Source organism: Equus caballus, chromosome 4, assembly GCF_041296265.1.
Source record: "Equus caballus isolate H_3958 breed thoroughbred chromosome 4, TB-T2T, whole genome shotgun sequence".
NCBI lineage: Eukaryota > Metazoa > Chordata > Mammalia > Perissodactyla > Equidae > Equus > Equus caballus.
In genome coordinates, this window is record NC_091687.1 from 38,326,021 (window position 1) to 38,572,129 (window position 246,109).

The window sequence follows — 246,109 nt, forward strand, 5'->3', positions numbered from 1 at the left end:
ACCCAACACAGGAGCACCAAAGTTCATAAAGCAACTATTAACAAACCTAAAAGAAGATATCAAAAATAACACAATAATAGTAGGGGACCTCAACATCCCACTCATATCATTGGACAGATCATCCAGACAGGAAATCAACAAGGAAACAGTGGAATTAAAAGAAAAGCTAAAACAGGTGGACTTAATAGACATATACAGAACACTCCATCCAAAAACAGTAGAATACACATTCCTCTCAAGTGCACATGGAACATTCTCAAGAATAGACCATAGGTCGGGAAACAAGGCAAGCCTCTATAAATTTTAAAAAATTGAAATAATAACAAGCATCTTCTCTGATCATAGTGCTATAAAGCTAGAAATTACAAGAAAAAAGCTGAGAAAGGGACAAAGATGTGGAGACTAAGCAATATGCTATTGAACAAGCAATGAATCATTGAAGAAATTAAAGAAGTAATCAAAAAATACCTGGAGACAAATGAAAAGGGTAACATGCCATACCAACACATATGGGATAAAGCAAAAGCTGTATTAAGAGGGAAATTCATCGAAATACAGGCATACCTTAACAAACAAGAAAAATCCCAGATAAGCAATCTCAAATTACATCTAACTGAATTAGAAAAAGAAGAACAAACAAAGCCCAAAGTCAACATAAGGAGAGAAATAATAAAAATCAGAGCAGAAATAAATGTTACTACAACAAAAAAGGCAGTAGAAAGGATCAATGAAACAAAGAGCTGGTTCTTTGAGAAGATAAATAAAATTGACAAAGCCCTAGCCAGACTTACAAAGAAAAAAAGAGAGAAAGTTCAAATAAACAAAATCAGAAAGGAAAGAGGAAAAATAACAAGAGACTCCATAGAAATACAACCGATTATAAGAGAATACTACTAAAAACTATATGCCAACAAAATGGATAACCTAGAGGAATGGATAAATTTTTAGACTCTTACAACTTCCCAAAGCTAAGTCAAGAAGAAACAGACAATCTGAACAGACCAATCAGAAGGCAAGAGATTGAAACAGCAATCAAAACCATCCCAAAGAATAAAACCCCAGGACCAGATGGCTTTCCTGGGGAATTCTATCAAACATTCAAAGAGGATTTAGTACCTATACTTTTCAAGCTATTCCAAAAGATTAGGGAGGATGGAACACTTCCTAACACATTCTACAAGGCCAACATCACTCTGATACCAAAGCCTGACAAGGACAGCATGAAAAAGGAGAACTACAGGCCAATATTGCTGACGAACATAGATGCAAAAATCCTCAACAAATTTTAGCAACTCAAATTCATCAATACATCAGAAGGATCATACATCATGATCAAGTGGGATTCGTACCAGGGACACAGGGATAGTTCAACAACCACAAATCAATCAACTTGATACACCACATCAACAAATTGAAAAATAAAAAACACATGATCATTTCAATAGATGCAGATAAAGCATTTGACAAGATCCAGCAGCCATTTATGATAAAAATTCTTAACAAAGTGGGGATAGAAGGAAATTACCTCAACATAATAAAGGCCATATATGGCAAACCCACAGCTAACATAATACTCAATGGGCAAAAACTGAGCACCATCCTCCTGAGAACAGGAACAAGACAAGGATGCCCTCTATCACTGCTCTTTTTTTTTTTTTTTTGAGGAAGATCAGCGCTGAGCTAACATCTGCCAATCCTCCTCTTTTTCCTGAGGAAGACTGGCCCTGAACTAACATCTGTGCCCATCCTCCTCCACTTTAAATGTGGGTCGCCTACCACAGCATGGCTTGCCAAGTGGTGCCATGTCTGCACCCGGGATCTGAACCAGCCACTGAAGTGTAATGCACACACTTAACCACTGCATCACTGGGCTGGCCCCTACCACCACTCTTATTCAACAGAGTACTGGAGGTTTTGGCCAGAGCAATTAGGCAAGAGAAAGGAATAAAAGGAATCCAAATAGGGAGCGAAGAAGTGAAACTCTTGCTATTTGCAGATGACATGATCTTATATATAGAAAACCCCAAAGAATCCATTGGAAAACTATTATAAATAATCAACAACTACAGCAAAGTTTCAGGGTATAAAATCAACTTACATAAATCAGTAGCATTTCTATACTCTAGTAACAAACTAACAGAAAAAGAACTCAAGAACACAATACCAATCCTTCACAAATCGCAACAAAAAGAATAAAATACCTTGGGGCGAATTTAACTAAGGAAGTGAAAGACCCATACAACAAAAACTACGAGATTTTGCTGAAAGAAATTGATGATGACATAAAAAGATGGAAAGAGATTCCATGCACGTGGATTGGAAGAATAAACATAGTTAACATGTTCATACTACCTAAAGCAATCTACAGATTCAATGCAATCCCAATCAGAATCCCAATGATATTCTTTACAGAAATAGAACAAAGAATCCTAAAATTCATATGGGGCAACAAAACACCCCGAATTGCTAAAGCAATCCTGAGAAAAAAGTACAAAGCGGGAGGCATCACAATCCCTGACTTCAAAACATACTACAAAGCTACAGTAATCAAAACAGCATGGTACTGGTACAAAAACAGGTGCACAGATCAATGGAACAGAATTGAAAAGCCAGAAATAAAACCACACATCTACGGACAGCTAAACTTCAAAAAGGAGCTGAAGGCATACAATGGAGAAAAGAAATTCTCTTCAACAAATGGTGCTGGGAAAACGGGAAAGCCACATGCAAAAGAATGAAAATTGACCATTCTTTTTCACCATTCACTAAAATAAACTCAAAATAGATCAAAGACCTAAAGGTAAGACCTGAAACCATAAGACTTCTAGGAGAAAATATAGGCAGTACCCTCTTTGACATAACATTAAAAGGATCTTTTTGGACACCATGTCTTCTTAGACAAGGGAAACAATAGAAAGAATAAACAAATGGGACTTCATCAGACTAAAGAACTTCTTCAAGGCAAGGGAAAACAGGATTGAAACAGAAAAACAACCCACTAATTGGGAAAAAATATTTACAAGTCATATATCTGACAAACGGTTAATCTCCATAACATATAAAGAACTCAACAACAAAAAATCAAACAACCCAATCAAAAAATGGGCAGGGGACATGAACAGACATTTCTCCAAAGAAGATATACAGATGGCCAGTAGGCACATGAAAAGATGTTCATCATCACTGGTCATCAGGGAAATGCAAATCAAAACTACACTAAGATATCACCCTATACGTGTTAGAATGGCAAAAATAACCAAAACAAAAAGTAACAAATGTTGGAGAGGTTGTGAAGAAAAAGGTGCCCTCATACACTGCTGGAGGGAATGCAAACTGGTGCAGCCACTATGGAAAACAGTATGGAGATTTCTCAAAAAATTAAAAATAGAAATACCATATGAGCCAGCCATCCCACTACTGGGTATCTACCCAAAGAACTTGAAATCAGCAATTTCAAAAGTCCCGTGCACCCCTATGTTCATTGCAGCATTATTTACAATAGCCAAGACATGGAAGCAACCTAAGTGCCCAGCAACTGATGATTGAATAAAATAGATATGGAAAACTACTCAGCCATAAAAAAGGATAAAATTGTCGCATTCACAGCAACATGGATGGGTGTTGAGGGTATTATGAAGTGAAATAAGCCAGACAGAGAAAGACAATCTCTGTACGACTCCACTCATATATGGAAGTTAAACATGTAGACAAAGAGAACAGATTAGTGGCTACTGGGGATGGGGGTGGAGGTGGTCACAAAGGGCGATGTGGTGCACCCACAACACAACTGACAAACAATAATGTACAGTTGAAATTTCACAACATTGTAAACTATCATAATCTCAATAAAAAGTTTAAAAAAAAAAAGAACTTGGTTTGGAAAAGTCTTAATATAACTCTCAAGAAGGAAGGGATAATGGAAGCTACATATACTCCCAAAGAAGGCATACCCATCAAAGTCTATGTCTGATGTAAGCATAAATAAAGAACCTCCCAGAAGGAAAGCAAGGGGCCATGAGAAACAATGATCGAGGAAGTTCCTCTCCAAGAGCAGAATCAGGTCCAGGCAAGGAATTTCTTCCACTCCCAGGTTAGGAAACCTCCATAATGCTTGCTTAACAGAATTTCAGACTCTATGGATCAGAAATTGCTGTACATCTCCCATCCTTTTCTAAGTAGGAGTTTTCTTCATGTTTATTCTGTCCCTACTCTACTACCACTAAGGAGGTAGGGAAGCAGATAGCTTTTCTTCCTTGTTCATATGTTAATGTTTCACAAGTAGTCACATCCAGCTCTTATAGTAGGACTGTGTATCCCCCAGAAATCTCAAACTTGGAACTGGGTACAGTGACCAGATGGGTTGTTGGCTTTGGGGAGTAATGGGGGTGGGGGTGGAAGGTGGTGGAGGGGATATGTTCTATACATAGAAGGAATATGAGACAGATTCTAAGTGGCCAGCAGGGCAGCCAGTCACAGAAGTCTCTTTATTTTCACAAAAGCCTCTTTTATTCCTCCTGGGAACATGCTAGACTACATTTTCCAAGCTTGCCTGACATTTAGGTGTGACTGTGTATAGCTGAGTTTGGCCAAAAGAATATGAATGTAATGATGTATATCAGTTTTAGCCCTGGCCCATAAAAACCTCCCAAGGTGATTCTCCCTCTATTTTCTTATCTGCTGGCCAGATTCAGAGATCCAGAGGAGGACTCCAAGACCCTCGGAGACAGCAGAGCCACAAGATAAGACAAACAAACCAACAAAAAAAGCCTGAATTCCTGTAAGACCATGAAAGGAGAAGAAGAATAACAGTGAAGATGATGACAAAATTTTCCCGAATGAAAGGATATAAATTCTATCAAAGCAAAAAATGTACTGGATAAAGTTAAACAGGCAAAAAAGGCATTATTCAAGGCTATCAGAATAAGGAACGGAGGCCAGAAATAAGTCTAGCTCGACTCCACTGAAACAGTGGATAGGAGAATGATAGGAATCTCAAGTTCATGTGCCCAGTGTGCAGTAAAGCCAGTCACTGAGACACCAGTGCTTAGAAATGGAGAAAGGTTTATTTGAATTGGCCAAAATGAGAAAGCTGGAGGATAGGTTCTCTCAAATCCTCCTTAATAAGAGAAGAAAGCAGGGGAGTTTTATAGATCCAAGGGGCTTGGGAGGAGGAGTTTAAGATAAACAAAGGAGAAATCTCTGTTCCTTTCACTCCAGATATGCCCTTGGGCAATCTAACTTCTAGGCAGCAACAGCTGGGGGCTGGTCATCTGGTGATCATAACTTCCTTGAAGGCATCCTTTTTCATCTGCAAAACAAGCTCATAAATCCAAGGTGACCCTTGAGTCATCCTTCAGGTTAAACAAGGGAACAACAAATTAACAAGATTAACTTCTTTTCATCTGTGTCTGTGTTGGGAACAAGGTTAAAGGGTAATCATGCTCTTATTGAATATTTACAGTAACCCTCTGGTAACCAGCTTCAAGAGGTTTTAAGGGTTGAGGTAGGGAGATCATAGGTCACTGTGTTTGCTAATTGACCTCACCCAAAGGAAAAGTGTATTTTCTTGTATCTTTATGACAGGAGGTAGTTTTATAACTTAGAGCAAGCTGCTTATCAAAGTTAGGCTCCTATCCTCCCACAGAGAATGGGATAAGATCTTCCTTGGAGATTACATTTCATAGGGATAGTTCCCAAATCCTCAAGAAAGATAATCCTGGGGTATAAAACTGACAAGAGGCTTTTAAAAAGATTTACATCTCAAAGGAGTGTCAAAATAATTTACAATTGCAAATTTTCTAAAGTATGTGTTCTAAGAAAAGGGAGATCAGAGGCTTGGAGTCAGAAAGAAGCCTAACTAAAGTTTGGTCAACCTGAGGGTGACTATAAGCCCTTATTGGTCAGCTCCTATATTGCAAACATCCAACAACTTCTTAAGACACTGGATGAAAATAGACCCACAAGAAGGCACATAGTGGGAGTAATCAAAGATCAAGAAGTGTCTACAGAGAAAAAGCAGGTCACATACAAAACATAAGTAATTTGGATGACTTTGGACTTCTCAAAGCAATACTGAAAGCTAAATGCAGTAGAGCAATGCCTTCAAAATTCTGAAGGAAAATAAAATCCAACCTAAAATTCTATACACAAACTATCAATCAAGCAGGAATGTAAAATTAAGATTTTCATACAAAGTGTCGATCTGTTTCTCATACCCTCTTCCTCAGGAATCTATTGAAGGGTACGTTTGACCTCAACAAAGTAGTTCACCAAGAAAGAAGAAACTTTAGGATGCAGGAAAGAGGAGATTAAATACAGGAGAGAGAAAGAAAACAAGAATCTGCAGGTGATGTTGAAGGAAGATCTCAGGACAACACTATGCATCAAGCATAGGGAAACCAGTCAGACTGCAGCAATCAGAAAACACTTAGCTTCCTCCAAGGTTCCTCCAACAGAACACCTGATGCATCAGAACATCTCGGGAGGAGATTTAGACAGTTGGTGCCAAATTTGGAAGTGAATTAATAGTAAGTATATTAAAAACTGAGCTAGCAACAAAAATCAGATCATTATTAATCCCTGGTAAAATTAAAAGTTGTATAAGAAAGTAAAATTAATGATAGTATGTTGAATACCTCAACTGTGGCTACAACTATAGAGTTCTAATAATATGATTAGTGAATATTTATCTAACCAGACTGCAGTGTACATCTACACTGAGGAGATGAGGGATGAGTAGAGCCCATGTGTGGTGGGGATAGGGAACAAAAGAGAGCTAAATGCTCATCTACCATAACGGGCTATCAATGTAAAATCCAATGTAAAACAGGAATCTTTAAGTTATTTAATTATTGCCTCTGAAAGGAGGCAGAGGAGCCAACAAGGACAGCTGGTTTTTGAAGAGGGAAAGAAAGCCTTATAAAACTATTTTACCTTTAAACTGTGTGTATGTGTAGTTTGGTAAAACCAAAATGAAAATAAATAAATAAAATAGAATAAAAGGAGAGAGAGAGGATTTTCCTTACCAGATATGAAAGCATGCGATTAAGCCATTGTACTCAAATTAATTTGTCATTGGCATGGTAAAAGACAAAGTTAGTGAAACACAAAAGAGCTAAACCAAATAGATCTCACTGTATATGGGGATTTAATTATGAAAAAGGTAATATTTAACTTCTATAGGGAAAGAATAAGTTGGCACAAATGATCAATCATCTAAAAGAAAATAAAACTATACCCCTGTCTCCCACAACAAATGAAAATAAATTCAAGATGTATTAAAGACTTAAATATACAATTATTTTTTTAAAATGTAGGAAAAATCTAAAAGACTGTATAACTAAGCTTTTTTTTAAAAGTATATTTATGTACTTTATGAAAACAAATTGTTACATGGCAAAAGATACCCTAACAAAATCAGTAAAAAATAACAAGTAATCTATGAAGATATGCTCAAACTTTCAAGTAGTTAGAGAAAAAAATTAAAGTAGCCATATTATCAGTTTATATATATAAATATCAGATTACATATAATGTATTATATATATATGTATATATATATATCAGATTAGCAATTTTCTTATTTAGTAAAGCCTACTATTGGTGGGGCCACCAGAAGTGTTTGCTAACAGAAATATGAGTTATTGAGTGTTTTTAAAAAGCAAACTACCGTTATCAATTAAACTTAAAATTCATACAGCCTCAGACCCAGAAATCTCATGCTTGGAAAACTGTCACATGAAAATAAAAGTGCTAGTGAGTAAGAAAATCAGTAGAAGGATGTTTATTATAGCATTATTTGAAGAGGCAAAAACTGGCAACCTAGAGGGTTTTCTAAGGGCACCAATGATAAAAACAGCTATTTCAAAAGGTTAAACCACAAAAATTGAATCAACGCACTCAATAACATTTAAACACCATCCTTGACTTATGAAGAAAGCCGGTATTTTCCTTCCTTTTCCTTTTTTACACCCTGTCTCTTATTTTCACCCAACCAAACACTTTCAAATCTCTGAGCCCCATGTAAGCAAAATCCCTGCAACCCACAGAGACAGTCACATAGCCAAAGCTTTTCATCAGAAAGAAATTACTCTATTTCTGTTTTCTATAATCACCTCTGTTTCCCATTAGACCATACCTCTTTTTAATAAGATATTGCTCTGAAATCCTAGGAAATTGAGGAGTGATTATATGGCTAAAAACAAGCAATATCTAAGGTAATCCTACTCACAAGTAACAATATCTCTTTTTCTGGAAAGGCATGCAGCAAATTCTCCACAGGTTAACTCCATTTGGTTGATGCAATTACCATTTGTTCTTATTTTCTCTTTCTGTTATACAATTTCCACAATTCATTCAATAAACATGTACTTGTGTCATTGAAAGACACAATAAATATAATGTTTTAAAGTGCCATTATCACGTCTTCACACATATTGATGTGTGTATATGAGAGTGGAAAGGAAGGAATAATCTTTTTTAAAAGATACTTATTTGAATAGTGAAGTAAACAATCTCATCAGCAACATATACAAATGAACCAATAAAATGGTAAAGCTACTCTACGCCTGGGACTATGAATGAAATTTTTCAATGTATTTTAAAGGAAATGATCCTTCCATTTTGGTAGCCTCTAAAACTTGAGAAACCATGCAATGGACTACTCTTCACTTCCTTTTGTCCAGTAGCCGTATATATAAAAGACAGATGCTAATATAGCCACATAAGTAAGATTTTTCTCTAAATAAGGGTTAGAAAGTATAACTCTATTGAAAATATATTAGCCCATAAAATCAAAGTACTGCTATTCATATTTGGGAGCTTACTGAGAAATAAGTCTCTACAAGGTCATATCATAAGTAAAGATAATAGAAAGCATCTTGAAGAGGTCACACACGAAAGAAGCCATAGTTCTCTCATAATGTGGAAAAATCACATTACATGTAGCCTTTCTAGGAAGAGATGTACTGACTGCACCACAAACTCGAGGATACTATGCCAAGGAGAACTAAGTCTCCAGGTAAGTTGTCCTTTTGATTTAAAGTTCTAATATCTTGCACTCCCTCAATTCCATATGGCATTATATTTCAGTAACTCAAGGCTCTAAAGTGAGTTGCTCATTTAATACAGACAAGAACTAGCTCAGTCTCAGGCTTGCAAATATCCTGATTAACACAAAGCAATGTGAATAGAGGTAAAACACCACCAGAACCAGTCAGGGGTCCTGGATTCTAGGCCTGAAGCTGCCACTAGCTGACCTTGAGTAAGTCCCACAGCTCATCTTTCTTTCCTGTAACATGGTTAAATGAGATGATCCCTAAGTCTGGTGCCAGAAATTATATGACTGTGTCGCTGGTTATAATCAGCACTGAGGAGCTAACAACTTTTCAGCTGCTGGACATGACTAAGGGCCTCCTCTCCTCTGCCCCTCAGTCCCTCAGTCAATCTGGTCTTCCCTCCTTTTGGCTGCCCTTTCCTTCTTCCATCTGCCAATTGCCTGCCTTCATTCAACATTACCATCCATTATTCTACAGTAATAATAGTAACATTCTTTGGATGCTTCTACATGCCGTACACTTTACATTCATTATCTCATTTAATCCTGACAACTACCTTATGAAATAGGTTAAATTATTTTCTCATTTTATAGATCACGAGCCTGAGACTTAGAAAGACAGGTTCTCCTTCACTCCACCTATGACTGCTATATTCCAGTACACACAATCGAATCATCTTTAAACACCTTGTATGAAATCCTTGGCCGTGGTGACAAGAATAAAAGGATCATATAAGTGATCTTCTCACAATGTCTCAACTCACTGCTGCTGTTCATGATTTTTAAGGAAATCCCTTAAGTAATGCCTGACGTTTAAGTGGAGCTGTTAAAGCATTCGGAGAAGGGAGTAATTTCTCCAGTTGCCTTCTGACGGTAACCCACACAGGTCCCAGTGGTGCTTCAGCAAGAGTGAGAGTTTGAGTGTGATGTGTCCATCTTGATCAAGGACAAGATTCTCACACTCATGAAAATTAATCTTCAACAGATCAGGAACCAGAGACAAACATCTTGGTCATAGACACTTTTCTTCCCTTCTAATTGGTCGACTATAAACTTCTCTTATTTCTCTGTCCATATATTTTAAACTCACAAAGATGTTCGGAAAGTTAGAGGAACTATGAGAAGCATTATATTGCAGTTGTAAAGAGTAAAAGGGCTTTACATCCTTGAGCAGGTTATTGATCTTCTCTAAGCCTCAATTTCCTAATTTGAGGAATGAGGAAGAGATAGATAAAAGTATCTCTCAGTAGATAAAAGTATCTATTTTCAAGAGTTTTGATAAGGATTAAATAAGATAATTTATATCACTCGTACCTGTTAGAATGGCTTTCATTCTAAAAAAAGACAAGAAATAACATCTGTTGTCAAAGATGTGGAGAAAAGGGAACACTTGTGTATTGCTGGTAGGAATGTAAATTGCTACAATCACTATGGAAAACAGTATGGAGATTCCTCAAAAGATTAAACATAGAACTACCATGTGATCCAGCAATTCTACTTCTGGGTATTTATCTGAAAAAAAAGAAAACACTAATTTGAAAAGATACATGAACCCCCATGTTCATTACAGCAGTATTTACAATAGCCAAGACATGGAAACAATCTAAGTGTCCATTGACAGATGAATGAATAAAGAAAATGTGGAATATATATACAATAGAATACTATGCAGTTATAAAAAAAAAAAAAGGAATGAAATCTTTCCATTTGTGATAATGTGGATGGACTGTGAGGGCTGTGGGGGCCTGGAATTGGCTACCCCAAGATATATCTCTTTGGCATGAGGATTATTTGGGGCTGGTTACTTTTAATAAACTGCAGACAGGAAAGCAACTGAAAAGTAGAATTTACTTACCCTTTGTTAAGAGACACTTACATTTGTAAGGGAAATCTCCATCTGTAAAGATGTCTCCCTCTCTGTACCAGGAAGAAGGGGGATGACCTTATCTCTAGAAACTCTTATCAATGCAGAAGGCAAGGACTTAAATCTGCATAATAATCTTATTCCTGTTTACTGTATTTGTCTGGTAATCTCCTGTAACTGACTCCCCACACCCCCAACATCCTCCTTTGTCTTTAGCTGTGGAGGATATTTAAGGTGGGGGCTTCAGCCATTTTGGCGAGTTGCTCAGCTTGCCTGAGCCTCTCCCATGTATACATGTTATAAAGCTTTGTTTAATTTTCTCCTGTTATTCTGTCTCATGTGAATTTAATTTGTTCTTGGCCAGAAGAACTCACAGTGAGTAGAGGAAATGTCTTCCTCCCCTACAGGGCATTATGCTAAGTGAATAGTCAGAGAAAGACAAACACCAAATGATCTCATTTATATGTGGAATCTAAAAAAAAAAAAAAAAGCTCAAAGATACAGAGAACAGATTGATGGTTGTCAGAGGTGGGGAGTGGGGAGTGGGCAAGATGGGTGAAAGGGGTCAAAAGGTACAAACTTCCAGTTATAAAATAAAAAAGCCAGGGGGATATAATGTACAGCTTGATGACTATAGTTAACAATACTGTACTGTGTATTTAAAAATTGCTGAGAGTAGATCTTAAAAGTTCTCATCACAAGAAAAAAGATTTTGTAACTATATATGGTGATAGATGTTAACTAGACTTATTGTGATGACCATTTTGCAATATATACAAATATCAAATCATTATGTTGTACACCTGAAACTAATATAATGCTGTATGTCAATTATACCTCAATAAAAAAGCAAGATAATTTATGTGAAGTGTTTGAAATGGTAAGCCCTCCATAAATATTAGACATAGATGTAGATATAGATAATAAATGATACTATATAAAGATACATACACATATATACACATTAGCAAATACAGAGATGCTAGATAGACAGGCAACCACACACAGAGTAGTGAGTCTGAATGTGCAGAATCTTTCTCTCTTTCCACAGAGCTTAAGAAAGTCAAATAAAACAATATAAGCAGAAAGCATCAATGCCAGAGGCTCTTGAGATGTTCATTTTTACTGCATGGGACTCTGGAGCCACCTTGTGTCCACATAGCATAGCAGCCAACCACTGATTAGCGTTCCACGGAAGCTGTCAAGTCTGAGCTTTCCAAAGGCCCCCTTCAATACAGAGAAGATGAATAGTTTCCTTGATTGAAAGAAGAACCTTACCCCTTCTCAGATGGAAACAGGGCCTAAAGCTCACTCTATTGTTCACAAACCTATCTTTGTGTTTTTTATTGAATTATCCCAATTTTTTTTTAATTTTTATCTTTTTCGGATGTACCTCATATTTCAAATTCTGGATACATTACATCATATTGACCACCCGAACGCTAATTATAGTGCATCCCCTCACATGTGACCCTAATCACCCCTTTTGCCCTCCCCCTCCGCCCTTCCCCAATGGTAACCACCAGTCCAATCTCCAATGCTATGTGTGTTTTTTTTGTTTTTTTGGTTTTTTGTCATTTTTATCTTCTACTTATGAGTGAGATCATATGGTATTTGACTCTCTCCCTCTGACTTATTTCATTCAGCATAATACCCTCAAGGTCCATCCATGTCGTCACAAATGGCCGGATTTCGTCATTTCTTATGGCTGAGTAGTAGTCCATCGTGTATAAATACCATATCTTCTTTACCCATTCGTCCCTTGATGGGCACCTAGTTTGCTTCCAAGTCTTGGCTATTGTGTATAATGCCGCAATGAACATAGGGGTGCAAGTATCTTTATGCCTTTGTGTTTTCAAGTTCTTTGGATAAATACCCAGAAGTGGAATAGCTGGATCATATGGTAGATCTATCCTTAATTTTCTGAGCATACCCCAAACTGCTTTCCATAGTGGCTTCACCAGTTTGCACTGCCACCAGCAGTGAACAAGGGTTCCCTTCTCTCCACACCCTCTCCAACATTTGTTGTTTCCTGTCTTGTTAATTACAGCCATTCTGACTGGAGTGAGGTGATACCTCATTGTAGTTTTGATTTGCATTTCCCTGATAGCTAATGATGTTGAGCATCTTTTCATATGCCTGTTGGCCATCTGTATATCTTCTTTGGAGAAATTTCTGTTCAGATCTTTTGCCCATTTTCTAATTGGATTGTTGGTTTTTTTGTTGTTGAGCTGTATGAGTTCTTTGTATATTTTGGATATTAACCCCTTATCTGATATGTGGTTTGCAAATATCTTCTCTCAATTGGTAGGTTGTCTTTTCGTTTCGTTGATGGTTTCCTTTGCTGTGCAGAAGCTTTTTAGTTTTATGTAGTCCCATTTGTTCATTTTTTCTTTTGTTTCCCTTGCCCGGTCAGACATGGGACTTGAAAATATGCTGCTCAGACCAATGTCATAGAGCGTACTGCTTATGTTTTCTTCTAGAAGTCTCATGGTTTCGGGTCTTACATTCAAGTCTTTAATCCATTTTGAGTTGATTTTTGTGCATGGTGTAAGGGAATGGTCTACTTTCATTCTTTTGCATGTGGCTGTCCAGTTTTCCCAACTCCATTTATTAAAGAGACTTTCCTTTCTCCATCATATGCTCTTGGCTCCCTTGTCTAATATTAGCTTTCCATAGACATGTGGGTTTACTTCTGGGCTCTCAATTTTGTTCCATTGATCTGTGTGTCTGTTTTTGTGCCAGTACCATGCTGTTTTGGTTACTAAGCCTTTGTAGTATAATTTGAAATCAGGGAGTGTGATACCTCCAGTTTTGTTCTTTTTTCTCAGGAATCCTTTGGCTATTCGGGGTCTTTTGTTGTTCCATATAAATTTTAGGATTCTTTGTTCTATTTCTGTTAAAAACGTTGTTGGAACTTTGATAGGGATTGCGTTGAATCTATAGATTGCTTTAGGAAGTATGGACATTTTAATGATGTTAATTCTTCCAATCCAAGAGCATGGAATATCTTTCCATTTCTTTGTGTCTTCTTCGATTTCTTTCAACAATGTTTTATAGTTTTCGGTGTACAGATCTTTCACCTCTTTCGTTAAGTTTATTCCTAGGTATTTTATTCTTTTTGTTGCAGTTGTAAATGGGATTGTATTCTTAATTTCTCTTTCTGCTACTTCATTGTTAGTGTATAGAAATGCAACCGATTTTTGTACATTGATTTTGTATCCCGCAACTTGACTGTATTCCTTTACTATTTCTAAAAGTTTTTTAGTGGACTCTTTAGGGTTTTCTAGATATAAAATCATGTCATCTGCAAAGAGTGACAGTTTCACTTCTTCTTTTCCAATGTGGATCCCTTTTATTTCTTTTTCTTGCCTGATTGCTCTGGCTAGGACTTCCAATACTATGTTAAATAAGAGTGGGGACAGTGGGCATCCTTGTCTGGTTCCTGTTCTTAGAGGGATAGCTTTCAGTTTTTCTCCATTGAGAATGATATTTGCTGTGGGTTTGTCATATATGGCCTTTATTATGTTGAGGTATTTTCCTTCTATACCCAATTTATTTAGTTTTTATCATAAATGGATGCTGTATCTTGTCAAATGCTTTCTCTGCATCTATTGAGATGATCATGTGATTTTTATTCTTCATTTTGTTAACGTGGTGTATCACGTTGATTGATTTGTGGATGTTGAACCATCCCTCTATCCCTGGAATAAAACCCACTTGATCATGATGTATGATCTTTTTAATGTATTGTTGTATTCGATTTGCTAGTATTTTGTTGAGTATTTTTGCATCGATGTTCATCAGTGATATGGGCCTGTAATTTTCTCTTTTTGTGTTGTCCTTGTCTGGTTTTGGTATCAGGATAATGTTTGCTTCATAGAAGGAGTTAGGACGCCTGCCCTCCTCTTCAATTTTTTGGAAGAGTTTGAGAAGGATAGGTATTAAGTCTTCTTTGAATGTTTCATAGAATTCATGAGGGAAGCCATCTGGTCCTGGACTTTTATTTTTTGGGAGGTTTTTAATTGCTGTTTCGATCTCCTTACTGGTGATCAGTCTATTCAAATTTTCTACATCTTCTTGGTCCAGTTTTGGAAGATTGTATGTTTCTAAGAATTTATCCATTTCTTCTAGATTATCCAATTTGTTGGTGTATAGCTTTTCATAGTATTCTTTTATTATCTTTTGTATTTCTGAGGTGTCCGTTGTAATCTCTCCTCTTTCGTTTCTGATTTTATTTATTTGAGCCTTCTCTCTTTTTCTTGGTGAGTCTAGCTAAGGGTTTGTCAATTTTGTTTATCTTTTCAAAGAACCAGCTCTTGGTTTCATTCATTTTTTCTATTGTCTTTTTAGTCTCTATTTCATTTATTTCTGCTCTGATTTTTACTATTTCCTTCCTTCTGCTGATTTTGGGCTTTGTTTGGTGTTCTTTTTCTAGTACCTTTAGGTGCACTTTTAGATTGTCTATTTGGGATTTGTCTTCTTTGTTTACGTAGGCCTGAATTGCTATAAACTTCCCTCCTAGAACCGCTTTTGCTGTATCCCACAGATTTTGGCATGTCGTGTTTTCATTTTCATTTGTCTCCAGGAATTTTTTCATTTCTTCTTTGATTTCTTCATTGACTCAATCATTGTTCAGTAGCATTTTGTTCAATCTCCACATTTTTGGGCTTTTCTGGTTTTCTTTCTGTGGTTGATTTCCAGTTTCATACCTTTGTGGTCAGAAAAGATGCATGGTATTATTTTGATCTTCTTAAATTTATTGAGACTTGTTTTCTGGCCTAATATGTGATGAATCCTGGAGAATGTTCCATGGGCATTTGAAAAGAATGTGTTTTCTGTGGTTTTTGGATGGAATGCTCTGTATATATCTACTAAGTCCATCTAGTCTAATGTGTCCTTTAAGGCAAGTATTTCCTTATTGATCTTCTGTTTGGATGATCTATCCATTGGTGTAAGTGGAGTGTTAAAGTCCCCTACTATTATTGTGTTACTGTCTATTTCTCCTCTTATGTCTGTTAATAATTGCTTTATATATTTAGGTGCTCCTATGTTGGCTGCATAGATATTTACAAGTGTTATATTTTCTTGTTGGATTGTTCCCTTTATCATTATGTAGTGCCCATCTTTGTCTATTATTACAGTTTTTGATTTAAAGTCTATTTTGTCTGATATAAGAATTGCCACCCCTGCTTTCTTTTCTTTGCCATTTGCGTGGAATATCTTTTTCCATCCTTTCACTTTCAGTTTGTGAGTGTCTGTAGATCTGAAGTGTGTCTCTTGTATGCAGCATATACATGGATCTTGTATTTTTATCCAGTTGGCCACCGTATGGCATTTGATTGGAGCATTTAATCCATTGACATTTAAAGTAGCTATTGATAAATATGTATTTATTGCCATTTTGTCACTTTTTCTTTTTTGGAGGGTGTTTTAGTAGTTCTTCTCAGTTCCTTTCTTTTTCTCTTGCTCTCTTCCCTTGTGGTTTGATGGCTATCTTTAGTAATATGTTTGATTTCTTTTGTCTTACTTATTTTCCTGCTTGTTATAGGTTTCTGGTTTGTGGTTACCATGAGGATCCTATTTAATATACTATGCATATAACAGTCTATATTGAGTAGATAGACTCTTCAGCTTGACCTTTCTAAAAGCACTACTTTTTCACTCCCTTCCTCCCACATTATAGGTTTTTCACATCATATATAGTCTTTTGTTTAGTGTGTGTATATCCATTACCCTCTTATCATTGAAATAGGTAATTTTAGTACATTTGTCTTTTAACCTTCATATTACCTGCACAGGTAGTTGATCTGCTGCCTTTACTATACTTTTACCTTACAAGTGATTTTATTACCTATTTTTTCTTGTTGCTGTTTTGGGGTTTTTTGATAATTTTTTTCTTTTATCTCTATTTGTGGTCATTACTTTCCCACTTAAATAAGTCCCTTCAGCATTTCTTGTAGAACTGGTTTCTTAGTGATAAACTCCTGTAATTTTTGCTTGTCTGGGAAGCTCTATATCTCTCCTTCCATTCTGAATGACAGCCTTGATGGATAGAGTATTCTTGATTGTAGGTTTTTTCCTTTTAGCACTTCAAATATGTTGTGCCATTCTCTTTTCGCCTATAGGGTCTCAGCTGAGAAGTCTGCTGACAGCCTGATGGGCTTCCCTTTATATGTCACCTGTGGCCTTTCTCTTGCTGCTTTTAGCATTCTCTCTTTGTCTTTAATTTTAGACATTTTGATTATAATATGTCTTGGTGTGGGCCTCTTTGGGCTTCTCTTGTTTGGAGCTCTCTGTGCTTCCTGAACTTGGATGTCTGTTTCCTTCCTCAAGTGAGGAAAATTTTCCTCTATTATTTCGACAAATAAATTTTCTGCCCCTTTGTCTCTCTCTTCTCCTTCTGGGACCCCTATAATCCGAATGTTAGCACGCTTGATATTGTCCCAGAGTTCCCTAACACTGTTCTCATTCTGTCTAATTCTTTTTTCTCTTTTCTGTTCTGCTTGGGTGATTTCCTCTAATCTTTCGTCTAGCTCGCTGATCCCTTCTTCTGCTTCCTCTACTCTGCTATTGAGTCCCTCTAGTGAATTTCTCATTTCAAGTATTGTATTCTTCATTTCTGATTGGTTCTTTTTTATATCTTCCAATTCTTTGCTGATGTGCTCACTGTGTTCATCCATTCTTCTCTGCATATGTGTGAGCATCCTCTTTATATTTTGTTTGAATTCCTTGTCAAGGAGGTCATTAGTTTCTGTTTCACTTAGTTCTTTTTCTGTTTTTTTGTAGTGTTCCCTTGCTTGGAAACTATTCCTTTGCCTCCTCATTATGACTCTTTCTCTGTGCTATTTTCTTCGTACTAGGTGAGTCGGCTATGTCTCCTGATCTTGGAGAAGTGGCCTTATGTATGAGATGACTTATGAGGCCCAACAGTGTGCTTCCCTCTCGTCACCAGACCATAAGAACCAGGAGTGACCCCTTTGTGGGCTACTTGTGTTCTTCTGCTGTGGCACGGTTGCTCCCACTGCACGTACCCAGGGAGTCTGATCTTTCCTTCCCTGGCCAGCTGTTTGTAATCTGGCCCGGGGGTACCTCAGCAATGTTGGCTACAAAGTCTATCAGCACACTCTTATTGCAATTGTCCTCTTAATTGGGTTGGTACCCAGTGTAGCTGGTTGCTAGGCTCAGGGGCGTACAGTTGTGATAGGCCTGAGGCCAACAAGGCTGATGTCAGTTCTCTTTGGAGTGCAGCTGAGTGGGGCTAGGCCTTGGCATGGAGGCACTCAGTTGTTTCAGGCTTTGGAAGGTGGGGCTGATCCTTTTTATGGCTATTTGTGAAGACAAGTCTTCTGCCGCTGTTATGTCTCACCCCTCTCTGGACCACATACACTGTCAACACAGTCCTGGTCCGTGCACACTTCTCAACCCCCTGGAGCGTACCCCACCGCCACACTGCAGATGCCCCCACCTCTGCCCCAATGCCCCCCACAGTTCACCTAGTCTTCACACAACCCCTGCCCCACAGAGGCAGACACTCTTGCCTGCCTGTAGAGGATCAAGGCATTCAGTCAATGCAGGCTGAAAAGTAGCCTGAGGGCTTGCTGTTAGGTGGGGCCAGTCCCTAGGGTGAGTTGCCTGCCCTGGCTGAACTGGATTAAATCTGTGCTCTAGTGGGTGTGGCAGACCCCTGGGCTAACAGCCCAAGGGAAGCACCTCAATGGCCCCCACGGGTGTCCGTATCAGCCCGCCTGGACCAGCTCAGAACAACGGCCCCCACCAATGTCTCAGTCTCAGGAGAGGATCCTCCTCTCACCAAGATGCCCCCAGAGCCCACCAGGTGAGTCTTGTTTCATCAAAGGACAGTCAGCCTTCTCTCTGGTGATTTTAGGTTGCTGCAATGAGTGAGTTTGTAAGTGGGCCCTTTAAGATCCGGATCTTTTCAGCTTTCGGCCAATAGCTTTTCTGGGGTGTCCTCGCTGCAGTTAATAGCCAGCAAAGCCAGACAGTAAGACCCCCCATCTCAGTTGGGCTGAGTCCGAAGATGGTTATAGCAGTATTGCCCCTGCTCCAGACCTCACTCCTCCAGGGAGAGCTGTGTACCTTAGGTTGCCTCCCTCCTGGCCAGCTGAGAAGCTACGCCGCTCCCAAAGGTGGCTTTTTTCCTCTCCGGCCGGAGTTACTGCCTCTTCTGCTTTCGTCAGCACTGTCCCTTGTCGTGGGGGTTCTTTTTATCCAGTTTTCAGTTTTCAATCCAGGGTGATTCTTCCCAAAATTGTTGTAACCTGGTTGTGTTCGTGGGAGGAGGCGAGTTCAACGTCTGCTCACAGCGCCATCTTGACAAGAACTCTGAATTATCCCTATTAACCACTCTCCCTGTGAAGCTTATGGTGGGTCCTTTAGGATTCTGCAGCTGCCAATCAATAGGAAAGAATAGGCATGTCACACAAGTGACCAGAACATGATCAGAAATAGCTATAATGGAGGTGTGTACAAATGAAGTGCACAGAAATGAGGGCTTTGGGAGAAGCTAACCGGAATACAAAAGCAGAACTAAGGACAGGCCCATAGAAAGGGCTGAGTGGGAGAACTCAGTTCACTTAATTTTTATGAGCCCCAGTACTTACTATGAGTAATCTCTCTGCTAAGACCTAGAGATATGAAGAAGGCTAGCACCTTAAGAAGCTCACCTAGGAGGAATCTTCAGGAAATACTAAGGAATCATACCCCCTACACTGTGTTAGAAATTGTCTAGTTAGCCCACATAATCAGTAGGTCAGTTTGAGTTTATAAAGATAATTCTTGGACACAAACATGTTGCCAGATCAAAGGAAAATTTAAATCCATATATACCACTTCTGGTTTGTCAGAGAAAACAAAACTTTTCCCTTTCTTTCCCCAGTGAAAAATCTTTCATTCTTCTGAGGCCAAGTTCTAAACATCCACTCCTTCATTCTATCTTCCCTAACCAACTAAATTCCAAATCTCTACTCCATCACTTCTATGAATTTTAGGCACCTCAGTCCTTATTCTATTACCCAGTACTTGATTCTAAGTGACTTTGCAACTTTTTTCCCAAGTGAACTCAATTATTCACATATCTTGTCTCCCCATTTCACCTAAATAAATATTATACGCTTTGAAGGCAGGGAACACGTCCTCAATTGATGTGCATCAAGGCTACCCCAGGGAGAGAAACCCAAGGTGTTCTGGCCTACATGCCCATTTATACCACCCTCCAGGAAGTACAGGACATCATGACCTGATTCATATCTAAAGTTATACAACCACACGATAACCAGACTCCACCTGCGCTGATACCATTTTAATGACTTTTTTACATGATCTTTCCTTTGTCTAGTAAAAAATAACTCAGGTACCCATGCCTTATAAATTTAGCCCTACCCTAAACACATTGCACCTCTCCACTGCCCATGAGTCCTGTTCCCATGCTTGCAGCTCTTCATTGTCCAGGGGTCCTGTCCCCAGGCTATTCTCTGAATAGAAGAGCACTACTACTAGACCTTGAGGGCCCAGAAATCTTTCTTCTGACCCCTTGGCTCGCCAATCCTGCATCATCAATTTTTGCAGTTTCAAAGTCCCTACTCTCCATCCCCTTCAACTGGTCTTGACTCCCATCAAGCATGAGCTCATTCATGGTCCTTCACCCCTTCCCACAAGGTTGTATACACCTAAACTCACATCTCTCTTCTTTTTTCTAATCCCTAAGAAGGAGGTGCCCTGCTTCTGCTCAAAGATAATCTTCCCATCATGTTCTGGTTTTCATCTCCGTTCACTTTTCTCCAGCACCTAACTCCATCAATTAGTCTCTCTTTTTCATATATCTTCAATTTCTCTCTTTACACAGTTCTCTTCTTCTCAGCCTGTAAGAAGTATCTAATCTCTCTCACCCTTAAAAGAATGTTCTCCACTTGCTGCCCCAACTTTCTCCTTCCTTTCTTATCCAACCTTATTGGAAGTCTGTAGTCATTGCCTTCACTCTCTCCTTCCCCAATTCTTCCTTGATGCACTCAGTCTGGCTTCCACCCTCAATAATTGTTCTCATATGGTTAGCAAAGTCCTCTCAAATGTTGAATACAACACTCTTTTTCATTTCCTACCTTGTTTGACCTTTTTATAGCACTTTACACTGTTGGCCACTTGCTCTTTCTTAAATTCTCCCCAAGGTACTCTCCATTCAATAAATATTAATCAGCCCCTCACTATATACTACGCCTCTTACGAAGACTGAGGAGTCAAATGAAAAGAAATGGTCCCTGCAGCAGAACAGCTTACCGTCTATCAGAGAAAACTGAGTACAAGGTGAGGGAAGAGCCGAGGAAGAAATACCTGAGTCTCCCAGTTCTCCTTCTGAACCTCTCCATGTTCCTTTTTCCCTACAACAAATGTCTACAATTTTTTATCACACACCCTATTCGTGTATACATTCCAATATACTTATAAATATATGCATTATTGGCTAATAGCTCAAGATAATAAAATGAGATTTGTCATTAGCTATGCTGGATATAAAGCCACATTTCAAATAGTCTTCTAGATGGCTTTCAAAAAATTACTTCATAATGAAACTGATCAAGAGATTAAACTTGGAGTAAAAGATAATGCCAGGTAGCGAGGATGTGAAAAAGAGGGAACATTTAAACACTGTTGGTGGGAATGTAAATCGGTGCAGCCATTTTGGAAAAAAGTATGGAGATTTCTCAAAAAATTAAATATAGAACTATCACATGATCCAGCAATGCCACTTCTAGGTATTTATCCAAAGGAAATGAAATCGCTATCTCAAAGAGACATCCGTACTCCCATGTTCATTGGAGAATTATTCACAATAGCCAAGATATGGAAATGACCTAAGTGTCCACTGATGGATGAATGGATAAAGAAAATATGTGCTTATAAATACATACACACGATAGAATATTATTCAGCCATAAAAATGAAGGAAATCTTGCCATTTGTGACAACATAAGTGAAACTTGAGAGCAATACGCTAAATGAAATAAATCAGACCGAGAAAGACAAATACTTTATGATCTCACTTATATGTGGAATCAAAAAAAACTGAACTCATAGAAACAGAGAACGGAACGGTGGTTGCCAAGAGCCAGGGCAAGTTGGGGGTTTGTGTGAAATAGGTGAAGGTGGTCAAAGGGTACAAATTTCCAGTTAAAGGATGAGTAAGTCCTGGGGATATAATGTACAGCATGGTGATTATAGTTAACTATGCTATATTGTATATTTAAAAATTGTTAAGAGAGTAAATCTTAAAAGTTCTCACCACAAAAAAAAAAATTGTTAATGATGAGAGGTGACAGATTTGTTCACTAGCCTTATTGTGGTAATCATTTTGCAATATATACATGTACCAAATCATTACGTTGTACGCCTTAAACTTACATGATGTTATATGTCAATTATATCTCGATAAGGCTGGAAAAATAAAAATAAAACAAAAGTGTCAGCTCTTTCAACTTCTTTTTGTTTGCTTCAGCTTTCATTATGGATATTTATCTTCATCCTGCAATTTCTTTGCAAGAATCTTTTCACTGACGTTTAAGTTGAACTTATCTTACAGGAGTCAGCACAATGCTATATATACATATGTGTGTATATATATATATATATACACACACAAACATACACATATATACATATATTTATATACACAGTGCACTTAATGAGTATTTATTAATAGATTGAACTAATATACATTAGGGTTTAGGTATTTTCTGTGCTCAGAAAAGATGAAACATGTTTCAAATCCTTAGGAAGACTTTAGAAATCCAAGGCGTTATGAGAAGCTGGAAAAGCTGATAAATGCTTGTGGCTCACTGTGCACAAATGCTCCACTCTCGGGAATATAAATAACCCTGGACAGCAGATGGACAGTTGCCACCTAAAGTAGAAGGAATCTTGAAAGAAGGGGATTATTATGAGTAATTGGTCAAAAATAAGAGAAAACAAATATTGATTTGCTTTCTTAATGTCCCTAGTATTGGTTTTTCAGTAACAGCACTTGGCTATTTCTTTGTAATTAAAAAGAAGAGTTGATTCTATGGTAGCAAGGAATCTCACAGTGGAACCAAGTGGTGTTCTGAATGAGTATTCCTCATGGCCAGGTATACCTAGAGGGCCAGCAGGAAGACCATGCGAGAGAACCTCTACACAAGGATGCTCATGGTCAGGATGCATAAGAGATTGCTTTGGTACTAACAGTCAGCCTCTAGTATAAGACTGAGCTGAGAGTAACACATTTACCGTGAACCTTCAGACAGGCTTCTGAATGAAGAAAGCATTCAGCCCAATGAAGGAAGAAATTGAAGTTTCCAAGCTTGGTGTGAACATAAAGATCAGAATTGGAGGTGAGAATGTAGTGGAGACTTTTAATTGTTCACCAAAAGTGCTATCCCCTCTTCCATAATAATAGACCTTAAAAACTGGCCACTCCACTAGAGACTACATTTCCTTACCTCCCCTGCTAGATGAGTAAATTACCATCAATAGAAGATTAGAGGAAGTGATTGGGCAACTTCTGCTTCAATTCTTATAAGAAAATAAATTGCTTTGGACTTGTACTCTTTCCATTTCCTGCAAGCTAGATCATGGATGTGCCCATGCCATGCTGTAATCATGATGCCAAGGACAGTGCCCCAAGAGACAGTAGAGCAAAAAGATGAAAAGAGCTGGGGTCTCTGAATGACTTCATGGAGCAGAATGACCCCACCAACTTGGAATACTCACTGTAGGACTATTACATGAGAGTGAAACTATCCTCTTGAAAAAACCCTATTTTGGTTCTCTTTGTTATAGTAGCTTAGCCGATACTCTAACTGATACTGAGGGAAAACTGAATGGATTACAGGATGGTTTCTGTTAACTGTTACTCTCTTGAATTCCCCCAATTTGATGTAGCCTGAGGAAATGTTGGCTCATTATATGTGGTCATAGAAACAGTGTAGCACAGTGGAAAAAGAACTAACATCAAATAGACTGGTTGAAGCCCTAGTTTGACTTCTAAAAGCTATACAAATTTAATCTAGTTACTGAAATTTTCTAAGCTTCAGTTCACCTGTAAATGGAAGTAATAACAATATAGCGGGGATATGGAGGGAATTAAACGCAGTCCTGGGAAAGAGTAGACACTTCCAAAAAGATAGTATCCTTCCTGTCATCCTTTCTTCTGGAAGCTCAAAGCTGGGAATTGGTAGGCATGGTTCTTTATGCCAAGGACTTTACGAGGTAGAGTTCATTACTAAAAATTTCAGCTCCAACTCTACCAATCAGCCTTCTTGGACTATCTATCAAATCAGCTCCCCTATTCAACACTCTCCAGCTCCAATACAAGCAGACTCTGAAAAGTGCTGTAATATAATAAGAAACAAGGTAGCGTATGGGTTAAGCAACTATAACAAAGAAAATCAAGATAGAGTGGTTTAAAAAGACAGTTTATTTCACTATCATGTATTGTTTGATGTGGAGATGTGAAGAAAGGAGGAATTGCCTGGTTTAACTAATATTATGAAGGTGGTAAAATCTGTCGTCCTTTTTTTCCTAAGGTATAACCCCTTCACAACCTCCCAGTATAAATCTTCAAAATCCTTATATTTCACTCTCTATGCCAGAACATACTTTCAAAAACATACCACACTATTCATCCATAGTAAGATGTAAATAACTGGTAAGGCTTAATGTGGTATTATTTTAAACCACAACAGATTTAACGACAATAGAATATATTTTGTCAAGAAATGTTGAGCATCATTAAGCAGTATTTGGGCAGAGATAGATCTGTGAGCCTCGAAATAAACCACCTATTCTTAAAACCCACCTAGGACAGATATTGACTGTTAACCGTGTTGGGGAATGAGCAACGCAGGGCTTGGGTTGGGGGAAAACATATGGACGAATTTTTAAAACCTTCATTCCCAAGGCAGACTTTCTCTCTATCCCCAACCACCTTCATACACAGACACTGGGGACAAACTGACCACATACTTTGAGCATTCTCTGCCAGAAGATCGTGAACTAGTGAAGAGAATTTATCCTATGAGCCTAGTAGAATCAGAAAATTAGGCCAGGAGAGCTTTGCCAGGTCTATGCGAAAACAATCATTTTGACAAAATATTTCTCCATGAACTTTAGGTAATTTTTGTCTTAAAATAAGTCTGACCATTCTTACACCGTAAGAGGTAGTCTTGGAAATAGTGTTGATCATTATTTGAATGACTGTGCCCTTAGGAGTTAGTTTGATTTCCAAAGGAGAAAAACTGAATACGATTCCTGTCATCCACTTACAACACACTGCTTATTGCTCGATGTGGTTATCTTTAATAGTATGATCATTTTTATTTTATCTTTCACACCATTGTACTCCATTTATGTCTTAAATGGCAGTCGCATTAAGTTCTAAGATTATGCTGCTTAATGGTCAGCTAAAAGTACCCATGGATTCTAAATTATCATATTTTTTCCATGACATGTTAATGTGAAATCACTAGTTTAGTATCTGACTCCAAATGACATTGAACTGTTTTGTTAATGTGCTCCCTTCCTATAGTTTAAGTTTATTACAAAATACTCCGAATGATCCAAATTTGATGGTAACTCACAGTTGAATTCCTGTTTTAAGATCCTCTAGTTCTTATGAGTCATAGAAAAACTAGCAATATGCTTTTCAACATTTGTAATTATAACACTGTTTTCCACAAATCATACTGGTTTTGAAAACTATGTGCTATAGAGGCTGACTCAGAACATTTTCAGATGATGTGGCTTTGTATTTCTCAAAAAAAAATCTTTTTCTTTATCTCATACCCAAATCACAGGTCATTTGTATGCAAAAATTTCATCTGTAACATTAACTCCTGACAACTCAATAAAAGTTCTTTAATACTACATTTTTTAATCTAATATTGTGTTGCTTTTATAACATCTGCAAACTAGTAAACAACCTCACATTTTCATCATTTTACTTTGAAACATACTACATTCGTTAGTCACACTAAAATATTGAAAAAAAATCTTTCAGGAGAAGTGCAGAAATGAAATTGTTAGTCTAAATATAAAATTTTAAAAAACGGTGTTTGATTTTAAATGTTTTAATTAGAAGAGGAAAAGCAGTTTTAAGTGGCACTTGCTATTATAATTAGTCAATTTATATTAGTATAATAATACTAATACCTCTTCATATGGAAAATAAATTATGAAAAAAAGAACGACCTTTCTTCATCCTCATCTTAAAGAAGGAAAGCATATTGCTTTGACCATTTAAGACCCATGATCATTTTAAAAATTCGACAATGCTTAGACACATTTAACAATTGGTCTTAGCGTTTGCAGTCTGTACTACAAACACATACACCCAGGTTTTTTTCTAAAACTTTTTTAAACGATTATTTTCTAGTTTCAACAGAAATAAAACGTGTAAGAGTCTATTTCTACCACAAGGTGTCAGTCCATGGTAATTTAATCTTCAAAGGGCTTTAAGATTACCCTGTGGAAAGTCACTGACCACAAAAAGAAAATACATATTAGAGCATAAACAGTCCTAAATTCCCTAGCTATGAGTAAACGACAATCACACATGGAAATGTGGTTCAGCCTTCATTTTCCTTTGCCTTCTAATCAGGCTAGTCCTGAGGATGCTGTACACCCAATTCCCGGATGCTGCAGTTCAAGTCCGGCACTCTACCCAGAAGCTGGTTCAAACTCAGAGGAGTAAATCTCTCGCTCATATTCTCACTTTCTCCATATTTTAAACACAACCTAAAAGTTTAAATATCCACAATAACTTTGCTTTAGGTTTGGAGTCGATTGGGCTAAGTTATGGGAAGTTGCCTTTAAAACATGCAACGAGAAAGACAAGGAGTAAACGTGAAGTTTAAGGGCTTATTCAGTTGGTGGACATGGTTTGTGCGGTTTAGGATACAAGATTTGGGACAATTTAAAGGGCAAGTCACTCTCAGAGATTCAGATTCTTTAACCGTAAATAGCAGCCACTTCACAGAGTTGCTGTGAAGTTTTAAACAAGCTGGTGAAGCTTTAAAGCAGTCCGTCTCAAAGTGTGATCTGAGAGTGCTTCAGCATCACCTGGCAAAATTGCACATACGTTCCTTACTCGGGAGATTAAAGAAAGGAGAGGGGCGGGAGGACGTGGCGCAGACCTCAGGCAAAGGACAGGGCTATTTGAAAGGAAACTGGGAGGTTGCAACGTGGGGAAATCCTTGCTTCGGCCGCTGGGACCTCCGAGGGCTGTCCGTCCAAGCCAGAAGCCGTGCGGACGCCAGGCACCGGCAGGCGGCGCTGGACCGGCAATTGACAAGAAGGCGGGGTCTGCAGCCCGAGAGCCTTCTCAGCGCTCCGGAGCCTCGGGCACTGCGTGGGACTGGCACCTCTGGGCAGCGGCTGCCACCGCAACTAACTGCCAGATCACACCGGGGACCAGGTGAGTTCCTTGAATCGTTCCGGCTCGCCGCTTGCTCCCTGCCTCCGCTTGTCCCTGCGAGGCCAGGCGCCGGCTCCCAGCCTCCAGGGGGGAAGGGGAGGCAAGTCATAGCGGCCGGCTCCTGGGGCGGCGGCGCTCCGCCGCGAGCGCAGCTCCATTCACCTCTTCTGCCCGGCTCCAGGGCTCGCTGCCTTCCAGCCGAGCTCTCCGCAGAGCACACCACTCCGTTGTGGCCTGGCCAGGGGCTGGGAGCCAGGGACTCACAACGAAGCCTTTTCGCTGGGGGCTCAGGGGATATAATGGGTTATTAAGTTTGTCCTTAAGTTGGGTTCTGACGGCAAGTTTTCCAACTTGGCAAAGACGCCGCGAGTTTGCATCGCATTGATGAATGATTGGTACATAGTACTTAAGATGGTACAACTGGTCTTCGGGATTCCTAGTAACAGGAAGTTTTCCTTTTAAGTCCTTGGAACATTAGCCCTACTCTGTCAGGATCTGGGTTGGGGTTCAAGTTCCCTCCAGTCAATCAAAGCTTTATATATGTCATGGGTAAAATCTACTAGAAGGGGTTCGTAGACATAAAATTTATGTAGACTTAAAAATTCCTTACTCTGTTATTTTTGTAAAAAAAAACAAAAATCCCTCAACGTCCTGGCGTTTAATAAAAGGGTATTCATTTAGCACAGAATGTTAAACACAGGGAGAAAGCAATGCTCAAAATAAACAGCCCAGCGAAGAAAAATATCTCCCCTTCACATAGTTAAAAATGGTAAAGCAAGTGTGAACTTGAGAGTATAGAAGGTTTGGAAATGCAGTGCAACCCACAGTGTTTCCTGGTCATTGAGCCTCTTCTAAACTCTTCGACATAAACATGAGCTGGTTAGGTTGTGTCAATATTTAGCAGGAACGTCAGGTCAGCCATCCCGGTACAGCAAAACAGCACAGTCACAACAGAAATATGCTTTGCTTTTTAATGAGGATGAAAGAAAACTTTGGTTCAAATTCTGGAGTTTCTAACATCTGAACACTGTGCTCTTTTCTTTTTTTTCATGAAAAGATTTTATTGTAGAACTTAAATTATATATTTGGTTAATGTCTGGTGGAAACCAACATATTTTGTTTGACTCATATTTTATTTTCTTGGCTTCTGGGCACAAAGTTGACTGTGGGCCTCGCAGTGCACAAGCTCCCTCAGAGCCCTGGGCTTTTCCTTGCCTTTGCCCTTCAGCATGGTCTCCCTACCATGCAGACGGACGGCTGGATACCTCTCCAGAGCCACTCTGGCTTTTCACTCAGATTTTGTGCAAAACAGCCCTCATTCGGCAAACACTGCCAACTTGCTAGATGCCCCAGGACCAGGTATAGAAGTGGTCTTCCCATGCCACCATCTGTCTATGAAACTTTGTCTTCTTTAGGATTCATTGCACTACCATGCAGTTAATTGTTGAAATGTCTACCTTCTTTCTTCGACTTTCAGGGTTTTGGGAGTGGAGGCTCCATCTCATTTAGCTTTGTGTTCCCACTGCCAGACATTGTTGTTCACAACACAGTTAATGAGTTAATGTTGACTAAGGGCAGATTTACATGTTAACGTTTTTGCCATCCTGCAACTCACAGAGGTAAAACAGTTTAGCAGCTAAACATAGTGAATTATTTCTTCTGTTTGATTACAGTAGATGAAATTTCTATTCCTAGACACACACATGCAGCCCAAATTACTCTATTTATGTGTGGTTGAATCACTAAATGACTTGCAATGAAGCTTCTTAAGGAAATAGACTGGAAGCCCCTCCAGAGCAGGCACAAACCTCGTTTCTCGTTTTCCTCCTCAGTGTCCATCATAGAACTGAGTTCATAAACACTTGATGATTGGCATATGCTTTACTCAGAATTCTTTTAAATGCCAGTGATGAACACAGACTCAAACTAATGTAAGCAAATAAGGAATATATTGGCTTGTGTAACTGAGAAATTCAGGATCTGGTCTCAGAGATTCTAAATACTTAAAATATACCACCAGGACTCTTCTGAGTCTTTCTGCATTTCTTGGTTGTGTTTCTGTGTGTTGGCTTTCTTCTGTTCTGTTGAAGACGTCTTCCTCTTTACAGCATGTAGAAAAATGAATGGTGGGCTTTTATCATTCCAATTTAAAATGTTAAAGACATCTCCTCACTGTCTTCCACTTCTATATATAAATATCAGAGAAGGATTCTAATTGCTTCAGCTAAGGTTGTGTGCCATCCCTAAACCAATATAATCAAGGGAGTAGAGAACTATGGGTAGCCAAGACCGAGTCATATGCCCACTTCCCTGGCCAAAGGAGGAACATTTCTCCAAATGAAGGAAATGTTTTAGATCATAAAAAAAAAAAAAAAAAAAAAAAAACAAGAAAAGAATGTGGGCAGACCAAAACAGCAAATATCCTCAGCATGAATATTTTGAAATTTCGAAATAGATAGTATCTGGAAAATGTCTTCAGAGTACTTCAACAGAGGCAAATGTTGGCCATTATATGAAGATGGCTCCTCTTTATTCTTTGAAGATCAAACTTTTAAAAGTTGGAGAATGTTTTAAATATTTTAAACTACTTCTGGAAACAACTTTCCACTTAAGAAAATAGTACAGGTGGTCTAAAATTCAGAAACACTTGGAACGTTTTTTGTCAATCAAATTGTTGTATATCTAATCTGTTTTTCTCACTGCAATTCAGAAAGTACAAATTGGTGGTGTATTCCTCTGGAAATAAATTTAGAACTAATAAAAACAATTGAATAGTATTGTCACACCATATGTTTCCCTTCCCTAAAAAAATGTTACACCAGCCTGAATAAAGATCTGTGAAGGGTGTTATGGAAAAAATTCCTTTATTGCGTAGGAAGCTTGACAAAATTAATTTCCACAGGGTTGACTAGGAAAGTGGGCATACCCATGATTGAGCACAACTCAACAACCCCACTGGAGATATACTAGCAATTTATGTCTTACCAACAAAGACCAGTCCATTAGTCCGATAGGAAAATGGCATTCTGAAAAATATGACCTTTTGGTCCTTTATGCCACTATCTGGGTTCACCTTACCAATAGTGCTTATTCTGTTCCTTGTCTGAAACTCAGACTACATTTGTCCATAAAGTCGTTTAATTATTATTTCAGATTCCAGTGTAAACCCCAAAAGTCTATTAAACACAGCTTCTTGGGGGCTGGCCAGGTGGTTAAGTTCATGTACTCCACTTTGGCAGCTGAGGTTCATTGCTTCAGATCCCAGACACAGACCTATGCACCACTCATCAAGCCATGCTGTGGCGGCATCCCACATAGAAGAACTAGAATGACCTACAACTAGGATATACAACTATGTACTGGGGCTTAGGGGAGGAAAAAAAAAAGAGTAAGATTGGCAACAGATGCTAGGTCGGGGCCAATCTTCCTCGCCCAAAGGAAAAAAAAAAAGCATACCTTTTAAAAAAAAAAAAACTTCCTGAAGAATAATCTTATAGCTGACTATAACCTCCATTGACAACATTGTTACTCTAAAAAACATGCATTCCTAATTCTATTTACCTTTGGGGGAGTTTGCTTTCTTCTAAATGAGCACCTTGAGTTAAATTCTCCTAAAAGGCATCATCCAACCTTTGAATTCCACAGACACCTAGGTCATTCATTGTACCCATAGTTGGACAAAGAAGAGCATTTACATTGACATGGGGGCACTGGTTTGAGATTCTTACAAATTGTAATGTGAAGTTAAATGTGTGGGTCAGTCACAATCCACATTTTCATTGTACTTTATCTGCCACTCTAATCCTTGTGTGAATAAATTTTTCATATTGTCCCATCAAACATTAATATCATAAATAGCATAGACTTGAAGCACATAATTATTTTTATTTTTCATAGGTGGCTGAAACCATACTATTTTATAGAATTAATGGAGAGCAGACAAGACATCACAAACGAAGAAGAACTTTGGAAAATGAAGCCCATGAAGAATCTAGAAGAAGATGATTATTTGGTAAAATAATAATAATAAATTAACATAATTCAGATGCTGTTCTATATTTCCTAGTGTTGTAAAAGTGATTTGCAGCCTGGTCTGCTGCTATCTTCCCTGATTCCTGTCACTGATATTGTGATGAGTGAAGGGCAGTATGGTACATGACAGAAATAGTAGCTTGACTGCCTATCCTGTACCTTAGCTGAACAACCTTGAATAAGTCACTGAAAATCCTGGGTCTTGGTTTATCCACAAAGTGAGACAGTTGGACCAGCTAGTCTCCAAGGCCTTTCCAATTTTTCTAACATTCTGTGGGTCTAAGTTTTTAAGAGTCATCAGTGCCCATATAACAGGAGTTTGGGAAACATGGTTTTTTGGGGGAAAGTAAGGTTTTTTTATAGGCAACATGGCAGCTTACCAAGATATCATCAAGTAAATTGATGATTCTCTGTTTAACCAAATAAATTCAATTTTGGAATAAGAATCACTTGTCCCACTTCACCCCACCTCAGGATTAAATGTTTCTTTCTACATTATTTAACTGAAAAAGCAGTAGAAAAGTTTGATTCCAAACTCTTTTTACCTTTCTAAATGATCTCAACTGCAGTTTTAACAGAAATTATTTATCTTAGTTATTTACTAGGAAAAATAAGATATTATAAGCACGTACTCTGTAAAATAACAGTATGCATAAAATAGAGTCATTTTCATTTTCAAGTTAACTGTGTTGCTTCTTTACCCTTAACCAGAAAGTTGATCTCAGTTGATTGTTTTAACGTGCAGAGATGACAGAAGCTGTATCATGCCCATTGAGTCCCTTCTAAAGGGAGTAATTGGAAAAAGCATCATTGTAACAGTGATTTATTACTGAAAGTAAAAGTCAAATGATGAGAGGTTTTTTTAAACACTAAAAATTGTAGAGAACTATGTGAATTAAAGTTACCCTGCATAAAACGAGTAAATGAACAAGATAATATCAACATGATTTCAAGCATTAAAATGTGGTTCTACAGATAGAGCTATACAAAATGAGGAATAACATTGGGCGAGAAAGTAAATTTGCTTATAAAGTAACACAATGTGAAACCCTCCGATATAAGTTCTTATTTTGAGGTTTTTTTTTAATTTGCTGGTATATCAGGCCCTTGGGGAAACGACAAAATATTCAATGCAAACTTCTTTTGAATTGTTGACTACTTAGAAATGCAACTGCACAAAGAAGTATACCTTTCTCAGGAAATTGTTCATCCCTATGGGATGGAACTACTTATATAGCCTTTGTTCCTTCTAATAGACTGTTTGTCTATCAGTACTTACACAAATGAGATATTTTAGAAACATAAGACTACATGATAGAAATTATATATTTTTGCCTAATAAAGTTTTTCAATTTTAGTTTCCCAGTTGCATTATTCCATCCTTTCATGCATTCAAGATAGAAATTGAATGGCCTAAGCTTTAGTTGAGATAGCTGAAGCATACATTTCTTTCGTCTTAAAGAAAATGAATAGCAGAAATTAATGGAGAACCCAAACAGAGCTAAGTGCACCTTTGATCAGTGCTACATAGAGAGAGCCATCTTCAGCTAAGCAGTATCCAAAAGCAAGGTTCTAAATGTTCTTTTTTACTGATAAGCACAATAAACAATAAATAATTAGTTTAAGAGACATCTCATGGTTTTGTTCAATTTTAAGATGTTTATTTTCTTTCCTTTGTAGAATAAGGACTCGGGAGAGAACAGTGTACTGAAAAGATCTGTGCTTTTGCACTTGAACCAAACAACCCGTTTTGATGAATTTGATTGCCCCCTGGAGCTTCAGCACAAGCAGGAACTTTTTCCAGAGTGGCGCTTGCCAATGAAAATTGCTGCTATCCTATCGTCTCTGACTTTTCTTTACACTCTTCTGAGGGAAATAATTCACCCTTTTGTAACTTCCCATCAACAGTATTTTTATAAAATTCCAATCCTTGTCATCAACAAAGTCTTACCGATGGTTTCCATCACCCTCTTAACACTGGTTTATTTGCCAGGTGTGATAGCGGCAGTGGTACAGCTTCATAATGGAACCAAGTATAAGAAATTTCCACATTGGTTGGATAGGTGGATGTTAACAAGAAAGCAACTTGGGCTTCTCAGTTTCTTTTTTGCTGTACTGCATGCAATTTACAGTTTATCCTATCCAATGAGGCGATCTTATAGATACAAGTTGCTAAACTGGGCATATCAACAGGTAGGATGATGATATTGACATTTTCACTAAGCTAAAAAGTCTGAGTTCACCTAACAAATTAACTCTTTCTTACTTTAATATCAATACCCCAAACCTCTATTAATACCCTGTGCTGAGAAAGTAACCTACATTTTTAATTTTTTATTATAATTCTTCCTTGGGGCTTGGTTGTATGGTTTTACATTAAGGAATTTTTTATTATTATTATTGCAGTAACATTGGATTATAACCTTATATAGCTTTCAGATGTACATCGTAATATATTTCGAATTCTGTGTAGATTACATCATGTTCACCACCCAAAAACTAATTAGAGTCCATCCCCTCACATGTGAGCCTAACCCCCCTTTTGCCCTCCCCCCTCCCTGCTTCCCCTATGGTAACCACCAATCCAATCTGTTGCTATGTGTTTGTTTGTCGTTTTTATCTAGGATTTTTTTTTAAGCTGAAGATAGTAAACTACAACTTTAACAGTTTTTCGTTTATGGACAGGGCCACATTTCAATCTTCTAACACCCTCACAAGATTACTTCTTAATGTCGCTTTTTCTTATTTTCTGCTTATTTACCACACTTGCATGCACACTGCAGTTCTAACCATCAAATAACTGTTATATAAATTAATAAAACATTCTATAAATGTTGCATTCAAGGAAAGAGATTGATAGCTCCTATGGCATTTTTCTTAGAGGAATGCAAAATAAAGTCATAAATTTGTGGAGGCCCCTAGTTATCAGGCCCTCCCCAGTAGGCAGAGGGAGTTGTAGAATGAGGTTCATATGCCAGAAACAAGTGTTGTTTGCATTCTTTCTTTCCTCTTTTCACCCTCTGTAGGTCCAACAAAATAAAGAAGATGCCTGGATTGAGCATGATGTTTGGAGAATGGAAATTTATGTGTCTCTGGGGATTGTGGCACTTGCAATACTGGCTCTTTTGGCTGTGACATCTCTTCCATCTGTGAGCAACTCGTTGACATGGAGAGAATTTCACTATATTCAGGTAAATTATATATAAAATAACTGGTCCCTCAGAGAGGTAAATCTTTTTGTGCTTATAATATCATCAAATATATTGACTGTATCCTGTTAAAAATAACAAATGGTTTTCCAGTAGCAAAGATCACACACTTGTTCCAATTAATAGTGTGCTCTCCTGTCATTTTTCTCTGTTGCTGCTAAATAAAAGTGTTTTCTAGACATAAGTAAAAAGCATCACTCAAGAAAATAGTATTTCTAACTTTTGAAACTTGTTAGACAATTTGCTGTCCATCTGATAAACTATATATGTGATATTTTAGGAATTCAATATCCATGATTTGTTAGTTTCCCCAAAATAAAAATATTCTTTTACCTATCCCCTGATTTTATTCATGCCTTTTAAGTTACACAGCTTTGTACTATCCATAAAAAAAGCATCTCTCCTTGAAATGTGGAGTTTTAGCTGCCAAAGATATTCTAATATCCAATTTTAAAGGCTTCTTTTTCCGGGGCTGGCCCCGTTGCCGAGTGGTTAAGTTCACGCACTCCGCTGCAGGCGGCCCAGTGTTTCGTTGGTTCGAATCCTGGGCGCGGACATGGCGCTGCTCATCAAACCACGCTGAGGCAGCGTCCCACATGCCACAACTAGAAGGACCCACAACGAAGAATATACAACTATGTACTGAGGGGCTTTGGGGAGAAAAAGGAAAAAATAAAATCTTTAAAGGCTTCTTTTTCCAAGTTACATTTTATGTAGCTTATTCATTTGAAGTTTCTCAATATTCTTGGAATTCAAAACTATCTCACATTTACTGAGATTAATCACCTAGCGGTAGATTACACCCTAAAATGAGCAATGTGCCAGAATTCACAAGGGGATCCATGTCTGACAAGATTCAAAGGACTAAATTTAATTCCATCATAAGCACTGCCAAGATTTTCCTAATTATATAGCTTTAGCTGTTACAGAACATCTTTAGAAATTCCTACAAAGTCAGACATCCCCAGTATCCTTTCTACATGTGCATACATATACTCCAACAGACACATTATCCGGGCATCTGATTAGGCTGGAAAAGATGTCTCCATCTGAAGTATTACAATGCAGCTTAGAGATGGTGCCCTATTTTTTAAGCACAGTATTTGCTGATTTTGTAGTTTCACCCTGAGAGCCATTGGAGTTCTCTGCTCTTCATTAGATAACTTTTTTTTAATTGAAGTCACTTTGGTTTATAAAATTATATAAATTTCAGGTGTACATCATTATATTTTGACTTCTGTATAGACTGCATCTTGTTCACCACCAAAAGTCTAGTTGCCATCTGTCACCATACACATGCGCCGCTTTATCCCTAAATAACTTTCTTCTTAGATTGCTATGCCTGTCACCCTTATGCTGAGCACCACTTTTCAGATTTAATTAGGAATTCAAGCACTGCATTTTGACAGCTGAGCCCATTCCACTATGTGCACAACACCTAGTCCATAATAAGTATACAATACAGATTGGTGAAATTCATCTTCAACCCATCACAAGTATTTTTCAATTAATAACTTAGAAACTTTTCATTTATAATCCAAGAACTGGTTACTCTACGATTTATCTTGGAGATTTATGTCTGAAAATATAAACTTAGCTATTTAATTGTATTCATTGGGATTTAAGAGTACTTACTGCTGAATAATTGTGAGTTGGATTCATTCTGGCAGGCTAATGACCATTTCCAGTAAAGTAAATACAAGTCAAAAGTTATCTAGAAAGCTATTGAAAGAATGCCATGAAATTACATTTGTGAACAACTATTTTTGAGCAACGTTATCTGGATGTTACCAAGTATCCCAGTGTAAGCTGAAATTTTTCTTAACATTTCCATATCTCTGTCTTTTGTTCCAACGTTGAAATAAGTGTTGGTATTTTTACACTTTATCAGAATGTTTGATTATTTTTAACGTAGGCCAAGCTCATTCACTCTGGTACCCGTGTGCCAAAATCAGAGTCAGTCACTTTGTTGCCTTCACAACTAATAAAGATCACTCAAGTCAAATTGATTTTTGCACTAATCTTCAGTTAATTCAGCAATGTATATTGAGCACCTAAAATATGTAAAACATTGTGTTGATTCTGCAGGTATCCTGTGATGAGTCAGACAGAGTCCCTGATTTAAGGTGTCTCTTGATAGGCAGAATTAAGGCAAATGCACAAGAGACAAAGCACCATAAAATAAATGTAAGAAAGATGAACAAAGTGTGGAGAAAGGGAAGACAGTGTTATTGATTAGCTGAGCCTGAAAGGAGAATGATTGTGAATTGTCTCAACTTAGATAGCTGAGAGAGAGAGACATTATGTAAGGGGGTGAGGTGGGGACATGTAAAAAGAATGGAAAGATGTGAGTGGACATTGTTGAGAAACATAATAGGAAAACAATCACAGATGAAGAAAATAATTTCCAAGCAACAGAACAGATCCAGATGAGGTAGGATGGACTAAACTCTTATTGAACCAATCTTCACCAAAATAATTTTTTTTCTTTTGCAGAGCAAGCTAGGAATTGTTTCCCTTCTACTGGCCACAATACATGCGTTGATTTTTGCCTGGAATAAATGGGTAGATATAAAGCAATTCGTATGGTATACACCTCCTACTTTTATGATAGCTGTTTTCCTTCCACTTGTTGTGCTGATGTGCAAAGCCATACTGTTCCTGCCATGCTTGAGGAAGAAGATACTGAAGATCAGACATGGTTGGGAAGATGTTACCAAAATTAATAAAACTGAAATATCTTCCCAGTTGTAGAATTGCTCTTTCCACACATTTTTGTTCAATATTGATATATTTTATCAGAAACATTTCAAATTTGTATTTGTTTAATAAAATGACTGTTTGAGGATCTTAATGAATCTCTTTTTTTGTGGGTGATGAGTTTGAAATATGTGTATTTCTTTGCAGATTTGATTCAGAACAAGAAATAAAATAATCTTTAGCCCATTCTCTATGTTCAGTAAAGCTAAACATAACAAAACAATCATATCTGATTTGTCAGAATAAATGGCATTAGAAATAATAAAAGGCCTTGAAGTACCAGTCCTTGCTACTCGTTAAAAGATTTCAGGAACCGTGAAAAAATATATTCTCTGAATCTACCACATAAGTATATCCAGTGTTTATGATTGTCGTTAAAGCACTTTCATTTTAGTTGGGTGCTATTCATGCAATACTTGTCTCAAAACCACACAGATTGTGTCTACATAAGAAGAGCAACAGACTAATAACAGATCAACATCCAGGCAAAGTAAAACACAGGCTATCTAGGAGAAAAAGTAAATTCAAGTTTCTCTATCTGAATTACATATGACTCAGTTGAACTTACCTCAATACACTGGTGAAAGCATACCATGAGCCAGTTCCCCGAAGAGCAAACTAGACATCTGCTATCAGGACTTCAGAAGTCTTTCATAATTAGCAAAACTAACTACAAACCTTATCATTTATGCAGGTAAACCATTTGTTATGAATAAAGACAATAGAGCTAATGCTAATGGTACAAATTAGGAAAAACAATTAGTACATTGAGTGGAGTTCAGTTTTTTTCTTTTTTGTTCTATTACAAAGGATGATTATTCATTATTACATGGGAGCTAAAGAGCCTTCTGGAGTATAAATTTGAATTCTATGCACTACTGGGTTCAGACATATAGATACATGTCTGCAGATAGTGAAGAAATCAGTTGAGAGTAGCACAAATGGAAACAGAGCAACAACAATAGTTCCCTTGAGAAATAATTCACCATAAGAGAAAAAGAAATCTAGGGCTCTAAGAATTGCAAATCAGATTCAGCGAGGTGACATAACTATGGGAGCATTTAACTAAGTGTGCCACATCATACCGTATTCAACCAGCTCTGAGAAGCAGCTGCTGAGAACCTGCACTCTCAACTCCATTGCAGGAAGGTAAAGTGTTACGTCTCCAGTACTGAGAGGGAGAAACCAAGCTTCAACTTTCCTGGTACCAAGACGACATAGAGGCCGCAGCTTGGGAACAGGGTTCCAACCTGCAGTGGCTCTGTCAGGGACAATAGCTTAGTTCTAGCTTGGTTATTGGATTCCTGTCTTGGTTAGCTATGGTAATAAGCAAAAACAGGCTTATTCTGAAACACAGAGTATATCCTTTGGAGAATTTCCAGTGATAGGAAAAAAGGAATTTACGAGGGCCTTAGAAGTAAAGCACAAAAACATCTAGATTTGATTTGTATTCATAGGCTATTGAAAACTAGATGATTCACTCTTTGTATCTTTTCTAAATTTTTTACAGTCGTTGGGTAGTATTGTTATAAGCAGGAGAAAACAGAAGTTGTCTTAAAAAGGACAAATATTATATTCTGATATAAGCTTGAATTTTCTTTTATTCACTCAGCAAACATCTGAAGAACACCTCCCATATACCAGGTCCAGTGCTAGACAGAGGACATATCGAGATAGAAATGACTAGACCCTACTCAGAGTCTCATAAGGAAGATAGATTTTAGTACAGCAATGAATTCTAGGTTAACTGGTATCACCAAGGAGGAAATGACCAATTCTATTTAGAAGGGCAAAGTCAGGACAATGTGAAGTTGATCCAGAAAAGAGGAACAATTTGAACTGGGTATTAAAGTATAAGTAGGAGTCCTCCAGATAGAATGGGAAGATAGGTAGCATAGTGAGCAGCACGGAGGTGTAAAAAAATAGGATGAGAGGTGCTGGAAGGGCTGAGGTCCTGGAATAGAGTATGTGAAGGAAATACCAGATTGGGTAGGAACACAGGACAGATAGATCAACAATGTCATTGTACGATATGAAACTAAGTTTGGACTTTGTCCTTCAATGAGTAGGGAAACCACTGAAAAAACTTTGAACAGGAGCTTAACGTAATCAGATTTGCATTTTAGAAAGATCTATCTGTAGACTATCCAGGAGATGGATTTGACAGTGGGGGCCAAAGGGTGAAAGCAAGTTAGAAGGCTACAAGAATACCTCAGGAGACAACTGCAATATGCCAGGACAGAGACAATACGTTCTTAAAGGAAGTTGTTACAGAGTGTGTGGATAAAAGAGGAGAGTTAATGACATGTGGTAGGAAGACAGAATTTCCAGGAATTCATGACCAGAAGAATATGAGTGAGGAAGAGGAAGGCATTTAGGATGGAGTTTCTGGGATTCTGTTAGCTTGGCGGACTTAAAGAATGATGCCATTAAACAGGGTGGGGAATTCTACAGGAGAAGCAGATTTTCTAGCCAAAACAAAAATAGAGTGTGTGTTCTGTACATTGTACGCTGTTCACAATAATCTCAGTTGCTAAGGGCTGCAGTGTAGTTTTTTAGTTTGGGCAGACACAAATTTAGCTATGAAAGGCATACAGTTTGGAGCAGTATGAAGAAAAGGGAAAGCACTTCCCCGCTCCTTTGATAAGGTGATTTTTTTAATGAAACTTCTGATACAACTAACACACTCATGGAGAACAGTCACACATGGTCTCCAGGAGCACAAAGAACAGGACCTAGAAAATCTGCTGGCCAGGAGCCCAGTGCCTTCCTTCTCCAAACAGAGCTTCCTTTCCTACTCAAAATGAAATCGGCCTGGGGTTTATTTTCTTCAAGCATTTGCCCTGTAGGGATCTTATAATCTTTGGTTTAAAAAAACAAAAACGGTTAAGACGATGTCTTTTTACTATTTTAATAATGAGCTACATTTAATCTTGTTTAAAGACAATAAAGAAAGAAATTTATGATTCTGATCTGATTTTCAAACCATAGACCAAATGTCTCAGAAAGCTTGTAAGAAATTATGGCCTATTAAGCATGGGATCTATGAAATTAAACATACAACTTAGTAACAAAAATACGTTATTTTCACTGGTAATGTTAACTCTAGAATTTTCTTCCAAGAAAATGAACCGGATGTAGTAGCTCCTTTTTCTAAAACTGGTCTTCACAGTAAAAGTGCTAGTTAGAAATTTTCCAGTTTGGATTTAATGCTAAGTTTTATCCAGTCAATTAGAAGTCCTCTTTCTTCATGCCAATTTTTCCAGGTATTTTCAAGAGGCACCTTGAAGTGATAATAGATTATTTGGTCTTTTATTTGTTGAAAATTATCCTATTCTTGAATAAATTAATAAATCACTGAATTGTGACCACGACACATGACCTGAGGCTAACAACCAGTACCTTCTTCTTGGCTGATTCTACTTCAGCTGGTCACAGGTCCGTACATTAATTGCTAATGAGTATGTGATATTCCCGGAATTGTTAATGGATGCCCATCTGAACTGTGCCAAGAACAAGCTGCCAGTTCATGCGGCTGTAAAATTATTGAACTAGAAGAGGGTCATGAGATCACCTGAGTTCACTAATCCCTTGCCGGGAGGCAGGACCCCACTGAAATGAGGCTCGTTCAGCAAAACATTCGTATTTCTGAACAACACTGAAGAGAGAGAGGGGAAAGGAATATAGGTGCCAAAATTGTCATGGTGAGGAAGCTATTGATCTTGTTAGAACCAATACCCTCTCCTGCACCTCAGCTGGACTGGGGAGTGACTGATTGGACAAGATCTTCTGGGAGCGTCGGAGAACCAGGAAGCCAAACTCAGGAGTTATGACCACGCAATAACGATTGGCACGTACTTTGGCACATGACCGGGGAAATGACTTCAGACCCACTCTCGTCTTGTAACTTGAAGTTGTGCTATCACAAGAGATAAAAATTAGTGGATTTACACAGTGGAATTATACAGTGTAAGAGCTGGAAAAGTAGGTTTTCTTTTCTTTGTTTGTTTTTTTTTTTTTGAGGAAGAGTGTTCCTGATCTAACATCTGTTGCCAATCTTCCTCTTTTTTATTTTTTCTCCTCAAAGCCCCAGTACATAGCTGTACATCCTAGTTGTAGGTCCTTCTACTTCTTCTATGTGGGATGGCGCCATAGCACGGCTTGATGAGCAGTGTGTAGGTCTGTACCAGGGATTCCAACCGGTGAACCTGGGGCCCCCAAAGTCGAGCGCACAAACTTAACAACTATACCACTGGGCTGGCCTCTTATTCTCATTTTTTTAATAGAACTTTTTCGAGCAAAATCCCTGACAAAAGCCCAGTATGTAATAGGGGTCAGAGTTGAAGTGGGCTAGCAGGACCTGGAGACATGCCTTTTTGTTACTTCTTCCATCCTGCTCACAAGTCGCTGTGACAACTTGGGATCCATGGTGCACAGTTTGAAATTACCTCCTCATTTATACACAGGAGGAAACTGATCTTTTTGTCAGGGATTGTTCATTTGCAAGGTACAGAAACCTACTCAAAGCCCCTCAAGTAAAGGGGGAGATATTGACCACATAAAGGGGGATGCTGATGTAACCCACGGGTAAAGTAGATGACCTATCCTCCCCGTCCCCAGAGCTGGGATCCCAAAGACGGAATCTAAGTGCATCTACTTGTCTCATTCTGAAGACAGATGTAGCAATGCTATAAAGTTCAAAGTGGGGTCTTTCCTATTTTCTCAAATTTGACAACCAGGCCCACAGCTGAGAAGGAGAAGTGCTAAACAGTCCTCATTCTAATTTCAGAGAACAACCAGCTGTAGGGGCAGACAGGGTTTGCTGAGAGGTGCTGTTCAGCAGAACCAGCGCTAAAGCCACTCACCACCTCACTAGGAATGCGTGTAAAAGAGGACAGAGGGAGGAGTGAAGGCCTCCTTTGGTCTGGGGAGTGTAGCATTTATAAAGAGAAACCATGCCCACATCTTGCTTCACTTCACCTGAGCACAGATTAAACCCTTCACCTACTCTACATCCTCACTGAAGAACATGGACTTGGCTGGAAAAAAGCAGGCGACTGCTGCACTGACGAGCCTCACTTGAAATTTATGATTCAAATAAGTGAACTCTCAACAATGCCTCAACTTGGTACATTTCCATAATAAATTTTTTTTCCTCCTGTTAAAACTGCCACATCACACCTTCCCTCCGCTCAAACCAATAATAGCTTCTCCTCCTACACTTAACTGACACGTGTTCCTTAGGAAATGGATGTAATCAGAAAAAACATGTCTCATCTTCTCACCACCAAATCTATCTACCACTGTACATCTGGTACCCTTACCTTCTACTTATTAGAACAAAAAATGTGTTCCTGTCCCTAAGGCCAGCTCTTCTGTTTCAGCACTGAATCCCACTCCCTCTTCTACTCAATGAGCTTTGATCTTAAATTGTACGCACCATTCCTGCGTCATCAATTTACCCCTCTCTGCTGTATTATTCCCATTAGTACACAAGTATTAAATAAATAAATAAAATAGTTTGAACCACTGTCTCCCTCTACTTTTTAACCCATTTTTCTGCAAACCTGTAAAACAAAATTCCTCAAAAATTTGCCTACTTTGATATTAATTTATCTATTCAGCTTTCTTTTGGCTAGTATTTGCATGGAATATATTTTCCCATCCTATTACTTTCAACTTTTCTGTTTTCCTATATTTTTAGATGTGTCTTTTGAAAGCAACACGTAAAGTTGTTTTTAATTCAGTTTGGCAATCTTTGCTATTAATGACAGCACTTAGGCTATACATATTAAACATAATTGTTGATATATTTGGACTTTATTCTACTATCTTACTGTTTGTTTCCTATTTGCTCATAGTTCTGTGTTTTCTATTTCCTTACTATATTGTCTCTTTGAAATTGATTGAGATTATTTATTATTCCAGTTTTTCCCCTCTATAACAGTTACACATTTTTTTTTACTATTTTTAGAAGTTATTCTAGAGATTACATCATCGACTTAGCAGAGTCTAGCATTAATTGGCACTTGTACCTCTCCCTGTACAATGTAAGAAACTTAAACCCTTTTAACTTCTTTTAACCCCTCTTGACATTTTTGTTATGTATTTTAATACTATATATATTTAGATTCAACAGAAATTATAGCTACTGTTTTATACATTCACTTATATTTCTACACATTCACCCTTTCGGTTGCTCTTTTCTCTTTCTTGTATCTTCCAGCTTCCTCTGGTTTCATTTTTCCTCTACACGAAAAAAAAAATCTTTAATGTTCCTTTCAGTGAATAATGCATGCCTGCAAGAAAAAAACCTTTTCCTCAAAAGTTTTTGGTCTGAAAATATCTTTATTTCATCTTCATTATTGAAGAATACATTTTTAGATGTTTAGAAATCTAAGTTGGCAGTTATTTTCTTTTAGAACTTTGTAGAAAGTCCTTTGTTTCTGACGAAAGAAGAGACATCTCATTCTAACTGTTGCTCCATGAGGTTTCTATGGCTACTTTATGATTTTTTCTTTTTGTCTCAGTTTTCAGTGCTTTTGCTACAAATAGGCTGTGTAGTTTTCCTTTTTGTTATCTTAGTTGGGGTTTGTAGTGCTTCTTGAATCTGTGGTTTAATATTCATCAACAGATTTAGAAAATCCTCAGCCATTATCTTTTCAAATATTGCTTATGTCCCATTTTCTCTCTCCTCTGCTTCTTCCAGGTCTCCAATTACTCATACTAGATGTTATCACTATATCTTTTATTTTGTAATCCTCTCTTTGTATTCTCCATTCCTTTTTTTCTCTATACTCCCTTCTGGTAATCACTTTTACCTGTCTCCTAGTTCACTAATTCTCTCTTCAACTGTGTCTAATCAGTTATTAAATCCATTCACTTAGTTTTCAATTTCAGTTACTGGGTAAATTCAATTTTAGAATTTTAATTTTGTTTGTTTACATAGCTTCCAATTTTCTGTCAAGTTTCCTAATCTGTCCTTAATCTCCTTAAGCAGAGTAAGAATCTTAAAGACGAATCTATTACCTGATAATCTTGTAAGTTTATTCCTATTGTTAGAGGGTTTTTTTCCCCTTGGTTTTCACTCATGTCATTTTATCTCCTAGTAGGACTAGTTATTTTATTGAGTGCTGGACATTGTATATTAAGATATTGTAGAAATAATTTGAGGCCTTAAATAATGTTATTTTACTCCAGAAAGAATTTGTGTTTTCTTCTGGCAGATAGTTAGGGGCAGTAGCAATGTGAGATCTTGATTTAATTTTATGGATTGAGTTTATTTAAAGCTAGGCTTTAGTCTCTGCCAGACTTGAACTACTTCTGGTTCACATTTCTTCCTAAGAGTTAGTTTTTTGGGACTCCAAATCAAAGCCTGGTGGAGGATGAATACCTGGCTATTCCCTTTGGACTACTCTGGATTACACACAGGCATACCTCATTTTATTTCACTTAACTTTATTGCACTTTGCATATATTATGTATTTTACAAATTGAAGGTTTGTGGCAACCCTGTGTCAAGAAAGTCTATCAGAGCCATTTTTCTGATAGCATTTGCTCACTTTGTGTCTCTGTGTTACATTTTGGTACTTCTCACAATATTTCACCTTTTTTACTCTTATTATATTTGCTGTGGTGATCTGTGATCAGTGATCTCTGATGTTGCTATTATTGTTCTGTGGTGTCACAAACCATGCCCATATAAGATGGTAAACTTAATTGATAAATGCTGTGTGTGTTCTGACTGCTCCACAGACTGTCTATTCCCCATCTCTCTCCCTCTCCTTGGGCCTCTCTGTTCCCTGAGACACAACAATATTGAAATTAGGCCAATTAATAACCCTACAATGGCCTCTAAGTGTTCAAGTAAAAGGAAGAGTTGCACATCTGTCACTTTAACTCAAAAGCTAGAAATAATTAAGCTTAATGAGGAAGGGATGTTGAAAGCCAAGATATGCCAAAAGTAGGCCTCTTGCATAAAACAGTTAGCCGAGTTGTGAATGCAAAGGAAAAGTTCTTGAAGGAAATTAAAAGTGCTATTCCAGTGAACACATGAATGACAAGAAAGCAAAACAGCCTCATTGCTGATATGGAGAAAGTTTTTGTGGTCTGCATAGAAGATCTAACCAATTACAATATTCTATTAAGCCAAAGCCTAATTCAGAGCAAGGTCCTAACTCTCTTCAATTCCATGAAGGCTGAGAGAGGTGAGGAAGCTGCAGAAGAAAAGTTTGAAGCTATTGGAGGTTGGTTCATGAGGTTTAAGGAAAGAAGCCATCCCCATAACATAAAAGTGCAAGGTGAAGCAGCAAGTGCTAATGTAGAAGCTGCAGCAAGTTCACCAGAAGATCTAGTTAAGATAATTAATGAAGGTAGATAGCTACACTAAGCAACAGATTTTCAATGTAGATGAAACAGGCTTCTATTGGAAGAGGATGCTGTCTAGGACTTTCATAGCTAGAGAGAAGTCAATGCCTGGCTTCAAAGCTTGAAAGGACAGGCTGACTCTCTTATTAGTGGCTAATGCAGCTGAGGACTTTAAGTTAAAGCCAATCTTATTTGCCATTTTGGAAATCCTAAGGCACTTAAGATTTATGCTAAATCTCTCTGCTTATACTTTATAAATGGAACAACAAAGCCTGGATGATAGCATATCTGTTTACAACATGATTTAACGAATATTTTAAGCCAACTGTTGAGACCTACTGCTCAGAAAAAAAGATTCCTTTCAAAATATTACTGCTTATCAACCTAGTCAATGCACTTGGTCACACAAAAGCTCTGATGGAGATGTACAAGGAGATTAATGTTGTTTTCATGCCTGCGAAAACAGCATCCATTTTGTAGCCCATGGATCAAGTAGTAATTTTAACTTTTGGGTCTTATTACTTAATAAATACATTTTGTAAGCCTACAGCTGCCATAGATTATGATTCCTCTGATGGATCTGTGCAAAGCTAATTGAAAACTTTCTGGAAAGGATTCAATATTCTAGATACCATTAATGACATTAGTGATTCATGGGAAGAGGTCAAAATACCAACATTAACAGGAGTTTGGAAGAAGTTGATTCCCACCCTCGTGGATGACTTTGAGGTGTTCAAGATTTCAGTGAAGGAAGTATCTGCAGATGTGGTGGAAGTAGCAAGAGAAGTAGAACTAGAAGTGGAGCATGAAAACAGGACTGAATCACTGCAATCTTAAATAGATGAGGAGTTGCTTCTTATGGATGAGCAAAGAAAGTGATTTTCTGAGAAGGAAACTACTCCTGGTGAAGATGTTGTGAATATTGTTGAAATGACAACAAAGGATATAGGATAGTACATGAACTTACTTGATAAAGCAGCAGCAGGGTTTGAGAGGATTGCCTCCATTTTTTTTTTTTTTTTTTTGAGGAAGATTAACCCTGAGCTAAGATCTGCCACCAATCCTCCTCTTTTTTGGTGAGGAAGACTGACCCTGAGCTAACATCTATGCCCATCTTCCTCTACTTTATATGTGGGATGCCTGCCACAGCATGGCTTGACGAGAGGTGCATAGGTCCACAACTGGGATCCAAACCGGTGAACCCCAGGCCTCCAAAGTGGAGCGTGCGAACTTAGCCACTGTGGCACTGGACCGGCCCTGGATTGCCTGCAATTTTGCAAGAAGTTCTACTGTGGGTAGAATCCTATCAAACAGCATCACACACTACAGAGAAATCATTTTTGAAAGGAGTCAAGCAATGCAGCAGACTTCATCGTTGTCTTATTTTAAGAAATTGCCTCAGTCAGCAGCCATCAACGTTGGGGCAAGACCTCCACCAGCAAAAAGATTAGGATTCACTGAAGGCTCAGCTGATGGTTAGCAATTTTTAGCAATAAGGTATATTTAATTAAGGTATGCACATTGTTATTTTAAACATAATGTTTTTGCACACCTAATAGACTACAGTATAGTATAAACATAACTTTTATATGCACTGGGAAACCAAAAAAGCTGTGTGATTGGCTTTATTGTGATATTTGCTTTATTGCAATGGTCTGGAACCAAATCCCCAATTTCTCCAAAGTATGCCTGTATTTTGTCCTATTAGTCTCTTGAGGTTGTTAAAAGTTCTGTTCAGTTTCTCAGCCTCTCAGCTACCTTTTTCTAACGGAAAAGTAAATCTCAGTGCTGGGTTTACCTCTCTGGGTTTCTTTCTCCTTCCAAAACTTATTATTATTCACAATTTTGTTAGCTACCCAATACCTTCAGGCAGAGAGTTTTATAATTAGTCTTACTTTTCTAATTGTTCTCAGAATTAGTACATACAACTTACCTAAGCATTACCAGAAGCAGAAATCCCTAGAGAAAGTTGACTATGTCCATTGTCTCTTGGCTTCTTCCATTTTATCTTTTCTGTTCTGAACAGCTTTATCACTCACTGTTCCACTGCACCATCTCTTGTCAAGATCACCAAGTGATCAAGTCTCAGTCCTCATCTTTCTTGGTAACCCAGTAACATTTGACAAGGTCGATAACACTTTCTTTCTTAAAACATTTTATTTACTTGGCTTCTGGGAAACCATACTCTCCAACATGCATTCTCTGTTTCCTTTGCTGGCTCCTCTTCCTTTTCTCATCATCTCAATGTTAGCAAGTTTAACTCCTTGGCCCCCTTCTCTCTTCTATCTACACCCACAAGGTAGGTGACCTCCTTCAGTCTTAGGGCCTTAAATATAAAACATCAAAAGTATGTTGATGAGTCCCAAATTTACATTTTATCCCTAGCCTTGACCTTTCACCTCATCTCTAGCCTATTACATCTAACTGCCTTCTTGACAACTTCATTTGAATGTCTAAAAAGCATCTCAAACATAGAATTCTAAACGTAAAATCTTAATTTCCTTCCCATCTCCACCCAGTTGCTCAAGACAGTCACTCAGGAATTATCTTTGATGCTGCTATTTACCTCATACTCCACATCCAATTTATCAGGAATTTCTACTGGTTCAATCATCAGAATGTATTCTGCATCCAACTGTGTCCCAACACTAAAATCATCTTGGTCCAAGCCACTATAATCTTTCTCCTAGAAGTCCTGAAACCCCTCAGCTGGTCTTTCTGCTCCCACTTTCATCCTCATCCCCTGCCACCATCACTCTCACAGAGTATTTTTTCCCATCCAGCAACCAATGTGATGCTTCAAAAATGTAAATGCTACCATATCACTCCTCCTCACAAACACCTCCAACGTCTTCCTGTAAAACTTAAAATAAAATGCAAACTCTTTAAGGTGGGCTACAAAGCCCTAAAACATCTTCACCCTGCCCACTTTTCTGAACTCAACTCCTGCCAATCTTCACCTCACTCCAACCACTCTCATTACACTGATCTCCTTGCTTTTCCTCAAACACAATCTCATTCCTAACTTAAGGCCTTCCTACTGTCTATTTCATCTGCCTGGAATGCTTGACTTTTCCCATGAGTAGCTTTTTGACATCATTCCATCTATGTTGAGATGTCTTCTATTCAGGGTGACATTCCCTGACTATCCCGTCTCAAATAGTTCTCTTCCTGTACCATTCTCTCCTTTTCCTTGGCTCTGTTTATGTAGTTCTTATTACCATCCAATAGTATATCTTTTATAGGTATACTTGTGTTTGTCTGGTTGTTTGGTTCCCCCATTCATGAGAACAGAAACTTTATTCTTGTAACTTAGAACAGAGCCTGGCACATAGTAGAAGCTCAGTAAACAGTTGTTAAAGGACTGAACGAATGAACAAATGAATAAGGAACACAGCTGTATTATCAACAAATGGTTGAGACAGTGGTGTTTAGGAAATAAAAATTATTTAGATGACTGGTTCTCAAAGTATAGTTCACAGACCAATAGTATCAGCATCACCTGGGAGCTTATTAAAAATACAAATTCTGGGACGTGCACCCCAGACCTATTGAGGCAGAAACTGGAGGTAAGGAGGCAATCTGAGCTTTAGCAAACCTTCCAGAGATTCTGATGCATGGTAAATTTGAGAGCCACCAGTTTCAGGAATAGGCCAAAACTGGCCCACTGCCTGCTTTTCTACGTAAAGTTTTATTGAAATACAGCCCCTTCTGTTTATTTACATGTTGTCTAGGCTTCTCTTGAACTAAAATGGCAGCTGAATAGTTGCAACAGAGATCTTATAGCTCACAAAGCCTGCAATATTTTCTATCTGGCCCCTGGCAGAAAAAATTTGATGACCCCCAGTTTAAATCAACATCCAGCACTGTGTAATTATGGCAGAGTAAACACATACATCTCTCTCCTCCCCACCCAAACGCCACTGAAATTTTTTAAAAACTTAAAGTAGGATCCATAACAGACTAAAAAACAGGAAAGGGTGGCATCCGTGGACCGGAAAATTTGAGGCATTTCCAGCACACAAAGAACATTTTGAGGGAGGAAAAAGTAGATGAGATCAGATTAACAGGGAAACAACTGGGAGGACCTGAAATACTAGATCCAAACAGAAGCTATTGCAAAAGGAAGCAAAAGTTCCTAAGAAAATCCTGGATGAGTTTCATGCTCCAAGCTAATCAAACTGAATTAGTCCTGGAGAAATCATTGAACAAGTCATTAAAGGATCAGTCAACATATCTGCCAGTGATCCTTTCACCCAAAGATCTAAACAGCTGGCGGCAGACTTCATTTATAAACAAAGCTAAAAGGCTTTAAGAAAGGCTCCTTGCTTCAGGGCTGGGGTCTGAGAAGCAGAGTCCACCAAGACTTCCACAGTGACAGCAGAGGACAGAGAGGAAAGGGCATCTTGACTTGAGCATTTGCCACCAAGATAAACTGTCATGTCCAGATCTCTAAAATGGGAGTTCTGGAATCAGACTCCCAGAGTAGCTTCTGGGACTGGAGAGGCAGGACAATGTACAAGGTAAGGATGGGAAGCCCATCTTTACCCAGTGGACAAGCTACTTACCCACTGTTATAGTTAAACTGATATGTCAAAGTCCTAATCCCTAGTACCTCAGAAAGTGACCTTATTTGGAAGTAGGTCATTGCAGATATAATTAGTTAAGATGAGGTTCTAATGGAGTACGGTAGGCCCTTAATTCAATGTGACTGATGTCCTTATAAGAAGAGGAGAGAGACATGTGAAGAAGACACAGAGACACACAGACACAGAGAGAAGACAACCACGTGAAGCCAGAACAGAGGTTGGAGATAAGCTGCCACAAGCCAAACAATGTCTGGGTCTACCAGAACCTGGAAGAATCAAAGAAGATTCCTCCTCTAGGGGCTTCAGAGATTGTGTGGCCTTGCCAATACTTTGATTATGGACTTTTAGCCTCCAGAACTGTGAGAGAATAAATTTCCATTGTTTAAAGCCACTCAGTTTGGGATACTTTGTTAGGACAGCCCTAGGAAACTAATACACAGCCCTCAGGGCCACACATTCCACTGCGCTCCTCCTGTATCATCAAAAGCGGAGCATGCAATTCCAGATGAGTAAACAGGGTTGCTCACTTAGCCAAACAAACAGACCTCACCAACTATAAGAACAGACAATCATCACTAAATATTTGGGGAAAATTAACACCATTAGACAGGATCATCTGATTCAAATAACAGAATAACTAAAACCTATAGAAAATTAACGGAAGCAACAGAATAAGACCTTAAAATAAGTATAACTAATATGTTTGGAGAGATTTGAGAAGATACATTCATTAGCAGAAATATGACAGCTATAAAAACGAAATAATTAAGAGTTTTGGGGAATTAAAACTATTATTACCAAAATTTTAAAAAACTATGCTAGCACAATACTGTATATTTATTAGGTTAGGAAGAAAGCACACACAGAAGACAACAAAATATCTTTGGCATGCAGGAATACATTCATATTTAAGAACATACATCCAACACCTAAAGTAGAAACAGTGGTGGGTAGAATGGGAATGCAAATCGGGGATAATGTTAGAAAACTGAGTGACACAAGACCCTTTAATGGACAAATGACAACATTGTGCTATCAACTAAGGTGTTATAATTGTCAACTCTTTACACTCAGGATTCAAAGAGGAAAAAAAATAAATATTAATGGATGAAGTTAATTCCAGAATATAGATAGCTGAAGATTAACTTACAGAACTGAAAGAACAAACTGAGGAATTCTCACAGAATGCAGTCCAAAAGAAAAATTCATAAAATGGAAAATGTTAAAGAAAAGTTAAAGGACATGGAAAAGAGATCCAGATGGTTTCAAATACCTCTCATATAAGTTTCAGAAGGATGGAATGGAAGCAATAAAATGAGAAAATAAATAATAAAATAAAACTTCCTGGAGCTAGAGAAAAACACTAGACTTCAGATCAAAGAGATCTCTAAGCTGAATTAGGGCATGGGGGAATGCAGGGATCCACACCTATACAATCTTGGTGAAATTTCAGACCACCAAGGATAAGGAGGAAAATCCCAAAAACTTTCATAGAGAAAAAATAGACTATTTGCTTTATGGAAAAAAGTATCTAGATTCCAAGAAATTGGGAAAGAGGGTGGTGGTTATGCACATTCCTGAAATTTGGCTCTAGAAAAAAGCTAGGCAGTAGTTGGTATTGCTAGAAGAGATGTCATTAATAAAATCATCACTTTCCTCATAAAGCCTCATGTTCTGACAGGAATGAGGCAATTATAATCCTGGTCCCTGCTATAAACAAACTGGTGCCGAATAAACTTTTCACCCAACTTTCATGTAAAATCATTCTAACATTCATTTCTCATAAGAAGCAGAGTCTATAAGATCACATTCTAGTGTCTACATAATTCAAAATAATTTCTGTAAATCTAATTATATGTCATAACTTCATATCTTAAATCCCCCATGAAGTCTCATTTTCTAGATAACACTGAGGCCAGAGAGAGGAGACTGCTCCAGAGTTATGTTCTGTAGGTGACAGGACAAGGTCTGAGAAGCAAGCCTCGTGAGTTTGTAGGCACTGTGACATGCTGAGAGCTTTACCACTGATCCTTCTGCACTTGTGTTTGGTCTCCTTTGTGATGAAGGATGTGCATTTGTGCCATTGGAAGGGTTGGTAAAAAGTCCAGAGACTCAAAAGAGAGCAAATCTCCCTGCCCTTTGCAGAAATCCTCAGTCCTGGCTTAATAAACTCTCCAATCAGAGGCAGTAAATCTGAGGTTGCTTCAGGTTACCAGAGAGCAAGGTGAATAATAGTGCTGGGAAAACAACCACTTGAAAACCCATGTCCAGGCATTGTTCAATGACTACTAATAAATACTTTGCAGCAAAATTCTTCCATCTATTGGGGCAGAAGGCCATGAACAGTGTGACCAATCCCATTAGTCACTATTATGACTTCCTGATTCATCTCAGTTGTCAGATCCCCAGACTTTGTGGATAAAATTTAAGCAATAACTCTAGTAATAGTTCCCCTTGAAAAGCAGCCCCAGAATAATCATGAAAATCCCATGGACTAGTCAAGATGGTGAGATAAGCCTTTAAAAAATTGTTTTTTAATCTACCAAAAAGTAAATATAATGTGAAAGTTATTGAATATTGTTTTAAAAACTTGAAATTCAAATACAAAATAGCCTATTAATGCCTAAGCTTTCAATACCTGTTAGAGTTTCCTAAATCTATATTATACAGGCTGTAGAACAAAATATTGTCTGTATCTATACAAGGCATGCCTAATCTCTCTGAATTTTCTGTAAGGCCAATTGTGTTAGTAGAGACCAGTAATTTACCCTCTTTTTATATCTCTATTAGTCAATCCCAAACTATATTTCCCTCTTCATAATAGTCCTTCGACAAAATTTATCTTTTTGTTCTTTTCAGAGAATAAGACAGAAACTGTAATTAAGTCATTAAGAGATCAGTGAAAATCAAAATTATTTTAGGTTTTTATTACAACTGTGCAATATCACTACTAGAAGAGGAATGGCTCTCCAGACAACTTTCTGGAAGGAAAATATGAGTGGGAAATACACCAAGCCTATATAGTTAAACAGTTCCAAAATAGAATTCTCTTTTCTCCTTGGCAACTAAGTGCTTGATTTTCATAATTCAACATATAATTTTAAACTAGGGCAACCAGATTTGCAACATGAAAACTGGAATTTTATTATTAAATTACACTAGTAGACTGCCCCAAGTCATATCAAAAGAAAGAGCAAAGTATTCTTAAAACAATTTTGTATGCGATGGATGGCAATTAGACTTTGGGTGGTGAACACAAAGCAGTCTTCACAGAAATCGAAATATAATGATGTTCACCTGAAATTTATATAATGTTATAAATCAGTGTTACCTCAATTAAAAAAAATTTCACAAAGAATGCTCAGGAATCTTCTCCCTGAAGTAACTATAGGAACTATGGAACTAAATTTGTTCCACAAAAGCTGGTGAGATTTATTTCTCACTTCTAAGCAGATAATGAAAGAAGAATGCACATTGTCTTTAAGAAAATCCAGAATACTGCCAAAATTCTGCCTCCTGCTTTGGCATTCTGTCTTTATCCTGAAAGATAATATCTTCTATATTATAATAGTTTCTAAGATGAACTATCAACAAGAAGAGAGAGGCTGGAGTGAGGACAGAGGAAAAGAACAGCACCATGAAAGGAAAATTATGAAGCCAGTTGACCCAGGACATTCGTTGGTTTGTGTTGATTTATGCAAATAGAATTAAAACGTCAAATAGCCCCTTTAGCTAGGTGCAATGTAGTTAGAAGTGGCTGACTGGGTATTCCCCTACTTTCATCAAACAATTGATGAGTGAATATTGCATCAGCTTGGTCTTTCTGACATTCCCAGATGGCATAAGAAGACCTTCATATGGTAAGTGTGTTCCCAGTGATAAAAAACGCTGTTGTGTGGTTTTAGAAAATCACTAAAATTATCAAAGTTTTTGCTAATCCTTTCACACTTGCCAAAAAAAAAGTATTTTCAAAGAAAGGCTCTATTTTTTCATTAAAATATTCAACTGGATGTAGGGAACGTAAGTAGTAAATCTCCAGGGCAGGCATCCACCAAATCATGGAAGCAGAAGAGATTTTTCTAGATTTGAAAGAAAAAAAGTACTCAGCAAACCCAAGGTGTGGGCAAAGGGAGGCAGGAGAATGAGGCAAGAATCCAGTGGACCTGTTTTCTTTGGGTTGTCCCACTTCCTTGTTTGCAGTGTTACACAAACCCTATCGAATATCGAGATTTGGCTTTTGATGAATAAGATACTTAATAGAGAAGCATGTTAGCTTTTTCAAGTCCATAAATGTCTTTTAAATGTTCACAGAATTTTACAACAATTTGATGAAAAAGCATTAAAAACATAGCTTGTATAATTATATGATTAAAAATATTCTTAACTATCACTAAAGGAGTTCAATGATGCTGAATACGAAATACCTAGGATTTGCTATTTAAGTTTATGAGCTAAAAGGAATCTTAGCAATTGTCTAGTCTAACTTCCTCTTCCTACATTTCTGTTTTATTTTCTTCAAGCAATGTATTTTGTTTGCTTTAGGATTGTGTTAAAGAAAAGGAGAAATTTTTTTGAAAACAAGGAATAGATGATAACATTTGTAAAAAAGAAAAGAAAATTAAGGAAAAAGGGAATTTAAGTGTGTGGGGCAATATAGGAAAGAAATTTACAGGGCATAAAATCATTTCTAATAGAAAGAAGACATATGGGTTTGTCAATTTGTTAGGTACCTTTTGGTTTTCTCTGTTTTTCTGAGTATTTTGTGAGATGGCCAGTTTTATACAGCATGTAATCAAATAAGAGTGGAGCCGAAGTAATTCGCAAAATTGAGAAACGAGTGTTACAAGTCCTCTGATCCTGGTTCCAGCCTGTCTACTAAACTGCGTGTGCTCCAACAGAGATCATAATTCACCTGAGGCAACATGTGAGAAACGAGGAGAAAACTGTTAAGAGTTCTACAGTAGGAGAGATTATGGCTATTGCCTCCATTTACTTTTAGTTTCCCCTCTGTTAAGTGTGTGTGTGTGTGTGTGTGTGTGTGTGTGTGTGTATAACAACTAGTAGAAATCAAATCACTCCTTGGAAGTGATTTTAGATGCTTTATTATTAAAAGTCCAGTCTCCAATATCCTCAATAAGGAGTCATACAGTGACAGAGAACTCACTATTTTGTGACAGTCTACTTCATTTTTGTAAATACCAGCCAGTTTCTAATATTGTTATCCAGACTCTCAAACTGAAAATAAATTCCTTATCTCTTCCTTTGATCTCCCTCAACAGCAACAAATCCCACTTCCAGATACTGTTACATCTGATAATGATATAACCATTTTGTCAAACTCAAAAGCTTTGTATTCCTTTACATCTAAAAATCCAACCAATTAAAAAGTCTTGTCGATTCCATTTTGGAATCTGTAGCTTCTCTCCCTACACAGTTTCACTTACACCATCACTTCTGCTGTATACTAGTTCATTATATAGACCAACCCTAATACAATATGGAAGGAGATTATACAAGGTCATGAATATCAGAAGGGAACATTGAGAACAATCTTGGAGACTGGCTACCACACAGTGTAACAGGAAAGACAACGACTAACAACGTTAGGATCCCTGAAGAAGCAGGTATCCTTGTTGATAGGTCTAGCAGGATAAGTTCTAGAGATAGCACTAAGCTGCTCAGTTTAGATCATGTGCCCATTCATGAACCAATAATTTAGACTGGAGGAATGGACTCCCCTAGTTGAGCAAATCAAGGTCGTGTGCCTACCTGTGGTTCTTGAGGGGGAATGGTGTCATCTCACCTGAACCACTGAATCAGAAAGGAAGAAATGCTGAACAGACGAATTACATATGTCTTCTGTTCTACACTGCACTTCAACTGCTTTATTAGTCTTCTAAACATCCTTATGTTTCCCTGTTTCTTTGCTTTCCTTTTCAAATGGCACATGGCTGACAAATTAATCTTCCAAAAACTCAACCTGGATCAAGCTTTTTCTTTTATCAAAATCTTCCCCAAATAGCTCCTCACTGTTTACAAGATAACTCCTTAGTCCTTAACCTGGCATTCATACTCTTCCATAATCTGACCCCAAACTCCTGTTCTAGCCTATCTACAAATTTTCACCTCTCTGAAAAACTCATTTACTCCCTCTCTTACCAAAATAGCTTTGGCTCCATGGCCTTGCTCATATTGCTCACATTCTTTATTCTCCAAGGGTACCCTTTTCTCTCTTGTTCCCTTGTTCAAAGTCCACCCACTCTTCAATTATAACTCAGAGTTTACTTTCACACAGCATTCTACAGTCAACCTAGTCCAGAGGAACTCCTCTCTCCTCTCTCATCATAATATTTTTATTGTATCATTCTTTGACAAATATGATGTACTGCTTTATTCTATCATGAATTCATATTTCAATAGATAACACATTTTATCTGCCAACACCTATCTATCCAGATTGCAAATTCCTTAAAGGTGAGGATTATGGCTTATTTTTTTTCATCCCATGTAAGGCTTAGCTTGCAATTAATAAACATTTGTTTATTTGATTTAATTGTACACCTCTGGATATTTATAGAAATGAGTATTTTTAACTCAGTTTAGGAATTCTACTTTCTGATTAATGTACACATTAAGGAAAAATGTCAAGTTTCCACTGACTCTTTAGTCATTGTACAATGACATTCGTATATATTTTTTAATCCCTTCAACACACTAACCAAAATCCACACCAGAGGAAGGGCTGTTCCATAATGAGAAAGGTACTCTAGTTCTAAAAAGATGTGTACTTTCTACTACATATGTGCAGAAAATGAATTGTGACTTTCCAAAATGAATTGAATTGCTGAAGCAATAATCTAGATGATTTAGGCCAACAGTTAAATGCTACTACTCCAAGCTAGCTGGCTATAATGACTAGATTTACCACATACTGCTATATCACTTTTAAAGGAGCCTGTTTGGACTGAAGCAGCACAGTCAATGCAAATTCCTTCTAGGAAACCATTTCTGAAAGAATCTGGCAGTTTCTTTCTCTGGCCAGAATTACTTTAGTTTTGGCTTGCAGTCTCTATTTTGTTTCCCTGGTAGAAACGTGTACTCATAGTATCCTGCCTGCAAAGATGCCTCGCCAAAGGGAAACCCAACCCACTTCATCATGAAAGGACAGGAACTCTCCCAGGTAGACTGTGTACTCTAAATGAAATGAACCCACCTATCAGTACATCCTTACTAAATATCTTCTAAGACACTGTTCTAGGCGTTGTGGATAAACATTGTGCTAAGTGTTGCAGATATACAAAATCATCCAAAGGTTACCCTAGAAAAGGTGGCAATACAAAATAGTATGCATGCTCTACGTAATAAGGATAATAAATGCCATATGTAATTAGAGAAGAGACAGTTTTACGTGGGCTGGGAGAATTCAAGAAAGGTTTCACAAACGGAAGGGATCTAACCAGTGGATCACTTAGTCAGACCAGTCAGTCATTTATTAGAGCCCCACCAGAAGATAGGACTGAAAATGACATATTCTAGGCCAAGAGAATGTCAAAAGAGAGCTTCCACAGGGACACGGTAAGTAAAAGAAGGTAGGTAATTTGGAAATACGCTAAAGAAGTTTATGTTTTATCCTATTGATAATAGAGATTTTTGAAAGTTTTAGAGCACCTGAAAAATAGTGTTTTAATATCAAAATGAGAAATATGTAAATCACTAAAATAATTTTTGAATAAAAAGAAATAGACAATTAAATACAGACTCTTTTCTAGCAGAAATCACAGATAGCTTAAAAAGGACTTAATAAAGCTCAAAGTCAACATTATGAGTAGGAAGCACAGAATTCAAACACAGTAGTTGAACCACAAAAAGTAATAATATGACATAACTGAAATAATTCAGCACTTTCATTCACATTTAGTACGTTTTTCTGATTATAAAGCAATCCATATACATTGTTTAGAAGAATTTCTTAGAGATTTTAACTTTGTAAAATATAACTGAAAACTCTGTAAGAAGGAAAATTATAAGTAAAAATTTTAAAGCTGTTGTGATATAAAAGAAATATCAAAAAATCTCTGCTCTAAAATTCGGATAATTTTTTTTAGGGAGAACTTCACTCAAAACCTGTTTGGAGATACTTTTGATACGGTTATATCAAATTTTTAGTATTTTATCAGTTTACAGCACTTTAGATGCAACAACTTAGAAGAGTTTTGCTGTCAGGTGCTGGCATGTTAATAGCACCAGAAAATTAAAGCTCTTGTTGAGAGTAGAGCCCAAAAAACATGAAAAATTTACACTCACCAGTTAGTGTAGTTCCCTTAAGCATAGAAGCAAATAGCTACTTGCATCTAAAATTATCGTAATTATAACAAAGCAATTTACATTCCTAATGACCCTGTGTCATAAAGGAAACATAAAATTACATAGCGTTTAATCTGTTTAAGAAGTCCTTGAGAGATTACTATCAAGAAAAATTTTTTAAAAACCTTTTGGACTTAAAAGGGAAATTTTTATTTATTTAAATAATTATATAACTATTTGAAAGAAAGGACAAACTGTGATAATAATTAGCTTGGGAAAGTTGTCTATCTTAATGACATTTTAAAAATTGGAAAAATATGAATAATTAAATAGTAAGACAACGTAAAATAAATGAAAGTTGCAACTATATTAAAAGTCAATATGATCCTAATTATGACCTGTAGAAACATCTGAAATATAAGGATGCAGGCACAGAAGTCACTATTTTAACAAGTTTTTAACACTATTTCTCAGTCAGAATGCCACCACACTTAAAACGAGTGCTTATTATTGAATCAAAATATCTTTCTAGCAAAAAGTTAAGCCATAAGTTGAACATTATGGGTACAAAATAATTGAGGGATGTAAGAAAATTATTATGCCTCTTATTAAGTTTCACTACAGCTAGACATCCAGGTTAGCGAAAATCAAAGACGAAAAACAAGAATTTTAAAAATTGGGTATAAGATAAGAAATGCTAATTGAAATATTTACGGCAACTGTTGTATGTTTTGTGGCTCTGGACATTTATTAATTTTTCCTGTCTAGACTCTTCCTCTTTCGGTGATTCTTGATTCTAGTATTCAACCTCTTCCAGTGTAGTCCATGTGCTCTGAAGGAAGATGACCTCTTCTCCAGCTATAGGGGTGGCCTCTGGACCAAACCATACCTAAAGCTCTCCATACTGCTGGATCTTTCAGTTATGAAAGCCGATAGATTTCTTTTATTGTTTAATTCATTTTGAGTTGATTTTTATTACATTATAAAATACATTTTAAATTATATCATATTTATATATAATGTGTATATGTCTGCACAGCTAAAATAATAATAAAAAAATAAACACATGTAGCAGACATCCAGCTTAAGAAACAAGATTTTAGTATTTCAGAGGTCCCCTAAGAGCCCTTCCTCCTTAGAGCTGGCTCCCCATCCCCAGCCTCAGAGGTAGACCCCATTCTGAATTTTTAGTTCATAATTCTCTTGCTTTCCTTTATCATTTTAAGTCCTATGTATGTATCCCTATACAAAACTATTTTCAAAATAATAATATGTTATTTGCCTTTTTCACTTTCATTCTCTCACAAGTCAACAGTGGAGTTTTTCAGAGTCTACATGATCTGTGATATTGCAACAGATTGAATACGGAAATAGATAAGAGAATCTAGCTATCTATTAAGCAAAGCATTAAAGAAATTAGCAAAAAACATAAAACAATGCCACTATTTTTGCTTTTTGTCTTGGAAAATTTCATTATTTTTCATAAAAATGTTATTTATGTTAACATGTAATTGATCTATTACTGTTATTTTGAAATGAAACAATAAATTTTTTTTAAATTTCTGCTTTAATTTCTAAGATGGTAAATATTGATAGATATAAGCCACAGAAACAAAAATGCTTTGAGGTTCTTCAATAATTTTTGAGTGTAAACAGGTTCGGAGGCAAAAGTATTTCAGGCAAACAAGAGGACTGGTATTGCTAGGCTGAATACCACGCACATGTTTTTGAACGTTTTCCTTTTGGATTGCTGTTGCTCTTATAAATTTGTACGATTTTTATTTTTGGACACTAATCATTTGCCCACACTTATAGCAAAAATCTTTTACAATGTGATTAGTATTTTTCAGTCCCTCTATGGTTTCTTTTGATTATGAAGAGTTTTAATTTTAGCATCAAATGCATAAATCTTTCCCTTTTTTGGTTCCCATTCTTGTACGTGTTTCCTATTTAATAGATGTATCTTTACTCAAAAGTCACAAAGATATTTTCCTATGTTTTCTTCTTTAATGATATTTTCCTACGTTTTCAAGTTTTCTTTTCGTAGTAAGTCTTTCTCTTCCCTAGAATTGACTTTTGTAGGGTAAAGTACAATTTTATATTTTTCATAAAATGATTTTTCATAAATTAACATAAGAAATAGCCCTTCCTTCCCACTCATATACAAGGCCTGCTCTATCATAAATCAAACCTTTCGTCTATGTCTGAGTCAGTTTTGATTTTCTCTATGCTATTCTCTTGGTCTGTTTGTCTAACTCTGTGTTGCACAATTTTCACAGCTTTATATTAGCCTTGATATCTGGAAGGACAAACCATCTTATCTTCTTCTTCTCTGGGAATTTCGTGACTATTCTAGACCTCTTGCTCTTCCATGTCAGTTTTAGAATTAATGTATCCAGGTCCATGAAAAATCCTGATGGGGAGCCCATTGGAATTCCACTAAACTTATAGAAGTATTTGGGGAGAATTGCATTTTCACAATACTGAGTCTTTCTACCCAAGATTATGGAACATCTTTATGTTCATTTGGATATTCTTTAACACTTTTTTTTCAATATGGTTAATACTTTTCTCCATAAAGAGCTTGCATATCTTTTGTTAGATCTATTAGTAGGTACTTGGTGCTTTGGGTTGCTACAATAAGTGCTATCTTTCCTAATTGCATTATTTAGCTGCTCATTGATGCTGTATGTCGATGTTTTTTTCTAGCAATCTTGCTAAACTCTCTTATTAAATCTCATACTTTGTGGACTCGGGTTTTCTATATAAAATCATTTCATCTGTGAATAATGACAACTTTGTTTCCTCCTTTTTGATCACTATACCTTTCATTTCTTCTTTCCCTACTACATAAGCTAGGACTACAAGTACAATGTTGAACAGTGATGGTGATAGAGGACATATTTGTCCTTTTCCTTATTTAAGGACATGCTTTCACATTACATTGGGAAGAGCTGTAGGGGTTTTCTGCAGGCCCCATAGTAGGTTAAGAAAATTCCCTCTTATTCTTAGTTTACTAAGAGTTTCTTTCATGAATAGAAATATGCAAAGTCCATTTTCTGCATCTATTGAGATCGTATGATTTTCTCTTTTGAACTGTTGCTATGGTAAATTACATTAATGTATTTTTTAGCATTAAATTTTCTAATATTCTTGTAATAAATTTAACCATAATGTATTACCTTTTTTCTTTTTTCTTTTTTTCTTTGGTGAGGAAGATTGGCCCTGAGCTAACATCTGTTGCCAATCTTCCTCTTTTCACTTCAAGAAGATTGTTGCTAAGATAACATCTGTGCCAGTCTTCCTCTATTTTGTATGTGGGACACCACCACAATGTGGCTTGATAAGTGGCATGTAGGTCCTCACTCGGGATCCAAACCCTCGAACTCTGGGCCACCAAAGTGGAGTGCACAAATTTAACCACTACACCACCAGGCCAGCCCCCTACTACCTTTTTTAAATTTGCTTGATTCAGTTTATTCATTTTTCCAATTTTTCATTGATATTCAAAAACAAAATCATACTATTTTTGTTTAATTTTGGTTTCAATGTTATGCTAATCTCATAAATGAACTGGGGAACATTCTTTCTCATTCTGTTTTCTGGAAGAGTTTGTGTTATATTGATTGTTCTGTTCTTTGAATGTTTGGTTAACTGACCAGTAAAGTCTCCTGGGCCTGATCCCATTTGTTTGTTGTTTGTTTTTACTTTATGGAAAGATTTTAATTAAAGACTCAATTTCTCAAACAATGTGTTAAAATCTATTGTGGTGGTAGATTTTTAAAAAATCTACTTGTAGTTCTGTCATATTCTGTTTCAAGGCTATGTCATTAGAGGCATACAGATTTAGAATTATTTTATCTTCTTGCTGGACTGAATATTTTATCATTGTGTAATGACCCTCTTCAAAGTCATTTTGTCTGGTAGTAATATAATTAGATCATGTTTCTTTTACTTGATATTTGCCTGGTACCCCTCTTGAATCTTGATTTTTAGTTTTTCTGTGTCCTTGTGTTTTACATCTGACTCTTGTAAATAGTATAAATGTTTGTTTTGATCCAATTTGAAAATTTTGCCTTTTGACTGGAAAGTTTATTTCATCCATAGTTGTGGCAATTACTGATATATTTAGATTTATTTTCACTTCCTTCTTCTGTGCTTTCTATTTATCACATTTTTCATGCCTTTTCCTGTTTTCCCGAATTTCCCTTCCCTCTCACTCTCATTCTCAGCGGGCAATCTTGCTTCCTCTTCCACTGAGTAAAAGCAGTCAGGGGAGAACTTCCATAAGCTCACCCACAATATCTACCCACTTCACTGCGTATGGGTCCAACCATAGTACCGTTTTTAAATTGAGGATAAACTGTTCATTCTCCTAGTGAAGACCAACTCTACCATTTATGCCCTAAATCTCAGCCCTTCTTGCCTTCTCAACGACCTTGCCCCAGCAATTCTCCACTCTCTGTTCTGTATCATCAGTCTTTTGCTCTTAATAGAATCCTTCCCATAAGTATATGTATATATATTTTTTTCCATCTTAAAATATTCCTGTCTCTGGACTCCACTTCTTCCTCCAGCTACTGCGCCATTTCTCTTCTTCATTTTGCAGCCAAACTCTTAAGAAAGGTTGTCTCTACTTTTCGTTTCTAGTATCTGTTTTCCCCTTCTCTGAAGCAACTCCCAGGAGGTAAGCTACTAATGACTTTCCCATTTTAAATCTTGTTCTCATTTCCCATCCTACTTGATCACTCAAAAGCATTTGATACAGCTGATTACTCCCCTTTCCTTGGCTTCCAGAACACTCAACTGTCTCACTTTTTCTCTTACCTTATTAGTGGCTTCTTAATTTCCTTTGTCCTATACTCTTTATCTCTCCCATCATCAAACATTGGAATGTTCCAAACCTCGGTCCTGGTCCTTGGAATTCTTCTCTTTTCTAACTACTCTTACTCAACTGTTGACTTCATACTTTAAATACTCTATATGCCAATAACCACCAAATTAATATCTCTAGGCCACTTGAATTCCAGACTCATATATCCAACTCCCCACTCGTCGTCTCTAACATAACATTCCCCAAAATGAACTCCTGATCTTCCCCCTTCCTAATCTGATCTACACACAATCTCCCCTTCTCACTGAATGGTAAATCCATTGCTCCAGTTGGTCAGGCTTAAAACCTTGGCATTATCCTCGACTCCTTTGTTATTTCAGACCCCACATCCAATCTGCCATTGACTTCTGTTAGCTTTACCTTTAGAATATATCAAGAATCCTACATTTCTTCCAACTAAACCCCTACCACCCTTGTCTATACCACCATCATCCCTCACCTGGATTATTACAATAGCCCCCAACTGGTTTTCCTGAAACAGTCGTTGTCTCCCTTCAGTCTATTTTCAACACTATAGCTGCAGTTAGTCTGTTAAAATGTAAATCTGATTCAGTCACTCTTATTTAAAATCTTCCAAGTCTTCTCACCTCGGTTCTTCAAAAACACTAAATTTCTTGCATTAGCCTATAAAGACCTAAACAATCCAGGCCCACTCAAATGCTCACATCCTACCCTCTATTTGAGATCTCTGACCTTACCTCCCACTACTGGTCTCATTCAATCTGCTCCAGCCAAGCCAGCCTGCTCTCTGGACACAGCTCCTGTCTGGCCTCAGGGCCTTTCCACTTGATTTCCCCCCTACTGGGACACTTTTCCCTGGCTGTCTGCAAGGCTCATTTACTGAGCTCTTTCACTTCTCAAATGTCACCTTGGATGCCTATCACATTCCTTATTTCTCTTTCTTACTTTACTTTTCCTATAGCACTTATTTTCCTATAATACTCATTATCATCAGATGTACTTTTTTGAAATAAAAAACTGTATTTTCATTTATGTAGTTTACTTATTGTCTGTCTTCTCTCAGTAGAATTAGGATCTCATCTTTGACACTTTGGTGCAAATTAGAAAAAGATTCAGACACGGGTGTATTTGTGTCCCGCCCCCCCCCCCCCCAACACCCATCCTATCCCATTCACAGGGCTTGATTAGCAACCACTTTTGTGCAAAGAAAAAGGCATGGGTGGGAGCAGAGTGTAGGATGAATTTTACACACACTTCCCTCGGGGGTCCTCCCCCATTCAACTCCTCAGCCAGGTGTCTGGCCATCCATTATCACAGCCCCAAATAGAGTGCATCCTTCGTGAAGGCGGGGATCTGTTTTGCTCGGTGTTGTGTCTCCAGCCCCTTACAGAGTGGCACAGAAAGAATACTCAATAAATATTTGTAGAATAAATAATTTGAAGAAACGCAAAAATAAAAGTTATTCATTATTTTTTTAAATAAAACATGGACCCTCAACTAAATGACATAATCTTAGAAAATATGGCCACAAAACATTAATGATGTTCATAAAATAGGTAAATTTACTGCTGTAAAATAATCTAGGAATTAAGATAATAAGGCCCAGCATATACACTGAATATCAGAAAGTCTTGGAATTAGTTTATTATGTAATTGCATAATAAAAATAAGAACAAAAGAAATGTCCTTGGCATTTTAAGTCAACAGCCTGCCTCTTACTTTTTGCCTTGACAAAGATGCACTGTGAATTTTAAAGATGCACTGCACTTTAAAATTTTGATGACTTGCTTAAAGAGGCAAATACCCAATTGTTCAAAATTAATGAACAGGAAAATAATAAAAAGATTATAGAAAACCTGCAGAGTATCTTTCCAAGAGTATCTGTTTATTAAACAGTTATATTTTCTCTTTATTAAAATATTCGTTCAATTCCTTTGCCCATTTATTGGAGCCTAAACTTTTCCTTCTCATCTGAATTTGTGTGACTTACTTTGAATATTTAAGACATTAACCGTTTGTTAAATTTACAGCAAAAATTTTCCTTTAGTTTATTTTTTTACAAACACATACAGAACTTTAACCGTTATCTAGTCAAAATTATAAATCTTTATCTTTGGAATTGCTTCCAACTATTCAAACTTAAAAAGTCCTTTCCCCACTAGAAATATGAGAAATACTCATTTCTGTTTTTTCGAATTTTATTTATCATGTGACTTTTAAATTTTAACACTTGACCTAAATCGAATTTATTTTGGCATATTGTAAATTAAGTATTATAAAGCACTTTATTATTTATAGACACTGTGAGCAATTCTTATAACTTTGCATAAAAATAAATGGCAATCTCTTTTCAGACAGTTGGATTTAGAGTCATAAAATTCCAACATTTTGGGTGCCGGCCCCGTGGCCGAGTGGTTAAGTTCAAATGCTCCACTTCGGCAGCCTAGGGTTTCACTGGTTCCGATGCTGGGCGTGGACATGGCACCGCTCATCAGGCCATGTTGACGTGGTGTCCCACATAGTACAACCAGAGGCACTCGCAACTAGAATCTACAACTATATACCAGGGGGCTTTGGGGAGAAGAAGAAAAAAAGAAGATTGGCACCCGATGTTAGCATCGGGTGCCAATCTTTAAACTAAAAAAAAATTCCAACATTTTAAAGGACTTTTCAGTTTTACTTAAATGTATTTTAAAATAAATGAACTAAGTTAAATATAATTTTAAAAATAATAAAACAGATTAAAATTGACTCATTTAATCTCTCTTCCATTCCTAATCATCTCTTATCCTTTTACAGACATGAGGGTTAAACATTTATGTTTATAGAAACAGCAGTTGGGTTTTGTTTCATAAAGCTGGTTTCTTTTATCGGGTGTTAACAATAGGATTTGTAATGTTAGAGATGACTCAATTATTCCCAGAATCCACATCTTACACCAGGCATCCAAAAGATGATGAAATGGTATGAAACCATAACATAATGTCTTTGTGATTTTTTAAAAATAATGAAGCAAAGACAGAAATAATCTACTGGAAAAAATGTTTATGGCTGTACTTTTTTTTTCAAGCAGTTCATATAAGAGAGATATGGAATAGATATTGATCAAAAGAGAAAATGAATATCTTTAAGTCCTTTAATGTTGGAGATGACCTAATTATTCCTGGAACCTACATCTTAAATTAGGCATCAAAAAGATGATGAAACGGTATGAAACTATGAAATAACATCTTTGTGATCTTTGTAAATTAACGAAACAAAAAAGGAAATAATCTACTGGAAAAAAATGTTTATGGCTATACTTTTTTTTAAGCAGTTCATATGAGAGAGATATGGAATAGATATTGATCAAAACAGAAAATGAATGTTTTTCAGTCCTGTTTATTGATCATTGCATAACAAACTGCCCCAGTATTGACAGCTTAAAACAACAATTTAGGGGCCAGCCTAGTGGTGTAGTTAAGTTTGCACACTCCACTCCAGCAGCCCAGGGTTTGCAGGTTCAGATCCTGGACACAGACCTACACACTGCTCATCAGGCGGTGCTGTGGTGCCATCCCAAGTACAAAAAATAAGGAGGATTGGCACAGATGTCAGCTCAGCAACAATCTTCCTCAAGCAAAAAGAGGAAGACTGGCAACAGATGTTAACTCAGGGCCAATCTTCCTCACCAAAAAAATAAATAAATAAGTAATTCTTATCTTTCATAGTTCTATGAGTTGACTGACCTCAGCTTGGTGATTCTCACTTGGAGTCTCTCATGCTTTTGCCATCAGATGGTAGCTGGGGCTGAAGTCATATGAAGGTTTGTGTTGGACATCCAAGATGGCTTTTTCACTCACATGACTTACACTTCAACTGGGCAGGCTAGTCAGGCATCTGCCTCTTCAGCCTCTCTATGCTAGGTTGGGCTTCCTCATAACATGGTGGTCTCAAGGCAAATTTCAAATGGCCATTTGCTTCCTTCAAAATAAGAGTTCCAAGAGACCAAGGATCTTGTGCTTTGTAGGCTTTTTGTGATCTATCCTTATAACTCAGAAAATGTCATCACTACTCCACTCTATTTGTCATATGGGGCCAGCCCAGATTCAACATGGGGAAACACTACACAAGGGCATGAATACTGGAAGGTGTAATTCATTGGTAGAACATCTTTGGAGACCAACTACAAGTGCTTTCTACAACATTTTATGTAGAGGCTGGTAAAGATGGTGCCCAAAAGGACATCAAAAGAAAATGATGGGTTAAAAAAGGTGGAAAAAGTCAGGAATGTTTCTTTAAAACTATGCAGCCAAGTGTGAATTTTCCACTCTTTAGATAATTCCTATATCTCCTACTTCTGACCATATTCCATTCTGCTACTTTGGGAAATTTAACTGTATATTCAAACTGATACCAGAGAATGAGAAAAGGGCAGAACACCCAGCAATTCCCAGGTGGATGATACCACATGAAAGCTTAGCCTTGAAAGGCACACTTCTCTATTAAGTACTAGGAATGCATGACAACTTACCATAGTATTATAGAGGGTATACTAAAAATGTCACAGAATTTTAGACCATGAAGGGACTTGAAGATCAACCTTCATTTTAGCACACTATAACTAAGGCCCAGTGGTTAGGTAACTTGCTAAAGTTTCACAAAAGTCATTAAGACATTCTAACTCCTGGTCCACAAATTTGCACTGCAATAAGCTGCCTTGTTCATTTACTCAGTAGTATTTCAACTAAAACTCTAAATTACTAATAAGGCAATCGGAATTGAGTATGGTTGATCCTTATTAATTTTTAAGACTGAAAAGTGACAGCTCTGAGGTAGTAGAGAGTATAGAATAGAGAATGGAGAGAAAAAAAGCCCAAGTTTGTTCTAGAGCAGTGTCCCCACATTTGAGTAAAGTATGAACTCCTTTTAAAGAAAAAAGAAGAGAAAAAAACCCTCAATGACTACACTGTGGCCTTAAGTTCTTTTAATTAAAAAATACATGTTCAAATATAAAACTTCATACAAATTTCTTATGATTGGAGCATGTACACAATTATAAAACCAAAACAAATTTGCAGTTTGTTAAATAACATCTAATATACAAAACTACTTAATTAGTCCTAGGTACTTTACATATATCACCTCATTTAATATTCACAACAACCCTATTATGTGCACACTATTATTATACCCATTGACTAGATGAGGAAATCAAGACTGAGAGAAGCTAAGCAACTTGTCCAACATCACATAGCTGATAAGTGGGAGATTTGGGTTTCACAAAAATGTTCAAAGACAATTAAGTGAATGTAAAGAATGATATCGTTTGACAGAAATTAAGTTGCTACTCGTAATATAAGTATGGTAGTGACTGCAACTGTATAGATCTCTGGGTTTAACATACCTTAATGAAAATGAGCTGGACAGTGACTAATTTCCCCCATTGCTTTTTTCTCTTCTGTCAACTGCTAAACATATATTGCTAGAGCAGAAATTAATATTATTTGGTCTTCACTTGAAGGGAATGCCTTGTTATAAATTAAATCTACGTCTCTTTACTCATTGTTGGGTTTTTTAAGACAATTTCTGACTGCTATTTTTCTTTATTATTGAGATATAATTCACCTATTATAGAGTTCACTCTTTTAAAGTGTACAGTTCAGTGGGTTTTAGTATATTTACAAAGTTGCGCAACAATCACCACTACCTAATTACAGAATATTTTCATCACACCAAAAAGAAACCCCTTACCTACTAAGCAGTCATTCCCTATTCCCTTCCCCACCAGCCAGTAGATCAGCAACTACTAATTTATTTTCTGTCTGTATGGATTTGCCTAGTCTGGACATATTACATAATGGAATTATAACCTTTATGGGCTTTTGTGTCTGGTACCTTCCACTTAGCCTAATTTTTCAAGATTCATACTTGAATGTTGTAGTCTGTATCAGTACTTCATTCCTTTTTATAATAATATCTGAATAATATCCCATTGTATGGCTATACTACATTTCATTTATACATTCATCAGTTGATAGACATTCGGGTTGTTTCCACTTTTCAGCTATCATATATAATACTTCAATGAACATATGAGTGCAAAATTTTCTGCCAACGTATGTTTTCAATTCTCTTGGGTATATACCTAGGCGTGCAATTGTCAAACTGTTTTCCAAAGTAGCTGCACCATTTTACATTACACCAGCAATGTATGAGCGTCCTAATTTCTCCTCTTCCTCACCAACACTTGATATTGTGAAACTGACTTTTTGATTATAGCCATTCTACCAGGTGTGAAGCGATATCTCATGTGGTTTCGATTTGCATTTCTCTAAGCCCTATAGTGTTGAGCATCTTTCCATGTGCTTATTGGCCATTTGCATATCTCCTTTGGAGAAATGTGTATTTAAATCCTTTGACCATTTTATAATTGAGTTGTCTTTTCATTATTCGGCTGTATGAGTTCTCATTAAGGTTTAACAGGGTGACACTGCCAGGCAACAATGCCATGATAACCGCAAAAAACATGGGCTCAGAGATTGCACAGTTGTACTCAGTCAGACGGCAGTCACCTATGAGACCCAGAATCTAATCTGCTTATCCTGAAATTTTTAAGATAATCATCTTTTTAAAATACACACTTTAAACATTTGATAGAGAACTAATGTCAGACATAATCTCTCCACTTATTACCCCAAAGAGGTTAAGCAGTGTTAGTTATAATAGTAAAAGAGTCAGAAAACATATTTTCCTAAAGCTTATGGTTAAGAAAATTATTCTATACCAATATTATGGACTACATAGCAATTAAGAATTATAAGCATTTTGAACAGGTTGATATATGGAAATGTTCATAAAACAATATAACAAAATATGTTTTGTACAGATGTACATTCATATATTTTAATAGATTTATAAATGTTTCTATGTCATTTTGTCTTCACACAAAATCTATAAAAATATATTTATTCTTATAAATCTATTAAAATATATGAATATTTACAAATATTTATCATTTTGTCTTCAAAATCTACTTCAAACAGATTACATGTATATTTATAAATCTATTAAAATATATGAATGTACATTGACAAATAAATGGCAGGTAATATTAATAGAACTTTGTTTATTGGATTCTTTGGCTTCAAAAAAGCAGTGTTCCACAAAAAAATGGTTCTATTTTATTAATAAATATTGCTCACAAAGTTTGAGGGCTCAAATCAAATTTGGGAGTTTACTGGGAATACCTAAGTAAATGTCTTTACTGCAGATATTTTCAAAGCCTTTAATCCATTAATATGCACTGTGAATCTCTAAAATGAAGAGGTTCTTATTATTTATCTCAGTCTATTTTCATCATGATTTACACTTATTTTACTTATATACACAAATTTGTATAATCTTATTTGCATTTGTTTGCTAATTTATCTTCCCAACCAAACTATACATTCTATCAGGACAGGTAAGTATATCTGTGTTCCTCATTATCGTTCCTAGTGCCCCAGCCAGGGTACAGAGCAGAAGCTCAATAAATATTTTTGTAGTGAATGAGTTACTGGAGGAGCATCTGGAGGGACTAGTGCTCGAAGCTACACACTTGGGGAACTACCACTCTATAATTATTCGATTGTATAATAACTTCAAAGAAAAAATTGTGTTAACACTGCTAGGCCACGAGAGATGCATTAAATAAATTATTGCTGTGCTTCAGCGGATTCAATTACTACTTCAGGGAACTGAAGAGATTGCTCAGAGAGCACGTCGTCATGACCTGGAAAAATCTTGTAAAATCATTTTTATACTCAGACACTCCAACTGAAAAACAGTAGTAAATATTGCAGTTACCATGGGATAATCTGAAAGGAATCCTACTTTGCATCAACATCAACAATCTTTTGTAACACATTTGGCAGCATGAGATTTTCCATCAAGGAGATTTGCTTATTTTAATAGTTCAGGTATTAAAAGCAGATATTCCTTCCAGAAAGTGCAAATTATTGACTCATTGAATCTCTTTTAGGATAAGTGATTTTACCTATTGTTTGCTGAGTTTCTTTTGGATTGTTAGAGCCTATGTTAAGACAACATTTAAAAATACTTAAAGTAGATAATTTACCTGCATGTCTTATACAATAATTCGTGGTGTTAAAATAGTTAGAAAACGCTATATCTTTTAATAGCCCTTTGCAAAAGTTATATAATGCTTTTGTTTTTTAAAGCTATATGCTTTTCATTAACTGCAATGATTCATGAATTTCCTCCACTTGTCCTCCAGAGGAAGTACTAGGAAAAATCTTAATTTCATTAGTTGAAAGTAGTGTTGAGGTGAAATAATAAAAATTGATAGAAAGCAATTTTTTCCAGCTACCAAAATAGAAAGAATTTTACCAGCTTCCAATGTGCCTCCCCCCCCCACCCCCCCGCGCCAATACATCACTGAAAGCTTAGCTTATTCCTCAACTTTAAACCCTAATAATATTAGCGGTGGGGCAGGGGCACACGTCTAGTCAAAGAAAGAATGTATTTCCAAAGCAGCCTTTGCAAAGGTTAATCTCCGTATGGGCTACAGAAGGGAAAGGGCAGTCAGTGTCCAATGATCCAGCCAAGACCCCCTTCTCGGTTTTTCTCCTGGTTAATAAGCCACCGGGAGAGAGAATTTTTAAACTTAATTTGCTGAAATAGGAATTTACTAACGTATTTAAAAAATTTCCCCAAATTTGAGAATTTTCGGCAAATTAGGTTTATGTCTGAGAACAAAGATCTCTTGCTGCTTCTACTGACACCTTCTACACAAAAGATAAAGGATACCTGAGTATTTGGTAATCTGCAGGGAGAAAATTACAGAATCCCGGAACCAAAGGTGCCCTTAGAGCTCAGAGATCCCCTGAACGCTCAGGGCCACTGCGGCCCCGGAGTTCAATGGCTTTCCCGGGAACACAGGTCTGCCTGACTCTCCGCCCAACCCTCTTTCCCCCAACACCAAAGCTGACGCTGCACCAGGGAAGCAGCGAAGGTCAAAGTCAACACACTGATCTACAGTCCGCCGGCTGTGAGGGTCCTCCTATCCCAGGGAGCTTGAAAATGTGGTTCACGAAATGGGCATTTCTGAACAATTTATTCCAAGGACACAATCCAGCCAAGAGCTGGTTTTGGGGAGGAGTAGTGAGAGACAGAACACGTACAGGAGAAAAAGAGCAGCGGTCAGGAGAGAAGGGAAGAGGGAATGGGGCGGGGGGTGAGGGGGCGTAATAAAAAACAAAGTCTAGAGTGGAAAGACGAGACAGCACAAAGGCAGTGGAGTAGAAAAGTAGGCTTGATTTTTCTAGAACTGCTTCAAAAGGAATCCTGGGGGAGCCCTGCAGGTGGGCGCAGGCGAGGAGACGATACTCAGCTGCTCCCAGCAGGGCGGGGGGTGCTCGAAACTGGAGCCGCGCAGTCGGGGCTCCCCGCCGCACTACTCGCCCCCCTCGGCACTCCTCGTCGTCCCCAGCTCTCCCCACGCGCTCCTCTGACCCCTCCGATCTCCCCGACGCCACCCCGCGCTCCAGGGATCTCCCTGCTCGCCCGCCAGGCCAACCAGCCGGCGAGCCCGGGCGGCCCGGCGCCCTCCCTGCGCGCAGCCCCCAGCGGCGCGTCACTGCGCGGCCGCCACGGCGCGCCGCTCGCCCTCCTCCTCCTCCTCCTCCTCCTCCTCCTCCTCCTCCTCCTCGCCGGCTCTACGCGATCCCGCTCGGGGAGGCGGGGAGGCGGGGAAGCAGCCGGAGCGCGACCGCTGCGGCGGCCACCGTGCAGCCGCGGGTCGGAGGCGCAGTCCCTAGGCCCTGGAGCCCGGCCCGGCCCCTGGGGAGTCGGCGCCGTGCCCCTAGAGCTGCCACGCCGGCCCCTGCCCTGCGCGAAGGGCGCGGAGGTGAGCGGGTCGGGGAAGGGCGCGAGGTGAGGCGGCGGCGGCGGAGCTGAGGGTCGAGATGTAGGCGCCTCATCCGTCCTCTCCGGCGTCCCCATGACCTGGCGGGGTTCCTGATCTCCTGGCACCTCGAGGTGGGACGTGGGAAAGGTGGGGAAAAAAGGTGTCTCTTCCACCGATTCCGCCCCCTACTCCTCTTGGTTTTCCTTGAGCTCCCAGAAAGTCCTGAGATTGGGCCCAGTAGAAAGGAGGCCAGGAGAGACCTCGTCCCAGGTAGAATGTACCCTAAAGGGAAAGGACAGGCGAGTTACCCTAGTCTGCCTGATAGTCTGCCTACCAGTTTGGGTTCCTGCAGCGCATTTCATTGAAGATCTTCTTGCGCTGCTTTGCGAACAGGAAAGTCTTTCCAGTAGTCGTTTTGTTTATTCCCCACTTATGTGACCGTGGTGTGTTTAGGCCATTATGTGTTAGGAAGTAATTGGCCTCTTCTTTCAGTGTCCTAAATTATCTTTGAGCCTGTGTTCAGCTTCAGCCAAAACTTGTTGAAAATTATGCCCTAAAAATCTTGCTCTTAAAATAGAGCAGAGAGATAAAGAGAATTTTTGTCGAGAGACTTCCATTTATTAGCTGCCCTACCACTTGGAGAAGGATTGATGTCAGTTTTTACTCCTCAGGCAGTTCATTTTTGGATGGAAAAACTTGTTCCAGGCCGTGTTAATTATCACTCATCGCTGTGGGTGAAATTGAGAGAAACAATTCGAACTCCAGCTCCTACCCCCACCCTATGAGTGATTAGATTCTAGTCCTGTTAACAGCCCCACTTCTGGGAACCTTTTTAGTTCTCTCCAAACCATCTCCCCTATACACCCCCCCCCCCCCCCCCGCCTCCACCTTTTATTATTTCTTCTCTGGGTAGATCTCCTCCGTTTATTTTTTTTCCCTTATCTAAGGCTATATTTTTTTATTCTACATCTCTCCCTCTGTTGTTTCAAAGCTTAAAAGATATTTACAGAAGAAAAATACCCATCCTACATATTTTGGCAGACATAATTGATATTTAGAGATATTTAGAGACATAATTGGAATGGCTGCAGTTTCTTTATCTTACCTAGTCAGTCTTTTGAGGGGTAGGGAAATGAGACTATCAATAATGATAAATTGAGCTAATTGTGTAGAAAGGAAATGAAAAGCTTTATCCAAGTCACTTTTTACTGTACTGGTGACATGGAAAATGTACTTGTATTGAATGAGCTTAATTATATTTTAATACTGAAGAAGTAGCACAGATGAAGGCAAACAGATTTTTTTCTTCCCCTCGGCTTCAAGCTTTTTTTTTTTTCTTAATTTTTATTGAGTTAATGATAACTTACAATCTTGTGAAATTTCAGTTGTACATTATTGTCTGTCAGTCGTGTTGTAGGTGCACCCCTTCACCCTTTGTGCCCACCCCCCACCCCACCTTTCCCCTGCTTGCCACTAATCTGCTCTCTTTGTCTACATGTTTAAATTCCTCATATGAATAGAGTCATACAGAGATTGTCCTTCTCTATCTGGCTTATTTCACTTAACATAGTTCCCTCAAGGTCCATCCATGTTGTTGCAAATGCGACGATTTTGTTCTTTTTTATGGCCGAGTAGTATTCCATTGTATATATATACCACATCTTCTTTATCCAGTCATCTGTTGACGGGCACTTAGGTTGCTTCCACGTCTTGGCTATTGTAAATAAAGCTGCAATGAACATTGGGGTGCATGGGACTTTTGGAATTGCTGACTTCAAGCTCTTTGGATAGATACCCAGTAGTGGGATAGCTGGGTCATATGGTAGTTCTATTTTTAATTTTTTGAGGAATCTCCATACTGTTTTCCATAGTGGCTGCACCAGTTTGCATTCCCACCAGCAGTGTGTGAGGGTTCCTTTTTCTCCACAACTTCTCCAACATTTGTTACTATTAGTTTTAGATATTTTTGTCATTCTAATTGGTGTAAGGTGATATCTTAGTGTAGTTTTGATTTGCATTTCCCTGATGATCAGTGATGATGAACATCTTTTCATGTGACTATTGGCCATCTGTATATCTTCTTTGGAGAAATGTCTGTTCATGTCTCCTGCCCATTTTTTGATCGGGTTGTTTGATTTTTTTGTTATTGAGTTGTGTGAGTTCTTTATATATTATGGATATTAAGCCTTTGTTGGATGTATGACTTGCAAATATTTTTTCCCAGTTAGTGGTTTGTTTTTTTGTTTCAATCCTGTTTTCAGAAGGCAAACTGATTTTTAAAGAAAGGATCATAAATGAGTTAGAAATGTTAGAAAAGGGGTACACAAAAAACTTGGAAAAGACTAGGCCTGCAGTTTCAATAAAGGACACAATCAATACATCAGGAGATGCATTTATTCTTTCCTTAGCCAGTAACGATGACATTGACATAACTAGGACATTGACAAATCACTCACCGCCTTTGGGCCACATGTCTTGATCAGCAAGAAAAGGGGTCTTACCTAGAGACTTGTTACGTTTCTTTTGGTTCTGACAGTTTGTGATGTCTTCAGTAACAAAGCATATTTATTGCATTCTTATTTACTATGCGCCAGGCATTGTGGAGGTAGTGTTGGACAAGACAGTCATGGTTCTATCCTCAAGGAGCTTATTGTCTGGTAGGGGAAATAGAAACAATTACATAAAATGATTACAGAGGAAACTTAACAAGAGCTCAAAACAAAACAAAACTGGAGTGAGTCATTCTATTGAAGGGACATAACAGCGTGAGCAAAGTTCCAAGATGGGAAAATGATTGGCCTTTTCTACTTCTAGAAAAGCATGCTCTGGCTGGACCTGAAAGGATACTGTGGCTGGACCACAGGGAATAACAGTCAAATGGGATGAGGTTGGAGAGGTGAGCAGGGGCCAGCTCATCCAGTGCCTTTAGGTCATGGTCAGGAAGGTGGCTGTAGTTTTAAGTGCAACAAGAAGCCATTGATTTTAAGGAGGGGAGAGACATCATCTGACTTACATTTTAAGATGATCTTACATACTACGTAGAAAATGACTTGCAAAGGGCAAAGGAGAAAGACCCGTTAGAAGTTTGCAGAATTCACGTGAGAGGTGATAGAGATCTGGATTAAGCTGGTGTCAGTGGAGAGGAATTTAAGAAATATTTCGGAGAACAGACTTGGTCTGTTATGTCAAAAGTGAGGGAAAGCAAGTACTCAAGAATGACTGCTAGCTTTCTGACTTGAGCAATAGGTGGGTAATGGTACCCACCTGAGATGAGGAAATTTGGGTGAATGGGACAGCTCTGGGTGGAAAAAGAATTCTGTTTTGCATTCTGTTAAGTTTGAGATGTCATCGAGGAAGCCATAACCATATACCCTTGGGAGGAGAAAAGGGATGGTCTCCAGGACAGAAGCGGACAGACTGGCCTTTGAGAGGTGAATTTAAAGTGAAACTAATGAGCTCAGTCGTCTGATTTTTCTTCAGCAACCTTCAACTTGATATAGATACAGTGAAAATGGATAGCAGGGTTCTTCCAGGACTGGAGTTTTGCCAAGTAAATGTGTTGGAGAGTAAGAGGGTTGTCCTAGTCCGTTCAAGATGCTATAAGAGAATACCATAGACTGGGTGACTTAAACAGCAGATATTTATTTCTCTGAAGCCTGGGGAGTCCAAGATCAAGGCCCTGGAAGATTCGGTGTCTGGTGGGGCCCCACTTCTTGGTTCCTAGAAGGCTGTCTTCTCGCTGTGCCCTCATGTGGTAGAAGGGGAGAGAGAGCTCTCTGGTGTCTGTTTTATACCGGCATTAATCCCATTCATGAAGGTTCTACCCTCATGACCTAATCACCTTCCACAGGCAGAACCTCCTAATACCTTCACTTTGGGGGGTTAGGATTTCAACATATGAATTTTGAGGGGACACACACATTGAGTTCACAACAAGAGATGAGGATCTTTTTAAGTGAGTGATGATAAATTTACACTGTGGCGTCTAGGATGGGTAAAGCGAAACCAGGAGGAGGTCGATGGAGAGTGAGAAAGTCGTGGGGTCAGTGGATCAAATTTATTCTGCTTTCTAGAATTATCAGTGTGAATCTTTGACTATTGGAACGTTGGAAGATTATTAGAATGCTAGGAGGTAATGCTTGGAGATATCAGGAAGTGAGTCACTGAGGTGGGGTGGAGGCAAAGATTCATTGCCTTTGATGAAAATAAGCGAAGGAAACAAGAGACCATGAGGTTCATCCCCATGAATGATGAGGTACCAGAGGAGGATGACAGCTGGTGGGGCAGAGAAGAAGACTGTGTACATACCGGGGGCCAAAGTCTCCAGTGACCAAGAATAAGCTAGAAATTAGTAGTGACAGCCGTGAGTATGGAGAGAGGGTATTATGAGGCCATGAGCCTCAAAGGAGCTGACTGTTAGCAAGAGAAAGAAGAAGGGCTCAGACTGGCCTTGCAAAGTCAAAGATACACCTACCCCACCTCATGGCCCTGGAAGATTACATTTTATTAATAACCTATCCAACTCAGCAGGTTGTGAATGTCATCAAAATCCCTGAGGACAGCTCTGTCAGAGTTACTATCATCCAGTAATTAATGCCCTAGATGTTTATATGCAAAACAAATTAGGTTCTATTTTTCAAAATTAATATAGCACAACAGCTGCCGTTCAGCCAGAGGAATGTCAAGGAAATCCTTCTAAACTGAAAATATTAGGAGGCCTGTAGCTGACTGCAATCGAATTCTCTTACTTTGAATACATCAAATATTAAATGCATACATCAAGCCAAATGTCCACTCAAGAAAACTGTGACCTTGAAACTTCAAGGAGCCCATGTACTACTTAAGTCACACTTTTAGGCAGAGCTCATAAAGTTGAAATATTAGTGTTAAATATAAGTCACCAATATTACCATTATTATATAGCTTTAAGGCTTGGAAACATAAGAATTTTAGTGTCAGAGAGGACTGCAGGAGTCAAGTACAACCTCTTTGTTTTCCATTATAACAAAGGAAACAGACTCAAAACATGGTGATTTCCAAAGCCTAGTCCTGTCCTTTCTCCTCGATACTACATAAACAAAACTTTCTATAAGTGTCATAGTCTTCTCAATTATTTAGCCTGTATTACGTGTGAATAATAGCAAATGAAAAGATAGAAAGACTTTAGGACCTTGCTAGTCAGAGTGTGGCTCGTGAACCAGGACCATGGGCATCACCTGGAAACTTGGGAGAGATGCAGACTCTTGAGAGCCTCGCTCCAGACATAGAGAATCAGAATGTGCTTTTTAACGGGATCCCAGCTGATCACATTTGCGTTAAAGTTTGGTAGGTGCTATTCTAGAGCGGGTCAGTCCGCCTGGAAACTCATCTGCTCAGGTCAGCAGAACCTATGATGCCTGGAGAACTGAGGATACCATCACTGGAACATTCTGAATTTTGAATATTATCAAAGAACAGGAACAAAATGTGCTGTGTGGTGGGATGACACATTTTAAGGAATGACACTGCCCTTTCCAGAGAATGAAGAGAGGAAATTGCAAAATAGTGAGTGGACCTTCTGATACTGCTCCTGCCTGAGTGGGAGAGGGGAAAGGATTGCACACATATCCTTCGCTGCCTGCGTTCAAGGGCAACTGTTATTCTCTCACTAGCATTATTTTTGATTATTACAAACAACAGTGTAAAAATGAGCATAATCAAGGATCAGAAAGCCACATTGGTTATCTCCACATACCCAAATAAAGTATTGGGTTGAATCCTGTATCTTTTAGAGCTGTTTTCTATCTTGGCTGCATATTAAAACACCTGATGATCCCTAAAAAAATCCTGAAGCCCAGGCTGAACCCCAGACCAATTAAATAAAAATCTGAGTGGAGGGATGGTGCTGACGAGGTATCACTATGTTTTAAAGCTCCGCAGGTCATTCATTCCATGTGCCGGTGGAGCTGAGGACCTCTACTTTAGTTGGTCATTCCCCCTTGTGGGAAGAGGCAGCTTAGGGATTGCAATTCTGCCTCTCTACCTACCCGGGTGGTGGGACCCTCGATTACTCCCATGGCACCAAACAGCAAAACTCGGGTCACACTCTCCTGTGTGTATGAAAGCTGGTGGGGCTTTCAGAACATTGAGGGAGGTAGGATTTTTTTTTAGAGGCGTTACTCTTGGCAGTTTTGTTAAAATTTGAATAATCACAGTTACTGCTGATGGAAATGTTCTAAAATTGGATTGTGGTGATGATTGCATAACTGTAAATTTACTGAAAATCATTACTTTTTTTATTCACTTAAAATGGGTAAATTTTGTATGTAAATTATACCTCAATAAAGTTTTAATTTTTTTAGTTGCTCTGTATGCTTCAACATTCAGGATTTCATCATATTGGTTAGATAGGCTGGAAGCCAGTGCCTGTTTTGTGTCATTGGAGTGTCAGCACCTAGCTTCATGCCTGGTGGCTGGGGCTCAATAAGATATCGGATGGGGATAGATGGGTGGATGGATGGATGAGTATCGTTATGATCTTGGGTTGTGGGCTGATTTCTAAGTTGACCTCAGCCACCAGAGATCCCTAAAGTTCATAGCACCCAGAAGGCATCGGTGCCATTTGTAACCAGTTATATGGTATGGCACTGAAATTAGGGAAATGGGTTTGTGTAGAGGCTAGAATGCCAGGCCTTCATAGAAGATTATTTGCAAGTGAGTTACTACAACACAGAAAAACTTGTATTTGCTAGCCAGTAAACATAGGTATCCTTATCTCAAGGTCTCATCTGCAACGAGGTCATCAAATGGGGAAATTATTTCAGCCATGCTCTGACCTGCTACTGCCAGCTTCATTTTAGACATACTCCAGGTCATGTTAACCTATGAAAGTGATGAAAACCCAAGTATGCACAGGGCACATTGCTCTGCTTGACAAAGCAGGCTACACTTGTGAGGTGGATGGAGGGATGTGTGTACCATTCTTTGTCCTATACATGGAAGAAAAATGGGTGGGGAGGTATTGGAGTGTTGCTGCTTTAATTTGTTGAAGAATACCCTAAATTTTATTAACTGAAGTCTTTGGGAAATAAATTTTTTAATAGAATTTCTAAACCTAAATTTCACCAGACAGCTTTTTTGTTGAAAATCTTTCCAACATGAATTAGACTGCTTTCCTGTCCTAGTAACTGCAACATAATAAACATATGAAGTTTTATTTTGATGATTTAGGACCCAGAGACGTCCTAAAATCATGCCCATATAAAGGTATATATTGAATACATACCAAGCCTAGGAAATAGCTTGGAAATTCCTTGTTATTTTGAATTAGTTTCATTGAAATTTTGGTTATTTGAAGAGTCTGGTAGTCTTGGAGTTAAGCTTTAACTATAATGCTATTATATTTCTTTTCTGAAAATTCTTTGGTTGGTTCTATAAAACATGAACCAAAAAGACCCTCAGACCCAAGTATGAAATATTAATAAATCATTTGCACTTGCAATAGTTTATAGACAGAATTTCAAAGAATAAATCTATATAGTTTTAGTAAAATTGCTATTTTATACTTTTCTGGAAAATGATTTTCAAATCAAGGTGCATACCAATTACCCAAGAATTTCAACTGAGGGAAAGAATTTAATAATCTGAGTTAAGTGGATTTTAATATTCAGATAGTAGTTGGACTGCATTATATTAGGGCAGTTATTCTCAAACTTTATAGAATCAGAATCTAATTCTGAGTATCAGAATCCCCTGAGGGCTTATTAAAACACAGCTTGCTGGGCTCCACCCCAGCAGTTCTGATTTAGGAGATCTGGGCTAAGGCTGAGAATTTACCTTTCTAACAAGTTCCCAGGTAACGCTGATGCTGCTGGTGCAAGGACCACGCTTGGACGACTGGTGCATTAGAAAATCACGTTCTTACTTTTCAAGCAGAATTGCAGCTTTGCTTCTGGCATTTTCTAAAAGGCTTAAGAATGTCTTCTGAAAAATAAAAACCTAAGAAGAGCCACATCTTCCCTCAGAGAAGGTCCTTATCATCATAGATATAAATACACAGTTGGGTTTTATTTATTTGTTTAAATACTGAGAGAATTTAGGGATTATCTTTGTGCAACCCAAAGGTCATGAAAGTGAAAATCACCATTTAGTTACAGAAAACTAGACTGGGATATTTGATAGTTCATCTCCGAATGTCTTCTCCTGAGGATTAAGCAGCCATCTCCAGCTGCAGGGAGCTTGCTCAGGGTACCCTTCTCCCCTCTCCAGAGAGGGTTTCTCTCCAACAGGCTTAAGGAGCACTTTCATGTGGAGAGCTTCCTAATGTCTGCGAACTCAGTGGGCCCCAGACTCACAGATTTTACAGACCAGTAAAATAAAAAGGAAGGAGGGGATCTATATAGGACACCCAACTCAAACAACTGTTATCACTATCCTTCTATGAAAAAATGACATTTTGACCCCAAAAAGTAGGAAAGACATACTCTCAGAGTATAGGACAATTTGTTAAGTTGAATAATTTTATGGCAAACTCCCTACTGTCCCCATATACTTTTCAATTGATGTAGGCCAGTGATAACGTCCTATCTGGAAACTAGTGCTCTAGCACTCTTAAGGTAAGGTCACAGAAAGCCGAATTTAAATTTGGGTCCTTGTGGTTTTTCAGATAGAATGAACCAGTAGTGCACTGTGAACCTGGCTTGAAGAAGTTCTGTGTAATTTAGAGATTATTTTGTAAGTACAATATTATTTATTTGTTTAACATATATATGAAAGAATGACTTGAGATAAGAGAAAACCATGTGATACTTCCTCTCCCTGATTTTCTAGAGGAACTACGCTCTGATCATACAATCTCATTCCATTTTTTTTTTTTAAGATTGGCAACTGAGCTAACAACTGTTGCCAATCTTCTTCTTTTTTTTTCCTTTCTGCATCTTCTCCCCAAATCCCCTCAGTATGTAGTTGTATATTTTAGTTGTGGGTCTTTTTAGTTGTGGCACATGGGACACCTCCACAGCCTGGCTTGACGAGTGGTGCCATGTCCACGCTCAGGATCCGAACCCGCGAAACCCTGGGTCGCCACAGCAGAGTGCAAGAACTTAACCACTCGGCCACAGGGCTGGCCGCTCTCATTCTTAATTGTATGCTGATGTGCAGTTTTTTCTGCTTTTTATTCCAAGTACCTCCTGTCTGTTCCTAGCTAGATGTAGATTCCTTGAGTGTGGGCATCATGCTTCTCTTGTCCTTTATCTCCTATGTGCAAAGCATGTAATGGCCTAGATAAATTCATGCTGGGTCACAGCAGGGTAGATCTGCCTTTAGATTATAGTTGCATCATTCCTTGATTAATTGATTAATGAGATTTTGCTCCAGTGTCTCAGCACCAGATAGTAGTTACCTATAGCTTGTGGAGATGAGTTGCTCTTAGGTCTCTGTATGGATGAGTTCCACAGGATACGGACACACTTCTTGGGTTTTCTTCTCCCCTCCCCTCTAAAAGCAGTACACACCTTCATGGTGTCTACAGCATCCCAAAAAGACAAACGGGTTGCTTTCTAAGGTTCTTCAAGAGTTACACACAACCGATCATTTTTTGGTTTGCAGTATTAATAAATTTAGGTCTTTGGTTGGTTTTAATCCAAAACTTGGAATTATTTCAATATTTTATCTGTTTTCTGTCTAGAATTCCTAAATTTATAGTTTTGGATTTACTTAAAACTGTTCTAAGCTGAGATTCATATTTTAACCATTTAAAGTTAGTACTGCTTTTAGAGAATACAGTTATGGATGACCTTTGGAGATCTAAACAGTTTTAAGATCCCCCTATAATGTTAACACTGCAGTTTTAGAACGAGCAGAGGTTGTGTCACTACAGACTACACTCTCTGAGGCAAATAGGTAAAGTTCTCTGAGCCAGTGTTTCCTCCTCTTAAGATGGGCATGATGTGTACTCCACAGCCATTTGACAAATAATATACATGAAAACATTGTGAACTATGAAATAGCACACAAGCATGTGGTATTATTATATGCTTTAAGCAATACACAAATATTCCATCTCTCAGATCCATTAAAGAGGTTTTTTTCTGTCTCTCATGAATGCTTTTACGTTCTTAAAACTATAAAGTGAAAAGAGTCTCATTTGCTAGGCCAGCTTCTATTTGTAGCCACAGTCATACTATTAAAGGATTCACTTGGAACGTGCCGTTAGAAATACAGTGTGGATTAAGGCCCAAACATGTTAGAGCAGAGTCACCTATTAATATGTATAAATTACATGGTATAATGAGGGGCCCATAGGTGACATTATGTCCTAATGTATTTTTACCTCTTCACATTCTGATTTACAAAAGAGATTTGAACTTGCTCTGTAAAATACAGATAACTGATAAAGTTTTGCTTTTGTTTCATTTTTAGTTTGAAAGGGCCTTGATCATCATGACTGTTAGATTTAAAGATTCTGCACTTCTGTATTTTGGGGGATACTATAATCTCTACTCAGAAGAACTGGGGGGACTGGCATGTAGGAACCTTGGGATCCTGTGTGTGAGTCTAGTAATCCTTGTCACCCTTAGATAACATACATGATTGGGGTAGGTTGGTCATTCGGCTTTGAATTGTTGATTGAAATGAACACTGATTTAATTGCTTCAGTTTCCTGTAATTGCTCCTGATTCCCAAGACACTGGTGGTTTTGTGCTACGCTGGTGCCTCTGACCCTCGCCTGGCCTTCTGGGTGCATGGGATCACTCCAAGAGAAAGCAGATGTTACCACCCCTTCTATCTTGCAAAGTGTGAAATGAAACATGTGTAATACATTAAAAAATAGTGAGTTTTCTCCTTTCCCAGGATCTGGGTTGGACATTAAGATCACTAGGTAATGCTGAGGAGCAATGACACGTGCAAAGAAGAAGGAAGAATAAACTAATATGAGCACAACCATAACTCTTCCAACTTGCCTTCATACCCAAAGAAAAATCTCTTTCTTAAATTGCTTACATGCACCCAAATGACACATGCCTTAGCTAGACTGCCTGGGTTCTAATCTTGGCTCCCCTACTTTCTCTCATATGACCTTGGACAAATTAATTATCTTCTCTATGTGTCAGTTTCCTCATCTGTAAAATGGGCATGACAGTATTAGCACCTATCTCATTGGGTGGTTGTGGGGATTCAATCAGTTAATATGTAAAGCACAACAGAGTTGGCACATAGTATGTGCTATATGAATATTAAGTAATATTATTATTGTCTTTCTAAAGGTTAATTTATTGATGTATTTGTAGTCATTGAATGTGCTCCATTTCTAGGGTAAAAAGTTGAATTTTCCTGGCTCCAGTAATTTCAAATTTCCTTTCGTAAAAACCCAAAAAACATGTTTTTTGAAAGATTCCACTTGTTCCTGTAAAATCTGTTAAATCCTCTGAAGTGATCCACATCTGCTGTTAGCGTGAAAGAAATTGTGCAATGGAGATGGAATGGAAGAGTATTTTTCATTCCGATCCAACAGCAATACTGATTCATGGCAATCTGATTGGTGTTCTTGAGCAAGTTGTTACAAATATGAATATTTCCGATGTTAATCACTTAAAAAATAATTTGACAGATTTTTCCAGGGAGAATAACTGTGTTATATTCTATACAGCCAAGAAATAAAAGGGGAAGCAAAATATTTCCTAAGAATTGTATAATTTAAGGCCATAAACACTTTACTATCCCCTTTTCATAGGGAAGCTGTCTTTCTCAATGATAGGGTACCATATATAGGGTGAATGATACAAATTAATAGTATTTAATTCATCTTTTGCTATATTTTGATACCTATTTTTCTTAAAATATTAAGTGCCAGGGTTCATTTTTTATTAGCTGATTTATCTTACTTGTGTTTAATAATAAAGTCCCTCACTAGCTAATGGGGTGTATAGGATAGTTTATAGGCTCCACCTCAAATGATTCTAGACAGTTTCGGTTTAAATAGTTCTTGTTTTCTATGGTTTTTCTGTCTTCTGTCCTGTGTGCTGTCACGTCTTATTACAGTCCTACCTCCAGTGGCACTTCTGACTTGCTGCCTCTGATCTGCTGAAAAACTGAGTAGTCAGACTTGTTAGAACTGTATTTTTAAAAAAGTGTTAAGTGAAAATGTTGCTCTCTTTCCTTTTGTGCTGTAGTGCCTTGCTGCTCAAAGAGGGGTCTGCAGACCAGCAGCATCGGCATCACCTTATTGGAAATGCAGAATCTTGGGCCTCACTCCATACCTACTGAATCAGAATCTGCGTTTTAACAAGATTCTCAGGTGATTCGTGTGCATATTAAAATTTGAGAAGCCCCACTTTAGCACATCAACTTTGTGACAGTTTGTTTTTCTATTTGGGAATCTTTTTATAGCTTACAAATCGTGTCTTGCTGTTCTAGGTTATAAAGCTTGCCAAAACGTTTTACCTGTAGAAATGAGGGACATTATTATAAATGTCTAGAAATGTATTAATGTTTGGTAATAGGTCATTGATGAACATTTTATTTTCTGTCTCTTAGGATATCCCTGGTGATCTTGGAAGAGTCCATATCATGGAATCGATCTCTATGATGGGAAGCCCTAAGAGCCTTAGCGAAACTTTTTTGCCTAACGGCATAAATGGCATCAAAGATGCAAGGAAGGTCACCGTCGGTGTAATTGGAAGTGGGGATTTTGCTAAATCTCTGACCATTCGACTTATTAGATGTGGCTATCATGTGGTCATAGGAAGCAGAAATCCTAAGTTTGCTTCTGAATTTTTTCCTCATGTAGTAGATGTCACTCATCATGAAGATGCTCTAACAAAAACAAATATAATATTTGTTGCTATACATAGAGAACATTACACCTCCCTGTGGGACCTAAGACATCTACTTGTGGGTAAAATCCTAATTGATGTGAGTAATAACATGAGGATAAACCAATACCCAGAATCCAATGCTGAATATTTGGCTTCATTATTCCCGGATTCCTTGATTGTCAAAGGATTTAATGTTGTCTCAGCTTGGGCACTTCAGTTAGGACCTAAGGATGCCAGCCGGCAGGTATGTATTTTTAAATTTTTTTCTTAGTTATCTGGTGTTTTGTACTTAAATAGTTAAACAAATGTCATATATTTAAAAACCAAATTCTGACACTCTCCAATGATTATAATTTTGAAAACTGTGTCTGAGTACCTGAAAATTCATGTCCTGACCTTATAAGGGCACATTTCTATTCCCAAAATAATGTGGAAAGCTGAGAAAATAACTTGGACTGTCCTGTCATAACCAGCTAATTCAAGAAGAACCACGGTTGGCTGGTGAAGACTGGGACACGTTGCTTGAGTTTCTCCTTGCTTCCTCAAAAACAGAAGACGTCTTTTTTCTTTCCCTCTTTCCCTCCCAACCTTCTTTCCTTTCTTCCTCCTCTTCTTCCTCCCTCGTAACTACTTAGTAACACAGTGTTCCATCTCCGTATGAAATACTGTTTAGTCTGATCCTCAAGAAGAATGCTTTAGAAGTACCTTTTTGCTTTACATAGATTATTCATAGAATTTTAAATAGTACAGTTTGTTTTATTTTAAGTGTAGATTTTAATCTGTGTGAGGAAGGTAGGAGCAGATTGGATTTCTTAGGGTCTTTTTTAGTATGCAAGACTATAGGTTCTATCCGCTTTAAAGCAGTTGGGAAGCTCCATCAATGCCTTTGTGGAATGAGAGTTTTATAAGTAAAGATGGAAAATAGTGCACCTTAAAATCTTTTAAAGGTGTGGTTGTGCATTATAATGAAGCATGATAATAAAATACTTTTATTATTTTTGTCCATAGAGACAGTTGATTAGATGCCTTAGAGAATACATTTCAGTATTGTGTCACTGTATGCTGCATATCAGAGTCATGATAACTATTCACTTTCAAGTGTGTAATTTGGGAGACTAGTAAAAGAATATATACTCTCCAACTTTCCTGGAGGCTATTTCTGAATCCTTTTGTTCTTCTTTCACATATCCACCAAAGTTTAGCAGTGATACAGAACAAACAAATTAGCATAAACCTGAAATTAATCCTTTGCCCATATTTATGATAATTTTAATTCTTTAACAAGAAAAAATATGGAACAGTGATTAAATCCAGTGAGCTACAAAAATAATTTCATTTGTATTTCATAGTCCTCATGCCCTTATTCTGAATGTTTGATTTATACTTGTAGTTTTATTATAAAATTTTGTAATTTATAGGGGTGTTTTCCTAGTGAATTAAAAATAGTTTACTTCACCATTGTCACAACTGTAATAAATTAATTTAGAATGCTTTTCCTTATTTCTTTGACATGTAGGAGTTCTTCCCCACTCCATTTTAGAAGTTCATGAACATTTGTATCATAGCATAGACTTTGTCATTTATCTGGCTAATGTTAGGTAAAGTTAATAATCCAAAGAGCTCTACATTGTCAGCATAATTTAAATAGGTTTAGTATGCAAATATTTCAGCGTGGTCTGTTCCAGAGTCCTTATATAAACATCTTCAGGATATATTTGGAAATTTGTTTTCCCCAAACATGACTCAGAGACTTTATAGCAATATTTTTCTAGCCCTAAGTGAGATGACCACCCATAAATAACAGTGGCTCGCTCCAGCAGTGAATTTGGTGCTCAACAAATATTTGTTGAATTCTCATCTATGTTACTTTATCTAAGATGTTTTGGCAGTTTGAAAGCCCACCCTCACCCCCACCTGTCATGTCGTTAGAGTTCCTGCAGAAGTAATACCTTAGTCTTAGAAAATGGCAGTTGCTTTACTATTTAAATTAACTAAGCCTTATAATACCATTTTTTCCTGCACCAGGTATATTATCACCACATAAAGATGAAAGAATTTTATTGTGACCAATGAAATAATATACCTGAGATTATCCATGGTTTTTCAGAGATACTTGGTGAATTGGTTTCTAAGGCAAAAGATAAATTTTATAAATAGTACAGCATCATGACATAATATAAAGGTTTTAATTGCAAATTCAACTATCCGGAGTTCATGCCCTTCTTCTCTCTTGCTGAATATCTATGAAGGCCAGTGCTTGCAATCACTCTACTGGGCAGAATCACTACAGTCCTGGAACTAAATGTTGTCCACAAAGCCTGAAGCGCCAGCCCCTCCCCACCCCCACCCCTCTAAACCACTTCCCCCCGCCCCCCTCCCCGGAGGGAGTGAGAGAAGAGGACGGGGGAGGGGCATGGCCAGCAGCTCAAGCTCCGCCCAGACCTCTGGAGGGGAGACCCTACCTTGCCGCTGCTGCTGAACCACGTGGTCGAGAAACCTTTCTTTCCTCTTGCCTTCCTTCCCCCAGGACTTCCCAATTCCAGATCCTAGCTAGATTTTTCTGCATTGTATTTTTATGTCATCACAGGTAGCAAAGACTTCTGTTTCTATGACACTGTTTTAACCAATTAATAAATAGATTAATAAATGCTTTATCTCCTTAACTTTTTGCATCACTCAAGGTTATTATAAGTACCTTGAGTGATGCAAATCCATAGAATCCATAGAATGAAATAATGCAAATCCATCATAATCCATAGATTATGTGGAGCATGCAATCCTTACCATTTTTATTAAAAACAATAGTAATGATGAGTCTTTTGTTTTTGCCACAGGTTTATATATGCAGCAACAACATTCAAGCTCGACAACAGGTTATTGAACTTGCTCGTCAGTTGAATTTCATTCCTGTTGACTTGGGATTATTATCGTCAGCTAGGGAGATTGAAAATTTACCCCTGCGACTGTTTACTCTCTGGAGAGGGCCGGTCGTGGTTGCCATAAGCCTGGCCACATTTTTCTTTCTTTATTCCTTTGTCAGAGATGTGATCCATCCATATGCTAGAAACCAGCAGAGTGACTTTTATAAGATTCCTATTGAGATTGTGAATAAAACCTTGCCCATCGTTGCCATTACTCTGCTGTCCCTAGTATACCTAGCAGGTCTCCTGGCAGCTGCTTATCAGCTTTATTATGGCACCAAGTATAGGAGATTTCCACCTTGGCTGGAGACCTGGTTACAGTGTAGAAAACAGCTTGGATTACTCAGTTTTTTCTTCGCTTCCGTCCATGTTGCCTATAGCCTCTGCTTACCAATGAGAAGGTCAGAGAGATACTTGTTTCTCAACATGGCTTATCAGCAGGTATGGAGCATGCTTGTTTATATTATAGTAAAATACTTTATTAGTATAATTTGTAAAATGTAAGATTTAAAATAGTGTAAAATTTTACATACCTTGTAATAGAAATTTTGGTATATTTAGGTAGGGAAAAGAATTGTTCTTTAAACAATGTCTCTGCATAAGAATTATGTGGGTAATTCAAAATCATTTATGGTAAAAGCTGCTACCTTCCCTTTCTTTGCAAAAATAAAAGCAGAGAAATAAAGGGTTGAGTTTCTTTTTTTTTTCCTTTTCCTGTTATGATTGTAATGATTGCTTTCAGCATTGAACAGTTAATTCTTTTAATGTTTTACGATTGGCCATGTTCCACAAAATGATGAGGCAACTCTCAGTAAACATATACAATAATATTAGAACCAGTGAAAATATAAAACACAATGGGAAGTCAAGATCAGGAGACATACACTTACGAGGTTTTTGTTTTCAGAAAGCAGGAAAGATACTAGTTCCTCAGGTGAAGCTTTTCTAGCACAGAGCTCCTGAAGAAAATCTCAGGGAGAGCTTCGTGGAAGGAGCTTGATGATGGAGTAGACTGATTTTCTTCAGTGATTCCCATTCAGCAAATGTAATAGAAAGGGTTTCATTGAAGCTATTTGATGTAGCATTTCTCAGTGAAAGCCAAAGACACTGCACCAAAACAAATGTGTAAAAGCTTTTGCATTTTATAAGGAACTGAGGCATCATGATCCAGTATGTGGCATCTAGTACTTATGCCTGTTTCAACAATTTCAACCTAAAATAATCTGAAAAAAAATTAATACATTCATGTTCTTTAAGCCATTCTCTCTAAAAATCCACTGCTCTTAACTGACTCCTGAGGCCTTGATATCTGCTCAGTGCCATCGCTGGTTCAAGCCGATTGTTCCGATCTCACCTCTTCAGTGAGGCCTACGTTGGATACCATTTTAAGTTCTGCCACCTGCTTCTGACTCGGCCTCAGTACTCCCAGTGCCTCTCACTCTGCTCTACTGCTTTCTCTTTTTTCAGTAGCATTTACCACCTTCCAACACACTTTGTTTTCCTCGTTTATTATATTTACTGTTGTCTGCCTTCTCTCATCAGAATGTAGGTTCATGAAAGGAGGGATCTCTGTCTGTTTCGTTCACTGATATATGCCTAATGCCTAGAACTGTGCCTGGCACATAGTAGACACTCACAAAGCATATTTGTGGGATGAATGAATGAACTGGGAGGGCAGGTAGATCCAGTTTGTAATCTCTGGGTAGACTGAAGTATGTTGTTATTCTGTATTGTTGCATGGGCATCAAATGAGATACTAAGAGCCTTTTTCCAGAGGAGCTTTGTGGCTTTTGACAGGATGTTGGTATTGCTCCAGAGACCTAATGGCTAAGAACTAGCTTTCCCTTTTTTTAATTTCAAGTATGTTTGGTAAACTGAAACTGGACAGAGTTAAGCTGGTATTAAGTTAGAATCTGTTTTACATGAATAGATACTTACTTAAACGTTTAGCCCAAGGAGTCCAACCCTTGATTTATACTCTAATTATATTGTTTTTGTGTAAATAGATAATTCTAAAAGTAGTCCCTACACAGAATACCACACATTCAGAGTTAATCAAGTCTGCCTTGATTCTATACACATTTTCAACATAAGGGAAAGACATTTGGAAAGGAACTTTATAGGGATGAGGCACTTGGACAGTTGGAAAAGTATATTAATGAAGCAATTCAAGTGGGTAAATATCTGCATTTGGTAGGGCTTTATCCTCAGGGAAATCTCAGTGTTCCGGGGAAAAGAAGATAAGAAGAAAGAGATAAATCCAACATATAAATATTCTTCATGTGAGAGGAAGATACCGATGTAGACTAGAAATTCCCTTCCTGGATTCTAAGTTGAACTAAGGTCAGAATGTACATTCAACCAAGTGTCAACAAAAAATATCTAGAATACAAGAATTTAGTTAGGAAAGCTTTATTGCTCATACAGTTGCAAACCAGGGAGACATGACCTTCAGCAAACCAAAAGTATGTTGTGGGAGAACAAAAAAAGGGGACTGCCTTTATCCAAAAAGTTCCCACCCAGGTTCCCACTCAGGTCCACTTATGCAAATGAAGGATGCAAGCCAGCTTTGTCCTGATTGGTTGGGGCAGGTCCCAGTTTTATTGGTTAGCTCCAGGTGGCTGTTAGGGGCTTTTGCATAATCAGGAACTTCGGCAGAATCAAAGCTTAAAAGTGCTTGGGTTTTTTTGGGGGGGAACAGAGTATGTGACTGCCTCCTGGTCCTGTCATGGCCACTTGACTCCATTTTGGTTTTAGGTCTTGGTTAGCCACACAGAGTCCATATGGTTCTCAGGGGTCTTTTTGATTTTATTTTATTCCACACAAGTTTAAACCAACTTGTAAAAGTACCTCAAAACTAAGTCTAACTGCCAACACTTCTTTGGTGTTATCCTGGAACCAACTGCTGGGCATTTCATGGCGTCGGGACTCCAGAGTCCCTGTAACCAGGATGTATTATAAATGGAATGACACGTTTACCCAGTCTTCTCACATGTATGCAAGAAAGGAGAAAAAAATGTTCGTCCTCTTTTTGATTAACTCTCCCTTCTCTTTCCCCCACACCTAAAATAATACCATCCAATAATAGGTTCTCCATAACAGTTTGTTAAATTGAACTAATACAACTTAAATATGCCCATTTAAGACATATTCTTAGTCCAGGACTGAACTCTGTGCTGAATCAGTTAATGTTCTACCAAATAAAGGAAATTCATGTTTGCTTTCTTGTTAGGTTCATGCAAATATTGAAAACTCTTGGAATGAAGAAGAAGTTTGGAGAATTGAAATGTATATCTCCTTTGGCATAATGAGTCTTGGCTTACTCTCCCTCCTGGCAGTCACCTCCATCCCTTCAGTGAGCAATGCTTTAAACTGGAGAGAATTCAGTTTTATTCAAGTATGTGGGGTTTTGTTTGGTGAGAGATTGTGTGGCACAGAATTTAAGTGTTAGGTACAGTTTAGTTTCAGTATGCTTCTTATAAGGGCGCCTTTGGGGCTATGTTTAGGCATCTAGCTCAGTGAACACACATTGCTGGAGGCCACGTTGGACTGACCATTCTGGTTTAGTACGTGAAAGACCAGCAGAGGATCCTACTGGAAGGCATTGATAGCTCTGCCTACTACGTTATGGATAAAAGTTATTTTAAAAAGAAAAAGAATGAAAGCAGGGGATGGGTGAATTTAGATCAAGTTTAATGCCAAAAGTCAATTTATAAGTAGCCAGATGAATGAAGATTTTATATTTTGAGTCATTTTGATCTCTCCAGAAAAATCTCATTAAATTTAAGTGGCGAGAAGGTCAGTCTGAATATTTTAAAAGAAATGTGTGTGTGTACAAACACAAGCACAAGCAGTGGCAAACTAGGTACTAGCTTAATGGATTATGACAAGCAACTAGCCTTACGAGTCTTGTTAGTATATGTATTTTGTATATCAGTTGTATACATATGCTTATGAGTGTCTATAAAGGGGTTTCAAAACAGCATTGTGTACTTGAATAAGTTAAACATTCACCTTCTCCAGTAGTAGCTGTATATTATATATATATATAAAATAAATTTGCAAACTTTAAAAATATATAACTCAAACTTAGACCCTACCTATATTATCACAAAATCAGTATTAGTTATATCCAAATGTTTTATAACCGAGTAGGTGGATGAGTGTTGGTTGGTACACTAAATTTGGGGTTGGTTTGTTTTTTGCCTATTTGCTTGACCCTTTTTTTAAGTCATCTAAAAGTCTCATTCAAATTAAGGGCATATCCCTTGTCTAAATTCACTTTTCTCTTTTGAAGGAAAGAAATGTGAAAACTTCCCCAACAGCTGTTTAATCACACCTGAAAAGAAATAAAAAACCCTCTGATAAAAGATGCTAGACAGGTGAAAATTATCATTATAAATTTAGATGAGTAATTGCAAACAAAACAATTTTCTGCTAGAGAGTTGATCCTTTCCCAGTGAAGTTAGACATTACACCATCACACTGATGTACGAATACATTTTATGTAACATAGACCATTTCTCAAAGTAAGCAACGGAACATAATAATTTAGTGAACTTGGAATGCTGACCTTTTAGATTTTAACCTATAAACTACTTAACTGAAGTACTCTTGATAATTTCATTTAATATGGTCAATAAAGTTACATGTTTGAAATGCTATTTATATTACATATTAATACTATAAGATTTTTCATATTTACTGTCAATTAGTATATGTGTGTGTGCGTACCCATGAGAATGCTCTTCAGCATTTAATTTTATTATATATGTATGTGTGTACATGCATATACTTTTTTTTGCGGGGGTGAGGAAGATTGGTTCTGAGCTAACATCTGTTGCCAATCTTCCTCTTTTTGCTTGAGGAAGATTGTTGTTGAGCTAACATCTCTGCCAGTCTTCCTCCATTTTGTATGTGGGATGCTGCCACAACGTGGCTCTGTGCCCAGGATCCGAACCCACGAACCCTGGGCCACTGAAGCAGAGCATGCAAACTTAACTGCTACGCCATTGGGCTGGCCTTGGCATATTTTTTTACTATACACAACTGATGGGAATGTGGATAAGCTTTATAAAGAAGTTTTGCAGTTTTAACAAACCCTTAAGGAAAAGCCAGGTGTTTTGAACAATAATACCACTATTAGAAATCAGTTCTAAGGAAATAATTCAAAGTATAGGAAAGGGCTTAAAGTGACGTTAGTTATAGTTGGGGAAAGTTGGAAACAGAGTAAATGATTTTAAAAAAAGGAGTGGTTAAGTAAATTAGAGCACATACATTTAACAGAATATTATACAGCATTTAAGTCATGTTTTCATATTTAATGACATGAGGAAAAGTTTCTTGATATAATAAAATAATCAGAATATTAGACTATATGTAATTTTGCCTTATTTGTGTCAAGTACAGTGTGCATATAAATATATAAATAAATATATATGAAAATATTAAAATTGTTTAGTTCAGTAGAGAACAAAGAGTAGCTCAATAATTTAAGACAAAATAGTTTTATCAAAATACAAACAAAATATGGTATAGCTGGATGAGTTAATTTATGAGTTTGAATAATTTGTTTCTTACTCTTTGTTCCTTTTTCTTCCACCCCTACCCCAAGTCTACGCTTGGATATGTTGCTCTACTCATAAGTACTTTCCATGTTTTAATTTATGGATGGAAACGAGCTTTTGAAGAAGAGTACTACAGGTTTTATACACCACCAAACTTTGTTCTTGCTCTTGTTTTGCCCTCAATTGTAATTCTGGGTAAGATCATTTTACTCCTTCCATGTATAAGCCGAAAGCTAAAGAGAATTAAAAAAGGCTGGGAAAAGAGCCAATTTCTGGAAGAAAGTATTGGAGGAGCAGTTCCTCATCTCTCACCAGAGCGGGTTACAGTGATGTGATGATAAATGGTGCTCGCTGATGCCACATAAAGTTCTGCTCATGCCGTTATTTTTATGACTTCCTTTACGTTCAGTTGCAAGTGCACTGTCAAGTTGCTGTGGGCTGAAACCTGTTCGATGAGATCTCAACCAAATTAGTGGTAGAATTTTCTTCATACTAGTTTTCACAAATGTCATATTTTGCCAATATGAATTTTTATAGTCAATTTATTGTTGAAATTAGGTATGTTTTGTTTTGTACAAGTGTAACACTATTGTTATTTTAACAAACTATATTCCATAATCAGGCAAAATTATTTAGTTAATAATATAGATAAAATATAATGTTAAAAATACTTTGCAAACCAGCAGAGGTTTTAATATAATTCAATGAATATATGTTTTGTTCTGTAGCTTAAATAAGGTTTTAATTATTATCTAGCTTAAATAAAAATGCATAATCATACATTATTTTTAAGAAAGGACACATTACATTGACATCTATGTACGGGTCATGGTAACATTCCTATATTTCTCTCCTGAGATAGAGTTTGAAGAATGTAATTAATTGTATGAACCAATGTGATTTGTGAACAATCACAAATTAAAAAGACAAATTGAACCTGAAATTATACTTAAAATGCATTGGAGACAATACAAACTGAAAATGTGTACCTCATGAAAGATTTTGTTCTTTATCTTGTTAACAGAGCAGTTTCATTTGCATATGAATATGTCAATCAGGGAGAAGACAGTAATATTTGGCCTCCAAGACTGATTTTTCTAATATAGTACCAATCCTGGGAATCTTATAATTGTTTCTAGTTAGAGGGAAAGTGTTAAGTTTACACACAAGTACTTGTTTGTCAACTGCTCTGTGATGTTGCCCCTTCGCCCGTTACCGCTCTGTATGGTATAGGATTTTACTGCTGCTCATCGAGGGATTATAACATGCCAGGCACTGTTCTAAGCACTTTACTTGTATTGTCCCATTTAATATGTACTGACAGCAGCCCCATGCCAGGGGTGGTTATTATCCTCATTTTACATATGAGCAAATAGAAGGATAAAAAAGTTAAGTAATTTCTCCAAGGTCACACAGTTAGTAAGTTCCAAGCCAGCATTCTAGGCAGTCATATTTCAGAGGCTGTGGTTTTAAGCACTAGCCTATATGGCACCTGCTCCATCCCCATGCATCACATTCATGATGCCAGTCTAGATGCTTCCTCTTTTGTGTAAAGGCTTTGACATTCTTTAGAGTGGGTTGTGGGTATCCAAAGATATAGGGAAATATTACAATCATAAATTTATTATTGCTTGTGAGATAATCCACAGTTTGTTACCCTGGGGGAGGCTCTTGCCTGGAGACCCATGGCGGTCCATAAGCCTCTCTTTGCAGTGAGGGACTCCATCAGAGATAGGACCATAGCAGTTTTAATGAATGGCTGAGGTCCTCCAGAATCTTAAAAAGTCTCTGTAGAGTTGATCATCACTTTTTCTCTTCCTGAGAAGTCCTCTCGCCTGCTCAGTCATCCATTAGAGAGCAGTTTGCAGTCATAAACAATTGTAGGATAAGTGGTTAGTTATAAATCAGTTCTAGAGACGTATAATTATACAACTTATTCATAAAATTTTTCAGTGCTGACATTCCACATTAAAATTTCATTTCATTCATTTCTAACTTTGGTTAGAATGCCCTACATTTTTTTCCATTTGCTCTTTCCTTATTAAAATAGGAAGTTGCAGACAAGATACAATTATATGCATTCCTCTTCCAAAAATTTTAACATGTCTAAACTTACCCACTGAAGTACTACTGAATCCAGCTGCCACCAATAAAAGGACGTTTACTAAGTGGAGGCTCGATTTCCCACCAATGGCCCTTTCCCTGCCGCATCCTGTCAGTTTGGTAAATCACCCATGATTCTCTGATGTTCTCTTCTTGGTGAATTTTAATATCTTGAACTTTTAAAATTGAGCTCTCCATTTTCTTTGTTTTAATTATATTCTTCCCCTCTTGATAATTACTTGTCAGATCTTATAAGAATTCAGTTGAGTGATAATTTTGAAGGGTAAACACCTATAAACCATTGTAGTGGATTAGTGAAATTAACAGCATATTTTCAATGTTTTCTTGTTCCTTCTCTCTTAAGACCATGCTTTGTCCATTTAATGTGAAAATACAATGAAATATTTTTAAAACTTAAATGACTATTGAAGTATATTGTTCCATGTATATATTAAGTAGCCAATAATATAAATAAAATTATCACTACAGATAAATGGGGCCTTTGAAAATATAAAAAACAAAATTTATGAAAATGGATGTAAGATGTAAGTGCTGTTTCAAATGGTAATATCTCCTTTTCAGTACTACAAAGATGAAATAATTTTGAAGTTCTAGAATAAAAGCGTAATATATTCATTATAATTCTAAATGTTTAAAAACCTTTCAAAAATGCAAAAATATTAGTTGACTTTTAATTGCTTTATTTTACTATTTCCTACTTGATTATTTTTCTTAATCATTATTTCTCATAATTTCTTTTTTTAAATCATTACTCTGGCCTCAGAAATAGGACTGAGTTCTGCTCTTGGTAGATGTAAGAAAGTGGTGGGAACTTTAAAGTAGCGAAGGTTTGTTTCTTAATCTGTATTTTGAGAAGTGCCCCTGAGAAAATTATAAGAATGTAGAAAATATACCCAGTCTTAATCCTATGCAAAAAAATCAAGTAATTTTCTCCTAAGAGAAAAATAATCATGGAGTGAATCATGCTATTTAGCTTTTGCATGCAGACTTCATGTCTCCTCTATTAAGAATGTTTAAAATCATGTCTAAATAAGAATATATTCATGCTAACGTATATTTTTCAAAGCATATATGGAAATTTAGCCTAGATTGTCTCCATGTAGAGATTTTTATTTAAATTTAAAGTATGAATAAATTATATTTATAGGCATTTATCAGAGATAATTATTTTGTGTGCTATACTGGGGATTGGCTAATGAGCTCCAGTATTAAACTATCTGATTAATTTCTTAAAAATTAGCCTAATCTTGACTTGATTAAGGAATTTTACTTTCAAAATTAATTTGATAATAGTAATTAAGCATAGTAATTTATGAATATACTTACAGTCCAGTTATCAAAATTGTATAAAAGGGCTTCAAGAATCTATCATATCCAATTTTTGTATCATTTCTTGTGTAATATAATAAAACTTTAATTCTTTTCAGTTGCCTTTTGCCATTAAACTATTTCATAATAAATTCTATACAGTTTTCCTCCAAAAAAGAGGTTTATTTGTGAAATTTAAGGTTTCTCATGTGATATTTTAAATGTAGAACCATAAACATAATTCATAAGTATTTCTTTCAGAATACTATGAATGTTCATAGTATTCTGAACCTGTGTCAGTATATAAAATCTGTTTTGAAATAAGTATTTAAACAGTCTAAAATGTCATGTTGAAATTGTTTTGTAAATTCAACATTTAAAGCAATGCTATAAATAGTATAACACACCTCAGTCCAGTGTTAAGATTTATATTTATGATGTGTCATCATGAAAATGAGATGCTCCACCCCCAATTGTTCATAAGTCAATAAAACAACTTCTGGTATATATTCAGAATATGTAATTGCTCTAAATGAAACTGTAATCTAATAGAAATACAATCTGTTCATACCTTTGAAGAGTGAATTTTACAGGAATGAATAATTTTTTTAATCTAAGAAAATTAAAAACTAAGTTCTAATATTCAGAGATTCTGTCCATATGATAGCAAAAAATGTTTAGTTCTGCCTAACACATGCACATAGTGAGTTTTTTTAACTTTCCAAATGATTGGATTTCCATTGTGCAGTCATCCATAATTAGGGCAGACTATATGGATTCTCCCAGTGGCTAGATGGGCTAAATTAAATCATCACAGCAGGTGCTTTTGTATGATTTCCAAATTGTCAACTTCAAGGAAATGTTCTCTTAAGATTTTCTTTAAAGGTCTTTCATAGCTTTGCAGATATCCAGCCTGAACTGGTACTAGAAGTTGTCTCCCAATGTCTAGTTACCCTTCTTGTTTAAAAGCTGCTGCCCATCACATTACTCAACTGCCCTTCCAGCTGGGTGTTCCCATGTGCCTGAGTGTTGGCCAGTGAGATATAGGAAGATGTATGAGTGACTTCTTGGAAGTCTCTTCAAAGAAAAGTGGCATGTGTTCTTTATCTTATTTCTCCATCTTGCTGCTGGAATTGTAGCTCCAACAGGAACCCTGGCAAATATCCAGGAGGACCAAGGCTACATGATAAGGAAGGCATGTTGGAGACTAAAAAGATCTTGATTACTTCATTACTTTGACTGCCTTTTCCTTTATTTAAGCCATTGTAAATTTGGGTTTCTTTATAGGAAGTCAAAACTAATCCATTCTGGCCTTCAATTCTTTGTCATGATATTAACACTGTTTGAATAAACTAGATTGCAATAATTCTTACCTTTAAAAGTTTTTAAAGGATAATGTACAATTCACATTAGAATTGATTTTCCATTGTTAATTATACTCATTTTCTTGCCTCGGTCTTTCATTAGATATTTTGTATCTGCTTGGAAAATATTGTCTTCTTTGTAACCCTGTAATAGATATTTGCTAAAACTCTGTAATCTCCTAAATATCACTGTCAAATTACATGCTGTTTTTATATCATTCTCATAGATCTGCCTTATAAACATCTAAATAAAAAAGTACTGTTTAATGTTTGTTAACTTCTTTTTTAAAACGTCATACACAAACGGATTTTCCTATTGAATAATAATTCCAGTATTTGATGAAGACCATCCAGTATTTTTCTGACTATTTCCTTTAGAAACATTGAGAAAGCAATACATGTAATAGTTTTGGAGTTTTGTTTGTTTGTTTTTGCCAAACTACTCATTTAGAAAAACATTCATGAGATGTGGTATTCTTAAAATTATTCCATTTCACTAGCATTCATTAAGTATCTTTAAACCAGGACTCAACACAATATTCAAGCTATGTTCTGTAAGCCTCCTGATGGCAGGAACACTGTCTGTCTTGTTCACTACTATATTCCAGTGTCAAGTGCAGTATGGTCCTACAGATCATAAGGAGATATCATGAATGTTGACTCATTTTTACAGAAAATTATGTTACTGATCATTCCCCAGCCATGCAGCCATGCCTGCATCCTCTTGTCCACACTCCTCCCCAGCATTGCCTCCACCTCTCGCCTTGCCTCTTGGCCCTTGGCCTGGAACTGCCCTGTGGTCCCAGAGTGGAGTTGCTGCTACTGCTGTCACTGCCACCTTCACCACCACCACACTGCTGTGTTGAGGGGGAGAAACCGAACTTGGTGCCTATGCACAGGACCTGTGGAGGCTCTGGCTTCCCCGGAAGCTGCCTGGAAATGCATGGGTGTTAACGTCATGAGAGTATGGTTGCCAGGTAAAATACAAGACACTCAGTGAAATTTGCATTGCAGACAAACTAACTTTTTAGTGTAATTCTGTTACTAATGTTGCATGGGACTTTTTTTTCTTTTTGCTAAATCTGGCAACCCTACTTGAGCGATGAACTTTGACAAAGAGATGCAGCACAAGAGGGAGCTGGTGAATAAATTCTTCTCCTTTCCTTTCCCCTAGATGGGCTGTCCCGAAATGCAATAATTCATAAGGACTTCATGAAAATATCCTAAAAGACCAAGCAATTAAACTGTACTTGTTCCAAAGCTATGGCCAGCTCGGTAACACCTATATTTGTGCTCCCTCCTCCACTTGGTGCCTCACTGCCATCTTTTCCTCACTTCTGCTTCCCAGAGATAGTGCCCCCCAGGAAAGCAGCAGCAAGTGAGTGTTTGTTTGTTTAGGGCAGGCTCTATAGGGCTAGCTAGCACAGTAATTTTGGTAGTGGATTCTTCAAATGGAAAATGAAACATGAAATAAATGATGATTTTGACAAAGTCAAGCACAGGGCCCTGCAGGCTCAAAATCCAGATTGGTTGAGAGCCCTGAGTATGAATACATCTCCCAAGGACAGATTAACATGGATCAAATATAGTGATAGATTGTTAAATCAGAATAGTAATTTCTATCAATGTCCTATGGGCAAGAATACCAGTATTGTCTTAACTAAGCATATTCTATTCTTGAATCTGTTCTTTATAAGAATTCAAATTATAACCCAAAGGATGTTGGGATCTGTTATGGCTAAACTGTATCCTCCTAAAATTCATATGTTGAAGTCCTAACCCTCAGCAATTCAGAATGACTGTATTTGCAAATAGGGCCTTTAAAGAGGTAATGAAGGTAAAATGAGGTCATATGGGTGGGCCCTAACCCAATATGACTAGGTGTCCTAATACAAAGAGGAGATTAAGACACAGAGGGAAGACGATGTGATGACCAAGGGAGAAGATGGCCATCTACAAGCCAAGGGGAGAGGTCCCAGAATGAACCCAATCTTGGACACCTTGATCTTGGACTTCTAGCCTCCAGCCTATGAGGAAATAAAATTTCTGTTGCATAAGCTACGCAATCGATGGTATTCTGGTAGTCCTGGCAAACTAATACATGGGTCATGGAATCGGAATAAGTCTAGTTACAGAACTTGAATAACTAATGTCATTAGAATAAACTTGTCTGATTAGTCCTCCACGATAAAGATCTTGGGGGTACTTCACTTTAACCTCCCACCACATGTAAACACAATAGTTTTTCATTCTAAAGGCTTGAGAACATTTTCATTTCACGGAAATATTCCTATGTCATGGAACTGAAGCTTCGATCAGGTAAAAGTCGCCCTTTATAAATTCATTTCTTACCATTTAGTTTCTCCACTAAATATGAATAGCTCCTCCAGCTTCCTATTTAAAAATCACTTGCAATTTGGATTATTGCTTTTTATTAGAATAGCTGACTTCAGGGGTGGCTGTTTTTTACTTTTGTTATCTGTCCCATGTACTTATTACTCCCTAATTTGCATTAATGGTTCTGTAGGAAAGAGGTAATTACTTTTGTTTCTTTTTTAGGCTTTGTTTCTGTAACAATCAACCTGAATTTTTAAAACACTAAAGTAGCTTAAATTTCAGCTTTATGTCTATTTCTTCTGTTACATAATTTCCCTACTAAAGCTAACCTACTAAAACAATACTCTAATTATGTTTCATATGTGCTATAAAAATTCTGTTTAAAATAAATTACTCTGACTCAGAAAGGAATAACATTTGCTTGAACATTTAGAACATCTGGCATTAGTTTAGAGACTACCAAATTCGTATATAATCTAAAATACTTATTAGAAACGTTCCTAATTTATGCTAATGAATAATTATAATTTTACTAAACACTGTTAATAAGGCAGTGTGCAAACAATCAGGAAAAAATCAGAAGAGTATTATTTTTTAATATTACATTTATTTATGTTAAAAATATATTTCGCTTTCTTTGTTACTTTTAAAAGTAAAAATTGTGCATAGGTCAACATGTTAGTTGTTAACAAAACTCTGGTTAATCTTTAGGGCTACTTTTAAGAAATTGCAATTTGTAACTTAGAGATGTTAAATTCTGCAGAACTGTTACCAGATTGAAGCATGTCTATTCTCTATGTATAATTCATTTCTCTTGTTTCTCTATTAATTGATCTTTTTGCTGAAATAATTTACAATTTCACTAGTTGGTCATTTCACTTTACATCCTTCTGTGTTCTTGGTGTCATAAAAATACCTCCTGTGCTCCTAACTTACAGTCTTCAAAACTCTGTACTAAGGAAGGACGAATGAATAACGATTAAACATAAATCCACTACCTAATTTAAACAGTTAACGCTTTTAAAAAGCTTAAGCTTGTTGCACCTAACAAGAAGAAAAACAAATACACCCAATATTATCATCAGTAAGAAAACAAAGGACATGAAAAATTCACAAATGGAATACTTAGTGAAAGCCAGTTTTATGGAGATTGTTAAAACTACTCCAAAACAATACTAATTAAACCACACACACTAGAGCAGTGCTTTTCAAATTTTAATGCATACTAGTCACCCAGGAATCTTAAAATGGAGATACTGAGGTCCCAAGGTATGGTCACCAGACCAGAAGAATCATCACCGGAGAATTTGTTGTACATGCAAACTCTTGGACCCCACTCAGATTTACTGAATCCAACTCTGGAGATGGGGCTCAGGCGTCTGCTTTAATTAGCCGTCCAGACGATTCTGATGCTCGCTAAGTTCTGAGAAACACTGCTCTAGATACTGTGCCAAGAGCTTGGAGTGCAAACCTGGGGAAGTGACTCTCCTTGCTTTCAAAAATCTCAGTCTAGTAGGAAGAGGTTGGGCTTCTGAGCCAGTAGATACCATTAAGTATGTGATGAGTACAAAAACAGAATGACAAAGTGGCAGCTAACACAGCAAAGGATATAAAAAAGCTTTCCTAGAAAAGGTCATATGAGCTGAGTTTCATAGGGAGTTAGACATCTGACAGCAGTTGTATGTACAACATATGCAAAGGTAACACAGGAGGAAGCTTGGCACCTTTGTAAAACTACAAGTAATTCACTCAAGATGACTTGAGTATGGGATACTGGAGGACTTCCATTCTGGCTTTTGCTCACCTGTCAAAGAATAAAACAAATACCATTGGAGATGATAAAATAATTTACAAATTTGGATCTATTAACTTCCCAGGTAAGGGAACCCACTCCATGAAGAATTTCACTGAGGATGGAAAGTAAAGGGTTTTTAAGTACTAGAAAAGGGGAGTTCATGGGAGTTACTCTAATTAAGCACTGGAAACTGGTACTCTGGATGTAGGACAGAATTAAGTCTGTACACAATTGGTTAAAATAAAATAAAAATCCCGTTGTTCATTCGTCAGGAAAATGTTTTCTATTAAGTCCAGTGAGGAGAGTCTGACTTTCCAGGGTCACTGAGGTTTATGGACCCTTATCAGCTTCCGCCTGCTGTGCTGAAACACAATACTGTAGTCAGTCGATATCTCCTAGGCAAGCTCTTAAGTGGAAAATTTTCCTTTGCCATTCCTCGCTGTAGTTTTTCCTCATCCTGACATGCCAGGATGAGCCACAAAGGATAAGCAAATCATCCCAGTGTCAGTTCTCCATCACCATCTTGGTTTCGGGTTCCATTCTCACAGGATTCCATTGTGTTTATCCCAGTGGTTGCCATCCCTTTTTGATGTGTTATACTTGGAATGTGCAACAACAATTAAGGTCATGTTAATAACATACTTGACATACCCTTTGCGCTCTCCTGGGGTGATAGCAACCTTAGAGGTACTGAATCTACTTCTAGGTGAAAAGCCTGAGAGTTGCTCTAAAAATACAAATGAGTGGCTGTCAGGATAAAAGAAAAACAAAATGAATGCTAAAGTGCAGGCAAGGGAGTTTCAAGAAGGGGAGAGTGGTCAACAGTGTAAAATATCATAGACGAGTACAGCAAGATGAGGACAGGAAAGTGTCTATGGACTTTGACTACAAGTGTAGGTGGCCTCAGTCAGAGCAGTTTCAGAGGATGGGCGATGAAGAAAATGGATGAATGAGTAGAAAAGAGGAAACGGGGCCTGGAAGTGCTCAGCACTCTTTCAGAGAAGCTTGGTTTCTTTGGCTACAATTTACATCAAGTGCTGCCAGGACCAATCTAGTTTTTCCATTTCTTTTAATTTGTAGGGCCAGAAATGTCACACAGTGCTTGAACTAAGGTTAAGAAACCTTAGAAATCACTGATCAACCTACTTATTCTACAAAAGAGAAGAGAAACCTTGAAAAGTGAATTGTCATTATTTTCATGGAGTTTGTTATGTGCAATTTTTAAGTCCCTAAATTTTATAGAAGATATAAAAACACATTAAATCTTGAAGAATTTCTGGAGGTTAAAAAAAAGATTAAAATGTTCAAAGGATTTTTAATAAGTTTTCACAGCCTTGGTGTTTGTAATGATTGTCCTACTAATGATTTTCATGAGAAGCTTCCCATTAAAATCTTGACCTCAGGATACAATGGTTAGATAACACAGTAATAATAAAGATGAAGATATTCTTGACCATTTACTGGGTGCTTATTATGTGCCAAGCACCACTTTACAAAATTATCATCTTATTCAATCCTTTTACAGCAATTCTATTTTACAGATGAGAAAAGTGGGGCTTCCAGGGGTTAACCTGCTTTAGATTCAATGATTTGACTCAAAAACTTTCTAACATTGTGTACAATGACTTGTTTGTTTATTTAACTGTCTGGTAGGACCACTAGAGAAGAGGTAAAAGGCTGTATCCATCCATCGTCCACCACTCATGCATCCCGCAGCCACCCCCTCATCCCTCCACTCACTCATGCCTGTTTCAAGAAGGCCCAGCGCAAGCTACCAAGCCTGAAACACACATTCCGCCAAGGTAGCACTCCACTGCTACGTACCGAGGTCGTCTTCTCCAGCTTTCCTCTGGCGAGCAAGCAAACCCACCCACTTTGAGCGTAGTGGAGCAAATGAGGTTTTCGGGTAGTTTGGATTCCCGGCTTTCCGTAGGAGCCCGCGCTTCTGCAGCCTCTGGCCCCGCCCCTAGCAACGCACTGGCTGCGTTAACAACTGGCCCGCGGGCAGACGCCGAGGTCCGCGGGTGGGCTGTGGCTGCACGGTGCGGGTAGCGTCGTGGTGGCCGAGGCCACGGCCGGATCTTTGGCGACTCTAGCGGCTCTCAGGCGGCCTTCTCTTCTTGTTGGCGGGGCCCCTTTGGTCCCTCGGCTGCGGGCACAGTGTAGGACAGGAGGGCCTCCCACCCCTCACTCCACGCCGCAGCCATGTCAACAAGAGAGGCCGCCGCCACGACTGAGGCCCAGGAACCGGGCAGCAGGATCAAATCCAGCAGCCCTCGCCAAATCCCGGTGGTCGGAGTGGTGACCGAGGACGAGGAGGCGCAAGTACGGGCTGCCGCCGGTGCTTTGGGGAGGGAGGAGGAGGGAGGGAGGAGCGTGAGATGTGGGCGGGGATGGGGCCTGGGGGCAGCGAGGACGGAAATGGGGGCCAGAGTAGAAACGAGGGGAGCCCGCGGGACAGCCGTTCCAAGCGCAGAGCTGATCCCCCGAGAACTGCGCCGCCTGTGATGAGGGTTGGCTGTCGTCATCCAGGCAGTCTGGGGAGTCATGCCTCGTGGTCCTCCCGGACCGTCCCACTAAACTGCGTAGACGACGCTTTGCGGCTCCTCTGCGAAAAGTCTGACCACGACCGGCCCGGGGAGGGCGGGGGGGTCAGGGGCAGGAATGATTCTTAGCGAAAACCTGTATTTGATGAGTACTTTGTTTGCATTGGGCTTTTATATGTAGATCCCTGTTATCAAGTGATGTTTTTGATATAGGCGCAACTTCTCCCGTGTTTAAATTTGCTGCTACTAAAATCTGCACCCAGAGGGGACAAAAACTTTGTTAGAATTAGAAACTAAGCATCGTTTTTATATGAAATTGGAAGCTAGTTTATGTGGTGGTTGGGCAAGAATTGGGAGAGAATAAAATTGATTTGTTTTATTCTTGTCTTTGTTTTTGAGTTTACTTCTGTTATGAGTAGAAAATTAATTCTTTCAAGTTGATCTGTTGAGAAGTTTCACTTGGGAACCCTCACTTGGATCTCCCTTCGTGGCGGGGGTGTTTAGAAAATTCAAGTTGGTTGTTTCATACTAGGGTTCCATTGCCCCTACCCAAGGAGCCAGGATCGTGCCCTAAAACGTGAATTCTGTGCTCGGCCTCCTCACTCTAATGGTGTGCGGCCAGTGGGAATTCCTGTTGAGGCTTCGCAAGTCTCTGGCTGCGTCAGGAACCCTGTCGCCTGCGTCCTCATCCCGGAGCCTTGGAGAGTTCCTTGGGAGGGGCCAGTTGACTGGGGACCTCTTCTACTGTGGGAATAGGGTTGAGCTCTCTGAGGACGGTCAGACATTTACACGGTAACCAGCAGAGCAACAGCACTTTTGCATGAGGAGGAGCAGGTATTAGGGTAATTTACCTAATCGGTTTTGTGGAAGTGTTCCAACCCAGGCGGGAAGAACTCTGAGGAACAGCAGCCCCGCGCTCCCAGGGCTGCAAGGGGGCTCAACGCTACCGCTGTTCTCCCAGGCACGGGGCAAAACTGAGAAGTAGGTGGATTTGGTATCTGATGGCTCTCATTCTTCCTTTACTTGGTGTAAAAAAAAAAGTGGGGAGAGGAGACACGGTTAAATACGAGTCAGGCAAGCATGGGTTAAAAAGAAAAAAGGGAAAATACTTTTAACAGGTTATTACCAAAATAGGCCACAACATACCAAGTAAAGCAAGACACGAATTCCAGTGTATGTATGCATGTATTTTCTCTCTTCCCTTTTCCCTTTCTTTCTTTTTTTCTTTCATTATTACCTCTCTTTCCAGGGCCAGGAATTCTCTTCCAGTTTGTATTAATTAAAGTTCCTATCTTGTTAATAACTACTTAAGGAGTATTCACATTTTTTAAAGTACTGAAGAAAAGGGCAGTTTCTACCAAAAGAAATGAAATAGAATGGAAACTTTTTAGAGCTGAGAGAAATCTTAGTGATCAATGAGCCTTCTTGTTTTTTGTTTGGAGTTACTTTTACCAGTGAGGACCCTAGCGCCATAAAAAGTTGACTTACAGTTACTCAGTTTCTTTACTCGTAAAGTGGGGTTTAGTGCTCTTTGCTATAATTAAAATGATAACCTTTTAGACCTCTACCTTAGGCCAGTAGAGGAAAGACCTTTGGAACTCTAAATGTTTCCAGTCCTTTCAAACCTTTCCACATTGCAACCTCCTCCTTTGCCTACACTTGACAGACAGTATATCCTAGCGGCTAACAGAGTGTGAAGTCTATCTCAATTCATTAAGGCAGCTCCATCATACGCTTGAAATTACAAAGTACATTGTTTGTCTTTATCTATTTCCTATTTATTTTAATGTTGTTCCCCTCATTCTAGAGAATGCCCAAGCCCTTTAGAGCAGTGCTTCTCAACTTTAATGTGCTTTTAGAGTACCTGGGGATCGTATTCAAATACAGAATCTGATTCTCTCGGTCTGGGGTAGAGCCCGGGATTCTGCTTTTCTAACAGGTTTCCAGGTGATGCTATTGCTACCGCTTGGAGGACCCCATTTCCCCCTCTCAGTAGCAATGCTTAGTGTATTACAGCTGCAGTATGGTATGACAGTGCTGCAGTTTCACAACAACTAGCTCCTGGAAAGCTGGAGGAGATAGTTTCATGTGGATTCAGATCATAAAACAAAATAAACAAGAACAACAATAAAATTCCCACCTTCCGTCCCCCAAGCCAGATGATGTGGTAAAAAAACAAGGAGCACCAAATGGGGCTTTAAAGGAACTATTTGCTTTCCTTTCCTGTCACCACAATGCCTCAGTTAGTCCTGGATTACTGTCACACCCATCTAATCAGCCCCTTGGTTCACACTTCTCTTCCGAATCTATTTTCCTTAGACATCACTTTATCATCGTCCTTCCTCCCCCTGAGACTCACCCCTCTTTCCCTGTAGTTTCTTATTGCTTACCTCACCTAACATAATTACATTGGCCAAATAACTGAACATGTCTAGGCCTGTTCCTTTTCTATAAAACTAGCGTGTAACAGATGAATGTTCCCCAAACCTAGGTGACTATCACAGTCGTCTGAAGAGCTTTTTAAAAACTGTACATAATTGGGCCCTATCCCTACGATTGAGATCTACTCAATTGCAACCCCTAGTGTGGATCCTAGGACTCTTAAAAAGCTCCCTCAAGTGATTTTTTTACCCTCAAAACCATTGAACTAGATGATGTCCAAGGTCTCTGTCATCCCTAAAGTGTCTCAGCTCCACTTCTTGTCCTGTTTTCAAGGTTTTCTAATGCACAATCCGTACTTTATGTGTATCGTACACTCTGCTTAGTGTCGCCTCCATGAAGGCAGAAACCTTACCTGTTGTTTTTTCTGTAGTGTCCCCCAGTATTCCCCAGTAGCACCCAGCACAATACCTGGTACACAGGAGGTAACGTTATAAATTTATTGAATGAATGCCTTCCCCTGTTTTCTGAATTTAAATCTTACCCTACCTTCAGATCCTACCTCTCCAACATAAGTACTCCTCTAGTAGGAAGCACTTCCCCTTTATTTTCACTCTCACAGATCTTTTTCTCATAAATGGGTATAGTCCTAGGCTGAGTCACACAATTTCTCACCTAATTATCACTCATGTTGGTCACTGTTAGATTTGTCTAACTCTTATCTCTCCCACTAGAATATGGATTCCTTAAGTGTAGGAAATATATGCCTTTCTCCTCCTCTACTCTGAGCTCAGAGTGTTACTGAACCTCAGGTGGGTTTGCTCACCCATCAAGCAGCAAGCCAATCTCTGATGCTGGGTAGAGTGGGAGAAAGTAGGAATTTTATTGCAAAGCACTGAGCAAGGAGAACGGGCAGCTAAGGAGTAATCCTGAACTCCCTGAAAAGCTACAAGCAAGAGTTTTTGTTTGGAGCTTTAGGGGAGCGGAGAGCATGTGGCCTTGGAGGCTGAAGTTTTAAGACTCCTCTCTGCAGATGCGACTGGCTTTCATGTTTCTTCATGGGTTGCATGTACAAATTCAGGAGGGTTCTATGTGTTGCACGTGGTGGGTTGTTAGTCTGTGATGTCTAAAGTTTACAATCCGTCATTTTAGCTTGTCAATACTCTTGCAGCGATGCTCAGTCAGGCAGGGGGCTGTCAGCAAGCTGCTCTCTCTTATCAGAGGTCCTCCTGCTGTTCTGCAAAACAAGCTCAGAAACTTTGATCATTTTGTTTCCCACGTTAATCTTGTGGGTACAAGGCACAGTTCACCCTAATTCAGGAAAATTTTATCTCCTTTGTCTTCAGTTTCAAGAGTAGAAATTTAAGTCCTTATATGTAGCTTACAAAAGCCTTCTGTGTTTTAGCCACACTGGAGATTTTGTGTATTTTATTCAATACCATGTCTTCAGCTCCTAGAACAATGCCTGAAACACTGTAGGGACCCAGTAAATATTTGTAGCAAAATATGTAATTGTGATTAGTTGACTTGCATAGGTATCATGGCCGAGCTTCCTTGCCCAAATTTGCTCTCCCTCTGAGAGCCTATGAGAACCTCCACAATCTTCTAGTTGATATCACATCCAGCCATTGTCTGTAATACTGCCGTGGACTGTGTCCTTAAAATTGCCTACCTCAGTTTTGGAGTAATTACTAGAAATAACCTCTGTGGTCAATTGAGGAGTCAGGCAGGGAACTAAGATGCAAAGAACCAGTGTTCCTGCATCAGACAGACCAGCTAGCCAATTTACTAGCTATGTGACCTTAATAAATTAGGTCTCAGGGCCTCAGTGTCATCAACAGGGGTAATAATAATACCTTTATATGGAAGATTTGAGGATTAATTGAGATATAAAGTGCCAGACACATAAAAAGACCACAATAAACGTGAGTTCCTTTCCATATAACTAAGTATCAAATAAGCAGGATTTCCCTCTTTGAAATGTCCCTTGGTGAGGTGGGAAAATAAGTTCATCCTATAACTTGAAGTAAGTGGAGGTCTAATTTTCTTCAAAGCAGTTTGTTAAACTTTTGGTCCTAAAAGATTTTGTTAAATGTTTTTACAATTTCTCCATAAACATCCTATGATGATAATAACAGCACTTATTTTGATACTTACATGTGTATGTTCTCTTTTCTTCTGTACTCTGCTTTGTGATCTCATTTACCCAAACTCTTCTAATTTTTACTTTAAGCCTATGATTTAGAAATCTCTGCCCCAAATTTAACTGGTCTCCAGCCTCAACACGAGCCTCCTCCTCCAGCATTCTCTGTCTCAGCAAATGGTGCCACAACTTAGATAATTCCTCAGGCTGAGGAATCATCCTCACCTTGTTCTTCTCTTTCCCAGCAAATCAATTCACTCATTAGTTCCTGCTGGTTCTACCTCCTTGATGTTTTCCGTTCCATTCACTGTTGTCTATCCCAGTTGCTGCTACTTTGGTCAAAGTCTGAAGTTACTGTTGTTGTTGTTTTTTTACTCCAAAATTTATTTACTCCTATAAATTCTCATCTGCTTTTCATTCTCCCTTCATTATCTTTTTGTCATAAGATATTTTTAAGTTGTCAAGAGACAATATCATATAAAAATAGTGTATTTGGTGGGATTCCTTGGTTCTCATGATATAGAATGCTAAGAGTTGTCTGTTTTGTAGCATACTTTCAAGCCTATGGACCTAAATCGTGTCATCAAACTCCTTGAGGAAACTGATAAAGTGAGTAAGCTTTGAGAGAAAATTTCTCTGCTATATCACTTATAAATTGTTATTTCCTTGAAAGATAACACATATTACCCTAAATTAAGTCTCATTTCTCTCCTTTCATTGAAACTGTTTCAAATAATATACGTCTTACATCTAACGACTGTTTAAATTTAGTATGAATATATTTAACTCATAGGGAAGTTTGAGGAGAATAGATTTGGTTTTGTGGCATGGACAAATCCATGGTGGATATAAACAGAAGGAATCATAATAGAGGAAAAAGAGTCATCTAGTCTCAGTTAATTGCCTGTTACCAAGTAGGATATGGGGAGTGAGGGTAGAAAAAGTGCATCATGATGTACTACTTAAGATTTTCTGGGCCAGCCCCAGTGGCCCAGTGGTTAAATTCAGTGTGGTCAAATTCAGCAGCCTGGGTTTGGTTCCCGGGTGCAGACCTACACCACTTGTCAGTGGCCGGGCTCTGGTGGCAGCCCACATACAAAATAGAGGAAGACTGGCAACAGATGTTAGCTCAGGGTGAATCTTTCTCAGCAAAAAAAAAAATTTCCGATATGAAATCAAGATATATACATATACACACACTCATACATACTCATAGGTAATTTATTTTGAGAGAAATCTTATATAGAAAGTAATGGAAATAAAATTATTTCAGACACAAAACTCAAAATTGAGAGTTTAGGCATTGGGAGAAAGGATAATAAATGCATATATACACATGCTCATACACCACACTCTCCTGATGTTATCTAAGAATTGCCTGAATGCCTAAAAGCCAACACACACTATAGAAGTACACAAAATGAAGGAGAGTGCTTATTTTTAATATCTAGAAAATGAGTTGACCAGGTAAAGCCAATCAAAACAAAATAATGTCCTGTGATTAGTACGCACAAAAATTTAGTCATTGTTTTAAGATTTTTTTAGTCTCTAAATTTTTACATAGAGAAAGAAGAAAAAACAATAAGAATAATGTCTCTATAAGAATATTTTATCTTTTGCTGCCTGTGTTTGTTGTGAAAGTTATTTCTTAATTGTGACTGTATCTGCATTTTTTTGAAAAAGAGAATCCAACCGCATAGAGCTCCTACTAGCTGGTGAGTAAGGGTAGCCCCAAAAAAGAAGTATAGAAAATGCCACAGCTTGTCATGAACAATTTAAGAAGATTAAAAGACGGAAGTGATTTGGTCGTGAAAACACATCACTGTATAGAGTTTTGTTTTAATTGGCTGAAGATATTTGGTTTGCACCAAAATACTGTGCATATTTTAGAGGTTAAAAATACAATTTCTGGAGTCAGATTGCCAAATTTGATTCTTAATACTGCCGCTTATTACCTGTTTGATTTTGGACAAATTATGTAGTGTTGCAGCTTGAGTTTCCTTTTCTGGAAAAGAGGGATAATAACAGTACCTTCCTAACAGAGTTGTTTTGGAGATTAATGAAATGATATGTCTATATAGTGCCTACATGGTACACGGCATAGAAAAATCCTCAACATATTTCAAGTGCTGTTAATATTATTTCTGGAAACAGTTACTGCTTTTATATTAACCTGGTCTTTATTCTCAATTTCCTAATCACATTTATTTATTTATTTATTTATTTTTGGTGAGGAAGATTGGCCCTGAGCTAACATCTATTGCCAATCTGCCTCTTTTTTTTTTCTCCCCGCAGTCCCAGTACATAGTTGCATATCCTAGTTGTAGGTCATTTTAGTTCTTCTGTGTGGGATGCCACCACAGCATGGCCTGATGAGTGGTGTATAGGTCCGTGCCCAGGATCTGAACTGGCAAACCCCTGGCTGCCAAAGCAGAGCATGCAAACTTAACCACTCAGACACAGGGCCAGCCCCTCTAATCAAATTTAAGTGGTAGTTTATTTTTATCATCTTTGTTTCAGGAAACATTTATAATGCTTACATTATAATATGATAATTGAAGAATTACTTGATAATCTTAATGTGTCTGCTTTCTTTTTATATCAAAGAAAATTGTTAAAATCTCAACATTTAATAGCACAAAAGAACTAAAATAAATAATTTGTTTTAGGATGATTTAGAAGAAAAGCAAATTAAATCTGTCAAGAAACTCATGGAGTGTTATCAGAATGGATTTGTATCCTTTACATATATGTGTATCTTTGTTTCATTTACACTAAAATGGGAGAATTTCTATTAGAAAATATATTAGTTTCCTACTTCATCTGTAACAAATTACCACAAACTTAGTGCCTTAAAACAACATAGATTTTTTGTCTTATAATCCTGGAGGTCAGGAGTCTAAAATCAGCCTCACTGGGCTAAAGTCAAGATGTTAGCAGGGGTGGTTTCTTCTGAAGGCTCTAGGGGAGAATGCGTTGCCTTGCGTTTCTCAGCTTCTAGAGGCAGCCTGCATTCCTTGGCTCATGGCCACTTCCTTGAAGTAGCATCATTCTCTCCTCTGCTTCTGTCGGCACATGTCCTTCTCTGATCCTCTCCTTCCTCTCTCTTTCCCTTATAAAGACCTGTGATTACATTGGGTCTGTCTGGATAATCTAGGATAACTGTCTGATCTCAAGATTTTTAACTTAATCACATCTGAAAAGCCCCTTTGCTATATAAGGTAAAATATTCACAAGTTCTAGGGATTAACATGTGGACATCTTTGGGCAGGCCATCCTTCTGTCTACCATGGAAAATAGCTAACATTTTGTGTTTTTTATAAAATTATATTTTTTGTTCACCAGAGAATATAAAATTGAAGAAATAGTATAGTGCAGTTAGCTCTGTGCAGGTAATGTCAGTTTCTATAGACTCAGAGAGACAGTGGGGCAATAATTAGGAGGGCCAAGTCAGTCTTGTTTCTACCAATTTACTTGAGCATTTGCACTGTTGATAAGCTTTTTAACTTCTCCACCCTTATAAAATAGGAATAACCACACCTCATGAGGTTGTTAGGAAGACTAGATAAGATAATGTACATGCACGTGCATTATAATCTGCAAAACGTTGTATAAATATAAGATATTATCCCCACTGAATATACCACCCTGATCAGAATATATGGAAACCAGTGTGTCTCAAAACTGTCTACACGTTAAGAACCACTTTGCTGTTAGGTCGTTGTTATTGTTTTTTTAACCTTTGCATATATATGCTGTTGTGAAATGAAATAAAACTGTCATAGGAAACTCACTTTCTGTTGGTCATCTTGCCACACACAGACTAGTAACATACAATTCCAGAACTGGCAATTGTCCATAGACCACACTTTCGGTAGTGTTGATCTAAACAATTTCCAACAGTTGTCCGGCGTGGTCTGAAGATGATATCAGTCTCTAATATTAGCTTGTTCCAGTGTTTAAAAACATCTTAGGCCTCCCATTCAGGGAAATGTGTCTTATAACTCTAACTCTTTTCTTACCTTATTTTAGCCTTGTTTGACATGGATTTGTTGGGTCAGTCAGTTACCTGAGGGCTTGTGGATATCAAGCACTATTTACTGGTAGCCAAGAAAATATAGTAGCAAGTGATTCTTTTCCTCTCTTAACCTGATACATCAACACCTCCATTATTTTTTCTTCTTTAGGTTAGAAAGTTGGTGGCAAATGGCTCTATCTCTGAATGCCTTTAGTAGGCTGTATAGAGGTTGTAAAACGTAAAGCAAAGATAAATTAAAGAAGTATCTTGGTCACTTCTCTAGGAAGTTAACAGAGGTTTGTACTTATAATATTCCTAGCTTGCCCATCTTTTCCTAAGAAGCGCCTAGAAAGAGACTAGAAGTGATCAGATTCAACCAAGAAGTGTGAGTCACAACTACCGTGTTCCCTTAGCTGTAAAACAAAATCTATGAAACTTGTTTAGGTACCAGTTGGGTTTTTAAAATGGGTAAAATAAAAGGTACTTTTACCTAAAGATCTAGAGAGGGCACATTTTGCTTTCATACTAGTTTTAAATAAAAATCTCAACCAATTTAAATCTTAAAAACAAGAAAATGCATCTGACTAATGTTAGTAAAGTAATTCAGAAAAGTAAGGTAGGTTTGGGTTGGCTACTACGGAGCAATGTACGTTTTGTATGTGGGTGGGTGGGGAAGAAGGATATAATTGAGCCATTAAGTTAATTTTTTTCAATGTGTTATTACTCATTGCCAGTAGTAAGTTATTGATCAATTGAATCTGTGGTGTAGTAGTTGGTAATCAAATTCTAAAGGTGTGGGGAGAGGAGAAAAAAATATTTTGAGTAAGAGATTACTGAGACAAAAATTAAATAATATTCCCCCCCAAAATATGGTTCTGTTTTCTTCTTTGGACTTCAAAATTAGTATAGTTAAAACAGTGTCAACCACATTTACAAAATAGAATGCTATAGACTTTCTTGACAGAAGTGCTATAAAGAATATGTTAATAAAAATATGAATCTTAGTTTTATTTCTTAACTAAAAATATTACAGCCCCTAAGGGATTTAGCACAGATATTTAAAATTCTGAATCTGTGTGCAGGAAAAATTGAAAACCAACCTCGTTTTATAGAATCTGCATATAATATCTTAAAATTATGTGGGTAAGTTGTTTTTTTAACTTTATTTTACATTAGGACGCAGTATTTTGTTATGTTTTATTTTGCGTTACAAAGATACCATGAAGTATGGTGTAGCAAAGTGATACAGAACTCAGAAAACTTTACTTGCTCACTTGATTCCAGCAGTTGGTGTTTCAAAGGTAGTCAATTTTATTGTAGTCTGAGATTGCTAGCCACAAGAGATTAAACTGTAAATATATTAAAATGTCTTCTCATGATAAGTTGCTCTCAAGTGAATAAGTGTGAGAAGAAACCAAGACATCATAATATTTTTAGAGAATCCTTGAGAAAACTTGTGGACAATACTTAATAGTTTCAGTCTAATTTTTTTTTCTCTCTCTTTAGAAAATTTCTCTCAAAGATATATTGGGTTCTATGTCATATTTTATTTGATTTTCCAAATTTGAATGAAGACTAAATGTCACCAGTTATTTTTGGTATATATTTTTAAAAATGTAAATTAGAGGTCAGAATTATAAAATTAGTATGTGCCATCCTCTGTCCTATTTTTTCCTCCTATATTTTGGGGGAACTAGGAATCTCTTCTGCTTCCTTGCTGCCACATAGTGACTAACCAAGATATATATTAAAATATCTCTTTAGTTTTCAATATAATATAGTTAATTTCTAAAAGTAGAAATAAACATTTCTGACAATTTAACCTTCTAAACCTTTCTACCAATTAAACTTTTAAATAGTGTGTTTCTTTTAATATACAAATAATAATATTAATAAGACTATGTATACATAGTAGGTTTTAACTCTCCACTTTTAGATTTAGCAGCAATAATATTTAATATTTTATAATACTAACATTTAATTTTTTGACTGAAAAAATAGTCAAAAGTAATTTATTGAATACCTTTACCATGCTTTACTTTTTAATAGAGACCATGAAAAATGAAATAAATTATTGCTCTCATGCCTTCAAGGAATGTTACTGTGCTAATTGGAAATTCCTATTATATTGACATGAGATTATGTTACATAAAACACTTTCAGATTTTGAGTCTGTGCAAGTCCTAGAACACCAGATTCATAAGCATTACTTTCAACATCAGCGCTCCTGCAGAGCTCCAGCAAGAGCTGGTTCTCTCTGAAGGCTGTGACTGAAGCTTTCATCGTATAATAGGACAACTCTCTTGAATTAGACTCTTCACTTTCCCTCATATTTCATAATTATTCACATTATTTACATTTTTTCTACTTTCCTAATTTCTGCTTTCATCCTGCATTTCTCCATACCTCACCCTCACTTGATTCTCTTTTCAAGACATTCTTGGGAGATAAAAACATTGAAAATAAAATAAAACCTTTCTGTTTGGGCCTTTAAGTAGTACGTTTTTCTCATTGCATGAGAAGTATAATACTTATTTTTTTCATAACCTTTTTGGAGGAAAACTTTTCTGATGATTTATCTTTAGGTTGTTTCCTTTGGTAGAAAAGGAAAAAGTTGAGGACAAGAAGAACTAGTTTTAGAGTTTTTCACTTTAGAGATCCAATAATGAGCTGGATAACAAGTAATAAGTTATTTGTTTCAAATGAAAAATTCTATTTGTTCATTCAGAAATGAACCTTTTCATAGCCTGCCTTTGAAATATCTCTCAATTCCAATTGACCTATATATATATATATATATACTACATGCACATTATAGTTCTAAATGCCATTTTTCAACCACTTGGTTTTTTCTTGAAAAAAATGAATTAAAAGTCCTATATATAGGATATATTATACTTTAAATAGCACAGGAAGTTCAAATTTTGAACTTATGAAATGCCAAAATAGTTTATATTTTGTATTTAAGAAATTACTTTCTCTCTCCTTTGACATTTAGAACTAATGACCCTGATTCAAGTGCTCCATCTTTTATGATTTGTAAATAAATTATTTTCAAATCACTTTGCTTATAGTAGTTGTGAAATATGATTCCAATATAATTAATATTTGTTAACTTGAATTCCTTAGTGTCTCAAAAAGTATATCTGTTATTTTGTGGATGATAACTGATCCAGTTAATAAGGAAAAGGTCTCTGACCTTTAAGAACAAAATAGGCCATTGATCTATTAATTGGAATTTCAAAAACTTTAGAAAAAGCCCTTGAACAGCTTTTAAATTACAGATAAGCCTAGATCTGTGATTTTTGTCAGATTATCCCGTATCTTCCTAATTTTAATAGAAGTACAGCTCTAATCCATTATTATTTTACCCTCAGAGAAAAAGAGCTTCTTATGGGTTTTTTTTTATTCAGTGTTACAAGATGGCTTTCTTAACTCTTGCCTTTTATGTCCATCTGTCTTCATTTTTACAAATCTATTTTATTTTCTTTTTGGTTAGTTAGTTAGAAACAAATTTGTTTTGAAAGTTGTCATTTGCCAGGGCCAAAGAATAGGATATTATCCTCATTTTATTCTTTAGAAAGGAAATTTTCCCCTACTTTGCAAATGATGCTTCAATTAAGGACTTCATTAAGTATAATTCGTACATTCTTCATTCTTATTGAAGCTTGCCATTTTTGAAAAAGAAAGCATCAGATGAAATAACCTATGCTGAAGATACTGCTAATTCAATTGCACTACTGGGTAAGTTAAGATTTCCTTAAGATAGAGGGGTGTAACATACAACAGGCCCTACTGATAAGAAAGAAATGTCTCCTTCACTAAGTTTCACTAAGAGTACTTCTCCAAATCTAGGCTCTTTACTTGTTTTCTGGTTGGAAATTAATCATAGTATGCTTGGTGGTAATTTTTGTATTGTTTTCCACTCAGGTGTTTCGTGATACCAACAAGATTCTGTGTTCCTTAAGGTATAAGGACTGGCAGATACTTCTTTCCACTTATTTATCTTGATATTAGTCAGTTCGATGAAATGTTTGTTAACGTTTTTTGTAAATGAGAAGTACATGTCCCTTTCTTTCAGTAATTAGAAAAATGCCTCCAACTTTGAACTCTAATAATTGCTAGAATCTAATTAATTGCTGTAATCATTGAGAGCCAAATTGTTGATTAAATAAAATAAAAAAATCCAAAATTTTAAGTAAAATCATAAAATGGTAGAACATTAAGAACTTTAGCATAACATGCATAAGGATGCAGGTGCCTATGTTTTATGTACAAAAATATCAAGAAATATCATAAACGAGCAAGCATTTGTATTTGGGTTATTGCTCAATTTTCTAGAGAAAGAAAATAATAATTTCCTAGGAAATGAGATCAAACACTAGCTTCTTTAATCAGCCCTTGAGACATGACAGCATGTTCCCAAAAGAAATCCTACATTAAACTTATTAATTTAGGTCTTTGTACAGGGGAAATAAAAGATACACAGTTGGCCCAACAAATAAAAATAAATAATTACTGAATAGTTATGTTCCGAGAATTATACTTCATATTGAAAGATGTTAGAGACTCAACTGGAATAAGTAAAAAGCATTTTTTAATTTTTAACATAGACACCAACCCTTTTATATCTAAATAATTTTCATAGTCTTCAATTGTAGATACTTTGGGAGAAATTATTATGGCCTAGAGTGAGTGAAGGTATCAAGGAAATTAGAATAAACATGACGAGTTAGATAAGATGACTTTAAGGAGCAGGCAGGCTGGAAACTAATGGGAAACTTTAATTCTGTGCATCTCTATCATCAGTGGAAATTTACAATTGGAAGCCAACCCAAAAGAGGACATGATAGTATTAACAGATAAAAAGTGTATGTTTGGTTGATAACATTAAAAAATGCCTCTGTTGCCCTTATTATTTTTAAATGTTGCCTCCAAAAGTGTGGGCAGACATTTTTATGATAAATACATGTCCTGTTGCTTACTGTATTAGTCTGCTCTTTGCTGAATGACTGCCGGCCTACGGAACACATTGCTGTCGCACTTGATGGCGATATGAACTCTTAGCTTAAATGAGCTCCTTTGACTGATTATTGACCGCAAGTACTGCTGTGCTGTCCCTTAGTTTTTTGATTGCAGGAAACTTGAGTTTAAATTAAAATAATTGTATATAGTCAAAAGTGTTGAACAAAGGCGATTCATTATTATGAATAACTTCCAGTTTCTACTATGTACTGGTAAATTATATTACTTTTTATTCTACATGATAGATATTTCTGACTTAAGAGCAGGATTCTGGGAACACACAAAAGAAAAATTTGGTACTCAGCCTTGAGATTATAAATCGGGAAACAGTGAAAAATGATCCAAATTTACAAGAACTAAGGGTGGAAAAGCAGATGAGAAGCCTTAGAATGTCCCATAAACTTGAATGTTTGGTCAGTTTTATTGGAAAAGTTGTTCATATTGCCTAAATTTTTTCAAAACAGTGATCTTTCAACTTTAAAGGAGGGGTCCAAAAAATTAAATTAAGAGAATAATCTTGAAACTGTCTTTTTTTTTTTTTAAGTGCTGTCTTTTGCAGATTCTCCCAAAGCAAGGATGAGGCTTTCCTTTGTGCTCCCTCCTTCATCCACTTGTGTCCCTACTCACTGACCACCCCTAGAGATGAACATTATACAAGACCTAATGCAAAATACTAGTCTTCAAGGAACACCTAATTATCTCTTTCCCTCAGAGAATCCAACCAGACCTGGTTCAGCCCTGAAGCTGATACTCCTGACTTCAGTTGTCCTCAGGCACCCAAAGGGCATGGACCATTTCCAGAATCCCACAGATCATTTTGAGATTCTCTTGGGGACCGTACTTGTAGGACTTCACCAGAGCAAAAGCAATCCAGTTTGAAGTATAGGCTGAAGCCAATTCAGAAGTAGCTTAGATATGGCTGAAAAGGAACTCTCCCTATCCTCCATCCCCACCAAGATTACTTGAACATAAAACTATTAGCTGTAGGGCAAAGACTGCCTAGAAACTCACTGCCTTCCAGTCTGTCAGCAAATCGAAGAGCAGAGCTCGCTTGGAACTTCTCTAAGCAAAGGATGCATTATTAGAAGCAACAATTACTAGCTCTCTGTTTAGGGAGGAAAATGCTAACCCATATCTTGCCAAAATAATAACAGTAACTACTATATGCCAGACACTGTTCTCAGCCCTTTTCTCATATTAACTCATTTAATCTTCACAGCAATCTTTAATGTAGTAACTATTGTTTTACCCATTTTATAGATGAGAAAACTAAGACACAAGTTCACACAGGTGGTAAGTGGCAGAGCCAGGATTTAAACTTAGACAGTCTAGTTCCAGCATTTGTGCTATTAATCACCATTCGTTTCTTCCTGGAAAGGAGGGGCTGAGCTGATTGAGGGGCCAAACATTATAAGGATAGATCCAAGGTGTTTCATGCGTGTGTGTGTGTGTGTGTGTGTGTGTGTGTGTGTGTATAAAATTACATGATCCAATTTGAATCTCTGATGAGGATATTTTTAATAATCGTATTACTAACACTTTATGCTTAAATTTTCAAATAAACTTATGACAATGTTATTAAATAACATTCATTTATTTTTCTGGCAGGTGACTTAATGAAAATACCAAGTTCTGAATTGAGGATACAAATCTGTAAGTGTATTGTGGACTTTTATCATGCAGAACCACCAAAGAAGCATATTACAGGTGAAGGTTGCAATGGTCTTTCAGAAATAACTTATGTCTTTATAAAATAGACTATTCTGTCTTATTTCTCTTTGAACTTAGAAAGACACGATGGGATCATAAATGCGACACATCAAAAACAAAGCTTTTTTTTGTAGCCAGAGCTCTTCAGTCTTTTTAAACAAAAAATTTTATATGTATTTTTTCAACTTTATATTTACATATTTTTATTCTGATGCTAAATATTTATGACACAAATTTTAGTCGTACCCAAGTTAATTATAATTATTACTATTAGCTAATGTTATCTAATATTGTTGATAATATTATTTATTATTTTTCTAACATTTTATAATTATTCATATCTGTCCCACCCAATTAGATGTTAAATTCCTAATGCTAATAACATTTTCCATCATGTTTGGGAGAAAAGTTCTGCATGTCACAGCTAAGGGGTCTTAATATGTAATGGTGAATCATGCTGAAATGGGTGCTATCAACACAGAGCACTGGCACTATGGAGGATATAATGTTATTTAGGACGTACTTTCTACCTTCATACTTTCTGTAAGTTATAATCAATCTAAGAAAAGAGAGAAGATATAAATAATACTTTTCAAAGTTGTATTTTCCTTAAGATAGGTGGAAATAAGACTGTAGTAGAAAAGAAAGATTACTTATGACTAGGGAAAAATAGGAAGATATCTAAAGTAAAGTAAAGAAATGAGTAAAGAGATTACTGAATGTCAAATTTGAGCTATTGAGGAGATAGACAGGTGGAATAGTATTGTATACTAAAAGCAGAGACCAGGTTTGGAATTCATCCAAATAGAGATGAAAAGTGAAGCCATCAGAATGGTCCAGTTTGCTGGGAGATCAAGCATATAAACAGCAAGACACCAAGAATGGCAACATGAAGAGTGGCCATATTGAGATCTTGAAAAAAATGATCCAAAGAAATTGGCAGTGAACAGAGGCTCAAAGAGGAGGAAGAAAACCTAAAGACTGCCATGTCAGTGTGCCAGTGAACGAAATGTTTGATGAGGGAAGAAGTGCTCTCAGTGTCAAATACTGTAGAGGATTCTATAATTGAGAAATGAAAAGGCTAAGTTAATGTGGTATCTAAAAAATATAATTAATGTTTGGCAAATCTGTTGCCTGAAAGTGGTCAGGGCAGATAGAGAACTAAAGAATGAGAGGATTGTGAGAGGAGAGGCTGTGGGAGTGAGGGAGTAAAGGCAGTGAATGCAGACATGTTTTAAGATCAGATGGTGAAGAAAAAGAAGGAAAATCTAGCACAGCTCAACTGGTAGCAAAAATCAAAGAAAGATATTTAGATTTTGTTGTTGTTTATTTGTTTTCAGGGTAGGGGAACATGAAGTTTGTAGGCAGAGGAAGAAGAAGCTACTAGGTGAAAAATGGGAGGGTGAAATTCCCAAAGAAAACATGAGAGGATGGAATTAAGAGCACAAGCTTAGGGTTAAGCTTGGAAAGATACAGGCACCCTTCTTTAAGATAGACAGGGAGACAGTGGTGTAGAGATAGAGAAGTTAAGGTGCAGAGAAGTGAGGTTGACCTTAATTTAATCAGGCTCTGAAAATTAAGAACCTTAGGCAATGCTCTCACTAACTGTCACAGTTGCTTTCAAATGATGGGCATGGCTGGGCATGTGGGACCATAGCTGAAAAGTCTTCAGTAGAGCAATTGTAAGAGACATAGCCCTAAAGACAGGAATCAACACAATTTTGTCACTGTGCGAACATCATTGAGTGCTCTTACACAAACCTAGATGGTATAGCCTACTACACCCTAGGCTTTATGGTACTAATCTTATGGGACCACTGTTATATATACAGTCTTTCATTGCTCAAAACGTTATGCCACACATGACTGTATTTGAGGCAGAAACCTTATAACCTGCAAAGTCTAAAATGCTTACTACCTGGCCCTATGTACAAAAAGTTTGCCTATCCCTGTACTATACCATTTTAAAATGCCATACACTTTTTTAAAGTTTTTGTTGTTGCTGATGCTTAATGATAAATTACTCATTCCTTTGTCTTAACATAGACAGTACACATGATTACTATGTGAAATAGCTGTACATATTTGTTAAATGATTGTTGTTAGGTTACCAGCAAGCTAGTTCATCATATAAGATTCAAATGGCTGAAGTCGGAGGATTGGCAAAAACAATGGTCCTGTCATTGGCCTTGCTGGAAAATCAACTTGTTGAGAAACTTTGGGTGCTTAAAGTTCTGCAACATCTCTCAACTTCTGGTTTGTATAGTATTAAATTTGAACTTGTCAGTTTCAGTTATTTTTGTTTCTATCTAGCAATGTCAAGACTGTACAACATAATTTAAAATTTTTTTTCAGAAGTTAATTGTACTTTAATGATGGAAGCACAAGCAGCCAGTGGAATCTGTGTTCACCTCAATGACCCAGATCCCTCTGGACAGCTTCTATTTCGTTCATCAGAAATACTTTGGAACTTATTGGAAAAAACTTCAAAAGAAGAAATCATACAGCAGCTTAGTAATTTGGAATGTTTGCTGTAAGTACATGTGGTTATATAGGAATATTTTTTAACCTTAAAATGATAGGCAGTGGCATAACTAACATCTTTGTTTGAATTTGTGTTCCTTTAGGCTTTTGGTGATGTAATGCCTATGTTTCAGGATATCTTTTTTGTGCCATGGTATAAAGGCATCTGCACAATTACAAGCCATTTTTTTCTTTCTTTTTTTTTTTTGAGGAAGATTAGCCCTGAGCTAACTGCTGCCAGTCCTCCTCTTTTTTGCTGAGGGAGACTGGCCCTGGCCTAACCTCCATGGCCGTCTTCCTCTACTTTATATATGGGATGCCTACCACAGCATGGCGTGCCAAGTGGTGCCGTGTCCGGACCCGGGATCCGAACCGGCGAACCCCAGGCCGCTAAGAAGCAGAACATGCACACTTAACTGCTGCGCCACTGGGCTGGCCCCCAAGCCATTTTTTTCTATGTGGAAGGTTTTTTAAAGTAGCTGGTTAACAAAACTAAATTATGTCTTTGAATATATATAAAGTTCGACATTTAAAAGAACTATTTCATTTGTTCATTCAGTTCATTCTCAAAAAATCCATTTTTGGGAATTTACTGTCTTCCAGATACCACAGTAAGCATCAGCAATAAAATATGAGTGAGCCTTTAAGTTACTTATTCATTTATTCATCAAATAATTATTGTCTTCTCTGTGCCAAGTTCAGTACTAGGCCATAGAATACAAGTGAAAACAATGGAGACATGATCTCTGCTTTCGTGGAATTTGCGTTGTTAGGAGAGATGGACAAGTAAATAGGCAACTAAAAGAGAGCATATTAAATGTTATGAAAGAGATTATCACAAGGTGCATTGTGTTCTCCAGAAGAAGGCAATCAGAACATTTCCGTTTGCACGTGACTGAACATCCAACCCAACTGATTTAAACCATCGAGGAAATTCATGGGCTCGTGTAACCAGAATGTACGGCTGTTTTCAAGGCTCAGTAACTATCAGGACTTGGGCTCTCTTCATCTCTCTGCACTGTCTTCCACTGTGTTGTCTTTATTCACAAGCTCTACATAGTGAGACCTAAGAAGTCTAGGTTCACATCATCACAACCCCAAATCAAGCAGAAAAGACTTGCTATTCTGAAAGCTCAAAGAAAATTCTTCGAATTGAGTTTCTGATGGCCCTAAGTGGTCTGGTGTTTGCTATATGCCTATTCCAGAGTGAAATACTAACGGTAGAGAAAAGGGATACTCTGACTGGCTAAAAGGAAGTTGAAGGTAGCTTCACAAGACCAAAAGTGGGGAAAGAGTGAATGCCTAAATAAAAATAAGGGTACTGTTCTTCTTTTTTTTTTGAGGAAGATCTGCCCTGAGCTAACATCTGCTGCCAATCCTCCTCTTTTTGCTGAGGAACACTGTCCCTGAGCTAACATCCGTGCCCATCTTCCTCTACTTTAGATGTGGGACGCCTGCCACTGCATGGCTTGCCAAGCGGTGCCATGTCTGCACCCGGGATCCAAACCGGCGAACCTGGGGCTGCCAAACTGGAACATGCACACTTAACCGCTGTGCCACTGGGCTGGCCCCCGGTACTGTTATTCTAAGAAGGGCAAGTTGGTCCTAGGAGGCAAAGCAACAAATGCCCGTTGTCCAGAGAACCTGACCCAGACTTGGAGAGTTAAAATGCTTCCTAAGGAACCCTGTCTGGTGTCTGAATGATAAATCCAAATTGGCAACACAGAAGAGTTTTACATGCAGAGAGATCCTAGACAGAGGAACAGAAGTGAACATAGAATTGAGCAAAATCAAAAAACTGAAAGAAATTCAATATGGTAAGAGCAGGAAGTACAGGGTAGAGTAGTGAGAGATGAAGCTAACCATGTTTGCAGGGACCATAACATGAAAGGCCTGTTAAGCCTTTCTAAGGAGATATATTCTTATCTGGTACACAGTGAATTAGGGCACATTTGGAAATGTAGAAAAGATTAGAAATACTTTGAAATGAATAGTATAATATAAAAAGGGAGATTTTGTTGATAGGCAAAAGTAGTATTTCCATAGAAATGTAGTTTTAAAGATATGATTTTACTTTCTAGGACTTTGAAGGAAGTATTTAAAAATCTGTTTATGAGAAGTTTTAGTCATTATGATCGTCAGCTTAGAAACGACATATTAGTGATCACTACAATTATAGCTCAAAATCCTGGAGCACCAATGATTGTAAGTATGAATCAAATTGTATTCTTTTTAATTGTGGAAGTGTTGCGTTTTGGGGAAGGGAGTCTTACACTATCTTATAATATTTATGTACTTGTAATGTCGTGATTGTCACCAGTATACTTACACTCTGCCAAGTCTTCTTTGCATCCTTTTGTAAACTTGAGATCCTCTTTATTTTTTAATCTACTTATATATTTACCATTTATGATGTGTTTCTTTCCTTCCTGGTGATATGAGTCCAACTAAGATATCCCTGTCAGGAATGCATTCCCTCATGCCGAAATGTTTGCAATTCTGGTCATTCTTCGGGGCTTTTCACATTAAGTAGGAATGATTTTGTTATCTCTTGGCCAAACCTTTGACATAATGAGAGTGGTTGGGATCAGAGTGCAGAGCAGGGGTGTTTAAGAAGAAAAGCTGTTGAAAATATTTGTATTTTCCTCCCTTATTTTGTCACTTGAAAGTATAGATAATGAATTACGTAAGTAACTTGTGGTCTTGATACATTTTGGGTTCTTACCAAATTTTAAACAGCATCCTGTAAAATATTTATAGAATAATGTAAAATATTTCTTAGAACCTACAGAAGTAAGTTTAGTATTAAATAAATTACAAGTTAATCTGGCTGTATGCTTTTATTTCTTGCTTTCATCCCTTCCTATTGTTATTATTCAATGACAAGGGGAATCTGATAAGATACTTAAATATTAGGTAAATATGGGCATCTGTAACTTAATTTCCATCTACTTAATTCATCCTTTTGTTTTGTGTATCTATATTAGGAATCTGGCTTTACCAGGGATTTGATACTATTTGCAACCTTTAATGAAGGTAAAAACCATGAAACTTTCAACCTATGGTTATCTCGATGAGGCTTATACATCATTTTAGCTTTTATTTTATGCTTTCTTTTATTTCCCTTCACAGTTAAAAGTCAAAATCCTTTGATCAAAGGTCTTAAACTTTCTAATTGCTATGAAGATTTTGAGTTGAAGAAATTGCTATTCAATATAATCGTGATCTTAAGTAAAGATTTACCTACTGTACAGGTAAAGAGTAATCAAAACAAAAATTAAAATTGTCTTACTTTGTAGAATAACTTTTTTTAAGACATGACTGCAAATCTTTCGTCGACCCATATGTCTACCATAGAAAGTAGCAAGCTCTTATTGGCCAGAATTTCACCTTTTCAAAATATTCTTTGCTTATCTGTTAATAAACAGTGAACTTACCTAAATTTAAACCACATAAACCAAAGAAAAGCAGGAGAACCTTAGGGATGTATTTATGTATTTAGATCTCCTAAATAATAGAACGTAAAATGCAGGAAGATCCAGATAGGCTCATCCAGCCCGCTAGTCTGTCTCTGGCCACACTCACAAGGGATGAGTTAATGCTGGAGAAAGCTGCTCACCTCTGTGCTGCCAGTTTCAAGCCCTTAGGAACCTACTTTTTTTCCACACAAACCTATTTACATTTTTTTGTTATTATCCATGAATTGTTATTAATACTTTATATCCTGCATAACAACATGATGTAATTTGAAGAAGAGTGGAAGTGAATTTCATTTCTGTCTTATCACCTACTAGCTATGTGGCCTTGGCAAAATCACCTAAGCTTTCTGAGGCTCAGTTCCTCCTCTGTAAGAGGAAAGTTATAATACTTCTGCCCTGCTCCCAGGGCTATTGTGAGATTGAGAGGAAGGCTTTATAAACTATAAAGCAATAGAAAACAATCTATGAACAATTCCATTAGTTTAGTTATTTGCTGCATTAAGGGAAATTTCATTTTAGTCCTAAAACTCTTTCAAGCTCCAAGGGGTTTCCTTGGAACAGAAGTGGGAAGTCATTCTATCCACGTCGTTAATGATAACATAAGGGTGGTATAGTATAGTGATTAAGGCTTTGGTCAGGTGGAATCCAGTGCTGTCACCTTCTAGCTATGTGATCTTGAATAGACTGTTTAGTTTCTCTAAATCTCAGGTATCTCAGCTTCAAAATGGCGATAACATCTACCTCGTGGAATTGTTATGAGGCTTAAAAGAGCTCGGAATTTTCTTGGTACTGCTACTTTGAGGAATATATATACGAAAAATGCTCAGAAAAAGAAAAATTGTCTTTACAGTTATAACCTTTTTATATCAAAAATACATATTCTATAGAACCTACATGTATTCTCTGAAATACCAAATAGAAACTCCTTCAGTAAAATATAGTTTATTACTACAGTGGAGTATTATATAACTATTAAAATTATTGCTATAAAGACAAATAAAATTTACACTATAGTTTATAAACCAACTTTAGTTTGACAACAGAGTCAAATGGCACAAAGACTATGGTGAGCTTTTTAAAGCACTGTGTGAGCAGTGGAGTCAACTAATTTTTTTTACGTTATATTTTTGTGGGCCAGTAATAGTAGTAGTAGTGAATATGTGTACTCTTATTTGCAGTTCACAGAGTATTTCAAAAACCTTGTCCACTTAATCCTTATAGTAATGCTAGAACTAGTTGTTATTCTTATTCCTGTTTTCTCACTTCTAAATCTTGTGTTCTTTCCATAGGGACTAGTACAAAATTTAGAAAAATTCATAGATGTTATTGTGAAAAAGTCTTTATAGAAGAATGCCAAATGTAGAGAAAATTGAGTAGACTATAGCGTATGATTTGTTACTATCTTCTGAACCATAAATACCTGTACATATCAATCAGAATCAGCTATAATATTAATTGTCAAATTATAATAGCTATGCATTTTTGTTTTATTTTTCCTCAAATCATTGATTCAATAAAATTTTAAAATTCTAGGCGTGTAATTAAATATGGCTTGTGACCTGACTGACATTCATTGGATAGAATATTTGTATAAGTTCTGTTGTGCATCCTTAAAACTTAGCCATAGTCATTGCTTCACACAAAATTGATTTTTTATAGTATACAATTGAGTCTGTGAAATGTTTCCTTTAAAAAAAAGAGGGAAGAGAGATATGCCAGCAGTTTATTTGCCCCAAATGTTCTACTCTTGTCGTTTTTTTCCTAGGCAAGAACTAAAACAGCATAACAAAAAATAATAATACTTATTTTATATTATTGTCCGCTAGAGAGTACATATCCTAGAAAAGGGGATCATAGCTAACTGTTGTTATTGAGTTTGGTTTTTCTGTTTTATTTTGGGGTTGTTTTTTGGTGGGGGGGGGTATTTAACATAGGTTGGGATCTTTAGGAAGGAAATATTTTGACAGGATCAATAAAACATCAAATTGGAAATCTTAATAATTTTCTTAGATTAAATAAAATTATTTTAATTATGTTTCTAACAATGTACTTTTTTCCCTTTCCCATAGCTATTAATTGATGGCAAAGTTCTTTTGGCTTTGTTTACTTATGTTAAAAAGCCTGAGAAACACAAAATAATTGAATGGTCTGCAGCACAGTATGAAGAATTGCAATTGCATGCAATTGCCACTTTGTCATCACTGGCTCCTTTATTAATAGAAGAGTATATGCTATACCAGGGAAATGCCCGAGTCCTTGCATTTCTAGAATGGTGTGAGAGCGAAGGTGAGTGGTCCTTCAAGATTCCTGTCAAAACTCTAGCCTACATATTTCAACTGAACTCTCAATATATGTATAGAAAAAGAAATTAATTAAGCAAAGAGAAATAAAAATATAGATCTGGCTTCCTGTGATTTTAATGTATTTATATGTTTTTTAAAAAACCTTGAGATTTCATTTAAAGTCAGACATTAGTAAATGTCATAACTATAGTTGATGCAAACCACTCAGTAAAAGAAATCATTCATGGAGTCTGATTTAAATTTTTGTATTATTAGACGTATCCAACAATTATACTAAGTCCTAGCAATATTTTAATTAATCATTTAACAAATATTTATTGAATGCCAACCAGGAACTGGATATTGTTTTAGTTGCTAAAGATATATTTATGTTCAAAATTAAATAAAATTTCTACCTTCATGGAGCTTAAAATCTAGATCTCTAGCCAGAAGTAATGACTCCACATGTAGTCTACCAAATTAGCTGAGCCTCACTTTGCACAAAGATTTTATTTCAATTCTCATAATTCTTAGAAAGCAAATGAGAAGTACTGCATTCTTTTCTAGCAGTAATCTTACTCTTGAAACAGTTTTGCATAGCGTATTTTCATTAGATCGAGAATATCATTCATTTATCCACGAGGGAGGAAAAAATTGTAAGCTTTTTTTTTATTCTCTAGTTTCTAATATGCTGAGTTACTAAATTTAGTCTTGTTAAATTACTGTGCATTAAATAAAATAATTCTTCTGTGTCCTTTATATTATTTATGTTTACAGAAGACTATAAGGCAAAACAGGAAATGCTGCCTAACGAGAGGAAGACTGATAGCTAACAGTTATTGAGTACCTACTATGTGGTAGGCCTAAACACCTTACAAGTATTAACTCGTTTAGTGCTCATAACAAATCTAGGAGATATAGGTACTATCATTATCTCTGTTGGTCAGATAGGTAGAACTCAGTCAGAGAAGTTAAATAACTTATTCCTGGCCATACAGTTAAGTGGCAGAGCCAGGATTTAATGCAAGCAGTGTAGCTCCAGAACCCACCTTTGTAACCTACACATAATAGAACAGTATTTTGAACTTTTTTTTCTTAAGCTTTAAACATAAAGCTACTTCTAAAAGAACCTTTTAAAGAATGCATATCGTAAAGAACAAAGGAGGACTTGCCTTGCTGTTTATCAAGACCTATCATAAAGCAATGGTAATCAAAATTGTATGGTACTAAACCAGGAATAGACGAATGGAATGGAATATGTGGGAAGTTGGCATTATCAGAGATGATACTGCCAATCAATGAGAGAAAGATGGTGCTGGGGCAGTTGGACTTTCATGTGAGAAAATAAAAATTAGATTCTTTCACCTTGTTAAAAATAACTGCAAAATGAATTAAAGCCCTAAATATGAAAAGTTAAACTGTAAAAATCTTAGAAGAAAACATGGGAAAATATGGTTATGATAACAGAGTAGGAAAAGATTTTTAAAGACCAGAAGAGCTTAAACCATACAGGAGAAAATTAATGCATTTAAGTAGTGTAAAACTTAGAAATGTCTGTAAAACAAAATCTGAATAAAATAATCTACAGACTGAGAGGAGACATTTACTATCCCTATAACTGAGAAAGGATTAGAATTCAGGTTCATAAAGAATTCCTACATATCAAAAAAGAAATAACTCAGTAAAGAAATAGACAAAGAATAAGGACTGCCAAGTCACAAAATTTGAGAGACAGTCTTTTAATGCACATTAAGATAACAATGAACTACCACTTCGCATTTAACAGATTGGGAAAATTTATTCGTCTTATACATTGTAGCCATATAACCACTTTGGGAAACAATTTGGCAACTTTAGTAAAATTCAATGTGAGTATCCCCCATATGATTCTGTGTCACATAACAAAACTCTTCTCTGTGGGAATAAGAGGACTGGAGTCAGAATGTTTATTGTAGCAATTTGTACTAGTGAATGGACAAGCTGTGACTTATTTATAAAATGAATACTGAAAGCAATTAAAATGAATGATCTAGATCTACTTGTGACAATGAATAATTTTTAAACCATAATGTTGAGTAACAGAAGCAAGTTACAAAAGATACATATATATTTGAGTAAAATTTTAAAGAACACATTTTTATTCTGGGAATAGAAGGAGGAGGGGGAAGGGATAATATTTATTTTTAAAAAAACTAAAGCAAGCATGACAAAATTTTAATATCTCTTTAAACTCATATATATATATATGATGTCTGATATATTTTGTTTTGTTTATTTGAAATGTTTTATGTTTTAAATTTCTTGATGTAAATTAAATTATTAATATTTCCCTGCAGAGGCCTTCTTTAGTCATGGGAACAGTTTTCACGGTACAGGTGGCCGTGGCAACAAGTTTGCCCAGATGCGTTACAGCTTGAGACTCTTGAGAGCCATGGTCTACCTTGAAGATGAGACTATAAACGAGGATCTGTGTGAAAAGGGGACGATCCAGCAACTGACGGGTAAGACACAACATGTTTGTATGCTGATGAAAGTAGAATATTTATAAATTACAGATTTTGTTTGAAATGTTTTTTTACTAATTTATTTTGTCTTTATAGCTGAGAAACTCCTAACATTTCCTTGATTTTTGTTTCATATTGTTGCTATAAATCAGTTTGTCTTTACTGAAACATTGTGATAACTTATCCTTTAACTATTTGTTTACTCAATTCAGATACCATTTCATTTAGGATTATCTTTCCCTTTTTTTTAATGGGCTATTGTCATGTTTCATTCTTCTAGTAATATGTTATCACTTTTTGGCCAGACCTTTTGGAGTCATTTTAAAAGAGTGAATCTGACAGAGCAGAACACTGGTATGCTGGTATATACAGAAATGCACACAGGAGATTCTTTTCTGATATGAAATATCAGGATATCCTTGATTTTCAACTTAGAATTGACTATGCTAAATCACCTTATCCCCCAAAACACATGCATGTGAGTTCAGTGTAAAATTCAGAATCCTTAAACAAAAGCCTTTTACCTTTTGTTAATTAAAAAATAAATAGTCCTCTGGTCCTAACCTTTCCTGACTTTGAAAAGTAAGAGCTATTTTAGTTATAGTCATATTCAGTGATTGCCTCATGAGTAAGTGATATAATTTGCTGTGTGTCAATTAATTACAAATGCCTACTCAAAAACTCTTTTATCTGTTAAGTTAAGGTGCCTCCTGCTCCATCTTTAGTGGAGTGGAATGGTGCCTTCTAATAATAATACTAGTAAGAAAATAAGGATATTGAAAACGGGCTAGACAAAAACATTCACTTTCTTGATGAGTCTACTTAGGATGACCATACCTGAAAGTAGATTTTTTCATTTCCATGCACATTTCATTGTACAGAATTCAGTCTTAAGGCCCTAGCCTAACCGAATGGAGTCTAGGAAACACAATTCTCCATATGTCCAGGAAGAAGTCTTAGTCTAACCTTGGAGGGTAAGTGGGGTAGGGAAAAGGGAAAACAAATAGCAAGGGTTCTTTTCTTCTTAAGATCTTTCCCTTTAATTTGAAAAGCACTGATTTTTATCATGTGAGTTCTTGGAGGCAGGGAGCTTCTCTTACTGAATCTAATGGAGGGTTCTGTAATAGTAATGTGCTCAACAAATAGTAATTGCATTGTAAATGTAAATGTTTATACACCTTTTCCATAGGCACTGGGATCACAAACATGTACAGAGCAGAGAACAAAAGAAAAGATGAATATCATAGAAAGATAACATGTGTTACCCTGCACCATCAGTAAGGCACCTAATGAGTAATACAGAGAGTAAATACCACAGAAACTAAGAGGTTTGGGTAGTTTTCAAGGCTGGGAATCTTAACAGGAACTTTTATTGAGTTGGGGTGTGAGGTAAGGTTAGTTTCAAGAGGAAAAAAAAGAGATGGTCTTTCAAGCAAGGGGACGTCATGAGCAGAGACATGGTGCTAAAATATGCGTGATGATGTGTTCAGAGTTAGCTTAAGTACACTTAGAGTTTTATGAAGACAAGTAATATAAGATAAGGTTAATTGTCTAGTCAGGGGCCAAGCTAGAAAGAGTTCTGAAAGGTAGATAATAGAGTTTGAACTTTATCCTCTTTAGGCATGAGGAGCCATTGGTGGTTTTGATCAGGAAAATTATATGTATAATACTGTTTTAGGAAGAGGAATCTGGAAGAAATATATCAGATGATTTAGAACGGAACAAGGAAAAGGTAAAAGCAGATAGTTGAAGGACACTGAAATATGAAGAAAATAATTCAGTATTAACATAGCGTGTTACAGAGAACAGACAAGGTAACATTCCTGCACCCAGGTGGGAAGAAGAATGAGATAATCTAGAAAGGAGAAGCAGACCTGTGGACTGGATTCCTGGAAGATGCTCCTGATAAAGGAGTATAGGCCCCTCTTCCCTGGCCTGTCTGTGCACTAGGCCTCTAGCATGCTCAACTAGCCCCCTAGGGTCTGATCCCCCACCTGTAATTCATCCCAGCAGGACCAAGAAACGTCCCCTCAGGGCCAGCAATGGAGATGGGCTGTGATTCCCATGGCCCTCTTACTTTGAAACATGGCTCCACACCTTTCTGCTAATGCCAGTGACCCCTTTAACAGAGAAAAAATGACTTTTGTTCCTCATTTAAAGCTTAAAGGAAAATTCCTCTCTGAGGTAAAATTTCATTATGAATGTCATTCCTTCAGTGTAAGTGGCTGTTTTAAAGTCTTTTCTAATTTTGATTTGAAGCAAGGGAGAGATTTTAAAGAACTTGGGAATACTGCTACCAAAAGTTGTTGAAGATGCCTTCATGGAGACCTTAGGAGAGGATGCAGAAAGAAGTGACAGGAATAGAACACATACAGAGATCTTCTACCTTTGCTTGAAATTGATGCTGTTAACCATGAGGAGAAGAGATGAGGCAAGCTATGATCAGGGATTTTGGTCATATGTTTGCAAAGGCACTCATCTCTGCCTTATGTAACTCTGTTTATTTTTAGACAGTTTTGTTTTCTGGGCAAATTATCAGGTTCTTAGGGCATCTTTTAATGACACTCCATTAATTCTGTACTAGAAATTCTGTATAGATGGGGCTCCTGATTGTATTGAGAGCCCAAAGAATACATTTATCATCTTCTGTCTACAGCTTCGAAGTAACTATGCAATGAAAATAGCCCTTTTTAAAATTGTTTCTCTAGCTGAAATTTTATAGGAAGGAATTTCAAAAGAGTAGTTTATCAAAATAAAAATACAGTGTCCAATAACTTTATATTCTTTAAATTTTTTCATACAAGGAATCTTTAAAAATATAATCAAGTCTAATGACAAGGAAGAGGCCATTGTTTTGGAAATTCAATCTGATATATTACTTATATTATCTGGTCTTTGTGAAGATCATGTTCCCAGGAAGGTATGTATGCCTGTGAATCAAACTTTTGCTCAAATGTCCCAATCACCTAACACTATGAACTTTTTCTTAGTAAGTATCCATAAATGTCAGTGTTTTTTAATCTTGTGAAGATTTAATTTAATATTCTTTTTTTATAATTAGAGTATAATTATATACAGTAAAGTGTATACATCTTAAGTATGTAGTTCAGTAGGTTTTGATGAACATATATACCCATTTAACCAATACCTCAATTAAAATATAGAATATTGTTATCTCTCTATAAAATTCTCCCATGCCCTTTAGCAGCCATGCCCCCACTTGCCTCTAGGCAACCACTGCCTGATTTATATCCCCATAAGTTAGTTTGCCAATTCTTTAACTTTATATGAATGGAGTCACATAGTATTTACTCTCTCATATCTGGTTTCTGTCATACAGAATTATATTTCTGAAATATATGCATATTGTTACATGTATCAGTAGTTCATTCCTTTTTATTGCTGAATAGTATTTCATTGTATGAATATCCCAGAATTTGTTTCTCCATTCCCCTATGATAAACACTTAAGTTGTTTACATTTGGGACTATTATGTATAAAGCTTCAATGAACATTCTTGTAATAGTCTTTTTGTGGACATAGTGCTTTTGTTTCTCTTGAATAAATACCTAGGAGTGCAAGTGATGGGTCATAAAGTAGGTGTACACTTTGAAGAAACTGGCAAACAATTTTCCAAAGTGGGCTGTACCATTATAAATGCTGTTTGGGGTTTGAATTAGGTTCATATCTAAAACTAAACGTTAGAAGAGGAGCTTAATTCCCTTTGATCTTTTTAAATTCTATAGCAAACTCTGACTCTCAGAAAATGATAACTTAAATAGCAAGAGACAAAATTAGAAAGAAAAAAACAAAAAATTATGAACGTTTCAACAGAGGGATTTTAGGGAGAGGCAACAAGAACAGTAAATGCATACTTAGCTCCAAGCTTTGATGCAGCTTCTCCTTATATTCTGCCAACCTATGCCTGTGCTCTTCTGGAAAAATACTCATAGCCTTGCTTACTGGGAACCAGAACTGAACAACAAGGCAATGAGAAAGGTAATTGGTAAGGGACAAACATTAACTGGTAATAACGTCATATAAATGATTAAAGGTTTCATCTACATTTATATATTTATTTCTCCTTGGGAGCATTAGAAAATCTTCCATGGTAGAATTTTAGCCGCTTAAATTAGTTGTTGCTAGCTGGTATTCATCTGACGTGATGTTAGACTATACTCATTATAACAGGGAAGAAAATCATGGGACAAGTCTTATGGTTTATTTTTTTTAAAGATAAATAAAGGGAAAATATATATAAAAGGACATGAAGCTGGCATATTGATTGATGACCTCTCTTAAAATGATTAGCTTTACAATAATTTGTCTTAAATTCCTAAGAACAAGTGACTACAAATTTGAAAAAAAATTGTATTAAAAGTACTATTTTCCTAACAATGTTGTTGTATTTTTCTGGTAGAAAAAGTTTAGGGAACAGGATGAAATGAAAAAGGAAGTGATTATTTATTTCAATAAATAATTTTAAATAAATCTTTTAGGAAATTTTTGGAACTGAAGGAGTGGATATAATTCTTCATGTAATGAAAACAGACCCCAAGAAGTTACAGAGTGGATTAGGCTATAATGTACTTCTTTTTAGTACATTGGACAGCATTTGGTGAGTGTTACTCTACCCAAGTTAGATAGAATCACACTACAAGAAAATTACCTCTCTGTCAATTTTCTTCCCTCAAAACCGCACCAGAAAGATAACTGTCTCAATGCCTTTTTCTTTTCAGTAGTCCAGAAATGACATTTACCAGTCTCCTTTGGAAAGTAGTCTTGTCCATCACTCAAATATACAACCATTCTTGTATCTAAACTTAAGTCCTTGTTTTTTCGACTTGAACCCATTCCATTTTGGCCTGGTCTGGGAAAACACAAGCATCTACCATTACTCATACAGTATTCTTCATATAATTGAAGACTGTTGAATTCCTCATTCGTCTTCTCTTCAAGGAGTTGAAGACCAGTTGATTACGTGTTTCCTAATCAATATTGTTTCCCAAACTTTTTAGCCTTTCTAAGGGTAAAAAACATGCCTTTCTGAACATTAATTTATGAAATTTTGTCTTGGAGAAAATTATTTGAGTTTAATATATCATTAACCCTTGACACATTTCTTTTGTTCTATTTGGGTAGAATTCATGAGAGCCATACTGGAACACATTTATAAGAAAACTCTGATGATTATAGACCAAATGGACCTAACAGACATATAAGAACATTCCAACCAATAGCAGAAGGATACATGTTGTGTTCAAGTGCTGTGATAATGTGGTTTATAATAAGAAATGTATATTTAGTCCATTCCTATTACAGAGCTCCTAAAATTCTTGTAATTTCCTAATAAGTAAGAGCAATGGGAATAGCTATAATATTTTATCTTTTATTCTCACTTCCTATAATAGCTCCAGAACAATAAAGATGAAAGTAGTGTCTTTGTTATCCATAAGAAGCCTCTTTCAACCACATTTGAGTTTATGTTAATGAGGTGATTTTTGGAAAGTCCCTAGATAACCACAGGATGGGGGGCAGGTTGCCAGGGGAACCAACCATATGATGGATTAGAGAGTTGGAAATTTCACCCCCACCCTCAACCTCTGGGGTGAGGGGAAGAGAGGCTGGAGATGGAGTTTAATCACCAATGGCCAATGATTTAATCAGTCATCCTTACATAATGAAGCCTCTTTAAAAATTCTAAACTAGGAGATCAAGAGAGCTTCCAGTTTGGAGAATACATGGAGGTGCTGAGAGAGGGCATGGTTTTATGCCCCTTCCCTGTCTTGTGCATCTCCTCCATGTGGCTGTTCTGAAGCTGTATGCTTTTTACAATAAACCAGTAATCTAGTAAATAAACTGGTTTCCTGAGTTCTGTGAGCCACACTAACAAATTTTCCATCCTGAGGAGGGGTGGAATCTCTGATTTATAGCTATTTGATCAGAAGCACAGGTGACAACCTGGACTGGAGTCTAAGGTAGGAGGAGGGAAGCAGTGCATTCTTATGAGACTGAGCCCTTAACCTGTGAGATCCAATGCTAACTCCAGGTAGATAGTGTGAGAATTGAATTGAATTGAATTGAATTGTAGGACACCCATTTGGTGTCCACAGAGAACTGGAGAATTGGTTGGTGTGGGGAATACCAGACATTTGGTGGTACAAGTGAAGTGTTGAGAGTAGAGTGTTGAGAGGAAATACAGAGTTTTTTTACAAGCACTCATGGAACATTTTCTAGGATAGATCACATTCAGTGTCGCACCTTTAACAAATTTAAGAAGATGGAAATCATTCCAGAAATCTTTTCTGACCACAATGGAATAAAACTAGAAATCAATAACAAAAGAAAATCAGGAAAACTCACAAATCCATGGAAATTAAACAATACACTCTTGAACAACCAATGGGTCAAAGACAAAAACAAAAGGGAAATTAGAAAATTTCTCAAGACAAACGAAAATGAAAACACAACAATCCGAAACTTATGTGATATACCAAAAATACCGAGAGGGAAGTTTATAGTGATAAATGCCTACATTAAAAAAGAAGAAAGACAACCTAACTTTACACCCACAAGGAACTAGAAAACGAAGAACAAACTAAGCCCAAAGTAGCAGAAGAAAAGTAATAATAAAGAAAGATTAGAGCAGCTGAATAAAATAGAGAATAGAAAAACATCAACAGAACTAAGAGTTGGTTTTTTGAAAAGATAACAAAATCAACAATCTTTAGCTAGACTAAGAAAAAAGGGAGAATAATCGAATAAAATCATAAACAGAAGACATCATAACAGATACAACAAAAATTTTTTTAAAAGATCATAAGGGACTTATGAACAACTATATGCCAACACACTGGACAACATAGAAGAAAGGGATAAATTCCTAGAAACATACAACCTACCAAGACTGAATCAAGAAGAAATAGAAAGCCCAAACAGACCAATAACAATAAAGAGATTGAATCCATAATCAAAAACCTTCCAACAAAAAAAGCCCAGGACCTGATGGCTTCACAGGTGAATTTTACCAAACACTTAGAATTAATAGGAATCCTTCTTAAACTCTTCCAAAAAATAGAAGAGGGAACACTTCCAAATTCATTTTATTACAACAGAATCACCATGATACTGAAGCCAGACAAAAAACACCGTAAGAAAGAAAATTACAGACTAATATCCCTGATGAACATGGATGCAAAAATCCTCTAGAAAATATTAGCAAGCCAAATTCAACAGCACCTTAAAAGGTTCATGCACCATAACCAAGTGGGATTTATCCCTGGGGATGCAAGAATGTTTCAATATTTACAAATCAATCAGTGTGATACACCACTTAATGGAATGAGGGACAAAAATTACATAAACATCTTAATATGAGCATTTGAAAAAATTCAACATCCTTTCATGATAAAAACTCAACAAATTAGGTAGAGAAGGAACTTACTTCAAGACAATAAAGGCCATATATGAAAAGCCCACAGCTAACATCACACTCAATGGTGAAAAGCTGAAAGCTTTTCCTCTAAGACCTGTAGTAAGGCAAAGATGCCCACTCTCACCACTTCTATTCAACATAATACTCTAAGTCCTGGCATAAAAGGCGTCCCAGTCAGAAGGGAAGAAGTAAAATTATGTTTGCAGATGACATGATCTTACATGTAGAAAACCCTAAAGACTCCACCAAAAAAACTGTTAGAACCAATAAATGAATTCAGTAAAGTTGTGGGATACAGTCAACATACAAAAATCAGTTGCATTTCTGTACACCAATAATAAACTATCCAAAAAGGAAATCAAGAAACAATCACATTTGCAATAGTACCAAAAAGAATAGAATACTAAGAAATGAACATAACCAAGGAGGTAAAAGACTTGTATACTGGAAACTATAAAACACTCATGAAAGAAATTAAAGCAGAAACAAATAAATGGAAAGACTTCTCATGTTCACGTATTGGAAGAATTAATATTGTTTAAATGTTAATACTACCCAACGTGACCTACAGATTCACAGTAATCCCTATAAAAATCCTGAAGATATTTTTTACAGAAATAGAAAACACAATCCTGAAACTTATATGGAACCACTAATCATCAGGGAAATGCAAATCAAAACTACAATGAGATATCACCTCATACCTGTCAGGATGGTTACTATCAAAAAAACAAGAGGTTACAAGTGTTGGTGAGGATGTGGAGAAAACGGAACGCTTTTACATTGCTAGTGGGAATGTAAAATGGTGCAGCCACTATGGAAAATAGTGTGGAGGTTCCTCAAAAACTTAAAAATAAAGCTACCATATGATCCAGCAATTCCACTTCTGGGCTTATATCCCAAAGAATTGAAATCAGGATCTTGAAGAGATAGATGCACTCCGATATTCACTGCAGCATTATTCACAATAGCCAAGATATGGAAACAACCCAAATGTCCATCAACAGATGAATGGATAAAGAAAATGTGGTGTATACATACAATGGAATATCATCCAGCCTTTAAAAAGAAGGAAATCCTACCATTTGCAACAACATGGATGGACCTGGAAGACATTATGCTAAGTGAAATAAGTAATTGACAGAAGAATATCTCATACATGATTTCTCTAAAATAGTCAAAACTATAGAAGCAGACAATGGTATGTAGACATTAGAACGATGGGGAAGGGAGGATACGAAGAGTTGTTGTTCAATGGGTATAATGTTACAGTTATACAAGATTAGTTAATTCCAGAGATCTATGCAATATAGTGCTTGTAGTTAACAATAAGGTATTGAGTACTTAAAAATTTGTTAAGTGGGTGGATCTCATCTTAAGTGTGCTTAGTACAAAAACAAATTAAAAAACACAAAGGGGCGCAGGAAACTTTTAGAGGTGATGGACATTTTTATTACCTGGATTGTGGTAATACTAACACAAGTTATACATATGTCCAAATTCCCCAAATTGTACATTAATTATATGCTGATTTTTTTATTCTAATTATACCTCAATAAAGTTGGGGGGGAAACTGTTGAATGTTACTTTGCATAAGATCAAGTAACTAGTTTTACAACTAGTTGTAAAATTCTAGAAGCAAATTCACTGTTTTTATGGAGAGCCAGACTATTCAGCTCTCCTCCAGATGCACATACGCAGCAGGGCTAATCAGCTACCTAGTTTGTTTGTTACTGTAGAGAAGAGAGGGATTTAGTGATAATATGATAACCTATCATAAGTTTCAACAGCAAATTGTTATTGACTAGAACACTGCATTAAGCACAGTAAAAAACTCAGAGATGAGTATTGATGAATACCACCCTTACTATCTACCAGTATATTGGGAGTCAGAGGTCACTGCAGAAAATGTCTTGATGTTTTATCCCTTCTTTATTTAATATTCCACAGTTATACTAAGATAAAAATTAATAAATAAATGGTTTTATTTATCTGTGTCTTTTACTATAACGAAACTTGAAATCCCTTTGGATATGAAATAAGGTAGAAATAACAAATAATGAATAAATGCAGTGTTTAATTGGTGATGCCAGGCATCCATTCTTTTTTTTATATATTATTGAGTTAATGATAGGTTACAATCTTGTGAAATTTCAGTTGTACACTATTGTCTGTCAGTCGTGTTGTAGGTGCACCACTTCACCCTTTGTTCCCACCCCCCACCCCCCCTTTCCCCTGGTAGCCACTAATCTCTTCTCTTTGTCCACATGTTTAACTTCCTCATATGAGTGGAGTCATACAGAGATTGTCCTTCTCTATCTGGCTTATTTCACTTAACATAATTCCCTCAAGGTCCATCCATGTTGTTGCAAATGGGACGATTTTGTTCTTTTGTATGGCTGAGTAGTAGTCCATTGTATATATATATACCACATCTTCTTTATCCAATCATCTGTTGATGGGCACTTAGGTTGCTTCCATGTCTTGGCTATTGTAAGTAATGCTGCAATGAACATAGAGGTGCATGGGACTTTTGGAATTGCTGATTTCAGGTTCTTTGGATAGATACCCAGTAGTGGGATAGCTGGATCGTATGGTAGTTCTATTTTTAATTTTTTGAGGAATCTCTATACTGTTTTCCATAGTGGCTGCACGAGTTTGCATTCCCACCAGCGCTGTATGAGGGTTCCTTTTTCTCCACAACCTCTCCAACATTTGTTACTATTAGATTTAGATATTTTTGTCATTCTAATTGGTGTAAGGTGATATCTTAGTGTAGTTTTGATTTGCATTTCCCTGATGCACAGCGATGATGAACATCTTTTCATGTGCCTATTGGCCATCTGTATATCTTCTTTGGAGAAATGTCTGTTCGTGTCTCCTGCCCATTTTTTGATCAGGTTGTTTGATTTTTTGTTGTTGAGTTGTGTGAGTTCTTTATATATTATGGATATTAAGCCTTTGTCAGATGTATTACTTGCAAATATTTTTTCCCAGTTAGTGGGTTGTTTTTTTGTTTCAATCCTGTCTTCCTTTGCCTTGAAGAAGCTCTTTAGTCTGATGAAGTCCCATTTGTTTATTCTTTCTATTGTTTCCCTTCTCTGAGAAGACATGGTGTCCGAAAAGATCCCTTTAATACTGATGTCAAAGAGTGTACTGCCTACATTTTCTTCTAGAAGACTTATGGTTTTAGGTCTCAGCTTTAGGTCTTTGATCCATTTTGAGTTTATTTTGGTGAATGGTGAAAAAGAATGGTCAATTTTCATTCTTTTACATGTGGCTTTCCAGTTTTCTCAGCACCATTTGTAGAAAAGACTTTCTTTTTTCCATTGTATGCCCTCAGGTCCTTTGTCAAAGATAAGCTGTCCATAGATGTGTTGTTTTATTTCTGGGCTTTCAATTCTGTTCCATTGATCTGTGCACCTGTTTTTGTACCAGTACCATGCTCTTTTGATTACTGTAGGTTTGTAGTATGTTTTCAAGTCAGGGATTGTGATGCCAGGCATCTATTCTTTTTCCTTTTTTAGGAACTTAAACTGAAGGAAGTTCTAGTATCTAGTTTATGTTGACCTCGTAAAACAAGTTAGGAAGTATTCCTTCTTTCTATGTTCTCTAGAAAGAATTTGTATAAGATTTTTTATATCTTTCTTACATAATTAGTGGAATTCACCAATTAAGTCATCTGTGCCTGGAGTTTACTTTGTAGAAAGGTTCTGAAATATAGATTTCATTTCTTTAGTATATATACATGTCTATTAAGATTTTCTACTTCTTGTGTAGGTTCTGATAAGATGTATTTTTCTAGGAACTCATTTGTTTTGTCTAAATTTTCAAACTTACTGTTATACAGTTGTTTGTATCTTTAATATCTGTAGGATATAAAGTGAGGCTTTCTTTTTCTTTCCTGGTCTTAGTCATTTCTGCCTTCTCTCTCTCTCTCTCTTTTTCCCTTAATGGCTTTCACAAGGAATTAATCAATATTATTAGTCTTTTCAAAGAATCCATTTGTGTGCTTTATTGATTCTATTTTATTTTATATTTCATTAATTTGGTTTTTTTTCTTTTGCTTAATTTTACCTTTTCTATTTCTTGAGATGGATGCCAGGATCAAAGATTTTCAACCTTTCTTTTCCTCTAATATAGTTATCTAAGGCTATAAATTCTCCTCTAATCACAGGTTTAGCTACAGCTCATAAGTTTCAATATGTTCTATTAATATTAGTTAATATTATCATTAAATTCAAATTATTTTCTAGTGTTCATTGTGATTTTCTTTTTGACCTTTGGGAGATTTAGAAATATCTTGTCTAATTTCTGAACAAGTTAGGATTTCTATTTTTTGTTACTGAAATTGCTATGGATTAAAGAGGTAAAAGGCAGCTCATGGTAGGCATCAGAGTACTACCTCAAAAGTGGGAATAGAATAAACCTGATTCATACCCAGAGGTGGTAAAACTGGAACCAGCTGAGTGGAAGGGGCCAAGCTGATGGCCTTTATGCACCAACCACCACCACCCCCACTACACACAACCATCATCACAAAACAGGCAGCAGAAACAAGAGAAAGCCAGGTTAAATAATTACCATATTATTACTGAACCATAAATAATTAAGTAATAGCCATGCTAAATAGGAAAGGGACATAGGAAGTTGACCCCAGCAGGCTTGCAGTGCCTGAAAGAAATAGAGGAGATTAGCCTCTGTTAGTATTTAGCACCAGCAGCAGCAGCAGCAGCAGCAATGTATTCAGCCCATATCCATCCCTTACCCAGGAAAACAGTGAAAGTAGCCCTGGTAGCAACTTCAATCGCTCACTCCATGTGGGCTGCGCAGTCCTAAGCAGCAGGCACGTTAGCAAATAACTCAACTGCAAAGATAGCATGTAATTAAAAATCATCAAATGTTTGAGGCACGCCAACACTGAAAGAGAGACAATAAATGGATAAAGCTTGAAGAAACAGTTACTAGAGCAACGAGAGGAAAGATCTCCTCTACAAATAATGTCATGAAAGCCAAGGAGAATATTGCATCTATGGAAAAGAAATAGGCAGTTATGAAAACGAATTAATTGATATTATCAGGTTTAAAAATAGTTGAAATAAAACGCCACTGGCAAAGTCTCTTCAAAGTTCAATTTTTTAAGTAAAAAAATTAACTACTTGATTTAAGGGAATGAAGGAAAACATATTCTTTGAAAATTTTTTTGATAGAAATAAACTCACGAGTTTAACAATAAACCCTTATTAAATGACTGACTAACTTTTTATTTAAAGGTGCTGCATTTTGGGATGCTATCCTTTAGAGGATTACTTTCTTGAAAAGGAAGGCATTTTTCTCCTTTTGGATTTATTGGCAGTAAGTATCATCATAACAACTGTAAAACAAAAAATAAATATGTCTTTATTAACCCTTTCCAAACTCAGTACCACAGAAGACTATTCTGTGATTAAATGTGCCCCCCAAATCGTGTTCAAATATTTATTTTACAAAAATCCCTCCTGGAGATTCATAATATGCATTGGCATATTAAAGACGCTGAAAATTCCTCCAGTGAAGAAATTCATTTACTGAGGTCAGTGCTCCCAAACACATGACAACAGAGAATTGGTTTTACAGGGGTTTTTTTTCCCACCAACTTTTCAATAAACAGCTTGCAAAGTGCTAGACTATATCACTTACTAATAACTTCTAGCTTCCTCTCTTAGTATTAAAAGATAAGGGCCACATCAGACAAAGGAGTAAAGATGAGCACTTTTTAAGAACTGCGTATAGTTTAAGGTAAAGTGAAGAATCTAGTGTGTCATGGACAGTTTTACAGAACAAGCAGGAGTGAGCACACTAAGCCTTCCAGGAAAGACAGTTGCCATCTAGCAACTGTGAAGAATGGCAAAGACCCTCACTTATCCCCAAAGTAACCCCCTAGTAGCCTCAATTCTAAGTGGGTCCATAGTCAAGATGATATGGGAGGAAAAGTATAATTTTGTTTCAGTAAAACTTTGGGAGAGGGGGCCGGCCCAGTGGCATAGTGGTTAAGTTCGCACGCTCCACTGCTGCAGCCTGGAGTTCGCCAGTTCAGATCCTGGGTGCGGACCTACACACCACTCATCAGGCAATGCTGTGGCAGCATCCCACATAGAAGAACCAGAATGACGTAGAACTAGGGGAGGGAAACAAAAAAGAGGAAGATTGGCAACAGATGTTAGCTCAGGGCCAATCTTCCTCACACACACACAAAAAAAATTGTAAACTTATAAAAAAGAAAAACTTTGGGAGATATTCTCACACAAAGTTCTAGATATATCACTTCCTGTGATTGCCCCATTGTTGATTTTATTAACAGAATAATAAACCTACCTTTATGCAGCAAGGGTACTAAAGTTGTGTGTATCTTTTCATCTCTCTGAAAGAAAAGTAGTTGAAACTAGAGATCACAGAGCAAAATCATTGGATATAAAACACTATCAACGAAAAATAAGTAAATAATAATAGTAAAAATAACCCATCTTGAGGGGCCAGTCTGGTGGCATAGTGGTTAAGCTTGCATTGTCCACTTCAGCACTCCAGGGTTGACAGGTTGGAATCCTGGGCATGGACCTAGCACCACTCATCAAGCCACGCTGTGGCAGTATCCCACATACAAAATAGAGGAAGATTGACACAGATGTTAACTCAGCAACAATCTTCCTCAAGCAAAAAGAGGAAGATTGGCAACAGATGTTAGCTCAGGGCCAACCTTCCTCACCAAATAAGTAAATAAATAAAATAACCCTCATTGATAAATAGGAATGAGTCATAACCAGAAACCCTTGGAAAGTTCAGAAAATTGAACATAATACAGAAGGATGTAAGTGTAGCTCTATTAACGTAGTCCTAAGTTATGTATAGCTCACCGTGTTTCTCTGAGTAGAGTACAAGCATGCCCAGAGGCATGATGTGTCAGAGGTTCTCAAAGTCACAAAATCAATTTGGCACATCTTCCTGGAATCTAGCTTTTACTAGAGATTTGGAAGTAAGGAGTTATATAAAACATACTGTACATACTTAATAATTAAATTTTATATTAATATTTAAGATTATATAGAAGACTTTAAAGACATTTCTCACGTGTGTTCACTCTCCTCCATTAGGGTTTCTTTGATGGAAAGGCATGAAGACTGGTAGGAGCAGCTGATAGCACGGTGGTTGTGAGCATAGGCTGGAATCAGTCTGACTGAGGCCTCCAATACTTGTTAGCTGTGTAACTTGGACAAGTTATTTAACATCTCTGTTATCAATTTCTCCATCTGTAAAAAAGAGATAACAATAGTATCTAGTTTATGCACTGTTGGGAGGCTTATATAAGTGATTGTGTGTGTGCATGCACACGTGCACATGCAGATATATACACACATACACTTACAGGCATTAGTTAGAATAGTTCCTGACAAATATTTTTGCTATGTGTTTTATATTATTATGAATATAATTATTAGGTTGTGCTTAATGTGGATTGAACCAATCAAGTTAATTACAAATTCCAAATATTCTTTAATGAAGTTTTTGTATCAACTTCAACCCTTGACATTTGCCTCTTTCTCTTGAAAGTGAAGTATAGGAATAAAAAGCAGTTGATTGAGGGTTCTGCTTAATACAATCTGCTAAAATATTTATTCAGTGCACAATGATAACAATTGCTAATAATAGTTCAATGTTATTGAGAACGTACCATCTGACAGGCAGCCTTATGTAACTCACTGTGCCTCTGTAAAGCAGGAAATATTATCCTTCATTTAACAAAGAGGAAACTGATAATGTCTGCAATTCAAACCTCAGGTTACATGTTTCCTTTGCTATATTCTATTAGCAGCATACTCTAACTGTTAATCAACAAAAAATATTTCACACAGAAACCATTACTGTCTGGAGGCCATTGCTCTGGATGGGCTTTTACATCCCTAAATTTTAGTTTGCTGAAAACTAGTTGGGCAAAACAAAGGAAATATGCTTGATAAGATGCCGATTATCAAAATACAAAATTACACCATTTTGATTTATTTTCATACATGACTGCCACTGGCAGTTACCATCAGTTGTTTTCTTACTAGCAATGAGGTTATAGCTGGTATAAGTCTTTACAAACCTTAATAAAACATGTAAATTGGAAAGATCCTATAACTACAGTGACCTATGTATAGCACTGTTGACCTTGCTCCACTTAAAATGAGCATCACTTATTTTTACAATCTCCCTTTTTCCTACTCAACCAAATCAACTACAGTTTTGGTCATGACATATGTTTATGACTACATCAGAATTTTATTGAATATTTTTATTTTTATCCTTTTTCATTCCTGATGTTTGAAAATGTACTCATTACAATGGGTATCTTTTAACAGGAGATTGTCACAAATCATACTTAGAGTCTGAGTTTTATAAGACTATCATTTAGAAGAAACCTACTGATTAATACAAATGTTTCTCCTTTTTTTTTAAGGCAGTAATTCTTAATATTTCTTGCAACTTTTTTCTTTATTGTTTCCTTGCATAAGTTGAACCAAAAAAAATTCTGTAATCTAATACTGGGAATAATGGTTGAATTTTGTGATAATCCCAAAACTACGGCTCATGTTAATGCTTGGCGAGGGAAGAAAGGCCAGACAGCTGCTAGTCTTTTAATTAAATTGTGGAGAAAGGAAGAAGAAGAACTAGGAGTGAAACGTGATAAACATGGGAAGATCATTGGTAAGTGTGTTTATAATTGTTAATAGAAGCAATTAGATGCATATTTTTTAAAAGAAATCTGTAATAGATATTAGGAAAGTATGAGGATTTTCACCCCTTTGTTTAAAGTTCTTTTCACAGAGTTTTCAGAACTTGCTATCATAAATTCTGAGTGATTGGAAGAAAACTAAGTAAATTAGTAGCAGGTTTATATTTTTATAGGCTACTTTAAGGAAATGGTATTTGATTATGTTATTTTATTTATTTATTTTTTTTTTGAGGAAGATTAGCCCTGAGCTAACTACTGCCAATCCTCCTCTTTTTGCTGAGGGAGACTGGCTCCGAGGTAACGTCCGTGCCCATCTTCCTCTACTTTATACGTGGGACGCCTACCACAGCATGGCTTGCCAAGCAGTGCCATGTCCGCACCCGGGATCCAAACCAGTGAACCCTGGGCCGCCAAAGCAGAACGTGCGAACTTGACCGCTGTGCCACTGGGCCGGCCCCTGGTTAGAGTCTTTAACTCGAAAAAAACTAACAGTACTTCCTAAAGAAATTTCTTTGGGTTATCTGCTTTTACAAATAGATTCAGTAGTATTTCTTATCCAATAAAATTTGAGATTTAAACAGAATGCTTGAAAACAATTTTAATAGTATGTTGTATATTTCTATTGATTCATATGTATACAATTTACTTTTTATATGAAATAAGAAACTCTTCTAAATAAAATAAATCAAATGTTCATAAATTTTAATTACTATATTCTAAATTAATGAAGTTTACAGTATCAGAATTTATAGTTCATTTATCTATTCTACAATGCTACATTACGTTTTCTAAACCTCTTAAGATTCTTATTATGGCTTCATCTAAACTGTTAGTATTGTTTATTTTTAAATGAAAATATTTCTTCTTTAACTTCTGACAGTGTCTATCTTCAGTCTGTCTTTATGTCTGAGTTTTGATCTATAATATCATAAAATAGTTTTTATATTTATAGCATAATATATAGAAACCCAAAGCAAAGATTATATCATTGTTAAACTGACATTGTTCAATTTCTGGATCTCAAAATTAGAAAAGTTATTTATATAAAAGTTTCACTTTTAGAAAAGTAATTTTGTGAAATTTTCATATTTTACATAAGTAATAAAAATGAAAGCTTTAAGTTTTGCCACAGAATGGGGAAGAAATTACTGGTTACATTTGCTTTCAAAAGACTGACCATGTACAAGGCACTATTTTACTCTATTATAATATTTTTATATATTTTATGATGTCTAGACTAAAAATCTCAAAATTAAATTATTAATTTACTATGGTTGTTATCTGTCCCTTCCATGTATTTTCATGATATCCAATGATTAGATACAAAGAAACCTCTATTTACTAGTTTTCAAGAAGAGCAGAAAATTATACCACTGCCTGCTAACTGCCCGACTATTGCAGTTATGGATGTTGCGGAGAATATCAGAGCAAAAATTTATGCTGTGTTGGGCAAACTAGGTAAGAAGCTACTCATCAAATTCCCTGAGCCTCTCTATTTTGTTGAATGTGTGAGTTGATTTTGCTCTGGAGTCCATTTTTCAAACATGATGAACAGAAGTCCCTTTATACAGATAAAGGCATGTTCCATTATTATCCCAAATGCCCAGGCTATACCCTTGATCAGTTAAATTGGAATCTCCAGGTGTGGGGTTCAGCCATCAGTATTTTTTAAAGCTCCACAGGCAATTCCAGTGTGCAGCCAGGATTCAAAGCAGTTAGTTTAGATGAGTAGGCTTAAACACTACAATTCTGAATCACCAGAGTGTTTTAAAATACTTGCTTCTTAATAAGGAAAAAGTCCTCACTCTTCAGATTCTGAAAGTACAATATCATAGTCTGACAATACCATGAAAGTGCTCCTCTTCTGATGACTAGATAAGGATGACCTGGCAGAGGTTTGTTATAGGAGGAAGCCAAAAGCTCACAGAAGTAACTTTTTATAAATCATGATGAAATCAAAAGTAACTTTTTGCATTTGTTTTTATGATAGATGTATGCCTTTTGGAATCGGTTCCTCTGTTAAAGTAATTCTCTCTCTATAAACTTTGTTTAGATTTTGAAAATTTACCTGGCCTATCAGCTGAAGATTTTGTGACCCTCTGTATCATACATAGATATCTTGATTTTAAAGTGAGTACCTTCTTAACCTTGATATAAAATCTAGTATGGCAAAAAATCAACTGCAAAATAAAAGATCTATTTGTAATTGTGAACTGTCATAGACATACTGTGTAATTTTTATCTTACATTTTGCATCTGATACTGTTCCAGAAACATACAATTAATTGACTGGGTATTTTCCATGGGATAAGATTTCATCCAACTATTAGTTTGTAAAAGAAAATGGATGTTACTGTCATAGAACTGTTCAGAAGCCTAACAGAACTTTTCAAATATTATCTCTTCTACTAATATTAGTACTATGTATTTGAATGTTATAAATGAGTAAACATCTATTTTCAAATGAAAACAAGGCTGAATTTTATCCCTATCCTGGATATATAAACTTTTCTCTAAATTTAAACATACTCTAGCATGTTAATTTCCAGACAACCCAGAACGTGAGGTGGAGCTATCAGCATGATGAAACTGTGGAGTTAAGACCTTGAGCTTCAATCATTGCCTTAGCTAGAAGGTGAGGGGCAGGGCCCTACTTCTCAGGGTGACTAGGTTCTAGGGTCCCTGGAATCCCTGTGTTTATCGTCCTCCAAATTCAGCTTGATCTAGCCTTCAGTACAGGGCTTTAGGAGGATGAGACTAAAGCAGCAGTTTCTGCAGCTCTGAAAACAGAGTGACTTAAAGCAGAGGGCAGTGATGATGGCAATGAATTAGACTTAGGTAGTGGAGGCACATCCATGAATACCTTATCATTGAAAACATTTGATAAATTACTTCTGAATACTCATTTGTAAATGGTGCCCCAAATCATTCCCAATGCATTTAACTTATTCCCAAAGAGTAAGTTAGGAGAAGCTGGTTCAGTAAGTGTTAACTTTGGAATGGCCACCAAGAATTACTTAAAATTATGTCATTTATTTTTGGTTCATTTAACTTTTTTAAACTTAAACTTTGTTATAACAGATTGGAGAAATATGGAATGAAATATATGAAGAAATAAAATTAGAAAAGTTAAGACCAGTCACTACAGATAAAAAAATTTTGGAAACTATTACAACAGCATCAGAAAATATTGGAAAGATGGTTGCTTCTCTGCAAAGTGAGATGATTGAAAGCCAGGCGCGCCAAGATGTGCAAAATGAACAAAAAGTCTATGCAAAAGTAAGCCACAGATACCATTGAGGCACAAGATAATAATTTCAATGTATAAACTAGTTGAAGTTATCAATAGGATATATTTGCCTTACTTGTGAATGTTTCAGCACTTAGAGTTATTTTTTAGTTTAGTTTTTTTCTTGAAGACTGACGCCTGAGCTAACATCTGTTGCCAATCTTCTTTTTTTTCCTTCTTCATCTCCCCAGAGCCCCCAAGTACATAGTTGTATATTCTAGTTGTAGGTCCTTCTGGTTGTGTGTAGTTTTCTCTATAGTTACCTTCAGTGTCTTTGTACAAGTTTTTAAAGAAACCATGGAGTTAAGAGCTTGAGATTCAATTACTATAGTCAGTAGTCAGTGCTGTTTTAGGGCATTATAATTTGATTTCTACAGGCTTAGAGTTTAAAAAGTAGACACCTGAGACACTTCCATTTTGAAATGTCAGAGTTCCAAAAACTGTGGTCTATTTAAATGTATACATTTAGCAAATTCTGACAAACAGTGTATCTCTGTGACTATATGTATGACCTCATTGAGGAAGTTGGCCCTCATCCCTCACTCTGTGACAGGCCCTTATTGATATGCCAACTTTAGGCACAGTGATAAGCTTTATCCCCACCTCAGTGCCAAAACACTTAGCATGAGCATTCCATAAATCCAGAGATAAACTGGTTTCTAACTGGAAGTAATCAGAAAAAGCCCATCAGGAAAATATAAGCCATTTTCCTAAAACTTTACATAGGTGGGAAACTGAACACATCAGAAGTTTTTGAGCAAATAGATTAATATTTAAATTAACTTGTCCACAGTTACAAAGATGATGTAGATTTCCCACTTCTGCTTGGTGATCCTTTATGACTACAATTAAATATTCAAAACTCTTTAAAGTAATTTCCAAAGTTTTCTATTGCCTGTTCTTTTCACATGGACTATTAAATATTTATAGCTTCAGCTTAGTGGGACTCTGTGTCCACCTGTGAATTCTGCTCCATCTTAGACACCTCCTTGCTTGAAAGTTTTGTTTGTTAAGAGTTTTTGTTGCATGGATGCTGCCATTTAATCCACTTAGTTGCTCTTAAGTGGGGTAGCCCTATTGGAAGTTCTGCTGCCTCATGAGTTCTGTTGAACGGGGGAATGTCTGCTGGGTGGACAAGCTGTTGTTGATTTGTTGGTTATTGTTGATTTGTTATCATGGCGCTGACCCGACTTACTTTTTAGCAGTGTAATTAAATACTCTTAGGTTCATAATTTAAACTTAATGGTATATTATACATCAACCAAGGGCATGTGTTCTTTGATGATATAATTAGTGGATAGCCTGATGGAAACTGTAGTCCCTGCAGTTTGTTAGTAGTTACCTCCTTAGACTGTATCACCACCGCAAACTCAGCACTCTCACAAAATGGCCTGTCTTGCTGCAGCCATAAATTAGAAGTAGTTTTACCAATATAATCTTGCCTAAACTATTATCAGTGGCAGCAGGAATCTCTTTCTTTTCTCCTGTGAATTTGCTGTTGGGTGATTTATATAGCTTGTTCTGGACTATAATCTGTCTTCACAAGTATTAAGCATGTAAAACAATCAGTCTTGCTGACAATGATTATTGTTATCTTTATATTTTATATTTTTATAACAACAGCTTTGCATTACATTTCATGGAAAGCAGTTCAAACCTTAGCCACATAGTGAGGGAAGGATTTATTTTTTTCATTTTAAGATTTTTGGTTTTTAAATTGTTGAACTCTACAAATACTCGGGGGAAGGATTTATTTTTTTCATTTTAAGATTTTTGGTTTTTAAATTGTTGAACTCTACAAATACTCTAATCCTTTTGCTAGTTGACTTTAAAACTTACCTTTGCAAAACCAGGTCTTCCTTCAAAATGAGGGCTTTCAAGACCTTTGGTATCCTTTCAGAGAAACTGGAACTTTTAATTATTTTTCTCATTTCAGATACAAGCCACCCACAAGCAAAGAGAACTGGCTAATAAATCATGGCAAAATTTCTTAGCTAGAACATCAAATGCTAAAACTTTAAAGGTAGGACTTTTTTTTTTTGGTATATTACTTTATTAATGTTTTAAAGTTGTGGTAAAATATATGTAACATAATATTTGCCATTTTGATCATTTTTAAGTAAACAATCCAGTGGCATTAAGTACATTCACAATGTGGTACAAACATCACCGATACCTATTTCTGGAGCATCTTCATCATTCTAAACAGAAATTCTATAACCAGTATGCAATAACTTCCCATTCTCCCTCCTCCTTGCCTCTGGTAATCTCTAATCCACTTTCTCTCTCTCTGAATTTGTTTATTCTAGATATTTCATGTAAGTGTAATCATACAGTATTTGTCCTTTTCTATCTGGCTTATTTCATTGAGTACAGTGTTTTCAAGATTCATTCATGTTATAGCATTCCTTTTTTTATGGCTGAGTAACCCATGGTTTGTATGACCACATTTTATTCATCGATTCATCTGTTGATAGACACTTGGGTTATTTGCACCTTTGGCTATTGTGAATAACGCTGCAATGAATATTGGCATACAAGTGTCTGTTTAAATTCCCTGCCTTCAATTCTAAAGATAGGACTTTTAAAATATTGTGATATCCACAACAAATAGCCAGCTCTAACAGGCAGACTTTCAGGAATAAATTTTCATTCGCCCTTTTCTGTTGATCTTTCTATAGAATGCCAACACTCTTAGATCCTCATATGCAATTTAGGATGATAACTGAAACTATGCATTTTCATAGTTACAGAAGATGCCGCTCTTGAGTTTCATTTAGTTTAGCAGTGAGAAGCAAGCGTGGTGTTCCTGGCTTGCATAAAGAAGATTATGGGTAGCCAGGAAGGAGCAGAAGAAATGTGCTCCTACTTTCCATTCTGAGCCTTTTTATTCATTGATCTTTTCTGTAATAAGTAGAGTGAGGGACAGAAAAAACAACTATCCATATTACCCTTTCCCCCAAGGTTGTTTCCCCTCCATGACCACGAAAAGAAACATTATATTAAAGCGTAAATGGGAATTTGGGACAAACACCCCCTTGGAAAAATGTGATAAGCTGCTGCAGCTGTAAGCTAGAAAGTACTCTAAAAAGTTTATAATGCTAATTGTTCACTTGAAATATATGAGAAGCACCATGGATTTCCAAAATCTCATTACTTTTTTCCAACTTTTCTGTTAATACTTTAGATACACTTTTACATAATGTTACAGTTCTTCCTCTAGATATGAAATTGTTAAATTTTATGTTAGCCCATGAAAATAGTGGAACTATATTAATATAGCAAAAGCAAAGCAAAACCAAGCTTATTCAAGGTACTGTGTCTCCCCCTTCTCACTAAAAGTTCTTCCCAACTTTATCTACAACATATGCTCATATGCTCATATCTGTACTTCTAAGGAATAGTTAATGAAAATCAGCCTCTTCTGTGCAGATCATTTGTTACCTCAAATTTTACCTGTTCTAGTGTCTCAACTATTGAGCTTGAATATAACTGCAGCAAATTATACAATTTATATTATTCTGAATGTTTGAAACATTTAAGTGTACTGAATTAGTATTTAATTTATGCAATGTATTTTGAAAATGTGCATCACCTGATGTAAATTTAGTAGTTTATTAAATTATGTGCTAAAAATTGAACCTGATCTCCTTAGGATCTGCTTTATTCCTTAGTCATATATGAACCATACCTCTGGAAATCTCAGTAATGTTGTCAGATGCCTGGTGGCTTCTGCAATGTATAAAAGATATAACTTGCTAATAACTATCTTCTTAGCCTAAATGAGTATGTAAATGCAGGTTCCGCGCTACCTAATAAACAAAGTATAAGCCAGATACAATTAAATGTACTTTGTATATTTCACTTTAAGTACCATAGATAATGCTTTAATAGCAATTAATATTATTTTCTTTCTAATTGATAAATCCTCAGAAAGCAAAAAGACTTCAGGAAAAAGCTATAGAATCCTCTAGATACAATGAGCAACCACCAAATACAATATTTCACCAGACAGATATTAAAGGCCTTAACACAACGGTAAGATTTTTTTGTTCATAACTTTTCTTAGTAGATATTGAATTTAGGCCCCAAAGAATGTTATTTCCATGGGGTTTTGTCTCATGTTTTTTCTTTTCACTATTGAAATTTCACATAGTTAAAGCATATTTGTTGCCAAGGTACCTTCACCCTTGCCCAGTGCTTATTTGGACTGGACCCAGCCCTTCAGGATTCCCAAGAAACTGCTACAAACACTAGTCAGAATATATCTCCACATCTCTTTGACAGAAAATGCGCAGTGCCTCCTTTGCTTGGCAAACAGATCCATGCCATATTCCAGGCTTCCTGGTGTCCTCTTCTGGACATAATTTGCCCCTAGTTGCAAAGCTGATAAGCAGTAGAAGCAGAACTCAAACCCACTTTCCTTGACTCCAAAGCTCTTATCTTTCCATTATGCCATGCTGCCTCCTAATTACTTATATGTACATGTTGTGTCTTTTCCAAAGTAAGCTGAAGGATGAATGGCTTTTTCTCTTACTGAAAAATTTTGTAAGTAGACTCTTGGATGTTTACCTTTTCCTTTTTCAGGTTCTCTCTGGCCGGGTAGTAACAGTGGAAAGCACTCCTGCCCGATTAATGGGAGGACCTCTGGCTGATACAGATATTGCTCTTAAAAAATTGCCTATTCGAGGAGGAGCCTTACAGAGGGTGAAAGCAGTAAAAACTGTGGATGAGCCAAAGAAGAGCATTCCTACGTAAAATACTGGAGATTTCTGAAGTAAATTCTGCTTATAACTTTTTAGTTAAATATATCAATATACAAATGTAAAGCAAATATTTTAGTAAAATACTATAAAAAATAAAAGTAAGTACATAGAATTTATTTTTATTAAAAATATCAACATATAGCATCAGAAGACTTGTCACCAGTTACTTTGGAAAGATTACTAATTCTCTTAACTGAAATTGTAAAACATACTGTATCAGTTAAGACTCTTGCAGTTGCATGTGAACTACTCCAACTGGTTTAAGCCCAGAAAAACACTTTTACAGGTTCAGTAGCCATCAAATCGAGGAATAATTAAGACTACAGGCATTGTTGGACCTAGGGACTAAAACTCTGAGTAGGACCTTCTCTTTCCCTAGCAGTTCCTGGATTATATTCTCCCCAGGTGGATATCCAGTAGAGAAGAGTGCATACCTCTCTCTCAACAGTCTCCACAACTGCCTCTGCATCCTGGGACCCTGGAGTGGCCACATGCCACTCCTGAGCCATTCACCACGACTTTGGCCAGATCTGAGTACTGCCTACTCCTGGAGTCAGAAGCAGGCCAACCCCATCCAAAGCATATGAATGGAGTGGGGAGTCAGGATATTGTTATCATAAGTTTATATCAATACTGGGCGGCAAAAACATTTGCAAGAAATATGTTGGTCAAAGTAAAGTAAGTTATCTCTGTTATGAAAAGCAAATGTTAGTCATGAGCTCAATAATAAAAAATAAAAATACAGATGGTTTTAATCTTAATATTATAAACATGCAAAGCAAACTCTAATGCTACATCTCTTCTTTAATGAGAAAGGGAAAGGGAGAGTGGGGGAAGTATTTTCCCTCCTTTGGTGGTGGAGGTATCTTGCCAAAGAATAGGAGGTAGAAGCCTTAATACTGGATGCAGAGCAAAGTGTCTATGTCCCTCTGTGCCAGTATGAGGTTTCCATAGCCTGTCTCCAGCCCCATCAACCCCCTCCAACACCCAGGAAGCCACAAAGTTGAGTTCATCTCCAGGGCTGGCAGAGACAAGAACCTGTTTTCTTAAACAGGAAAATATACTGGAATTTGAGTCTAGATGCTGGGCCCATAGGATCCATTCAGCAGTGTACTGGTAAATGTACAAGTGGCTCTTCAAGGGGAAAAAGCCCTCATCTGTAGTGTTTGCTGATTTGCATGGTGTAAATATTCCCACCAGGACCAGTTTCAAGCTACCAACATGACACTGCTGAATGCAGAGTTAGGAAGAGATGCATAGAATCCAACTTCATTATCAGATAAGAGAAGGTTCTATCACTCCACTGGGCCCACCTTCTTCTACTTCCTCTTCCTCTTTCCTCCTCCTCTTCCTCCTCCTCCTCCAACTCACATTCCCCCAGGAATTTTCCATTATCCCGTTTGTGAAGATGGTAGCATCTGCAATGAGGGAAGTAATTGCACTGTTGTTATTGTTCTAATTGGAATGAGTTGCCATTACACTTTTGGCCAGTGGCCTCTCACCCTGGCCAAGTTGCCCATTCTCCTTGTGGCCCACAGTAGATAATACACATCAGCTTATCAGTGAGCTTTGTTCTCTCCTGATTCCTCTCTATTACTCTCTATTACTTCTCTATTACTACCACCCCCAACAAGATATTAGAAGACATAATTTGTTCCTCTTCTTCACAGCCCTAAGCACAAATATTCTATGTAAAGGGGAGTTACTGAGACACAAGAGTGGATGTGGGCAGAAACATGCAATGATGAGATACCCATACAATACACTTTCTGCCAACACAGCCTAAGCTTATGTTAGTTTCATTAGCAACCATGTTTCATAATTGCTTGTATTTAGTTTACAGTTAAGGAAATCGTCAAGGATGCCTTCTGAGAAAGAGAAACCAGCCTGATACTATGAGGTCAAAATTCTGTAGATACACCCAGTGCCCAGATCAGTGCCTAATAACATTCTCCAATGAAAGAAACCAGGGCTCCTTGGAGACATGGCTGGTTCTGGGGATAGGGCAGAAATATACAAGATGAGTCTGGAGCATCCTATAGAGTTCCCAATGGCCAATGCTGGAACAATTTGAGCAACAAAATAAATAATGTAGTATTGGATTATAACCCAAAGTATAAATAAATGTACATAAGTCCATATTGATATAAATAAATGATGAAAGAAAAGGAAGGGAGGGAGGGAGCAAAGAGCTGGATGCCACATGCTTTGTGGCCTGTCTCCCCTTGAGGAAAAAGGCAGGACTTTGTGCCTTACAGCTCTAGCTCAATGTAGGACACATCAGAGCTGAAGTTCTAATTCAGCGATATCAGGGCTGGGAAGAAACTGCGTTTCACAGGCCTTTGTAAGAGATGTGTCCCGCGTGCGCTACGCTCTTCATCCCCCCACTACCCGCCAGGATCTGAATTTCCATCTGTTTTTATTTCTCTTTAGCCTGAAGAACTTAGTATTTCTTGTAGCGCAAGCCCAGAGTCAACACATTTGTTTAGTTTTCTTTATCTGAAAATGTATTTTATTTCACCTTTATTCTTGGAAGCTCATTTTCACTGGATGTGTGAACACATCTGAGATGATGTGGTTTTGATCCCCCACCCCCAGCACTTTAAGGATGTTCCACCATCTTCTGGTCTCCATTATTTTTCTGATGAGGAGCTGTCCATCACTCAAATCATAATTCGCTTGTACACAACATGTCATTGTTCTCTGACAGCTTTCAAAATATCTTTAGCTTTCTGACATTTGATGATACTATGCCTAGATGTACGCAATGCAATTCTGATGCTAACTACCCAGTATTAGGTCAAATTTCACAAGTTAAGAGCACATTCCTCCCCTCACTTCAGAAACCAGCTGCAAGCTCCAGGGTTCCCAGGCCACCCATGCTTCTGATCAACTGGCAACAAATTCAGAGGTTCCCACCACCAACTAAGGTTCTGTAATAAGCTAGAATGACTCACAGAACTCAGGAAAGCACTATATGTGTAATTATAGTTTTATTATAAAGGCTATAAATCAGGACTAGCCAAGTGAAGAGACCCACAGAGTGAGGTCTGGGAGGGTCCCAAACATAAAGCTTTTGTGTCCTCAGAACATGTCACCTGCCAGGCACACCGAGGTATAGTTACCAATCAGGGAAGCTCACCTCAGTGCCCAGACTTTTTACTGGAGTTTCATTACATAGGCATGATTGATTGAATCATTGGCAACATACTTCAACTCAATCTCCAGCCCACCCTGCCCTCTTCAGAGGTTGGGCTCTTATCACCTAACTCAAAGCCCCAACCCTGTAATTACGGGGTAGTCATTCTGGTGTGGCCAGCCCCCATCCTGAGTCATCTCATTAGCATAAACTCAGGTATGGTCCCAGGGGCCTACCATAAATAACAGAGACATTCCTATTACTCCAAGAAATTCCAAAAATTTAGAGGTTATCTCCTAGAAACTAGTGACAAAGGTCAGCCAAATTCTTTATTATAAAATAGTGTAGTTTTTTTGTATTTATCTCATTTTGGATTTGTTGAGCTTCTTTTTTTTTTTTTTTTTTGAGGAAGGTTAGCCCTGAGCTAACTGCTGCCAATCCTCCTCGTTTTGCTGAGGAAGACTGGCCCTGAGCTAACATCCATGGCCATCTTCCTCTGCTTTATACATGGGACGCCTACCACAGCATGGCTTTTGCCAAGCGGTGCCATGTCCGCACCCGGGATCCAAACCAGCGAACCCCGGGCCGCCAAGAAGCAGAACGTGAAAACTTAACCACTGCGCCACCGGGCCAGCCCCCTATTGAGCTTCTTGAATGTGTAAATGTATATCTTTCACCAAATTTGGAAAATATTCATCCATGTTTTCCTTAGATATTGTTTCTGCCCATTCTTCCTGTCTCTCATCTCCTTCTGGGACTCTAATTATACATATCTTAGACCTTTCGACATGCTCCTTGAGACTTTGTTCATTTTTCATTTCAATATTCTTTCTCTGTTTTCCTCAGGTTAGATCATTTCTGATGCGGGGTCAGCAAGCCAAAGAGTCGAAAGAAAGATTTCTTGGACTCTCAAGGTCTGGCAGTAGTGCTCTTTTATTTAGAGAATAGTGTGGAATAGCATGGGGACAGGACCCATGGGCAGTCAGAGTTGCTGCTGCTGCATGGGGACAGGACCCACAGGCAGGAGGAGCTGCTGCATGGGGACAGGACCCACAGGCAGGAGGAGCTGTTGATGCAAACACGGGTGGAGGGTAAGGCTAAATTTAAGGCATAGGTATGTGAGTTATCTCTTTACAAGACAAAGGAAAAAATATGTAAAAAAAGTTCTTAAAATGATATTGGGGCAGGTGGGGTCTGGTTAATGGGTGGTCCTATAACTTTTAGATAAGAATCAAACTGGATTAAGTAAATGGCAGAAGCCACCACCTTAAATATTATCTTCAGCTAAAGACAAAGGAGGATGTTGGTGGTGGGGGGAGTCAGCTACGTGAGGTTACCAGACAAGCACAATAAACAAGACTTAAGTCCTTGCCATCCCCATTAAGAGTTTCCAGAGATAAGGTCATCCCCCCTTCCGCCTGGTGCAGAGAGAGAGACACCCCCCACAGATGGAGACTTCCTTCACAAACGCAAATGTCTCTCATCAAAGGGCAAGCAAATTCCACTCCTCAGAGCCTCCTTCTCATCTGCAGTTTTTAAAAGTAACCAGCCTAAAATAATCCTCATCAATTTCTATTGACTTATCCTCAAATTTGCTGACACTTTTTTTTTGTCATCCTCATTCTGCTGTTAAGTCCATCTGGTGAATTTTTATTTCAGGTATTACATTTTTAGTTCTGGAATTCCCATTTCTTTCTTTTTTATAGTTTCTATTTCTCTGCTAGATTTCCAGTATTTTGTTCATGATGCACATATTTTCTTTTATGTCCTTGAATATGTTTATGGTAACTGCTTTAAATCTGTGCTAATTCCAATATCTGGGACATCTCTAGGTTGATCTCTGTTGATTGTCCTTTCTCTCAAAAAATGAGTCACATTTTCATGTTTCTTGGTTTATTAAGTAATTTTAGATTGTATCCTTGATATTGTAAATGTTATTTTCCAACGACCCTGGTTCTATAATACTCTCCCAAAGAATGTTAGGTTTTTTGTTTGTTGGTTTGGTTTGGTTTAGCATGCAACTGGCTTGATTGGGCTATGTCTTTTGGGCAACAGCTCAAATATCAGGTCAGTTCTTTTAGCCTGGGCTTGGCTGCTTGAAGTTTGTTCTCTTCAGGCATGGTTCGCAGGTCAGCAAGAGATTTATAGAAATTTGAGGATTCCTTTCTCTGGGTCCCTCCTTTCCTGGATTTCCCCCTTACTTTCCAGCAACTGTACTTATCCCAAACTCTGTCCTCTCACTTTTCAAGCCAGAAAACCTTGTGTTTTGTATTAGAATTTTAGCCAACGCGTAGGAAGCAGACTGAGGCCTGCCCTTAGACTAGAAACTGTAAAAATAGGAGTTTGAGTGCCTTCCTTCTTACAAATGTAAACTGCCCTCCAGAATCTGCTTACTTTTGGTCATTCTCCAAAGACTTCAGGTATTTGTTCTTTATTTTTCACTTAGTTTATCCTTGTTACATGAATCCTTGTTATATGTAGGAGGCAAGAGCAATCCAGCCAAACTTCCTCTACGGCCCTCATTTTGTAGGTTAAGAAAACAGGCTTAAGGGGGTGTTTCCTTGTTCGTGAGGAATTTATTGGAATTGGGATTTGCCATCATCAGATTGAGTTGTGGTAGTAAGATAGAGGTTCTTGGGCAATTTCCTTAAATGTAATATACATCACTAGTTTGAATTTATTGGAGTGACACTCAATGAGTGTTAGTCAAATTCTATATTATAAATATTATAAAAGAAGTGTTATAACTGTAAGTAAGCAAAAGTGAGGCCATCTTATTATGCTAAACAGCCCTAGCCCCTCCTCTGTGTGACTACTCACTGCTCTGAATGTACTCTAAAAATTCACAAGCTCTCCTAATTTATGGCCTCTGCTTACGTATGTACTCCCCGATAGCTTGATAAATTAAAACTTTGTTCTACGAGTTTCTCTCCAGGAACAGGCTGACCACAGGCAGGAAACACATCTACAAGATATGTATCACAGCTGACAGAAGAACAGAACAGTGTGATGCCTGGAGCCGGTCAGGCCTGGAAACCAACATCCCTGGACCCCCCCCCTCCCCCCCGCCCTTACTGCCCATTTTCCCTATATAACTGCGTCAAGATTCTGTAATTTTGGAAGGTGGTTTTTGAGATTTGATTAAAACTTCCTTTCTCGATCCCTAACTCGTTGTGATTGATTGGCTCAGACTGCAGTGAGCAGAGTGAGCCCATTGCTCCGTATCACAACTTTTCATTCCTTCTCAAGACTTTGTTAGCAAACTGCTGAAAATAGGAGGTCCTAGAAGATATGTTTTATTGAGTACTAAAAACTGTTTGAAATTAGCATACACACATATGTAAACAGAAAATCTAACATGAATGCTTATTTCAAATGTTAAAATAATATACCAAAAAAAAACAATAACTACTTCTCTGGATGATAGAATTTAGGGTTTTTTTTTCCTTTTGTTTGTAATATTTTGAGCCTGTGTTGCTCTACAATAAGAAAAAGAGTGATTTAAAAATAAAATAAATTCTCAAAACATTTCCTTTCATTTAAAAATTTTATCCGTGCTTTTTTCATATCTTGTGGATTTAATGCTCCATCCAAATCCACTAGAAATTCTAAATTATTATGAGTGCCATTGAAAATATTATTAAAATAAAAGCGAACATCTCAACTATTTACAATTAATTTTATTTTAAGTTATGTCCTTATACTGTGAAATCTTTAAACGGTGAAAGGAATAAAATGCTTAATTTATAAAGGAAAAATGTTATATATAAAAAAATTTTCAGAATAATGTAAAAGTAAATAAACAGATATTTTGAAAGCAAGGATCTGCATTAGCAACCTTTTAAACTTCTACTTGTACTCATAAATTAGCAATAATTTCTAGATTTTGAAGAATAATTTAGGCTCTCCATTCCTTTGCAACTAGTAGAACATTTTAGGAGCTTTAAGGATCATTGTCACAGGTTGGTTTCTCCAGGAAGTATGTTCTAGGATAGATTTTGGGGGCAGGATGTTTAGTAGGGAGCCCTCTTGGGATCCTTACATGCAAAATGGAGAGAAAGGAAGCAGAATTGTGCAGAGGGAAAAGTTGAACTGTGATGCATTCCTAACGAAGTCCTCAGTGAGCCCCATGGGGAGGGCTGAAGCTGAAATGGTCATCAGAGTTGCCCACATTGGGTCAAATTAGTCAGCCCTTATACCCTCTCCTCTATTAGTCATTGGAAGACCACCCTCACATGGGTGCGACCTTGGGCACAATGGCTCTTACAACTGAGACAATCCTTGTAGGGGCCTATAGCTAAAGTCTGTTAACATCACTCTCAGCAGGTGAGCCACCAAGTCCTTCTAGAAGGGGAGTCTTGGTGCTACATCTCCACATTTACCACAATCAGGAAATTTCCTTCCTACTGGAAAATTCAACTCAATGCAAAGTTCAGTAGAAAAAAGTAAGTCTTTAAGCCCATACTTAAGGAAGATTGGAAATCTGTATTATCTACCAGCATGAACGGTATAGAATTCAGGGTAGTAAAGGGCCCATTTATGAAATGTAGTTGAAGCATAATTATTTTAATTAAAAAGGAGACAGCTAATGAGAAGTAGATGGGATCATTTGGGAAAATGTCTAAGAAAGTACAAATATTGTATAAGAATAAAATAATCTTCAAGAGCCACGCTTTTGCTGCTAATTCTCTTTAGAACTGTAAGGGTTGAAAATAGAATGCACCAACCAGTACTCCAGGAAGTGAAGTCTCTGTACTCTAAGAGATGCAGTTCCCTTTGCGCACCCTCTGTGTAGGTCCGTGGTGCAGGAGCAAGAGAAAGTTGTACACCAGGATCCACACTGAGACGGAAGAAGAATGCAAAATACGAAAGAACAAGGTCCAGCAACAGAAAAATATGCCAGTCATAAAGAAGAACTGCTTTGCAAAGTCAAAAAGAAGACTAATATAACATGAATACAACCTTTGTTCTGGCTGGATTAGGTCATCTGGTACTCCACATGACCCAGACTAGATACACATTCAGTGACGAAAAAATAATGAGAAGTATGATAGATCTTGTCTCTGACAGGAAACACCAAAGGGAGAGGGAAGAGTGCTTTCTTAATAAACAGCACATCTTTAAAATGTTCTCAGCCCATCATCATTTCTCTTCATTTTCTCCAACACTATGGCTATTTCCAGAAACTCTTCTCCACTTTGAGCTCCCTGTCCCCCAAAACTTCTCTGACAGCTTCCCCATAGGCCTTTTCTCTCTACCTTCTCTCTTTCTTCTGTAGCTTTTTATTATGTAGCTCCACACCGCCTTCCTGGTTTCATTTTTTTTTTTTTATTTGTTTAAACCTATACTTGAATTTTGGAGACCAAATGATAGCCCCAAGGGGCCCAAAAGAAATTCTTTCTCCTAAGTTTAGATGGATGTTTAAGGAGAAGAGAGCGGCTATGAATGTTCATAAATTAGTCATTGAGTTCCTTACACAGTTAATTAATAATTTTATCTCTGTGAAACTAATAAGAATAGTGTGCTTTATCTTGGAGTTTCCCTGTTAGATGTGGAGGATTTGTTAGGGGGAGTTGGATTCTAGATCCACCTGTGAATTCTGAAATGATAGATATAGAGATGCTTTCCAGAACTGTCTTGTAGACTCCAATTATTGGGTTCCTCTAAACTCTGCTGGGTACAGAGACAGAGGAAAAGTTGATGCTTAGTCCTTTTGAGATTAGAGGGAATATGCTTTTAAACCCATATCTTATTGTTAATTTTTAGCTAGAATCAGAGAGTAACATAGCACATTCGGCCACCTACACTTAGCTTTTTTGAGGGGAGGGGAGAGTTAACTATACCATTTAGGAGACCCAACGTGGACTGGGCATCATTAAAAACTCTCCAGTAAAAATAAAGTATGATTAATTGGGGATTACTGTGGGCCAAGCAACACCATGGTGAATTTAAGGATAGAGAAGCCAAAGGAAAGTTTTAGGTTTCAGTGATTTAGATGTTCACCATAAGGATGGACCAGCTTCCTGAAGGGGACAGTTACAGAAAGAATGGTATGCTGATTTAGCAGGCATTTAGAGAGCAGCTGGAAAAGGGAATTATGGATTATTGTTATTTCTAAACACTGCGATCCTAAGCAATCCAGATTCACATTAAAATCCAGGCAGGCGATATAAGTCTTCACAGGAAATGTTTCTATAGGCATATAATATGTTATAAAAACTAAGAATATAATTGAGACATCAACTAATTTTATGATTTTTTATAAAGGAAAATCATCACACACGTCAGTCAACAAGTATTTGAAGAGCACTTACTTCTTGTCAGGGGCTGAGCTGGGTTTTGGAGTTACAGTGGTAAACAAGGCCCTGGAGGAGAGAGACAGACAATAAACAAGTAAACAAATATATAAATAAAAGGAATTGTTGCAGATAGTGGCAAGTGTTATGAAGATAATAAAATAGAAGGTGACTGGGAGGTGGGTGCTATTTTAGATGTAGTAGTTCCAGAAGATATCTCTGAAGAGAGAACATTTCAGCTGGGACTAAAATGATAAGAAAGAACTGGCCAAGAAGATAAGAAAAGCTGCATGTGTTAGAACATGCCAACTAGAGGTACTAGCTAGCAAAATGGCCTTAATTTGGGTACATGTTTAGTGTGTTCAAGAAAGCATCATAAACAAACTGTCAGGGGCCACGTCATACGAGACCTTAAAACTTTGGGTTTTATTCTAATTGCAATGGGAAGATATTGGAGAATTTTAAGCTAGAAAAGAAAATGATGTGATTTATATTTTCAAAGGATCCCATAGGCTACTCTGTGGAGAATGGACCAAAAGGGTCAGGAGTGGAAGCAGGGATATCAATTAGGAGACTTTTACTACAGTCCAAGTGGAAGATAAATCAGGGTATGAGTGAAGATAGTGAGAGGGTATTGGAATCAGAAAATATTTAGGAGGTCTAGTCAACTGGATTCTCTGAAGGATTGGATGTGAGAAGCATGGAAGAATGGAATCAAGGTTGACTCTGAGGTTTTCAGCTTTATCAGTTAGTTACATGAATGATCATGCTAAGAACTAAGATGCGGATGACTGGGGAAAGATGATGTTATGGAAGTGGTGGGAAGGGAGTCCATAAACTCCCTATGCTTTTATAATGGGCTTTGCTGGATCCCTGAATGCCCTTAAATGGAATGAAAATTTTGTGTATATATTCACAGGACTTTAGGTGGGGAGTATGCAAAGTTTAATCAAATTCTTAAGAGATTTTGAAAAGCTAATTCTGGAAAGTCAACTTGGCACTTCCTAACATCTTGCTTTCTGGATTTTTTTCCTTTTCTTTTGTGTTTATGATTATGTAAAAGCAGAGAGGAGAGGAGAGATTGAATTGTTATTAAAGAATTTAAAATATATGTTTAAAAAAGGACATATTTTGAGAGTTAGCTCTCTTTTTTATTTTATTTCATTGGGAATATAAATATATACAGAGTAGACTTGAAAAGACTTCTGGATTCCTTTTTAATTTCCTTGCTATACTCAAGATCCTTTGGCATTCCTTGGTACAGACTATCCTGTAGTCTTCCTGGCCTCTCCTGCCAGGCTTAACACACATCTCCTTCTTTGCCATGTCCAACGGACATTTTTTACCTTATTTTTTTTTTGAGCTCTCCCACTGAGATAACTAAGGGTAACTCTTGTAATCCTTTCTATTAATAGGCATTATATCAGATAGGGTTCAATCAGGGAAACAGAATACTATGAATTGTTTGGAATAGGAATTTATTATAGGTATTAGAACTTACACAATTGTGAGAGAAGCTGAGGAAATAAATGTCTGAATGTTAACAGTTGGAAGATTAGAGAAAAGTCACCAACAAGGGATCACAAAGTGAGCTGTGAAGAAGTTTGTAGGTGGCTGTTGCCTTTGCATCTGGGGGTGGGCCTCAAGTCATCGTAAGTTAGCAGATCAGAGAGTCAGGAAGAAAAGCTGGACAGATAGTAGGGTAAAGCAAGGACACATTTTTCTTCCACAAGGACAAACTGGAGCCTATGTTGGTCACTCATTAGGTCAGACTCCAAGGATGCAGGCCACCTGCTGAAAAAGTTGGTGCCTTTGACCATCTTGCTACACATGCTACTGGCCCAGGAACTGGAAAAGTTGAAGGAGGAGATCTCACAGAAGATAGAGAAGCAGTGGGCCTGGGTGCTGTTCCCCGTGAACAAGGTGAGCCAAAATGTCAGAAACCACACACACACACACACACACACACACACACACACACACACACGTGCACTCGTGCATATGCATGATACAAGCAAGTTTTGAGCAATGCCTGGGGCCCTGCATTAACCTTCTGAGCATAATGGGGGCTGCTTCTCCCTTCCAAATCTCATGCAAATTTCTCTAATGGCCAACTCTAAATTGAAACTGCTAAAGGGAAGGAAATTCTGGGAACCACAGTTACAGCTGAATTAACACAGTATGAAATTACCATAGTCATGCTTTTCACCAAACATACCACGAGAAAGAAGACAATGAATCACCTCGACTCCAATCGTGGCCCTATTTAAAAATACATGAAGTGAGAGGTTGGATATATTTAAGACCAACAGAATGTGATGGGACAAAATAACTCAATGAACTCAACTTTCGGGTTCCAACCACTCAACAATCCCATCTGAAATTCTCAGACATTATGACTAGCACTACCACAGCAGTTTTATAAACTTGGGCTACTGTTGTTAGTAAAATGTGGGGCTGGATAGATCATAGCTTTGACTCAGTGGTAATTCCTATGTGCCTATATAAATAAAACGGGTCAAGATTACTCAATCTTATATCCTATCTAATTCTGCTACAGCCCTTTACATCTAGCCTCACAGTAATATTTTTTAAGTAATCTTTGTTTGCTTTCCTGTTGCGACACTTCAATAGCTTAGAAGAAAGTAATATGAAATTGATGTAGTTATTGGTTTTTCTCTTCTGTGAACTGTAAGAAATTTCTGTACATCAGAGATCTCATCTTCTTTTAACAAAAAAAGTGTTCACCAGCCAATAGGACACCATTTTTCTTCAATAAGAATAAACTACCTTTCATTTATGAGAGAATTTTCTATCAGAAGCCTTGTATGGCAAGATTGACAATAATAACATTTTTTTCTAAGATAAAATTTCATGTGAGAGATGATTTCCTTAATGAAAAGATACAATAATTCCTACCTGTTGGTGAGACGATTTACACAGTAGGTAAAGAGAAGTCCAAATTTGGAATTAATGGCACACAGAGAGCAGGTCTCACAATCCAAGATCTAAACAGAGGTTAGATTATTACTTCACTTACATTTCAGAAGGGGGAAAAGAGGTAAAAGAGGTGGGAAATATCATCCCCCAAATAAATATCAGTTATTATAATAGAAAAGTTATAAAAGAGAAAAATTATATTAATACCTTCTCCAGCTCCCCACAACTAATTAATTAACTAAGAAGAGAAATGATAAGAGTTTTGCATCATGCAGAAAAGCAAGAAAGAACAGAAAATAAAGTGTTCATGTTTGAGTCAAATTCAATTCCAGCCCCAAATTTCATATTTCCCAAAAAGGAAATATCTCAGGACATTGAATGCCAAGTTATAGCTGACACATCAAGATGAAGTAGATGCTTCATATCAAAAGTAAGTTGCCAGACCCAAATTCAGATTTTTAAAGGAAATGATCACAAAATTCTGAGACCTCACAGATCCTCCATCCCCAGTGGGCAGGGAGTAGGGGATGCCTGACCCCTCTCCTCATGTTCCTGTAAATGTGCAGGAGCCTCCAAGAAGTCCACTGAGAGAGCCTACTGTCTTACTTCTGCAGTGGTGAGGCATAATGACTGTAGTCTGACTCCTGTCCAGAGAAATTAAGAAGTCAAGAGACTGGTCCACCAATTGCTTTGGTGGTGAGGGAGGAGAGTTTCTACATTTGGGGATAGGCCTGTACCTTCAAATTTGCCCAGGTAAAGCCTCCATGAAGGTTTCCCATGGCTTGGAGGTGGGTCATGAATGAAGAGCTCATCTTGGATTCAGTCCAATAAGGATCCCAAAAGGGATCAAGAGGCCCCATCCACAAAGATAGGATCTAGGTGGACTGCAGATTTCTAGAGGTAGCAAGGGTGGAAAGAGTCTAAAGTCGGCATTCAGAGATTTATCTACTAGGGAATCAGAAGTGAGAGGTCCCAGTGATGGCACTCTTCCAAGTACCCACAAAAACACTCACGAGAGAGTCAGCCCTAAATATCTGCCAACTAGATCTAAGAACTCAGATCTAGCCTACCAAAGACAAGTTCAAGTAAGAATATTCTTACTGGGGCCGGCCCCATGGCCAAGTGGTTAAGTTCATGCACTCCACTTCAGTGGCCCAGGGTTTCACTAGTTGGGATCCTGGGTGCAGAAATAGCACTGCTTGTCAGGCCGTGCTGAGGCGGCATGCCACATAGCATAACTAGAATACACAACTATGTACTGGGGGGCTTTAGGGAGAAGAAGAAGAAGGAAGAAAAATAAAAGATTGGCAACAGATGTTAGCTCAGATGCCAGTCTTTAAAAAAAAAAGAATATTATTATCTTTTTCTTCCTCCCTCCCATGCTCTAAATCTAGAATGGTCTGAAGCCAAGGTTAGCAACATGGCACCTAAAATCAGCACTAGCTGAGAGAGGGAAAAAGATGTAACTTTAAGTTAAATGAAGAGTTTCCATTATTATACAGGAACCAACACTCTAATTTGTGAATCCAGACAGTGTTTTGGGCCTTAAAATGTCTTTAAGGAATGGTTCATCTAAGAGTGAGGAGAAAATCTTGGAACTCTAATTCAATAGTAGGGGAAATCTTCTACCATTGGAAAGATTTAAAGAGAAAATGGGAAGTAAAAAATGTTTTATTAGGTCTTATGCTCAAGGCTTGTTCAATGTAAAAGTAATAAAAAAAAATCACTCACACATAAATCTTATACCAACTCCACTCCATTAGACTCCCTAGAATAAACAACTTATTCTTTACTTTTTCTAGATATAGACTCGTCCTCTCCTTTGTTCAGTTATTGCCACCTCCTTTTGACGCATCAGAAACTTTCTTAGAATTCTGTTCAGTCAAAGGGGTGTTATGCTTAGGTATAATTGCAAAACTTTGCAGGTGTTTTCCCTCTCAGTTTTGTTACATACTAGAGTTTGAGCCTGATTTTTCTTACTAAGGATTACATAAAATAATTATAGAAAATCGAAAGTTCTCTGGATTATATTACCTTTCTATATCTTCATTTTTTTCTCTTCTGTCTGTTAGCATTCAGTTTGGTCAACAAAAGTGGGGGCATACCACATAACTCTAATTGCCTCACTAATAGACATTTCCAGGTCAAATAAAATATGAATTGAGAAAAGGACTTAGTGAGTGCAATTTTAGTGTAATAGTAAGAACAGAAATAAAGCTCTAATAGGCTGAAGAGTGAATGGGAGATGAGGAAATAGATACAAGAAATGAATACCTAAATTTCTGGGAGCTCTGCAGTAACCAAATGAGAAATTTAGTGACATTGCAAGGGTTAGACTGAATGAATAAATGAATTTAAAGGCCAAATAGAGTTATTACAGATCTAATTTTTTTAAATAATATCTTTTAAGTGCCTATGACCCTTAAGAAAGATTTTTAAAACTATATATTTTTTTATGTTCTATATAACTCTTGAACAAAATAAGTTCTCAGTAAAGTTCCTTTCTGCTCACAAAACCATGTCCTCTAATAAGTTATTATTATACCTTCTCAGAGTATACTCTCTGCCATGTCCCCTATCTAGGCTATGTAATGGGTGCGATGTGCATAAATGCTATTCTATTCCAAAGCCGGAGTTTACCATGTATGGAGTGATAGTCTAACACACATGCATAGGACAATGACTTATCTATTTTTACAATGCCTCCTTCTAGAGGAGAATATTCTAGCTGACTAATTTATGACATGGTAGTAACAGGGACTTAAAATAATACACGAATATGTTAATGTAAACATTAATTTCCTTATTTTGAATCACTATTCAAATTACCTAAGAATTCCATTTTACTGTAAGTGATTATTGCTTTATGAAGTATCAGTAGCAAGCAACAAATCAAAATGGTTTAGGTAAATGAGAATCCGGAATACATTACCGACTTTCCTCCTGTATGAGCACTCTTCCTTTGGACAAGCAGGAAGCGTCACTATCAAAGGCCCTGCTGACAATTCCACTGCCATTCTTATACCTGTAGATGATCAAAAGAAAGTATAAAAAAGAAAGCAATCAATGACTCATAGTATAAGAGAAGCCCCTTAAAATATATTTATTCCTCTAGTACAAGTGGTTGACAATGGGGGACTTAACAACATGATTCAACTAATTCTTAGGATTTGTATAAATATTTCTAATAAAAAAACTTTTCAATGATACCCTTCAAATTAAAAACAGGGTGCACTAAGAGCAAAGCAAAATCATGTTCAATAAGAGTAAGTTTTCTCAGCTCACTATGAATTCAGGTATCAGAAATATTAAAATTTGCTTCTTTCTTTCATTAACACAACTACTCTGCTTAATTATTCTTGCTTAGTTATTCCAGTAACCATGGCAGAGTCCCAGCACAGGTGAGTGTGTGCGACAAATTAGGAACACAGTAACTGTTATGTGAATGAAGGATCAAATAACCCGTAAATCCTTAGAAAGAAAGGCAACAAGATAAATCTACCTTTTTTTTTGTTCACATAGGTTTTGTTTCAGGACAAAAACTACATGGTCTGAGGACCTCACTTTGACATGCTACATTTTAATTTAGAGAGATGAAGAGTTTAGCCAGTATATGGTTCTCATTTGTTCGATCCATTTACCTTTATTATCTAGGAGAACTCGATTTAATCGTAGAGTGTTAAGACCCTAACTTACAATGGTTCTCAGAATTACAATATTTTGAATGGCATGAAACTAAAAGAACATCTGATATTTCTTTAGGGGATTATAACACTAATAAATAAGAAGAACTCTATGCCCCATTTTAGGCGATTCATATATTATACGAGTTAGCAATCTAGCTACTGTCTTTTTTAAGAGTGAATTAATTAGCTAACAAATATTCAGAGAGTACATACAGAGTCCAAGGCCTGAGCCAGATGACCCCTGTCAGGAAACATGAAAAAGTATAAGATGTAGACATCTAAATAATTGGAGATGGCAATGTATCCAGCGTTAGAAAAGAAAAAACGATCTTTTCAAGATCAAGGTGGCATGGCACTTCCAAGAAAGCAGCTTTACGAATGTTCCCACTTGGAACATGGATATGATGGCTGAAACTACAGCTATCATGCTGAAATCATAGGGGATCTGGAACACAGTGATATGATCAGATGTGTATGCTTAAGAAGGAAAAAAATCTCTGGAAGTCATATGGATAAAGGATTACAGTGAACAAGAACCTGTGAGTTATATTATTTTCTTTGTATACGAAAACTGGTGAAGGCTGATAACAATAGGGTTATAGAATCAATAAAATAATTAAGGTTAGGATGAATCTTATAGAAGCAATGTTAGCTGCCACCTTCTGTTATACTAAGGACACCAAGAAGCCTCTTCTGCTTCTAGATATTCCCCCCACTGGAGGCTTTCCCACATGAAAACTTGAAATTCTTTTTAGGAGAAGCTAGGGCCTTTTATTTATTCCACAATTAGAGATAAAGACTAAAAGTAAATGCTCTGAGAGAATTAACACCCTGACGTAAAATCCTGTCAGGTTGTAAAATGCAGGTATCATAACCATGCCTGAGATCCAGTTTTGATGGGCACTGTAAGAGGAAGGCAGAAGGGTACATAGTACCTGTAGCAAGAAGAAGTAATTATCAGGGAGGAGGTTTGGGGGAAGGCACAAAAAGGAGGTTAAGAACACCAAAAACAAACAATTATTTCAAGGTTTTATCTTTGGGGTGGCTCAGTAAGAGGAAATGCAGAGAGGAAGAATTTCGTTAATAAGTTCTAGTAAATCCAATTTAATGATTACTTCTTGCTAACCTATGATATTCATAACAAAAATTGTAGATGCTGAAGAGTACCAGAAAGTTAATCTCATTGCAAATACTGAGATAAACTATTTACTTCTTGAGTAACTATGTTAATAGAAGTGGCATCAATAACATAAAACAATAAGAATATGTTTATGGTTCTAAATGTAGTGCTGTACTTGCACTTATATGTTGTATATGAAACTTCCTGGGAATTAAAGCACAGTTAATATCTCATAAAAAGAAATGAACACTCGCGTATACAAGTTTATTTATTTATACACTTAACCTCCTTCTTTCCCACCTGGTTCCAACTCCATCCTGGTTTAGGCCTATGGTTGATATCACAGGAAACATCTGCCCTAAGCAGATCTGAAAGGGCAGATTTTGCCTGTTCACCAAAATCTTGTCCCCTGACTTGCCATGGTACTGGAAAAGTCCAGCAATAGAGTTATTTCTCTGCAACGAAGCAACCAGAAGCCATTTAGTAGGCAGTTATTTTTACTAGGAGTAGCTTTATGCCAATTCCATCTAGAAACATCTTGACACAACTAATTTGTCACAATGGCTGGCCCATCCTTGGAAATGTCCTCAGGAAATAAGGTATGGGCTGGGTAAGTTTTGATGTGAGAGAAAAGAAAAAGGGAACTAAAGATCCTGCTGAGGGAGAAAAGGTCACATTAGGAGTTCCCTTATTGGCCCTGGGAAATTAGTTTTTGATGTGAAGGAGAAGAGGCTGGCACCTCCAGGAAGTTAGTGAACACCACAGAGAGTGGTGTGAAACTGATGACAGACTCTAGCTTTGCAGTTTCACATAGGAACCCTCTAACCTGGTTATGTTGACTCCTCCTGGACAGCAGAACCAAAAGCATGATAGGCAAAAGGTAGGAATCTAATTAAGAGAAGATGAGAAGACAAAAGATCAATTTAGATAATCTACAGAGAATCAAATTAGACAATTTTCACTTTTGTCTGCTGACAAAATTAAGCAGTACATCATAAAATGTTAGATTTGTTAATTATATATTTGTTCATTTTATGCTTAAAATAATAGCTACACTAAAATTTTTATTAGATTAAATGTAATGTGGTGTCCAAGATTGGATCCTGGAACAGAAAACGGCTGTAGTTGAAAAACTAGTGAGATCAAATAAAATCTATAGTGCAGTTAATTGTGTGTGCCAACATTAATTCCCTAGTTTGACAAATGGTTACATAAAATGTTAACATTAGGGCAAGCTGAGTAAAGGGCATATGGGAACTCTTTGGGCTATCTTTGTAACTTTTTTGTAAATTTAAATTTATTCCAAAATAAAATGCTTATTAATAATTTTTTGATTAGAATAACTAGTTTATATCAAAATATTTTTGAAATCAAATTGTGAGTTATGCCAATGGCTCATTTGGGACTGTTGTGCCCATTATGCAAAATTCTCTGGTGCCACTGAGTTTAATGCATTGTCTATACTTTAATCTTCTGAGCAACCATTGGTAAGACATTTGTCCTCTCAATGGCAGAAGTAGAGATATTTTCTTCCAATAATGACTTCTACCCCAGGTCTGGATAATACCCTGGGTCATTTCACCTCATGTTCATTTTAGCTGTGTTACCAATTTCACCTCATTCTGGTGGGACTCTGACCCACACTTGGAGGAGTTCCGAGGAGGGGGCGCACGGGTGGGCCTCATAGCCACGATCCGTTCCTTCCTTGGATGGTTCTTTCCTGTTTCGTGTTGTGGATTTGAAACGAAACTGAAGCTGAGTGTTCAACAGCACAAGCTTTATTCAATGGCCCAAAGAATGGAGAAGCGAGAACCAAGTTCACAAATCAACTTCTCAGCTCATGAGGTGGTCAAGCAGCTGTTATAAGGGGTCTAGGTAATGAAGAGGAAGAATATTCAGGGAAATGGGCAGGCTTTTCTGGGAAGCAAGGGTGCCACCTCTTCTCTTTTCTTATTTGGTTATATCCTGCCATTGCCGTGGCACTTGTAAACTGTCACCGCATTGGTGGGTGTGTTCTATAATATGGTAAGATATTGCAGTAAGTGTATAATAAGCTGCAGGGTCTATGTCAGGTCAAATTGGATCGCCACGTTGCCTTCAACGGATTTAGGCTGGTTTCCACCACATGTCTCAGCCATCTGTTCCTTCCTCTTACTATGGTTTCTGGTGAACTGAAGATAACATATTAGGCTTGTTCTGAGCAGGGTTGTGCTTAATGTCATATGGGGTCAGTGCAGTGGGTAACAAATCCTCCCTTTCCTACGTACTGTTCCTCATTCTTGAGGGGCACAGAGGGACCAATGTCAGACTTCTGTAACTGCTTCCTGCTGAAAGAGGGTATCCAACTGGGGACCCAATAGAAGAGCAGCATCTATAGGTTCCCAGAAACTTACCCTAGCTAACCATAAGCATGTCTAGTTATCACCCGGCTTTATCCCCAGCTGTTCATACCCCTGTGATATGACTTTTTGTGGTTTAATAGCCTCCGGCTGTTTGCCGATGAAAGACGTTATTAGATCGAGATGCAGAGACCCAAGAGCAGCAGAGGGAAAAGAGCTACAAGTAGGCCAAGGAGCAGAAGAAACCAAGTCATCCTAGGGAGGACCTTCTGAACTCCTTCCCAGATCTGTTCTGCCCATTTGTGTTCAGTTAGGTCCTCCTAATCATTAGTTGCCAACCTCACCCTTTCTAAGTTCAGATCAAGACATCTAGAATTGTTAATGTAGAAACAGCAGGAGATATTTGGTAGGGCACAAATTCCCCCTTGTTTAGCTAGGAGATAGTCAAGAGCTATGTGATGTTCTAAAACCATTTTAGCCAAGGAGTATTAAGCAGTTGTAATTACACAGGCTAGGACGAGGCGATTCTTAACCCTGGAATAGGCTTGGGAGACAGGGACGTTAGGGTTACAGAGTATATAATGAGCTGCCGGGTCTATGTCAGGTCACATTGGATTGCCATGTGCCTTCAACCAGTTTAGGCTGGTCTCCACCATATGTCTCGCTAATCTGCTTCTTCCTCTCACTGTGTTTTCTGGTAAACTGAAGATGAAATGTTAGGGTTGCTCTGAGCACGGCTGTGGTTAATGTCTTATGGGGTCGGGGAGCTGGGTATCAGCTGCACATTTTAAAGGGGCCAATTTCCAGTTTCACGTTTCTTGTTTTTTTTTAAAGATTGGCACCTGAGCTAACAACTGTTGCCAATCTTTTTTCTTTCTTTCTGCTTTTTCTCCCCAAATCCCCCCAGTATATATAGTTGTATATTTTAGTTGTGGGTCCCTCTAGTTGTGGCACATGGGACACCGCTTCAGCGTGGCCTAATGAGTGGTGCCAAGTCAGCGCCCAGGATCCGAACCAGTGAAACCCTCAGCTGCTGCAGCGGAGTGTGCGAACTTAACCACTTGGCCACCGGGCTGGCCCCTCATGTTTCTTTTACTATCTGGTAACTAGAGCTGTAATAAATACCTCAGTCTCTGACCATATTTTGTTCCAGGAAAAATATGCTTTCTCCTTTATTTATAGTACATAATGTTCCTCGGTACTTTGGGATGTTTTTATATCAATTTTTCATTTACTTTTTATTTGCTATTATCATTTTCCTACGTATATACCACGGGAAAGAAAACAATTTGGGCTTGTGTTCACTAATAAGAAATAAACCTTAAAGAAATAAATAGATTGGTCTCAACTCTATTCTGACATAATAGTAAGACGTAGTAAAGACAGTAATCCAGGGGCTGGCCAGGTGTGTGGTGGTGAAGTTCCCGTGCTCCACTTCAGCGGCCTGGGGTTCAGCCCCAGGTTTGCAGGTTTGGATCCCCGGTGTGCACCTAGTACAGATCATCAAGTCACCTTGCAGCAGCGACCCACATAAAATAGAGGATTGGCACAGATGTTAGCTGAGCGTGAATCTTCCTCACAAGGAAAAAAGAAAACGGAAAGATGGTAATCCAAACGGGAGCAAGTATTATCAAGATTAAGCTAAGTATCTACACAGTAACAACCTAAGGTCCTAATTAGTCAATCATCACAGGTTAAATGACAATTACAGCTCTAGTGATTGGTGAGGAAGAAGGAGGTTCAGTAGCAGCAAAGGAATCAAGACAGGGCCAGTTTTCACATCTCGCTATTTCCAAATAATCACTGTCCTAAGGGAGGGGTAGAAGTGTGAAAAGGATTCTAGAAATGAGCAGGCTTGGTGGTTAGGAGGGACTCTAAGCCTGGCAGCGTGGTGCCGGGCCGCCTAGCACGGCTGTGGGCATTTCCCACTGCAGGAGGGCCGAGGAGGGGAGGGGGCTGACTGCGACGCCGAGCCCCCTGCCGGTGCAGCGCGGCCGAGGAAAGGGGATCTCTCTCTCACGAAGGCGCGCTTCAAAGGAGAGGCGGGCAAAGACTCTCGTCTACCCGACTCCAAGAAGCCACTCTCTGACAAACACTTGAAGGCAATTTTCCTTCCCCGCTGAGCAAAATGAAATTCTTACACAGCTCAGGTCCTGACATTTGTGTCCCAAGTGTTAAAGTCATTGTCTCCTGGGGGCTTTTACTAGAGCTTCTCCATGAACGAACAGCTTTTCGGACTCTTTTTTCCCAGTTGAATTTCCGTGTTTTTTGCGCGTTTGGTTTTAAAGTCTGTTGGAGTTTTTTCACTCCTCAATTAGCGTAAAAATTCCTACAAGGCAGGTCAGTCGCCAGTGCCTTCCAATTCAAAGCGTGACTTCCTGAGGCAGGCGCTCTGCACCTCACTGGCCCTTGTCACAGAGCCTCTGAAGACTTTTTTCAGCTTTGAGGTTGCTTCAACGCCTCAACAGCTTTCTCCTCCTCCTCGCAGAGCGTGCCGCAAGGCACCGGCGCCTGGCCCCGTGGGCGTGGACCATACAGCGCATACGGCTGTCTGCCCGGGAGCGTGAGAGGCAAAATAGCGCCGGCGTCCGGCGGTGACGTAAAAATGCCGCGCGGCGCTTCAGTGTGTCCGTCTTCCGCGGGAGTGAATGCTGATCCCTCGCAGTCATGGTTCGCTGCAGTTGTGTGTTATTAAGAAAGGTCCGTGACTGGTGCCCCTCACTCTGAGCCTGGGAGGCTATTGCCTCTAGCCCCACCTGAGACTCTGGTTCTCCTTCGCTTCCGTCCCACCCCTTTTTCTTTCGGGGGCCTCTTTCCTGCTTGGTTCTACCGTAGTCCTCTCCGCCCCTCCGAGAGTCGGGCTCGGCCTGGGAGGGGTGAGAAGAGTGTGTCTGTCTGGCGCGGTGAGGATGGTCGTTTGGGGGGCCGGGTTTGAGATTCTTCGGGGGAATTGTGTGACTTGGGACGGGGAGCTGGGGGCCTGCTTGCCGTTTAGACACACAGTATGTCATATGTAGGATGTAGGGTTGACTTTTTGTTTGGTCTGTAATAGTATATTTTTCTTCTTTTAAGTAATAATAGCCATAGTCTATTTTTTTAATCGTATACATGTTTCCCTCGAGTGCATTGTTTTTAAGAGCTTTCAAAAGAAGGCTTTTGATCAGTAAACGAAAATATGTAATTGGCTTGCCTTCTTGCAAGACATTTAGGTCACTTTTTGTGCTGGGCTGCTTTTAGAATCGTTTCTGTAAAAATTTATAGCTGCCTCATTAAAAAACCTCTGTAAGAGCCTTACTAGAAATATTTTCTTGAAACCTGCTGGCATCATAGTTTGGCCATTACCTTATGACAGATGAGGAGAGTGAGATACTCCTTTTAAATTTGGCGTCTAAACCTCAGAATCTGATAAATCTAGAGGAGTAAAAAGTGTCTCAAACTTTAAACAGAACTTTAAAAACAGGAGTTTTCTTTTTATTGGAGGGAGAGGCGTGGTTATGAGTGAAATTATACTTTATCCAACCTTTTGTTTTCCAGAAAATAGTCAGAGACTTGTGAAGGGTAGTACTTGGGTGTATGAGGTAACCAATTCTTCAACTAAAAGAAGAAACTACTACTTTTTTTGTGGTTCTTAGAGGCTGTTTGTGTAGCCTTATTGCCATGAACAGTCACTTCCAGTCAATGTCATTTTTCGAGGAGGATCGACTCACTTGGATGTGATGCGTTTCTGATCTGGTCTCACAGAATGAAAGCATGAGTTCTTCACCCCCAGAGAAAAATACTCTGGCTAGCCCTCAAGTTCATCTTTTATATATTCCTTTTACCCTGTTCCCTTACAACATTCTATTTCCTGACTGTATTTGCATACTCAGTTGAAAACCTACACTTTTTTTTTTTTTTTTAAAGATTTTATTTTTTCCTTTTTCTCCCCAAAGCCCCCCGGTACATAGTTGTGTATTCTTCGTTGTGGGTTCTTCTAGTTGTGGCATGTGGGACGCTGCCTCAGCGTGGCCTGATGAGCAGTGCCATGTCCGTACCCAGGATTCGAACCAACGAAACACTGGGCCGCCTGCAGCGGAGCTCGCGAACTTAACCACTCGGCCACGGGGCCAGCCCCGAAAACCTACACTTTGAGTCTTTGCTGTGCTCTCATCCGTCACAATCTCAGATCTAGACTGCATCAGAATCACCAAGGGAGCTTTCACTAAATATGCTGGTTTGACCTATCCTCATCCCCTCCTCCAGAGGATATCAGAATGGTCAGTGGACTGTATGTATTTTGAAAAAAGTTCCCAGATGTTTTTGATATTTAGAACTATCTTAAATAACTAAAGACAAGAAGGTTATGAATTTAAGAAATTACGCTGTAAGGAATTTTGATAGTCTGGGAGGTTAATACATAGTTCTTGACCTGGCAAGAAGTTATTGATTTAGTGAGGGAAACAAAAGTAAACACTACAGTATAAGATTTCAAAAGTGTAATAGTGGAGGTATAATCCAGTTGCTGAGAGAGCCCGGCAAAGACAGTGGTAAGTGTTGTTTAGAAGAATTAAGAAAGACATCAGAAAATATGACATTTGGGTAGGTTTATGATAGAATAGAACAAATGACATTGTGAATAGAGGAAAAGCACAAGCAGTGGCATGGCGACATAACAAACAGTATATCGTGTAGTGAAAGCAGAGAGAGGAAGGGGAGGTGGAAGGGGTTGAATGAATAAAATGAAGTGTAGGTTAAGAGCTTTGAATATAGCACTGAGAATTTTAGACTTTATTTTATAAAGAGCAAAAAACCATGAATGTTTTTTGAGTAGGGAGAAACATGATTAGAGATCAGATCCATTTTCAGAAAAATAGCTCTGAAAAAAATTTCACAGAAATAGGCAGCAAAATGAAGGACGTGTTGAGGAGGGAATGACTAGACACTGAAAGACTAGTTAGGAGCTAATGTTATGGTCAAGACACTAGGGCAGTTGTACCAGAAGAGAGAGATTTATAGTTAGTAGGGCTTTGGGAAAAGAAACAGATATAGTCAAAGATTCCCCTATGCTGTCTCAATGGTAGTTCTATTATTTGAGAGAACATCAGAGTAACAGAATTTACCTGGGGGAAACTTTGGTTTTGTCATGTGAACATGTTGTATTTGAGGTGACTATTATCCTTTCAATTAATACCTAAGAATAAGTTACATATTTGAGAGGTTTCAAATATAAATTAAATACAGATCTTGCTCTTAGGTGCTTTAGACTATTAAGTTTACCTCCTGGTGGAGAGGGTCAAGAGACTGAACATAAAGGATATCTCACCCAGGTGATAGTTACTGGTACAGGCTGAGATCACCCAGGGAAGAAAGTCTAAACTGAAAAGTGGGCTAATGTCAGAGATCTTGAGGATAAATGGGACAACCATGATAATTGAAGGATCTTAAGAGAGTTCATCAAATGGGAAAAGGGAGGTCATACAGGAGGTGAGCTAAGAAAAGACTATAGCTTTGGTATACAGAAAGCCATTGTTGATTTCCTTGTTTTAGGAATTTTAGTGGCAACAAAATACTAGAAAGGAGTTCTGAGTTGGTAAGTGCATTTGGTATACAAATATTTTCTTTCTCTCTCTCTTTAAGTATGGAAACTTCATCGATAACCTCAGACTCTTCACCAGAGGAGGAAGTGGTGGAATGGGTTACCCTCGTTTGGGTGGAGAAGGTGGAAAAGGTGGTGACGTTTGGGTTGTAGCCCATAACAAAATGACTTTAAAACAACTTAAAGATAAATATCCTCAGAAACGGTTTGTGGCTGGAGAAGGAGCAAACAGTCGGTAAGTATTTACTGAATGACTGATTTTATAAAATTAAACCCTACTGGGAGAAAAAAAAATTAAAAGCTAAAAATTTATTTAGCAATTTGAAGTAAATTATTCCCCGTATTTGTAACTGAGCAAAAATCTACAATATTTATCTCAACTCTAGTAAAGATAAAAGGTACTAAGGAATGCTTTGGAACTTTTAAATTTTTCATCCTTTTCTTCTCCCAATGTCTGTTTATATTCTTTTGTACTTCCTCTGTGGAAACAAGATGGTCTTAATCTCCACTGTTTTCTTCTTAAATTATCTTTGACAATCTTTAGAAATCCTTCCTCAAATCTCAACCATGCTCCTCCATCTGACGACCACCAGTAGTTTTGCCAGCATCTCATAGACAGTCCTTAAAATTTAGAGCCTGTTTCCCTGATACATCTCTTCTGTGTTTTCCTTTTGGTCTTCTCTCTGTGACAGCAAAATCTCACATTTGTTTTTTGTTAACGTTTGTTATTTTCTATGGAACATATTACGTTGGCCTCAAAATATGAGATGAATTTTTTCTTTCATTGTAAAGAAAATGAAGAAAAAATTCTTAAAGCTTTTATCAAAATGCAGGCTATGATTCCTCAGGACTCTCATTGTGCCATTATTCCTTAAGAAGTGTTAGTATAAAGGTTAGACTTTATGTCCCATTTTTTCTTTCCCCTTCCCAAGGTAGTGTCTGGGTATATTTATTGGTCATAATACTAGAGGATGGAATGTGGCACTTACCTGGGGGATGGGCGTAAGCAAAGGATAGAGGTTGGGATGCTAAACACCCTGTCATGCAGAGTAAGGAACACTCCCAACAACAGCAAATTATTCTGCCCAAAATATCCAGCAGCATCCCCTGGTGTTAAAAGGAATCCTTGGAGAAACCCTTAAATTTCTTTTCCGTATTTGTGTTTTATGAATGATCTGACTGAAATCACTTTGCAGGGCAAAGTTTGAGAGCCCTATATTTGTTAGAATTATCATTTTACAATTTCTTTTGAAAAGTAAGGTTGCTGTAATTCCAACTTTATTCTGTGTTCAGATCAGTGGTATACTAAAGATACTATATAACATTTAAATGTTAAGAGAGATTTAAATAGAACGTTTCTCTTACTGGGATTGTGTGTTGCAATTTTTTAGAATGTAGAGACTTAAATCTAAAGGATTAATAGGAGCCAGCTGGATGAAGGGAAGGAAAAAGCATTACAGGAAAGATAACAAGATGAACACTGAAGGCCCAGTGATAGAAGACAAATACCAGTATACGACACTAAAAGAAGGCCAGTGTGGCTGCAATGCACAAAACACGGAATGTAGAGAACGATGGGACTAGAAAGATAGGTACAGGCCAGACTTTAATTCAGACCTTCATCGTTTCTGAAATACTGCAGTATTCTCCAAATTGGTCTCCTGTCTCCAGTCTCAATCGTCACTTCCAGTCCATTCTTTATCCAGTTATCCCTAGAGTGATTTTTCTAAAACACCAATTTATTAATGTCACTTGCCTATTTAAAATCCTTAAATATTCCTCATTACTCTAAGATAATATTCAAAGTCTTTAATATAGTATATCAAGCTCTTCACAATTTGAACTGCAGTGTCTTTATTTCATGACACCCCACTTGTACCAGGGTTATGCTAGAAATAACTATTTATTATTTCACCACACAGCTTGTTTCCTCCTAATCCAGTGCATGTATGTGTCTGTGTATATATACATATAATATATATATATATATATTCACTTTGCCAACACATCCTTTCATGCTTTGATTGTCTGGCAAAGTCCTATTCCTCTTTCAAGACTTGGTTCGAGTACCACTTCCAAAATATAGGTAATCAAGTAAAATTTTAATTTCAGATAATCTAATAATGCCTACTAAACATTAGACTGCTTTTGTTCATCATGAAATCATCTCCCAGTAATTATTTGTGCTTACTTAACTATGAAAATTATCAAGTACCATTTCAGTTATTTTAAAAAGCTGTTTTCAAAGTTCTTTTGAAATTTAAGTGGTAAATGTTTTTAATAAAATAATATTTTAATAGAAAGTTCACCAACAGTAACAAATAAGAATGAAATTAGATCTTGCCTCCATATGCAACACAGAATCCCAGTAAGAGAAGTGTTCTGTTTAAATCTTTCTCTAATATATTTCGAATTCATCCATTTATGTCAGTCTGATTCATTCATTCAATGAATATTAATTGAGTATCTACTATGTGCTAACCACTGTACCAGATGTCTAAGATAAAATGGTGATCTAAACTGATATGTTCCCTGCGCTCGTGGAACTTACACTACTCTAGTAGGAGAGCAGACATTAATCAAATACATGAAAAATGGAAAATTATAACTGTGAAAACTCTTATGAATGAGTTCCTACACATGTATGTGGGTATGGGAATTTGAGCTAATTGGACAGATCAGTAATAAAAAGATTAAAGAAAAGGTCAACCACCTATAATTTTTTCACCTGGAGATAACCACTATTAAACTTTTCTAAGACTCTTCTGTGTGTTTGTGCAAATGTAACTGTGTATGAATATAAAATTTGGGTATACAAAACCAAGAGCACAATATTTTCCAACCTCCTCTTTTACTTAGCCTTTTTTTCCATACCCGAAAATTGTTTAGAATGGCTGCATAGTTTTATCATATTGGAAATAACATAAATTATTTTGTCATTCATCTATTTAGGTAATTATTGATTTTTTTTTTTTACTATTATACTCACAATGCAATACACATCCTTGTGTATATAGTATATTACATGATGGTTCAATTTTTTTTTTTTTTAGGATAAATTCCCAGAAGTGGAATTACTAGTTAGAAGTTTGTACTAATTTATTCTCTTATGAGCAGTTTGAGAGTAGCCAGATGAGCCTCCTATAATTAAAATACTTTCATTTGAGGTCAGTTTTTTAAAAGCTTTGTTATTCGATGGATTTTCCATTTTTTCTAATTTGATGGTCTTTTAGCAGTGATCGCTTCATTTCAGGTATATGTATCTTAGTTCATTATGAGTTAAAATGACTTTTGGTGGTTAGCTTGGTAACTTAAATTATTAATATTATTTTTATTGGGATATGGTAGTCTACAATGCAAATAAATAATTAGGGATAATTTTATTTTTCCCCTAATATTTGACCACTTAACATCTGCATTAGAAGAGTTGGTTGCTAGTCTTCTTGGTGAACTATTATATTTGCTTGAAGCATAAACCATTTAATTTAGTGGGTTTTCCTTATTCTAATTTAGCTTTTTTTTTTTTTGTAGGGTTAGTGCACTGAAAGGCTCCAAAGGAAAAGACTGTGAAATTCCTGTACCTGTGGGTATTTCAGTAACTGATGAAAATGGTAAAATTATAGGTGAGTGTACTGTAGATTATAAGGTTGTGAAAAATGTACACATTTTATGAAATTGTTTAGGAGCTATGATGAATAGCTCAATACCTCTTGAGTGTCAGAATTTCTTTTAAACATTCACTATTTCAGCTGCTAATTTATTAAAGAGCTTTTTTTAAAATTAATTAATTAATTTTTTTTTGAGGAAGATTAGCCCTGAGCTAACATCTGCCAATCCTCCTCTTTTTTTTGCTGAGGAAGACTGGCCCTGAGCTAACATCCATGCCCATCTTCTTCTACTTTACATGTGGGATGCCTACCACAACATGGCTTGTCAAGTGGTGCCGTGTCTGCACCTGGGATCCAAACTGGTGAACCCTGGGCGGCTGAAACGGAACGTGCGCACTTAACTGCTGAGCCACAGGGCCGGCCCTAAAGAGCTTTTTAAAACTTAAAAGTTGCTCAAAATTAACTGCTAGATTTAAGATTATTTTAAAGATATAAGAGTATTTACTTGGTTTTAAAACATATAACTAGTCACCCTCTTACAAAAGTGTTTTTCTAGCATCAACCTTTCAATAGAAATTTATTCCTATTGTTTAGCCCTTGTAGATTTGTAAATTGGAATTTCCTGGCATCTATTTCTGAAAGAAGAATGTCATTAGTGATTAGCTCTACTTACTAATCTTTGCTCTAAGTATATTTGTCTCTCTTTCTAAGGAGAACTCAATAAAGAGAAAGACAGACTTTTGGTAGCTGAAGGAGGTCTTGGTGGTAAATTACTTACAAATTTCTTACCATTGAAAGGCCAGAAACGAGTTATTCACCTTGATCTAAAACTTATGGCTGATATAGGCCTAGTCGGGTAAGTATAATTCATATTTTTATTTTTATACTTTTTTAATACTTTCAGAGAGATAGTTCATGAATAGGAAATAAATGTAAACGGTAATTTGGGGCCAGCATTATTTCTAGTTTATGGAGTTTGTACACTGTTTGTGAACTTTGAGAATATGCTGCTAAATGTAGTTATTTTCATATTGCCAACTAGAGTTTCATAGTTATTGATTTGTTAAAGATCATAGCAATTGAATAGGCCAGTGGAAATGTTAGAATGAATAAAGAAAGAAAAATCAATTAAATGCAGTTGTATAAAAAGGTAAAAGAATGTTACCAGATATTAAGGAATAAAATTAGAAATCCAAACAAACCACATTTTAAAAAGTGGATAGAAGAAAATAAAAAGAAGGGGAAAAATGATTAAGATATTTCTACAAATCTTAATAGAGATATTGAGGTATCATTAATCAGACGGCTAGAGGCCAGTGCAGACAGTCTCAATCATCAGAATTATGTACTACTAAGTACCAAGCTGGATCTTGCTATGACTGTTTCCCTTTCCTTCATGCTCTGCTTAGGATCTCTGTCCATTCTCAGTACTGCAGACCTTACAATGTTGTCCTCTTCCACCAGCCTCACTTCTTTCATCAACAATGCTGTTTAGCTGTGGGGTTTGCAGTGCTGGTACCTGACTGGAGGGAGATAGAGAGTAGATAAAGGAAGGGAAAACTTCAGCTTTGCGTTTCTCCTCTCCTTCTCTCTCTTCCTCTCCCTGGCTCCACTACAACATTACACAGTGGTCAGATGGAAGGCCAAAGGAAAAGGTGGAGAAAACTGCTGCCCTGCTGCAAACTGCCAGTTCCATTCCTTCCCTTCCCGTAGTTTCTTTCTAAGTTCTTTCATCTTCCTCTCCACTTATCTCACTGCTTCTTTACCAGACTGGCTGGTCTTGGACAAGTTGTACAGTCTCCCTAAGCCTTTGTTTTCTCATGTTTAAAAGTGGCTGGAGATAATTGTCACCTTAAAATGTTGATGAGTAAGATATTGCATTTGCAGCACAACACATACTCTGCATTTATGAATACTGCTATCATCATCATCATTATATTGCCAAGTTATTGGTGACTCATATACTGAAGTAGTAACCTTTTCAGAAGTGGACTTAAAATTACAGTCGATAATTAAAGCATCACGATTCTTAAGCACAATGTTTAACATGTATTCTATTGCAATGTTTAACATGTATTTTATTACAACTATCAGGCAACTATTCTTTAAAAGTTACTAATATGAATACCAGCATAAGCAGATACCTTTTGGCTGGTTTCAGGAATGAACTGAACCTTAGAAGCATGGTATCAGGTAACTGATACACTTGTACTGCTGTTGTCACATCTGATCTTTGTGTAGGTTGGATTTCAGCCTCTAGAATTTTCATTAGGTACTTTTCAAGAAAAATCTCAAGCATCCATCTGTTCTTCATCCATTAGCATCCTTTTTCTTCTTGCACTTTGATCTCTTTGGAAATAATTGCCTGCATTTTCTGTGCTTAATCACTGTTGTGAAAATATGAAGATATTGGAAAGAAATAAGCAACTCCAACTAGTGATAATCATAGACAAAAATGGTTGCAGTTTGCTTTTCAAAAAGTTACAGGAGCTTGAGTATAACAGGATATAAGAAAATACTGTATTTCCAGAGGAAATGAGTGATTAAGAAATCTCACGTAATTTTATTCTTAATTCATTATAGAAATTTTTTTTTTCTTTGAGGAAGACTAGCCCTGAGCTAACTGCTGCCAGTCCTCCTCTTTTTGCTGAGGAAGACTGGCTCTGAGCTAATATCCATGCTGTTCTTCCTCTACTTTATACGTGGGACGCCTACCACAGCATGGCGTGCCAAGTGGTGCTGTGTTCGCACCTGGGATCTGCACCGGCGAACCCCGGGCCACTGAGAAGCAGAACGTGCACAGTTAACCACAGCACCACTGGGCCAGCCCCCATAGAAATATTTTTAATGAGAAAAATTGTTAAAAGAGCCCCATTAAGAGCTCATAAATTTGTATAGAATTCTAAATTAATATTCAAAATATTACACCATTATTCCAAATGAAAGTTTCACAGAGTTTTGAAAGAGGAGCTTGCTCAAATTCCAAGGAAAACTGTGAAAGCAGGGATCACATTTGTCACATTGATTGCTATATTTTTGGTGCCTAGAATATTGCCTGATAGAAGTCAATGCTCAATAAATACTTGTTGGGTAAAGTTTTTTATTGAGATATAATTGGCATATTAATTTCTGGTGTTCAACATAATTCAGTATTTGTATATATTGTGAAATGATCACCATAATAAGTCTAGTTAACATCAACCACCACACATAGTTACATTTTTCTTTCTTGTGGTGAGAAGTTTTCAGATTTACTTACTTAGCAACTTTCAAATATGCAGTACAGTATTATTAACTCTAGTTAGTTAATCACCATGCTGTACATCATATCCCCCATGACTTACTTGTTTTGTAACTGGAAGTTTGTACCTTTGGACCTGCTTCGCCCATTTTGCCCACCCCTCCAGCTCTTACCTCTTGCAGCCACCAGTCTGTTCTCTTTGAGTTGGATTTTTTGGCTTGTTTTGGATTCCACATGTAAGTGAGATCATATGGCATTTGTCTTTCATTGTCTGACTTATTTTATCTAGCACAGTGCCCTCAGGGTCCATCCATAGTGTCGCAAATAGCAAGATTTCCTTTTTTATGGCTGAATAGTATTCCATCATGTATGTATGTATATATCTTTATATATACACACCACATTTTCTTTATCCATTCGTCCATCAATGGACACCTAGATTGCTTCCATTTCTTGGCTATTGTAAATAATGCTGCAGTGTACGTAGGGGTGCGTATATCTTTTTGAGTTAGTGTTTTTATTTTCTTCATTTATATACCCAGCAGTGGTATATCCAGAATTGCTGGATCATATGGTAGTTCTATTTTTAGTTTTTTGAGGAAGCTCTGTAGTGTTTTCAATAGTAGCTGCACCAATTTACATTCCCATTTGTTGAATAAATTTAATGAAACTATCTGCATGAAATTTAGGAAATCATCTCTTAAGTGACCCAAATTCCTAGTACTTTCTTTCATGCATGGTGGACCTTTCTTGAGGGAAATTGACCAATAAAATCATAGCCTTTAAAACAAGCATGTATTTTAGTCCAGTATTTCCTCATCTAGAAATTTATCTCAAGAAGGAGATTAAAGATGTGTGTAAAGGTTCAAGGATAGTCACTTCAGCTTTTCAAGTTTTTAGCAGAAAAGTTAGACAAATAATAAATGCTCATTTGCAGAGAGAAAAAAATAGTTGTCTTTTAATCCTACCATTCAGGATGACTATTAACATTGGTGTATGTCTTTCTAGCTGTATGCATATTTTTTGCAATATTATTTCTAGTAGTAAAAAATTGGAGACAACCTAAATGCCTGACAGTAGGAAATAAGTAAATTACAGTGCACCTTTGAAAGGTGTTCACCTTATACAATTCACTTTAACAAGGGGGCCTATCAACTATGAATAGTCTTTCAGAAAAAATAAAATCAAACTGAATTTTATCAAGGCTGTTTGTTGAATTACCAATTTATAGAAAATCCAGGGCAACAGAGCATGTTAAATGATATCATGGGAGACTGTTGGCATAAAAATCCAGAGTGTGGGAAAGAAAGTCTACAGGACAAATGACCCAGTTTCTTTAAAAATAAAATTGCGAAGGGGAAACAAGATGGAGTGTGGAGCCTTTACCAAAAGAAATTTGAGAGACCTATCAACCAATTGTAATACACAGACCTTATTTGGGTCCCTATTCAGGCAAAGCAACTTTTAAAAAAGTATTGAGAACGTATTAAAGTTTGTTGAAGCTAGTCTATGGCTAAATGGGATTCATCACTCCTCTCTACTTTTGTATGTTTCAGAATGTCCATATAAAATAAAAAAAATCAGCAAAATTTAAGTAATATTCTGTTAGTGTTTGGCTAGGGATAGTTGATTGCAGGCGTTTTTTATTAGTTTCTTTTTGTTTTTCTGTGATTTACAAGTTTTGTTGTTGTTGTTTTCGTGATTTGAATTATTTGCTCTCAATACTGAAACATCATCAGTATCCAGCATGGATTTACCTTTACCTTTTTCATAAGTATATTTTGTTCCTCAAGTTTTTCAAGGTTTTTTTAAATTATATTCCATTCTTAATTCCAGAAATATTTAAGAAGTCTACTTCCTGAAATGTTAGGAATTCAGAGATAAGATAGTATTAATGATACTGATATTTGTTGTAATGTATAACTTCATTTTCTCATTTCAGATTCCCAAATGCTGGCAAATCATCTTTGCTAAGTCAGATATCTCACGCAAAACCTGCAATTGCAGATTATGCTTGTAAGTATAATTTGTATGTATTGGAATGTGTGGAGGTAAAGTTTTAAAGACTGATCTTTCTTTGAGTTACTATGAATAAAATGACAACTCTGAGGGTAGCCTTAGTTTGAAAACTCATGGCAGATAGAATACGTGCATTTCCCATTAATGTTTAAAACCTCTGTAGCCCTCAACAAAATTCCTAGTATTTGTCACTTACTTTGTTGCATTTATTTTTCTGTTGTATAATAATTTTTTAGGTTTAGTTATGATTTTATGAGCACCTACCCTTCATCAAGCACTCTGATAAATATTAGGAAGGCAGAGATGAATTCTTTCATTCATTTAGCAAGTATTTATTTCTGGGAACTGCAGTAGATTCTGGGGTTACAAAGACCGGTAAGCAGAAACGGATACTGTTCTGACTTTTACTGAGCTTACAGACTAGTGGGGGAAGGCAGATAGCTCACTAACAAACATGGGGAAATATTATATGGTTCTATGAAAGAGTGTAGGTGACTGCGTTAGACTTCTTTGAGGGAGTGTGATGGTGGTGCTGAGATGTGAATAATAAATATGAGTTAATCAGTGACAGACAGTGGAGGGGACAAGCCCTTCAGTCAGAGGAAATAGCATGTACATAAAAGCTCTGTAGTGGCAGGGAGTAGATTCATGTGTTTCTGGAGAACATGAGTAAGGGAAAGAGGGAATCCAGGTGAGCCTCGAGGGGTAGGTAGAGACTATATCATATAGACTGCATAGGCTGTATTTGATCTTTATATCTTAAGAGCAGTTGATAGACTTTTAAGCAAGGGATAAAATGATTACATTTGCTTTTCAAAAAGATCTCTCTGCGTATAATACAGAAAATGGATTGGTGTGGAACATAAATGGATCTGGGAAGAACAGTTAGTAGGCTTTTGCAGTAGCTAGATGAGACATATTGGAAGCTCAGACTAAGAGTAGTGAATGAATATGGTAGGATCTCTGCCGTCATTGAACAAAAAGGCACAGAGTGACGTTAACCAGGAAGATAACATTAAGCCTTTCTACAGTTAACCTCTGAGAAAGTAGAGTTAATTTGTACTAAGTGCTATAAATTACGTGGCCGATATTGTTCAGACACAGGGGACTTTTGAGAAGGAAAGAAGAAGAAAAGCAAAAAGTCATAGGAAGGAGGCTAGTACAGGATTGGTGAGACTTGGGGATAACTGAATGAGAAAGGACTAGACAAATTTGAGCCACAGACCTAAATGCTAACCCCCACCCTAATACCTTTTTACCATGCTGCTTAAAGTGCAACAGATGAACTTTGAAGCCCACTAATTCAATTAGACTTACACAGATTGTAAAAATCTGTATTTGTCCTTTTCCAAGTATATCATACATAGCAAGATAATTGTACCTTCAATTTCAACAAATGAGAACATAATCTGAATTAAATTGTTCACAGAAAAGAAATGTTGTTTATTTTATACATAATGCTAATACAATTTTGAGAGTACCAGCCTTTATCTAGCCTTAATTTATTGTTGTTCTTTCTTATAGTCACAACATTAAAGCCTGAACTTGGAAAGATTATGTATAATGATTTCAAACAGGTGGGTGTTTTTAAAATAAAACACTTGGTTAGAAGTGAATGTACTTGGTCTTTATAGTATTTGACTATTTCTGTGGTCTTGGGGGAAAAAAGTAGCAAGATTTTGTTTTTAATAAGTGAAACTATGATCAAATCAATTCTGCTGAGCACTATAATAGTAAATACTGTATAAGAATATAACTTCTTGTTCTTTGAAAGTTTAGGTCCAGTTTGTCAACAGGTCAGTGGTTGCCAATGATTGGGGGAAGGAAGGGATGAATAGGCAGAACACAGAGGACTTTTAGGGCAATAAAAATATTCCGTATGATAGTATAATGATGGTTACATGTCATTATACATTTGTCAAAACCCACAGGGTGCTGGCCCCATGGCTGAGTGGTTTAAGTTTGGGCGTTCTGCTTCAGTGGCTCAGGTTTTCTCTGGTTCGGATCCTGGGCGTGAACCTAGCACCACTCATCAGGCCATGCTGAGGTGGTGCCCCACACAGCAGAGCCAGAGGGACCTCCAGCTAGAATACATAACTATGTATTGGGGGCCTTTGGGGAGAAGAAAACACAAGAAGATTGGCAGCAGATGTTAGCTCAGGTGCCAGTCTTTAAAAAGGAAAAAAAAACCCATAGACTGTACACCAACAGTGAACCCTAATGTAAAGTGTGGACTTAAGGTGACGACGTATCAATGTGGTTTTATATAATCCACTGACATAATTTAGAAGGCGTAAAAGATTTATATTCATTTATAATAGTGATATAATAAAAATTTAAAAAACTTCAGCAGTTATATAGAATACTAAATAAGTGAAATTACAAATACAAGATAATAAAAATATAGTAAACAATGTTTAGAGGAAAAGAGAACACTGTTTATAATTTTTAAGGGAAATCAGTAGAGAACCTCTGAAGAAAATTTCAGGACATGAGACCTCTGTTGTATATACTGCTTTGTCCCATAGTCACAACTTCTTTTAAAACTCTGAAATGCAGGGCCGGCCCCTTGGCTGAGTGGTTAAGTTTGTGCGCTCCACTTCGGCGGCTGGGGGTTTCGCCGGTTCAAATTCTGGGCGCAGACATGGCACCCCTCATCAAGCCATGCTGGGGCGGCATCCCACATGCCACAACCAGAAGGACCCACAACTAAAAATACACAACTGTGTAACAGGGGGCTTTGGGGAGAAAAAGGAGAAATAAAATCTTAAAAAAAAAAAAAAGCAAACCTGAAATGCTTACCCACACTGGCAGTGTGTGTAGAGCGCTGCTTCTCATTCCTTACTGCACATCAGAATTATTATCTGGGTGGTTTAAGAACGACAATGATAAATGAAGCCTGGGTCCCAGAGATTTGAAACCATATCCCTTGGAGGTAGGGCCTGGGCATCTGTAGTTGAAAATTCCCTCGGTGATTATGATATGCAGTGAGGTTTGAAAAGCGTAGGTGTAGAATGATGCTTAACAATTTTTATTACTCCAAAAGGAGCATAGGAACACTGTATCCTTTACTTCTTAAGACTGGTTTATAGTCCTCCTGGTAGAATATGAACAGAAAAGGAACAATGGTGCCAAATAATCAGTTACATATAGAATTTAAAACTTAAACCTACAGAGCTGCACTAAGTAGATGTCTGCTCAATTAATATCCTTGTATACTTTTAAGAATTTAGCAAGTTGAAATTCTATGAAAAGTTCGTATCGGACAATATAGTTTATGGAATTCTAAAGAGAATTTATGAGATTAATAAATGTTAAACTAATCCCTAAAATTCCTAGACTGTTAGATTAATAAGCAAAAATGGGACTCTAATTTCTGATAACAAAGGATTTTGATTCTTAATTCATTTATTTTATTATAAAGGTATCCTGGCTTTATAAAGATGCAGTGGTAATCACAAATTAGGAACTGTTCGTAATTGAAATATGAAAATGTTTGGATGTAATTGTACTTGTGGTTTTCATATATTTTTCTTTTTTATCAAATCATTTAATTTTGTGTTAGATATCAGTAGCTGATCTTCCTGGTTTAATAGAAGGAGCACATATGAACAAAGGAATGGGCCACAAATTCCTCAAGCATATAGAAAGAACTAGACAACTGCTTTTTGTTGTAAGTCATCTGCATATCAATGTAATGTTCAAATGAATGTGAAAATCAATGAATTTAGTTTTCCTAGAAATTTTTTATAGTAAGATTTAAAGACAAAGTAGTAGCATGTTACACCACTCAGTCTGTTTACATGGGGGTCAAACACAGTAAGTAATCTATTTATAATATGGGGATGGAAATGGCGTTGTTTATTATATCAGATGTAAATTTGGCCATATTTATCAAGGTTTAATTCTTCAGGAATTCTAACATCTGTCTTACAGACTATCTCTTTCCTACTTCATTGATGATGTTAGAATTATATATGAGATTGTCTATATTGGTATAAATTGTCTTATCTATACTAGTTTCTCATTTTAATAATGACTGTCATTTTATTAGAATAATTTTAGTTATCTTAACACCACGATTTCTTTTACTTATTTTGAATTACTAAATTACCAAGAGAGTATAGCTTGAGAAATTATTTTTAGCCTGAGAGAGTAAAACAGTTCAAAATATAAAATATATAGCTGATGTTCTTATGTTATAGGCTGTCTCTTTCCCCTTTTTTTTAAGGTTGATATTTCTGGATTTCAGCTTTCTTCTCAAACTCAATACAGAACTGCCTTTGAAACCATAATACTGCTTACAAAAGTAGGTTTTCTGTTTTACTGTGTTTTGTATTTGGTTTAACATGTAGGCATATAGGACTGTATGAAATAATATATAATAATTAGAATAAACATATACTCTACCTGTACTTTTTAAAACTTTGATGTCAGTTAAAGAATTATCTACAACTAGAAGGACTCACACCTAAAATATACAACTATGTACTGGGGGAATTTGGGGAGAAAAAGCAGAAAAAGAAAAAAAAAAGAGAAGATTGGCAACAATTCTTAGCTCAGATGCCAATCTTTAAAAAAAAAAAAAAAAATTTATCTAAACTTGCTGTCTCCAGTTCCTCAATGTTCACCTGCTCCTCAAACTGTCATAACTGATAGAACCTTCCTTGATCCCAAATTCCTCTTACATACTTCTTAGACTATTTCTCAGTCTACTTTTTAGGCTCTTTTCTGTTCATTTTTTAAGTAGCATTCAGTTGTAGTTAATATACTGATGACTGCCAAATCTGTATCTGTACCCAGATCTTTTGGTTGTGCTTTAAGACCTGTTGCCTATTGATATGTTTGATTGGATGTCCCGTTAACTTCTCAAACTTAGTATGTGTAAAACTGAACTTTTTTTTAAAACTCCCCAGCTTCCCCAGAACTTTACTGAGTATGTAAGCCAGAAACCTGGGTAGTGGTCTTGATTCTATCTTTCTCACCACCTGCATCAAGTCCTGTCAGTTTTATTATCCTAAAGCTTTCTGAAATTCACTTGCTTGTCTTCATCCATACCACTGTTGTAATCATCAACCGCTCTCACTAGAATGTTGTCAGTCTCTCCTATCTGTTCTCCCTGCTTCCAATCTCACTTCTCTCCAGTCCATTTTTTATATGGCAGCCAGAGTGATCTTTGTAAAAGAGCCAAGCTGATGTTTGTTCCCTTCTTAAAAACACTTTGATGGTCCCCCATTGCTGTTGGGTTAAAGGCTAACCTGAACATGGTTTATGAGGTCTGGCAAGGTTGGGCTCCTACCTAGCAGTCCATCTCTGTCCCTTGACCCTTACATTCTTTATCCAGCCATATGATTTCACTCTAACACAGCAAGATATTGTTTACCTCTAGGACTTTGTATATCTTATTTCTTTTGCCACTTTTTCCCTATTATGAATAATGCCACTGTTAACGTTTGTGTACAGGTTTTTGTGTGGACATGTTTTCATTTCTCTTGGATATATACCTAAGAGTGGAATTGCTGGATAATATGGTAACTCCATGTTTAACATTTTGAGGAACTGCCAAACTGTTTTCCAGAGTGGCTGCAGCATTGCACCATTTTACAATTCCATTACGATTGTGTGAGAGTTCCAATCTTTCCACATTAATGTCAACACTTGTTATTGTCTGTCTTTTATTTTAGCCATCCTCATAGGGGTGAAGTAGTATTTCATAGTAGTTTTGATTTGCATTTCTCTAGTGACTGATGATGTTGAGCACCTTTTTATGTGCTTATTAGCCATTTGTGTGTCTTTGGAGAAATGTCTCTTCAGGTTCTTTACCCATTTTAAATTGGGTTGTCTTTTTATAATTGAATTATAAGAGTTCTTTACATTTTGGATATAAGTCCCTTATCAGATAAATGATTTGCAAATATTTTTTCTCACTCTGTCAGTTGTCTTTTCACTTTCTTTAGGATATCTTTTGAAGTGCAGAATTTTAAATTTTAATGAAGTCTCCTTTTCCTCTTTCTTCTTTTGCTTGTGCTTTTGCTGTCATATTTTAAAAACCAGTGTGTAATCCATGGTCAAAATATTTACTCCTAAGCACACTTACTCTTTTTCCAAGAATAATACAGGTTTGGCATTACATTGTCATTATTTACTTCTGAATTTTATCTGTGTGCTTAAAAGAAGTCCAAATATCTGTATTTGGCTCTATGCACAAAATCATCCTACGCAGTCTATAGGATGTCATGTGAGCTAAAATATATAATCACATGACCTAACCAGTAAGCATTTTCTGAATTTCCTTTGTTAATTAGTTTTGTGATTGTTGGGACTTTTTGCATTTCAGAGTTGTGAATAAGCTCTAGATTACTTGGACCTATAAAGTAAAGAAAGACGTTACCAAAGAGGTAGTTTTTATAGATATTTTAATAAAATTATTTGGTTTTTCTCTTTTGATTTAAAGGAGTTGGAGTTATACAAAGAGGAACTTCAGACAAAACCTGCACTCTTGGCAGTTAATAAAATGGACTTGCCAGATGCACAAGATAAGTTCTGTGTACTGATGAACCAACTCCAGAATCCTAAAGGTAAAGTCACTCATTCGTTTAATGTCAATTTAATGAATACCTACTAGGTTCAGAGTGTGCTAAGAGTTATAATCCCTGGAAAAGAAAACTGACAGTTGCTACTCTTAAAAAAAGTATGTTTGAAGAAAGAACATACACGGTACATTTAAAGTAACATTGTAACAAAACTATTATCAAGTTTCAGAATGTGTGATATGGACAGTAAGGTAGAGGAGGAAAAAAAAAGAGATTAATTTGAGCTGAAAGGTCAGCTTCATGAACAAATAAAATTTAAACTGGGCTGATTTAAACAGTTAATGGGATTTGGATCAGAAGAGGACAATGTCAGCATCCACCTGTGAAGTCTTTCACTTCAGTAACATTTCACAAGTTCTAGGACTTTGTTTCCCTATACACTACAAATTTAAAAACAGAGCTGATGGTTCTAAAGATGTATGTATCTTTGCCCTGCTGGCTCTATAGGTCTCTGAAAAATACTAGTCTTCCAAAAAGAAGTTGAGTATCTATGTATGTGTGGCACAGAATAATAGATGTTGTTACTCCAAAAGGATTTATTTGTTTGAAATTTGTTTCTAAATGGACCACTTTGTGTAAAGGAACTTAAATAAACTTCAATAGTTTTAATATTGACCTTTGCAGAACACTTGATCCTGCAGTGATGATGCTTTCATTTTTCTGAATTTGGTAGAGGACCTCTTGCACAAATGAGGAAAAAGTAGGGAGAATGGTATATAGCTAACATGTTTTTAAATAGTACTAATTTCTCTGTTTTTATCCTTGGGATAAAAATTGAGGATAATAAATTATAACGTACTAGGACTACCAGACAGCACTAAAAGATCCTTTCTCCCCTCTCAAAAATCTCTCCCATGTGTAGTTTACATTTTGGAGCTGTCCTTGAGTTAGTAAGTTACTTTTGACATATAAATATTCCCAGGAATTAGTAAATAGTCTTTATTCTTTAATGTCATTTGCCTTATGAAGTCATTAGATCTGTTTGCTAGTTGGCCTTGCAGGAAAGGGAATTTTCAGAGGAGGTGCCAGAAGGGAGGATAACTTAAGAGTTCGTGGCTATTTTGGACCATCATAAAACAAAATATAGTCCCTCCAGTGATAATTCCTGAGGTAGCCTCTCTGGACTTCCTTGGAGGCATATGAATCTGAGAAACTAAGCTCCATATTGGCTTGTCCATTTTCTTTCAGTCCAGCCTTTCCAGTTCGTACCAGTGTTAACCCATCCCATCACTATGCCATCCCCTCCCCCGTTGCTTTGGTGGCAGGGAAGAGGAAAAAGTAACATAACAGCTGTCTGCCCCTGTTGGGTGATAGATTGGATTCATCTGAAATGACCTCTGAAATGAATCCTGCTTACACCCTTTTCAATTTTAGTACGGCTCCTGGCACCAGGGATGATAAGCCTATACTTTTAGGGCAGTTAAAGGCTACCTGTGTGCTGAGGCAAGCTAGAATATCCCAAATCAGGAATGTTGTCTCACTTTATTGACCCTCCCCCCAAAACAAAATTTATTGCTTCTGTAAGTAAATCATCTTCTGTGATTCGTCTTTTATTATACTTAATTTGGTTTGAAATGTATTCGTCCAACAAATATTTACTAAGCACTGATCATGTGCCAAGAACCTTACCATTGTCACTAGTGAAAAAGAAAGGTTCTGGGGGCTGGCCTGGTGGCGCAGTGTTTAAGTTCGCACGTTCTGCTTCTCGGCAGCCGAGGGTTCGCCGGTTTGGATCCTGGGTGCGAACATGGCACCGCTTGGCAAAAGCCATGCTGTGGTAGGCATCCCACATATAAAGTAGAGGAAGATGGGCTTGGAGGTTAGCTCAGGGCCAGTCTTCCTCAGCAAAAAGAGGATTGGCAGCAGTTAGCTCAGGGCTAATCTTCCTCAAAAAAAAAAAAAAAGAAAGGTTCTGGGGCCAGCCTGGTGGCACAGCAGTTAAGTTCACATACTCCACTTTGGCAGCCTAGGGTTTGCTGGTTTGGATCCTGGGTGCAGACCTACACACCGCTCATCAAGCCATGCTGTGGCAGGCATTCCACATATAAAATAGGGGAACGTGGGCACAGATGTTAGCTCAGGGCCAATCTTCCTCAGCAAAAAGAGGAGGAATGGTGGCAGATGTTAGTTCAGAGCTAATCTCCCTCAAAAACAAACATAAAAACCCCCTCAAAGGTTCTGAGTGCTTATTAGAGAAGGAAAAAAGGAATTAAAATGCTAAGTTTTCGGTTCCTTGGTTCACAAATCAAACCTCTAACATAGTTTTGATTTACTTTCAAAGACAATGAAAATCAGCTTAGTTTTGTGTTCTTTGTTTCAGATTTTCTGCATTTATTTGAAAAAAACATGATTCCAGAGAGGACTATAGAATTCCAACACATCATCCCCATCTCTGCAATTACCAGAGAAGGAATTGATGAACTAAAGAACTGTATAAGAAAGTCTCTAGATGAACATGCCAACTGGGAAAATGATGCATATCATAAGAAACAGTTGCTTAATTTACAGATTTCCAATACAGTATCTTACAGTGAGACACCATCAAAGAATACTGTTACTAGTCCCAGAATGGATAATTGAAATTGTGTTCACTTGAAAACTTTTCCACAGGCATCTATTTTTTAGAGGGTTAGGTATTAGCCTGATATATATGCCATCATTCAAGAACCATACCTTTTTAAGTGGTTTTGTAGTAAAGTGTATCATCAGTAAAAAAAAAAAAAGTAACTGAGAGCTAAAAATGACAATTTATAATTTTATAGACAATCCACCTGTAATAAAATCCTCTGATATTCTTCTACTTATGATGTCTCTACTGAGATCATTTTTTAAAATTATATAAAAGGATTCTCTAGAATGTTAGAATGAGCAGCTAGGTTTTGTTTATTTGTTTTTGAGTCTGTCATGTACCTAATTCCACTAAATATCTAATAGTTCTCATTTTTGGAAAACCTCAAAACCATAAATTTAAACATATATTCAGTGATAAATAATATCACTGATAATATTTAACAGAAACCAGCAGATAAATGTTTGCAATTTCAGCTTTTGGAAATTTTCTTTAAGTATAAGCTTTTGGAAATTTTCTTTCTGCTTTGGTAAATAAAGACAGAATAAATAGAAAGTGCAAACTTTTACCAGTATTATCGATCATCAGTATATTCTTAAGATTATAATTTCTAAATTTCTGCCTGAGTTTCAAAAATATTTAGAAATTAGACATTTTCTCCTCATGAGTTTTAGTATAAAATATACGTGTTAATTGATTTTAAACAGTGCAAACATTAGGCCCTCCACTCCTTCCCACTGTTAATAGTTTCTTATGTTCTTGCAGAATTTTTTTGTGCATATTTTTACCCACATGAGTTTGTTATACAAACATTTTCCAAGTTTGTTTTGTTTTGTTTTACAAAATAGCAAGTTAATGAGCTTTTTAAAAATTATTCTTCAGTGGTGTAGTGGTTAAGTTCACACACTCCGCTTCTGCAGCCCAGGGTTCGCAGGTTCAGATCCCCAGCATGGAGCTACACACCACTCATCAAGCCACACTGAGGTGGTGTCCCACATACAAAATGGAGGAACATTGGCACAGATGTTAGCTCAGGGCCAATCTTCCTCACCAAAAAAAATAAATAAATAAATAAATTCTTCAATGCTGCTTTTAAATTATTAGGAGTTGTTTTGGAATTTAAGACTTAGTGAAGCCTTTACATGTGGCTCTAAGTATTAAATAAAAATGATGTCAGTATTGTTCTACTTAAGTTTCTTTTGATATGACAATGTAAATGACTTCTTGCAAGCATTGTTTCACTTTGATGTGTTCTGTTTTCTGTTCCCCACTCCCACCTCCCATCCCAGTCCCCAGATTACTGGCTTTTCTTGTATATCTTTTTCCTTCATTGCACAAGTATTTATTGAGTGTCTACCCTGTGCCGGGCACTGTGCAGGGTGCTGCATGTACAATGTTGAAGTAAACAGACGGGCCTGCTGCCCTCGTGGGTCTCACATTTGATGGCAGAAACTGCAGGGGATTTGAATAGCAAGGTTCCACTTTACAATAAAGGAATAAGAGTGAGGAAAGTGTTTGGAATTTCAACATCTATACTGATCATAGTGACCATGTTTCATATTGGGTATGTTTACATTTATGACTTCAGTGTCATTTTTTTATTTCTGTTACTTCCTGGATATAAACAAGCAGTAATGTGAGGACTCCATTGGGTGAATTTCTGAAGCACTGACACCATAATCTTATTTTTTGCTGTGGCAAAGGATAATAGATGTGTGTTGAAGATTAACAGGAATTGTATCTTATTTGCTCTGTCAGTAATGCTCAGGTTACTACTCCAGACTAACTGAAACAGTTTATGTAACTCACTAAAACGTTCCATTATTTGTATTTTCTAGTTACTGAAAGTGTACTCTATGTACCTTTTTCTGATAATTGATTTTTATTCTAAACAAAAAGAGAAAATCTGGATTCCTTTTTTATTTTATAAAAAATTTTAAGAACTTAAAGTTTTATTTCAAAATAGATCTTTTAAGGTCATCTCAGATACCATTTATTTTGTCCTTAAGCAAGAATTTTTTATTTCTACCTTTCAAAATATGTACTTTTTGGAATACTTAATTGTTATATTACTGAGTAGCCAGAATATCAATACTCTATGTCTAACAAATTTTTACTGAGTCCCAATAGTTCTTTTAGTTTTTTCAGAGCTTGCTATCTTGGTTCATTTACCATGATGAATTGCAAGTTTATACTACCAGACACTGTCAAGTATTAACTATATCCTACTATGAAGTTGGACCTATGCTCTGAAGATTTCACCTATGAAAAAAAAAATTCCAGAAACCTATTATATTGTTCTTTTGTGATATATATCCATATTATTATTCTTTATCATAGTAAGATGAACTTTATGTAAAATTAATGTTTTCTTTTAAGTGGCAAACATGTATTAGTTATATAATTGGGGGTAAAGTCTGCTTTCATAATGGGAAAAATCAGGTTGAGGGTCTTTTATTTCAGGTTTTATCCAGTTTTCTTGTAGAGTTATGTGTTTTAGCTCAGAGTTCTTTTGCTTTGGGAGGATGGAGGTCAGAGATTCCTTTGAGAAAGTTACTGAAAGCTACAAATCTTTTTCTTGCCAAAAATGCATGTAAACACATGGAATATTTCCCAAGCAGTTTCACAGGAGTTGCTAAGTTCAGACTAAAAAACTCAGTTAACAAAGGTTCCATCTAGAAATTAGTAATATCATTACAGTACATTAACAGTGTTTCAAAGCAACAGCATATATATTACTTACATACTTATATATATATATACACTTACAAACTATAGATTAAAAAGTAAAATGAAAATTAGCAATAATATAAGTTGTAAACTTTACACAAAAGACACTTTATCTAAAAAATATGGCAATATTTTGTTTAAAGACCAAATTGTGAATTGCATTTAATGTATATTTTCAAACCATTAAGAGTATCCCAAATTTGGTTTGAATCTGTCCCTCCTTATGAAACAGACAAGGGAAACAAAGCCAGAAAACAGAAAATGTCTTTGAGTACATGGTCTGTGCTGATAATCATAATATCTAACATGGTAATATTTCTGTATGCTGGGCACTGTGCCGAGTGTTTCACACGTATTCTCTTTTTTAAATGCTACACTTAGTTGCCTCCTGGTCATTTCTTATTTTTAAGTTGGGTGGTAGGTATTTGAGTGTTTGGGGTTTTTGTTTTTTTAATCTTTTGAGAGTCTCAAATATTTTTACCATTTAAAACAAAAGCCTTTGCCTAACCAAAGTTTATACCTTGGGAATTAAGCCTTTTAGATAGACGTAGTTGACAAACGTTGGCAGACAACATGCTATAGTTTTTACTGCAAAGTTAAACACTAAGGAAAAATAAACATCTGTTTTTTTAAAATATATTTCAGAGAAGGGTTTTGTTTTCTGTTTGGTGATTGGAGCTTGGCAAGTAGAGGGAAAGTATCAGAGGAATCCCTTTAGCTTTGAGTGGGTGTCACAAGCCTGCTGAAAGAAAAGCAAAGTTAAATAGGTAATAGAAATGAGAAAAGGAGAGAGAAGAGAAAAGAAAGAAAAGTATGCGTGTTGGAAAGTTGTAGTATTTCCCTGTGGACAACACAGGAGTAACAGGTCGGGTTATTACCTCAGTTGGCTATCACAAGGACGAAAAGGCCAGGGGCAATTTCAACTACCATTTCTGACCATAACCAACCACTAATTTTAGGCAGTTCTAATTTTTAAATTTTTATGTTTCTCATTATATGACAGTTGCTTAATTAATAGCTGTTGGGTACTTGGAAGACTTCAGAGGAAGTAATCACCTTTGTATATGTTATTAATGTGTTCATAATAGAAATTAAATCCTTTGGGATGCCCAGATACCAAGCTAAGTGAAGCATTGCTATTAGAAGAATCAAGTCCTTTGAAATACTTGGAATTTGAAGAACAGGATTTGCAGTTTATATTATAACTAATTTTGAAGCAATATATGGCAAGGTAGTATTTTTTTCTATTTATGTGGTAAACTCTGAGTGCATTGAAAGTTGAAAGTGAAGGAACCAAAGCTTCCGTTGCTTGTGGCATGTATTTCAGTTTAGTTCAGAGGAAATTGAAGTTGTCAGTATCTTCTGACCAGTGCCTTCATTTTCTTATTTACCTAACATTATAATTGGTATTATTTCTATATAAAAGGCTTTAAGAACATGGTGTAATTTTCTTGTATTAAGAAAAAGAATATGATTATAAAGCTAAAATATACCTTCAGTTTTGTTGGTATATGGTTTGCTACAAATTGAGGGAGATTGGAAATATTTTAAATCAAGAGCAGACATTGAAGAAAGTTTATGGGTTTGCATGGATTGGAAACATAATTAAAAGACAGAGTAGGGGCCGCCCCATGGCTGGGTGGTTAAGTTTGTGCACTCTGCTTTGGCGGCCCAGGGTTTCGCTGGTTCAGATTCTGGGCGCAGACTGGCACTGCTCATCAGGCCATGCTGAGGCGGCATCCCACATAGCACAACCAGAGGCGCTCACAACTAGAATCTTCAACTACATACTGGGGGGCTTTGGGGAGAAGAAGAAGAAAACAAACAAACAAACAAAAGATTGGGAGCAGATGTTAGCTCAGGTGCCAATCTTAAAAAGAAAAAAAAAAGTAAATAAAAGTCCCTGGTCAACCAAATCCTAATGGAGGGAATCAGAGTACTATATAATAATTGACCCTGAGTTTCAAAAACAAATCTTTCCATGAACTGGTACTACTTCGGGGTCAAGAGAAATTGTAAGAACTATATAATGAGCACACATGGCCTTTCCTATAAAAATATGAACCAGAAAAACTCACTTGCTTTAAAGAACCATTAATGTCATAATGCCAAATTTGTAACACATTCATCAAAAGTTAAACATACAGTTTTCTCTTTAAAAACTGGGTTAAACTGTGTGATTTCACTCATATGTGGAAGATGAGCACAGTATAAAGAGAACTATTTAGTGGTTACCAGGGGGAAGTGGCTGGGAGGTGGGCACAAAGGGTGAAGGAGCGCACCTATATGGAGACTGACAAATAATAATGTAGAACTGAAATTTCACAATCTTGCAAACTATCATAACCTCAATTAAAAAAAACTCAGAGAAAAGCTACAAATATCCAAGGAATAGTAATGGCAACAGACAGAATTTGAAAATTAGTTGGCCAGAGAGGCACACTAGAAACAGCAGAGATTTTCTCAGAAAGAGAATCTTAGCAATAAAATAAAAAATGCGAAGAGGTAAGAGGATAAAAACAAAAGAGTTAGAAAAATAATAGTGATAGCAGACAAAGAACCAACGTATGAATAATTGGCATCCTTGATACACTATGCCATAGGCTTTTATGAAGGCTGACACTAGAACACTGAGTAACAGAGGGAAAAGATACGTAAATATATTTTCCTAAAGTCAAGTCTAAACACTGAAAGGACACATTGAGTTCCAAGAGAAATCTGATACAAATGATCAATAATTAGAAATATCCTAGTATATTGTACTTCAGAGATTAAGAGTCCTTTGGGCATTTAGCTCCCTCCTTCACTACCACCACCACTGTCATGAAAAGAAAATCAACTATTTACACATGGATTTAAAAAAAATTACTCTTGTGCATGAACAAATGGGAAAACATATAAATAAATTCCTTAAGGTATTCCAAAAAAAAATGAGTTAAAAATGGTGGTGGTGGGATGAGGGAGTAATAGCCATGGTAAAAAGATAAGATTTAAAACACCTGAATGCAATTCAGGACAAAGCCTTCAATTATCCTACTTTAAGCCAATTCTTTTGTACAAACTTTTTCCTCCCCCGCCCCCTTCACTAGTAACTTTATTAAAGATGGTTAGAAACATGTGCTGTCATCCTGCCTCTTTTATAGTAGACTACATCTTCCTAACAGTTTTTTTATTGAGATATAATTGGCATATAATATATTAGTTTCAGGTGTACAACATAATGATATTTGTATACATTGCTAAATGATCACAATAAGTCTAGTTATTATCTGTCACCATGTACAGTTATAAAATTTTCTTGTGTTGAAGACTTTCAAGATCTACTCTCTTAGTAACTTTCAAATATGCAATACAGTAGTATTAACTATAGTCACATTACATCCTCATGACATTTTATAAGTGGAAGTTTGTACCTTTTGACCCCCCTCCTTCCCCCATTTTGCCACCCCACCCCTACTTCTGGCAACCAGCAATTTGTTCTCTGTATCTATGAGCTTCGTTATTTTGTTTTTTAGAATCCACATATAACTGAGATCATATGGTATTTGTCTCTGTCTGACTTTTTTCACTTAGCGTAACGCCCTCAAGGACCATCGATGTTGTTGCAAATGGCAAGATTGCCTAACAGCTTTTAAAGTGACATCTCACTGCTTGATTTATCCAGAACTTTCTTCCCTTATTTCCTCCATTAGTTGGCTAAGGCTACTGTAACAAAGTACCACAAACTGAGTGACTTAAAGACCAGAATTATTGTCTTACAGTTCTGGAAGCTGGAAGTTGGAGATCAAGGTGCCGACAGGGTTGATTCCTTCTGAGGGCCATGAGAGAGAATCTGTTCCATACCACTTGCCTAGCTTCTAGTGGTTTGCTGGCAGTCTTTGGCGTTCTTGGCTTACAGAAGCATCACCCCAATTTCTGCCTTCATTGTCACATGGCATTCTCCCTGTGAGTGATTGTGTCCAACCTCCCCCTTTTTATAAGGAAACTAGTCATATTAGATTAAGGCTCACCCTAATGACTTCTTTTTAACTTGACTACCTCTGCAAAGACCCTATCTTCAAATAAGGTTATATCCTGAGGTCTGTTGAGAAGGGTTAGGACTTCAACACAGGAATTTTTGAGGGACGTATTCAACCCATAACACTTCCCTACTTTTCTCTCTACACTTCCCAACTAATGGTTATAATACACTTCCCAACTTCCCAATTAATAGGTAATGTTAACTATTATTTTTTCTTTTACAGGCTCCTCTAAAAAATAGCATATGGGGAGTTATTTCAATCATCTGTATTTGTTGAATTTCAGTCTTGGACTTGGAAATACTATGGTGAGGTACGACTAACACATAAAAAGGAGCAATATGTGCAAGTTAGTTTACAATTTGGGATTGATGTCTGTAGTTTAGAGAAGATTCAGAGCAGGAGCCACTGAGTTTGTGGTAATCTGTTAGAGCAGCAATAGGAAACTAATACAGGAACCAAATGGAAATCTTTGTAGGATTGTGGTGCTGGTGTATTGCAGTGAATTTGTTTTAAGATTTGACTTAACCTTTAAAGAGTCTTTGTGGAGAAAAACTGGAAAGCCAGAATTGTTCATTGCTGATCAAAAGTCTTACCTAAAGTAGCTCTGAGAATGATAATCCAATATTCTAGTCGCATTAGGGCATGTAAGTATTTTGCTCCTTCTTTGATATAACAGATGCAGGCTAACCATAGATCAATAAGTCTAGAAATAGGAGTGTCCTCCCTTCCTTTTGGAACTGTTATTTTTTTTTGTTATAATAAACTACATTTACATCCCAGCTGAAGTTTGCTAACCAGGTAGTATTCATCAGTGATTGGGAAATAAGTTATAAAATGATTTTGCATACAGTTACTTGTTTGAATTCAGTTTTATAGATGACAGAACTGAAGTTCAGAGCAAAGAAGTGAGTTATACTGTCATACTGTCATCATTCATCTGCTATTGCTAGAACAGGTCTGAAGGCCAGAGCCTGTCTGTGCCCAGAGAAGATCCTTTTACCACCCTATGCGCTTTCTCTCTTTCTCATTATTACATTTCTCAGTCTGGCTTTGGGACCAGATTGCTTCTAGCCTTGGATAACCCTATCCATCCTCTGAAGCAGTATGGCTGATGAGAAGGTGATAGCCGTGGACAGATAACCTTTTCCCCTTTTTCCATCACTGACAAGCAGTCCCATTTTTATTAGAGCAACACAAAATGGAAAATGGTAATAGCAAACGTATAGTTTTTATTGTGTGTCAGACACTCTTGTAAACTTCTCTGAATAGTAACTTGTTTAATCCTCACCATAATTTTTTTTATGTAGTTACATTATACAGATGAGATCCTGAGGCACAAAGAGGTTACTTAACTTGCCCAAGGTCATACAGGGGCAGAGTGGGATAGGGATGGATGCCATCCTTCCCTTCTGTTTAAAAAACTATGATACTTTTTCTCAAACTTTATTTTGAAAATTTTCAAATGTCCAGAGCGTTTGAATAGTACAATGAACACCTGTATACTTACTCTCTCAACAATTATCAACATTTGCCACATTTACTTTATCTCCATTTATGTTTGTGCGTCTGATCCTTTGAACATAGTAGGCATCATGACACTTAAGCATCCTGTATTTTTAAAAAATCAGATCAGTTATATATAAGACTTCTGAATCCTTATTTTAATTTAGATATTCACTAATACAGGACTTCACGTTTAGGAGAAGCCACAAAGAAAGAGATAGGATAGTTGAAATTGTGCGAGAGAGTAAAGTTAGTTCAAATATCTAATAGCTAATTATGTGCTCAGCACTTTGCCTATATTAAGCCCCTTAATTTTCAAGACCACCCTATGACATGGGTAATCTTAGTATCCTCATTTTACAGATGTCCTCAGAGAGAGGTAACTTGCCCAAGGCCACCCAACTAATATGTAGCAGAGCCCCATATAAACCTACGCAGTTAAATAGTGGAAAAAAAATATTTTTTTTTAAATAAAGGATGCTGAAGTGTCGCGATGCCTACTACTTTCAAATGATGACACGCATAAATGGAGATAAGATAAATGTGGCAAACAAATGTTGATAATTGTTGAATCTAGAGAATAACTATATGGGTGTTCATTGTACCATTCAAATTCTCTGTACCTTTGAAAAATTTCAAAATAAATTCTAGAATGAGCTCTTTTCCACTTTGTGCCTCAGTAAATACTTTGTGGAAAAAAGTATTTAAGGATTTTTGCTAACAAACCTTACAGGCAAATCATATTTAGTAGGAAATATTTACTTGGTTATCCAACTCAAAACTATTTTTAATTTGGTTTCGTTTAGCTTTTTTTGTGTGTTTTTTCTTGACCTATAGCCCAAACCTGAAGGTTCGGAACTGAAGGTGCAAGAGAAATGCGGAAAGTGAGGGGCGGGAGAAGTGCGAGAGGTGGTCGCAGGATGTTGCCTGCGGCGGCGGCAGCCTCGTGGATTCTGGGAATTGTAGTCCCCCAGTCATCCAGGCATTCCTGTTTAGGGCCTTGGGAGAATGCGACTAAGGCTCCCAGAAGCCTCCGGTGCGGCTCGTTGGGAACGCACTTCCTGGGACGCTGAGAGGGAGACGCTGTAAGAGGCTCCTCAGTGTGGGCGAGTAAGATGACTTGGGAGTGAGAAACAGGTAGGTGTGGTCAAGAATATTCTGATTCTGGGTCTTTTGCATAAGTAGTTGAGGATTTTGTGTAAAGCCATGTCCAGGGGAATCCAGAGACATTGAAAAATGCTGACCACGTTTGTGGACGTGAAAATTTAGGAAGAGGTATTTGATAAAGCTTTAAAAAATTATTTTGTACACAGGAGTATGGAAATGTCGAGGTATCTTGGAGCAGCCCGGGCTGGGGCCTTGACCGGCCTGGTTTGCGCTGTGGAGCTGCAAGTTGCTATTTCTGAACCACGAGCTGCTGCTGGTTGTGTAATGATGACCTGCTCGCAGTTCAAACCCACTCAGTGGTGCAGGGATGGGCTTGTTCTGAGAGCGTGAACAGTTACTGTTGCGGTCTGTTTCCATTGGCTCTAACCAGAAGAGCTTGCGGTTTTTTTCCCCCCTTTTCTTTCTCTTTGCCAGCTCTGGAGCTCCTCAGGACGCAGCTCGAAGGGAGAGGAGAGGAGGGGGATCGCTGGTTGCTCAGGAACCTTGGTTTGCTTTCCTCTGGAGCCCAAGTTCTGTGTTACAGGCGTTGGAAGGGGTCCATCACTACCTTAGAGAAAGGCCAGGCATGGTGACCCCACTTAAAATGATTGCTTAGGGATCCTGGTGTGTGTTTTTAATTGTAAAACTATTTCCCTTAATTCTGGAGTGAGCGATTATGCTTGTTACCAACTCAAGAAACATATATTTAGAAAAGAACCATTTGAAATCTCTTCTGTGCAGACTGTCTCAGACAGCATTCTATGCAACGATCATAATAGGGCTAGTGATAAACGCCTCTATCCAGGAAGTTCTCAGGCGTTTACAAGTTTTCATCCTACCTATTGAGATAAATAGTATTTGAAGAAGAAATTGCTGATGCTTAAAGAAGATACATCGAAACGTATTTAAATGGCAGGTTGAACCATTGGTAGAACTGTAAACTCAAAAAGGCGTTCTAGTTGGGAATTTTAGGATACACAGTGAAGATTGCCTTTGCCTAGTTTTGTTGTCAGTGTTCCTTTAAAAAGTATAAAAGAAACATAATGAATTTCTTTTACTTCCAAGACAACTAACTACACAGTTGTTTCCTCAGCCCTCCTTATTCTTTCACTATAGTCATGAAAAGGATCTAAAAATTTCATTAAATAATAATTTATTTCCAAGACAGTAAAGTGATTTTTATCCCTATTTCTCCTATCTTCTCAAATCACAAAATGGGTTTTTTTCTTCTGTATTTTACATATAAATCATGTGTAAGTTTAAGAATAAACTGCATTTTTAAAAGAAGACTTACTGCTCATCTTTTTTGGTATAAAATTTTTTTGAGTTTGGATGATTGCTGATTATTTTTTCTAATTCCTTGTGAATTCAAATTAAGTTTTTAAAGATATATTAATTTGGGGCATTTTTACTATTTGTTTAGGCCCAGATAATCTCTACTGTCTTTTCGGATGTGCGTATATTTCTTCTAAGTTGATTAAAGTTGTTTTAGAACCATCAGTTGCCTCAAAGAGTAAGTACATCCTTTGATTATATCTTATTTCTCTTCCTTTTGCTACCATATAGCAGATGACACATTTTTCTCTTGTTCCTTGAAATAAAGTTATAGGACAGACCTCCCTTGTGAGTTCAATGATTGATGACCTCCAGTTTCTAAGAAAGCCCAAATTACAGGTAGAAAGGAGTGCTAGTGTACCATCAAGAATTATACAGCTGCTCTTACACATGTATTCTCATATAGCTATTCCTCAGAATTGTCCCTGAAAAAAGACCTAGTAATGGGTCTGTGAATTCTTAAAACCCTTCGCAGCTATTCCTGCTCCAGACTTCTTTGAACTCTATTCAGAACCACAGAACAGATATCCTTTTGAAAATATTTTTATTTGAAATTATATCTTTGATAACCTTTAATTTTGTGCCAAATTTTGGCCATCTACTTCTCTGAAAGTCATGGTGGAACAGATAGTCAAATGACAAATGTGAAGTGGTTGGTTGGAAGCAGAGTTCTTATTTGGTTTGGTTAGTAACTACTCCAAAAAGAATGCTCTATCATTATTGTTATATGGCTGTAATCATCTGTGGTTATTTGCTGAGAGGATTGAAGAAAAGATGTTCCTAGCTAAGGAAAGTAAATAAGCCTACTAACAATCATTACAAACTAAAATTTCTGACCATATTGTGTTTTACAAGGGGCTTTACTTTTCCTGATCTCATCACTGCCTTGGAGGACATTTTACAGATGAGAGAACTGATGTTCAGAGGACATAGGTGACTTATCTAGTTTGTAAATGGTAGGCTATGACTGGCATTTGGGTATTCGATTGCCTGGACTACAATACCAAGCTGCCTCTCAGGTGGAAACAACAAGCCCAAATATAAATACAAGTATAATAAATTGTTTAGCTTTGATAGGCAAACATTATTTTGATATATTAACCCCCCTTAATGAAGAGGAGTATATCCAATATGTCACATACCTATTAAGTTGAAAACACAAGAATCAACATAGTCATAATTGATTGAGTCCCTAACCACTGTGAAAGTTAACTAGTGTTGCCAAACTTACATATGATTTTCTAGAAGCATAGTCTGTATGTAAATGCCTGGGAATGACCTCATCTTTCTTGGGAACTTCCTGGGGGAAGAAAATGAACTTTGTTTTAAAATAAAGGGAATGACTTTGGCCAATAAAGAGTAGAAAGCAGAGGCATAGTCTAGAAGCAGCTCACAGGCTTCAGAACACAGGATATGAATGAATGAAATGAATGGAACTGATAATAGAGCAAATCTATAATTTTCTCCCTGTATCCTGACCATATTCATATGGACCTTTTGTTTGTTTGTTCATCCATTTAACAAATAATTGAGTGCCTTCTGTGTGCCTGAGTGAATAGAACAGAGGGCTCTCTGTCCTCCAGGAATTCACAGTCTGGTGGGAAAGAGAAACACTGAACAAGGAATTAGAAACATAATCACTGCTACTAAAGAAAAAGTACAAAGGTGCTACCAGAGCATATAACTAGAAAGACAAGTACGTCTTGGTTTAGCAAACAATGGAATAGGATTAAGAAAGTTCTTGCAGGAAGAACAGCGTGAGGAAAAGCCTTTAGCCAAAATAAGTGGAAAATTTGAGAAGTTTAAAGAAAAGCAGTATGGCTGTGTAGACTATAGTGCGTAAGGTAGGAGAGTGATACATAAGGAGATTGAGAATTTGGCAGGAACTAGATGATGAGATTTGAAACTTTGGAGACCATGAGAAAGATGTGAAACTTTAGAAACTTGAGGGAAATGGGAAGCCACTGAATCTTCAGAAATGTAGTGAAATGATCAGATTTGCATTTGAAAAAAATTATTCTGGATTCAAAATTAATTGGCATAGCATAAGAGTAGAGGTCTTTTTGCCCTCCCAGTATGGACAGATCCTAACCTGAGAGTCAGCATTATCTTTCACTGTTAAATCAATAAACATATTCCTTCTCCCAGCTATCCCTATAAAATGTTACTTCATCCATCTAGTGCGATATGTGACTTATTAGATCTTATGTATGTGGAGTTAAGAACAGGGCATAAAAAGTAAAGCAGCCGAAAAAAGTTACAAAGGGCAAGCATGTTAATTCCAGCACCAAGGTTGAAATTTAGCTAAAGAATTGAAGTTAATAGTGTTTCCCTTCTGAAAAACACCATGGTATCCTTGTTGGCTCTATAAATAGGACTGAGGATTAGTCTCTGGGATCAGAGCTAAGAATGCTTCAACAAAAGCAAGTTCAGGGGACTGATATAACACTTGTATTGATAAATTTGAACACGCTTGATACTTAAATAAATATTGACCCACTTCTGTTCATTAGTGTTGTTTGATAGTCTATAGGCTGACTAGAGGAATTAATTATTTAGTTAATTTATTATTTATTATTAATTATTAATAATAAAGTCATTCATCCTGATCTTATTCCATTTGCATTGTAGGAATCAGTGGTACAGGGCAGCTTGAGTGGAGAAATCTCAGTTATGTTGATCCTCCAAGTGTTTGTCCCCTACTTCTGAAAGCAAGAAGGAATTGTGATTGGGTTAGGATTCTGAGTGGCTTATATGAAGGCGTTCTGAAGCTTTAAAAGAAATAGAGGGAACCTGTTTCTTATATCTTCACAACTTTGATCAAATCATCGGTCTTTTATTGCTCAGTCTTTCTCTAACCTTGGATGATACTTTTATGAACAGGTACCTTGTTGGTTCACTTTGCATAATACCTAACAACAATCACTTGATATGTAGTAGTCATACAACTAACTTGCTATCAGCATTTTGAGTTCTCATAAAACAACATATTCTTTCCCTCAGTCTGACTGTTAATACATTGGGGCAAGGTCCAGATCTTAGTGGCCTCAGTATCCCTCTAGGGCCTAACAGAGTGTTTTGCATGTGCTATATACTCAGTAAAAACATGTTGAATGAATGATTGTTTAGTAATGGCTACTTTCTTGTCCATTGTGCATTATCAATGGCCTGCCTTTGTGAGTTACTGTTTTATTCAAATATTCTTAGAATGACTTGTGTGCAAGGCACTGTACAAGTTGTTCACAGTGTATGGGGAAGAGAGGTGACTGAGCACAACCCAACAGGAAGCTGAATTCTGGAGCTTGACATCATCAGTAGCCTTTTTAGTGTAAACTTCCTAAAACTTGCACCAGAGTTTTCGTTGCTGGACCAAGGTGGTTGGTTGCTAAAATTAAGCAAGATAAGTTTTTCCCCAGTTTGCATGAAAAAAATAAATTGGGACTATAATTCCTGTGTTTTGTTTTCATCCATAACACTTTCTTAAGCAATTTCTACTTCTGGTAATATTGACAAAAGACAATATGATAAACAAATAGTTGACTGATGTTAATGATGAAACTTAGAACTAAATTATGCTTAACCTGAGAACTTTAAAAAATGGTCACTTGTGCTTAAACTCTGATTTTATATTATGCTGTATATATGTGTGTATATAAGTATGTACACACACCTATATATTTTCTGCTAGTAAAATTTTTCTTAGTTTATATGATTGGATTAAATATACAAATACATAAAGAACATTGTGCCCTCCTATTCGAACACATTTGATCACAGTTTCTTAGCATTTTGGCATTCTTTCTGACCCCTGAACTCCTGGGAATGCTATGCCACTATTTCAACAGATGATATTTGACTCTGCAAAGGAAGACAGATTCTCTAAACATGTACCCTATCCAGAAATAAGAATATTCTCAACTTTACCCATTTGTCATGGTCTGACTAAAAGAAGTAAATGTACTACCTTATTAGTCTGTCCTGTTGCCTCATAGGGAGCATGGTAGAAGGCAGAGAAAATACATTTGAGTGGTGTTTGGAAAGTGAGTTTCAAACTCTCCAAAGAAATTAAAGCTGAATAAGATACTGGTTTTTATAGTTTGTCATCTACAGAAAAAGGGATGAGAGAAAGGCCTGGCTACTTTTTTCTTTTCCTCTTAATTGCATTGATAGAGATAGGTTGCCATTACTTCAGAAATCTTTGCCTTCATCTTAAATGAGCAGTAATAGTATAACCAATAGCCAATAGTATAATAACCTGAAAAGCACACAAATTATCTTGAATCAACCAGGAAGTAGTTAGCAGAATGACGTCAGAGACATTTGTTCTCTTCTTTTCATTTGACTAACTCATTGGAGAGGAGTCCATTTACATTTTGTAATTTTCCAGTGTGCCTAGTATATACGATTGAGATGTTTGCCTTCTTATTTTACATTTATTCAGCAAATGCTCTTTGAACTGCTCTAGTATGCCAAGCACTGAGCTAGTCCCTGATGCTAAGATGTCAACACTTGCATTGCACTTACAACATGGCAGACGTGTTTTAAGCACTTGACATTATAATTAACTCATTGCATACTTAGAACAACCAACCCTGCGAGGTAGGCACTGTTATTTTTCCCATTTTACAGATGAGGAAAATGAGGCACAGAGAAGTTCTGTCACTGACCCAAAGTCACTCGGCTAGTAAGTGAGGAAATGTGGATTAGAACCCAAGCAGTCTGGCTCAGTTGAGTGCCCTCAACCACTCTCCTGTCCCCCAGCGCTGCTTTTCCTACACCTGTGTCTCTTTATGAGCCACCTTCCTCTCTGCTGTCTGCTAGCCTCATTTTACATTTGTATGAGCATTTGAGGCTGAATTTGTGTTGTTTGTAGTTGATAGGTGATGAGTGCTCTAAACCTATATATTTTGAGTGCCTGACACATGAAAATGCTTGATATATGTGTATTGAATGAGTGATTATTGACAACCAAGAGAATTTCAAATGTGATGTTAAGAGAATTTGAAATTATTATAGTTGTTCCTCAGATTCACTGTGAATAAAAATACTCATGTCTGAAGACTTCAGTTGTTATATAACCCAGTCAGTGGGAACCAAGCGTGTGTGTGTACCTCTGCTCTGAGGTCACATGCACATGTGTTTATATACATTATTGTACATAGAGAAGAAACAAGGGACAGAATTTCCCTCTTCTCATTGACATCATTAGTTGTGTTGCCAATCAGCACCACCCTTCCTGCTTTGCTCTCCTATTGTCCCCTCATGATTTGTCCTCTTGTGTATCACCCCTTAGTCTGGCTGACAGTACTGCACAAGCCTGCCTACCATGGGCTGTCGGGATGTCCATGCAGCCACAGTCCTCTCCTTCCTGTGTGGAATTGCCTCGGTAGCAGGCCTCTTTGCAGGGACTCTGCTTCCCAACTGGAGAAAATTACGACTGATCACGTTCAACAGAAACGAGAAGAACCTGACAGTTTACACAGGCCTGTGGGTGAAATGTGCCCGGTATGATGGGAGCAGTGACTGCCTGATGTACGATGCTACTTGGTACTCATCAGTTGACCAGCTGGACCTGCGAGTCCTCCAGTTTGCCCTGCCCCTCAGCATTCTGATTGCCATGGGTGCCCTGTTGCTCTGCCTGATTGGAATGTGTAACACCGCCTTCAGGTCCTCAGTGCCCAACATCAAACTGGCCAAGTGTCTGGTCAATAGTGCAGGCTGCCATCTGGTGGCCGGACTGCTGTTTTTCCTGGCTGGTACTGTGAGCCTCTCCCCATCCATCTGGGTCATCTTCTATAACATCCATCTGAACAAGAAGTTTGAGCCAGTCTTTACATTTGACTATGCAGTTTATGTCACTATTGCTAGTGCTGGGGGCCTTTTTATGACTTCCCTTTTGCTGTTTATTTGGTATTGTGCATGCAAGTCTTTGCCTTCTCCTTTCTGGCAACCACTGTACTCCCATCCTCCCAGTATGCATACTTACTCACAGCCCTATTCAGCACGCTCCCGCCTTTCTGCCATTGAAATTGACATTCCAGTAGTTTCACATACCACCTGATGGGGAAATAGTTGTTAAAGAAAACTTGTATCCTCATTTTTCCCTTGTGCAAGGAACTGTTTTGGACCTATAATATGTTTTGCTTTGTTTCTGACCAGTCAATGAAGCCAAGTTTGTATGTCCCGGTAGAATGCAGTGCTGCTAGTTTTTATGAAAAGTAAACTATTTTAAATGTGAATCATTCCTTTTATCTTGCTTCTTATGCTAGAAGGATTTTTAACCTCCATATTAATATCTCATCAGTTCTTCAAGTACGAAGGACCTTTGTCTCAATTGAGGTGATTTAGGGCAACATGGTAAAGTAAAAAATGATGACTAAGAGAAGCTGTTATATATGATCTTTATGAATATTTTAGAACTTGTCCTTTTTCCGTAATACCTTAAACTGGGCAAAAAAATAGCAATTTCAAATATAAGAAATTTCCTGCAGGTAAGGGTAATATTTTAACAGTAGTCAGTCTACCAGCTTAAGGCTGTAACTTTTCCTACTTCTGTCTCGGGGCTGATTGTATTGAATAGAGTTTGGTATTTTGAAGATTACTTTCTTTTGTGAGTTCCTTGTCTTCTACCTCATGCCAGTGTTTAAAAATAAAATGCATTTTAAATGATATCAGAAAGAATATGCCTAACATTTTAAATGTCTATTAGTATGAATAACATTTAACATAATTTTAAAAGTTCATGATTCTATAAATGTATTATTGGAGTTAAAAATGTGCCATGTGATGGATTGGTGCTTCCTCTGAGGCAGAAAACCTTTATTCCAGGTGTCATCCACCAAGTGGTACTCATGCCCATGTATAATCTCTTAGTAACTAAGAGAAAGAAATAAGGAGGCCCAAGTGGTTTGTTTTCCTTTAGACAGTGGTAGGGAACAAACATCTCTTCTTCAGTGACAACATCAGAAATTCACTCTGATGACTGCCTTTTGAGTGATGGGTGAAGTAAGGTATGGCTTCCCCATGACCATATTTCACACTTAATTCAGTTCCCACTCCCATCACTGATTCTATCTTTGCCCAACATTTTAGTAGGTGCTATAGAAGATACATAAAAAGTATGAGATCTGGTCCCATCCACTAAGAAATTTTAATTTAATAGAGAAGATCAACTGTTATCTGACAATTAAGGAACAGTCTGACTTCGTTGGCAGCTAGTCTTAACTTCTCAATCATTGATCCAGGAGTTTATTTCAGCCAGAGATGTGGCTTTGTGGCAGACAGGCTTATTGTATAATACCAGCAATATTCTGGAACCTAGAAATTCAATTCATTCGATCCTTTAGAGCACCTACCTTAGTTTAGACACTGTAATAACACTGTCAGATTCATGACAGTGGGTGAAAGTGGTAGAGAGACTTAATTGTTCCCTTTTCACCTCTGAAGGTATGTGTTGAAGAGGGAGGGGTATTTAAAATCTCTCTTCTAACAGGCTAACGTTTAGATGAAACCATGTTAACACTGAGATGAATGCTTAGAAATTCAGGGATAATGAGTCTTCACCCTTATGAATTTGAGCTGCTTACTTACTTATTATAATTTGCTACACATTACTACTATGTTCATAAGGATTTTGTTTTATTAACCATTATAAATTTCACAGCTGGTTGCATGATAAACAGATTATTATGCCTCTTTGCAAATCTGAGTATGATTCTGATACTTCTGTGGATGTGAGTGATGCTTTTTTTCTAATTCCAACACTAGTTTATGTATATAGCAAATAAATCCAGTTATGTAATTTTTAAATGCCATCAGTAGAAAGCATGCAAGACTATGGTTTTTTAGTTATAGCTTCCAGTTCCCTTCAGTTCCATTCTTTTTAACTCTTCTTGGATGTAGCTGAATCCTGATCATTCCAAAACAATGGCAGGTAGAATTTTGAGATTAATATTAATTCCCCCTTTGCTAATGAATTTCAGTTCCCTCTCTCACTAAATTTGTCCAGAAGTGTCAAGAATTCCACCATCCACCTGTTCTTTACCTAAACAATGTTAAAGAAAAGTAGACTCAGCCATTAATATTGCTGGACAGTTTTTAGTCCATGGGATCATAAATATAAATGTTAAGTTTTTCCTACCAGAATCTTTTGGATTCTTTTCATAATTTTTGGCCTCAAATTACTATTTATTATGGATTCACTAGACAAAAGAAACAGCTGTTTCCCCTGTTGTCTTTAATATTTCAGATTTTCTATCAGTAGCTATTCTTCAAAGCCATCAAAGGAAAGCAAGTATTTACATTTCTTTTTAGTAACTTTTGAGCACTCATCAGGCTCATTGTGATGGGGGACATCTTTTTTTGTTGTTACGAACTGTTAATGTTAAGGGCCTTTTATAGAAGCCAGCTTGGAAAACAACCTTAAATGTCATATGATGCACCAGATATGGTTTATCCAGCCGTGGGAGAAAAAAACCATGAGTTTACTTTACTTGTAAATATACACTATAATAGATAATATGTTTGCTGTAAACTGCATTGTAAAACCTCGATAAAAGTGCACTGTATTTCTTGATGTTTATTAAAAGATGTATTTTTACAAGTTTCTGTTTCTATCATTATTTTCCTTAATGTTTTAAGGTGAAATATTTTGAAAAATGTTTCCCAAATATATGTAAATTGAAAAAGACGCAGCCTCATTTAAAGCTTTATAGAGTAGCAGTTGGAAAGGAATGGAAAAACATATATTTGTTATTCCAGAAGCATCAAGACCCTTCATTCATTTCTAAGAATGGTCCTAGGAGTTCACTGGGCTGTTTTAACGTTCCACAGAAAAGCTCTGAATGAAGTCAATGTGCCAGATTTGCCTCGTCATTGGAGTTTTCTAATGGTCTGTGATCTTGGAGATTGGGAGTTTTCAAATGGTTAAGTAGGAGGACTTTTCCTTACTCTTTGGAACTTGAGTTGCCAGGAGAAGTTGTCCTGACAGGTAAGTCACCTTAAAATTTCTGAAACGTGGGATGAGCTTTAGTTTTTTGAATAGTTCTCACATGCACTCCTCACTGAACCCACAGATCTATAATAGTACATTAGATGGCAGAGTCATATGTTGCACTGGAAATTAAAGCTGCGTCAGGCTGGGCATCCCCATCTGATTACACTAAAGCACCACAGTCCAGAGTCTGCCCCTCAGTTGGGCAGGTTCACTGAGGGGGACTAAATGCAAGAGAATCCCTTCGTGCTAACCAAATTCACGAGACTCAATTACCAAGCAGAAATGGGAAATACAGATTATTTGCAACCATTATACCAGACTAATTTTTAAAAATACATGATGCACAGAGCCCTTTAGAGAAAAGATTGATTCCAGTTCTTGGGTAGGGAAAGTAAAAGATGAGCCCAGCACTTCTTGTTCCTTAAGAAGGTAAGGAGATGCTCAAAGAATGATGAGGGCTTATCAAATTACCCAGGAGCCATCTTAAAGAGGTTCCCACTGGCCAAATCTGGGACAATCTGAGCATCAAGGTAAATAATAGTAGTGGGTCATAACCCATTGAATAAGCCAAAAATTCGTGTGTCCATAGTGATATAAATAAATGGGAGAAAGAAAAGCTATTTCTTAGAGTAAAAACCAAGTAATATATAAAAAAAGATGGAATTAGCAAAACATCAGTGGAATTAAAACTTGTCAGTGAAAGTTTAATGAAAAACAGTATATTTACTTAGTCTGAAAGTACTGCTCCACAAGTTACTTAATAATTTCAGAGGGAAAAGTATAGTAACTTTATTGTCTAAACTTGGCAGATACAGCCTTAACTGAGTGATCAAATTTGTCACCAATGATGAAACACACCAACATCAAGCACCTCCTGATATGATGCAATGAGAAGGCCACACACCATTGCTTTTGTGGTATTTCCATTAAAAATACATAGCTTGAGTCTAATCTTGAGGAAGCATATGCAGCTTGTCAACTAAGTTTTTACTTTTTGCTTCCTTCTTTATTTCCCCTGATCTCATCTTTATTTGTATAAAGAAGCTTAAAAACTTACAGTCTAGGTTGCCGCTGAAATATTTTATAAAATAGCTGTTTTAGGAGGGATTTTGAAGAGCTTGTATCAGGTCTTCTGTCTTGAAAAACTAAAAAGGAAAGGTCCCTGCAGAAGAGATGTAAATCAAAGTCACCACCACAGGACTGATGAGATCTTAATTAGCTGTCCCATTTCCATTGATTAGCAATATCTTCTATCCTAAAGTGTACTGACAGGTTAGCTTAGGGGTTGTCTCTCCCCTTGCTTCTCCACCCCTTCATTGGAGGAACCTTTTGAGGTCATTTTCCTTGTACCTGCTAGGTGTCTTACCACCCTCCAGCCCAGGAAAGTTCTATGTCAGTGCTGTAGCATGCCAGAGCCCTTTAAACCTCACTGCAGAACTGTAGAACTTGGGCAGGAAAACAACTATAGCCTGCCTAGTATTCATATCTAAATCTGCTATTAATGGGGAATTGAAGTTTGTTTGTTGTATTTTGTTTGGAAATATGCCAACTTTCCTGTTCCATAATACAAATTCTTCAACAAAGATTGAGGAAGAAAATAAGATGGTGGATGAAGAGGAAAGGAGACAAGATTTTCCTTATTTTGTAGGAAAAACCCAGTGTGACTGGGTCCTGTTAGCAGGAGACTAGGAATCATGATTTTGAGTGGTCTCATTAAATGAAACCATCTGTAGAAAGACAGAATCTATACTCGTCTCTCCAGGGTTTTGCTTTATAGAAAAAGGCAACAGCTTCTCATTAAGAGAAAAGGCGTTATTGATAACTTCAACTGGATTATGTCTAGTGGCCTCGCTCCAAGATTCACTCTCAACAGTTTGAAAGGATAATTCTAGTAAATAAATCAAGACTTAGATGTTTAAATAATTTTTGCCTCTCTCCCCACGTCCCTTTTCTTGCCCTCACTCCTAGAGGCTAATCCTGTGGTCTGGAAGATCCAAGTGGAGGTTTTGAGCACCAAGAGGCCGCTGCAGGTAATGAGGACCCTCAGGTCCTGGCATCCCCACTTTGGGGTGAGCAGGTGCCTAGGAATCCATCTTCCCCCTTGCTGGCTATGTGAACAAGGGCTTTGGCTCAACTGGTGCCTCATGTTCCTGACCTGCTAACCTGCTCCTGGCTGCTGCTGCTTCAAGAGCTCAAAGATGGCAGTGGATGCCGAAGCCAGGTGGTACTGGCCAATTGTGCATACCTCTTCCCAATTCCCTGTCCAATGACATAATATTGGTAGCTCAAAATTAGCCATGGTGGAAGTCTTTATGCCACAGAAATTGGCAAATGGTGCAAATTAGGGTTTCTTTCTCTCTCTCTTTCTCCTTTTTTAGCTGTTAAATATTTACCAGCACAAACCATTGCTCAGGCAAGAGTAATTTGCCAAGCTTCAGGTTCGTTGATGAGGAAATCTGGAATCACAGCCAGTGCTGAGAGCTATAAAACTTTTTTTTTTTCTGCTTTATCTCCCCAAATCCCTCCTAGTACATAGTTGCGTATCTTAGTTGCAGGTCCTTCTAGTTGTGGCACATTGGATGCCGCCTCAACATGGCCTGACGAGCGGTACCATGTCCGCACCCAGGATCCGAACCAGCGAAACCCTGGGCCGCCGCAGCGGAGCGTGTGAACTCAACCACTCGGCCGCTGGGCCGGGCCCAAGAGCTGTAAAACTTTTATCTGTGATAAAGGTACTGTCTATCTCCAGTATTGCTCTATGTGCCTCCCTACCACCAATCTATCTTGTATACAGGCAACAGAATAAGCCTAATAAAATGCAAATATGACCTAGTCGCTCCCCTACTTAATTCAGCAACTACCTCTCAGAACAGTTAAGCTCCTGCTTTAAGCCTCAATGCAAAGTATTGTTCAGTAGTACACACAGGAGTACATCAAAGAATATAGAGCCAGGAAAAGCAAACTGCCTGGCTTAGCACGGCAGCACAGAGCTATCTAGAAGCAGATTTTTTTTCACTGTGCCTGTAGCTGATCAGACTTTTAGCAATTATTGAGACTAACAATGTCATGTAAGTGTAATGTATAACAAAGAATGCAAATTCAAAAATAAATAATGATTATCCCTTTTCAGGGACCACTAGATTGGTCACATTCATTATTCAAGGAATCTCTATTTCCTGTATGATGGAAAGAGTGGCATGATGAATGTGATAGCTGGCCTTTAAGATGGCCCCCAATGATCCTTGCCTCCTGCTATTTGTACCCTTGTGTGGTTCCATCGCACAATGAGCAGGGCTGACTTGTGTTACCGATAAGATTTTGCAGAAATGATAGTGGGTGAGTTCTGAGGTTATAGGTCATAAAAGGCATTGTAGCTTCTGCCTGTCTCTCTTGGATCACTTGCTTTGGGGGAACACAGCTGCCATGTTGTGAAGACATGCACAGCCCTATGGTAAATATAGGAGGAACTGAGGCCTCCTGCCAACAGCCAGTACCAGTTTGCCAGCCATAGAAGAGAAACATGTTGGAAGCAGATTTCCTCAACCCGACTCAAGGCTTCAGATGACTGCAGCCCTGCCCAACATCCTGATTGAAACCTGATTGAGAGACCCCCAAGCCAGAATCATCCTGCTAAGCTGCCCCCAACTTCTTGATCCACACAAACTATGTGAATTAATGCTTATTATTGTTTTAAGATGCTAAATTTAGGGGTGGTTTGTTATACAGCAGTAGATGACTAATACAAAGAGCATAAAGCAAATGCAAGGAACCAATCTTGAGGAATATTTGTTTTTATACCATGAAGAGCTGTTGTGAGCTTTCCTTTTTCCATATCAGACAATCTCTCTCTTGATCCCAAATTCCCTTGGAAAGTGCTGCATATTTATTGCCAAAATATGGTAAAACAGCCTGATGTGAAGAGTGTTTGTTGGGGGTGGGAGGTGAGAAAGGTCTGCGCTTAGACTGGGAGCAGAATTCTCTCTAATTTTTGTTAGGTTGTGAGTGACTGCTTTTGTTACCAGAGAAATAAACTGAGGAATAAACATACATGGAGTTTGGAATAGAAGTTAAATACATTTACAGTCAAATTAATCTGAAATACACAGTGGTTATGTTGTTATATGGTTACCAGGAACAAATAAACCATACATATAAAAAATGCGTCATTTTTTTAATCTAACCATCCGATTATTTCTGGGGTCAGCCCTTCAGGAAGAAAATAAAACTGATAGTCTCCCAGGCAGGAGAGGAAATAGCTGATTCTAAGGCTTGTTAGGCAGTTGAGCTAACAAGCTATGCCTCCCTTTAGTAGAACAAATAGCAGGATAAAAGCCTCTGACAGCAGTTGTGAGATAAGGGTTGGGAGAGGGAAGCTGAATTGTATTGACATTTCAATACAGTGAATTTAATCTGATTGTTTCCCTAACACTCGGCCTGAAAAGGGGACAAACTTAGGTGGCTTAGGACTTCCAGAGGGGAGCAGCCTAAAGACATTGAGCTCCTTGGTTGGAGAATGAAAGATTCATAGAAAAAAACGTGACCCAAGTAGAGGATGGCTCAGCGATGGAAAGCATTGAAAGCCAAGTTTTCCTACTTTTTTTAGGCTGCCTCTCTCCCCACCCAGCCTGTCCAACTTGTCAGGCACTAAGATGGGGAAAGTCATAAATGCTAAAGTAGAGAGGCTTTAAAGTAGAGAGTAAGTAGGAGTAGAGAGAGACTAGTAAATTTTCCTCAGGTATTCCCACAATGCCAGTGGAATTAAGCTAGCTTTGACAGGGAACAGCACAGGAACTAAGGAAGTCCTAACACCTTGTGGTGAATGGGAATTATATATAGTTCAGCTCAAGTCAGGTGAAATTATGTGCCCTTAGAAGTGATACCGTGAAAGAATGACGAGCAGAACGTATGTGAGTGTTATGGAAGTAAAGGAATCAAACTTTTAAGATGCTCCAAAGAGAAAAATGGCAAAGAAGAAAGAAAATCATCTTACTCTTATGTTTTACTTAAAAACCCTGTGATTGTGAGTCGCATATCAAGAGACTGGCAGCCTGTCTTTCTGTGTTTATAGATTTGTTTCTACGGATGCCTCTGAATTTTTTGTTAGAAGCAAAGTCGCTCAGACTGCTAAGAGAAATTAGCAATGTGTCCTCAGTGGCATAGACATGACTCATACCAAAGACAAATAAGAAGCACTTCCCTCTCCCCTCCCCCAGCTCCCACTGTGTCTGTACTTTTGGAAGGCATTGTGACATGAGGGCAGGACTGGCTGGCTTCATGGGCATGAGACCTGTGCAGTCGCAAAAGACCCCATGCTCAGAAGCACTTAGCTTAATATTCTGTGGTCACCATCTTGAAATTATTCATTTTTGAACAAGGGGGCTTGTGTTTTCATTTTTCACTGGTCCCCACAAGTTAGATAGTTGGTTCTTCATGAGGGCATTCTGGGGAAGGCAATATCCCAGTGTTGGAGGCAGGCGTACTTGCCATGCAATGGGAAAATTACTTATCCTCTGAACCTCAGATTTCCATCTGCAACAAGGACAGTGCCGTCTACCCCCGAGGGCTATGACTGTGAGGATTAGACATTGTTGTGAAGCAATACAGTTAAGCTCCTAGTACAGTATTCCTGGCTTCACTACAATTATTATTCATAAAAGCAAAGTCCAGATATCAGATCCCAAATGATGTTAGTGCTAGTCATAAAAGTAAGTATCTTTATAAAAACAGATCTCTACTTTTGCTTTACATTTTACAGACAGCCATGGATTTACATTGCCACTGCTATCACTTTTGCCAGGACCCTCACGTCTTCTTATTACTTCTGTTGGAGCCATTAGTAGAGACTGAAAAAATTAACAATCCTCTTAAGTATTAGCTACTTCATGTAGAGTAGCTATGTTCTTCGTGATTCCACTCCAGAAACAAGGAAGTCAGGGAGTTTCCCCTGATTTTTCAAGGAGATATTAAGGTGACTAGAATATACAATTAAAAAATAGATATTATGCCCTTTCTGATAGCCTGGGACAAAGGGTTTTTCTGTTCCCACTGTCAAAGCAGCAGGCCCCTTCTCTGGTTGGAGAGAATATAAATTTAAAACTTTATAAGGTGACCAAACAAATTACTTCATCTCTTAAGTCAGCCCCAAAATACCTGCAGACAGGGAAACCTACTTCCTTGTTCATTGCTTTGAAAGAAAAAATGATGTTGGAGCACCAATTTACCAAACCCAAACCAAACCTTAACGAGCTCAAGTGGTCCCCACTGTGGGGAGAGGACAGGGAGCCAAGACAGGTCCTGACATTACATAGGATTGAGATGATGTACTTCAAACCAACACATTTGAGATTGTGTCTAAATACAGTTGATTCTCATTATTTACTGTAGTTAGGTTCTACAAGGTCACTGTGACCACAGAATTAGCAAATACTGAACCATTGTTCCTGGGAGAAATACAGACTTAGGTTCCTGGAAACCTCTGGGCACATTTTCATCAATCGAGCAATACATAACCTTGTTTTGTGTGTGCTTCTGTTTAAAGACACGTTATTTGATATAGATTGTTAATTTATTAATGTTGAACTCATAGCCAACAGCACTATAACCCATGCCTGAACAAACTTATCTAACACACATGTTTTCTGCATCAGGAACATCACAGCTTTCTTACACTTAGGAGCACTAGACAGCACTCCATGACTATGCTTGAGGGCCCTTTTAAACAGAGAAATTACCAAGAAAAAGCTAAAATTGTGAAAAATGTGGCACTAGGTAGACCATGAAAAGGACACTTGTGTAGTCTGAGAAGTGAAACAAGAAGGCAGAGGGTTGCCTTGTTTGGCCTCAGCTAGGAACAAGCAAGTCGAACCATTCAAATTTTTTCAGCTCTGTGCCCCCAGTACCACAAAAGCCCATGATTACTGATTTGGGGTTTACAAATAAATTTTAGTGAATAGGAGAATTTACAGATATGGAATCCACCAATAATGAGAATCAATTGTGTAGAAGTTGAGAGGGAGCAATTCCACTACCTTAGTGGACTTGAAGAGAAAACAAATCCAGAGGGTTGGTTAAGAGATGCGCACAGATGTAGGATCTGGCTGTCTCTCCTCTCCTTTCCGAGTAGGACACAGCAGAGAGAGCACTGGACATGGAGTCAGGAGAAATTTCTGTAGTTTTAGGTCTTGTCTTACTGGCTGGGCAACCTTGGGTAGACATCTCAAACTCCCTGTTTCTCAATTTCCACATCTGTACGTTGAGACCAATACCACCTGCCTTACTTCTTTCAAAGGCTGGTTGTGAGGGTGCAATGGATTTTTCTTTCAGTTCTGCTTACTGTTACCTAATGTTGGGGCTGAGATTGAAAAGGTGAAGCAGGTGTCATATCGTGTGTCAGAATCTTCCTTTGTAGATGATTTGTTTCCCCAGGAAAAAAAAAAGCCAAGTCCATGCTAATTTTTGGATTTGGATAATAAGTATATTTCCATTCAAAAAACATTACAAATATAAGGGAACACAATATATAGATTTTCTGGTTAAACTAGCTTTCCTAGATAAGATAATTGAGCCATTAGACCCACCCCTTACTTCTTCTAGGACTTTAGGGGGAAATATGGGAATGAGAAATAACATTCAACTTCTGATGTAACAGCCTTGGGGGAGGGAGCCCAGTGAAAAGTTGACTCCTCTCTAATGCACAGAAGTTAGGGTAGGTGGAGGAGGCGCTACAAAGGACCTAGCCCTTAGTGATGGTTGCACAACATTAGGAATGTATTCAATGTCACTGAACTGTACACTTAAAAATGGTTAAGATGGTAAATTTTATGTTATGTGTATTTTACCAAAATAAAAAGAAATTAGAAAAAACAAAAAATGAAAAACGAGTGGTGAGCTGGACTTGGCTGGGCTAGAGTTTGCAGACCCCTGCCCTGGTGGATCATTATGTGTGTATCCCACTTAGGAGACTTGTGGTCTAAAAGAGACAAGGGTCTGTATTTGCACAGTTCTCCAATAATATGACTTAGAAGAAAAATTTAAAAAATGAAAGACCCAGCCTTGGCCAATTTAGAGCTACTACACTGTTGTTCCATCATGTTAGGATAAAGACAAAGCCCTAAGCCCTAATCTTGTATTTCTAGGGCAGGAAATATGGAACATACCGTCATGGTCCAGGTAGAGGCCTTCCTATTTCAGTAGTTGTAAGACATGTCCATCCGAAGGAGACATGAGCCAGAACTGTGAGTGGGTTCTGCTCTGAGGTCAGGGGCAGCTAGCGACTGGCACTGATGTCATTTCTAGCTTTTTAAAATTTGTGCAAACTCAGTAGGTGAACTTTCCTCTTTTTGAAGTGCCTAAGGTTAAAGATATTTAATTTAGTTGAACCTATAGATTGCCTAGAGAAAATTGATAATAGGCTTTTAGTATTTTTTTATATCAATGCAAAAAAAAGTAATTCTTCAGGAGAAAACCAAATCAAATAAAACCTGCTTTGAAAATTGTAGAATGCACTATGAACAGAAAGTATTAGGAATTGACTGGAATCTTATACGTACTTACAAATATCACTTTGTTAACATAATTCCTTTCAAATAAAAGATGTGTAAAAAGCAGCTGTGTCTTCAGGTTTGGTATTCCACATTTTGTTTTGCCAAGATGAGGTCTTCTCAGTCATTTTCATTATTATTTTACTTTATATTTGATATAAAACTAAATTAACGAGCAGATATTTCTAAAAGTTAGCACCTAACACTATTGATTCTTTCCTCTTTAATTTACATCTCCCGCTTCTTTCTTTGATGAAGAAATTCGTATTCTAAAACCAAACGTCTATTTAGCCCTATGTCTACGTGCAATTCTTATACTCAGAGCTCTATAATCAGAAACTAAATGTGGATTTGGTTTCAATATTTGCCTTGGCAATTAGTTTATGAGTGTAGAAACAAATGACATCTGTTTCCTAATGTATTTGTGCTTATTTATTTTAGATCAACATAAAGTGTGCAGCTCAATATAAGAGTATTAGGAAATACCTGTGACAATATGGATTTTGGTTAGCTGAATGTTGTCTAAGGTCTTAGGTTTCCCAATGTATTCATACTTCTCAGTAGTAAGATCACACGGAATTGTGTCGCATTTAGCATAAAGGACAAACGAGTTGGACATGCGGAGCCCAGGCTGGGAGCCACCTCTTTGTAGTGTGCTGTCACCCCCACCGCATCTCTTTTCCCAGGCAAAACTCAATGAATCTTTAAAACTATTCAGCAGTAGTGCTTGAAGGGTCACTCCATCCAGAGGTATTTTACAATCCAGAGGTGCCGTTCCTAAAGATTGTAAACTCTTAAATTTCTCAAAATTAATCTTCAACAGTGAAATTTTAGGTATTATGCATGTTAGAGGTGAAATTCCTTGAAGCCTGAGTTCCTCCTGGAAACTCCCAAATCATACCATATGAGCTGCCCCAAGTTTAGCGCATTTTAGGCTAAAGCCTTGTAAAAGCATATAAAAACCTATTGAGACTGCTTTATAAGAAAAAATACTTTTTGAAAGACAATTTGCAGATCACTTTGTGAAATGCTCTGTTTTGCAAAGTAGTTTGTGATATGGAAAATTGTCCTTGTCTTAGACTTGCACTGGGTGACATGTACCAATTATTTTAAAGTGAAAGACTACATATGGAAAGTTCTTTCTAACCTTCATATTCAATTATCTACAAGGCTATAGATTTATTTTTGTAGAACACTTATGACATCTAGTGGTTAATCTAAGTAATTCCAAGGAATAATTTTACGTGCTACTTTCCTTCCTTAAATTCATTTAAATATGAGAACTTGCTATTCAAACGATACTGTAACAAATATCCTTGTATATATCTCTTTACATATTTAATTCTATGGAATAAAGTCCAAGTAGTAGAATTCCTGAATGAAAGGGCATGTGTTTTTAGAATGTTGATATTGCCAATTCACCCTCCAAAGAAGGTTGCACAGTTTATGCTTCCACTGTGACTGAGAACAGTTCTTCACATCATCCCGATGATGAATATTACCAAATATGTTCATTTTTGTTTTAACTTTAATTTCGTTATGAATAGAGCAGTTCATTTTCTTATGCTTTTTTAAAATTTTATTTTCCTTTTGGTTTTTTTTGTGTGTTTGTTGGCCACTTGTATTTCTTTTTTTTTTATGCTTTTTTTTTTTTGGTGAGGAAGATCGGCCTTGAGCTAACATCTGTTGCCAATCTTCCTCTTTTTATTTTCTCCCCAAAGTCCCAGTACACGGCTGTGTATTATAGTTGTGAGTGCCTCTGGTTGTGCTGTGTGGGACACCGCCTCAGCATGGCCTGGCGAGTGGTCAGGTCCATGCCCAGGATCTGAACTGGCAAAACCCCGGGCTGCTGAAGCAGAGTGCGCGAACCCAACCACTGAGCCATGGGGCTGGCCCCTATATTTCTTTATCAGTGACATCTTTATCCCATTTTAAAAAATTTACTGGTTCTTGAGCTTCTTTTTTTATCTGTAAAAGGTTTTTGCATATTGAGGAAATTAGTCATTTATCTGTCATTTGCATTGAAAATATCTTTCCTAGTTTGTCATTTATTGTTTATACTTTGTGATTGTTTTTTGCTTTGCAAATATTTAATTTTTATGTAGTCAGGTATACCAGCTTTTTCCTTTATAATTTTAGTTTTATTTTATCTTTAAAGTGGCCATCTCCTCTCCCAGAGGATAAAAATTAAAAATCATGTACGTTTATTTGTGTAATATAATCATGTATGTTATTTGTAGTTTTATCTTTTGCATTTAAGCCTTTCATCAATCTGGTATTTTAGTAAAGTGAGTAAGGTAGGGATCCAACTTCATTTTCCCCCTAACAGTGTAAAGGAGATTGGTAAATCTAAGTGTATCTATTAAAAAGATTGAGATAAGTATTTATACTAATAAGAAAAGATGTCAAAAATATGCAAAGAGTAGGACAACACTGATAATATGATTCCATTTATGTTGAAAAATTATTCCCCTGCAAAGCACAGAAACTATCTGAAAGGACCCATGCACACACACATATGTACACACACATATGCACACACACATAACTGTTAACAGTGGACACTTCTAAAGAGTACATGTGGGACATTGGTGAGATAAGCAGAAGTTTACTTTTGTCTCTAAAATTCTCTATTATTTGAATGTATTACTATGAACATGTGTTACTTATGTCATAAAAATTATTTTAAAGAAATATTTTAGTAGCATGGGAAGATATCTAGGATCCATAATTAACTGAAAAAGCAAGTTATAAAACAATAAATAAAATATCTCACTTTAGAAAATAAAAAAAATTATCTGTGCAAAGAAAAAGGACTGGATGGATATACACCAGAATATTAGCAATGATCTCAGAGTTGAAAGATTTGGGTAATTTTTATCATTTTCTTTTGTACTAATCTTTATTTTCTAAACACTTTACAATAGACATATCTTACTTTTGTGATGATAAAATAAAAAAAATTGTATCAGAGTTGATTAATTCCTGCATGTAGATCTCTGTAAGATACTTTAACTGTAATTTCATGTAGCTTGTCTTTTACTTACCCAAAGGCCAGCACTGCCTTTCTCCCTCTTCCCCACTCTGGTGACCTATTTCATTCTTAAAAGTTTGATTCATCAGGCATTTCTTATAAAATAAGGTGATATACTTCATTAATACTGTTAAAAGGAAAAATTTCTGGTTCATGAAGCCACAAGATAATTGGATACAAAAATATCTGACATGAAGGTTATTTCTTCCACCACATTTCAGTCATGCAAGACCTCTTAATCCTTGGATTTCTCTTCCATACTTGACTGATTTCATCTATATTTTATGTGGAATAAGTAGCAAATACTTCTGACATTCTTTGAATTCTTTTAAAATTATTTATGTAATTATACTCAGCCTTGTTCCAGAAAGGATTTAAAGTAGTTAGTAAAAACACAAAGTTTAGGAATAAATAAACCAGGTAAGTAAAAGTAAAACAAGTTGGTGAACAAATTAGGACAAAGAAAATGTGAGAGGAGAGAGAAAATGGAATAAGAAGATGAAATCTATCCTTTAAGGGCCAGCACTCTTCTTGAGGGCGATCTGACTCTTCTAAGTAGCCCCTTCACCCCCTAAGAAGGAGACAAGAGTTGGGGAGGGTCAAACTGGCCTGAGATTGAGGCCGGAGGGAAATTACTCCCGTGCATGAAGTTTATGTGTGACAGTAACAAGGACAGCAGCATCTATTGAGGCTTCCTATGGGTCAGGAACAAGGCTAAGCTCTTTAAATCATGGTTTTATTTAAACTTCTCAATAACCCCATTGTTAGTGGGGAACATTTATTCCTGCTTCCCATGTTTCCACTTGACTCCCGAGGAGGGAAACATTTGGGAGTGACCCTTTGGGTCTCTCAAATCTGCCCCTTTATGCAACTTGTTCCTCCTCAGGACAAGTTTGGGAGAGTTGATGAGTTTGAGAGAAGGGAGAACAGCTGTAGCTCCTTACCCCAGGAGGCTTGTTCCCCAGCCCAGGGGATTCTCTGCCCCTCTGTGTACCAAGCTTGCTCTGGAAAGCTCTGCCCCTGCATTTCTGGGATTCTGATGTGCTCCTCAATTCAGCTTTATCAGTAATAAACCTAACACTGTCCACAATCCCTCATCTGAAACTCCTGGGACCAGGTGGATTTCAAACTTCAGATATTTTTAGATTTTAGAAAGGTTATATGGTTCATTTACAGGGTCTGGGACAACTCCCTATCATCAAACACATTATTACTTCTACAATAAAAGGTATGAATATTCATACTGAGTGGGATAAATTAAGACTATATCACTTCAATTCAGATCAGATTTTACTGTCAAATGAGTTCAGATGATGTTGAATTTTGCTGCCAAATGAGTTACAAAAACACATTAAGTTTTTAGAACTTTTCGGATTTTAATTGTAGATAAAGGATTGTTTGGCTATATTTCATCTCCAACTGTCTGACTCCCATGTCTCCTTTCTCTGTGTCTCACTCTTTCTGCCTGGCAGAGTGGAAGAAGGCAGATGTAGATGTACCATGAAGGTAAAAAGCTGAAGCTTCAGGGCTCTTTCTATGGCCTTATAACTTATTTTGTATTTATAATTTTATATTCTTTCTCTTAAAGAGACCCCTCAAAAACATAGCTTTCAGACCCCACAAAACCTAGGTCCACTTCTGGAGAGAAGTATGATTGATTGCCTTCCTAAAATCCCAGTAGCCTAAAGGGAGGTACCGTTATCCTCCTCATTTTACTTAAGAAGAGACTGAGGCAAAGAGAGGTTACAAGTGGCAAAGTCTGGATTCAAACCCAGACAGTGGAACTACTGAGTCTGTGCTTTTAACCACTGCATTTCTACATCTGTGGATAAAAATAAGAAAATAGTTGTCATTCTCTTTCCAGTTAAAGTAAATCCCAGAGGATAGCCCTTATCCCAACAAAAATAACCTAAGGCATCTTAATTTCTTTCAAACATCTCAGTCTGATAAGAGAAGAATGAAGTTCTTCAAATAAAGTCCTCTAGTAACTTAGGAAAAAACCACTAAAATAACATCTCTGTACACTTTCTTGTAAAGAGAATCCTCGGGATTCAGTCCTGTTCGCACATTAGCCTTCTCTTGATATCCAGCTTTCAATATTAGGTGTTTACTCTTTTTCCCCAAGAAGTGATTGCACTCCCTGACTTCTTAACTATGTTTGGCTTTTCTTGAAATTCAATCTGAAAATCAGGGAAAACTCTGTACACAGAATCCTCCAACATTTCTATAATAATAAACAGTCTTGCATTTATATTCCCTCATTTACTCTGCACAACAAACCCGTGAAAAAGGGGCACAGTGAACACACATTTTACAAATGAAGAAACTGAGGAAAAGAGAAAGTAACTTCTTCGAAGTCATGAAGTAGTGGTGAAATTGGCACCAAGACTCAAGACGTGTTTTCCTTTAGTCCAGGGCCACTATAACCACCTCTGTTTTATAGAAGCTTGAGGATAGTTTTCTCCATAAGGGGAGACATAGAAGGTTGTTTATCTAAGGAGCATCAACTCTGGTCATGTAGGTTTGTTCCAGCTTGTTTCATGCATAACTTCACCTGCTGGCTAAATTGTTGGTGAAGTTTCCCAAGAAAAACAAAACCATTCACATATTCAGATGGATTCTTATTTCATTCTCAGATTCTCTACTTGGCATAAGAGAACAATACGGAAAATTTCTGTCTTATTCCTCACAGTTACAATAGTATTTTAAAACGTTTTATTATGAAATATAAATAAAGTTATGAAGAATAATGATGATCCTTTGAAGAAAATAGTAATGATAATCACCACCCAGCTACAACACACCTTAATCTTTTGCCATATGTTTGCTCAGATTTTTTCTTACTGCTTCCCCAGTGAATGTTTCCCCAATCCCATTCTTTTCTTGCACTGCCCAGAGATAACCAGCAACCTAAATTTTATATGTTAATCTATAAATGTTTAAATAGTACGTTAGCATTTAAAAATTTTTAAATACAAGATTTTTTTGTATTTATATAAAAGATAAATTTATCATGTATACAAATATCGTATCTACCATTCTGCAATTTTTTTTTTCCTTAAAGATTGGCACCTGGCTAACACCTGTTTCCAATCCTCTTTTTTGTTGTTGTTTTTGTTTCTTCTTCTCCCTAAAGCCCCCCAGTACATAGGTGTATATTCTAGTTGTAGGTCCTTCTGGCTCTGCTGTGTGGGACACTGCCTCAGCATGGTTCAATGAACAGTGCTAGGTCCATGCCCTGGGTCCGAACCCACGAAACCCTGGGCTGCTGAAGCGGAGCATGCAAACTTAACCACTCGGCCATGAGGCCAGCCCCCTGCAAATTTGTTTTTTTACGCTTAATGTAGTTTTGGAATTTATGTTGATATTTAGAGCTAATAGATTTATACCTTTAGCTTTTGTAATATTGTGGATGGAATCTTCATTTCAATTACATTTCTAATTGGTTATGACTAGTATATGAGAACTCGATTGATTTGGAATCAAGAAAAATTTTTGAACTCATTTCTTAGTTCTCATAGCGTGGATTTTCCATGTGGGCAATCATCTGAAAATAAGAACAGGCAAGCATTTTTAGAATGATCGAATTTCTCAGTGCGACATGTTTTACAGAATAAAAAGCTCCCAGGATATCTGCTTTCTAAAATAAAATCATTCTCCAATATCTGCAGGGCCTATGTTCCAATGCAGATATTCAGGAAGTGCCTTCCAATCCCCATCCTGAATGTTTTTCAAGAGGTATAGTTAAAACCATGTTTTTTCTTGCTCTGTTACGCAAAGACTATTACTTGGTGTGATTTCAAATGGAGCACCAAAGAACTGGAAGCAAAAGAGTGGCTTCTATTTCAGGAAAGGCATAGTATTCCTCTTAAGAAGGCTTGTGATTTTATACAACAGTGGACTTCTTGGAGAAATAGTCTTTAGATTTAGGAAGCTCCTAATCACACTTCTCTGTAAATAGAATGAAACAAAGGTGTTCTATTTTTGTTTGTCAATGAAAACAAGTTGGGGCCGGCTCCGGGGCCAAGTGGTTAAGTTCACGCGCTCTGCTGCGGCGGCCCAGGGTTCGGATCCTGGGCGCGGACATGGGACTGCTCGTCAGGCCACGTTGAGGCAGCGTCCCACATCCCACAACTAGAAGGATCTGCAGCTAAGATGTACAACTATGTACAGCGGGTGTTGGGGGAGATAAAGCAGAAAAAAAAAAAAAAAGATTGGCAGGGCCAGTCTTTAAAAAAAAATAAAATAAAATAAAAACAAGTTGGAGAAGAGCTGAAAATTCAACATCTTCTATTACCACTGAGAAGAAAAGTAAAGAGTCACATAATGAAAATCAAGGTCAATGACCCATTAATTTGGGGCCATTTATTCTGTCCACCTATCAGTGCTGGGCAAAAAGACTAGTAGTCTTAATAAAGGAAGAGTCTGCTGGGAGAGCATAGTCTGGTTGCCATGTGAACTGGAAGTCAGAGCTTTAACTGGATGTCCTTTCTCATTGCTTTGAACTGACATCATTAAAGGACATTTTCCCCAAACTCTGCTCAATAGAAGACATAATCAAATAAACTCTATGTGTCAATTAGGGTTCTTTGGATGCAAATAATAGGAACTGACTAACTTAAGCAAAAAACTTATGGGAAATATTCTAGGTAGCTCAGAGAGTCAAAGGAAATGTTAAACAATTTGGCCTCAGGAAGGAAGGGGATGAAGGCAGCTCTGGGGATCTGGGTAACGGGAATGAATGGATAGCCTCTGCAGAGAACTGCCACATGTCAGCTCTACACATATTCCTGTCTATGTCACTCCACTCAAGACCCAGACTCCTGGAAGAGAAAGACTGATTTGCATGACTGGTGCCAGGTGGGCTCTCCTTGGTATGTGTGTTGGTGGGCTGAAGGGGGCCAGCAGAGAGGGCACCTTCATTTCCATGTCCTTCCAGGACTATATGTGCTGGGGAGGGGAAGCTCTCAAGGGAAATCAGGGGTCTAGGACCCCAGAGTGAGTGACTCCTATGAAAGCAGGCTTGAGAATTCTGGGAGGGGGCCTCCATCAAGTCCACTGGGGACCTCAGGCTGTGAGCATGGCCTGAGTCCTCCTGAAGAAAGTAGCTTTCTCACACACATGAATAATGGAGCTGAGACTTTTAAAACTGAGAAGAGTCTGTTTGATGGGTTCTTATGGGTAGGCTGACCTAGAAGCCTTCCAGGAAAGCAGAAAGGTGCCCTAAAGGGACTTTTTCTTTTTTAAACTTCAGACTATTGCTAGAGTAGTTAGCTCCTCCAGGAGACATCTATGGTACCTGTCTCCCATTTTGATATCTTGGCTTGACTACGTAGCTAAGGTTTTGTTTTCTGTTTTGAGGAAGATTAGGCCTGAGCTAACATCTGTGCCCATCTTCCTCTATTTTATATGTGGGATGCCTACCACAGCATGGGTGGATAAATGGTGCATAGGTCCACACCTGGTATCCAAACCAGCAAACCCTGGGCTGCCGAAGCAGAGTGTGCAAACCTAACCACTACACCACTGGGCTGGCCCCCCATAGCCAAGGTTTCTTTGTACTACATAGCCAAGATATTCTAAAACTTCTCTCCCACCATCCTTGTTTTCCTTCTGCTTCTGCTCCTGTTGCTTTTGCCTGTAGAGCAGGTAAATGTACGGACTCCAGAATGGACCACCTGGGTTCAAATCCTGTCTCTTCTGTCTACTTTCTGGGTGACCCTCTAAGCCCTCTCCTGGCTAATATGAGTGACTGCTGCTGCTTTACCACTTACTGTTTTTTAATATTCCCTCCTTCTATGTAAGATTTATTGTTACCCAATCACGCAGTTACCCCCATTTCCCAATAGCATCCCATCCAGAGAGAAGCCCTTCCAAAGTCACCTCACGTGAGACCAAATCCTTTCATAAGCCCTTTCAAACACCCTTTTATTCAGACACCCCACATTTCCCCATGCCACACATCCTCCTTCCCTGTAAAAAGAAATAAACCCAACTTGTTCATCTAGAGGTGTGTTCCTGGTGGTCTTTACCTGGAGGGTATTGACACAATTATGGGTTTTGAAATTTCAGTGACCTGGTTTGGCGTTCCAGCTCCACCACTTACTGGCTGTATAACTTACAAGTATCTTAACCTTTCTATGCCTCAGTTTCCTCGTTTGTAAAATGAAGATAATTATAGCACCTTTCCATCAAACTGTTATGAGTATTAACACGTAAAGGGCATAGCACAGTGCCTAACACAGAATAAGTTATCAGTAAATATTTGCTATTATTATTGGCTCAGTAATAGTATCATTTTCTTCATCTAATAGACATACTAATTTAAGATTTGCATTTGATTTTGCCTTTAAATATTGGTGGAATTACCCTTGATTTTAGTCCATAGTTCTTGCCAAATTACATAAACTTGAATTCCAGTGTATGTGTACAAATGTGTGCATGCACACAGTTGATGAGAGGATGAGAGGAGGGCCTAACATTTATGAACATTACCTACCAGACACTTTGCTGGGGTTGTTTATTGTTTGTAATGAACAAAAGCTAAGGAGACTTTTCTGAAAAATTTTTTGAGGCTAGATGCAAAGTTTTACAGCAGAACTGCAAACAATTCTGCTGAAAAAAGGGGCCATTCAGCCATCCTCCTGAGAAATTTGAGCCTGATTTAAGTCTGAAGCAAGGATTTAGATTTAATTTTCTTGCTAAGGGTAGGTGAATTCTCTGCCAAAGACATGACCTTCAAATGTTTATTTTCCAAGAAATGTCTTTTAGAGCCTGCAAAAAAATTCAATTCACATGAGAATGTAAATCAAGTTAGGATATGAAGTCACATATGCTGCTTTCTGGCTCCACACAAGTTTGATAGCAGAGTTTAGGTTGCAACGAGCTTCAAGCTACCCGAGAAGACCTTTCATTTCAGCGTCTGAAATGATTAAATGATTAAAATTGCTGTTTAATAATTAAACGTGCCATCTGTATAAGGTAGAGTGCGACCTTTCACCCAGGGTCTTTCAGGCTGTTCTAGAATTTCTGCAGTTGGCACATATGGTATCAGAAATCCATTGCTAGTCTTCCTTTGAAATATTAGAAGAGTGGACTTAGAGCAGCTGTTTTTGTGCTGCCAGGTTTCATTGAAATGTGGGTTTTAAAAGCCCTTGGCTTGTCATTTTGAGTTAGCTTGCCTTCATCACAAAGTTCAGCATAATATAATTCAACTGATGCCTGAAACTCAATATAGCAGAACATTTGCTGAACAATGCGCTTAACAACGATAACCAACCAGAATATACATTTTTCATTGAAACGTCCTCTTCATGTTATATGTACCCTCAAAAATGTCTAAAAGATTATAAACATTCCTTTTTCTGTAACAACAGAATACCAAGAAAACAATCTCCACCATGCTCTCTTTCCCCTGGTTGGGCGTGTAAAAGGGAATATGACATTTAGAAAACTATCTGCTCTACTGCTATAGTCCTACTGAAAAATTGCTGCAACTCTGTCATTAAGCTCACTGTAGTAATTAGACAGCAAGTGATGAGCACACTCACATGTTTGTCTTAAATGTCATATCAGACACTTCCACAGCTCAGAGATCGACAGGTACAATGGTCAGAAAAAAGGAATATCGGTCACCATGGACATAATTTCTCTGTGTATTTGGGGCAAGGGGGCAGAGGCCCTGGCTTTAACAGTGCTCACTAATTAATTGGTAGTATTCTGGAGACTTTCCATCTGCTTTCCTTCAACAGGCTGTTAAATTATTAAAATTCAGCTGTTAGACTACATCCGAATGCTTTAAATGTTGATTTTAGTGCTTCTTTTGGAGATAAACTCGATTCTCCACTTCCGTTTAAAAGTGTGGACTTTTAAAGCCAGCAGCAAAGATAAGTGAGTTAGTCTTATTTTTAAAATATACTGCAAATTTTATTTTTAAAAGTCTAACCATGGGAGAAACTCTCTTAGACTCTACTATTTGTTTCTCACATAAACTTATAACCAACCATCCAGAAAAATTATCCAGTTTCCTTTATTGATGTCTTTATTGTATTCAGGAACCAGATGGAATTCACTGGGCATTAAGACATATTATAAAACAGGGCACATGTGCCCTTTTTTCCCCCAGCAAGATTTTAAGTCATGGGGACAAATAATGAGTATTCACTCATTCATGTATTTATTAAAAAAGTATTTATTTATGTGTTTCTTCTATGATGAGTACTGGAATACTTAACCACCATGAATGAGACTTGTAAGAACTCAATCTTGGATTAATATAGGGAGCCAAATACATAAAATAAATATCCACAATACAAGGTGATTATTTATGTATAAATGTATAAATCAGAAGAGAGGGCAATTGGTTTTGTGAAGGAAAGGTATGCTGGTTATTCACCAGCCAACCCTCTACATCCATTCTTCACCCTTCTCTGCGCTGCCGTGGCCTCTACAGGTTGTATTGCCTGCCCCTCTTTGCCCCTCTGGCTTTGGGAGGATGGATAGTAGTAGGAGAAGAGAGAAGTCAGGGTATTTATTCCCCCTACTCCCTCAGCCAAATTATATTTTCTCTATCTTATGACCACAGCTCCTATCAGGCTGCCCCTCTCCAGTTCTCTCTGGATTTCAGCCTCTCTGGTCCCACTCTGTGCCTTTAGTTCCAGGGCTGGTAATAGCTTCCCTTGGTCCTTATTTCCTGGGTGCTTCACCATCCTTTGTTTGTTCTTATTTCTCCCACCCGTGCCTCTGTATTTAGTCTCTTCATTGAATCCTCTTCACTTAACCCTCCTCTTGGGCCCTTGACTACACAGAGACGAATACAGCGGGTCAAGAAAGATACTACTGAGGTTCGTTTACCTTCAAATGTTCAACATACACACTTTGATAGATCTAAGCGAAGCTACTGACCGACTAAAAACACGTCGTTTCTGTTGCCACCAACAGAGAGAGCATTAGCAGTCATGTCAGTCGTTTAGGACCGTGCATTGTTCTTGTCTTGAGTCTGTTGGCTATTGTGATTTATAGTACGAAGTATATACTTGGTCTTCATCTTGTTTCTGGCACAGAGCTCCTAAAAGGAATTTCTTAAGCAAGGAGAGCTATAAAAGTGTCTTTTGTTATGTTAATGACATGACTTACCACCCCGGAATGGGGGCTGGTTGCCAGGAGAACCAAACATGTGATTAGAGGGTTGGAACTTTTAGTCCTACCCCTCGACCTCCAGCGAAGGTGGAGGGGCTGAAATTTGAATAAATTGACAATGGCCAGAGACTTCACCAAGCTTTCCTATGTAATGAAGCCTCCATAAAAACCCAAAAGGACTGGGTTCAGAGAGCTTCCGAGTTGGTGCACATGTGGAAATTCAGGGAGAGTAGTTCCCCTGGACAGGACATGGAAGCTCCACTCTTTCCCCCATACCTTCCGTATGCATTTCTTCCATTTGGCTGTTCCTAAGTTGTATCCTTTTATAATAAATCAGTGATCTAGTAAGTAAAATATTTCTCTGAGTTATGTGAACTGCTTAGAAATTAATCTAACCCAAGGAGGAGGTCTTGGAAACCTCTCATTTATAGCTGGTTGGTCAGAAGCACGGGTGATAATCTGGGCTGCAACTGGTGTCTGAAGTGGGGTGGGAGGCAGTCTTGTAGGACTGAACGCTTAACCTATGGGATCTGATGCTGTCTCTGGGTAGATAGCATCAGAATTGAATTGAATTATAGGACACCCAGTTGGTGTCCAGAGCATTGTTTGGGGGGGGGGGGGAATCCCTTCTCATGTTGAAATTGATGACCAAAACCTAAAAGAGCAATTTTCCCTACATTTAAAATGTTTCACAAACATTAGCTCTATCCACCTGATAAATGTAAAAGCAGTGAAAGTGTCGAAAAAACTATTTTAATACGCACGCATTTGTTATTGATGAAAGCAGGAGTAAAGATGATTTGGAAAAAATGCAAAATAGAAAAGAACAAAGTTTGCATATACACAAGGAGTGAATTTTCCACAGGAATAATTCTGAAGGACAAAGAGTGAGTCACGCAATAAGGGAAAAGCAGTATGCCTGACTATTAGGGACTGAATTGTTCCCCCCCCCCAAATTCATATGTTGTAGCTCTAACACTTAATGTGACTGTATATGAAGATAGGGCCTTTGGGGTGGTAATTTAGGTTAAAAGAGGTCATAAAGGTGGGGGCCTAATTCATTATGACTGGTGTCCTTATGGAAAGAGGAAGAGACACTAGGAGCGTGCACCCCAGAAGAAAGGCCATGTGAGGACACAGTCAGAAGGTAGCTGTCTACAAGCCAAGAGAGTAGCCTCAGGAGAAACCAGCCATCGAGCTTGGACTTCCAGCCTCCAGAACTGTGAGAAATACACTTCTGTTGTTAAGCCAACAGTCTGTGGTATTTTGTCACGGCAGCCGGAACAGTTTTATGCACTAACCAATAGACAATAATTCACAAAAGACTAGGGCAAGTGACGGAGGCAGTGAAAAAAATGTTTGTGTGTGTGGCTAAAGGATCATAATTAATATCATTAATGCCGGTTAGCTTGAGGAGAGGGCTAGGAATTTGTTCCAAAACTTAAAATGAAGAATGACTCTGAGGCTTCTCATTTAGGTGACTTGATGGATATTGCTGCTATGAATCAAATTAGGAAAAGAGGATTAAGAACAAATTTGATAGGGAAGATGAGCCTGATTTTGGGTATACTGAGTTTGAAGTATCTGAAGGACATTCAAGTAGAGATTTCTAGAAAGAACTTGCAATATAAGACCAGAACTAAGGTGATAAATGATTTGGGGATATAGATTCAATTTTCAAAAATATTTATTGAGCACCAATGCTTGGGTTACATCAGTAAACAAAAGAGACAAAAGTCTCTACTCGGTGAGCTTGTATTCTAGTGAACAGGAGAAAGGAAAAAAGCAACAACATAACAAGTAAATTATACAGTACTTTAGAAGGTAATCCAATGCCTGGGAACAAAAGAGCTCCCAAGGGGACTGAGAGTGCTGATATGAGGGGCTGTGGGTTGCAATATTCTCTGAGGTGGTTCAGGTTAAGCCTCATTGAGAAGATGGTATTTAAGCAAAGACTTGAAGGAGCTGAGGGAGTTAACCATGGGGCTATCTGAAGGAAGTGTGTTCCAGGCAGAGGAAACAGCCACTGCAAAGGCCCTGAGGTGACAGCATGCCTGGTGTATTTGAGAAACAGCAAAGATACCAGCATGGCTATAGTCTAATCACACAAGAGGAGCGTAATAGCAGATGATGCCAGAGAGGCAAGGTGCGGCAGTGTCAGATCACATAGGTGTCAGCTTTCCATAAGGAGCTTGGGTTATTACTCTGAGTGAATGGAAGGTTCTGAGTAGAGGTAGTCTGATTTTTATTTTAAATAATTGCTAGCTGCTGTGTTAACAATAGGCTGTGAGAGTAGGGCGGGACAAGGGTGGGAGCAGAGAGACCAGTTAGGGAGCTATTGCAGTTACACACAAGGGGGTAGAAGTTTGCTAACGTGAAGGTAGAGGTGATTTGCTAATGAATTGGATGTGGAGTTTCAGAGGATAAATGGAGTCAAGCATGACCTCAAGGTTTGAGGACTGAAAAACCAGGAGGATAGGAAAATGGGTGGAAGGGAAGATCATAAGTTTTGAACATGTAGAGATGAGATGTTTGTTTGCATCATTTGAAGATATTAAGTAGGCATTTTGATATATTTGATTGGAGTTTAGGAGAGGAGTCCAAGCTGGAGATAGAGACTTACGAGTCAGCAGCACACGGATGATATTTAAAGCCATATGACTGGATGAGATTACCAAGCGAATAAATGTACCTAGAAAAGAAAACCAAGGAGTCAGACTGGACTGCTCCAATATTAAGAGGTCTTGGAAAAAAGTAGCATCCAAAAAAGAAGACTCAGCGGGAACAACCTGAGAGGTAGGGGGACATTCAAGATGTGATGGTGCATGGTGAAAGCATGGTTAACTGGAAGCCAAGCAAAAAAGGATATCAAGGGAGATGGTGTGATCAACAGTGCCAAATGTTGATAATAAATCAAGGAAGATGAGAGCTGAGATTTAATCATTGGATTTAGCACATGGAGGTCATTAGTATCCTTGACAAGAGCCATTTTGGAATAGGGACTGGGGAGTCTGGTTACAGACAGTTTGAGACAATTGGGTGAGAATTGAAGTCAATGAGTATAGACTACTAGAGAAATTTTCTGCCAAGAGGAACAATGAGGTGATAGCTAGTTAAGGAAATGGAATTAGAACAAGGTTTGTTTGTGTTTTTAAAGACAGGATCAATAATAGCATGTTGATATACTATTGAGAATGATCCAATAGAAACTGAAAAACACATGAAGAAGAACAAGAGGAAAGTTGCTGCAGTGATGCTGTTGGAGAGATGAGGAGGGTGAGATCTAGCGACCTTGGAGCAGGTTTGGCTTTGAATAGGAGCATGAATAATTCCTCTGTAGTAACAGGCAGGGAAGCTGAGAATGTGAGTGCAGACCCTGAGGTAAGTGTGGAGGCAGAATCTAGGTAAATTTCCTTCTGACTGGCTCTATTTTCTCTGTGAGGTAGTAAACAAGGTCATCAGCTAAGAGTGGTTTGGGAGGGTGACGAATAAGTGGAAGTTGTTATGTCTGGAGCATATGAGATTACTGGTTCCAAGTCAGCCAGAATTGGGGCTACCTCTCTGGGCAGGATGTTACTTTTGATGAGGCAATGAAACTTCACTCATGAAGCACCAAGAGATTGAAGTCAGTCTAAGGAGGGGTGGTAACATCACTTTCTCAGCCCTCTGCCTGAGGTGGGATGTTGCAATTATCTAAACAGATTCAGGGACTCAGAGCTTGTGAGGTACACATTTGGGTTACGGTAGGCATGGGTGGGCACAGCAGACTGATGCTCTGAGCGGGGGAGTGTTCTGACCTCTGCTACTGTTCTGCCCTGGATATTAAGAGTCTCGTAGCAGACCCCAATCACAATCTTCTGTTCTTAATTTGGGACAAGATAAAAAAATTTTTCCCTTTATCTTTTATTTGGATAGATAATTTTTTTAAATTTTGTGTATGTATATATTTTATATATATGTATATATACACATAAGTATATGGAAATGTATATAAAGGTAGAAAAAGCAAGAGAGCAGGCTTGATTTATGAACAAAACGAGCTTTATAAATGGGATTTGTAGACTTATGTATTCCCCTTCCTCATTGCAGGTATTCCGATCAACTCTAGGAAGGAGCACAGGGACCTTGCTTAAGAATAATAATCAAAAACCTGTTATCACCATTTTTCCTTCCTCTGAGGAGTCTTGATATGTTGCTGTCAATAAATAGAAAACATAACTCAAACTGGCTTAAGCAAAAGGGGGATTATTGACTTGGATAATAAAACAATTTGACTCCAAGGACTGTCTGATCCAGTGTCCAGATGGATCAGCGGGAACCTGTTTCTTGTTCTGAAATGACTCCATTCTTGTGCTTGCTGTTCCCGTATGAGGTGGAGTCCTCTGAGAAGCAGATGCCAGGACAGGATTAGACAGGGTGATGATTTGGTTCTCCATGTATCAATGTCAACTCAGGCCCTGTGTCCAAAAGTCCTCAAGATGTCAGGTGTTCCTCTTTTCCCAGTGTACAATCACCCTAGTAAATGGTTGTAGGTCACTTTGGGGAAGGACCAGGAGAATTATTACGGTATGTTTTTGGTGCAGTGTGGTGGAGTCCCTTCTAGAACTTAGACAACTCTTCAGTCAGTGGGTTCTGGATCTGAAAATTGGCTCAAGTTTGGGAACTGAGCAAAGGGTCATGACTCTTTATTGGAGCTAATGCTCTCAGCTTCTTACTCCTCCATGCTTTCCCATTTCTGGTTGTGGATGTTAAGCAACACCCTTGCTGACGGCCCCTCTATTTTGCCTCTAAGGATGCCATACTCTGTTAACTATCTCTATAAGCCCCTGTAGGACAAACCCTCAATGGCTGCCTGTCTGACTTTGGCAGGTGTTATAGTAATTGTGGTCCTCTGGCTTCTTGCATTTAAGCACTACAAGTTCGCCATTATTACCTCAGGGGCTCCATCATTCCCATTGGGTATTAGGAAGCCCAGCTCCACAAATGCTTCTACTATCAGTCTTGGCCTGCGTTGGAGAGCCATCACTGAACTTCTTAGTGATGCTGGTGCCCTTCTTACCAGCACATTCCTGTTGGCCTTGGTGAACGGTGTTTTCTCTGGACCCTCTCCTGGATCATAATCATCTGGTGGTTTTTCTGCACTCACATAATATATCTACTTCAGTAAGCCTAATTCTCTCAGCCTTTTTATTTCTTCCACTTCTTTCTGCCTGGGAAACTCAGGCATTTCCACTTTCCTTGGTGTTGGCCATCACTTTCTTCAGGCTTCTAAGAGCCACTCTAACAGTGAGTTTGCCCCATCCCCTAGAGTCTTGCCATGATATTGTCTCATCTCCTATGAAAGTACCCCCAAGTCGATGAACTCTTGCTTATCCAGTTTACCATTCTAGCCCCTTGATAAAGCACCCTCAAAATTCACTGTTAGTGGTACTCATTGGGTCCTGCCAATATAAGCTAATTATACTTTGGAATATAATTTATTTCCTGTATTATCAGGCTCAGCATGTCCCCAGCTGGATTCTACTGGGGTTTAACTCTAGTTATTGGCTTATCAGCCAGGGGATGAGGCAGAGTGGAGCTCCTGTGAGGGCACCTATTGAGAGATCCTTGTTTTCTAGCACATGAGGAGGCCACCTCTGCAGGCTCTGAGATTTCAGGGAGACCTGCAGGGTCAATATCACATGCTTAGGAGCATCCATCCGTACACCAAGGCCATCAGGAATGTGCTAAAAGGGACACCAGTATCACTAAGAAGTTCAGTATCTCTCATCCATAGGCCAAAACTGACAGTAAAGGCAGTCACAGAGTTAGGTTCATTAATATCCACAGGAATAATGAGGTTCCCAAAGTAATAGAGGCCAGGTGGTGGCACTTAAATACCAAAGATATGTTGTAGGGTCCCAGCTTTCCCCAGCCAGAGCTCTGGGCTTAGCGTGAGACCTGCCTGGCTGAGCAAGTAAATGTCTCTGGAGCTCTGTAACTATCAGGTCCTCAGTCTGCTGCTAACCTGTGTCCCCTCTTCTACTACAATGGATAAGGGCTACCAAAGGGGTCCTCTGGCTTTCACACTTAGTCTTTAACTGCTAGTCAATGGCAC

At 37.4% G+C, this 246,109-nt stretch overlaps 5 protein-coding genes across 27 annotated transcripts; all 5 read left to right on the forward strand.

The window, feature by feature from the left end:
• Positions 1 to 26,530: 26,530 nt before the first annotated feature.
• On the forward strand, positions 26,531 to 37,476 carry STEAP1 (STEAP family member 1). Its single transcript, XM_001492557.6, has 5 exons — positions 26,531 to 27,381; positions 31,279 to 31,393; positions 33,094 to 33,606; positions 34,440 to 34,604; positions 37,119 to 37,476. Exons 2-5 carry the CDS (start codon positions 31,310 to 31,312, stop codon positions 37,374 to 37,376), a joined length of 1,020 nt encoding a protein of 339 aa, XP_001492607.2. The 5' UTR covers positions 26,531 to 27,381; positions 31,279 to 31,309; the 3' UTR covers positions 37,377 to 37,476.
• A 35,318-nt stretch (positions 37,477 to 72,794) lies between these two features.
• On the forward strand, positions 72,795 to 99,731 carry STEAP2 (STEAP2 metalloreductase). 4 transcript variants are annotated; one of them, XM_005609200.4, is made up of 7 exons: positions 72,900 to 73,386; positions 82,031 to 82,098; positions 85,536 to 85,660; positions 85,900 to 86,424; positions 89,015 to 89,542; positions 92,334 to 92,498; positions 94,716 to 99,731. In XM_005609200.4, the coding sequence occupies exons 4-7, from the start codon at positions 85,933 to 85,935 to the stop codon at positions 95,001 to 95,003; spliced, it is 1,473 nt and encodes a 490-aa protein (XP_005609257.1). In that variant the 5' UTR covers positions 72,900 to 73,386; positions 82,031 to 82,098; positions 85,536 to 85,660; positions 85,900 to 85,932; the 3' UTR covers positions 95,004 to 99,731. The 4 variants fall into 4 exon arrangements, with proteins under 4 accessions (XP_023494916.1, XP_001490082.1, XP_005609257.1 ...); XM_023639148.2 differs by lacking the exon at positions 82,031 to 82,098 and having other exon boundaries at positions 72,795 to 73,533; XM_001490032.7 differs by lacking the exon at positions 82,031 to 82,098 and having other exon boundaries at positions 72,859 to 73,386.
• Positions 99,732 to 105,525: 5,794 nt separating this feature from the next.
• CFAP69 (cilia and flagella associated protein 69) lies at positions 105,526 to 162,750 on the forward strand. Of its 13 annotated transcripts, none has more exons than XM_023639150.2 (24): positions 105,526 to 105,921; positions 111,214 to 111,273; positions 113,334 to 113,399; positions 115,716 to 115,825; positions 118,350 to 118,426; positions 121,316 to 121,414; positions 123,524 to 123,673; positions 123,773 to 123,950; positions 126,022 to 126,145; positions 126,928 to 126,976; positions 127,073 to 127,194; positions 129,489 to 129,705; positions 132,038 to 132,202; positions 135,010 to 135,125; positions 136,705 to 136,823; positions 144,914 to 144,995; positions 148,169 to 148,361; positions 149,710 to 149,847; positions 150,443 to 150,519; positions 151,471 to 151,668; positions 153,615 to 153,701; positions 155,612 to 155,716; positions 156,266 to 156,455; positions 159,992 to 162,750. In XM_023639150.2, the coding sequence occupies exons 1-23, from the start codon at positions 105,802 to 105,804 to the stop codon at positions 156,434 to 156,436; spliced, it is 2,823 nt and encodes a 940-aa protein (XP_023494918.1). In that variant the 5' UTR covers positions 105,526 to 105,801; the 3' UTR covers positions 156,437 to 156,455; positions 159,992 to 162,750. The 13 variants fall into 13 exon arrangements, with proteins under 13 accessions (XP_023494918.1, XP_070120581.1, XP_070120583.1 ...); XM_070264480.1 differs by having other exon boundaries at positions 159,996 to 162,750; XM_070264482.1 differs by having other exon boundaries at positions 162,508 to 162,750.
• A 14,598-nt stretch (positions 162,751 to 177,348) lies between these two features.
• GTPBP10 (GTP binding protein 10) lies at positions 177,349 to 201,080 on the forward strand. 3 transcript variants are annotated; one of them, XM_005609204.4, is made up of 11 exons: positions 177,942 to 178,664; positions 179,942 to 180,220; positions 181,581 to 181,774; positions 185,071 to 185,162; positions 185,859 to 186,003; positions 190,331 to 190,404; positions 191,932 to 191,984; positions 193,973 to 194,080; positions 194,639 to 194,716; positions 196,862 to 196,985; positions 199,321 to 201,080. In XM_005609204.4, the coding sequence occupies exons 2-11, from the start codon at positions 180,218 to 180,220 to the stop codon at positions 199,578 to 199,580; spliced, it is 1,131 nt and encodes a 376-aa protein (XP_005609261.1). In that variant the 5' UTR covers positions 177,942 to 178,664; positions 179,942 to 180,217; the 3' UTR covers positions 199,581 to 201,080. The 3 variants fall into 3 exon arrangements, with proteins under 3 accessions (XP_001490276.1, XP_005609261.1, XP_070120590.1); XM_070264489.1 differs by having other exon boundaries at positions 178,555 to 178,664; positions 179,897 to 180,220; XM_001490226.5 differs by lacking the exon at positions 179,942 to 180,220 and having other exon boundaries at positions 177,349 to 178,664.
• Positions 201,081 to 208,786: 7,706 nt separating this feature from the next.
• Positions 208,787 to 218,907, forward strand: CLDN12 (claudin 12). 6 transcript variants are annotated; one of them, XM_070264240.1, is made up of 4 exons: positions 208,822 to 208,961; positions 209,406 to 209,594; positions 210,394 to 210,483; positions 215,599 to 218,907. In XM_070264240.1, the coding sequence occupies exon 4, from the start codon at positions 215,632 to 215,634 to the stop codon at positions 216,364 to 216,366; it is 735 nt and encodes a 244-aa protein (XP_070120341.1). In that variant the 5' UTR covers positions 208,822 to 208,961; positions 209,406 to 209,594; positions 210,394 to 210,483; positions 215,599 to 215,631; the 3' UTR covers positions 216,367 to 218,907. The 6 variants fall into 6 exon arrangements, with proteins under 6 accessions (XP_005609241.1, XP_014594489.1, XP_070120341.1 ...); XM_005609184.4 differs by lacking the exon at positions 209,406 to 209,594 and having other exon boundaries at positions 208,787 to 208,961; XM_070264242.1 differs by lacking the exon at positions 209,406 to 209,594 and having other exon boundaries at positions 212,937 to 218,907.
• The last annotated feature ends 27,202 nt before the right edge of the window (positions 218,908 to 246,109 follow it).

Coding starts and splice junctions, on each gene's coding strand:
- STEAP2 (XM_023639148.2), top strand. CDS start 85,933: ATGGAATCGATCTCTATGATGGGAAGCCCTAAGAGCCTTAGCGAAACT. Junction 86,425..89,014: donor CTAAGGATGCCAGCCGGCAG/GTATGTATTTTT, acceptor TTTTTGCCACAG/GTTTATATATGCAGCAACAA. Junction 89,543..92,333: donor TCAACATGGCTTATCAGCAG/GTATGGAGCATG, acceptor CTTTCTTGTTAG/GTTCATGCAAATATTGAAAA.
- CLDN12 (XM_005609184.4), top strand. CDS start 215,632: ATGGGCTGTCGGGATGTCCATGCAGCCACAGTCCTCTCCTTCCTGTGT.
- STEAP1 (XM_001492557.6), top strand. CDS start 31,310: ATGGAGAGCAGACAAGACATCACAAACGAAGAAGAACTTTGGAAAATG. Junction 31,394..33,093: donor TAGAAGAAGATGATTATTTG/GTAAAATAATAA, acceptor TTTCCTTTGTAG/AATAAGGACTCGGGAGAGAA. Junction 34,605..37,118: donor GAGAATTTCACTATATTCAG/GTAAATTATATA, acceptor TTTCTTTTGCAG/AGCAAGCTAGGAATTGTTTC.
- GTPBP10 (XM_001490226.5), top strand. CDS start 178,632: ATGGTTCGCTGCAGTTGTGTGTTATTAAGAAAG. Junction 186,004..190,330: donor GCTGATATAGGCCTAGTCGG/GTAAGTATAATT, acceptor TTCTCATTTCAG/ATTCCCAAATGCTGGCAAAT. Junction 194,081..194,638: donor CTAGACAACTGCTTTTTGTT/GTAAGTCATCTG, acceptor CTTTTTTTTAAG/GTTGATATTTCTGGATTTCA.
- CFAP69 (XM_023639150.2), top strand. CDS start 105,802: ATGTCAACAAGAGAGGCCGCCGCCACGACTGAGGCCCAGGAACCGGGC. Junction 105,922..111,213: donor CCGAGGACGAGGAGGCGCAA/GTACGGGCTGCC, acceptor TCTGTTTTGTAG/CATACTTTCAAGCCTATGGA. Junction 121,415..123,523: donor ACCAAAGAAGCATATTACAG/GTGAAGGTTGCA, acceptor GATTGTTGTTAG/GTTACCAGCAAGCTAGTTCA.